The sequence below is a fragment of the Calonectris borealis genome, chromosome 10, assembly GCF_964195595.1.
Source record: "Calonectris borealis chromosome 10, bCalBor7.hap1.2, whole genome shotgun sequence".
Lineage (NCBI taxonomy): Eukaryota > Metazoa > Chordata > Aves > Procellariiformes > Procellariidae > Calonectris > Calonectris borealis.
The window spans coordinates 11,948,130-12,234,407 of NC_134321.1; the positions used below are offsets into that span (position 1 = coordinate 11,948,130).

The following is a 286,278-nucleotide window of genomic DNA, read 5'->3' on the forward strand; positions in this document are numbered from 1 at the left end:
CCTACCAGTCAAGAGCCAAGTCTATCAGTCACAGGAGAAGAACATTAGGTGCTTTCTCTTCTTCCTTATTAAGAGTTTATAAACAATTTTCTGATCTTTTTTAACAACAAGAATATTACTGTTTGCAAAATATAGAAATGAATGAGCAAAGAGATTCATTAATTGCCCAAATCCTTCCCCTGCTTGTGGATGAATGGTTTGGTTTAAATACTATTTTTTCTGATATCAAACACATATAAAAATTGGATCACAAATGGGATCCTACCCACCAGCAGCTCGCTGACAGCTGCAATGTTGTATCTTATAGCAATCAAATGGAGCAATGAAGGAGATGTAATATATATTTAAGAACACTTGGATGCTTCAGAACATAGTCAAGTGAAGAAGATAAAGTAAGAGGGCAGAAGTATCTTACAAATAGACGAATATAGCTACAGAATATATCTAGTAAAAGCATATACTACTTCCCCTATCTATAGAGAGAAAAACGTTAGCACAGTTTACACAGTGCTGCAACAGGATTACAAGTATCTTAAGGGAGCTGGTACTGTCCCTGCAGGAGCCTGTGTACTGAGGCAATAGAAGAATCAGTGTGATGAAAATGAGGGATATATTTGGAGACATCAGAGAGCAATTTGAACAGATACTTGGTGAAGCAAATGTTTCCCAGGACTGATTGCCCCTCATTGGGAATGCTACCATTGTACTCTGTGAGAATAGAATTGGCCCTGAATGCTTTGCACCAATGAAAAGGAGATGTAATCTCCTCTAGCACAAAATGTAACGTTTGGACTTTTTTATTGACAAACTAAGTGTCAGCCAGCACAGTCAAATGGAAAAGGCATTAAACGAAGGTTCAAGAACCCCTCTATCTTACCTACCTTTATGAAGCAGTTGAAGATCAGTGAATGAAAAGCGGTCATTCCAGGTATGATTTATGTGGGATAAGAGAAATCTTCTTTTGAACAGGAACATGACTACATGTCTGAAGTGACATGTTTTAAACATTTTTAGAGAGGGACATTCTTGACTCTTATTTAACCTATGAAGTACTGAAAATTACACTGATTTTGTTTTTAACTAGTATTTCCCCAGAATTAAATCATTATCATTGTTATCATGTGATGAAAAGAAGCTGGATCCAATGCTTTGAGACAGTATACTTACAATGCAGGAGTCATGGACAAAATGTCAGGGGAGTACAACTCAGGGACAAAGATTGTGTTTGAAGTCAATATTTTGTTAAGATCACATGAAATTGATACGTAGAGAGAACAAAGCCACGATTCCTAGAGTTTAAAGCAGTTTAAAGCAATATTTACATGAAATATTTCTACCAACTGCTGGCAAACAGTGTTGAAAACAGACAGTAATTTAGAAAAATGCGCCACTTGGTGCCTGAAATCATTCTCCTGCCCAAGGCCTCTGTTGTCCACTGCTACTATTTAAAAAAAAAAAAAAAAAAGGCAAAAAAGAGAGCAGCTATTCACAGGGAAAACTAGGAGGCATTATTCTTTGGTTAGTCATTATTATTGAAATCTTACATCAATCATAAATTGAGCTGGAAAGAAGATTTTTTTCCCCTCTAAAGATTAATCTGAGTCACAAAATTAATTCCTAGATTCATATCCATACCTGAAATTTCCACAAATTTTGAGCTGGTCAGATAAAAGTTTGTTTGATTCCAAATATGTACTGAAGGTAGTCCTAAGTTTCAGATCTGAGTTTGAAAAGGAGTATGAATTTTCCTTAAATCTGAAGAAAAGGTTTACTTGAATCTACAGTTACTTATAACTACCTTGAAGTAAAAATCTACAGTATCTGTTTTTAGAAAAAGTTTTCTGAAAAAGTAGTGTCCTGGTAACTTAAAACAAATCAATAGGTACATTTTTTTAAACTATTGATAGAAGAAAGTATTACATGAAGGCATAAAACGAAGCTAATCATAATCAACCTTATATAGACTAAAAGTTTCATGCCTACAGGGACTGTCATAGGGTTATGAAATTTTAAGGTGACAGATGAAAATCCACTGAAACAAAGGCCTATTTGGAATCATTAGAAAGTGGTTTGGACATTTGTTCAGGTTGTTATCGGTAATTTGTTAGTTCTGTTTTGAGGAGAGTATCTTCTAGGAAAATGCAGCCATCCCTTCATCAGAACTTTAAGTCGTTTTCTTAGACAAATCCAGATCAAAGAGAGGTGTTTAAAACTAGAGTTCCTGGGTACCAACAGAGCTGTTAATGAGGCTTGTAAATGCAAGCCTCATGTGGCCTGCAGAATTGATTCCTGGGCAAATCGGATTGACTGAAGGGGATACCAGTCCATCAAAATAATAAACCGGCTAGAAAAAACCAGTAGATTTCTAGGTCTTAGACTGTTGCCACCCTTTTTTCCTAATTTACCATTTTATTCTACTGTATTGTGTTCTCTGTTTTGTCTTTGTTTAGCCTCATCAACTGACTTTTCCTACATATTTGCTATATTCAGTGCTGGAAGCTGATGGGATATAAGCACTCTAGCATGTTGCCACAAGATGGAGAAACAAAATTAAGTTAAAGATCTGATGAAGTGTCAAGATATCTGGTCTGCATCATACCTATGAATGGAGAGGCAGGCAGAGTTTCTCTTGTAAATTGTTCCTTACCAGTTTTCATTTCTTTTTTCCTAAAAACAAGCTTAAAAATCAAATGCTGGACAAACCACCTTTTAATTCACTCTGCAAATCAACTGTGCAGCTTTTGGACTCTGACTAGATCCTTTTGTTCTTAGCATCTGTAAAGATTCTGCAGGCCAAACAAGGTTTTCAAAGACAGTCATCCAATTCCAACGCCTTGAAAGTAAATCCCATTGATACCTCGGTGGAACCAATCATAAGTTAATAAGCAGCATCCTAAAAGAGGAATTCTGTCCAATTCCCTCTACGCTGCTTTGGCTTTTAAAGAAAGAACAAGGCAAAATGCAGAAAAATGTGTTTGCTTTTACCAAGCCCGTAGCTCTGACTCTGCCCAGAAATCAGTTGAGTGGGGAGATCCCATTCTGACACACCCCCTTTACACGACTGCATTTTAACTGAATACAGCTCCTGACTAATTTTGGTTTCCTTGCAGTTGGTCTCTGAATTACATCTGAAAACCAATCTCAGAACTCATCATCGCCTACACATATACACACACACCCTCAAAATTAAGATAGGCTCAGCTTTCAATAACCTTTACCCACAGATACACTGTTCATTTTCACAGCTAATATTCTCACCATCAGATCAGTATTACTTAAGACTGCAGAGTGACATTTTCTGTTTCTCTAGAAAACACTGCACAGGTAGCAGCAGTGCCAGTTACCTCATCTTCCTACCATCTCTACTGATTTGGATCTCGATTGGATTGCTGTAATTGACTAATATTCCTATTATCTTAGGAAAACGCTTTAACTGTGGCATCTGTTCCATGCATTTTACTACAGTTACTGTTGCCAGCAATACAATATACACAAACAGTGCCTTTACAGGTGCACTCAAAGTTCAGACTAGTCATGAATTACAACTATGAATGGGAATTAAGTAGAACATTCCTTTCTAAGTACTTAGAGGTTGGCAATCGAGGCTTCATTTAGTAACAAAGGTATTAAGCCTGAAGGATTTGGCACTAAAGTGGAGCTTCTTTCTGGGGCACAGATAATTTTACTGAAACATTTGATAATTGTACTTATTATAAGCAAGGGCTGGTAGCATCAATTATTACAAAGGTTGCTTGACACTTCCCATTCATTATAAAATCCTCTTTTCAATTGCTGAAAACTTTGCCAACCTTTAGCTATCCAGGCTGAAATTTTCCATGCTGTGTGACTCTCTTAGGCTGATTTATTTATTTAAAGGGAAGTTTTAGCCAAAACAGTCCAAGAATGAAACTGAAGAAAAATACATCGTTTTGGCCATGTTAAAAAAAAATCTGGAAATCTCTATACTTCAGAAAAGATCCTGAAGGAGAGGAGAGAGTCTTTGTCATGCACGTCTCGTGCTGTTCCTGTGACACTCAGCAACTGTGTTTCAAAGACTTTAATCAGTATTTCTTGAAGGAGAAAATATCTGCAATACTAGGTGAAAGTTTGTAAAAAAAAAAAAACCATTTTCACTACAGATCACCATTTCCTGGCAGCACCTACATGGGAAAGGTGTGCATGTGTGTGCCAGCCCACTTATACCTCTAAGCTGCGCATGCAGCATTCAGGACTATGTTGTTTGAGGTGTTTTTTTCCTGCATACTCTCATTCCCACCTGTTTGAGATACATCCCAGCATTACAGGGCAGGGGAAGGTCCAAAAGTCCCCTGTGCTTTTAAAGACCACCTTGCTGCCAAGCCAGTAATACTGATGGTGAAACTGTCTTGACGCAGAAGGTAAAAAGTACAAGACTAGTAGGAAGGAAAAGAAACTGGTTGGAACAGTTTGGTGAGGCAAGGACTAGAGGATGAGCAAAAACTAAGCACAGGGCTGTTTAGGTGTAAGAACTGGGAATGGAGGGAGGGGGAAGAAGATGAAACAGCTATTGGGATTGAGAGCCTAGAAATGCACTGAGTAGGGCCTAAGAGCAGCTAGCAGAGATGGAAACCTAGGTCATTTACACTGAATAACTTCAGCCTAGTGAGGATGATGTCCATCGGGTCCCTTTATGGTCAATGGGAAAAGAACTTCCCCCACTGGATTGCTGGTCGCGGTGACCAAACTAAGCTCCTAATTTGAATTGCCTTCTGGAGAAACCTTTCTCACCAGGGAAATAATCCTCCAGAGGGTAAAGTTAGACTCTGCAAAAGAGAAGCTGTGACAAAGGCAAAGGCGAGAGATGATTAATTGCCAGAGTTCAGCTGGAGAAAGGGGTTTGGGAATTCATCTGGGAGTAGGGGAACTGACTCTGTTCTCCCTCTGCTTATCAGTCCAGGTCTCTCCTAAAGATGTATAAATGTTGCTCCTGCAGAACTGGACTCCACCCACCCTCCACCACAGTGTTTGTATGTGTTGTTAAGAAAATCAATTAATCCACATTTTTACAGCTTGTCAGTCATTCTCTTAGGGACTCAACAGGAGACGCTAGAGTCTGATCTGCAAAACTGCTGAGCATTCACAGCTAGAAGTGAAATTGGTAGGAACTATGCTTTGAATATATAAAATATTTTGCAGTGCCATGAACTCAGGAAAAAAAAAAAAATCAAGTCCCAGACACTCAAAAACCTTTGGCAATGTTTTATCTTCATCTTCATATCTCTGTTTACCATCTGTCCAAGTGGGGGTGCAGTATCCCCTCACTTCATTGAGGCGTTGTGAAAATAGATTATTTCATGTCTGTGAAGCACCCAGATACAATAATGATGACTGCTGAAGGAAAGCTCCCAAGGAAATTAATAATTCTGTATTCAGAACAGGCTTTGAATAGTGTGCAGTAAATAAGCCATGGGGTACACACTGAACAATGAAGATGAAAGAAAATATTAAATAGCTGCTCATTAAGTGAGCAATATCCATCCTGCACTTTAAACAGAGCAGAGATTTAATAGTATGTGAGCCTGTGATTAAAGACAATACCATAATGCATATGCACAAAGGCTATAGTGAATTTGTAGCAACGACTTAAATTCTTGCATTTCCCAAGTCTTGAGTGTTTGGCCTGGCCACTTTATGAGAATGCCAAATTCTCTTAATTTAGCTCCACACAAAAAAGGACATAGATCAATAAAGATTAGAGAGGGGGATGGGTTCCAGAACTGGCTCAACACAAAGTCCAAGGATGTCTGGATTCAGTTCATATTAGAGAAGAAAGCTGACCACAACTTTTTATCTGGATCCAGATGTCCTCAAATTTCAGAACTAATCAAGACTTCGTTTTGCTTTGGCACCCTCTCTACTGTGATTTGTTCTCCCTAAGATGTGAGAGTGTTTCTGTGGACCTCTTCATTGTCTTGACCTTTGTAAATGTTGCAATGCTAATCCTGCCATTAAATTATACTTATTCTTGGTAAGCATAGAGGGTCTTGTTTAGCAACATCATTAAAAAAGTGTGAGGTAGGTATAAGTCTTCCTAAGTAACTTGGGTAATACAGGACAGAACATGTATTTTTCACTGAGAGACTACAGTCAAAGGATAGGACAGAAGAGATACTGCATCAGGAGTAGAAGGCATCCTAACAGGCTCAAGATGGAGCAGGAATGGATGCAGCCCTGTTGGAACCGGAAATCTCTGAAGCCTTGCAGACATTCTCATATCACACCTCCTAGACCCCTCCAGCTCCAACAAAACAGTGGACAAGAGGATACCCAACAAAAAGCAACGGGAATGTCTGCGCCATAGAGAAAGGTACAGGAATATCGTAAGAAAAGTGTATTCTGAGGCTTGTCTTGACCAACGCATCAAGAAGCTAGGTGGTATAAACTGCCATCCAACTGCCCACAGGGAATATGGGAAACTCAAAGAGGTGGGAAATCAGGGGGTGCAGGTAGAAGGTCCCATTTCCAAGGCAGACAAATCATACAACTGCACCTGCTATTACAGCCTGTAGCATCACCCTGACATTTGCTTCAGCTGTACCAAGTGCAGCCATAGACAATCAACAGACCACATGCCATTTCACATAATGTAACCAAAACATTTATATCTGTGTTGTCCTCCAGACTGTATGCTCTTAAACTTCTAGATACACAAACAACAGGACACACATGCAGGTGGCTGTGCACTGGGAGTTATCACAGCGGTAAGAAAGTACTCAGTTCAGACACAGAATCACACCATTCCACACATGCATGCTCCTAAAGGGCTGCTTTTACGAAGTCTTTACTCTTAAAAATTTAAACATAATGTAAAGCGACTGTAAAATTTTCTTTTAGACAGTAATTTATCCCAAATGTCTTGAAAAGAGCCTGGAAACAAGAAAGATCAACTGCAACATTTTCCACACTGTATAATAAAGAACTTTGTTTTATGATGGCTGAAAGCATTTGCTTTTATCCAGGATAAACTTGTCAACTGTCGGGAAATTATATGGATGTTTTTTCTTAAGTCCTGGGATAGAGGTTAGAAGCTCCTGATAGACTTGTCTTGTTTTATTCACTATTACATAAAAACTTCACTATCTGTCCAGAAATGATAGAAACAGCATGTCAGAGGAAAAGGATATTGACATAACTGAGAAAAAAGCAAAATCAATTCTAATCTACCCTTCTCCCCACTGGATTGGCAGCCAGAAACTTCAATATGTTAATCCTGGCCACTGAATCCCATTCCCCATATGAGAACATGGGCAATACTCCTTTCTAAAACCTGGGATGCCACATCTACTTAAGACCTAATTCCTGCTCCCAGGATGAAAATTTCTGTACTTTCAAAATTTCAGACAACTCATGCTAGTCTTTGAGCCACCTGTAAGCAATAATTGCATTATATATGTGCACAGAATGTAAGGAACTCAGCTGTTACACAGCTATGCACTCTGAACTGCTACTGCAGGTATCACAGCAAAGTTGAAACTCCGTCCCCCTCATACAGACATTTCCATTGACATGTGGGAATCCTGAATCCTGTCTGTAATCCCAGATCAACCAGCTGACACATTTGCAGCACTTTTCAGAGTGTCTTTTCATTCTCAGCATTTCCCTATACAGTTATACAGTAAATCCATCAGATAAAGCACCTATTTAATACAGAAGTCCTGCTTTTGCTCCCAACATCACCAGCAAAGCACCCAGAGCTGCAGGCTGATCGGGCACAGGCCTTCTCTAGCTAACTTGGTACAACACCGTCATCTAGTGGAAGCCAGCCTGGAGAGCAGGGAACCGGCTGTGCTCTTGCAACACCATATAGCTGCAGTGCCAAGTACCTGATATGAGGGGTGAAAAGTAGCCACCCACCTCTAAGTAAGTATCAACTTGCTTCTTCTCACTTATAAACTGTCATGAGTATCAAACAGGAATTCCATGCTGTTCATTCTTTTTTATTCTCATCCTCCCCATAAACCCATTTTGAAAAGAAAGATGTTTACTCCTGCCTTAACTGGAAGGTTCTTCAGAGCAACTGCTAGAGGTCTGTGATTCAACATGGTTAAGCACAAACACTTTCCAGTGCTGGGATGTTAGTACATTATGAATAGGCAGTTACCAAGCTTTGCTGGGCAGAACAGTCCTGTTCAGACAAAATGCTGCTGAAATAAAACCTGTTTTTTTATAGAGATGTTCAATGTGAGAGCCTTAGAACATTTTGAAAGTCTTAAGCAGGTCTGTCTTCTCCCCAGATGGGAAAGAGGAATATTAGCACCCACTTACAGGTAGTGAAATCATGTTTGTAGGATCCCACTCCAGGTTCTTTAGAAGATTTCTTGTTGCACATCCAAGCGCATCTCTTCAGCTTTCCGATTTGAGTAGCCCACTTGAAAAATTTCGTAACACGCCTTCAGATCGCTCATTTCCCACAACCCAGTTGAACATAACAAAGAAGTTGGTGCGTGCTACATTTGAAAGATTTGTATGCAGGTGTTTCACGGGGGCAAACTGAAATACAGAAGCAATGCACATCAGAGCCTAGCAATGGCTAACCAATTTGCTAAAAAAGGGGTACTATTAGCAGAATGGGTCCAACTCCTTCCTTCTACGTAGCGATAGCGAACAGAGTCATATCTAGGTTTGCACTAACCTACAAACCTCATTGTCTACCCATCGTGACTACTGGTAAAATTAACTGCCCAGGATTGTCTCAGTTGAAGAAAAAACTTAATTATCATCCCCTCTGAGTTACACAGTTACTTTTTCTCTAAATACATCATCTAGTTTTCAAATGCCAGATTTATTACACTGATTCCTCAAGCCAATTTAAAGCAGAGAATATTTCAGAAGGAACATCGCAAAAATACAGCTTGCTCTCAGAATTAAGGTTTCTCCTGTAAGCTTTACATAGCTTGTTTTAACAATGGAAGCTCAAGAGGATTTTGTCTTCTTCCCTCCCCTACTTTTACCCCAGGGAAGGCAGCATTGCTAATAAAACCCACAAAGATCAACCCTAAAAATAAATATCTGCTGTTGGTCTAGACAGCTCTGGCTCTTGAAAGAATTTGATCTGGGTGGTAATTACACTTCACTTTCGATCCATACATGAATTCAGTACTGGCAAGATGTGTCAGACATATCTTTCTATTCTCCCCTGATCCATCCATCAGCATTTACAAAGCATTCATCATAGCAAAAACAGTGCTGGAGATTGAAGTCCTTTGTTTATTCACACAGCAAACAGTACAGATAACAATAGTGGAAGCTGCTTCTTTACATTACCCTGCTATCGTTCTTGCACCATGCCCAGAAAGAACAAGTTTAAGGGTGAGAAAGCATCCTTTTTATTCATCAGCTAGATTCTTTTAAGGTCTCTCAGGGAAGGCAGAATGTACATACAAATATCTAATAAAAGATATCATCTCTCTCTGAATGCCTAGCTTCCATTCTATCCTTAGACCACCATGACTTCAACACAGCTATTACGTTACTAATAAGAAGTAGACTGGGAGGTATCAATTTTACAAGAAAATACTTGTCTGATGATAACACCACCAAAATCTGGTGAACACTCTGTTTAAACACAAGAAAGAAAAAACAAGTCCTTTTACCACTCATCTCCTCTGCTGTTCTAGAGACTGTTTATATGTTTACCTCCTGGCCTTGAAGAATCAGCATAGCAGCTTACTTAGTCGTGAACAGATTTTTGTTCTTTCAACTGATGGCTTTTACAAAGTCCTGTCCTGAAGCTCCCGGTTCTTGGTGCAAAAATAGGTTAACAATGACTCTTCCAGCATCAGAGGCTTAGAGGTATTTTTATGACTGGATTTCCCATTTTGATCACAATGCTTCGCTTTACTAGCTTCTAATTAGCTTGTTGCCAGAAGATAAGGATTTTTTGAATACTTAAATCATTCTTTTCCTTTTCCCATTGTTTTTCTAGCTATTTCCACCACCACTATTGTAAAAACGATTGAAAACGGGGGGGTAAACCAATCTAAGTCTAAATCCTTCCTTTGACTCTCCACAAAACTGGATTCTTCTCTTTCATCATAAAGATTTTCATTAATTTCACTTCAAGGAAAGAATTTCAAGGGAGGAATAGTATTACTCATTTGCCTGCTGTTCTTGGCAGGCAGTGACATGTACGGAGCAAGCCACAGGTCCTGTTATTGCCTTCAAGTTCGAGAAAAAGAGAAAGAGAGAGAGAAACAAAGGCATTCCTGTTTCAGAGTTAGAGAGGAATGAGTAATGGATATTTTGTGGGTCACACTAACCTGTACGGACACTTCTGAGTTATTCTTTGAATCCTGAGGTCTTCAGGAGGTCACTTGTTTCTTAAGCATCCATTTACAGTAAACTTAGACAACATATAGCTCTGGATAAAGTAAATCGCAATTCTCCTTATACTTACTGTTGAAGATTGGTTGCAATCATGTCAGGATCTCTTGTCTAGTTTCAGGCTCTATTGTGAGGGTTTATATTGACATAAGGCATTACAGATAAAAAAATCATGTCTAAAGTTGTTTCAAGAAGTGAAGAGAATGTTTTCAGTCTCCAGGAAAACATACCTTTGGGAAAAACCTGAACCTGAGAATGTCCACTGTTTTCAGTGGAGCTATGACAATTCATATCAGTAGTCCCTTACCTTTAATCTCCATTTTCGTTTCGATGCTCCTTGCTGAACTCAAGACAGACTGAAAACGGAAACACGATGTATGTGTTAGCACAGCACCTAACACAATGGAGTCCCAATCTCAGTTTGGGCTTTCAAGCACTACCAGAATATGCACAAGAATAATTAACAAAAATTAGCATGTTTAGGGGCCTTCTGACTAGACCTGAATACCACAGCTGTCTAGATCAGAGAAAGTGACAGCCTACAGACTGTATCCGACCTATGGGATGAGTCTGTCCCGCTCCCAAACGATTTTGCACTATAAGGTCTCTGGCTTACGATCAGAGGTGGATGTAGCTGTGGGAGCTGAAGCAGTTATCATTCCCATCTGTTTACACCATTTTTATGCCAGAGTTCACAGGTCTCACAACAAGGAGGACTGAATGGTATATGCAGTCCTATTCAGTTATCATGCAATATAGCTTGTTTTATTCACGTAAACTAAAATTAGCTGCAGTCTTTGCTAACATGTTAGACTGGGAACTGTGATAGCTCAAGAAAAGAAAAGGGGGAAAACAGAGGGGAAGGCAGGGATGTCTTCTGCTGATGACAGCCAAACCTGCCTGTGACTGTAAAGCTGATCCTTAACATAATATTACACGGTTTAGAAGCCCTCCAAAAGTGCTATTGTATTATCTGGCCAGAAACTTGACATTCTATGTCTAGATAATCCTAATTCTGGTTCACAATTCCTTCACTTGTACCTTAAGTAAATCACTTCATAGCCATACTTCAACTTCGTATATCAAAACTGCTTATTGCCAAAGCATTTAGGAGAGAGCTAGAAGGGAACTATGAAGGTCAGTCAGCATTTGTTCGCTGCTGAATCTGAGCAATCTCCAAGGGATCCATGACTGCAGTGAATCTCCAGTCCCTCTGAAGGTTTGTCAATGGTTCAGGGGGAGTCAGAATTTTATGTGTAGAATTGGTAGCAACTACAGACCAGCCCTTCTTGAGAATTCAACCCTAGGCACGCTGAGACAGGAGTTAGGGAGTTGAGGAAGGGTTGTGTGGCTATGAATACAATACAAGGAGGATTAATAATGCTATGAGCCACACTATTAGGGACTGAAATCAGAAGTTTCCAAGAACCTGGAACACGTGAGAATGTAAGAACAATGACGCTGAGCCAGCTGACATCTCCCTTTAGCCCAGTGCATTGTTTTCAACAGTAAGGTAAATAGTATAAGAAACAGGGTGTGTATATAGAGCAATTCTTCCCCAGGGACATCCTCCTACTCTCCAGCAAACAACAGTTTAGGACTGAGAGATCACACCAGAACTATTGTGTTTCACAGTCATTAATGGACCTACCCTCCATAAATTACCCTAGTCCCATTTTTAATCTATATAGACTTCTAACCTCCACACCATCTCGTGGCAGTAAGTTTCTAAATGTAATTAGGAGTTGCATGAAAAAGTGCTTCCCTGTTACTAGCTGTAAACACAAAATCGGTCAGTGCCAGCCAGCTACTGGACAGAGCAACGTTCATTGCTCATTCCTGCATTAAGTACTAGACTTCATTAACAGCCTGGGTAATTATATGACACCTTAAACTGTTTAAATCTTAATGATCTAACACAACTTTGAAAGAAAAAAGTGTTTTCAAGAGCAGGCAATGTTGGGTATCAACCAAACTGCCTCCTCTAGCAATACTCCCTACCCACTGTCTAGACCAACGATATTCAGATAGGAATCTGAATCCTGATCACTACACTGGAATCTTGGGCATGTAGATCATCACACATCGCTAGCCAGAATACCTTTCTCTGTGCTACATGCTACTGCTTTTACAGCAATGGGACAGCATGCTGCAAAAAGCTATATTAAAATTCTGTAACAGATGGAGGAAAAAAAAAAAGCCTCCTTTGCCTTCTGCACACAATCGTCTCAATCTCTCCCCACCAGAGCTGTTATGTCTCAAAGACATAAGCCAAAAGATGGCTGCAAAAGTTGTGTTCACTTCTGTGGCTGCCTACAGCAACCCAGTGGATAAACAACAGCCATTTCAGCTGAAGAATAAGAAAACCATCTAAGTGCATTGCTCATTGGTGGCATTTCCAGTGGAGTGCAAAGTGTCACAGGACGAAACAAAGAAAAGCAGAACCTTCTGCAAATAGAGATTTCAGCATCTGTATAACTCACAGGAGTATTTCACATTCAGCATCTGTCTTTGAAGGTGAAACTTTTATACTGGTCACTGAGGGAATAATTACATGCAAGTAAATTGGCTCCATTAATTCAACAGGGTCTGAAACATATGGGGACAAGCCAGTGGACTTTTTTCTTCCAGAAATAAGCCGATTCTATCATGGAAATAATCTTAATGTTTGCTGACACTGTAATTAAGAATTAAAGCTGCAGAAAAATGTGAGGTTTGCTAAAACACAATAGATATCTTTTATCCATACAATATATGGCACCAAAATATTCAGTGTTCTGGGGAGGATAATTAATCAGTGTTCTCTTGCTGAAGTTCTTTTAATTGTCTATGATGGGCTGTGTTGGGGGGGATTATTGAGTTTTAACATGGAACAAGATCAGGCACCATGGGGAATATTTACATGAATAAAGATTGCATGATCAAGATCTTTGATCTGGGAATTGCTATTCTGTAATCATCTGTAAAGCACCAGGAGTGCCCCTGGCACTGTATATATAATAATAAACGATTAACAATAAATCATGTAATTAAATCTTCACTTCAAACATTCTTTTCGTAATTCTTGCCTCAGATTTAAGTTCCCACATCAGACATATTAGGTCCTCATAATATTATTAAAGTTCCTACACTTCAGCTTTTAAAATTCCCCTAGGGATCTATTGTTTCTTTGTTTAATGTGTTTATGAGCCAAAGGCCCCATTAAATACAATAGGGAAACTCCCAGACCTTTAAAATCTTTGCCACCAGAGACATTTCTTAGGAAACAGGACCATTTTTGTCATTCCATCGTGTAACTATTGGAAAGTCTATTGATCAGAGAAGTTCCAGGAGAAAAACAGGAAAAATACTTCCCACCCTGATCATCGAGTCATTAAGGCCACAAGGCTAGCCAGGCAGAACTGCTGCACACACACGGTTTTCCCTCCTCCATTGCATTTGGTCGTTCACATAATCCCATATTAAGAATATTTTGTACTACGATAGCTTTTTATGCTGCATCACCTTTGTAGATGCTTTCTGTAAGGACAAGGAAGACAAAGCCTCCTTGTATTCCTTGGTCTGGAAGATAAGGAGATTGGGCAGATGCTTACATTCACCTAAACCCAAGCCGAACATTGTCCCCTACAGATTTGAACGGAGCATTACATCTGTGACAGGATATTTTGCCAAAAACAGTAGAAGTTTTGAGTATCAAACACTGACTTTTAAAAGTGAATTCCCAACCACCTTCAAAGGGACTTCTTAACAAATATGGAGAGAAACTCTTTACGGAGAGCAGGAGAGAAGGATGAAGCCACTGTCAGTATGCCGAAGAAGCTGGACTCTACCAGACACAAACTTCACGGTCTGAACCCTTGTTGAAAATAATTTGACATTGCACTTAAATTCAGATAACCAGTGAATTCCGGTTCATTTTAGAGGGGTTATCTTGTCTAGCTGCAAGGCTCTTTTCAACTGCTTGCCTCATTTCTCTAAAAAGTAAAACTTATTCAGAATTTATTTAAGTCTCCTTGGTGAAGCCACAGGGGATATGCTTGGGTGCTGTGGTTTATCAATTCAGCCTGAAGATTCAAAGAAGGCACAGAGCTAAGCAGGGAGTTCACACTTGTGTAAAAGTGTACCCAAGGGATACGCAGGGTTACTGTGTAAAAATCCGAGTCTAAAGTGAGAATGCCTGGCATGAATCTGAGCAACATCATGCCAGTAAAGACGGTTCACCCGCAGTTGAGTTGGCGGTTTCTCAACATAGAAGAGCTTAGAATGAGTGTTAGTGTGAGCGATGGGTGAAATGGAAATTCCTTTGGCCTCGACTAATGCATTTTAAGTGACTCCCACTTAGGGTCAGATAATTACAAGTTCTATTTTGTTAAACAGTTAAAAAAACAAACACCATCTCTATTAGGCTGGAAAGTTCTACATTCCAGTGAACATGAGGGATGGTGAACATAGCCTGTGGGCCAAACACAGCCCACGCAGAGCTTCACACTGTTGAAGCTTTCATCTTCAGCACCCCGAGGTACAGCCCACAGAGACTATAGGATCTCAACATGCAGTGCTCCATCCTGCTCCAACCTAATGCATATCACATGCTAGGGCCTGTACGTTCCGTGAGCTGTACTGTCACACCGCAATCGAGGAGGCTCCCAGCTTGCGGTATCTTTAAGTACTCAAGGGGTGGGGGGCTTAGTTTGGATTTCAAGAGGGTGAGACCTAGGTGTAACTTACCTAACAAGCAAGGTTCCCACAGTGCTGCATCTTGTTCAGATGTTAGTAACTGACAGTGACATATTCACCCATCAGTTTGCTGATTCTTGATGAACTGCGTTCTCATGTAATGTACATCCTATGCTAATATTTCCAAGTCACTAAAAAATACAAGCCAAGTGCTTTCCCCTCCTACATCACCAAAATCCAATGTACACAACCAAAATCATATCAAAATTGAGTATATGCTTGGTTGGAAAGATATCTGAAAAGACAACAAGGAATAAGGTAATGCAAAGTTTCACATAAACAAGGGAATTTTCGCAGTAGATAATTTATATCATATAACCCCGTGTTAAACAACAAGGAGTGTTAGAAAAATGAAGCTTGAATAAATGCAATTGCAGCTGTATCTCTAATACCTTTACAGGACTTCATGGTATAACCCTCATGAAGAGACCTGGTAGCATAATCTACCTTCCCAGATTGCCAGTGGAAAGTTATTCTTATAATTAAAACAGATATGGTATCTTACTATTAAAAAATGTTACAGACAAGTTCTCAATACACCTGTGAAATAGCTAAGAACAGACTGAAATGCAGAGACACAGAGTTTGCATGCCAAGCATTTCAATCAAGTCAGTTCACTGCCTAGTGTAGATCCAGAGCTACCAGTACAAAAGTCCTTATACAAGCATCAGTTGTGCTAATGACACCCAAGTTATTTAGCTGTGGCAATAGAATAAGAAAGGATCAGAATAAATTCGCAATTTCTTTTTCCCAAATCTTGGACCAAATCTGAGGATCACCTCTTGGTTCTTAGCCTAGCATTCTATTTTGTCTTTTGAGTTACCTTTTGTTCACTTGAACTTTACAGCAGTATGCTCAACCACTATCAGCTCTCTGTAGAGAAAGAGATTGAGTTATTCAGGATAGATTTTTTTTAAGACTGACACTTAAAAATATATTTTCATCTTTTTAATATTAAACTCACATAGAAATCTTAAAACTGAAACTTATTTTCTACTAACATTACTCACTTTTATTTGCATTATGTATTGAAGGAAACTAAATTTTACCCTGTAGGTTCAGTTTAATTCCTCCTCCAATATCTTCAGTACTGGAGGTACCAGCTTCCTCCATGTTACCAGCATAATAGTGGAAACAATGATCCATGTACTTATGGTGCAGCCTGCATTACTGGGCTCTAGGATTTAAGAGACCCTTTACAGAGGACACTAATGTACCCTATTTGCAGTTCTGCCATGGTCTCAGCATGCAATCTTGAACAAAATGTTTAATTGCAATATCCTGCTTTCTTTTCTTCAGATGAAAGAAATTAGATAATAATTTATAGCCTCCTTTGTAAATGCTCTCAGATTTATGAATGAAGCATTCCTCCTTCCCTTGCTATTGCATTCCTGCAATGGCTTTCTGTCTGAAACAAAGGATGTTGGGTTAGAAGGGTAACTAATAAGCAACCTAAAAACAAAAGGAACCTAGCCCGAGGTCAGCATGACCTTCAGTAATTGCTTCTGCTGCTCTTAGACACACACCAAGGATTAGCAATCACCCTACACAACTCCCTAGAACAGCAGAACAGTAAAAAAAAAAAAAGAGATAAGACAAAGCCTCTTGTCCCAAGCTTACTGTTCAAAGAACACAAAATACTAAGTTCATTCCTAACTTATAAACAGTATTTATTTGGAGAAAACGCTGGGAGGGAATCCTATGGAAATTAACCCTTGCTTCTCTGGATGCTATTACTACATGCAGAATTTCTAAGGACTAGGAATTTCTGGAGAAATCTGGAAGTGAAAAATGTTCTGATTAGTTTCTCACGTACCATCCAGCCCATAAACACCAGAGCCAGACTGAAGGGAACAGTTATGCAACAGGGCCCTGTGGAAGAGAAAAAACTGCTCAAGGCAAATTGGCTGCTTACATCATGTATTTTCATGCTCTGTTTACAACCTCTCTGTATAGGAATCTCACAATTCTGCTGTATAAGACATGGGTGAATATCTTCTGATGAAATAAGAAAAAACCAAACAAATTATTGAACATTCATCTCAAATTTCAATTGAACAGTCTTTTAAATGTCAATGTTTAGCTGAGGGGTTTTTTGTTTGTTTTTTTAAAATGCCTAAACCTTTAACAGCCTAAGTATGATAAGTGGGGATAACTTCCATATACCCCCTGGGAATTCTTTTTTGAACCACAATTCCCACCATGTTCAGTTCTTCTGAATCCTCTTGTATATATTCCTGCTTCGTATCAGTACTAACAAGCTAAAGAGGGAACTCTGAAACCTCCACTCTTCAGTAAGGGGACTTGATGTTACTTTAATCAGTAGCTTAATGAACATTTTTCCCCAATTGCAGTGCTGGCTTAAGCAGCTCCTGTTCCCTGAACTGACCAGAGAATCGATTCAGGTTAAAGCTACACATCTACCTGTGTCAGTTCCCCATGCTGTTCAGACACTGCAAACAATTCCTACTTAGGCCCTGCGAGCACTTTTATCAGCAAGCACTGAAAAACTTAAAAATTCCTGGAAATTCTCCCTCATTCATCACACACACTTGCACCTATCAGCTAGGCATGCAGGAGATGAGAACTCAAGCAGTGCTGTAACAGTGGGTTTCGAGAGTGGAAACACAAAATAAATTTTCCTCCAAGACTAGAATATCCCTGAGCAGAGCTATGCAGGAAGAAGGAGGTTCATCTCCAGCTAGAAGAAGGAAATACTACAAAAACCACATATATGTTACATCTCTGGACAGTGAAAATTTTGGAGCCAGACTCAAAAAAGTTTTCATTTTGATGTACTTTTTGCATGCAGAACTCTATGGCTTTAGATATTCAGCCATGATTTAATTCTCGTAAGAAATAAAAATCCTAGGGATTAATGACTAACATTAGCACAATGCAACTGCTGATGCCACAGACAAGGCTTACATTAAACAAAAAAACAAGTGGGTGGACAATTAGTTCAAAGGATGCTCTGCAACTCACAGTCTAACACCTTCCCTTCAGCACAAGGGGAGGACTTCCTAAGGTAGAAAAACCTTGAACAGAAAACAAATGCTTCAGAGATGTACCTGCATGTTTTGAACAGGCCAAAAGTTAAATCTTCCTTACACAGCTGCACTTCTTTATGAAATAGCTGATAAGAATAGGTTTTTTTGAGAAGGAAGTCATGTACCTGACATTTCTCCTACTAATATGTTGAGATTATCATCAGCTCAAAACTACAACTGCAGTTTGTCACTGTAGTTTAAAAAGAGTTTCAGAGATTTGCTTGATGTGGCAGAAGATGTCCACTAATGCCAACTTCACTGACATGTCTTCTATGAGATCAGTATCTACAGAAGCTTCATCAACATGTTTAAGTGTTCACTGAAGTTTAAGATTGCTTTTTTCTTTTAAAAAACCTAAATACTAGTTAGAGGAGAACAGAAGAGAAAAAAAAACTATCAGTCACAATAAAGAACATACTAGAGTATACTCTTGAAGCTGACAACTTAACTAGCTATAGGGTACAAAAGAAGGAAAATGCGAGGGAGATTTGGTCAGTGTTTTTGTTTACATCCTTAAAATTTACTTTTTTGTGATCAAATGAGTCACCTGTATCGAATCAGATGTATAACTTGCATCCTTTTCAAAAAAGAAATCAAGATTATAAGAAATAGAACTGCACGGAAAGAATCCAGACAGTAGAAGAGGCACTGGATCAAGAACCAGCAGATCACTCTTGTAAGTGTGATGATACTACTATTTCTCTGTGTGACCGACTGTCTTCTCTGCGCAGCTGTGCCAGTCAAAGAACAGCGCTCACCCTCTTTTCAGAGCTCTGTATCAAGACTGGTACCAGAAAGATAAGAGTAAGATAGAGAAACGCCTGCCCAGGAAGTTTCATCCCAGAGATGTCAGAGCCCCTCACAAGAATGAAAGAAAATGAGAGGAAAACAGAAGTAATGGAAAATTACACAGTAAACTTCATATTCAACACCTGAAACACCACATGTAAAATATTTCTCCTTGATTCATGAGACTGCACATGAGAGAGGGGGAAAAAAAAATCATCATATAGACATCACACTGCCTCAAGAAAGAAAAAATAGCTATGACAGCTGGCTTTAGGATTGAATACAGCTGACAGATCTCTTGTGTGACTCACAGGATGTTGTGAATCTGGAAACCGTGCATATAGCACTGCTGGCTTTAGGTTGGTTTTCAGGGAATGAATGCAGGACAAAAGTTCTAAAGGCTTAACATTTAATCACAAGGAAAATCTCCATTAGCTGGTACTGAGATTAGAGCCTGTGCTTTATGGATAGGACTGCATTAGTACAGAAACAACTCTGAATATTTGAGTTACACCAACAGGCAGCAGTAACGATCGGAAGGTTTGGTATAAAAAAAAATTGTTGAGAGTCATGTTCCATTTAACTATAGTGTATTCTCCCGGGCTGCAGCAGAGCTTTGGATCTCTTGCCTTTTATAAGCAGCACCTCAGTCAACAAGAATTTAGCTTGGAGGAATGCATTACAAATGTAGAACAAATCAAATTAGCTCTCAGATGTTATCTGCTGGTATCTCATTTCTTCCTCAGACTTCTGCTAACCACTGGAATGCAACATCTGGGCAGTTGGGGGAGGCAACTGTTTTACTGAAAAGTACTAAATATAGGTGCTACAGAACAAATCACAACACACTGCTTTACCACACCACCTACAGCACAGGATGAACTAGTAACAGTTACCAGCTGCAAAAAACGTAATTAGGTCTACCTAGCCTGTGTCACCTTTACAGCATAAAAAGCCAACTTAATCAGCACAATTATATGCTAAGGATGAGTGACAAAGTTACAGTCATCTGATGCAGAGATTAGTTAAAGAAATCAAGATTTGGAGCACCATTTACTTGTTTCAAATTTTTTCCCTGCCACTGAAATTTGAAGGCTCTGGAAGAATTCAGTAATGCACTCAATTATGACAACTATAGGCTTTATACTTAATATTCTACATACTTTAACTTAAATTTAGAGCAGCATACTTTCTTCTTTTTAAAAGGACAAAGTCTGCTTTCATGAAAGTTCTTTGTGATTTCCATAGAACAGATTGGGGAAGGGATTACGTGACTTCCTTGGTCAAAATTTTACACAGCCTTTCACCCTGATTAGCATTAAGTGACAGGCTCCAGTAACATACACATTTGATGCAATGATTTACACAGAACTAGATGTTTTACTGCCCAACAATTTAGTGGATTCAAGAAGAGCAAATGCAAATTTACTATACCAGAAGTGCCACAACTGTGAGTTCTATTAGGTACTGATCAGGCTATGAATTATTTAATAAGCTCCGCTAGCAAAGGCTTTTGCAACCTCCTTACCAACAAAGATAACAACCTTTCTGTGCAACAGCCGAGTGCTGTGAGAAAGGAACAGGACTAAGGCACCTGCAGCACTAAGGTCTCCTTTAGAGGCTAAAATTGATCCACTATCACAATAGAGTTTATGGAATTGAGGCTTCCACTTGTCAAACAGTTTAAAGACACTGGTGAAAGTTCCTTGCTCAAATCATCCGGAAACAGGCTGAGCAAAACACTAGATCATCTACTGCAGAGAGCAACTATGTACTGACATAGGTTTTGGATGACAGGAACCCACAGACTGTTATCAAAGAGTGTCATGTTTAGCCAGCACAGATGCATAAAGCATAGGTCTTTATCAGACAATTAATTAAAAAACTGGTTCTAAAAACCTAGAGCAATTTTCATCATTAAAACCAAAGAAAAACTGGAAATGCATCAATTACTTGAGGCATTAAAGATATTTTATAATCTAAATATATAACACAGATTAGGCTTACTGAAATTTCTGGAACTATACCAGTTTTCAAGAAATATTTTATGTTGCCACATGAATACTTTATTATCTTTACAAAGAAGAAAATTTACCTTTTCCATTTAAAGTTTATGCTATCCCTTACTTTCAGAATACAAAAATGTATAAGACTAAGGAACACTGTACATACTCTGGATCAAATAACATCCTTCTAATTCACAAAATGTGCTTACATTGGAATATTCTGATCTCTTCCAAAGATTTCTGTATGCACCTTGAGTAAGTAAGTCTCCATTTTTACCATGTACCATACAGAAGAAAACATTGCTAAAACCCCCCTTCATGATCAGTCATTACCCAACTCTTCCAAAGGCTCATGCAGTGTTTTCTTCAATAGTTTGTCCACCCACACAGACAGTCAGCACGCCTAGTCCCTTGCTGTTGCAGGCAGTCACATCATAAACCAATCAAATGCCATTGTAAAACTAAATATGCTTTTTGGCCTAAGTTTCCAAAATTTGGGAGTGGGCCTCTCTTCCATTCAAACTAATTTGGGTAACAATGAAAAAATTCACTCATAAACAGGGTTTCTGACTACATCTTTTTCCGTCAGTGGTTCTTGTTTTCCGCTCCAACCCACATCATCTATTCTCTTCCTTCCACCCATTCTTTCCCCCCCAAAAAAGGCTGGCTTGGACACTGTGCTTCAATTTTCTGTAGAACTTTCTATTTTTCTTTCCCATTCTTTTTGTTTAGTATATGAAAGCAGCTTCCTGTTTAGAAACATGGGAGTCCTACACCCTCAGCAATGATGTATTCAGCCCATCAATGATCTTGGCATGAATGCCTTAAACCTTAATAAGCCTGATGGGATTTTCTGTACATGTCATCATCAGTGCAAAAAACAATGCACAACATTTGTCATCTTGCACTGAATCAGCTCCCTTCCCAGTGCTATAGTTCTAATAAGAATTCTAAGGGCTTACAAACCTCCTTCTCTTAAATATTCCAAGTTATAGATTTCCAATGCCTACAGAACAAGAACAGAAGCACCAAGAGGAGACAGTGTTGTTGCAGAACTCCCAACATGATCAGTACTGTTCTGCTTCTCCAACCCTGAGTCCCTGCAGCAGTCTGCCATTGCTCACACTGCTCAAGTCTTACCTATTATCCAAATCCTGGGTTTGTCCTGTGCTGAGAATAGGAATGAAACACATAACGTAATCTCTGTTCAACTTTTAAAAAAACATCCCCCCAAACCCTACATGACCTAGAACAAAATTCTATCTTGTTCAAATATGTAGACTGGATCAAAAATCTATTTCTGTGGGTTCAAAAAGGCAGCAGCATTGGTGACTTGAAATAAACTGAAATATTTGTCACTTCGGGAGTTTAATGTACATACATTCTTAAGTGCAGACTGTTTCCTCTGCTGAATTTTAACTGCAATGAAGTTCTCCAGTGAAGTTACTGGACAGCCATACAACTAGCACTTGAAGCAGTGGGTGCAGAAGCAGCCTTGTATACCACACACAACGTGCTGTTCTTCTCCAAGCAGTGCTTAGCAGCAAAGTGGTTAACCACAGTTTATTCTATACAGCATAATTCTTCAGCTAATGCTACTAGCAAAGCTGTTTGTCTGGAGTTCATGCATTTCAAAATCTGACAATGCAAGGCACACATACTGTTTTACTTTAACTCTTTTGGGGGCTTGGTCTGTGCCTACATAAACATCAAAACATATTTTGATCTCTACTTACGGGTGAGCAGCAGAGTTAATTTAAAACTGTCAGCAAGTGCCATCCTAATTAAAAACAAATGACTAATTGTACAACTACAGGGCCTGTTGACACAGGCTACATACATCAGTCAGGCAAAGCCAACCAAGCTTGAATTTGAGGAAATGCAGCACCATCTAGCGTCCTAGGTAGAGATTCAAAAACCAATTTTACAACGAAATTTCACAGGTAACTGACACTCTCACAAAAGCAGTAAGACACTAGAGGTCCAACTATACAGCACTTCTGAAAAAGGGAATTACATAATAATTTAACATTACATGTTAAAAAAGAGCAACTGAAAGTCAAATGTTTGCAGGCAGAACAGACAATAAATTGAGAAATTACTCTGCCACCTATCAAGAAGATGCAGCCCAAAGGCTAAAAACTACCAGAAGGCAACTAGAAAGGCTACTACTATCCATAAAAAGCTACTAGAAATAAAAAGGCAACCTTCAAGAAGCTGAGTAATATTAAAAATTCTGGCAGGCTAAAAATGTAAGACAATATGAAAAGGCCTTTGAGAAATCTTGAGAAATTATTTGAGGAAAATTAACGACAAATTCTTTTGCAAACACATCAGAAGTGGGAATCTTGATAAAGGGGTAGTACAGCCAACAGATGATCAAAGAATAGAAAGAACAGTATGAAAGAGACAAGACTGCAGAAAAGCTTTTTAAATGTATTTTTTTTAATCCACATTCATCATGGAGGAGCTTAGACTAGCTCCCACTCTGGAGAGCTCATTTCAAATTGGAGGGTCAGTAAAAGATGCTACTGGACATTTCAGTGACATAAACAATAATAGATCTTTATAATCAGACAGTAAATATCCAAGAAATCAATTCGACAATAATTGAGCTAGCAACCACCATGCATAATCTCTCACTTAAAACTTCAAAAGAAGCAGAAGGTAACAAATGAGACAATTTTTAACAGTTCTACACCTATGTCAGGTGAGCTGACCTCTTTCAACCATGCTGATACTCGGTAATATAGAATTACTGGACAGATAGATAAATGTGTTATGCTGGCAAATGTGGCTTAGGTAAAGGAAATGTAGACCTCACATCTCTATTATCGTTCTCAGAGAACCTAACAAGTGTTATTAACAGACATTCATTCTAAAATTTACCAAGGCAGAAGTTCCTGATGTACCAACACCTTGTGCATCACATCAGTCCTCCAATACAAAATCATTTAGTACAAAATGGAATGGAGCAGCTTTCATCAAAAATGATTAAATAGAAAATCTGTTTGCAATCTGGAAAAGAGAAGACTGAAGGACAATTAGGAGTAGTGAAGATGGAAAGGTAAATGTATATTCTGCTATCTCTGAATACCACCAAGCCAACATTGTCTGTCATACACATGAAAGTGACAGGCAGCAAGTTCAAAACCAAGCCCAAATCAGACAAAAACAAAACCAGAAGTATTTCTTCAGAGAACACATGCTCAGCCTGTGACGTATCATAACAATACATAGCAAAGGGCTTACCAGACTCCTAAAAGGATGTAGACTAACTAATGGAAGAGAAATCCCTCAGGTTCTGTGAAACATACTTTCTTCTTTCCCAGATGTGCAGATCCCTGGGAACTGGAGGACTATCACTTGTGTTCACCTATTCTTACTCTCTCCCCCATAAGCATTTACTCTGGCCTCCTAGAATGACAGGAAATAAGATAATAGACTAAGAAGGATCTCAGTGCAGCCATCCTTGTGCCCCTTCCAGAAGGGGAACAGTTGTGGTATCACTAGCTTTCTTCCAACGTCAAGGGTTGTGTACACATGGAACAGGAGTTGATGCTTGCTGAGCCAACTCTTGCAGAGACAGCATGCTAGGAATGGATGAGATACGAATCATGGAAAATTGTTTTCATCCTAGCCCAGACCAACTTCAGGCAAGGATAGTATAGTGAAGGAAGTCTGCTACAAAGCCACTGCACACCTGTCCTTCATTCAAATAATGTTATAGTAATAAGTTGTACAGATGCTTTCTTCTTTAATGTGCATACAAGGGACCTATATATGAAAACAGCATCATACATAGGTTTAAGATAAATTCTTGCATATGTGTACAAGCGGAGCATTTGTCCCTTCTAGAACGAAGTGCAAGGAATATGGTAGCAAGTCTCCACATGATTAAAAGTTTGAGAGTATAGTTACTATTAACACACTAATACTCAGCAATAGCTTCACTATTTCAGCTTCAGCTATCACTCCTATTTTTAAATCTATCCCAAAGCTAGAAGACATTGCACGAGAACAACAAAGTACAGATGCCACCTAGAAGCCAGAGCAGATTTTGTATCAGTCCCTGCTTTCCTTATTTCAAAGAGGATGAAATACACATTCATCTTCTGAGTGTATATATTTTTCTGCCAAAAGAGTTAGTATTCCTTTAAAAAGAATCTGGCTTGGAGCTTACCAAGACAGACCTTGCGTTCCTCACCACTGTCACAAGCTATGGATATAAAGTTATATGGATATAAGTTATTTTAACTGTAGGAGAAAGTGCGAGAGCAAGCTGCTTTTGCTAACCTTACAGAGCATGCCTAAGAACCTAGATAAATTAAGTTTATTAAGTCACAAGTCAAGCTCTGTAGGAAATCTCCCAGTGTAGACCTACATCTCTCATACGCCTTTCAAACATACTTACTAAAACATTTCATAACATAAGTGCCTTTTTTTTCATACAATAAGGAAGAATAAATTGCAAATAAGGTGGGCCTGAGAAAGCGTATATTAAAAAAGAGCTTTGTTCAGGGTTCTAGTGCACCTTCACTGTAGATAACTAATGAGCATCTTAAGCATTCAGCAGAATTTAATGTATTCAAGAATTGAAACAGGCTCCAGACAGCGGGAAATGAAGGCATGCAGCAGGCAACTCAACAGCATGCAAGGCAACAACCTCAGTCTCTACTTATGGCCTTGCAAACCATAGCTCTGTTAACAAAGCCACAATAAAAACATCTGAAAACATTGTAAAGAAGCCCATCTTCTTTACTTATCTTAAGTGGAAGATGAATATATATATTATTTCCCTGCTACATGGATATGCATCATGAATTTGAACACAGAAAAGCTATAAATCATAACATGGTAGATTCATGCAGCGTTGCCCCCCCAAACATCAATCTGCAAGACTCAGGTATTAGTAAGGACAGAAATTAACACAACATACACAAAAGTTACTGTTTTCTCAGAAAGTGAGGCTACATACTACAACTTAATATAGCACTAGCTCTATAGAAGAACATAAGAATAATGTCTTCAACATAAAAACCATGACAAGTCAAATCTGAAAGATAAACCAAATTTATTTAAAACAAAAAATTAAGACAGTGCTATTGCCAAGATTGAAAAAATGAAGGATTCTTTTACTGATGTGACAAGACAGCCAATTTCCAGCAGTTACATTAATTTGAGAAAAATCAGGTTGGGCTCGAATTGACTACATGTACTTTCTACAAGACAAACTGGTTCCCCTTCCCTCCCCTTCCCAAAAGAACAGACAAAATCATCCTATAAAAAACACGTACAGAATTTTGAGACACATGATCGAAACACGAACCATTGTCCGAGAGCCTGAAACTTTCCAACAAGGTTAAATCCTTTGTTGCTTCAACCAACCCTCAATGGGGGAGCTACAAGCACAACGCCGTCACCTCTGACAAAGAGCATCGGAATATTCCTTTTGGTAGACTATGAAGAAGGAAAGAAAAGTTTACATTTACAAAAGTATAGTTTACAAAATATATCTGCTAAGCATATCACCAAATTCAATCATAACAAAAGACAAGAAACAACTACAACAAACACAAGCTCAAACATACAACGTTCTGGCATGCTGAAGAGATCAATACAACTAACACCCACGTCTTTGGATATCCTTTATACTTTTGTAACAATTTGCCCAAAACTTCTTTTACATCTTGGTTCAAAAAGTAGTCAGCAATAAACTACTTTAACAATATAACACAGTTCAGTTTTAAAAGAGTTTTCTATGGGGATAAATACACCGAAGTCCTTACTTTATAAATCTCTTCATAGGTTTCTTCATCAATCTCTATTGTAGTTACAGTTTCTTCCACATCACCCAAAATCATATTTAAGTGCTGATCATATGCCTGTAGGAATGAAGTTAGTTTATTATTTCCTCCAAAATTCAAACTCAAGCTCATTAAAATGAGAATTATAGCAAGACTTTCAGACAAAATTAGTTTAGCCTGATTTTGACCAAAATGTGCCATTATGTCAAAACAAAGTAGTATCAGTTATAGTTGTAATTTCAAACATAAATGCCAACAAATCAGTACTCTGCAGCATAAAAAAAAGGGAAGACATTTATATTCACTGAAACGCTCTTCCAGGAAATAGCTCTGAAGCTTTCAGTGAGAACACATGCAAGAACTCAACAGACAGACACACTTCATTAACATTAAACCAGCTACACATTCTCTGCTGCCAGTCCAGCCTTCTGGAATTGATTGCCTGGGGCCAACTTAAGTGATGCGAAAGCTGTAATTCATAAACTGCTACAAAAACTTGAATAAGCACATGTTCCAAACACCTTACAAAAGCATGTTGCAAACTACACGTGTGCCTCATGGACTTCTCCTCACCTTTGTGTTCCCAAAGGAGTTGAGGCCCAGTTAACACATGGGGTAGCTGGATGTCTTCCCCAACACAGTACAGTACTCAGGATGACTGACTTAATAGAAAGCAAAAATCTGTCTCGTCAAGAGACCTATGACTCTCAGAAGCAAGCATTTGGACAAACGAGATTTGCAGAGAATCCAGCTGAGTACACATCCCATTATACCCTCATAGGGTGTGCCTTAAGAGATACTTGTTTGATAATGATAATCTCATTCTTAATTCAGTCTTAAAGAGATCTCGGGGTACTTTACAAAAGGAGGCCTGCAGCATTATTGCTTATTTCACAGACACAGAAACGGAACACAAAAGCAGTGAAATTAATTGCTTGGTATCATTCAGGAGACAAGAAAAACAAAATACATCTCTTGAATCTCTAGAGAAGTATTTAATAGCAGACAGAGTACTGAACAAACTAAATTTTGCCACTGATCACATTACGCTTTTGATAAGAGAAAGGGTTCAGCCCTTGTTACTAAGATGATCCTTAATCTACCTTCTCTAACCACTTTTGCACTTTTAAACATGAGATACAATTACTTGCACTTTTAAACTAATATTTTTAAACAATCAATGGAAGAATCATAGAATTGTTTGGGTTGGAGGGGACCTTTAAAGGTCATCTAGTCCAACGCCTCTGCAATGAGCAGGGACATCTTCAACTAGATCAGGTTGCTCAGAGCCCCGTCCAACTTGACCTTGAGTGTTTCCAGGATGGAGCATCTGTGTAGTAGACTACTAGGCACATAAAAAAGGCTGCCCAGTGCTTAGCTGAATAAGCATGGTAGTGTTCTGAAAGTTTTACTTACATGTAGTCTGCCTCTAAGCTCTCTGTCATTCCTCATTTTGACATAGATTCGCTCATCTAGACTGAGTCTGATGAGATCAAGTGGCTCCTCTACAGTATTTGTTGTTTGTTGCTAAAAATATAAAATTAAAAAAGTTATTTGTACATAAGAAGCCATGAACTTTTCCATTCCTCAGTGCTTGTGAGAGACAGAAAACAAACAGGTAAGAACATACACTCAAATATTTCAAATCATTCCTTCACATCCTGTTGAATTGGAGTGCAGTTGATATTACCATTCTACGGATATTCACCAGCCTGAGCAAAATGAGTTAAAAGACTTGAGTTTAGTTTGCAGCAAATCATGCCTCACGCATACTGTTTTATAAACTACATTCCTTATCAGCAACCATTGTCCATATGCAGCAGAAAGCCTAATCTGCATGAACCAGCCAGCTTATGGACCAGCACCACACCTGCGCCATCACATGGCGCAGGCCAGAGAAACCAAGCGCACACTGCCATTTTTGCCAGCACACGTCAGTCAGCTGGGCAACACGCTGCCCCTCCTGCCCCAATGCACATCCTCCTTGAGGCCTAGCTCAACACCACAGCAGTCATGCCAGGCCTCAAGGCACGTTAGAGACCTGAACGCACAGCAGGCTGAGGTCTCTATTTTTGTGATAAGGGCGTACTTTCAGGATCACAGCTAAAATGTGCGAACGTTTTTGGGCGTATCCCGCACCATGCTACCGATTTCCTTCTCAGTGAGGCAGAGCCAAGGGTATTTTCCTCAGTTGCTTTCCTCCGTTTCCCTCCTCCGGTGGTTCCTGGGGGCAACCGGCCTGAAGCGAGCCCTGCCCGCACTCCTGACAACCCCGGCGGCAGCACAAGGACCCAGGCCGTGTAGGAACTTCATTTCACGCAGAAAGCGCTCCCCCCGCGGGACTGCGCCCCACGAAGGCTGCCCAAGCGGGGGGCTTTGCCGGGAGGTACGCCCAGCCCCAGCAGGACAGCAGAAAGCTTGCCTCCATCTTACGCCCCTCCAGCAACGAAGGTTTCCCCAGACCCGCGGAGGGAAGGCGGGAGCCCCGGGAGGGCGGGGGCGCAGGCCCAGCCGCAGCGGGGAAGGCCTCGCCGCTGCCTCCCGGCCTGAGGGAAGCAGGGAGCCGCTCACCTGGTCCACCTCATCCGCCATCTTTCAAACCGCCTCCCGCGTTCTCCCGCGAGACTTTATGGCCCTTCCCCTTCCCCTCCGCCGGGGGCGGGGCGGGGGGCGGTGGCGGCACGGCGGGGGTCGGTGGCGGGGGACGCAGCCTGCCCGCTGCCAGGGGAGCGCCATGGCCAGGAAGCGCAAAGCATCGCCCTGGCCGGCGGCTGCCAGCAAGAGGCGCCCCGCGGGGCTGGGGGCGCCGCGGGACGAGCCGGAGACGGAGGAGGAGGAGGGGGGTGAGTGCGGGCGGGAGGCCGGGCCGGGCCGGGTGCTGCGCCACCGCCGGCGCTTGGGGCCTCCCCAGCCTCTGGCGTTTCGGGGGAGCTAGGGAGCGGCGAGTGTCCGCTCGCTCTTAGCGCAGCGCTGGACCTCGGCAGCCCCCGTGGGGGAAAGGGCCGTTACCTCAGGCTGGAGGCGTGGATAAGTGTTCTCCGCAGTGCCAGAGGGCGGGGCGATTCACACAGAAATCGGGGGTTTAAATCCGTCTATGAAATGGCCGGTGGGGCCCACACGCTCTCTGGAAGCACAGGCAAAGGCTGAAAATCAGGCACTGAGCGACCCGGTGAGGGTTTGTCTCACCTCAGCCGTGGCGGGGCTGCGGACACCCCCGGCTGCGGCAGCGGCCGGGACATGCGGGTCCGTGTCCCATGAAAAGTTCTCCAGAGCAGCTTTACAAATAATAATTTCACGTGAGTGGCAAGTACGATGCTTGTTTTTCAACTGACCCCACTGGTAGGACTATAGGAATATTTATGTACTTCTTGTGCGTTACATTGTTATGAGTATTTTCCTACTCAGGTCTCGTTCAGTTCTTGCCTGTTTGTTCAGAAACAGTGCATGCTCGGCATTGTGAGTGCTCACTTTCTTCTGTAGCTGGCTCTAATGAAGTCCGTGGAGGTATTGTTTCTGATTGCCACGGAGATAAGACTTCATCCTTTAACGTATCTTCCTTTCTTCTGTCCCATGCAGATGATTTTGAAGAGAAAAAGCCCTGTATAAAGAAGAATGACTCAAAAGCTCTGGCTAGGAAGAAAGAAGAAGATTGTGATACTGGAGTTTCCAACTCAGCAAATAAGCCTCCAAAACAAAAAGGGGCAAAATCACTAATAAAAGAAAATAAAAAAATTACTAGAAATAAAGGGAATCATAACAAAGAGGAAACTTGCAGGTAAGTTTACTTGTTATCATTCAAGTCTATAGGAGGTCTCTGTTCATGGTTACATGTTATTTGTTTAGGGCCCAGTGCTGCATATGGACATGTGAGCAGTTTATTTTAGCCTATCGGTCCAATTTAGTACATTTGTGTCACACAGCTGGACAGAAGTACCGTCTCATTCATTGCAGAGTCAGTCCTGAGGAAGATAGTCTGTATGGGAAGCAAACATGTGAGCCTTTTCAAATTCGGTGGTTTAAATACAAAATTTTATTTCATCTGTTGTAGTTTTTACATGGGACTAGGGAGGCTTTATGGAATCCAGCATGAATAGAAATGTTGGCCTGAGATTTGCGTTTAAGATGATAAGCAGAAGACTTTAAACATATCATTCTCTGGTGTTTTTTGGAATCCAAATATAATATCAGCATGGTCTGCCCATGGAGATTGCTACAGCAAATGAATTAATGAAAAGAAATTAAACTGATTGGTCTCATTTCCCTGGCCAGCTAGAGCTTGGGGTATTAGTGTAATGAAACAGAAGCAATTCCAATTTCAATACACTTTGAAGGTTCAGTAAGAACAGATAATTCAGTGAAACATTTATCTAAGGGCTGATTTGTACAAGCTGTTCTAAAGGATGGGGCCTTTTGTAGGTTCAGGCATCTTCCTTCCTAAACATCCTTGCAGAACCAGGACCTAAGTTTGCAATGAAAAAGTGTTGCTCCATTGAGCCCGTGGTTATTTATGGCAAAGACGGTTTGCTTTACAGAGAAGGTGTCTGTGGTTTAATTGTCAAATACTCGATTGGTTGTTACTGATGCAGAGGTCATGCTTCATTTATTTCCCTATTTTTAGTCTGTTCTTTATTTTTCTTAAATAAACGAGCATGTACACTTCCTGATGCTAAAGCCATTTTGATAATTTTAACAGTGACTCGCTGAAGCCCACTCAGAAGGAGATAAAGTTGAAGAGAGAATCTCCTGTTAAAAAAGAGATGGATGAAGACGATACTGACGATGATGATGATGAAAGTGAAGATGAATGGGAGGACGTGGAAGGTAATAATTGCATGTTTATTCGTTTTAAGGAGTAAATATTCTTATACACAATTTTTTTTTTTGTAATTTGATTTTTGAACCATTTCTCATTTGGATTCAGGTAAATATATATACTGTGTATATCTAAAGTATGCTCCATGTACGTATCTGTATCTTCAAAAAGCTCGTGTCTCACAGTGCTTTTAGAATGGTTCCAAAGTAGAAAAAACCCAGACCACTACTGACCTGACGGTAGTGCCTTGAATTTGACTATTTGTTGGCTTACGTTAAAACTATGCTGCCATGCAGAAAGCACTTTCTCAGCTGTTTGTGTTGTCTACTATTGAGGACTCAAAGAATGAGTCCATTTGAAGATTGAAAACTGCGACTTCCTAGTAAAGGAGAGTGGAGATGAAACCAACTGAGCTGTTCGATTAGGTGGCCATCAACGAACTGTGATAAGAATCATGATGATCATAATCTTCATATTTTGCTGCTAGACTTATGCCTTCTAAAGTGAACAGTTGTCAGTTTTTTCTTTGCTACTCTACAAGTACCATTCAAGTCACATCTGCTTCATTCACCTTTCTCCTGATTGAGTTTGCCTGTGGCAGTCACTTGCCGTTACACTGTGTTAAGCTGATTCCTCAACAGCAGGTGACTGGCATCCCACAGTTATTTGAAATAACTGAGCACACACAGTGTTATGGAAGATCCAGGAACTAGTAATTACTGGGGGTGTTCTGTTTGTAGGTTGGTTGAACACCTGAGAAGGAATGACAATATCCCATTGTCAGACCTCCCTCGGGCATCTATTCCATATTTACTTACCATTTGTAATATTTTATTTTTCCAGAACTCCAGGAACCTGCCACAGATAAATTAGAAGAAGCTGGTGTTCTTCCGGCAGTGGTGCTGCCGAGCAATCCTGTCGAGATAGAGATTGAAACCCCAGAGCAGGTGAAGAAAAGAGAGAGGAGGTAAGAACAGGGAAGGCAGTGGAGGACCGTTAAAGGATGAAGTTAAAAATATGCTGTCTTGACTGTCACTGACTTGCTCTCTTCTGGGTGGAAATCCCCACTTTGTGCAGACTGTTGAGTTGGAATGATGCGAGGTCATGGGATGGAGAATAGCTTACACACTGACAGTTTTACTAAAAATCTTCAGTGGAAGTTGGTGGGAATGGAGGTTTTTCAGCTTCCTTGAAAATCAAGCATGTAACTTCATTGTGCTTTAATATCTACATTTCCAAACCAGGGGCAGTGGTAGCTCTCTTCAAGGAGAGCTGTGGGTGAATGGCATTGTTGTACTGTAATTATCTTAACAGCTCAGGTGGAAGCCTCCGTGTGCCCGTAACTGAGGTGTGAATAGGTGGGTCAAATGAATGTCCTTGGCAGCTGGGAGCGTTATACCAAGGAAAGCTTTCTTTGTGTGGTGGCTGGAGGCTTGATGATATCTCATGCTGTTACAGGGTGGGCACTGTCCCAGGCCAGCCCTTCATAACAAAGTAACCAGAATATCTGTTGCCTCTAAGTTAATTTCTCTTCATCAATGAAGAGAAAACCATTTTCCAGGAATCGGAATGCTAGCTGTAATCTAAAAGTCAAACAATTCAGACAGTGAATTGTAAGTTTAGTGGAGCTGTCCAAAGCTGTCTGGTAGGAAACTGTAGGCACATAAAGTTAGGTGGAATTTAGGCCATCTGAATATACCCAAGCTCTCAGTAGTCGCGTACGTGGAGTTCACAGTTTATTAGTCATATGCAGCCTGTATGCCTATTCACATAGCCAGTAACTAAACTTTTGTTGAGTGTGCACAGAAGTTTCTCTGGGATGGATTCTCTTTGTGAACTGATCCAATTCAGGAACCTAGAAAGGCAGGTCCATAGAAAACCCACAACATCCATTTCTTTTATAATCTTATGCAGAGAAAAAAGGAAAGCCGAGTTTGAGATGTATCTCCGGAGAATGATGAAACGTTTCAGCAAGGAGGTTCGTGAGGACACACATAAGGTATTGGTCATAGAGAAACCTGGCAGAGAAAAAATTGAGCATAAAGATGCCTGAACTGATTCGTAATGAAGAAGAAACTAATTTTGACCAAATAATTTGGAGCTATGGCTAGAAGTGAAAAAATAAAAAGGCTGTAGTTCTGACAAATGCCCGTTAGACTTCTGCTAAACTGTAAGTTAGAAACATCAGTGACTGCATTAGTAAAACTCTAAATCAAAGCAGATGTGAGTAGGGTGTATATTTCTCCATTGAGTGTGTATCTGCTCATTCTGTTGGGTTAAACTGTCAGTCATGTAGAGCAGGAGACACTAATAGGGGCTTCAAGGCTTTCCTGTCTTCTGATGGTGATCTGAAAGACTGCCTTGTGTCCACCCTGTGTATGCTTGGGAGGCTTCATTGTTGCCTGTCTCTGTTAAAAGGAGCAGTAAAGCCTTCCTCGTCTATACCATGGACAATAGTTCCAGCAAAGAAAATCTCTTGTGAACTCACTATAGAAACTTTTTTCTCTCAGGTTCACCTCTTGTGTTTATTAGCAAATGGTTTCTATAGGAACAGGATCTGCAGCCAGCCAGATCTTCATGCCATTGGTCTATCCATCATCCCCATCCACTTCACAAAAGTGCCTGCAGGCCAAGTGGACCTTCTCTACCTTTCCAACTTGGTGAAATGGTAAAACTCTCTCTCCTAATCATGCTATCATATAGAACGTAGAGCCAGGGTTCAGGGAGAGGGGTCAATGTAATTACCAATTTTCAGTGATTTTTCTGATTTTAAGTACAAGGGTGAGAGCCTGTCCTTTTTACAGAAGGAAAGGATGAACTATGAAGTTTAAGGATACAGTCACAAACACTAGACAATAAGTAGGTGTCTCATATTTCAGGTTTGTTGGAACCTTCACTGTCAATGATGAGCTTTCCACTGAAAAAGGAGAGCCCCTTCAGTCGACCTTGGAGAGGCGCTTTGCCATTTATGCTGCACGAGATGATGAGGAGTTGGTTCATGTAAGTGACTGGGAAGCGCAGGGTTGGTTGCTGAGTTTGCATGCTAGATCAGTGCCATAGTGCTGTCGGGTCGTACACAAAGTGGTGTTTGAGGGATGGATTTGGAGAAAACAAATTGGTGACTTAGGTGATTCCATGGCTTTTTTTTTGTTGTTGTATTTTTATCTGCAGTTCTTCTGTGATTAAATTATTCAATTTGAACTGTGCCTAACTGGAGCCTCTAGTTCTGGTTGGTGTCACTCCATGTTCTGCCGTGGATGGCTTTACATATAGTGTATAGAGCTACTTGTTCCTAAGTATGCTTTGGCTTCTTTATGTTGCTTTAGCAGTGTAGATCAAAGAAAACTGGCTTAATACATTTCTTCTGAAATACTAATTTGAGTGAGGAAATTCTTGGGCTTACTTGCAGCCAGAGAAACTCTTTACAGATCTTTGAGTTAGAAGGTTGGTAGTTTGTTACTATGAGTCACCATTGAAGGCCAAAGGAATTGAGCTTTGATTTAGAGCAGCCCGAGGCCAAGACTTCAAAAGGACTTCAACTCTACAGTCAATTTGTGGTGGAATTGGATTAAGGAAAGAAGTGGAGTCAGTTGCTTCAAGTCACACAGAGATTTTTGTAAAACAGCCGAGGGAGGGGGAAACACAGGAAATCAAATTGACGAGACATTTGAAAGAGTGCAAACGAGCTTCTGCTTTGCAGGTGCATGGCTTGCAGCTCTGCCCTGTTGCTGATAAAGTGGGATGTTGCAGCTTCTCTGCTGCAAAGCAGGAAGCAGTTGTGGTGGCTTTGCAGCCTTGCTGTGGAAATGCAGAGATGTCACTCACTGGGACAGGAGGACAAGACAAAGCAAGCCTTGCTTAGGCAGCGTCAGTTGAGTTCCATGCAGGAAGGTAATTGCCAGGTCACAGCTGTTAGCCACTCAGTTGTGACTCTGATGACATTCCCTGAGTGGCTGGTGTTTCTGCTGGCTTCAGCTGATGGTGTGTGGTTGGCTTTGGCCACCTTTGGGAGGCAGGATTTAGAGTCATCTTACTCAGTTTTCCTCAAGAATGAGAGGCTGATAGGGTAGATGGGATTTGGGTGAATTACTGTGTCTGCTCCAGCAGGATGATTCTTTTAGCCTCTTTAGAAATTGGTTCCTCATCTGTGAATTAACAGCAGTACCACTGTCGCAGTGGTAACATAAATAAGAGCCAGAGAAGACTGTGCAGTGCTTTAACACTATAGCAACTGGGCTACCTACACATCTGTGTCAGTGTACAAAGCACTGGGTAAAAGGTAGGAATGAACATGATTTGTGACAGAACCCAGGTTGTAAAAGAGTTTCAAGAGGTTTTTTTATATACCTTGAAAAAAGGTTAAACATGCTTTATTTTTTCTTTTGCAGATATTTTTAATAATTCTGCGAGCATTGCAGCTGCTGTGTCGCCTCGTGCTGTCTTTTCAGCCTATTCCTCTCAAAGAGACAAGAGCAAAGGTAGATTTTGTTGGGTGTGTGGAATAAGGAATAGGTCATTGGTTTAGAAAGTAGGATTGAAAAAACTTTCTGGCTGTTGCAGGCTTGAAGTTCACGCTTACTGCATGAACCAGGGTGATGACAATGTTCTGTCTATAGTGCAGAAGATGCAAACCCTTAATTTTTAGGTTTCTCCTTTAAAAAAACCACCCATGTTGTGTGTTTCAGCAAAGACTTTTTATGCGTCAGTGGTTTTAAATTTCTTTAAAACTCGGACAGCAAACACTTGCTAATTCAGTACACCTCTCTCCAGCCATTTACCCAAAGTTTTCAAGTCCCTAAGACATATGATTTACCATGGCAGCCAACCTTTGGTCTGCATGCACCTCGTGCTGATTTCAGTCTTTTTTTTAACATATTCTTAGCCATGGTGATAAAAGTGACCTAGCCTCTTTCTTTGCAGGGAAAAAGCTCATCCAAGAGGCAGTCTCTCAGTGGTACCTCTGAGGGGCAGGAGAGCTCTGCCACAACACCCAAAGCTGTGGCAAAAAAATGCCCCTGCAGAAAAGCCAAACAGGATAAAAAATCCTCAGAGAGCGAAGACATCAAGGAGCCAAAGAAACACAAAACTGCTCAGACCAAAAGGACACACAAGTCAAAGCTGACTACAGGCAGCCAGGAACAGAAGGAATCTAGTAATGAAGAGACCTGTTTAATGGAAAGAGATGTGCCAGTCAGGCCCAAGAATGATCGCCGGAGACGAGTGGCCTCCAAAGTGTGTTACAAAGAAGAGAGTGGAAGTGATGAGGGCAGTGTTTCGGACTTTGAGGTTTCAGAAGAGGAGAGTGATCTCTCTGATGAGGATTTTGAAACTGCCTCTAAAAGGCAGAGGAGCTCACTGGGCTCCCAGAAGTCAAAGGTAACGGCTATAAAAAGCCCAAAAACTGAGACTTCAGAATCAAGGCTATCCAAAAATTCATATGGAGCTGAGCCTAGGCCAGCAAAAAGTACAGCTCCAGCCTTGCCTCATGCACAGAGAAAGAGAAACAAAATAATTTCTAGTGATGAGGATGATGGACAGCAGGAGGTAAGGAAAGTGACGGGCACAGACCAGTGGCTGGAGGTTTTCCTTGAACGTGAGGACAAGTGGGTGTGTGTAGACTGTGTTCATGGCAATGTTGGCCAGCCCCAGCTGTGCTTCACATATGCCACAAAGCCGCTTTTCTATATTGTGGGATTTGACAATGATGGGAGTGTCAGGGATGTGACGCAAAGATATGACCCAGTGTGGATGACTGCAACAAGGAAGAGTCGTGTGGACCCTGAGTGGTGGGAAGACACGCTACAGCCATATAAAAGTCCCTATGTGGAAAGAGACAAGAAGGAGGAAAATGAGGTAAATGGCAATAGGTTATTCAGGACATTTAGTGCCAGGAGTCCAGTCCTTGGATTCTCATTCAGGCAAAAATCATTAGGAATCTTTCCGTGAGGAAGGAAGCTTGTATTTGAGCTTGAAATGTTCGGATTGAGCATGTTTTAAAGGGAATATACAATGATAGATTAAAATAATATCAAATGGAGGCTGTTCAGAGAAATCTGGATAGCAAAAGTACTGGACAGCCCATGCTGGAAACTTAATGTGGTTTCTGTACAGTTTAGCATTACCCTTCTCGGAGAGAGTCTTTAAAATACGTAGATGTGGGTACACATCTAAGTACCTATTTGCAACAAGAATGCTTTGGTCCGTTGGCTCACGTGATTAAGTTTCTGGTGTTTTATTCCTTTGATCCATACTATAATCGTTCTTTGTTACAAAGGGTAGTGCAAGAGAGTTGTGAAATCACTCTTCTTTGTATAATTCCTACAGTTTCAAGTTAAGCTTCAAGATCAGCCTCTACCAACAGCAATTGGAGAGTACAAAAACCACCCTCTTTATGCACTGAAGAGGCACCTCTTGAAATATCAGGCGATCTATCCTGAGTCAGCTGCTGTCCTAGGGTACTGCAGGGGAGAGGCTGTCTACTCCAGGTGAGTGGTGCACGTGTTGTCATGTGCAACTGTGATCTTTGTAACAAATTTAAGAGCGGATTTGTGTGAAGACCACGATGGTATCAGCAGTAGTCCCAGGCCACGTGCATAGACGGAGTGAGGCATTTAGCTGCTCAGACAGCATTTGCGTATCACTTAGATGCAGCTTTTTTACAACTCCTAACATGTGAATAACAGTCTCTGTTATGGAGAGACTTCAAAACTCTTACGGTGCTTCCTTCTGGCCTTTTTAGAGACTGTGTACACACGCTGCACTCCAGGGACACTTGGCTGAAGCAAGCTCGAGTGGTGAGGATTGGAGAAGTGCCTTACAAGGTAAGAGGGTTTGACTTCCTCCTGTGCAACATGTCTGCCCTCTAAAGTTCAAGCTCAATTCTGTTTTGGTTTTTGCCTTCTCTCTGTCAGCAGATGTAGATTTCTCGCTTGCGTGGTTTGTGGTAGCTGCATTGTGAATCTGTCCACCTGCTGTGCCTATAGTTCCTATACACTACACAAAGCCCAGCGATCTCTTCTTCCCACCCCAAGGGTATCTAGCAGAACTGCACCCTTTTCATCTTCTTTAAAGGCATCCTAGCATTTTATATGAACTGCAGGATCTGGCTCCCTGTTGCATAAAGGTGCCTTGGGTTATCATTTATAAGCAGTGGATACTGAAGCTAGGAAATAGACATTTCTTCTCTCCCAGAGCCTTCTCTGATGTCCTAGGAAAGCCTGAAATCACCGGCAGCTCGTTGTTGTGGTGTTACAGGCTTGGTCATTGTATTCGTACAGATGGTGAAAGGATTTTCCAACCAGGCGAGGAAGGCGCGCCTTGCAGAGCCTGCAAACCGGGACAAAGAAGACTTGGCACTGTTTGGTCGCTGGCAGACAGAGGACTATCAGCCACCTATAGCAGTGGATGGAAAGGTAGCTAGGAAGGCAGAGGGCTGGTGTTAAAGCAAGTGTTTGTATGGAGCTGTGGGCTTTATTTTTCCAGAAGTTGCATGTTTCAGAGGTGAGATCAGTCGATAACATCTGGATACAGGATTAAAACATCTGAGGTAACTATAGCGATGAGGAAATGGTCAAAACTTCACTGAGGCCTTTCTTTCCTGAGTACAAGTAATGAGTGCTAGCAGTGCAGACTGCTAACTTTATAATTTCGTTCATCTAATTTGCCTACCGAATGTTTGTTTTGCTAATTCTGTGCATTACAGCCTGAGTAACAAGGCCTAGGCAGAGAACATAATTAGGAGATAACCATGCAGCTAAAATCTAGGATTGTGCCTTGTCATGTGACTATTAATCGAATACTAGAGTGGAATGTAGCAGGTCAGAAGGAAGGGGGAGTCCCTGAATTGCAGCAGGGATTTTCACCTCTCTCCAGAGAGCAGGAGTGCCACCATTTCTCTTTAATTTTGCAATAACAGGTTCCTCGGAATGAATATGGAAATGTCTATCTCTTCCTGCCATCCATGTTACCCATTGGCTGTGTGCAGCTGAGACTCCCAAACCTGAACAGATTGGCGCGGAAGTTGGACATTGACTGTGCTCAAGCCATCACTGGATTTGATTTTCACGGCGGCTACTCGCACCCAGTGTATGTAAAGCTGCCTTGTTGCAGCTGATGGATTCTGATGTCCTGCGGAAGCTGAATACCCTGTGTTAAGGAGTACATACATGCCGTCCCTTTTTGTGCTAGTAGTGGCAGTGGATTCAGTGGCCCTGGCATACAGAAGTGACTTTATGTGCTTGAAGAGTCTGCACTTGTGTGGAGAGGCTCAGTGATGAGTTACACACTTAGATCCTATGAGACAGACAGATGGTTTTGTCGATGTTCAGTAGCTTGCTTTTGGTTTGGCTGGGTCAGCAGGCATTTGCTCCCTTTCTTTTTTCTTCTAGTAGCTGACAGAGGATTGTGTTCTCCTTCCTAGTACCGATGGCTACGTTGTCTGTGAGGAGTATAAAGAGGTCCTCGTTGCTGCCTGGGAGAATGAACAAGCAGAAATAGAAAAGAAAGAGAAGGAGGTGAGAATTATTTTTGCAGCTTCCTTATTGTTGCATTTATTAAGTAAATTTCATTTAAACTGTGGACAGTCAACCAAGGGTTGGCTGTGTAAGCAACAGACGCAGAGCTCTGTGACTGTGAGCAGCTGGTTGCAGCCCCCAAATGCCCCATTTTGGGCTTGCTGTCCAGACTGCAGTGGGATGCAATACAAGTATGTAGCAATATCTGAAATAGTGCATACTCTGGAATAGTTCTCCATGGCTGCTGGGAAACCAAAATGAGGAATACACTTAGGAGGTTAAAGTTCTGGAGGTGGTTCTGGTGTTTACACAGTCAGGGTGCACATTAGAAAGTGACAGTAATTCGTGTAATTAGGAGATAATTGGACACTGGCCTATAATCTTTTAATATGACACATTTAACTTGCTGTGGTTTTTTTTAATGGCAGTTTAAAATCTTCAAACTTCCATTTTCTGTGGGTATAAATACATTGAAACTTACAATAGTAGATTTTTCTCTTTTCAATAACAATCCCACACAGAAGCGTGAGAAAAGAGCTCTGGGGAATTGGAAGCTGCTGACAAAAGGACTTCTCATCAGAGAGAGACTGAAACAACGCTACTCCATCAAGGTATTCTGCATTTCTATTAGTGATTTCTCTTTCAGGATGATATTTCTCTACCAAGAGATCTTTTTCCAGTCTTTCCAATGTGTTATGTTTCCAGCTGTAAAGTGTAGAACTTCCAGAGTGTAGTAGTTAATCAAAAATCTTTTTCTTTCCTGTTAGCCTGTGACTAGCAACTAGGAAAAAAACTACACCAGAAATTCGATGTGGTCATGTCCATGAAAGATTCATTATTGTTTAACAAGAGATTAGTGTTTCCCAAAGCATCATTTTTTTAATATTATTTTCTGTTTTGACATACCCCCTTCCTAGATTTATTCCTCCAAGACAAGGAAGTAGGTAACAGGATGAGAGGGGGCTGCTTTTTTCTTATGAAGTCAGATGTTTTAGTTCTTGATCTTTTCCCCATTGAGAAAGATGAAAAGCATGATCTTTTTAAAGCAGGTTTATTTTTATCCTCCCACAGCCAAAAATATTTTGCTTTGTGTTGAAAGAATGCTTGACATCTAGGAATAGAAACACATTGCGTTGGGTGAGAGGCCCAAACCAGAGCCAGCTTTTGTAATGTCATTAAGCGTCACTGTGACGGAAGACAAGCCCTTTTAGAAAGGGGTAGTTACGAGTGATTTCTAGAGCAACTTTTCGATTTTCATGCCTGTTTTTTCCAGACTGAGCCGTCAGCACCCGAGACAGAGAAAGGAGCAGGATTCTCTTCTGGTGAAGAAGGAGGTCCGAGTTCAGAGACTGCAGTAGGGAATGTGCCCGTTTCTTGGCCCCAAAATCGCCAGTTAGAGAAAAAAAAAGAAGAGAAGACAACCAGAAAGAGCAAGCGAGAAAAGAGAGGAGAAGCAGCACAGTTGTTCCCTTTTGAGAAACTGTGATCAGAACAAGCATTTCTTTGCCGTTTGCAGATGCAAGAACAATAGTCACAACAAAAGTATCCTTTGCCAGTTAAGGGCTTAGTCTTCCTCTGCACTTGTGTTTCCGAGCTATCAAGTACCAACCTAATTCAGTATCAAGAGTTTCTTTTGCTATCACAGGTAATTAGGTTCATCCTTTTATCCTTGGACTTAGGAGAAGCAGATGTGCAGTTGTACCTTCTGAGAAGATCACTTTGTGCTGCTGAGGTTTTTTGCTCTCTTTGGTATCACTCGGCACTAATAATTCTGTTTTCGGAGGCATTCCTTTCATTAGCACTGTCTTTTCCCATTTCTCTCCTTACCATTTTTTCCTGCTTGCTCAGAACTACAGTGTGCAGCTGCTATTTACCAGTCTGTGGTGAGCTGGCCAATGGACTACGAATGCCCTCTTCGATTCATACCTTACCCGAATCAGTGGTGAGGTAGAGTTCTGGTCTTACTGTCTCATCGTCACGGAAGGGGAAATACTTCCTCTGAGGTGTAAAAAACCATGCAATCAAGATTGGGAGGAATCTGAAAATTTACTTTCTAAAGAATACCTGCCTTTTGTGAAAGCTCAATTTTGGCTTTTCAGCCTACAATCTTCCTTTCCTTTCAGATATCTTGTGCATTAGAAGGGAGAAGCCCTGCCCTCATTTCAAACTTAAGGTTAAATAGGTCGTCTTAAGTAATTTAAATATATACATATTTGTTCCAGTTTTGTTTTATCAAGACCATGTGGATATGTTCTGGAGCAAAACATGTAAAACTGGCTGAGCGTCATTGTCAGAAACAAAATTCACTGAAACCAGAGAGCTCTTGTAAATGTTATCCAGTACCTAAGCATTTAAAAAACTGTTACGAGAGGAATGTTAAATCTACACAAGCTTTTCCTGCAGTTGTGTAATAGAAATGCTGATCTGTCTTTTGCAGTATTTTTATAATTAAATTACACTGACACTGTCTCTAAAAATAGAGGGGAATACAGTCTAGTCATTGGTGGACATGGTCACAGAGGAAAGATTGAAATGCAAGAAAACGGCTTACATTTAATTATGTTCAGAAGAAAAACTCTATTTTTGTACTGTATTTGTAGAACAAAATAAAGTATGGAAAAAGAGTACGTTGTCCGTTACACCTCCCCTCCAGCCAGCTCATTCTTCTGTAAGCGGCTGTGCTTCCCTGGAAGGACTCTCACGCAAGGTTAAGAGCACACCGTAGTATTCCAGGAGTCACAGATTGGGTCCCAGGATATCCCAGAGCTGGCCGCTTGTGAATTGTTTTAATGTTAAGGGTCTTCATCTGGAGTTTTTAGTTTTTGCTACCAAATTCTAAGTAAAGACCAACCTAAGTTGGAGGCTTGGGGAGCAGGTATGACCTGTATATAAGGCTCAAGAGAAATTCTGAATCTTGCATGAAGTGGTAGAACTGCAGAGGGCACGGAGGACGTGGTTCCTCTGCGTTAGTCATTGTGCCGATAGGCAGGACACACCCTGAGATGAGTACTTGGAATGCGAGGGCCCATGTCCAGCTCCTGCTGGGATCGGTACTTCTTCATCTGCGTAAAATGGCACCAGCTGTAGCAAAGTGACTCTGTACTTCCTAACTTGGGACACGGCACGATACAGAGTTACGAGTCTAGTGACTATTTATAGTCAGCAGGGAAGGAGACGAAAACATTTTCCGATGGCAGGATCCTACTTCTCGCTACATGGGCAGCCAGCTCTCCTAACCTAAGCATGCAAAAGATGAAAGAGTAAATATGCTTTAAGGGAGATCAAAGCAGAAAGGGAAGATGATTGACAGATCAGGTACATGTTCCGTCAGATTTTGGAAGCAAGAGAAATACTGCTTCAGTTGTTTCCATAGAAACGTTGTTTGTGTACGTGCAATGAAAGCGAGCCTTGGCTCCACCAGCACGCCTGGCCTGGGAAACACAAAGTCCTTGTCTCTGAAAGGAATCTTACTTTATTTTGCGTCATTCCTGTGCACACACTAGTATGTGAGACAAAAGTATTTTAAGCTGCTGAATGCATAGGTAAACCCCCACTCTCTTTAAAGAGGCTGTATCCAGTCAGGTTGAACCCTCGTGTTTTTCAAATGATCTTACAGAGGCGAGGAAGTTGCTATTACTTAAGTAGTCAATAATGGGGAGTAAAACGATGGTAGGCTGGAAGCAGCCTTTCATCACGAAGAAGTATATAGACCAGACAGCAGCTGTGCTGTTATTAGGAACTTGCTTCCCAAAATGGGGAAATATTTGCAGGCTAAACAAAATCCAACTGCACATTTATCTCGACCAACAACAGAAAACTAGCTCATGTGCAACTACAAACTAATCCTCCAGGTACCTGGACACTATTCCTGACATGAAACATGCAATACTTAAATGTAATAAAAAAGAAGCCTACAGACCAACCTTTTGAAAATTGTATTTTATTAAATATACAAAAGCTCAGCACTTCAGTAGAAAATGGTATCTTCATCTCTAATATGGTAATGCTGGTTAGTTTCCTGCATCATCGGTAAAACAGCAGTCCAACACTTGTTTTTCTCCCCAGGGGACTGCAATTCTTAATTGATGGAGCAAAAGTTGGTGTTAGCGAGCAGCAGAAAGACTGCGCGGTATCGCTAAGGCGTGTCAGCTGCATGCGTGAGACCACCTGCACTTCTATAACCTTTCCCTCACTACTACTGCTTTTACCAGAGGAACCGAGCCAGGAAACCGAATTGACAACATTCAAATACCAGAAGAATGAAAAGAATTAAGGCTAATAAAGTAATTACTACTTCTCAAAACATTTATGATTTATAACTCAGATCTCTATTTCAGTACCATTTGTAGCAAACATTTGCTTCTATGTATGTTCAAGTTAAGTTCCTTTGGTACGGGGAGCACATTTCTCCTGACGGTCATAACTGTATTTCATAAATGAAGTCATTATTTTTGTACTGAATTGTGTATCCTTACAGAAAAAAAAACCCATTGTAGTGTAGGGAGGGCACACCTGGAAGCCAGACTCTAGCTAGGTGGAGAGAGACTTAAAACCAGTACAAGATAGTCTCTAATCTCAAGTACTGGTTGCCGCAGAAATAGGTAAACATGAGCCACCACAACACTACAAGGCGGCATTCCTCTAACATGATACAAAGCTCAGAATTTAGGCTACTAAAGTCTATGAAAGTCTATCAGGCAAAAATGCTTTCATTATTTAATTCCATGGAGTATGTTCCTTGTCCTTACTAAGTGAAATTCAAGAAAGAAACAGTATACACAGCAAAAAAACCCCAAATATTTTAAAGAATATACATTCAATTATAAAAGTTAATTTTGTTTCAAGGCAGCAGGTCTTATTTTTAAAGGTTAGTGACCTCTGAGTATCCCCTTAAATAAGTGCAATTCGAAGTTAAATTTTTGAAATAGTTATGCAATGGTATAGTCCACGCTACCATTTTGGATGCTTAACCAAAAACAACTTCAGAGACTTTTTAAAAGCTGGGGGAAATCAATGTTTTCTGAAAAATCCGCCCTACCTCAGAGCACTGCTAACCTGGCCACTCATTATTTCAAGTTACTTTGAAAATCCTCAGTCCAAAAGCATACATTTTACGTAAATATTGTGTGAAATTCGACTAAGTTGTGTTTTCCCTTTGAACACAGACACTTCCAAATGCATCAGCCAAAGAAGTGTACATGACTGTGCATATAAGAAAAGGCAGCAGAGGGAGGGTTTGCAGAGGCAGGTACCCACACGTGTTTCCTAAGGATATCTGATCACGGTTCATGTGATTAAGATGGCACTTCCTCCATAATACACAAGGTGCCCCACCTGTCAGTGAGGAGAGGACTTGCCAGTTCTCAAATCGGAGAATTAGTAAGTGGTAAGAGGTACAAATCCGCTTGTTCACTGACTTATAATCAATACAGACACTCCAAAACGCTTTTTCCCCCAAAGTCAACGTCATTGGCTTCCTACAAGCAGCATCCCATACTCATATTTTTCATGGATAACGTGTATGAACAACCACACTGAAGCCCGCTCCCCAGCTCTTGGTGCACACTGCTGAACTGTGATATGCTGTAAGCATGCTGCAGTAACCGGGACAGAACTGCACTTGAAAAGTTTCTAACCAGGATTCAGCGCAAAACCCGGCCACGTCCTTCTCACTGCTGCTTCTTTGGTGGAACACGAGATTTCGCCAACACAATTGGAACTACGGAGAGCAACGCGATCAGCAAAGCCCAGAGAGGGCGGTAGAAGAGCCAGCCAATGGAGATGGTCAGGAGCGACAGCGAACTGGCTACGCAGAAGGCAAATGCTTTTAATCCAATGTTAACCAGATCTCTCACAACAGGAAACCAGTCCACTGCAGAAAGAATTAAACAAGGGATAAAGCAGTTTCAAGATAATAGTTTAAAAGGAAATCTTAGTCATGCCTAGGATTTGCACACTAACTATTGCAATCAAAAGACAACTCAAATTATTTATCAAGAGCACTGGATAAAGCAGAGTATCCTCAAGGCATTTGTTAATTAAGCAACAGCTAAACATCTAAGACAATGGTATCCTCATCTCTTCAGACGGGAAGTAATCCAAAATTAAGTCTGAAGTCTTGTCCAAGGCTTGACAGGCAGAGTAGACTGATAGCCTTGCAGCTATGGAACAAGTCTCAGGCAACTGATACAATATGCTAGCACAAAAATTAATTTCTGGCAACAGTAAATCTTGCAGTAGCATGTATATGGATAAATAAGTAAGAAAAAAAAAAAAAAGAGAGCGCACCACTACAAAGCAAATGATAGCTTTGATGTTTGAAGTTTATACAAGTTGGAGGCACCGTCCTGCTTTTCTCTAAGTTTTTATTCCAACATTTTTCTACGCTAAAAGGATAAACGAAAACCTTTTTTGCTGTGTGTTCACAGTAGTGTACAAAAACCAGACACAAAGACATGTTACTATACCACTACTAATAAAGACCTGTTGGGGGGACCACTTGTGTACGGGTGGAGAAAGTAACTGGATTGCAGCACCTTGACTTAGACTTGAAAGAACCAGCCCAATGTGTGCTTTGGCTTCTGACTTTGGTAAGCACTGGGCTGGGATCTTCTGAGACTGGCAACAGATATTTGCATGGTGGTTTTTTTACTGTTCACAAAGCAACCACCTGGTTCTGGGATCCTGTTTACCTGCAATTGGCTACAGTGACTTTCAGATCAAATCCAATCTGAGTTCAAACCTGATTCCTCCTGATTTCCAAATTAATTAATTGCATATGTGAGCAAGAGAGGACCTCTCCAGGGCTTATGATCCTGTTTCTAAATCATTTTACCTTTCTGTAAAAAACTTACCCAAAGTGTAAAAGATTCGGGTCATTAGGCTGATGCCTACAAACATCGCCAGCCAGCCTGCTGCACGGAGGGCCCAGGTCTTCATGGTGTTACTCTCATGCTCTTTCTGAAACACTTCCTGAAAGCAAACACCAGTATATGCAGCCTGTTTCTCAAATTCCTTTCAGATCCTCTTGATTCCAGTATATTATGAGCAAATCAGAGCCAATAGCATTTTACGAGTACAAATTCTCTCGTAGAAGATATATTGCAGCTCATTCTACAGTGTCGTTGCACATACTACAACGGATTTTGAAGTGCAGCACAAGGGAAACCAGCATTTTTCTAAATTAAGACAGCTAAACAAGCACTGTTCAACACACTATAACCTCAGGCAGAAAGCACACAGTTTTTACTGCAAATGGATACATTCAACATTACTGTGGAAAATAAGACACTAATAAGTAAATGTAATAAGGAGGAACGATCTGACTTCACTATGTTTGCAGGAAGAGAGAAAAGGCAACAATATCCACTGATGGCTGAAAGAAAGGTATTTGAAAGAAAGCAAGGAGCATGCAGGGAAGAAAAGATAAAAGGTATGTGTATATTGCATCAGGCAAAATAAAGCATCTATTTGCAAGAATTCTGAGTAAGATCTTTTTCAAAATGGATTGTGTGTCCCTCTGGCTCTATAAAACGTACACATGAAGATGGCTAATACATAATAAAGCACTTAATGGGAAAAAACGTGTATGACTGATTGACTGCTTGTACATATAAGTACTCTATGAATTACTCATTTGTAGTGGGTTAATTTCCAATGAACTAAAATTCTGTCTAATGAAGATTCAGAGCTCACAGCAGAGAGCTGATTCTACTGCTACTCTCTTTCAACTCAAAACAAAAGCCTTTTTAACTGCTTTTGGGACCTCCTGTAAATTCTTGACATCTGGGATTTTTGCAGCAGGGCATGAAACAATCATTAATGGAAACAAACCTACTAAAAGGAGTAAATGAATCACCAAATTGCTGGAGCATGCAGGATTTATTGGAGCATAATGCTCTGCCTGAAGGTTCTTTCTCAGCCAGAATAGCAATAAACATTTCAAACAAGCCTAAACTCCTGTTATTAGAAGCTGAAGAGAGGATAGCTCCTACGGTTTGTTTAATTAAAGCCTGATTTTTACTATTTTTACATACGACCTTTTCAAAAGCACATGCTTGCATGTGTAAGCGGGAAACTACCAAAGAGCAAATAAAAGCAAAACGAGAAGGCACAGAAACAGCCTTTAAAGCAAAGGACGTTCAGCAGCAACACAAGGGGATTTTAAAAAATAAATATATAGCTACTTTAGCCACGGTTCCTTTTTAAAATAAAAAAAAACATCAGGAATAACTATAGCCAAATTATGTACTGCTAGTGGGCGAAGCACGGCATTTTGCTGCAACACAAAGAACGTGCAAAAACCTGGAAGGGAAACACAGGCTATAACGCATTGTCCTAGAAAAAGGAGAGAGAAAAGCCAATGTTTACATTGAGCATCTCCTCCTCTAGAGCAGGTCTGATGGAGAATGAGAGCTTGCTCCCCTGCTGCTTCTGCACTACTATCTCCAATTGTAACCCTTCACTGGTACGGTGTGGTATCTCACCTCCACAGAGAGATCCCCAGGGTACAGAATCTGCAGGACATCTCCAGACTTGGTATGATACGGAACCAGTTGATCACCTCGCTGGCGAGCAATCACAGTCACCTTGGAAGAAAGGGGAAAATATTTACTGGTTACTGAGTTGGGAACAGAGTTTGCAAAACACAGAAACAGCTGAAGACTCACCTTATCAGCAGAGCCCAAATGGGGGTCGTCTCCACTCAGACCTGCATAGAAGAACGAGACACGAAGGTCTCCTACCTACAAACAAGAGAATATTGGAAGTCAAGAAAGATTTCTTTACAAAGGAAAATCACAGGAAAGACAACTCTGCATGGGAACACCCTTTATGTATCAACACTTTTTCTGAACATTTGTGTCAAGCCAGAGGATACCCAGAATGATTTCCAAGCTGTACTTTTTTCAGGCCTAGTTACTAGCCAAAACAGGACAGCTCAAATGCTGTTTGGCAATACCCCCTCTGATTTAGCTGCAGGAGCACATTAACACCAATGAGATCCTATGTTCATCCCTTGTCATTTCATCTTTTGGCAGAGGAGGGCAGGCAGCACAAGCTGACAACATTGTACTCTGTTCAGTACAGCAAGGCAGAGGTAGAACCCACCTCCCAGCACCATCCCGTGCCTTTCCATTTAAAAGCATGGCAGATTCAAGAACACAGAAGACAAAGAAGCAGGATCAGAAGCTTCCTGCAAGAGAAGCACTCATGCTGAAGGACTGTACTAATGGTGTCATCCTATGTAATGGTCTGCACTCCAATTTCTACATATTTAAATAGAAATGGGACATGCCCCAACTTTCTTTTTCACATAATACCACTGCTTTGGTTTATCTTTCTCATCTTACTTCTGGACGCCTGGGGTTCTCGCTGTGGTAAAAGTAATCTCCTCCTCGGGTAACATCAGCATGTGGATCCTCAAGGTTTGACAAGCTCAACTGCTTAAAGTCATCAATTTTATCCACAAGACCTAGGCAGAATAAAGAAACAAGCTCAGGTCCGGTGTCTAACTTGGAACAGTCAATTTGCTAGCTGGCTTCCTGATTATCACTTGAAATTACTGCCATTGTGGAAAGAACCAACGTCTGCTGCTGATGCAACAGCAGACACAAAGCCAGTACAAAGCAATCCTTACCCTTGGAAAGAACAAAGCTGCCAACCTGGACGTTAGGAGAAACAGCAGTGAAAGACTCCACAGCCATGGCACTGCGGAACAGAGAGAGTCCCTGATTAGTCCCAGAATTATGATCAAACTCTTGATTTGCAGTGTGTAATATACAGCACATAAAAGGTAGTATGTCAAACATCAGGAGAAACTCAAAGAGCTAAATGGCTGTCATGATGTGAAAACAAATCCATCAAGAGACTGTGTCCAGGCTTCATAGTGTTGGAGCCATTAAAATAAGTTAAGACAAGATATGACTGTTTCATCCTCTGGCCTGACCTTCCATTCACACTATAGGATTTCACTGTTTTTTTCTGTACTGAACCTATAATGAGCTGAAATGGAGTTCAGCTTTTAGGAAGCTGTTCAGTGGTGATATAGAGGTTTTGAGTGACAATGAATTAATCACATTCCTAGATGAATTCCTGCAATGTTTAACTACACTCATTCTAGCCTGAATTTATTTAGCTTCCACTGTCAACTGCTAGATCTTACCTGCTAAATTAAGAAACCTAGATCATAAACCTTCTCCATATAAAGGTACTTCTACATCATGGCCAAATTAATTAAATTCCAAACTCTTTTACTTACAGACTTGACTTCATTCTCATAAGTAATACTACTAGAATCTCCTTGGCAGTAAACAACAGATTTTATTCTCACAAATGTCTAAGTTGCATACAAAGATAAGATGGATGGACGGAAGGAAGAAGACATGTAGTACACACTTAAAATAGAGTCTCATTAATGCCAGGCATGTATTCTAAAGTTCAGCATGTCTGCATACACTGTGCTGTCTCACACAAAGATCCACCACAGTTATGCTCAGTCTCCTTGGTTTGCACCAATACACTCAGATGAAATGTTCTTAGCTGCAGCACTTTTTAAAATTATGTACTGCATAGCACTAAATCAAAAATGTTTCTTACTCTCAATTGGAAATTTGCATTTACTGAAGAATGCTTGGAGAATTTTCATTAACAAAAAAGTGTGCATGGGGAGGACAGATAAAGCAGGTATGTCATCTGTGCATCCTTTTTTTCATTATCTCTCATCTGTACAAGTCTGCTAGTTGGGCCTTATAATCAAAACCACTTCTTCGCTTTCCCTCCTGAAGTAGTACTTCCAAATAAAGGACAGTGTATTTGGATGAGCCCACAGAACCAAAAAAAAGTTCAGGAGATTTTGCGAAGTTCAAAGTTTTGTTGAAATCCTGGCCCTACTATCTCTCCAGCTGTATTCTTCACCACACATGATATTTTTTACCAGATGGCATCCTGCATCCTAAGGAACCAAGCAGGTGCTGTGAGAATGACAAGCAAGCTAAAACTTAGCATTAAAAATGGCACATTGTAGCATAACTAAAATGCTGCAGATGAGAGATATATGAAACAAACTATATGTGGGCGACTGCCATAAATAAGCCTGTGAGCTCATGCATGCTAGCTTAGAAAAAGCAGATGCAAGTGGCATGACAAGCTCATGGGATGCCTGCTGATCTAACCCTGTACTTGTAATAGAGGAAAGAATTAATAATAGACTGCACTAACAGACAATAAAAGTCAGAAAGGAACCCAATTCAAGTTCTCCTACATGGAGACCACTTGGTCCAGAGGTATATAATAATAGCCTGATGTCCAGCCATTAGTAATGGATAGCTTAATTCTGGTTCCACCAGGGAGCTTTGAACTGCTCTCTAATCTCTCTATGCCTTAGTTCTCTCAACTACCAAAAGACCAACAGTTTCCATCTACTTCGCTGTGTCATGAAGATTAGTCATTTAGCTTTCATCTTTGATCAGATACAGTGATAGAATCTAGAGGGACTGTGCTAAGTGGTAAATTACCTAGGGTTTTTGTGTCCAATTTCTCGATCAAAGTTTCTGCTGTTCACAACTTCTGATTTCCATTCGGTATCTAAAGAAAATGATATGAAGGTTGAGGAGAAAACAGGAAAAATTGCCATCAGATCTTAGTTATTGAAGACACCTTTCAATCAATGAATGAGTTCTAAGTTACACTTGCAGTAATAATGTTTACACCAAAGTATGTACGGATACTTAAATCCATCTTCCTAGCATATTAACAAGGAATGGCAAGATTTAGAAAAAAAGGATTTTAGCGATAAAATCGTAACTCAACTTCACTCAATGGGAGCTTTGCTGTTGGGTTTGATTCCTGGCTCCACTCTTTGGGAATAATCTGGTTTTGTGAGCAAAGGCTGTGAGCTCTGCTGGAACTAGCAAATTTCAGTGCAGTCAAGCAACACATAGAGATGGTACCTGTATGTGCCACTGTCAAAAATGCATAATGCTGCCTTCCTTCAGGCCACAGCAGCCTTCCCACATCCCCAGAACAGATTCCAGTAGGTTTCTTATAACTCCTACAAAACTAAAGTCCCTTTTTTTAGCAGCTTCCATATTAAATATAGCTTGCTCTACTTCCATGAAGGAGTAGAGAAGAAGGAAAGGGAGTTTGGTTAAACAGTGGAATAGGGATCATTGTAAGGGATATTCTGGTGTATTGGGTATGTGGCAAGATTTTAGTAGTTGGGGAGAGGGTGCAGGGGTGGCCTCTGTGGGAAGAGGTCAGAGGCTGCCCTGCGTTGGACACAGCTGGCTCCACATCTAACCCAGGCCACAGCTGAGCCCATCAGTGAAGTTCAGGGCATTTCTGTGAAAGCATTTTTAAGAAAGGGCAGAAAACACCAAATGGGGAAGTGAGGGCACAAAAAGGAGTGAGAAACAACAGAGGGAACACCGAAGTCAGAGGAGGAGGTGCTCCACAGCAGAGCAGATATGCACTGCAGCATGGGGAGAGTCCATGCTGGAGCATGGGAAAAGTGTAAGAAGGGAAGAGTGGCAGAGAGAAACCACTACGTAAGGACTGTAAATCTACCCGCACCCCCTGCTTGTTCCTTCAGTAAAGGGAGTGAGTGTAACCTGTGGCAATAACAAGGAGTGGGGGGGCAAGGGAAGAGGAGTCTGAAGTTGAGCCTGGGAAAGGGTGAGAGCAAATGTGTTTACCCAACACCTGAATCAGGAATTAAATATTTATTTAAATTGACAATAAATAAGTTAATTTTCCCCAAGTTGAGTCTGTTTTGCCCATGATGGTAAAATTGGTAAGTGATCTCCCTATCTTTATTTCAACCCACAAGCTCTCTCATTCCTGTTCTTCCAAATCTCTTACCCAGTCCTGCTGAGAGGGAGAGTAAGCAAGCGACTATGTGGGCCCTTGGCTGCCAGCCAAAGCTAACCCATCTCATCTAGTAATATACAGAATTTTAATGGACAGAATCCACCAATCTTGAGAAGGCAGCTGTTTCTTTAAATGGCATTTCTTTTTGTTCCCTGCCACTGTAAGGCTGTTTTTGACTGCTCATAACCACTAGCTTTGCTCCTTATGTATCTCCATGCTGCAGGATCCCATGCTTCACTGAGCTGGGGTGTTTTTATGAGCACACCTAGAAACTGCTGCACACCCATGTTACACAACCATGTGCTTTAATCAGAGATAAATGAAGCACAGAGACCAATCTCCAGAAATACGATGACTCAGAGTATTTTTCTGCCACTGGGTAGATCAGAATAATGCTCTCAGTTCTGCTCCTACCAAAAAAACATTTGGCAAAAGCCACAGTGCACATCAGAAGGTGCTGATGGTTTTCATTAGCTGGTATCAACACCTAAACAGACTCTCAACAGGCTGTCTTACAGGTCGGAGCTACACTGTTCTTCCCTGTCTATTCTCTTCTGCTCACGCCTGACATATGCCTAATTACTCCACTTCTGAAGAGTAATCTCAGGCATAGCTTTGAATACACTCCCATCTCTGCCCTTCCCCTGTCACTGGGGACCTTATGGGTCCTATCTCTGGAGCATCCTACCCCTGGATGCTGCTCTGAACCTCTAGGAGTTCCAAGACTTTCTGTACTAGTTGCTTGGTAACAGCACACCTCCTTTCACCTCAGTTACCTCAAGAAAGGGAGGTCCTACCATTTGTTTAGGAAACAGAATTTTTGCTTATTTCTTCACATTCCTTTCCTTTCTTCCCCAACAAGAAAATACAGTGTTTACAACAAAAATCAAAATACACACACATAAAAGTCCAAAGTTACATGCATAAAAGAAAAAGGATTTTCTGTTGATCAACTTACTGTATGAATACTTTGTCTCTTTCTTAATCTCACCATTCTCTTCATACTCCCTGCAGAGAAAAAGGGTGGGATGAGAACCAAAACAGTGCACACACACCCCTGCTCAGGGCAGAACACACTTTACAAATGAAATGCACAGACAGCTCACTGGTAACACAAACTTATCTTTACAAGTAAACTAACTCTTCTCTGAACCACCTAATCTGAAGACACAGATTCTCTGTACAAGGAGAAAACTACACACAAATGCTAAACAGCCACAAGCCTTTTATTCCCACGTTGCCAACAAGGAGTTGACTAGATCAATGTGGAACAACCAGTATTAAAGACAGTGAGACAAGCTGACCTAAACCAACAAGTCTTTTACAGATGCTGCACCATAACCATGTTAAAACTGAGAAGTTATTTTTCACACCTTCACAACGTCTGACTTTTTTTTTGTATGACACAAAAGACATTTGGCACGTGAGTTCTGTGGAGTCAGACCTACATAATGGCTAATAACTTTTATACTAATTTCAGTGGAATTATTATTAATAACAGAAACATTTTTCCCCTTCTGCTTGCAACTGCTAGCAGAGTAGCTAACATCTCATTACAGTTTTGTAAATCCCACTGAAAAGGTACCTAGACTGCAATATTGCCTATTATAAACTAATTTGAGTGTCTCTCAAGCAACTAAAATTTGCAGTTTACTTTCACGCTAGAAATTAATGTTTACTTTTGATTATTAAGGATAAGGGGTAGCTGAGTCTTCTAAAAATTGAGAAATCATGTCTTGGTTTAATTAAGTACTTCAATTTGCACACATATGAAGTACCAAAGAAATTAAGAGATTTCCCTCATAGTAACATGCCAAAAAGTCTCAAGTGTCCACAAGTCTGAGAAAAGAATCTGACTTCTAGATTCAATTGTCTACAATAGGGTTTTTTAATTGCTTTGAAATATTCCAGTGTATGTTAGGCTGTAGGTGTCAACCAGGCAGTTTTTGGGTCAATGGTTTATCAAAGTTTATTCTGGAATTCATAATTGAAATTGTTGGGTTCACTTACTTTTCTAACAAAAGTTAAGACCCTTTGGGAGATTTAAAAAAAAAAAAAAAACAAAAGACAACCGACCATCCAGAAAAACCCAACAAGTAAATCATTGTCATTGTGGAAGAAAGGAAGAAAGCCAAGGGGAAATATGATGAAGTTTCTGAATTCAGCAAAAATCTTTTTGTATTTCCTTTTTCAGGACAGGGAAAAAAAATTGGCTTGAGAGTCCACGATCAAGTTTTAGGGAATGGCAGCAGGAAAGGCTTAGTAGATGCAGGGAAAAAGAGGATTATAAAGTTTTATTTGAAAAAATTCACGACCAGGTATTTTGGGACAATGGTTTTGATTCTGCTAATCAACTAGCAGGCAGGGAGTATTATGGGGGTGGAGTTACAGAAATCCTGATGGGCAGAAAGTACCTCAATAAATAAAAGAAGCTTTAGGAACATTAGAAAGGATAGAAATCGACTGAGTCTTTGGGAAAAATACAAGTGTTTTTCTTTTTTTTTTTTTTCTCTTTTTCATAAATTGGTAAAGATCTTTGAATTCTGTTGACAACACATATGACAGAAGATAGATCAACGGGCTCTGAGATGGCTCAGCATCAGACAACAATAATGAAAACAAAAAAACACAGCTGCAGCATGGAGGCCAAGAAACCCCATATGAAGTTATACAAAACCAGGAAGTGGAAACATTTGATAAAAGGCCTTGGATGTTAGCCAAATTTTATCAGATGCAAATTCTGCAGCATTGACCACCTACAAGACCTGACATCTCCAAGGAAATTAAAGTGACTCTTTAAAAAAACCCAAGAGCTCTAGAATTCTCCTGGCTGTAAAGACTTTTTTTATTTTAGACGTGGGGGGAGAAAAAAAAATGTGATGGGATCCTATTAATATCACAGCTTTATAAACAACTTTTAAAGATTTCTTCACTTACGTGGAATCTTCATATTCTACCCATTGGTACATTTCCACATTACGCTTAAGTTTGACAGCCTGGATGGAGAGCCCATAGCTGGGATCAAACAAAGGCTATTTAAAAATTAAAGAAAATACAAGTCAGTATAAATGCTGTACCTCACAAACTCAAACACTGTACTTTTATTATCAAACCCATTTGCATACCTCACTGTACATAGTTAGTACTCTGTTACACACAGCTGAATATAGAATAAATGTTATGAAAGACAAAAAGGAGCATCTCTTTATACCACTGATAAATCTGACCTAAAGAACCATCATCAAATATTATTGCCGTAGCGAAGAATAAAAGCAGAGATATTGGCTAATGGTATGCAGGCTTAAGCGTTTAAACCAGGGGGAGATTTTATTTTGCTGGAAGTTACCGTGCTGTGTTACCTTCTGCGATGCAGGCTGACCACAAAAAATGTCATCACTACTGAAAAGTCAGAACTTGCAGAGCCTCTGTACTGCGAGAGCCTGAAGACTTTACAATATCACAAATAAACAACAGGTTCCCTATGCAAAAGGGAATCGAAATTATCCACCAAAGGCAGTGGGAGGGTAAACACAGCTAGAGGTAGCATGTTGCTTGGGAGCAGGGAGACCAAGGTTGTACGGCATCTCCCCAATTCCAGGCAAAGAACCAAAGCTTGGGTGGTAGCTGGCAATGCTTGCAGGGGAGGAGAGAAGCTAGGTGTCTTCTCCCTGGATATCAACCATGATTTTAATTGGCAAAGACTTTTCCCTCCCTCCAAGCTTGAAATACTCGTATCTTCAAGATACTTTTTTATTTACCTTAGATGTACTCAGAGCGCCAGCTAAGTGCACCAATCTCCCTTCATTCTGCTGAGACACACTGTGGATGCTATCAAGAGGCATCACAAGAGAAAGTCCCTCATCAAGAGATTTGGCTGTCCTTAAAGCTCGTCCCTGCAATCAAGAAAAGCAAAATCAAGTTGTGGAGAATCAATGGTATTTTGTGAAAAAGGTTAGCAGACAAGTGATCTGAAGACCGCAAGGAATGCTTGTATACTCAGCCTCAAGGCATGTTCTCAAAACACACTTGTACTTCCCCATTCTCTCTTTCTCTGTGTCTGACACAGTTTGGGGCGGTACCTCTTACCCATGCAGCAGGACCATTAACATTGACTAAGCTCCTCAAACTCACCTAGATTATTCCTACAAGGATCCAAAGCTATTGCTCTTCACCTCTTTCCTTGTTCATTGTTCATGAATAACCGCAAAAATCGTGCCAATTACAGTCCTTTTTCTGCATATCCATATGACTATTTGGCAGAAGTTTTCCTTACCTTACCATCACGTTACGGTGTGTGTTTTCCTGCAAAATCACCAAAACTGGGAGCCGTTCTCTTTCCTCTTGTAGAGGTATAAAAGGAAGTCTTAGGTGAAAATTCACAGAACTCTGCTCCCCTACTCCTAAACTGCCAAAAGCATGTATGTTTGCAACGGTACAGTATTAGGATTCCCTGCGTACTTTAATTATATTTTCAGTTTAAAACCAAGACATAAAATAACACTGAGAATAATTAACATACTGTTCTGGTTTAACCTGGCAGGCAGCTAAACACCACACAGCCACTTGCTCACTCCCTCCCAGTGGGATGGGGGAGAGAATTGGAAGAGTAAAAATGAGAACACTTATGGGTTGAGATAAGAACAGTTTAATAATTGAAATAAAGTAATAATAATATTGTAGTAGTACTAGTAATAATAATAATAACAATAATAATAATAATAATAATATGTAATGAAAAGGAAGATAACAAAAAAAGAGAAAAATAAAACCCAAGACAGACAAGTGATGCAAATGAAAAAAACAATTGCTCACCACCAACCGACCGACGGCCAGCCAGCCCCCGAGCAGCAGTCCCCTGGCCAGCTTTCCCCTAGCTTATATACTGAGCATGACATCATATGTATGCCATATCCCGTTGGCCACTTTGGGTCAGCTGTCCTGGCTGTGCCCCCTCCCAGCTTCCTGCGTATTTCCAGCCTTCTCAGTCGGTAGAACATGAGACGCTGAAAAGGTCTTGACTCTGTGTAAGCACTTCTCAGCAATAACGAAAACATCTCTACATTATCAACACTGTTTTCAGCACAAATCCAAAACAGAGCCCCATACTAGCTACTACGAACAAAATTAACTCTATCCCAGCTAAAACCAGCACACACCCTCAATTTTGCAACATGGCGCATGAATTCCTTTAACGCAATTGTAACAACACCAGAAATGAAGACCTTATGTTATCCCAAGAAAAGAGAGAAGACTGGAACGTGGCTGGCTCATACAACCCTCTTTCAGTAATACTACTTCTGTTTCTGCACCAGCTCACAAGTTTTGGATCTTATCTCTCATCACACACTGCCACTGTCTCTACCACACTCAGTTCTACAGAAAGACTACCTGTGGCCCAGTGATTTTACTCTTCTGTGATACCCCAAGGATAGGCACCAGACTCTCCAGACATAATGTCCTCTTCTCATGGATGAAGTAATAAAGCTTTAACATAATCACTTTAGTAAGCCTATAAATGCAAAACTAGTTAAATGTCACCTCAGCTGTGACATTTTAAAGCTGTGTATAAACACTGATGGTATTTCACTCACTTCGTTGGTAAAAAGAAGGTAGAAAGACAGAAGAAATGTCACAAGTCCCATCAACATGCCTCCAGAAGTCTCGCTGAGCCTCTCCAGGAATCCTGGTTTGGACTCACTTGTGATTTTAACATGTTCTTTTCTGCTGCCTGTGTCAGAGAACTGTTGGAGATAAACAAAAAAATGCAATATTGGTGTGACAGGGGAAGGCATTCTGTTTCACGATAAGTCTTTTCGCTTTGTTAATACTGCTGCTCTACAGAGTAGCACCTGGGACGAAAACTTTCCCACACTTACTCATCACACTTTTGATACCAGAAATACAGTCAATAAATAAAACTCAAGCCTAATGGAAAAAACAATTGCTTTTATAGTGTTCAATATGTTCCTTCAAGCTTTCTTCAGTCTGTCTCTAGGTTCCCTGTTTGGTGTCCACACCCCACATTCGGGCCATGAGAAATTGAGTAATACTGCTGAATTCCAGACGAGCTAAAACATAGCTATAAATAACAAGTTACATTTTAACTCACCAGTGGTAAGTGTCTGCAGACTTTAAAATAATTGCATCTAGAGCAACAAAAAGAGATAGCTTAAAACAAAATTGCTATCGCTGTCCTAGCCAGAGCCACATTAAAGCACGAAAGCCCAGGGGTTTATCTGTACGTACACTGGCTGTGGGGAATAACCAAAAAGTAACTTCAGATTAGCACACGTAACCAAGACAGGAGGTGAAGCTTCCCTTTTGCTCATCTCGAGATGCCAAGCGGGTGTGACAGCGGCCTCTCCGCTGCACCAGGGCTGCACAGGGCCCCTCGCCTCAGACAGGCCACCCGGGGGAGCGGCCGGAGCGGGAACGGGCCGACCCCGGGGACCGCCCCACGCAGCGCGGAGTAACGGCAGGACCGGTCCGAGCAGCACTTACATTCCTCGACATCTTGAGCCTCTTGCCCTCGCCGGGTACCACCCCGGAGAGACCGCAGGAGCCGCGCTCCGACAACCGCGCCCGCCTCCTCAGGGCTCACCCGGCCCTCCCGCCTCCGAGCCGCTCCCCACCCGGGAGCCACCACAATGCATGCCGGGACACGTAGTTCCCGCCTGGAAAACGAAGCCCTCCCCGCTGGGCGCGTGGCAGGCTGGGAGATGTAGTCCAGCGCCGAGGTCGGGCTTGACCGAGCCGACTGCTCCCTCCCCCGCGCCGGCTCTCGGGCCGCGGTCGGCAGGAGGTGCGTCAGCAGCCGCCGGCGGGCAGGGAAGGTGCTTCCGGAGGCGGGAGGTCATAGCGTGGAGCAGCGCGTCGCTGCCCGTTGCTGTGGCGGTGGCAGAGGAGGAGCGGAGGGGGCGGCGGGGCGCCGGCGGTGTCAGTCTGCGCGCGCCGCGGGAGAAGGCACCGGACGGCTCCGCCATGTCCTACTGCAGGCAGGAAGGTGCGCCCGGGTGTCCTCCCAATGTCACACCGCTGGGACAGGCCGGGCGGTCTCGCCCTGAGGCGGCCGGTGGGGGAAGGACGACGCGGGGCGGCTGCCCGCTCACCTCAGCCCGTGAAGGGAAGGAGCAACCTGAGGGGAGAAGAGGCGCGAAAGCCGCCCGCGGGCCGTGTGTGGCGGTGGGGGGAGGGCTGCCTCGACTCCCTCCTCCGACCTTTCTCCTCACGGCGGGCGGGAAGCCGCGGTGGGGCCGTTGACCGTGAGGCGGGAGAGGGTGCAGAGGGCCTGCGCCGCCCTCCGGGCCGGCCTGCGCTGTGCGGCCCGCGGCCGGCTGCGGGCTGGCGGGTGCCCACACCCGCCTGGCTGCGGCGGCGCCCCGGGGCGAGGCGGTGCGCGGGACGCGCGTCCCGGCCGCAGGTAGCTGCGGGCGGGGTGAGAAAGTGCCGCCCTGCAGCTGGTTGTTGAAATATCCCCACGGAATGGCCAGAGCTGAGCGTGTGTGCAGCTCGGGGCGCTTATGTCAGCTCACCAGGCTTTGCTGTGGAGTGGCTTGAGGCATGCGGGCCTCCATGTAGATGGACAGGGTGGGTAGAGAGCGAGCTTTATGTTTCTGTATCTGTACGAGGTATTATGTTGTAGGAGTTGTGGTATTTATGAGGCCTGACCACTTCATATCCTGGGGGATGTATCCCCCTCCCCCCTTGAAGTAATGTACAGTGACTAAATGTGAAGTTTCAAACTGGGGAAAAAAAAGCCATTCTAAATGTGATTTTGAAATTGTAAACTTTGGTACACTGAGTGCCGATTATAAACTGTGGTGAGGTAGTCATAACCTGTGGACTTCTTTGCATTATGTTTTTAATTTATTTATTTTAACAGTATCTTGGATCTTTGCAAGATCCGTAAGTTGTCTTACGGCATCCTACAAAATTACAGTGATGGATTAGAGTTCATATGTTCCTAGTTCCTTTTATATAAGAAACGACTGGGCGTTCTACACTGTAAAGTTTGCTGGAGTACAATGCAGAGTTGACAGAAAACTGTTTCTCTTCTAAAAAGGGTTTAGTTTTATCTGTTTCTCAGACATTTTTAAATGCTTATTGGTTACTGAGCAAAGTAAAAGCAGTTGCTGAACATCTGCTAGGTGAGGTCACATTGAGGGGCAAGAAGATACTAATTTCCAATATGCTGAGTCACTGTAGTGGCCTTTATGAATTTGGAGAATGAAAGGAAGTTCTTGGGGAATTTACCATTTTTTTTTCCACTTAATGAATACTCAGTTGTGTGTTTTCTATAGTTTTACAGAGTTGTTAGAAAACTCTACTCAGGTTTCCAGCCAAGCCTCCCCCCCACCCCGCTACAGAACTTCTTTGTTAAATCAAGAGTGGCACAAGAGCAGGAAGTACGCTGTCTTGTTTTTCTATCCTTGGTAATGTTCATAGCACCTTTCAATATAGTTGGTTCTACACTGTTAAGGTGCTCTTCAGTATTTAATTCAGATAACTACTGTAAAATATTACACCAGTCTTTAATGGAGGGTACTGTTACTAGTAAGTATCCTATTGAACACTTTCCTGTAATTTAGTATAGTTTTTCTTTCACTCTTCCTTTTTTTTGTCTAACCTCTTTATCTGGGTTAGTCCTGTTAAAGGATTAGTTTGAGCTTGTTTTGAAACAGCTTTTTAACTTCACAGTTCAGTGAACTGTACTGTGATCTGCAGCCATTACAGTATGTTGCTGTGAACATTGGAACTTTAGAAGAATAGAATTTCAGCTGTGTATGTGTTCCTTTGAACCAACAACTAATCTAATTGAAGGTGATTGATAAGTACAACGGAATTCATTCATCATTAACATTAATGTATCATGTTGAATATGTCGTTACCTTGTGGTGTTCAGCAGCTTTGTAAATGACTCCGTCTCAGCTTTCTCTGAACTTTTGCTTGTTGTCTCCTGTATGGTAGGAAAAGACAGAATTATATTTGCGACCAAGGAGGACCATGAGACACCAAGCAGTGCTGAGCTGGTTGCAGATGACCCAGATGACCCTTATGAAGAACAAGGTCAGTAAGCAGAAGAAGAGAAGAAAGGAGTGATACATCACATATATCATATTCTAGCAATCTTAAAAAACAGGAACAACAAAAAACAAACCTTGTATGAAGTAGGAACAAATTATTCATTCATTTTTAAAGACTGAGGGCAGCTGGTTATTCAGCAGATAAACACCCAAACTCTTAGCAGTTTTAACTTCCAAATTAGGACATCACAAATGACATGCTTTCCTTACAGTGGGTTTTTTCCCTACGCTTTTAATGGTCTTTCAAAGTGGCCTGTTCAAATACATCAGTTGATGGCTTATAGTTTTGGCTAGTAGCCAGAGATGTCCAGAAAAAACTTTTCTTTCCTTTCATTTATTAACAAAGTTAGAGCTTAACCAGCTTATGGTTGTTCTTTCACTGTTTTAAATGACAAAGTGCAATTTTCAGATAAGCTGAAGTGAGTTACATACCAGTCATTGATGTGAGTTGCTCACCTGCCTGTGTGCAGCTGAAATTGCCTGATTTGATGATCTGAATATCTGATTTAATATAAGTTATATCTAACTAATCCTGTACTATGCTAGTATGTCCTGGTTTCGGCTGGGATAGGGTTAAATTTCTTCCTAGTGCTGTGTTTTGGATTTAGTAGGAGAAGAATGTTGATAACACACTGATGTTTTCAGTTGTTGCTAAGTGCCCTCCTAGTCCAAGGACAGCTCCTATGCCTACTGACTGAGCTAGGTACACGAGATGGGAGGGAACATAATCAGGACAGCCAGCCCAGCTGGCCAATGGGGTATTCCATACCATGTGACGTCATGCTCAGTATATGAACGGTAGGCGTGATCCAGGAAGTACGGATCGCTACTTGGTTATCGATCAGTGCGGGTGGTGAGCAATTGCATTATGCATCACTCATTTTCTATATTCTATCATTATTTATTATCATTATTTTCCCTTTTCTGTTCTATTAAACTGTCTTTATCTCAACCCACGAGTTTTTCTCACTCTTACCCTTCCGATTCTCTCCCCGTCCCACTGGGGGGGGCGGGGGGAGTGAGTGAGCGGCTGCGTGGTATTTGGCTGCCTGCCAGGTTAAACCACGACATAGTAGTAATATAATCAACAACTAGTAGTAATATCTTTCAATGGCACATGACAGGTAAGTTCAAATTATTCAGTTTTTAACTGTAACCATCTTGCCTTGAAAAGATGTAAGTTAAAGTTTTCAGTGAAGGTTACAGTTCTTATATGAAGTAGATCTAACCTGCAAATGGAGATTTAAGAGAACAGAATATTTCTGAGATCAAGACTTGTAATATTCTGATTGCACAGAGTATATTTTAGGTTGTTTCTGACGGGTAAATGAAATAATCTTCCTATCATGATGCTTAAATAAATTTTGCCCCAAATTAATAAACTGTCATGAACATCTCTGAATTTCTAACTGCCTTTATGCTTACAGGTCTTTTAGCCTCTTCACTTTGTGTGAAGTGATCTCATTACTTTCAGCTCAGCTGAGATTGAAGTAAATGCTTCATGCTTTTAGAAATTTTGTTGGAAAGTAAAAGTTATGCAAGTGGCTCTGTGACCTTTAGAGGGCAGTATTTAAGCACAGTTTAGCAGCTGGAGCACACAGGGGCGCTTTGTTAGCTGATATGGTACGTAGTTTAATTTGAACTATATCTCCCTATGTCATTAAAATAACTTTTTTCATACATAGATTTGTGTTTAAATGATTTTCATTTAGCTGTCCATCTTGGGTTCATTACAACTGTATGTAGTCAGTAGATATATCTAAAAGTTTTGCTTGTCAGCAGTGATGAGTCCGTTCAGTTTTATAATGACCCAAATGAGAACAATGAGAGAATTTCAATTTCAGAAAGGTGTTTAAAAACTGTTGAGTACCTGTCTGGAATTATTCTACCTTGTATTTTCAGGTAGGTTGTTTTGCTGGCTAAGACCCAATACCCAAACTGCCTATTTGGTGGAAAAAATCTATGTTTTGGGATTTGTTGTCATCTTCACCATGGGAATGGTCCTTCAGCCTCTAAAGATTTCAAATAGAGACCCCTACAGGCAGTAAAATCTACATGCAACTTGTATCTGTTACTGCCTTGACCACAATGGAAGATGGAACCTACAAATGATTCATGTAAAGTAGTTCATCCTTAGGTGGAAAACAGTGTCTAAGGAGAGCTAATTTTTAAGAGTATTTGCTCTTGTCAGTATGCTGTGTGGAAGTGAAACAAAATCAGAGTTTTTAACTCCCGTCTCAGGCAAATTTAAAATCCATTATTGATCTGTTGAGTGAAGAGTTAACAGCCTGTAATGATTAGATGGTGGAATTAAGTTCCCCATTCGTTTTCTGCGGCCTGTGGCTTTCTGTTTCCTCTGAAAAACTGGAGACTGCTTGCAAAATAAAGCAAGGAAAGATACTTTTTCTAGATACCACATCTGGAGAGCATATAAACCCTTGGAGATTTTATCATACAGTGGACTGTTAAGTCACCTTGAGTGGTGTACAGCTAAACAAAGTGGCTTGCTGTTTAGCTAAGTAAATTCATGTATGCAGTCTGTATTGACCTTACATGTGGTTGTTTAAAGTTCACCTAGCTTCCTCCTTATAATCACTCACGGTCTTTGATGATAATTAAATACTCTGCTAGTAAAAGGTGTCTGTCTAGCAACAGCATGTGGATGTGTGTTGGTCCTATAACTAAGCGTCTATTTTTGACACTGGCTTTTAAGAGGAAAGGGAAGGGTGCCCATCTCAGATCTAGCATAATAGAGAGACATACTACAAAGGTTGGAATGTGAACATAGCAAACAATGCTCTTGGATCTCTAAAGAGGGGATTCTCCTCCTTCTGTCTCATGTCCCACTTCTCGCCCCGAATTATTTTTTCTGGTTTTACGTATACCACAAGTATATAGTCTTGTGCCATATATCTGGATAATAAACTAGCTAAAATTAAATGAGCCACTTCCTCCTTGTTTAAATGCCATATTCATTGATTCCTCTTATGTGTATTTTGCTGGATATGGAAAGGCCATGGTGAGGAGAGAGGTGGTGGGGTTTTTTCCTAGCAATCCTGTATTTACGGCATGTTAGATCACTTGCTTCCTAAACTATAGAGCAGGGCAGAAAACAGGGAAAGCCAGAGGCTAGTTATGTCAGGGACACCTTAGAGTGAAAATATGTGTCTGTGTGATTCAAAATGAGAAACACTCTCTGTTTAAATACTGTTAATAAGTTTGGGTTGGGTTTTTATGTGGTTTTTTGTTGTTTTTGCTTTTTCTCAGCATGTGGTAAGTTACTGCCATGTTTTAAGGATTCTCTGAAAACTTCTCACTTGAATGATCTCAGGCTACAATGCATGAGGTCAAAACAGAGAAACAATTGACATATCACAGAATGTAGTTGCATCTAATGGGAGTAAAATTTGTGGGCAGGAAAGACATATGGGCAAAATGTTCTGGAATATGTTGAAGTGCAGAAGCTCTGGCTCGTGTGGTTTTTATTTAAAAGCAAATTGGAAAGGGCTTTGCTATACATAAAGTAACATGCAGGCTTTTCTAATTTAGCTTCTACTTTGAATAGACGACTTGGTTTCCAGTGTTCAACTTCTGTGGCATAATTAACTATAATGACTCTTTTCATCTTTTCTGCTGTGCTATACACAGAACAGTCATACCTGGGAAAGAGTAGATTTATTATATAGATTTACTATAACCTGTATTGTTTTCTCATGTGATATACAAGAATGTATTGTTTATGGGATAACTCTTACATTGTTGTTAAAATTTGCATGCTTACAAGGCAGTTCTGGTTCTAAAAGGAACAATTTATTTTAAGAGAATTATTTTACAAGTAATTTTATTGCTGTGGTGTCTTCAGGAACACTTCAAAACTCTTAATGTATTTTTTCTCTTTGAAGTATTAGAAAAATGACTGTTTAAGATGACTGGTTGATGTTAGTGAGGAGGAATATAGAACTTCAAAATCTAGTTTACAAAGCAAGCTGTATTTCTTCTACACTGTATGATCAACATCTTTCTGCTTTATGTCATCCCTGGCAATAAGGAATCTGGCACCAGCCGTCCATTTCCTTGTCTCAGAAGTTCTGCTTTTCCTCCAGGCAGCTGGAGATGCCATGATGCACTGTACTAGGTATATCTTTTCAGTACAGTGTTTATTACAGATATTTTACAAAACTATCTTGCCAAATAAAGCATGATCTATGAAAAATGACAGTATTACTGCAGTTGACTAAATCATGCTACGGAGGCTGTTACTTTCTGTAATGAAAAGGAGACTGATCAACACTGAGATTTGACTGACTCAGTGTAATTTTCTGCTGAACTGCATTGACTGAGTTAGAGTACATCATTGATGAATTGCAAATCAGAGTAAAATTTTCCTTTCATTCCTTTTAATATAGCAATACATACGACTGAGCTGCTTTTGCTGTACCAGTTCGTAAGATTCATGATATTGTGGCCTAGTGTCCAAGGAGTTGCTTGTGGGAGTGAAACGTATGTCTGGAACTTCATGATCCCACAGGACAAAGACAAGGCTTATTGAATTCTGTGGGAGTATTTTAGGTAACGTCAAGTTGCATCAGGGCCTGAATATAATTTCATGTTCAGATCAGAATTAATGCAACTTTATTCTCTGACAATGGTATTTTCATACCTGCTTCTAAATGGAAAGTACTTAAACTTCAGGTTATGCACATGCTGTTAGCTTCTGCAGAAACTCAACCTGGAGGTGAAGTTAGGGAAGCCTACTAGAGAGGAGGAGAGCAAACTCTTAAGGTGGGGAAGAAACCAGCTTGGATCACATGTATGTTCGTGCAAAGTAGAGAAAGGGAATGGAGATATACTGCTTTAGAGCAATATATTAGAGACTCTGGAAGCCCACATGACCAAGTCTGTTACATTACATTTCTATACCTGACTGTTTAAAAGGTTTTCTAAAACTTACAGAGGAAACGAGTTCTCTGGCTTGCTGCTTGAACTTCATTGTGCAAATCAGTTGACGTCTCAAAGAACATATGCCCATTTAAATCTTCACCTTGCTATTCCATCACTGAAGTATTTCTGTGATGACTTTACCTGTTCCAGAGCAGAAATTTACAACTGTTCCAGTTTAGAGTCTCAAATGAGACCTAACTCACTTCCAGTTGTGATCTAAAGTGCAATTTGGTTTCTGGGAACCAGGCAGGCTGGCATGCTCTCACTGTTCCTTGTGTTCTGTGGCATGTGACTTAATCTGCGTCTTACAAATAAACTGATCTCTGTTTCTGTAATTCTGGTTTTCGACTTCAAATTTTAAGGGGGAAAGTTGTGGGTTAGTATTTCAGAGTTCATTTAAAACAAGGAGAAAAATGCATCCATCCAACTTCATCTAAAAGAATTCTAGTCTTAATACTGGAATTAAAATCTTATGACTTGCATGACACGATTTTAAGGCTTGCCTGTTCCTCTGACAGAGTCTGGCAAGTGGATTGACTTGACTTCGATCTGTTTTGCAGTTTCCTTAGAATATTCTCAGTGGTCTGTAGTCCAGGGACAAAGACTTAGTTCAGGCATGGACGTAGAACTAATCTCACTTGTGCCAAGTAAAGGATCATACAGATCAGAGAGAGAAACTGACTGGCTAGGAAGTAAAAGGTGTTTAGCACCCTTGAAGCTACAGAACTAATATGGCATTGCTAGTACTTCAGCTTACACCTGCAGCCTAGCAGCTTTCACTGAATGAAATCAATTTTTGGAAGGAGCGCTTAACTTTTCTTCTCTCTTGTTTGTTCAGGATTGATATTGCCCAATGGAGATATCAATTGGAATTGCCCATGTCTGGGTGGAATGGCTAGTGGTCCCTGTGGGGAACAGTTCAAGTCAGCCTTTTCTTGTTTCCACTATAGCACAGAAGAAATAAAGGGATCAGACTGTGTGGACCAATTCCGTGCTATGCAGGAATGCATGCAGAAATACCCAGATCTTTACCCTCAAGAGGATGAAAATGAAGAAAAAGAGAAGTCAAGCAAAGATTTGGAAGCTAGTCCTATGGAGACTTCTGCTGCCAAAGAAGAGAAGGGATCTAGCTAATGAAGATGCAAGGAGGCTGTTGTCTCCATTTCTCATTTTCAGAGACCTGGATTTTGCAGTATGTCTGTCTTCTGAGTCGTCAAGAAATGTTTCACCATTGTTCTATACACTCTGTCATAGTAAATAATTTATTGCCAAAGGAGAAATCTCACTGCAAAAAGAACGAGTATGTGTATTGTGTAACCTGCTATCAGACACAGTTAATATTTTAACAGCTGGTTTTTACCCTCAAGTTCTCCTTGAGTTCTGACTTGAATAATGTCTTTAAATATATATAGTTTTCAACTAAAATTCCACTAGCACACCGGGTCTGTGTTCATTTCAGTATGTTCTGATCAATAGCTGTTCTTTTTTAATGTATTCTGTTCTATTAATAGAAATTGCATTAAATGATTGTTTTTCCTTAAAGAATTTTTTTTTTGCCAGAGTGATACAGGACATTGAAAATGGCCTAAATCTAGAATTTCTAAAATAATTTCAAATGGTCTTATTAGATTATGGTTGCATTTTATTACCACCATCAGGTAAGGACTGCCAGAAAAATGTTGAAATGTGTACCTCCTTTGATTTCATTTACTTATTGTGATGGCTTTTGCATTTTTAAAATTGGTGTGTTGTACAACCATTGATAAAGATGAATGGAAAAAATGTTGGTCACTGGCTTTATTTTTGCTCTGAAACCACAGTTTTTGGGTTCCTTTAGTTAGTACCTGCTCCTTCAGTGTATAGACAGGGTCTTGTAAAATACTTTGAGAATACAATGAAAATGTTACCTGGTGTAATGATCTCAAAACAGATACTGTGACTTAAATGCATATTAAAAAGACAAAACTTTTTACCTTCATTGAAAGCTCCTGTTTCTGTGTGGTGTAGTTTTTTGTTAACACTGCTTGGATTTGAGATACTCTTCTGCGTTGTAAGCAGACTTTGAATCAATTTGTGGGTTGTGAAGATCAGTTGCTCCAGCTTGTCAGATTTTTATTCTTGTCCCATTCTTTTCTCCCCAGCCCCAGGCCAGGAAGGCATAAAAAAATGTAAAGCATTTTCAGTAACTATAGTAGAGTGTGGATCATGAACCAGCACTACAGAGGACCTGAACAGCCATTAAAATATTTGAAAATTACTTTAGAGGTGCAAATAATTTAATAGTAATTCACTGTAGTTTTAATACCTGTGGATAAAGGAATGCTACATTGTTTTTCTTTCCTAACAAAATGCAGGCTGAGGGAATTGTATTACAAAACAAATTGTACCTGTGGCTTCAGTAACTGTTTCTTGCAGGGTGGTTTGGTTTTTTTCCCTCTCCTTATGTGTTGGTTAACTTAACCAAAGCATAAACAGTTGTAGTGGCAACAATGCATCCCAGTGAGTCTAGTAATGTTTAAACACTTGCCTGTCTCTGTGGGCAGCAGTCTTGAGTGCTCAGCAACATTGCTTCCATATAATGTTTTGGTATTTTGTTGTGTGCATAAGTTATTTCAGTGTTAGTGATGATGCTTCTGAATGTTTGAGGGGAATTTCTGTTAAATTTTACAGTGTGTTTGAGCTGTTTATATTTCAGTACAGCTGTTGGAGCCTCAAAAAAAAAAAAACACCGTAGGCAATTAAGTGGCTGACAACTACTCAGTTCTGAGGACATGGATAGCAGGTACTCTCAGCATCTCTTTGCTTTTAAAATAAACAAAGTGCGACAGAGCTTCTCAGTGTGACTCTTTCAGGTGTAGGAAGACAACTGCCGAGTTAACCTGAGTAAATGGGCACAAAAGCAGCAGTGATAAACCTTGGCACTTGGGCAATTGGACCATGAAAATGAAATCTTAGGCAATCAGATAAACACTGGGCACCAAATAAAAAAAGAAAAATCACATGCACCCAAGCTTTTGGTTGTTCAAATGGAAATCCAATGCGTTATTTGTGAAAAAGCAAGAGCTGTATGTGAAGAGATGCTCTGTTCTAAGAATGTTTTGCCTCCTATTTTTTTCTGCTGTGCTTTTCTTTCCCACGTTGCCTCAATGCTCTACAGGTTTTGGATTTATCCTCTGTAACAGTATTTATAGCATCTGTGTATGAAACTTAAAATGCAAGAGTCCTGGTCCTACAGTAGCTAGGGACCTGAACCTAATACTGACAGAGGGAACTTGCAGCATATTTGAAGATGTTTGAAGGTTTAGGATGGAGTTGCTTCTTTCTGACTGCTGTGGCTTGGTAACCTGTTGTGCTAGATCAAGTACAAATATGGAATATGTGTAAGGGCCTTTCATCAGAAACTGTGAAAAACACTATGTAGTGTGTTTGAGGTGTTTTGAGAAAGGAAGTCGTAGCTCTAATCTTAAAGAGGTCTTTGTGAAAATTATCACTTTCTTTTCCTCCTATCCTTGTCAAATTAGAAACTAGCATAACTGTCATCACTTCACTGCATTTGCGTTCTGGATAATCCCTTAAAAGTGGAAGTGATGTAACTTGGACTAAAAAAAAAAAAATCAAGTCTCTCATTCTCCTCACCTACTCTTTTTTTTTTTTCTTCTTCTTCTTCCCCCCTTGCCCCCTTCTGCTCCTGCTGTGAGTGCTAGCCTGTTCTATTTTTGACTGTTTTCGGTTTTCTTTCCACCATTAAAAACTTAAAATAGTAATAAAGATTTGCTTGACAAGGAGTTAGGTCTATATGTTGAGACACAGAATCCAGTCCCTCCTGTTTTCTGGTTTAGTTCTTAGAGTACATTTCGTGCCATGGAATGTGTATTTTGCGGCGTTAAGAGAAGTAAAATGCAGTCCGACTTCCTTCTGGATTTTAAGTTTGTGACAACCACGTAGTATAGCTTGCACTTCAATGAAAGATTAGGCATTGGAAGGTGGATCAACAGTAAATACATATTGGCACTTCCTTGGACCCATGAAAGTAAAGAAAGAGAAGCTATTCAGTGTGGACTCTGCAGCTGATTTTGATGCAATTTTAGGGTCAAGTTGTCTGCCTTGACCTTTATATATCCCTTGAAAGTATTACAGAATTTAAATGGAGATTTCTTTTCCATCTCAAGTAGTAGACTTGTTTTTAACTCTAGGTGAATGAGGAAAAAATAAATTATCTGGAATTTCTTTTTTTGTTGTGTAAACTAATGCAGTTGTCTATGTATAGATAATGTAACTCTTTGTTTCTATTATGTTGCCCAACATTGCTTTGTTTACATGATTTTCCTCTTATAGCTGCATGCTCCCATTTTAATCTAAAATCAGTTGGTGGTTACTTTAGTATGTAATAAAGATGACAAAATGATCCCTGGTAAGATGTGGCAAGCTTGTGAAATAAGCAGATGATAAGTTGCATTTTTATTGTCAGGATACAAAACTTAGAGCTGCACGTTGCAGTCTTGTTCTAATGTGTTTCTTATTTTCTGCATAAATATTGTCTTGCTTCTCTATCTGCCATCAGTGAGCTACTGATTCTTGGGGGGACAGGGAATAATACATTCAAATGTTTTTGAGAAATTGCTTGCATGGAGTCATTTTGTAATGATTTTATGCATGGTGTGTGCATGGTGCTTTTGTATGTCAAGTCAAAAATAGTCATCGGTGGGGAGAAGGAAACTTTCAGTATGAAATTATTGCTCTTTATTTAATTCTATGCCTTTTAGTTTATCTCTGTCCTATAAAAATTGATGTGCTGAGTATGATTAAGTGTTTGTTAAGAGTTTAGCTAAAAGGAACTGTTAACAAGGCATGAAGCACTTCTAGATGTAGTAGAATATGTTTTTAATACAAATTACTTAGCCCAAACAGTTACGTGCAGATATAATCCCAGTTGGATTTTATCCGTTTAGTTTTTAGAATAAAAAGAGGTGATTTTAATTGTGTTGTTCCTACAGACTTTTATCATTGCTCCTAAAATACTGCCTTGTACAATATTACTCTGTAATACTTCAGTTTTCCAGTTTTAATCATTCTTCTTCAGTTGTTGCACACCCTTGTAATTCTGGAATTAATGCAGTGATGAAACAAGCCATAGTTTTGAAGGCTGGGTAGGACTGTTATCAACTGGCTGGAACCCCTGCGTGATGCAGGCCACAAATTGGTATATAACTTGTGATAACTTGCTTGTTAGGATGGGGTTGTTCCTGCAATCAGCTTAAACTTGAATCAGTGGAGCATGTATCACATCTCCTGATGAAAATAAAGATCACCTATAAAACTTGTCTGTTATAGGTGAATTTTTTAACATAAAATATATTCTAAAATATAGTTAACTACTGAAGAGTGGTTAAAATTAGATAAAATTGCACTTTCAGGATATGTTTAAAAGCTACTCATTAATTTTTTTCTGCTTTTCTCTGCAGTACAGCCTACCTGCATTTCCAAGACCTAACTTTAATTTGTATTTAGCAACTTTCCTAGAGATATGACCTTGCTTCAGCTGCAAAAATGGCCATTTTTTTTTTCTTCCCTGCAATAGGGTGTCTAGAGGAAGATGTTTATCTTGCAGTTTATTCTAAGGATCATTAGATCTGGGGATCTGGCAGGGCTGTGTTGGAAACAAGATCTATATCCTATGCAGTTCTTATTGAGAATGTCCTTGTTAAACCTTACAGCGATGTCTTCTGTTCATCTAAGGCACTTATCTGATCACACGTCAATGAATCTCTTTGAGGAAGGTTGTTACTTAAATAGGTAGAACCTACTTTCTTATTCCTAGGGAATAAAAAAAGGATATCATATGCTTTTTAGACTCTTGTTTTACTTCTCATTAAAATTCTAGCAGTGTTAGTGTGGAACAGTGTAGAGAAGCTACCAGCAGTTTGTCATTTATTCTTAATCAGCTCTATTCATTGGACATGACTTCATTTTGTTGAACAGCACCAGCCTGTCTGCAGTTGTTTTTCAACTGCTTTTAACCCCTCTGGAGCTGATTTTTTGTTAGTGATACTGAGAACTTCAGAGAAGACCCACCCAATAAAGGAAGAGTGGAGAAGGTGCAGCAACAATTATAACACCAATGTTATAATTCTTTCCCACTAACGCAAGATAGTACCTACTATGGTTCATGGATCAGTGTAAAGTTATTTAAAATGTCAAACTAGGTAATTTGGTGGTGATTTCATAGCTAGAGCATGAGGTACTCAAGGCCTGAAACAGTAAGATGTTAGGCTTTGTTGTTTTTGTTTGTGTTTGTTTTTGTTTTTTGTTTTTTTGTTTTAATGTTCTTCACTGTAGGCTGGGTAAGATGACTAGAATTCTAGTTCAAGACTTACGGATCTGTAGCTGAGCATGGAAGAAGCAGCAGCTTATCTTTCTTTCAAATATTGATGTATCTTGATACTATGAAGGCGAAGAAACAGGTCAAAGACTGCTAAAATACTGAAATATTAGTAAATATAATACATAACTATTTCTACTAAAGACACCCTGAGCAGTTCAGACTGCGTTATTAACATGTTAATAGCATTAGTAAAAGCTTGCAATGGGTTTTGCACCCATCACTGCCAAAAGCACAAGGGTTTATGATTAGAGTACCCTGTGCGTTCATCCAGTGGTTCAAGCTGGAACAGCATTTTCATGCATTCAGAGCCACTGAAAATAGCCCCGTACAACACACTGAAATGCTTGGAATATTGCTTATTTTTCTGCCATTTGCTAATTTAATTGAAATAATTCCAAATGCTTGGAATGTTGCTTAATTTTCTGCCATTTGCTAATTTAAATGAAATTATTAAATATTTTGTCCTGCTTGTGGAGAGTGCAGTGCTTGCTGCTTGATATACAAAAAAAGCTTTTTGTAATTCAAGGAAAATAAACCTGAGGTGGCAAGTTTCGCCCAGTGGTGTCAGGGGTGGAATGTATGGTCATGACTGCCTAATGTAGGGCTGTGATTTTTCTCGTGTCTGCTACTGACTTTACTTTCCTCAAGAATCCTTGGACATTTCCTTTATTTCTTTTTTGTATGTGTGTTTCCTCCAGTGAATTCCATGTTCTTAGCATAAACTATAGTCAGCAGCCAGGGCTTGAATAGAGAGGCAATCTCTAAAACAAGAAGAAATGTTTTTGGTGTTGGTTTTCTCGGGTTTCATTGTGTGATTTATTTTGTTTGTGGTGTGGTGCGTTGGGTTTTTTTGTTTGATTTCTACATCTGTGGTTTCTGACCATTTTCTTACTGTTATGAGAGTGTTGCTGCCTCCACCCTGTTCCTTCTGCTTTCTATTTTGTCCCCTTCTCATACGCCCCCAAATACTAGCATTGCTTCCTTTTCCGCTACAGCCAGTCTCATTTCTCCTTACTGGTATTGGCTCTGTTCCCTTGCCTGGCCCAAGGGGCCATCTTTCCTTTCTCCTTGCAACACAAAGAACCTAAGCTGGATCCAGCTGATTTTCTTCCAATTTGGCCCTGCATGGAACAGAATTTGATAGCTGGATGCCATGCTTGTAGTTAGCATTTCCCATGCTGTGTGTGGAGTGGCTGATTTAGAATTAGTCCAGTTGATAACCGTTATGTTTTTATATTGGGAGTGTGTAACAGATGTTATTAGTGGGTGTTACCTGCACAGTTAATGATACTAATATCCTCAGTGCTTGTGATTTTTCTCATAAAGGCTATGTTAAAAATGAATTGGAGTCAGTATTTTCAGAGCTAGACTCACGATTTTTCAAATGCAGAAGAGCGGAGGGCCTGAGAATATGGGCTAGCAGAACTCGTACTGTACATTGTCCCATACATTGTCCTGTATTGGCCTATGTTACTTGTCATGAAAGCACTACACCTGACATAAAGCTGCTATCTAGTACCAATATATAGGGATGTCCCCTGATCGAAAGTCTCTTTTAAAACTCAAATCTGTGCATTTGCAAGTGGTACATCATAATGTTTCTCATCACTAAGCCACGAGACAAAAGCATGATGGCCATATTTATCACGTCATTAATGTGTGAAGAACGAAGACTGGGTCTCACAGGTACAGTTTTCTCAATAGAAGTATATAGGTGAGGTAAGAACTTGTACAGTACCCTAAAGAGTGTAGTGTATAATGTAGAGTTGCAAGAGTAAGTCTCTGTAATACACTGGCTTGATTTTAAGTATGGAGACTGACACAAGCAGACATCTATCTATCTAAGTGCTGAGCATTTATAGGTAAGGCATCTTCCACCTACCTGTCATGCATTTGTATTTTCATGCCTTGCATCCCACAAATCAGCTCTGTAAAGGAGCAGTTCTAGGACCTGTTAAGTATTTTTTAGACTTCATTAAGACCTTAAACCGGTAAAACTTCATGTGTGTATTTCTTATGGGAATTAAGCATATGCAAGTACCTACGTGTAAGATTTTGCAGGATTGGGTTTTGATCAGTTATTGAATTAACATGCCATTTACATAAATTAACAGTACCTGTTTTGTGTTTCTAATCTGTACATGTTCTTATACCAAATATACATTTTTTAGGTCAGTTGCTCAGTAGAAAAATAACATGTATCATGGTTGCCTTACTAACGAAACGCTTTTCTCCATTTGTCTGACTATGTTAACACTATCGAAGCAAGAGCCTAATGTTTGGAATGTTTGTGGTTTATTAACTTAAAAAGAATTAATGTGCATGTGGTTTGAGCATTGTGTGGTTTAAAATTTTAAAAATAGATCCCAAACCTCACATCAATATACATTTTCTGAGTATTTTTAATTGAAGTTTTAAGTACAAAAAAAAAAAAAAGTGCTACAACACATAACAAATAACACACTAACTTTTCCAGGTCTGGGGGACTTGAGGGAGCACATCATGTGAATTATATCAATTCAAAGAAAGCTTACATCAAGCAGCATGGAAAAATTGAGACATGGTAAATGCTACAGAGAAAACTTACTCTTTATAGCAGTGAGCCACTCTCAGAAGAGCAGTGCACAAAGGTTGTGCATAGGTACATTTTCCTTCTTAGCTGCTTGCCAAGAGCAGAAGCTGGAGAAGCATTAGTAGCAATATGTCAGTAGATTGGAGTTAGGGCTCAGCACTCACAATGGCCATTTAATGAACTACTATGATGCTTTAAGGGTCCGTGTTGGCAGAATGATCGTGTATTCATGGATACACGTGCTGCACAGCTGTTAGAGAGCTATTTTGACCTCCAGCAATCCTGAGTTTGCTGCTGTCTGTAGAAAGTTACATGTGCTTCTGCTTCAAGCTGTCACCTGCCCTATTATAAATTTTCCACAGCTTTCCAGACTTCTTGTGTGTAAAGGCTTTTATTTCATCGTTATGCAGGATTTCCAAGTGATACATCATTGCTACTGTTTGGTATGTGGTTGCTACTGCTTGTGAGACACCTTGTCTATTTGGGTGCTGTAGGGTTGTTCATGTGGCCATTTTAAAGACAGGTCCCATTTTAGACGTACTAAAAGAAGCTGTCCAGACGCTTCTGTATTGGGCAAATGCATCCTTTTTTCCATGTTAGTATTCTTTGTATTAGTGTGCCACCTAAGACACACGGTCACAGAGCGGATCACAAGTTATGTGATATTGTACACAGGCCCACAGAACAATTCTTTTTTTAGTACAGGAATACCATACCTTCTAAGGTAGTTCGTTTAATTTACTGTGTATGACCTTGTTTCCTTGTTCTGAGGAATATGTAACAGCTTCTCTGGGAAGACAGTTGTCATCTTGCACCGTCTCATGCTCATCTTCACTTCAGGTACCAGTACACAGAAAATAACTTTTCCTTTCCAAAGTCTCATGGTGATCAATTTAAACTTTCTCATCTCTTCTTTAATCAATAGTTGTTCTAACTTGATCTATGCAGTTCATTTCTATATAGATACTTATTTTCAGACAGGCTACCTGGATTGTAGCACTGCAGAACAAAGAGATTGCACATGGTAGCTCTGTGTGAGTTGGAACTTTATTGTTTTATTTTTCTTCTCTGTGAACTCAGAGATACCTGATTACAGAAGTAGTGATACCAATAAAAAGTCAACTTGCAGTGTTGACTCACCCTAATGTGCTTTCATTTTTCACTTTCAAATTAAATTCCATGCTTACGGAATACCTGCTACTCTATAGAGCAAAACCATTAAACAAGAGCTAGTAGTTGGAACAAAATGTGCAATGTTTCTAACTGATGGAGGGAATGAAGTAGACTTAGCTATACATGCAAGTAAGATAGATTGAGAGATTCAAAAAGAATGGGAAATTAGAAGGAGGAGAAGAAAATAGCTGAATATTTTTGGGTTCCCTTACTCGCTTTACACTTTTTTGTAAAGTGTGTGTATGTATCACCTACTTTTGAGATCTGAAATGTGTGATATATTGATGACTCTCTTGTTTGCATACAACAGTGTTTGCATTGGGTAATCATTAATCACTGTATTATAGGAGGCCCCAAGAGAACACACCAGGGTATCAATACTCTTGTTCCAAATCATGTTTCTATTAGCAGTAGCTAGAAATGCTTGTAAATGACCATGTTAAAATATAACTTTCACCCGCAGAAGGGAACTACGCAGATGTTTACCATCCCCACAAAATCACCAGTCTGGCACAAGAAGTGAAATACGGGAGTTTGCTTTAATATAGTACTGACTATAAACCAAAATGGAATATGATCATCATTAAATAAGATCCCCTGCTGGTAAAACGGCCTATGTTGAAAAGCATGTTCCTTAGCTTAGTTGTAAACCTACACTTGATTTTCATTTATTCTGAGAGGCCCTTTGAGAACAGACTGTAAATTCATGTACATATCTTTATTTTTATTGATATTTGAAAGAGAACTAGTCAATCTTTTTGTTGCGAGATGATTTCTGGAGACAGTAAAGCAGTTGCTATGCTTTTAATTTCTGTAAGCTGACATTTCAAATTAAGCCAAATTCCTTGATTAAAAAGTGTTTTATTGCATTAATTAAATGGCTTGTTGGAGATGCCACATTGTTGGATACCACTTTAGGTAACAACAAATAAATAATGAAGTGAAACAGGGACAGGAATGGCAATGGAGGAGGGGAGACTTTCTGAGAAGGGAGGAGGAAGAAACACTGTTTATGCACTGTGGGGAGAAAAGTAGGGCTTTTATTTTGTAAATATCTGCCTGTGATCCATTTCCAAATGAGCTGAGGATTTTTCTGCTGTTCAACCAATATGAAGGTAAAAGGAAAACAGCAACAAATGGAATGAAAGAAGCTGGTTTTTCAGGTTCCCAGTAATAAAGAGAACAAACTGATGGCCTAAGTTGTAGATTAGGACTTCCATCCTTCCGCATTAGTATTAGGTATACTTCATATGCCAGCCAGACAGTGCTGAATGAAGATACTCCTCTTTCCTGACAGCATTAAAAAATTATACACATGAAATAGAAATATGCAAAAGTAGCATGTGTGCCTGCTTTTTCTCTGTTAACCCCCTGAAAGAATAGACTGACTCATTATAATTTCTGCTTTACTTGATGAGGGAATGTGCTCTAACCAGCTTCATTTGATCATGAGTCCTTAAACAGGGGACGCAGGTCTTAAACTACCATTTCCTCAAAATATTGTGTTAGGGAATGATTTAAGTAGCTACCTCTTAATTACTATAGGGTAGGATAAAATTGATTTAGAAAGAATGTTTTTGCAGAACAGAACTATTTTTACCTAGAGTGCAGATATTACCACTCCTATACTTCTGTGGGGGGGAAAAATAATCCTCAGGCACAATGGGAAGGAAGCCTAGCTTCAGTATCTTAACCTGAAGCATGACCAAGAGAAATAAAGCAGAATGAAAGCACTAAGTGCAATCAAATGCCAGTGGTCTTGAGCACAGTTTGAATAGCCAGATTGCTCTCACAATAACTATAGCTACCTTGTTTAATACACAGTTCAGCCAATCCATTTACCTCCTCCTGCTTTTGCTTGTAGCTTTTGTAGTGTTACAATGTCAACATTAGAGCAGCTACTAATTCTTCACATGTTTCGGCTCCTTACTAGCATAAGGCTTTTTAGTGGTAATCGTTGTGAAACCTTTGTGGTGTTACAGACTAAAGTACTACAGCAGAGAGCAAAATTACCTTAGAGAGCAATCAAGTTTGGAATCAAGTTTGAGCCAAGGTGCTTTCTGCAGCAGACCTCAGCACTAAGCATTGATGATAGCAATGTACATCTATAAAGGACCTTGTCCCAAGATAAGTCATATGTTAGTTTGTTCCGTTCAGCAATCGGATAATATTGCCTTCTAGAAAGCAACCTGTTATATTGGCATAATTGCAACCTGATGTTAAATCAATCTGAGCTCTTTTAAATAAGTATTATTTGACATGCTTGTTTAGTAGTATGCCACTTGTAAAGCTGAAAGAAATTGCTGCCTGTTAGTGGTCACTTTCAAAAAAAACTACACTCAAGTAATGAATGCATTATGTAAGCAGCTTATACATATTAATATCAGGCTCTGACCTAAAGTGTGGAAACACTAATCCATTTTGTTTTGCCTTGTAAAATGATTCTCTGGCTGCGTGGAATCAGGCTCAAATTAAGAACTGATGTGTAACCTATGTATTATGCACTAGTTAATTTTGTATGATAAGGCTGTGCATTTTTTGAAAAAAGTAGTCATGTCCCAAGTTTCCTGTCTAAGCACGTGAAAGGAGAAAGGTAAGGAGATGGTAAGTGTGCTTGCGTCACTCCTGCTAGGAGCATGTTGAATGGAAATGCATGAACTAACTACACCTTTCACTGCAGTGTTACTAAAAGGCAAAGTTCAGAACTGTAACTTCTGAAGCAGAAATTACTTGCACCCAGTTCGAAGAATATCTGATACTTGTTTTCCCAGATATGCTTTCCAGGGTTTCACCAGGCTGTTCATGTTCACAAGGAGTTTGCTGGTCCTAGAATCCTCCTGGCCTGCTATAAGATAGTCAGTACCTAGTTTAAAAAAAAAAAAAAAAAAAGGGAAAAACTTCAGTCAATAAATAGAAGAAAACAGAACTAAATGCAGAATTTCTCTATTTCATTAAGTAGTGTGTAGCATCTTAGCCAGCTTCATCCAGTTTATGCATGTGCCATCTTATGTGTAAACATACTTTCATGTGCATATTGTCACTGCTGACTCCTGGGCACAAAAGTTCAATGTTGTCATATGATTATGCTCAGGAATTACAACTACAAATTGATTTAGCTCCAATGGCTTTACCACTTACAAATTCAATACCATGTGCAGATGACCAGGTTTGAGTCTGATCTGTTTGACCTTTGTTTTAAGCCATTGTAACTCCACGTGCTTCAGTAGCATTACTCCTGGCTTGTATAGGTGTGATGAGTAGCAGAATTCAACCTGAACAGATGCGGAAGGTGGTATTACATATGAAAATAGTAAGCCAGGCTTCCTAGATTATAGCCTTAAGATACAGGTAGCAGAGCCTCAAAAAAGAGGTCTGTGAACAAAAAAGTGGGTAACTACACGTGGAGACAAGAAACATAGACTACTAATAATCATGTCACTGCCTTAGTAGATATATAAGCACTCTTTGTGTTGTATTAACTCTAGTGAGTAAAATTCCCACATTGATCAGAATTTAGAGAAACACAGGTGCACCCATGGCAAGTTATGTGTGAGGTTCTGCACAGAGATCTGCAGGGATCTGGTGGCTGCTACTTATGCCTTTGTCCCTTCCTGACACTACTGCCCTCCTTCTTGAAAGTTGTGTCCTGGGAAGCAACTGCTAATGCTTGTATAGAAAGGAGGGTGTAAAAGCCCCAAGAAGAGAGAAAAAGTAAGGTTTCCACCATGAGTCAGGGCATGCTGTGATCTTGCAGCAGGGGTTCAGTCAAACAGTACATTGAAATCTGCAGAACTGCAGTGATGGGGACCTGTCCATAGCTTTAATTTATATCAAGAGGCAATGGCATAACACCTGTATCTCTAGCATCTAAATTTCTGAGCTGCATGTCTTCAGCTCTATATTTTGAAGAGGTGCAAAGTAAAGCTGGAGAGGTAGAACGGAGAAAAATGTCCTGTGATATTTTCCCTCCCTGGAATCAGGTGTACTCTCATCATATTTAGGCAATATATTTTACTCATGTGATTCAGGGCTCCCACAGTTTCACAGGGAGCACTGGTAAATACTTAATTAGGCACAACTGTGCCACTGGAGTTTAAGCAAAGGAAGGCACCTTATTCATTTGGACTACATTAAGCCAAAAATTTTATGTCCAAATTCAAGAACTACCCCCAAAAAGAGAGCTCACGGTCCATATTACACTTCAGTGCAAATTCAGAGGCAGTCTTTTACTTGATACAGAAAATGGAAGACAAAATTTGTTTCTGAGACAGTACAGTTCATTTTGCCATAATGGGAAAAATTTTTACAGAGTTTGATTTGATACAGCCTTTCCTAAAACAGTTGTCTCTTGTATGTGGCTAATTTCAGCTGAGAACTTGTCTTAAAGGTTAGATTAAACCGTACACTTTAAGTGAAGCACAAGGGATTCCCTTCACTCAGTGGATATGTTTTTAATCTATTCAGAGGAAAAAACATGTAATTTTTCTATCAGGTGCTGCTTTTAGAATGATAGCAAGTCACCATTTTCTGTGGTGTAAGGTTGAATAATGAAACATGATCCCCAGCATACACTACCAGTCACCCTAATGACACCCAAAGTCTTTGTCTTATTGGGATTTGATCCTAGGACATGGTCCCAAAGACCTGGAACTTCCAGTGATATGAAGGAAAGCTGTGAGTAATCCAAATCTGTCAGACACCTAGCATCTACTTAGGCGCTCAGGGACATGGTTTAGTGGTGGACTTGGCACTGTTAGGTTTATGGTTGGACTTGATGATCTTAAAGGTCTTTTCCAACCTAAATGATTCTGTGATTCTCCTTGGAAAAAATAGAGTCCAGGCTCAAATTTGTACAATTCTGAGATTTACCCAGAGATTTTGGCTGTTGTTCAAGTAAACATATTTTTCTCTGTGGTCCACTAAGTTGTATTGCAGGAAAGGCAGCAATAGGGAAGGTTGAATTGAGGAATGTATCTGTTCAGCCACTGATAACATTACTCAGCACTAGTATGGAGCTTTGCAGTCTGTAGTGTAATGTTTCTACCTGCAGCAGAGCTGGGGAGAAGGTTGCTGCTTTCCACTACCCTACTTCTCCACTCCACTACTGCAGGGAGATTCCCATAATTAAAAGTGAACAAACATGGATCAATCTGACAGACTGTTGTTAGGGAGCAAACCTAGAGACCTATCCTAAACTGGTTATAAAAAGACGGGCTTTATTTATTTAAAAGATTATTTTTCTAATTATTAAAGATTTTCCTGTCTTGCTTGGTTTGAAATTAAATTAATTTGGTTTTATGCTCTCCACCCATGATTGCTTTCCAATATGCTGCAGGTTGTCAGCTTTAGGCTTTGAAGGAACAAACAATTGAATGCACCAGAATTTACAGTAGAAAAAGGAAGGAAGACGTACTTTTCATTAGTTGAAACCATTACAAAGGCACAGAAGAACTTAGATTCCCTCCACTTTCCAAAATTTTCATAATAATTTCTAGTTTTTCCAAAAAGAAGTAAAGCGTGATGTGGGAATATAGAGTGAGGAAGAAAACTCTTTGGACATAAAAATACAGGGATTTTTTTTTTCTCACAAACATTCTTCTAGTCACAAATATTCTGGAAGATCAAGTAGAGCCACTGAAAGTAAAACATTTCCAGGGAGGTTTGGGCTTTTTGGTAAAACTTTGGTCTCTGATAACAAAATGTAGCTGTCTATTGACTCCCTCTTTGGTTTGGATGAATCAATGGTCTCTTCCCTGGAAAGACTGATGGGAAGTGTGGAGTAGCCATAGCTAATGTTCATAATGAATTGTCACCACTGTTTACAGGGGAAGAGAAATACCTGGTAAGCATTTTGTCCTTACCGGGATTGAGAATGGGACATGTACATCCCCTGTTGGTCCAGGATTCTGGGTAAATGCTTCTGTTGCTCCGAGCGATTTTCACTTTGCCTGATTTCAGGACCTTCTTCACTTTCACAACAACTTCTGCATGGGTCCCTTTGTCATGAGCTGATAGGATTCTTGCTTTTATCACTGCCAGAAAACATATCAAGTTAGAGACCAACAATGAATTTCTAAATGAATTTTGTTTTATGCTGCTAAAAGGTAGAATTTTAACACTTTGAAAGAAGACATGAAAAAACGCTGCAGTTATACAGAAAGTGTTTTCCAATGCTTGTCCACTTCAGTCATGGTTCTTCTAAATAAATTTGGAGAAGAAAAACTGGATTTTTCTATTGAAGTAGTTAACTGATCCTTCCACCATATTATTTAGCAATTACTTTTTAATGGGCTGATGTTGAACACTTGGAAATCATAGGAAGGCACTTGTATGTATACATAAGAAGAGTGGAAAAATCAGATCAGCAGCTAACAGTCTAATTTTAAGTGCACTGATTCTAGGCTTTATATTTTGCAGTTTGAAAATTTGCGTTGAGCTTTAACACTGGCCTCTCAAAAATTTTGTCCTATGGGAAGGGACTGTCTGCTCTACAGGAAGAAAGTCAGGAAGTTTCCCATCAGACTGCAGTCACATGCTAAAATTCCATGATTGCACAACAAACCAGAAAAAGCATTTTTGTTTTGTGGCCTAACATCTGGTTGCCATGATAAATTTCTGTTCCTTTAATTCAATACGATCCCGTAAGTTTTTGGCAGGGTAGTGTCATCTAGATCGGCCCCACAAGCAGGCTTTGTTGTGTCATGACACAAGCACATCAAGCCTTTGGATCCCAGAGCTTTCCTTTCTTGCTTCATGTGATGGCATGAACCAGGTGTTCATAAACCACAGTATTAAATACATTCTTGGTAAACTAGTATGGCCGTTTGAACCTGCATAATGAGTGCAAAAACAATGGCAGTTTAGATGCAAGCTTTTTATCATTTATTCTTGATGTGGAGGCCAACCATTCCACTGAGTTACAATTCTAGTACTTCTGCTGTAAAGAGGGAAGCTAGCTGGGTGGAAAGGAGACACCATGGAGCCTTGCATGAAAAGTGCTATTCAGTTCTGATCACAAGTTGGACATGTCACTAGACGAAAATGGCAGAAGAAATCCTACCTCTTATTTAATGACTTAGCCAGTCCTGTCATTTTTCATAGCTATCAGCTAATAACATGCATAGAGAGAACATTGTGAAATTATCATACCTTGAGGGCATGTCACCCACTTACCATAAGCATATTTCATTTGGCAGAAGTCGGTGACACTTCCAAGCACCTTTTCTTTGCATACACACTTTTCTAGCAGAGGAACCACAGAACACAAAGGGTTGGAGAAGAGCCAGGACATGAGAGAGAAGAGAAAATTATATTCAGTTATAAAGTTATACGTATATAGCTACCATAATCTGGATGGACCTTAAAAGTAAGTTTGAGAGTGAGCTCAGTTATTTGCAAATCTGTTTCTTGTTAGATGAATCAACAATAGTTCTGAAATCTGATCGGTACTGACAAGTAAAATGCAGCCCTCATGGAGTCTATTGTACAGTTAATAAACTGATACTAATAAAGACATTTGTAAGAATCAGATCCAGGTGTAAATCATGTAAGTAGTAATACCCTTGTTCGATCCCATAAGCTAAGAAATGCTGATCCTTGCTGGTATTAAGGTAATATCCCTCTCAGAAAAGTCAAGATACGCAATAGGTGGCATTATTACCTCTGGGTCTTACAAAACCATCGGTGCTGCCAAGTGGTAAAACTGAGAACTATTTGAGTATTAAACGCTCCACCTCATTCTATAAGCCTACTTTGTAACTTAGCTGGATACAGTATACTTTACTTTCTCTCCTGAGCTGTGGTGCCATGAGGAATACCTTACTTAAAATCCCTTGCATTCTATCCCAGAGGTGGTGCATTTCAGTGATGGCTGACATGATCTTTTTACAAATAGCATTTGAAGTTCTGAACAGCAACTGAATGCTTGGGAAGGAGCTGCGTAAAGTCATAAGCATTATGACTATAATTATGACGACAAAAGGAGAGTATTTTCTCCACACAATCTTATTCATGACTTACCAGTTTCCAAAAACCAAAGTTGCATAGTACAGTTGGTTTGGAAAACAACAATGTAAGTGTAATGGTAACCTGTATAGTTCAGATTAGCAGATGTTGCCAGCAGATGGGGGACAGACAAGCTAGAGATGAGTAGGGGAATTTAAGTCAGGGTGGAGAGAAGAAAGAACTGGCTCTGAAGGAAGTTAGTAAATGTTCCCAGACCCTGGGCTGTACCTGGGTGCCTCAGTGCAGAAAATCCCTGCTCATGGTCATTCCATTTCCACTCCTCTTCGCTCTCGTTGGTTGGCGTTTGCACAAGGTCGGGGATTCGTCCCCCAATGGGGATGTTAAAGAATGGCTCATTGTCATAGCTGGGGGGACACATAGAACAAACAGAAGACTTCGTTAGGATAACAGATGGGTGGGAAGCACGTGTTTGTAGCATGTAGCTGTATCCAGACAGATGAGCTTGCTTTCTTCAGGTTGGGAGTGCAAATAAGATCAAGACTTCGTGCTATATAGAGAGATCATAAGATCTATGTTTTTATTTAGGCCTTACCACTGCTGATTTAACATTTTTAAAAGTAACTATGTATTGGGCCTTTTTTGCTTTTATTCGTTTGTTTTTACTGAATTAAATAACTCAAAGTTAGTGACCACTTATTGATGTCACTAGGAACTGAGGACACCTGCAGGACCCATAAATCTGCAGTCACTCAGCAAATCATAGGATTTCTGTACTGATTAATGCATGTTTGGGGTACAGATGCCTGCCCTCTAGAAACAAGAGGGAGACCTTATAATTCATTTTACCCTGGGCACAGATGAGAGGCAAGCTCTCCAGGCTCTTTCATCTATTTCCAAGGCAAACAGGTGTATTTGAAGATGCTATGCATATTTCCATGGTGTTGTGGAGTTGCCTATTATTACTGTAAAAAGTTATCATTTCAAGATTGCCTTGGATAATACAATGGACTTAAAAGTGTGCCAGCCACCAAATGGAATTTAAGAAACCGTTTATGATTCACAGCCACCTTTTCACATGATTGTGCACCCTCCAGCATCCTCCAATTACTGTCATTGCTGCAGTATTTCAGTTAATCTTTGTTTCATTTCACAGAATCCCATCTCAAAGTGAACCCAAAGGAGGGCTTCTTTACCCATTGAAACAGTTTCCAGTATGCTGGTCGCAGTCTCTGGCACAGTCACAAGGGCGACAGCCATTTTCTCCAAAGCCCCAGTAGCCCATGAGACATCTATCGCAGTTGGGGCCCGCCACACCTGGCTTGCAGTAGCAGAATCCCGTCTTGGGGTGGCATCGCCAGCTTCTGCTGAAAGTTGCGTTGGCTGAACCCATTGGCTGGCAGGCGCAAGCTATGGAGATACGGTAAGAGGTGACTGAGATTATGTGCCCAGGGATCATCTGGTTAAGTGACATTTTTGCAAGGCTGATAAACTCGTGCCCTGCTCCTTACACTCAGAAGTTTTAAGTCAGAACTGCTAAACATTGCGTTGTCAGCCTACATTTGCGATATGATTTTTCCTTCTTTTTAACTCATTAAGCACAGCAAAACAAGTACAACTGGGACCCATTTATGTGTGAAAGTCAGTGCTTCCCTACTACACAAATATTAACCATACAGGGTTTTGAAGTGGTGGCAGGAAGCCTCCACTGTGTGTTTATTTTTAAAGGGGCTTGCAGGTGATTCACTTTTCAAGTGTTTTGCAAAAAGATTCACTAGCATGAACGAAGTGAAAAATGATAGCTATTGCCTACATTGTCTTTCCTGTGAAAGAGATCACAAAACTACTCTTTCCTCTGGGGCTAGATGCAGCTTATGTAGGTGGTTCAGACAACCTGAAACATTTTTTCGATTTCTGCCTCCAAAGAGTCAACAAATTTCCTTCAGTGCGAGTTCTAAGGGACACATCTCACCATGCAGTACTGTATGTGTGTAAGGAAGCTGATAAATTTTTTTGTACAAATACATGAGCATATTTGTTATAAGGAAGGCGGACAGAATGAGAGAAGATCTCTAAACTCACTAGACATATTTTACATGTAGCTGGAGATGAGCAAATAGGAGGAAAAAACCCCAGATCTTTCTAATGCTATTGCCAGTTTGACACCAGCCTGGCAACTCAAGGCAACTTGGCAGTAAAACAGCTCCTGTGGCAACTCTGCCTTCACAATAAATTGTCATAATCCCATGCCACCAGTGCATTCCCAATGTGACAGAACCAGGGAGTGAGGTGGAAAGTAATATACAGACAGTAGTGCAAAGCCAACACAATTGACTCCTCTCCATCAGGGCAGAGGCTAGCTGAGATGGTCAAGCCTTGTGCCAACAGCTCTGCAGAGGTAATATACAAGCAATAAACATACCCACTCATTTCTGATATTCAAACAAATTTGATTAAAATGAGAACTGAGCTGAACTCCAGGCCTTCATATTTCAGCTCTTTTTTGTATTAACAAAGCACTGTGCCCTGGCTTTTGCTTGTAGCGGAGACTGAAAAGGAAATGCATCACTACTTCATCCATCTGGAAGAGGGCAGAAATAAAAATCTTATGGCTAAGACCCACTTTAACAGAGATTTTCAGTTAAATGTTGGACACCCAAGGTGTTTAGATAGCTTGGATCAGGGGCCAGCCTTTTGGATGCTTATCTGAACCAAACATGATCTCCAAAGCTTTTGAAGTTTGCCCATCATTGCTTCTAATCAAACTACTTTTCTTCATGAGCTCACAGATAAGAGACCAAATGAACGCTTTGATTCCACACATCATTTTCCAAGGGGAAGGGGCAAATATATGACTATAAAGAGTGTTAAGCATAGCAGGGACAGATTCATTTTCATCTGCAACCTCATATTTGATGCTCAAGAAAATAAAGTATCTTTTGAAAATAGTATGAGAAAAAGGGTGAGCAATTCTGTTTAAAGGGCATTTCTCTTATAATCTGCTTACTACATAGTTATTTTTTTCACAATGCCCTGTGTTCTTTATGCCAATATTTTTAATAATATTATTACACTCTGCTGTAGACAGATCTCAGTCCGTTGTTTTCAAGGGACACTAGCACAATAGCCTAAGGACAGAAAATAAGCGTGCTGTCATGGGCAATGTACTCAACACAATGAGCTGGTTGGCGGATGGCAGCAGGCTCGCCTGTTTGCCACAAAGCAGTCTTGACTTTGGGAGCAAACCCAGGGATTTTGCTGTCAGTTCTGGAGAGCAGGTGTAACAATGAAGAGCTCATTAGCACTGACAGTTTCAAAGGCAAGTTCTGATTTATTGCTGCTCAACTTGAATTATTTTTGCCCAGATTTTTGCAGGGCTAACTACATCACCCTAAAAGAGGAGACACTTAGTTCCGTCCATCACTGAAAAAAATGGATGTCATAGATTTGAGGATAAGGAGGGGAAACACAGGCTTCCTTTACTGCAGACAGGTCTGAGCCACAAGAAGTAAGAGGTTGCCAACATCTGGGTTGGCTTGAACCCAGGTTTCTGATTTCACTGTAATATCTCTGTATATAGGATCTACCTGTGGAGTTTTCACCTTAAATTTCTTGTACTTCTGCAACTTCTGGGTCCGTCTTTATTCCATCTTATTTCCGATTTTCAGGTTTCATCAGTTAGGGTCACATAGCAGATGGGTAAATCATTAGCATCATTAGACTACCTATCACCAACTGAGACTAGATCCTGATTCAGGAAGATGAGACGTTCTCCCATCCTATCCCTAAGGGAAAGTATGGAAAGTATAAACAGGACAGTGACTGACAGCATTGGCAGAAACTGATGAGGAGGTAGGAAAAGAGTACCTTTTTTTTTTTTTTCCTTCCATTTTGGGGCTACAGTTCAGGAAAACTAATGTTCCCAAATGAACCGTGGGGCATATTCCCCAATTAGAAACTGGGACAGCTTCTGGTGGATCAGAAAGCAAGCTGAATCAATAAATGTACAACCCTTTCAGATGAGTTATACAAGTGGCTTGCAAACGCTTTACTCGGTCTGTGTTTATTTAGCATTTCAGCTTGGGTGTGTACATTGTCTGGCTTCCAGAGTATTATGGCCAAAATCCCAGTTGGGCATCTAAGGTAACTCCCAAAATAAGAGCCCACATGTCACATGCTGTTGATGACTGGGTTTTATCTGTTTAATAAAGATTTGCAGATAAACCTCACAATTAAAGAAACATAAAAGCAAGTTTCCAAACCCTCACCCTTTTACATTTCCCAATATTTGACAACACAGCATCCTTCCCTGCTGATTTTTGCTGCTTTTCTCTTGGCAAACCCTAGTTTTCTCTCCATCCGCCTCCCTGCCTAACAAAACACCAGCCGACATGACAATGGCCTTGTTTGTCAAAGGCATCATCAATTATATTAGGGACGGTGTGCAGACAGTTCTGGCTCAGAGATAACTGGTTTATTTGGGTTCTCCCCTTGACAGCAGTATAATGAAAAATTTCATTATTGTACTTTAGAATTGGCTATCAGTCACGAAGTATCAAAGCATCCTCTTGCCTTTTAGTCTCGCTCCTATACTAAGTTTGTTTTGTCAGAAACTACTGTAAAAAGGAGAAGACAAGGAGTAATGAAAAATTAATAATTCATACAGCAGTCTCCACTCAAGTCCTCAATAAATCTGTCTGCCCTCAGCACAGCTGTCTTTCCCATGTAATTAGACACAGATGTAAAATATAATATTGGTCATAACAATATGGTCCCAACTTACAGGAAAACAGCAAGTGCTCCAAGTAATTCAGTGGACTTTGAGGTATCTTGCCTTAAACTTCTGTCTCATAATACTGCATAAGATATAGCTATGAGCAGACTCTGGCTATTTGATGAAAAACAGGCAAAATGAAAAATCAGACAAAGCCTTTTGAATCTGAAATATATACATGTGCACCTTTGGAGCATATGACCAAATCAGGGCAATTTTTAAAGCATGTCAGATGTGGGGATTGACTCAGCCAATCATGTTTCTTAAATGAAGGAAATAAGATAGACAGCTGTGTGTGTGGTCAGGGCTGATTAAGACAGACTTTGAACCAAGATGTGATCAGGCCTTTGTGATATTACAATTAAAAGTTCACTCCCTCTGCTCAGAAGTAAAAGGATGAGAAGCAGAGCTTTTCAGAGTGTGTGCATGTGCATCTGGGCACATTTTAATTTTCAACCGTTGTGCTTAGAGTAAAAAAGCTTGTTTTCCTGGAGACCTTTTTAATGGGTCTACATGCCTACATTATTTTTTAAGCTAAGCAAACGGTGAGTACAAAAGATAGTGCCATTTCAGAAGGATCCCTTAAGCCTCCAAATAAGCCACAGGAAAGAGCCAAGGATACAGCAGCTTTTCTAACCATTGGTTAGGAAACGATTAGGCTTCCGAGTCAAAGCTCCCATACAAGTCTATATCCAAACTACTTAATCCTGTGTTGTCACCCGCAATAACAGGCAGGTGTGTGCCTTGCTCTGGGACTCTTTTCATGCCTTCTTTTTTTTTTTTAAAATATAGATCTAAGCAGTGTCAAAACAAGGCTCTGCACACGACCTGGCTCTCATTCATCCCCAGCTGCTAGGAACAGGAGAAGCAAAGCAATCAGAGGCAGGCTACATCTGCAGACAAAAAGGAATGGCAGATTCACACTTACATGTCAAATTTCAACAGATTTTTTTTTTTTTCAAGGGAATGTCTTTGCAGTCTCACATTGGAGGGTCAGCAAAGGGTGGTTTGGATAGTGCCAGGACATCCAATTGTTATACAACTTTTTTTTCCTAGCAGTGATTAAGAGAGAATGCTGTTCATTATTATGACTAATGCTTAAAGACTCTTTCTGCGCCTGGGCAGTGTCCTGTAACTTTCTGGGAGCCTGAGGGCAATGTCACAGCTGAACCTAGACTTTGCTCTGGATGGCAGAGCACTCTTCAAGCGTGCTTTCTCAAAGGGATTAGCACAGCATTTCATTCAGCTTTTTCATCAGATTTCCTTTCCCAGCTCAGTATCTACTGTACAAAAGGGTCAAGTTTTGATCTTCCATTGAGGTTTTTTTTTCCCCCCTCTGATTCAAAATGGGAAGTTGAGGACCAGGTTGCTCTCACCAAAATCATCCGTTCAGACTGCTGTTTGCAGCTTATTACTGCTTTTCAGCACTTGCCCAGTAGGTGGGTTTTTCATTTAGTGTTGTTTGTCTGGCACTGTTTGCGTGGTTTTCTCAAAGTGAGATGATGCCTTGGAATTGGTACATTTAAATCCTCACAAACATGCTAATCCAGAAGTGGCAGCTCTTCAATTTATGATCAGCAGGCTGAGGTATGAGAGAAATGTACCTGATAGTCTAATTGTCTAATTTCTTACATATTAGCAATGCTCAAAACAGTAACTGTTTTTTACTGAGTAACCAGAATTGTTTTTAGGGTCACACAACCTGAACAATTTACTCAGATCACACCAGATTAAGTTTAATAGCAATGCAAGTTTTGCAACCTAAAGGATGGAGAAGAGGGCCTCTATCTTACATCCTGCATGAGGCCTTTCAGTTTAGTATCAGCTCTAGGCATAAGGAGCTGATGATGGTCCTGGAGGTGAAATCTTCCCTCTGTCAAACCGAGTCTGTTCTAACCAAAACAACTCTGCCTGTCTGCACTGGTGTTTCTGGTTTTGCTGTCACTGATAATAACCAAAGTAGTGAAACATTCCCTGAAGATTGTCTGCAGAGGTACAGCATAACATGAAGTGCACGCTTATACGCTGCCTGCGAACCACATAGGGAAGTGTTTGGGGATCAGTTCTTTCATCATACAAAACACTACCCTATTAAGGTAATTTGTCAAATGTCATTGTGGGAATTCTCCTCCTCACCTTAAATAAAAGAGAAAAGTCACAAACTAACCACTCCCCTCCCAGGCTTCTCTTAACTCTGTAGTTATATCTGCAGTGTCCCTTCTATTTCCACACAAGCATCGTGCACACATCAGTCTGCTGTAAAAGCTGAGGGGCTCTAGAGTGAACTGCAATACCCTTTCCTTGTATCTTGATTGAATGCATTACATTCATGCATACCTTTATATGCCTGTGAAAGGTCCCATTGACTTGAATCATGCACAGATAGGGTCATGCTTACCTATTTGCAATAATGCTGAATCAAACCTGTTAGATTCATCTCAACCAACAGGAATTCTAGTGCAGGGTAGTGATCCAGAATACCTCTTAAGTCAAGGAAGAGAAATAGATATCCTCTAGAGGGCAATTCAGCTCATCTGTCTCAGACATCTACATTAGACTGCAATAAGTTGTTCTCTAGAGGTCCCACTGTTTGTCCGCTGACTGTACAGGGACCCTAGAAAAGGCATACAACTTTCAGGTGGCTAAAGCAGGATGGCAGCTATCCAGGCCTGAGCGTGCAAGTCAGTGGAAACTATTGCATTTGGGGGCCTTCTGCTGGCAGCAGCATGTTCCCAGGTGAAAAGGACATTGTTGTGCTTGACTGGCACAATAGAAATAAAGCTCTTTCAACAAGGTAAATTTCTGAACGGTTTTTCTTTTGCCATGCAGAGTATAGGCAGGAGGTACTGAGAGGCCTGTAACCGACAAGACAAAAGAGGCAGAGGTAGAGTCAAGGTCTGATTTCATCCAGGCAGACTGTTCTAGGGTTTCCACACAGATAGGCTGTATTTTCAAACAATGCTTTTTCCTCTTTGCTGCTCTCCAGTGCTCCTTGACTTTAGCAGTTATCTAATATTACACATGATGTTGGTTACTACATCATCATCCTGCTGTTAAATACAGGAGTTCATACACAGATTTTCAGGTACTATGAGATTGAAAACTAATTTTCTGGCACAACAATTTATTCTTATTACAATATTTCCCTGTAGCAAATCTGCTCAGAGTAGAAACAGAACTAGAAAAGGGCCACCATAGAACACCATGGGTTACAGGGTGAGTTAGATAAGCTCATGCCTGACCCTGTCCGCTGATCAGTGTTCTGTGATGAACGTTGTGAAATCGAAAAGAAGGGGTAGTGTGCAAGCAGTCTGCTGGCACTACAATCCAGTGGAAAGAATACAAAAGAGCAGAAACATAGGATGTGTTGTGCACAGAAAGTTTAAGCAATATCACAGGCCATACAGTCCTAGGGAGAGGAGTGTTTGTAACCTGAGTGTTTAAGAGGAATCTTGATGAAGAACGTCAAAGGGTCAGGAAGGCTTCAAAAGCACATGATGCCAGTGGGCATGAGTATAGATGACAGAGGATGAAGTTCTCTGTGCTGGCAACTGATGTCTGAGCTATGGGGACGGAAAACTATCCAAAAGGAGAAATGAAATTATGTATATTGTTAGAAATAGCAACCTCCCAAATAGATGCCAGATGGAATCAGATTGTGAAGCCTGGCAGGATACTCAGGAAATATTTACACTAAATAAGGGAGTTATGGGCTATGTTCCAGACTGGTTGGGTGAAAACTACCTTGGATCCAGAGGTTGTACACCCTCTCTGTACAACCGTTCATGCCTCTATGCCCGAATTACTTCCTAACACATCCTGCTGAAGTGTTAATGAGGCAATTAATTTGGGCAGAGCACCCCATAATACAGCTGTAGAATCCAGAGATAAGTCTGAGTGAGCTTTGATCTATTTGTTCCCAAGTGAGTATGCATGGTCTCATGCTTCCTACACCTCCTGCAGCCATTATTATATATATTTAAGTGCACAGATGTTGCACAATCAAATGGAATTTAACAATAGCTTACACATAGGTACACCCGGTCTTGAGAGATGCAGAAAAAAACAGCTAAATAAAGTGTGCCTCAAGAAAAAATGAACCGTGTTATTTTAAATGCAAGCACAAGAAGAATGTACCTTTCCCCAGAATGCATTGCATTTGGAGAACTGTAGCAGTTATCGCAAAAAAATGTGTGATACCAGGGGGAAAAATAGACACAGAAAATCAGGAAGATGACCTTTGATCAGAAAACTGTAGTTTAGGAAAAGAATACAAAGAAACAATAGTAATACTCATGAGTTACTTCTATAGGAGTTATTGATTTCTTTCTTTTAATGATTCTTCCACCATTCATCTTCACCGCATGTAACAATAGTCACTTACGTTTGCAGACCTCTGTAGAAGACATGGGTTTCCCTCTATCTCGGTAATACCCCGGTTTGCACCTTTGACACCGATGTCCCTCTGTGTTATGCTTGCAGTTGTCACAGACTCCACCACTGCGCTTTCCTGATGCCAGCCAAACACTCAGATCAAAATGGCAGCTATCAGCATGGTTGTGACAGCGACACTCTGGTGAGAAACAGGAGAATATATTTCAGGCTTATATAATAGACACAGCAATACTATTCAAATGGTATCATTTTCCTACTGTGAATCATGGAGGAAATATTTGAATGTAACACACTTCATCTGCCTGCAATCCTTGATTTTCATAAAAACTAGAAATTGCAACAGAGAGTGATAGTCCCAGTCAGGGTGGTTGTGAGCTGTGTGGTATTTTTACAGTAAGACAAACCAATCTGACAGTATCATAAGTCCTGCACAAAACCCTGGAACACTAGAACACGTGAGGGGACATAGCTGCATGAAGAACAGATTTCTGCCTTGTAAATTCCACTTTCCAATAGCCCAAATGGGTCAGCTGCTGTAAAACAACATGCATACTGAAGTTTTCCATCAATGACCAGCAACTTATCCCCAGTTTCTGTAATAGCACCATTAGTGTACATCGACAGAAGTCTTTGTTAGGGAACTTTGCCTGCTGGCATGCTGAGTGCTTATCCTGAAAGCCTGTATCAGTAAACTGCCTCCCACTTACTTCTGCATTCATTTGGTGCCCCTGTTTTTCCATCTCCTGGCTTCCAAGGCTGGTCATTGTATAGTGGTGCACATTTCTCACAGTGGTCCCCTGCTGTGTTGTGTCTACACACACACTTCCCATGGACCTGTCAAGGGAAAGAGAATACATTCAAATAGCTACAGGCAAGATCATGGTGGAGTGCCCAACAGCCTCACGAGGAGGTGGGACTTCTCCTGCACAACTCCCACACAGCTGTCTGGCTTTCTTAGGGAACCCACAAAGCCTGGAGCTTAAATGTGTAGCTTTATCTCTTCACACAGTCACTAATGATGTAGATTCTTCCTCTATATTCCAGTTTAAATGCATATGGCAACAATTTCTTTTTAACTCTCCAGTTGGCTATTTTACTACTACATTGATGAACAGCCTTATTTAAATTGAGTAAGCTAATGCAGCTTACTTTGATGTCCAGGGCAAGAGCATGCAAAGACCCTGAGCAGACAGTAACCTCCAGGCAGCGTCAAATACACTCTCGGCTAGCAGAGCTGAGTCACAGGAGAGCACAGTCTAACAGAGGATGCTGGACCCTGTCTTATTTGACATTAACAGTGGTCTGGAAGAGAGAGTAAATATAGGGCAATGAAATCACCATGAATTACTAAATTATAAATAGAAGAATGAGCAAGTAAACCTCCTAGCACAGTTAAAAATGTAGCAAAAATATTAAACTTGGAAAAATACCAACCAGTATACCCACAGAAAAACAATCCAAACCACACATTCTGTGAGAGGAAAGCACTGATGTTTGAAGAGACTTAGATACAGTAGACACCAACCTACCAACTTACATATGAAAAAAAAAATTATATCTATAAATAAAATAGGTTAGCAGAAAAGGCCCAGTAAAATTTTGGGCTGTGTACCTAAGAGCACTGTAACTCCAGGTGGATAGGAAATTGTACCTGCAATGCTGTGTTCAGTTTTGAACATCTTATTACCAGACAAATGAGAAATTGGAAGATGTTCAACAAAAATGAGCAAAAGCTGGCATGGCTGAAGAATGGAGCTGATCTACAAGCACTAAGCATATAAACCCACCTAAGCTAGGAAACAACAGTTTACAAAATGTTTGAGGGGGAAACAGAAAAATGCAAATAGTCTTGACTAAAACTGGATGAATAGTAGAGTTCTCTCTGTGACTATTTGCTTGAAAAATTACTTGAAAAAAGAACTTGCTTCCTCTGTCTGTATCTGCCTTCATTGGAACACAATAATGATTTTTAATCATGGAAATATTCTAATATATGTCAGTTTTGGAATCAGGTATTCACACCAGAAAGCTGACCTTGGAAACTGAGCTAATCCAGCTTTCAGACGGAAAGTTACTATTGAAACTGGTTCTGTTCTGAAGTCATTTCACACACCAGGAATATAATAGCCAGTTCCACTATAGACTGTGATTTGGTGCACGGGATCCTGTAATATCAAGCCACATCCAAGAACTGCTTTACAGGAGGGTTTTGTTTTGGTTTTTGTTTTTTTTTAAGAAATAGGATTCCAATATCTGTTTGCAATGCCTCAGAGAAAGGATTTCCTGGAGAAATTATTTGAGGAAATATCCAGCATAAGGAGTGGGAGAAAGGGAAAGGTGATACCTATAGGTCATGTTCTACACTCACCACAAGAGAAGCTGCTAATTAGTGGTATTTCACATGCAATGAGACACTTGTACTAGAGCAGGAAATGCACAGAAATCAGGGACTAGACCTCTCTCCCTCCGTGCACTGTTGAGGATGCCAAGCTCTGTAACCACTGTCACAGCTCTGGCCCACTGCATGTTACACAGAAACCAGAGGCCAAAATTTCATTTTGACTGGGGTATGAATTGAATCTAATCCTTTAATCTCACCACTAATGTGAGTTATGTTTCTCCGTAGTCTTTCCTGAAAGTCAGACTCTCCCTTTGCAGTTCCCCCTTTCCCCATCTTGCATAGGAGGTAGCTTGGGATCAAGAGAGAAATGTTCAAAAGCAGTTGCATGAATGCACTCCCCTGCCCCCAAACTCATCTCCCTGCAGCAATTTGCTCTCTGCTCCCCTGGTTTCTAATCCTCCCAGACCAGATATGTCATGTAACTAGCAAAGGGGATAGGCTGCAGCTGATGCCATCGCCCCTCTATGGCCAGCTGGCAGATTTGCTGCTGCACAGAGCAGTTGGCTGCCTCCTCACGGAAGACTGAGCACAGACTTCAGGGTATGCATTTCTGTCAGAGCTCAGCACCAGTAAACCTCAGGAGGATACAGCATGTAGCACATTATGTGATGCGTCTTCAGACCTTTGTACAAGAAAGTTGTCCATATTCAAAGCATTAAATAGGATGACAAATTACAGAGACAAAGACAAAAATACTAATAAGCAACAGTGTCGGGCTTCTCCCTATTTGGGTTTGGCTCTTCAGGCTTGCAAGTTCCACCCTGTGGAAACAGTGACTGCTTTTCAGAAGCCATAGAACAGAGAAAAGGACCAGGAGTGAGAAAAGATAAAGTGAGCCTGACCTAGAGCCATAGATTTTAATATCCCCAAACTTCAGACTCTATCTCAACTTTACAGCTCATTCCAAAATGGATCAGAACCAAAGTCTTGGATCCAGTCACTTCTTAGGAAAATGCTAGTGTATTTCAATGCAAAATTTGTAAGTTGGCCCGTTGGGTTTTTTAGAGATATATACACACAAACTGTGCATTCACTATATAAAAAAAATTACATGAAAGAAATGCTGAGATTGTACAGTTGGGAAATGGCAGAATTAAACCATGCAATCTTGTTTTAGCCTTGAATGACATGATCAAATATTCATTATTCCACAGGACCCTGTGCTTACAGTGCACAGCACAGATGGTGTGAACACTCATGAACAATTATTCAGAAAGTAAACAAGAAAATTCAGTGAGAGAGGAAGAGTCCGGTTGTTCTTTGGAGGTAAGCAGATGTGTGAGTTTGCTCATTGCCCACTGGTTTGTTGCAGACTGTAGTTTGTGGAGGCTGTCTAGGAATGGCATGTTGTGGGTAGGACAGAGGCATAAAGGAAGCTTCTTGCCTGCGATCCCTGCTATTGAACAATTAACCAAATATATGTAGAAGGATGACTGGCTTAGACAAGAGTTGAAAAACCAAGCAACCAGCAGACAGGAGAGCCACTGAGCAGGCAGAAGTAAACAGTGGAGTTGGCATGGAACTTTTTTTAGGAAGTGTTAGGTCTGAGGAATAACCTTTTTTGTATAGGTTTAAGAACAAGGAGAAGAGAATTGATGGGTATTGGGGCAAAGGAAAAGGATAATGGAAGAGAAAGCAAGTCTGCCACGTGTTATCTGTGGATGGGTATCTCATAGAAGATTTTTTCTGTGGAGAGTAATCTCACAGACAGCATTCATAGGTGAAAACAGTTAAGCAGGAGAGTGCAACATGAGGGGACACTGAAGTACAGAAAGAAGTTGGACATGAGAAGAGAGCAAAGACACAGCTCAAGTAGAGCAGAGACAAGAAAGGTGATTCATGGATGTAAGTGGCCATTGCATAAAGACTGGTTAATGAAGGAGAAACTGAGCTGTGGAAGAGACATATTACACTTAAGCATGACGTGAAATAAGGGTAGGTGAGGTGGCTGTAAGTAACAAGAGACAAACAATTTGTTCTGTTAGAGGGGAAGAGGTAGGAGAGGCAGCCAGAGACCAAAGTCCAGGAAGGAATAAGAATTAAATACAGGAAGCTGTCAGATAAAATAGGAAATGGGATATCTGCTTAGGGAGAATGAGAGCTGCATTTAACACCAACATGAGGAGAGCAGACATGTCCCTGACTTGTTATTCCCTGCTGAAGTAAGTCCACATCTCTCTCACAAAAGTGGGTCCAAAAAACCAGAAGATTGTGCTCCTACCAAATGCAAAATCTCAGGATGCACTGGATCTTACTGGAACACAAAGCTGATCACAGCAAGGTAGAGAAAAATAGTCAGAAGTACAGATTCAGGGGAACTACACTGATATTTTTCTATGCCCCAGAAAGCAGGGTAAAGTTGCAAGGAGGTAATAATGATTAAGGAGATAATTGTCAGGGAGCAGCAAGGACCAGGTGCTCTCTAAGGGGTGTAGAGCTATAACCTGAGGGTTACCACAGCACAAACTGTGCCCTTACTGAGGGGGCACCATGCTAAGCAGAGTGGGCAGGGAGCTGGTACCACAGTCCATTGACAGCCCCAGAGGCAGCAAGGGGATAGACCAGGGGCAATTCAGGAGCAGCAAGAGACAGGCCCAGAAACAAGCTGACAACATGGGTTCAAAGTCCATCCAGGAGGCAGAATGAGAGACAAGCTACAACACATGTGAGGGGTCCACAAGGGGGGAAGCTACCTACAGCACAGGCCCAAGGTCCATCCAGGAGGCAGGGCTTCAGACAGGCACATCTACAGCATAGCTCCAACAGCAACTGACAGCCCGGGGCTGAGCTTAAATGGAGGCCCCAGGCCAATGGACAGAGCGCGTGGGTAGGAGTCCCAGGTGGGGCTGGTCAGGGCCGTTAAAGTCCTTTTAGTGCCTTCAGGATCCTGATAATAGTTCTTTGATTGACACTGGATTAATATCATTGGAAGCTTTAGGATATCCGACTACTGGGAGGCATTTGAGGAAAAAAATACTTCAGCTTTCTAGATTTGGAGCTGGCAATGCAGGTGGAGGGAGCTTGAAAGCAACATGCGAAGAACAGAGGCTTACATGAGATTCATGCCATCGATTAGGAAACCTAGCCAGTTTATGACAGGGATTTATATGAATACATATAAATGTATTGGTACAGCAGGAAAAAGATTGAGATCCAGGGATTTCTGTCTCAAATCTCTCATTTCACTTTATCCTCAATGTTCAATATGTGACACTGCATCCTTAGATACAAAAGTATTTAGGCCTGTATGGGCTTTTCCACGCTGCTCATTGCTGCAATAATTGAGTACTTCAGAAATATTAAGGAATTTATTTTTATGACACCTCCCTTCATCTGCTTTTCCTCATTACTGTGATAACTCTAGTTGTCTCCAAGGATCATTCCCATTCATTGGAGCACCGCTGTATTGAGAGTTCCCTTGCTCTGACAAATTTTTTTGAAAGTGGATGGTGCCTTCCAAAGTTATTGTGGGGAATGGGTCAGAGAAATAGATGCACTGGCAGGCAAGCAGACTGTGTGATCATATAAGCCTCCCCATTTCATAAAACCAGTCTGAAGTACTATGTGCATAAACTGTAGTAGTTTGTATTCTTGCAGTCATGCTTTCCAAGTGCATTCAGCCAGGGTTACTCATGTCACTAATGCATGCTATGAGCTTTGACAGATGAAAACTGTTGCTTTAAGTACTGATGTTCTGGCTGCATCAAGCTTCCAGTTTTCTAATCAGCTTTTGAAAGGGTAGAAGTTTATAGATTGTCATACTTGCAGTTAAAGGGTATTATTAGTCCAGGAAAGGAACAAAAATGCTATGCTATACTCTCAATCACCATCATATTGGATTTAATGACCACTTGAAAGCAAGCTCTGCTTTTGTGTCTTGGTATAACAGCTATATTCTCAGGCTGTGTTTTTTCATGATGTAAAGTCTTTCGGGGCAATCTTGATTTGAGACATTTCTGCTTTCCTTACTACTTCTTTCTATGCTATCACCTCCTGCATCATGCCCTGAGACGTGTAAATTGGGCTGTGAAACTAAACCATGTTAAAAAAAAAGTTAAAACAACTTTCTTTTCCTTGGCACTAGTATTTTTAATCTGGATTAACTCCCTCATCTGCCTCACAGTACAGTTGTGCTGTTACAAGTCTGGTATTGCTGCCAAAGGCTTTGATTTGTACATCTACCACCTGAGCAGCTTTGAATCAGGACAGAGAGGAGGTTATAGCTTTATGGATTTTAATGCCAGGATGATCAGTTCCAATAATTTAGCTTGACCTGCATACTAAGCCATGAATTTCATCCAGTAGTTCTTCCATGGGGCTCAGTAATATCTGGTTGATGTATAGCAAATAATGTAGAACTACATCCTGCTTTTATACAACGGTTCCAAGAAATTACATGATACTTATTCACCTTTGATGGCACAAAGTTGCTTTACCTGAATTCTGATCTGCAGCTCAGAGAGAGAGTGGACATTTTCCATCTCTTTGTCCTGCAATTTTTTGATTTTTTAAACTCTGTTCAGCTTTGTATAATACCTGAAGTCTCTTGCTTTGTCTCTGCCCATTTAGTTTCTTTTACCTTTTGTCCTTTCAGTAAATGTTGTGGTTGTTGCTCTTTCTCCTGGGCTACTCTCAGTCTATTTTGGGGCTTTTTTCCTAATGAATGAAGGTTAAATTTGGAAGCCTTCCAGAACAGAGCAACTGTTGCTGATTCGGAGAAAATGTTTGTCTTTGGGCTCTGTATTCACTTTGTAATGTCGCCAGAGAAATTTTGGATACAGCAGTTTGCAATGACATCAGAGGCTAGTCCTTTACCTGCTTTTAGTAAAATGACTCTTTCTGGGTCATTTTGAGTGGTTAAATACAAAACAGTGTCTGCTATTCTGCTTTGTTTCTCTTTCGGTTCAAATGGGCTCTGTTGTCTCTCCAAATGAAGAGATGTATCCATGCAGATTTATAATAAATCCTTCAATATCAGGTCCCGAGGAGAGCACATATGACTTTTAAAAGGCCAAATTAAAAATTTCCTTCAACTTTTTCAAATTCGCAAAGACCTAAAAGAACGGGTGGCTTGGGAGTAAGTCCCAGATTACAGATTGACAGTTCAAATTCCTGCTCTAATCAGGAATGAAAAAAGCCATTATTTTCCTATGTCACTTGCTGGTTTCTGAGAAAAGGTCTAATAAGTGTATGTGTCTAAAAACTAGTATGCATACGGGTGTTTTCTGAGGGAACTGAATTTCTGGCTCATGCTTGGTCACTTTGGTAAATTAAGTTTGAGGGAACTTGGCAGGGATAAGTAGAGCTGGGACACTTGTGGCAAGGCCACCTGAGCCCATACAGTTTTGGTCTCCACAGCAGTGAGTGAATGAGCTGCCACTGGTTCCATATTCACTGAATAGGTAGCGGTGAAGAAAAATCAGTGATAGTGTTTAGTTGAATATTCAGGCTGGCATCACTAAGACCTTTTTGAACAGTAACAAAAGAACAGGATAAAGGGACCAGAAGAGGTACAAAATTCATGCTTCGTGTGAGGGAATATAACTCAGCCTGTGCCAGTTTCAAGACACAACTCCATCCTCTACCTGAATTCACCTTGATCAGTCTTTACACACACGCCTGGCTGTGCGTTAGCCCACGTTTCACTCTGCTTTCTTATTGTTTTCTTTCTGAATGCTAGCTTGATTTTTATTCATTTGTGGGCTAAGCTGTCCTCTTATTTTTACCTACAGTGCCAACAACTCCATTATCAATCTGTAACAAACTGCGTACAAGTTTTCTGCAACTTCTCTGCAGATGGCTGCAGCTTGGAGAGTGGGGGAAGGGCGGGGCTGAAAAAGGTGCAGGACCAGACAAATTTATAAGGAATCTGGGAAGGGAGAAAAAAGGCAATAAAGTCCATGATTTAGCAGAAAACTTGTGCACAGGAAAGGATTCGAAACACCTAAAGGGTGCAAAACTAACCCCCCAGGACCCTTCCAGTAAGTGAACCAAGGCAAGGAACTATATGTAGGATTTTATAACTTTTGCACTGAGTAATATGGAATTTTTCATAACCCTGTGCAAAATTTCTCCATATTTTGTGTGCACCTGCTGCCAAAGCATTAAAATGCAAACTCCGTGCACCCACAAGGTACAACTCTAGAAAGATTTGCTTAAATTACTGGGAATTTATTGGGGATGAGTGAACTGGCTGAAAGGCCTTGAAAAACCTTGGTAAAAGACTGAAAACTTTTGTTCTAGTAACATGTAGGTGAGCTGAGGACAGAAACAACATAGCAGTCTATTCAGTCCTAAGGGAGCTTAAAAACACAAGGACTTAATGTATGAGGCCAAACACAGCAGCTCCTATGATTGTCACATCACAGCAACTTGTTGGTGGCTGTGTCAAATTCAACTTAGAGAAACAGAACAGTATATATTGCATGGAGCTTAAATGAAAGAACCTCAGAAATATGCTGTACTATGGGACATCAGAGAGGTATTGGTAGCAAGTGGTGGCTGATAGCTGTGAGATGAAGCAATTATTTCTCTCTCTTAGACACACACACACACAGACTCTTGTAGCTTTAATGTGAAAAGCAATCCTTAAAAGAACCATAAGGCATATTTTACCAGCCCTAAAATATATTTACACATGTTTCCAATCAAACGTTTCTACTAGCAGGGTTATTATCATTCTTTCACAGAGATGAAAGTAGCAGAGAACATCACTTAAGTGATTAAAACAACAAAAAACACTATTAATGATAGCAATTAAGCAATAAAATTAAAATACATTTAAATAGCTCACCCATAGCCTTTGCTTATAAGAAAAGCTGTGTTTAAAGGCTAATAATGTCAGATAGGAAATCGTTTGCTACCCCATCCCACAAAATAAGAGACGGTTTCCTACAAGTAAGATGAGTGTCTGCATGGGTGGATCTACACTGAGCCCTGATTCAGGAAAGCATTTAGGCATGTGTTTAAACAGCATTCCTGAATAGGCATGTTTTTCTGATTTGGACTTCAGTAGTAGTAAAAGACAATAATAAAATGTAGGAAAAACTTGTTGACTTTATAATTGTAGAATTCCAGCGGACTGAACCACTATATGGATCATACTGTCAAAATTGTGGTTATTCTCTAAACCATAGATACTCAAAACATCATGTTGATGGTATGAATGCCAGATGCTCTGGCTGCAAACCACAGGTTCTCAGTAGAGCTCATGGAGAACCTGCATGGATGTCAAGTTAAACACACTGATTATAATCAGAAGAGGGTAGAAGCACAGCCCACGCACCCTGTGCGCAACAAGCAAATTAAAGATGCAGTATGCCATGGTCAGGGTACACCAAAGTAGCCAACTTAGCCATCTTTCATAAGATGAAATAGCACACTCAGACTAATTTAATTTCAGAGCTCAACAGAAGGCAGGGTATGTCCTCTCTAAAAGGGAGCATGTTGGCCAGTGTTGGTGGATGAGGCCGCACAGCAGCACAGAAGTTCTCCTGGTCTTGCCTGCACTTCAGTGGGCAGAGCTAAGTGGAAAGGCAGGCGGTGGACAGAACCTTCTACTAAACCACCTAGGAATGGTCCCTGGATCCATTTTAGACCTAACATTACCTGAACCTTACCTGAATGTCAATTCAGAACTGGGTGAACTACTGCTTACATGTGTCCCTGGTATTCCAGCTGAAATGGCTGTAATGCAAAGTAGCGCTGATTCTGTTGGGAGGGGAGGACAATCTTGTTAAAGTTTGAGTCTAGTGTTGAAGAGCCAGCAAAACCAGAAATGTTCACAAAAACTATGGACAGGAACCCAGATTACAGAGCCTAAATCTGTACTGAACAGGACTCTGAAACCTTTAAGATCTTTTGATCAGGACTAACTACTGCAGGTTTTGTGCAATTCTAGGAGATACCTGATGTAGCATCTGAGTCGAAACTATAAGAAACTTAACCAGAATGAATACATTTTTTGAAAGGAAACACCCCAGACACCAACCCAGAGGTGTGCTTAAATTTGGATGATACAATATATCTAAAATAAAGGGGGAATATATACCATATTTTCACTTGGATTCAAATTTTTAACAACTCAGAAGGACAGGGGTGTTGATTTTGGGGTTGGCCAAGAATCAACTCCTGGCAGTAATGGAGGCATTACTTTAATATGCCAGTCTTCCTCACAGTCACTCTGAAACAGCAAAAGAAGCATGGGATATATAGGAAAGCTCTTTTTTAGATTTATTTAGGTATTCTTCAGTTAAGGTTTCTGGTGACTTTTGTGCGAATGTCATAAAATAGGATCTTCTGGATGTGATCTACATGACAAGTCTGAATATCCTTTTCCAATATCTAAGTAATTGTTTGAGAACTTAACTGTCATTTAGAGTCACAGTTTTGAAGCACATCTTGCCCTAGGAAACTAGGAACTCACTAAAACTATCCACTAAAATTAAAGAGAATGTTTCCATGATGCTCCCCTGCCAGCTTCTTTGTCATCTCTGAACACAAATATCTCAAACTTTCTCATCCACCTGCATGTTCCCACAAGGATTCCTGTGAAATGCTTTGGTCCACTGTGGGTAGTAAAGGTGTCAGCAACACCACTTTCTTTTCATGTAGTTCACATAATTCATGACTACTTTTTGCTCCTTAATTTATATGATCTTCTTCTATGTTTTCAGATCATTATGGGCAGAGCTTGAAGTCCATATTCAGTTTTAATTTTTGGAAAAAAATCAGCAGAGAGATCTGTTTCTAGAATTTATTCTGATGTGATCTAGAAGCTCTTGTAATCTTTTTTTTTTTTAACATTCCTGATGCTACTCACATAGTTGATGTACACAGGGTAACGTTTTCTTAAACAAAACCTACTCTTCGAGTTGCCAACTACAACAGAGAGCACCTCCTGCATCTCTGAGGTGGACACCATACAGACTGGCACAGCTTGGATCAGATAACATAAAACTTAGCTGGGGATTATCAGTAGAACTGCACAAGATGTTTGAAGAGGAGGTAATATTTGCAAGGGATATGACAGCCAAGTCACCTAGAAAATTGCTGTAGAAAAACAAGTTTTGCCTTATGTAACTTCCATTATGCCAAACATGGAATCTTACTTAGGACCAGATCCTGCTCCCTTTGAAGTAAGTAAGTGGAAAACTTTCCATTTGCTTCATTGTGGAGGATCAGACCCACAGGGAGTCTAGTTTGTCTCTGTAAACAGGATAAAGAAGCAAAAGAAACATCCAAGGCAACTTGTAAGAATTTCCTGGCAGTGTAGGTACCAATAATTAACAAGTAAAAAAACCCTAATGCTTTATACAAAAACATTTTAATCCACATTCGCTTTCCTTTGTCCATACTTACTTCTCATGGACTAGAAAGAAAATTGTGAAATGTTTGGCAAACAGAAAGGACTTTGGTCTAGATTCTGTGTTCTGTCCACGTGCGCTTTCTGCTTTGTAAACTTTGTTCTGGAAGCACCCCTGGACTCAGCTAAAATGTGTCATCAAAGCAGATCCTAAACCTGACAGCTCTTACTAACTTTGTTGAAGCTTAATAAAGAAATAATTTACTGTAAAGCAACACATAACTTTGTACATCCTGCAACAGCAATACCTGGGACAGGTTTACATTCCATTGCATCCAATGGTAGAAGGCGGCTAGATGTATTCAGGTAGCCAGGTCCTTACAGTTGTTTCCCTTATAATGGCATATTCATGCCCTCCATTTAAAAGAAAATGCTTCTCTGTAGTTTCTGCGGCAAAATGCAATCTCAATAATTTCCCTCACTGACAAAGGAGCTACTTGTAAGAGTTCGAATAATACAGGTCGTGAAGTTCAGAAAGGAGAATTTTGTCCTTAGCGATCATAAGATAGCTATTTAAGTTGGGTATGACATCTCTGTGTCTCTTTTTTTTTTTGGTCTGAGGAAAGGAAATAGAAAACAAGAAAACCTCACTGTATATAGCAGCAAACCCCAAATTCAAGATATGTTTGTCCAGAAGTTTCTTGCCTATTGTTTACAGCTCCCATCTTCATTTCTCAAAGTTTTTCTCCTGTCTGACATGATATTCTCAGTAGTTAATAAGGGAAGTGTGGTCTAGATAAATTATGTTGAGGTGGGTGTGTGGCTTGTTCAAAAAAAAAGCCACATTGAAAGAGTACTGGTTTGCTGCCAAAATAAGAAGTCAAAGGACATTTCCATTGGATCCTATGAAAGTCTACTTTGAACCTTGCTGTACTCAGAATTTTGTGACTCATGACCAGAGAGAATATGCATGAAATTATTTACAATTTCAAGCCATGAGGAATGGCGTACTGTTTGGAGGTTGGTTTTACAATTTGCAGTTTCCTTGTATCCATTCGTTTCTACGACACTGTGGCATCTGTGACATTACTTCTCATAGAGCTGCATTTCTTGTTGGTAGCCTCAGTGGAGAAGCCAGACGCTGAATGGGTTGTCATGACTGAACGGCCAGATCCACAGGTAAATTGATCATTGACAGATCATCTAGTAGTCATAGATCATCTAGTCCCTCCAAAATGGTGTTGAAAAGTGTTCGTTCAAAAGTGTCAAGAAATTTGCTTTGGTTTTCTCCATTATTTAGCCTCCACATAGTATCAGTCTAGCAGTGTTAGAAGTATTACAAATGGAACAGATTTAGTTCAAGAGTAAGAAGAGCAGACTTACAAGTTAGCACAATTATGTCTCTTCCAGGACCTAAGTGCAGAATGATCTCAGTTTTTGGGCCTATCCCGTGGCAAACAATTATAGTTGTTTTCTACATGGACTTGCTTTTGTTTTTGTTAACTACAGAAAATAAATACATTGTAGGAGGACTCTGAACTCTTAAAAGACTGAAACTCCTATTACTTAAGCCTTTCTGTGGAGGTCTGTATTTTTCCAGCTCCTTATTTAATTACTTGACAGCAGCCCAGGAAACATGAAGCTGCTCTGCCTTCATGCTGTGATATCACCCACACTAGCCACATTAAAAACTGTGCGTCTTGAGACTTGCTCTGCCCATGTATTCATTAAATATTAGATGCAGCCAGTGGAATGAATCAGATTATTTCTGGACGTGCAGTGTTTGTTTCTAACATCTCTTTTCCCTGTCCTGTTTTAGTCACCATGTGACTGAAAGTAGAACACCTTCTGTGTCTTTGCCAAGAAATTGCAAGATGACAAAGATTTTTGTTGCAATGTAGTTTGGCTGATATGAAATGTACCATTGGTGTTCACCACTCAACAACAAAGGCCTCTTCCTTCTGCCTGTAGCAAGGAGATTACCATATTGTAAGATGCAAAGTTATACACTTAAATAAACTCCCTCATGCAAGCTATGTAAACCAAATCCTGAGATCTGTACCTATGGGAACTCTCCCTTCACCACTACAATATCATCATTGGTAAGTATTAGACAAAATCTAAAAGGATCCAGGAACCTGGCTCTTCCAAGAGTGGATTTTCATTGCGTATTTGAGAAGGAGCTAGGGTGTAATGACTTAAGCACAGAAAAGAGGAGCAAAATAGCATGATTATCTTTACTCCAGACTTGTATGACTTGGGAGTAGAATTTTAAATTTTTACCTTCTCAGATTTCACACTTCTCTGCTTAGTACAAAAACCCAAGAACTAAGAAAGGATATGTTAAGAACCTTCCAATCATATCTGCAGAATGAGGATCAACTGCTCTCCTTGATCATTGGGGGAGAGGGGACAAGAAGGAATCAACTTAATTTGCAGCAGAGATTATTTAGGTAGGCACTAAAGAAGAGCTTTCAAAAAGTCAAAATGGGAACAACTACTGAGGATTGCTATTGAATCTCCTTCATTAGAGATTTTCAAAAACTAGTTCAACAAGCATTCACTAGTGAATGGCTTAGGTATGCTTGATCCTGCCTTTGTGTGAGGACTCAGACCAGCTCACTTATGGTCTTTTCCAGCCCTCATCTAGGATTCTAGAGGTAGTTAAAGCTCTGGAAGGCTTTTCTCATTTTTGTCACTGCTGCATCTGAGTCCCTGCTTAGGCAAAGACTTGCTAATATCTGTGCCTGTGCTTATGATGTGATGCATCCACCCTCTTGTCTCCTGGGACATGAGTCACTCATGAAGTGCATTTCATCAAAACTATTTCACCTTCTGCCCCATGAAGTCATTGATGGCACAAGAAGATTTTATTCCCTTATGACTAGTGGGAAAAAAAAATCCAGTCATAGTTTACAATGTTATGCCAGTAATATAACAATATTATGTTTTCCTTTTCTGATGGCCAGAGTGTTTATTCTTCTACCAGCTGTATTCATTTAGCATGTTATCCATCTATTTGGTTTCACTATATATATATTTAACAGTTTGCAATAGAGAGGATGCACTCTTTAAACAGCTTTTCTCCACATGGTTATGTATTAAGGGAGTCTATATTTACAGTTAACTGAATCTGATAATATCAGTTAGTGTTAGAATACTGAATCTTAGATTTATACCACAGATGGAACTGATTCAGAAATGATTTTGCAAATATTGTGAAACCCATATTATCTTACAATATCTACCTCTGAACCTAGAAAAGTTGAAAGGAAGACAATGAATACACATTCCAGAAGAAAATAAACCAAAATATCAAGTGTACCATATAGCTAAAGGGGTAGAAATTAGCTGAAGATGTATTTGTTGAGTTTATTATGTCAGAGTGCACCAGGGACTAAAGTTCTAAGGGTTATTTTGGTTTTCAAAACCCATTACAGAGACAGACAACCTTCTGGAACCAGTGGAGCCATTGGCTAGTTTAAAGTGGCTTGAATTCTGTCTGTGATGTATGTATTTAGATGTACCTGGATATTTGGTTAGCATCATTTCCCTGTGGCTGTTATTACAGTTCTTCTATTTAATACTTGCAGCTAAATCAAAAAGGAGACGGGAAGTCATTCCCCCTGAATCGCAACTTCTGAGTATGCATACAAACACAACTCTCATCTTCTGCACATCCAGGGTCAAACACAGATAAAAGACTGAACAGGGAGGGGCTAGTCATAGTACTATAGAATGATCTTCCTACAAGGTTTGGCTTTAAAAAAAAAATATTCTAACTTATTTTCAGCTGAATAGGTAAAAGAGGAGGGGAGTGGAAATTATTTTCACATCCTTTTACTATGTGGTGAAAGTAATAAAAACACAGAAGGCTGAAAACCTAAAAGTAAAGGCTGAAACCCTAAGTCTCACAAACTCAGAAAATCTGAGATTCGAGATATGATGCTGAAATTCTGGTCAGGGCAGTCTTTGCATCAAAGAGATTAGTTCAGTTCTGTGCAGGTATATAGGTAGGAGATTTCATTCACTATATTTGGGATTGGATCTCTGTTCCAATTACAAAGCCTCTTCACAATTTATGAGTATTTTGAGGTCCAGAGTTTTTAGAAGGACCCATCTCTGGCAATGCAATTAATACAAGGGTTATAGGAAATCTTTTCCCAGAGTGGTTTAGGTTTCCCTAATGTGGATTGACAATGCTGCCCTTTTTTAGATAGGCTTAGGGAGGCTTGGACAGGATCATACACAAAATGTACAGTTAGGCTGAGAAAGCACAAGCAGGTAACTAGTCTAGTAAGTTAGTGAATGTCTAGAACTCACCACGTTCTCCATGACTCCTGTCCTGTTGGCAAGCTCGCATTCTTCTGCATGCCCATTGCAAAAGCAGCTTCCCCGGATGATCAGGTCATAAATAGCATAGTGAGCAAATCTCTGAGGTTTCTCTACCAATCCCGAACCACGGCATGGACATTCGTGTCTTTTTAACAGAAGGAGGCGGAGGTTGGTGAGTTTCAGGAGATCTTGAGCCTCAGGACTATAGGGATCTTCGATCTTGTTAGCTGGACTTAAGGCACGATAAATCACCTGAAAGACAGAAGATACACATTCAAGAATAGATATAGGACTCTGCATACACAGCAAACATCCCAAGGCGATGTTCAGGAAAAAGTAATAGTTCCTGTTTAGAAGACTCTGCATAAGCTGTTGTGGAGCTGTGACTGATCCCAGAACATAATAGCTGAGTTACCACCAGCTGGCCAAGCCACAGCAAGTTACTGTGTACCCGCTTTCATCCCGTCTCAGATGTGAGATAGGAAATGCCTTTGTTTAAACATCTCTCCCTGGGGTTACTGAGCCCAGTCACTTCTTGCAGTTCAGCCAATATGTAGTAACTTGTCAAGCACTGGTTACTTCCTTGTGTTTGTGAGCCAAGTGTCACTCAGAGAAATCCAAGGTTTGTCAGCATAAATGCAGTATTAATGCCATCCAAATTTCTCAAAGCATTTTAGGAACATGGCTTTAGCATGAGTTCTAGAGTCAGGTAAACTAAGGCACTAAGGGAATCTGTGAAAGAAGTGGAAAGGAAACTGTGATCAGACTTTTGGCTTGGTCACTTGAACTATGTGCTAGAAAACATAGCTTGGCTTAGGGTGAGTAAGCATTGAGAGAACCCTGTCTTCAAACAAAGCCAGTCGGTTTATTCATTAGGAGAAGAGAAGTAGCTACACTGCAGTGAGCTCGCAGGACCAAAGGCGCTTTGTGCCTACTGGCTGTCTGCGGGTTGTTACTCTTTTGTCACAGCTTATGCTGTTTGATAGTTCTCCAGAGCAGGAACAGTTTGGTTTTGAGTATCACAGTTCTAATTCAGTGTTTAACAGTGACTAAAGGGACATGTTGTATTTCAGCTCATGCACTACTCTATCCTTCTGTCTCTCTCAGGGTGTGTTTGTTTCTGTTGCTTTTGGGGAGAGGTTGACAAGAGAGGGCTGCACCACAGTCCATGCCAGTGAACTAGAGAGCTGGTTGCATTCGTTCCCAGGCTTAGATGTCCTCTATGGATATGCTAACTCCAATTTGAGAGCTATTTTCTCCTCTAGTTGAGTTTTTCCATCATAGCAGAGGACTTGCCCTCAGGGTTCTTTGGCCTTGTTTTATAAGTGGTGACAACGTATGTCTGACTAACTCCATTAGCGGAATGAAAGCTTTGTTTCCATAGGGATTCCCTCTTTCTCTCTCTCTGTGTTTTTCTTTTTCTTTCTTTCTAGTGAACTGACCAATTTAAATACTTGCAGCCTGTAAAATACTTTTGCTCCTTTTTGCTTGCAGGAGCCAGAAAAGAGCTTGTGGTACATGCCTGGAAGATAATTCTGTTGCATGTTGATGGCACATGGGGAGATAAAGCCCCTTCAGCAGAATCAGCTGCCAAGCTTCGCACAGAGCTACACCTGGCAGTATCACAGGTACATTTCCCACCTTTCCGCAGCATTTTCTGTTTGGTTAGCTCTGTTCTTTTTCCTTTTAATTCCCTTCTCTTATACCGTCAGCTGCTTAAAAAGCTGCAAACACCCCTGTTTGGTGAGATCAGAGGTGCCCGTATTTCCTTGTTTTATAGAGCTATGGGCAGATTGCCCAGGCTGTGCAATGCAGGTGCCTACATTCCCCTGACCAATGAAGCCATGACAAAATAGCCCAGGCCTTTCCACCCCAATGTCTACATTCCCCCCGTCAATGGAACCGTAAGCAAATGGCCCATTCTGTTTTGTCCAGGTGCCCAGTATTCCCCTTATTGATGGATTCACAGGACAAAGACCAAATCCCCTCTGCCCTGTTCCCCTAATCCAGGATGGTCAGATCTTTTTAGTGGAAACCAGTTTTATGGACCCTCTCTCCTTTTCCCAGTCCCCTGTGGACCACACAGAGGTGGAGTGGTTTCTCAGAGTCCTGAGCACCTGGTCGTGTACAGACACACACATCTTCCTCCCACATGGTCAATTAATCTAAGATCAAGGCAGTAAACTGGATGGAATTGTTCTGCAGAGCCTGCTAAGCTCAGAGATCTCAAAGCAGGATTAAAAACTAACTACTGGGATATTAATGGTTAAAAGTCCTTGTAGAACTGTTTTAAATTGGCATAAAACAGGAACCAAGGGTAAAGCAGAATGTTCAGTTACTGTTTTTTTTATAAGCTTTATTCTCACAATTATCTTTCTTGTCTATGGCTTCTGTAATACATATGCTTAGTAAAAATGGTATCTCCTTTCAGGGTAGCTCTCCAGGGGATACCTAACAGATCACCGGCTTGAGAACATAAATGCTAGAGGTACTTTGCCAGGACAAGACATCTGGAAAAAGGTAATCAATATGTCATTAGCTTCTGCAAGATCTGCACTGGTCCTGCCAGTGACCTCCTTATACAGGCTGGGCAAGCGGCTTAATGTCTCTGTGCCCCAGAGATCGCAGTTGTGAACAGCTATGGATCTCCTCACAGGAGTCAGAAAGAAAGGGTGAATGAAGTGAAGAACAAGAGTTTTTACTGGCCCTCTCTGAAAGAAATGACTAGATAATGGCCGAAGTGTTTCTTTTTACTCTATGTCTCTGGCATACTTCTGCTTGATGACAATAGTCTTGCATTGTGCTACGTTAACAGTGAAGGAAATCTTCTGTATTGTATTGTACTACTAGAAACCTATTTTTTATACAGTACGATAAGTTTAAAAAGATGGATTGGGATCTCTAGTCAATTATCCATCGTCCCCATGTCTTAATTGGCATCCAGATAGCACTGAGTTCTTTAGGCAAAAGAACAGCTGTTGGGTGCTCTTCTCTTAGCGTAGGGCCATTTGCTTTCACGAAGCTGTATTGTTTTTTGTTTCTTTGCTTGACAGCTTGGAAAAAGGTTGGGTTCCCTGTGGGTTTATTGTTTTGCAAATATTTTAATTTCTGGCTTGCATCTCTTAAGGGGAGTTGCTTTGGCATTTTCCATATCCTCTTAGAACTCTGGACATTATTTGTGAGTAGAGATGTTAATAGCTTGGATGTCCCATAGGGATTGTGGCATCCTTTTAAGAAAAAACAGTATTCCATTCCAGTTGAGGTACAAGAGTTTGCTTGTATGATTAATTCATGACACATTTCTGTCTGGAATAAGCTCAATGGTGAGACTGGATTTGTTTGTCCTTATTTCTCCCAAGGCAAGACTTGTTAAGTGTTAAAGATCTGATTTGGGTGACATAACACTAGTGAAGTCTTTTGGGAGTGGCATTTAGATGTTCTTCTTGGGTTCAACAACCACTAAGGAATTAGCCTTCCTTAACTTTGTAAAAATCAAAGATATTGAGGACAAAGATATTTTGTATCAGTAGAGTCAAAGCAGATATGTTGTGCCAATCTAAGTAGGTTTAGGTGAGCTGCATTTTGCACAGAGATAGCACAGTTTTATTTCATATTTAAATCAGTTTAGCAGCATTATTTAATATATGCATAAAACTGGAAAATGGAATTTTCCTCTCTCTTCCTTCTGAAGGACACATTCTCCTTGAAATATTGGTGGTTAAAACCCTTGAGCACAAGGAAGAGTATAAGGTAGTCACCATCTCTTGGCTCATTTTTAGTATTTGATTGGATGTTTCTTCTCATGTTAAAGTGCTAGTCACTAGATCTTCCTTAACATATGTGTTGCCCTACTGTCAAGAGCAATACGTTACAATCCATAAGTTACACTTATTAGTATACTACGCGTATTGATTCAAATAATTGTAGAGTGGGATGAATTTTTAAAACCAATCTGGTATCTCACCTTACATGCCCTGAATTATTTTTCCATAAATGCATAATTTACCTAAAAAAACCTCCAAACCAAACCACTAAACTTTTTTCTGTACTAAAAATACATGATTATATTTTAAATTAATGTATTTGGGTTTACGGTTCCCTAAGAAAAAATGAATCCTAAATTAGGAGACAGATTGGTGGTGGTTGTATATATGGGTTGATAATTTTATACGGTACAGAGAAGAATTTTATTTCTGTAAAAAAGGAAGAGATGTCACTGTGACCAAATGACAGAGTCGGGAATGTGACTATTTGTTCAAAGCCCCAGCACAATTGTTCAGTATAACGTTCAGCAAGTAACTTAAGCCTTATGTTGTTCTGGATTGCCAGTGAATTCAGTAGGAATAGAAGTCTGTTGTATGTTCTGCTTACTTTTTTAAAAAATAGGATACAGATATTCAAGTACTTCATGGAATAGGAGGAAGATTAATAAATTTATATCTGTAAAATTCTCTGAGAATCCCTAGAGATGGATGTTCAATACATGCAATTTTAATAATAATAGGTAAGAGATAAGAGTTTGGCTGTCTCAACCATTTCTGCATAAATGTTTTAAAGATTAGATTAGAAATGGATCTAAGTATTAGTGAACTCCTGGAGTTATGAGCTGTGGGAAGAGACACTCCATCCTTTTCACTGTGTTATTTGTTCCTTTTTTTTTAGTTCACAAGGTTGATGTTTCTGAAGCCTATGAAGCAGATTCCTTCTATACAGATAGATGTTTGACTTCTGCCTTTTGCAGAAAGGCAGACATATAATTCATTTTTCATTTCCCAGAGATACCGTGCAAATTTGCAGTTTTCCATTATATTCATGTAAAAGACATGAAGAGAGTGCAATGAAAAAGAAGTGTGTTCTTATAATTAAGAAGCTCTGAAAAGAGCTTCCCATGATGTTCACTGTAAAGCTATTTCTCATCTAATTAAATCTGTATCTGGTATCAAGCTCTGTGGAAGCTCTGTTCTTTTTTTGCTGTAACAGACTGCTCTGAAATCTCCCAGTCGTTTCTCTGAACATCAGTGTGCAGCTTTCATAAAAGTAGCATATGCACAGCTGCAGAAGCAAATCTGATGGTGATTAAGTCTGCTAAGGGACACCCTAGAAATCTTTCGACTTCCATTGATTTGGGTGGAAGTTGAGGGCATTCAGCACCTCTATAGTCTCAACCCTTTGTGGAAATACATCCTAGATCCTGAGTTTCCCTTATAATCAGGAGCTGACACTGGAGCTGAATGCTGAGTAGGACATTCATGCTTATCTGCATATCTGCTATCAAGCGCATATTTGTCATTCTCATTTTCAAAAGTCAATCAGCTGCGCCTCAAAAAGATGGTCACTACCCTGTCCTCTCCTGACCTTTCTAAGAACAAGGAAGTTTGGAGAATGCTCTAAGTGTGCAAAGCTAAAAAAGGTAGCCACTGTTAGAAGATTTGTTTTGCTTTACATAAGTTGGCACAGCTTCAAGGGTCATGTTTTATCGCCAATCAAGAGATCATCTTCATTCCAGAGACAGTGTCTCAGATTTTTGATTTCTTGCCATATGTTTTGCTTCTCCATTCTTGATGCAGATAATTCTGTTTTCTTAACCTGATCTTCCAGACAGTATTAGTCAGAAAAGATGTGGACACAACAAAGGTTCCCCCTTGCAAGCTCATAGTCTAAGGTCAAGGAGTATGAGTCATAAATGCATTGGTGCCAATGCATGGTCTCCTACAAAAGACGATCCTTCTGCAGAACAAGAATTTGATATTACAAATCATCCTTAAGCTATGTTGATCATGTTGCACACAATCAGGTTAATGAGATCAGAAATGTCTGTGCTTATACCAGGCCCATCAGAAGGAAGCTGCAATAAAAACTCTCGTCAGTCCTAAATCCTCTTCATTAAGAGATTTTCATGTGAGTTGATTTTATTCTTAAAGGAATAGTAAACAATTGTTTCACAAATTTTCCTACCCAGTGGCAAATATCCTCTGATTTATTTGATGGAGCCCGTTGACTAAAATTAATTCTTCCATCTTGTGGTACAGTAGTCTTTACTAAGAAGTAGTCTTTTTCCTGTTTTGAAATACTGTTCGGAGCACAAAGAAAGTCTAGCTATTCTCTTAGCTATTAGAAGGCTCATTCTGACGATTCATGGAATAGTGTTTTTTATTTAAGATCCACTGCTTTTCTGTCCTTCCAGAGAATAAAACTTAGAAGCCAGTATAGAATATGATAGTTTGTTAAAGAAATAATTGTGCATTTGATTTTTTAAATTTCTCTGATCTGGGTAAACTCAGCTACTACCAAGACAGTGGCATCTTGAATTGATTCTGTGTTTTCCAAAACAGAAAGGGTCAATGTCCCTTCAATATGCATTTGCTTTGAGATGATTCCAGTAACCCAGTCAGTGTGGCATTAATATTAATATATAGGCATTGCTGCCAATATGATGATGGGGAAAGACTGCACAATTGAAGTTAGAGGCAGACAAATTTGAAGAGCCACGCAGACTTTTTCTCTTCCTCAAACAAAATGTATTCTGTAGGTTCAGGTTATCCGCAGATGTAAATGTCTACATCTGAAAAGCAAGGTTTGTAGGGAGAAGCAGTATCTTCTATCAAGCCAGGTATTGTAGCTGGAGTACAAAATCTAGACTATTGGGCACAAAAAGCTTCAGCTTGCAGGCTGTATACAAGGAATGGACAAAATTCCTTCCATTCTACAAAGGGCATGTGAGAACCTTACATGGGGATGTGAGAACATTTCCATGTTCCCACAAAGTGCAGTGTCCTTTTTCATTATGAGGAATGATACTTGCTCTGAAATGGCAAAGGACGGCACAAGAAGTTCTGTGGTGGAGACAGCCTGACTGGGAACTGGATTGGGAACAAGGAGACTCATTTCACTCTGTCTGCTGAATTGTCAGGGAAAGTTAAATCACCATCAGTGTCAACCAATGTCAACCAAGCTGTGTTCTCATGGGAGAGCACCCATTTCTTATAAGTGGAGCCACTTATATCTCTAGGTCTTGGCTGAAATCTTACACATGAACAGACTTAGCTAAGTCTATAGTCTCACCATGACAGTGATGTGTGGACAACTATAGAGCAAACTCTTAAGTGTTCTTTTGCCTGGAGTTTGAAAATTACAACAAGGAATCTCTAAGATTTGTAGCATTTTAGACAAGAATTTTTTCACAGTTGAGACTTGAAAAAAAAGTCATGGCTGCAACTCCACTAAGGTTTTATAAAACAGGGTGAGAAGAAAAATTCATTTGATATCTGCTGCCTTGTATGTTCAGAAAATGCAGAAGCAATGCTCAAAAAAACCCTACTGTCTCTTTCTGGCTGGTTTATAAGGTTCCAAATGTCTCTGAAATGGTTCATTACAATCCAGGTCAGAGTAGGACACTCGGTGCCCTCCTGAAGTTCACTTGCCAGGGATGGGAATGCTGGACTGGTCTCGTCAGCTTAAATTCCCTTCAGAGACAAATCCTTGAGCCCCTTAATTCTTCCTCCAGGGAAGCAGGGCCTGGCAGTGCTATCTGCTTGTTTACACTGCTGGTGTTAACTGCTTCCTCTCAACTTGCCTCTGCATTCTCTCTCCTCTACAGTTCAAGTTAAATGAAACGCTGAACAGACGGCCCTAGTCATAACATTCGGGCACTTACCTTCACTAGTGACTAATCCCTCCTGGAATCCCTTCCGGCTGGAAGTTGGAATAACCTGAGCATCACGCAACTTTGAGAGGAGAGTCCTGATGACTGTTGGACAATTCACTGCAGTGCAAGACCCTGCCCTTGCATCTTAGCTGCTAGGAATTCAACCTTGTGATGTGCTGAGAATGCTTCTTTTCAGTGACCCCACTGCCATATGAGATCAAACCTTTAAGAAGCCACTGAAGCCTCAGTGATGACCTCTTGAATTATTGATGTTGCCACTTAATGAGGGGGGTGTGTGTGTGTGAGTGGGGTATCCTCCTTTGTTTATCAAAAGGTTTGGCATGAATACAGTAAAAGAAAAGAGAAAAGACAGAAAAAAATGTAGGTCCTTGGAACAGGATCACATACGTTCCACATAGAGCCCTGTCCCTGGCCTGATTTGGTGTCTGTGTGCAGGTGGTCCTCCTCTGCCATAACTGTTGCTCAGGGAGTCCCTGTAGATGGAGAAAGGCAGCAGAGGTCTTCAGTGTCAGTGCAGAGGAAAAGACCTTCCACAGGGTTGACTGTGGCTTCTGTCTGAACAACCTGGTGGCTTTTGAAGCAGACAGAACCGCATCCCATTACAACATGTCTTAATCTGGCATGCACAGAGTGTGTTTAGAAGAGTGATTAAAAGTCTTTTAGCTACAAAGCGAGTCCACTCATCTTTGACAAAAGGCACTGCTGGGGACTTCTGTCCCTAAAGAGGTCACCACAGGATACAAAACGGAGAATGAACAGGTCTTCTGCGCAAGGCACACTTATCATGTTGCCATAGAAACCAGTTACTTAATTCAGGCATACACAATTCTTCCAGCCCCCAGTGAATTCCAGTAATGGGTTTATTATATCACACTTCATTGGTGTCATCTGTCACACAGACACTCACATAAATGAACCAGCCTTTGATTCAAAACTCCCTTCCACTAGCTAGACCCAATAGGGGAAGGGTCTCCTTTTGGGTCTGGTGGTTATAAGCAGGTCAGTGTTCTACCCCGTTTTGCATGCTAATGTCTTCCTTTCATGCAAACATCATCTTCGATGGAGGAGAACATTTGTTTTCATTTCCCGATATTCCAGCTTATTAAAAACGTGCTCTTAATCTTTCAGATCCTTGAGTGCACGTGCTGTCAGGATGCAGGTTGAAACATTTCGGTCCCTGTTTCCTCCATATGATGTTTGAACTGTAAGTCACACTACTGTCTGATGCAACGTTTCTCCTTTTGTTTGGGCCAGAGTTTTGATTTACATTAGCTGACCTGAAGGCTCATTTTAGGCTCCATGACTATATAGTACAGTGTTTTTAAATTAGAAAAACAGGTGGATGGACAGGTGGGTAAAAAAGGTCTCAGCTGATGCATAAGACTCCATGCAAGCACTGCCTGTAGATGCACTTACAGTAGATGAACAGACCTTAAAAAGGTGGGGTTGGTTTTAGTTCATGATGTTATGTTGGAGGTCGGCGTACTGAAGCTGATGAGCATAGAGGTAACTATTCTCCCTTAAGAATAGTTAAGAATGTTCTCCCTTAAGAATCGGATAAAGATTAGAAGCACTTGTTTCCCATTTAATATATCATTTCTTATAGTGATGGAAGTCAACAGGCAAAACATAGGGTACTTAACAGGCCAGTCAGGACTTAAGACATGCTAGTGGAGGATTTTCACTGCAAAGTGTTTATAAGCATAGAAAGTTAGGTTGATTTTGTGGTGCTTCATATGAAGCAAATGACATGTAGGCAATTGGCAGCGAATAAATTGCTCTGCCTCCTAGACCAGAAATCATCAATAGGGCAAGTTTATTGCCAGAAGAATTAAGATGGGGGGACCTAGGATCTCAGATAGATAGATTCTAGCTGCAGAAGCAGTCTGGATCTGAACAGGAGTAAGGGATTTAGTAAAAGCTGGAGTAAAAGAAAACTGCAAAAGAGACATTGGGAAGTAATCTCCTTGCATTTCTACAGGACTTGTTCCCCAATGCATGACACCTTCTGTCTCAGCTGTACCTTATCTGAGATGGAATGAAGATGTGTGACCCTGTGAGAGGTAAAAGATAAGGGATAATCTACAAGAGACAAGGGATACACCTTAACTTAGTAATAAATTATGTTCTGTTGTGACATTGTTTCTCATCACTCACCCAAATGTCTTTTGCCTCCATTCTAGTCTCCTGAAAGTTTCTCATCTGCCAAGTTTCCCGTCATGCTCCCAGGAAAAGCCTCTTTCAGTGGTCTTGGAGGACCACCAGAGTGTGCTGACTCAGGGAGATGCATCTCGGTTTACAGGTGCATGTAAGTTACTGCAGCTCTACCACCTTCTCCTTTCACACCTACATTCTCAGTTCTGGAAGTCAGTTGACCTGAAATCTTGTTTCATGATATGTCCCACATGGGTTTTAAACCTAAGTGTTCTTAGTAAGCCGTCTTTTTTTTTGATTCCTTTTGTGCCCTGTTAAAAAGGAATTTGTGTCTCTTCTCCAAGTGAACAGGGCAATGCCCAAGAAAAACCCAAGTGTCATGCAGTGGAAATGACTTCAACCTCCTCAGTAGAAAAAACTGGCATTTATCTCAGAGCATTAATTAGCATTTAAGTTGGAACAGTTTTGATCATTTCAGAAATGTTGTCATCTTGTGATGTGAGCTCCTCAGCAATCCAAGGCTTAGCCAGAATCAGTAATTGGATAGGTCAGAGTGGAGGTGAAAAAGAAGCAGAGAACACTGCAGAAAGTAGTGGTGCGGATTCAATCAGCTTCCTTCCAAGTCAGTTGTGAGTCAGTGCTGGAGGGGATACTCTGATGACATTTGTGACATCTTTAAAATAAGGTGTAAAATTACAGTTCTGAGATGCATGGGCAAAGCTCCTGTGAGACTTGTAGTAAGAGTAGCAGTGTCACTCAGGCAAATCTGATCAGGTATCACTTTAAATAACTACACTCTGCCTTCCTTTATTTTCATTCACAAAAGAATCTGCTGTGTCATATTGCTGACCTGAAAAGCCTAATGCTTTTGCACCCTTGCCATAGTGGCATTTCATGGATTGATTAAGAGGTCTCTGTAAAGTCTGTCCAGAACTTCAGAATCCTTTTGGGTTAATGTGCTGTGAAACAGTATTTGTCTTGTTCTCTGTTAAGTTGCTATACAGATTCCTGTGTGCTGCTTTAAAGCTTCAGCTCTCTGTCCCACAGAGGAAGTGACCTCTGTATGTATTCAATTCATGTAACAGTTCATGAAAGTATTTGGGAACTGCAAGGGTATGACCTGTAAATATATGACTGTTCTTACTATTACTACTGTTTTTCTAACACCTACTACCACAGCATAGATTGATTAAGCATACAGATATTCACTTCAGTGTAATTGCTGCCCAAGTTGACAGAATCATTTTGACGCTTGCAATCACAAAGGCTTGTGTTGGATGAATGTTTTATTATTTGATTTTCTGCCATCCACTTCTCCGATTTGTTGTAGCAGCAACACATGGTCTTAATGATATTCCCCAAAGTTAAGTAAGCACAAAAGCCAACATAGTGCGAGGCAACAGGGATACTGTACTACAGAAGGAAGAGTTGTTTTGCATTTAAGGCCAAGGCATTTGCCTCAGACCCTGTATTCTGTTCCTTACTCAACCATAATTGTCCTGTTTTACCATGAAACACTTCACCTTTCTGTGCTGCTCTTTCCCCATCTGTGAAATGGCAACAGAACCCTTATATGTGTGCTGAAGATCATTAAATGGATCTTGCAAAGTACTTCCAGATTTTTGATTGGAACGCACACAAGAGTGGAAAATTATATTAGTTGCCTAGATTCTGTATTGACGTGGCAAATTGTAATCTCTCTACAGAAGACATTTGGATGTATTTGACTTAAATGTATCATGATAACTGACCAGCAGAATTACTACTCCAGGAACAAGACAGTTTAGTAGTCAGATGATCTGCTCCAGATTTCTAATATGCAGAGATGTTTCCCAGCCTGTTGCACACAGATGAACTCAGTCTCTCCTTACTGCTGTTTCCCTGTCTCAGGTATAGTACGCTAGTTTCTTTCTTCTCAAGTGCATTTTGAAGCGCACTGCTGAAACCACTGTGTTTTTTGAAGCCTATCTGGACCATTTACCTCACACCTGAGCTTAATTTGCAGCAAAGTATTACTGCCAAACCTGCATGATCACTTCCAGACAGGGAAACCAAGAGGATTGTGACTTCTCTAAGGAAGAGAGAAGGAAGTGAAAGGACTCCAGCCTCTCCTGTGACAATAGGAATGTCTTATAATCTTCCTTTGTGCCTTTATGTCTTCTCTATAAAATGATACATCTTTCCCATCTAAACTGTTTCAAGATCGATGAATGAAAAGGGTTATAACTAAACTAAGTATCTGATTACTAAGCAGTCGTTAATGTTCTTGTCGAATTCTTGATGAATTTATCAGAGCAATTGTACATTTATTTTAAAAGAAAACCTTCTGCATATGGTTAATGACACATCAGAGTATTCATACCAAGGGAGGGCCTTTGGCCACTGTTGAATAGTGAAACCTGGCTGCTCACTTCCACTTCGTGCTTCTAAATGGTTTCATTTCTGGAGCCTATGGCTTGATACAATCAGAGCAGTCAACCCCAGCAAGAAAAGTTACATTAAACTCAGGGGAAGAATGTATTTAAAAGTCATCCAGTCATCTAGGACTTTTTATATGGAGAAGAAAAAGAAAGACCATGCAGTTCATGTCATCCTAAAGTAGGAAAACAGTTTGGATAAATCAGACTCTACAAATGTGTATTTCCCTATGTCTATTTTGTTGGAATTCTAGTTCAGTTATTGGCATCTGCAGTGTAAAATTAGGCAATGTTAATCCTATCCTGTGCAACTGTCATAAAAGAAATTTGTTAAAGCATTTCCATTCATTTTCATTGATATATAATTTCTCTTCTTCTTCCCCTTTATTTTCTTAACATAAAGCCTTTGGGGATGGGCTACCTTTCTTAATTTATATGCACAGTATCTCTTTGAGCACATACTCTCTGATTTTCAGCCAGTCTTCAGCTGTTCGACATTAAACTTAGTCCAAACCTCAGTTATTGCTTACCTCTCCTCTGGTGCAGGGCACTGCATCTGAATACCTGGAAGTGCACATAGAACTCTCCTCAATGAGATCATCCTGGAGCCCAAAAGTTGCTGTACAGTTGACAGAGAAATACTTGTAGGGCCTCCAAGACTGCCCATAGTCCTGGGATCTTTCCAACACCATTGCAGCTGGGCGAGGTGACTTGAACACAGCAATGACATGGGTCAGGTAGAATTCTGTTTCAAAGTCCAGTCTGATTTCTTCCCTGTGTACCCCTTGGGCAGACTGCCACCAGGAGATGGGGTTTGCAAAGAAATCGTCTGTCATGTCAGCAGGGAGATGGGAGTTATCAGGCTGGTTGGCATTGCATTTGGTGCAGCGAGGCTGCCCACAGCCGTGGGAGACCTGATGGAGGAGATTCTGGTCTGGGTAGAAGCAGTACAGTTCTGTACTGTTCTGGCCACACGTGGTGAGAGTGACTGGTGTCCTCCCTGTTGCAAGGTTTCCGACCGGAGGGTTGCAAGAACGGCCATTACAGCGGAAGGCTTGTAGCCTCATGGGATCTGAAAGACAGGCAAAAGAAACACAACTAAGTAGAATTTCTCAGATAGTCTCAGGTTGTAACACAGGTGACCATGCAAATGTTTGGAGTCCTCATCTGGGGACTGACATCCAAGAGGACTCCTTCTAAGGAGAGCTACTTCATCTTTTCACACAAAGTTTGCAGGGAGTTTCTTGATAAATCTAGTCCTTGTTTTTGGTGCCTAACTCAGAAACTGAGGTCTCTAGTAAACTCATGCTTATGGCACTTAGCTTTGATTTCTGTTGAAAATGCAGTTGCGTCGGTCTATTGAATTTTATGTTTAACCACGGAAATCTTGCGTTTTCTTATTTTCACTCTAGTAAAGTTCTGTATCTGAGGACTGAATCTATTCAATGCATTTATTTTCATTGTTATCAGAAAGCAAAGTCAAACTGGACTATACACTGTAGATACATTAAGAAAAGAGATGATTCCTGCCCAACAAATTACAGACACTAATCATACATACGAAAGCATGTATTTCTATAGTTATGTGTTACTGACATAATTTTGAGGGGTGTTGAGTTTCTACTGCTCCTATTGAGATCAGCTGGAGTTGTTAATACTTAGCAGAGCTGAAAATCAAGTCTCTCTTTTGTTTAAATACCTTGACATGGAGGTACGTGACTATATTCTGTTTGCCAAGTTTGCAAATACTGGCAAATTCTTGGTATCTTCAATGTATATATCTACTTATTTCTAAATTAAGAAAAGGTAGGGATAACTACAAAGTCTTAATATTGTTTGGAAATCAGTAGTGTCTTGTGACACTGGAATTAAAGGTCATTCCAAAACCTTATTACCATACTGGAGAAAACTGCTTTTCTAATGACATGCAATGTCCTCTTTGCAACTTAACAGTCTAGAAGGAGTTAAAAACTGACCTTGCAAGATCATAAATCTAATCCAAGAGGTCACAAGTCAGATGACTGGATGTAAGTCCTACAGGAAATGACCCTTCCAATGAAACATAGGATGACCGTAAACCCTGAGTAATCTAGGAGCAGTTCAAAGGTCAGCTATTAGTTCAACATTCTAGGTCAAATTTTAAAATCCCTACTCGGTTTGTATTCAGCCTTTCTTCAGACAAGATGAGTTTTACAATGAAGTTAGGTCAAAGAAAAGACCGTCTAATTCAGCCTTATAAAAATACTCAAATCATAAATGTAGTTGGACGAAACTGATGTCCCTCTTTTCAAAAGGAATGTTTAAGGTGAAAAAAATGTGTCCAGCGTGCATGGTTTTGCCTCTGAGTTGCTTCTGTCCTTAGTTCCTTAGTGACATTTCTGCACAGGCCAGAAGAGAAAGGTCAGAGATGGACATTGTTTTGGAAGACACCTCATCATTTTGCTTCCCAGGATTAGGACACAAAATGAAGTTGCTGTATGTCCACTGAATCTCATTGACCAATGGTGTGTGCCATTTTAGCTTACATACAGCATAAGATAGTCTTAAACTTCAGATAGCAAGGAAGCAGGTCATCCAAAAATGCTCTTGACTACTCTTAGAAACAGGTGGAAGCCACCTTCAAAGGAACTTGGACTTAATGTGTGTTTGCCTTACAGACATTGTAAGCAGCAGCCTCAAGGAAAGAGGGGGTGTCTGGAGACACCGTGGGTTTCTTCCTGGTCTTCCACCAGTGGCTGGAATGGGCTGGCCAAGATTTTTTTTACTATTCTAGTGAAGTCCTAGGGGACTGGCAGAACTTAGAGGGCAGCAGTGCCTGAATTACATGTGCACCTAATAGTCCTCGGACCAAAGGAATGAAAGCTGCCCCTCCTCAGTCCCACCACCACTCCCTGTGCCAGCACAGAGATAAATTTTCATGAGAGAGGAGGAGTTGCAGAAGTCAGCTGGAGAGGAAAGGAGAGAAGATGGGGATGTTTGGCGCTATCAGTTCTGTTCTTTGCTTCCCAATTTCAACTGAGTGGGTGATTCTTGGACTACTGGAGATCCTCCACCAAACCCTCACACCATCCTGACTGCTTGATGACCATTTCAATGTATTTTCTTTCTGATTATGAACTTCTTATTCCATCTGAGCCTAGTACAGTTACAGGGGAGCTTCCGAGATTTTATCTGGGAGGTTCCTTGCAATTTCTCTGAGTCCTTTTGTCGTGAGAAACAACTCGGGTTTCCACAAAAGTTGTTTAGTTGTCCTTTTTGCAGAGCATCTGAAATTCCAAATTTTTGTCTGCTCTGGAGGGTGAATTTCAGTGAGTCATGCAGAATTCTTGAAATAAAGATAAATCTATCCTTGCCGGTCAGCAAAAATATAGTGAGGTACAACTGCATGCCTCAAGAATGTCTTTGCAAGTGGCATTTAGGTTCATGTTCATGTCCAAGCTGTTTGGTAAAAATTACTGGAAATAAGGAAAGCACAGCAATTTCTGTGTTTAAAGTAGATTGGATATTAATTGATTTTGCTCAGTGCTGCAGAAAGGTGTCATCTTTGCCTCCAGAGAATTTAAGTGGGACTGGTCTTACAACTGAGCTTTGAACAAGCATTAGCTCTGACTAAGAGTCAGGTTACTTAGTTTTGATTAAGAATGTCCATGTTACAAATGCTATTGGATTATGGATAAATATACCATGTAATTAAAAGAAAGTCCATCTCCATTGATGGATCACACCACTGAAGCTTTCATAGAGGAAATAGGATGCTGAAGTTCTAAATTTAAGGAGTTATATAGGGGAAGCTTTTCAGACAAGAATGTGAGAAAGCAAAAAAGGAAACATTTTTTAAAGGGAATGGCTGCTTTTTATATTTCCCATAAATGGGCTATTAGTCTTGTATTGAGTTTTTCAGCTGTTTTTATCTGAACCTGGAAAAGGAAGAAAAACATGATTGTTCTCCTGAACAACAGTCACAAGAAGGTTTATCTGCTCTGCCTGCTAATGCAGCAACATCAATAAACAGTTCCTGTCTGAACTGCTGTGTCATTAGGAAAATGGGAGAAGAACAAAGTGCAAATTAGCAGAAGGGAGTTTGAGAGGAGAGAGATTGGAAAACAAAATCTGCAGTCGATTAAAAGCTTTGCATTTAAAGAAATCAATTGGCAGAACATTGCTTGGCCACAAGGATAGTGCAGCCTGTCCATCACTCACTGATTCTGTGGAAACAACATGAAATGTTGAATCTGGACAGCAAGGGGGGACCGCTGCAGAACAGAAACAGCAGCCAGGCGAACAAACAACTTACCCCAACTGCCAGGAGGACTCATTGAATAATTCATAAAGAACTAAACAGTTTCATTGCGCATGGGCACCGCGTGTTATTATGAAGTTGATTAGCTTTTACTCCATGGAGGATGGCTTGGCTCCATAAATGGTATGACTAATTTGTTTGTTTGTTTTCTGGTCCCTCAGAGCTGTGCCACAAAGTGGCAGGTCAATGGCACATGCCCGGCACGTGTTATAACAATGGTGTTATCTGATGATTAGGGAATCATACAGTTCAAAGGAGGTCATATTATTGATATTCCTGGGACACCATTTCAAACAGAGATCTCTTACTTCAGAGCCTTGTAATGCAACAGAACATCGTAGACATTAACTAAAAACAGGTTCAATTTTTTTTAAGGTTTTTTTTTCACCCGCCATTGGATATCTGACAGAAGAAAGGTCATATGGCAACTCAGTCAAAGCCTGCTGATGTTAACTGGAAAGATGCCTAATATTTTCTGAGCGATTTGAATTGGAATTTTTATTTCTTTTCCATATGCAAATTTATGATTTTGTGTGTTCAAGTCTCCTACAGTAAGCCAGGAGAGTGAATTTCACAGTTCTAAGCAACATGCAAACACTTAAACGTTTGGGCATCTTCTGCTATGTTTTTGATGGAGCAGTTTCAGCATGTATGTCCAACCTGGATTTCACTATATCTGCTTAACTTTTTCCTTAATAACCAAAAACTTTTAAATGTTCTTTTAAAGGTAACCACCCTGGGGACATGAGTTGCTCAAGTTTTCACTAATCAGACCTAGAACTTTACCCCTTAATGTTGGTTACAACAGAAGTGCTACCTTTGGTTTATCTGGGGCCAACATGCAATAAGTTTGGCAAGTCTTCATCCATTTATGAGTAGCCTGATGTATTTCTGCACTAAAATAGCCTGATGACTGGAGCTGATGAGCCAGCCTTCATAAATACCCAAAAGGTGAAGTTCTGAATATGCTACAAAACCAAGCTGCCTCCGTGACCTGAGGCATGGACAGAAGAATAAGATCCCAGGTCTGGGCTCTCTTCCATTGTGGCTGGTTGCAATCTACCTGCCCGCATCCCTCCTGGAACAAGGGTGGGCTCCAACACCTACAGCTTCATTTGCAGATGAACTGAATAACCCCAGACCAGAGGAAGCCAAACCCTGCTGATAATCAGGTCCTGCAATTGATTTTAAGCTTGGTGCAAGAAATGGCCATTTTTGACCACATCACGCCCCCTTTTGGAGGGCTGCCATGGGGAGGAGGGCTGGCCCGGGCACTGCTCCCCGGGATGCTGCTCCCCTGGGGAGGTCTGGGCTGGCCGGGGCTGAAGCAAGAGCCCAAGCTGTTGTCAGTCCTGTTAACTGCCCCAATATGCAAGAGTTTTCAGACCACCGCAGAGTTTATTTGAGGGGAATAACGCCCTCCACCTGCATAAGACTAGGGGAAGAATCACCCAAGTGTCACATCTCACAATATAAAACCTAGGTGACTCCTCCAGCTTAATCACTAAGGGTTTTTTTTTCCTTTGGCATTATATTTAAAGATCTAAGAAGCTAGTCTTGACAACCCAGACTGTCTTCTCTGCACAGAGATGGCAGAAGCCAAATATTGTACTCCCCACAAATATTGTAATTCATGTACTCCCCACACAACTGCCCCATCAATTTGTTTCGCTTCTGACCGGGAAGGACCAGCTATAGGGCTGAAAAGGGAGTTTACTGTATAGGCTAATAAAGTATGTCAAAAACACACTTCCCTGTACACCTCTCTGCTCAGGAAAAGGCTGAGGCTTCCAAATCATTTTACACAGATTGGCTAAACACTGTCTGAACTAACCTTAGTCTGAGCAGTACTGAGCCTGCCTGTAACAGGACCTGTAAAGATTCAAGGTTGATTCAAGATTGTTATTAAGAAAAAAAAAAAAGGAATTAAAAATTAAGAGGTAACCCTTGTGCTTTCAGAGGCTGATGGTTTGTGCAACCTTTTGACCAAGCAGTGTGTATTTATTTAAAGTGACATTGAATCCTTAGTGTCATCACCTTCAATACCCAATTATTTTACTTTATTCACTATGTCTTACACCATTATTCTGAGTGTGTTTAGCTCCATACAGAACACACTCCCTCCCCTCAAATTCACTTTCCAAGCAGTCAGCTGTGGGCTGCATTTCCATCAAGATTCATTTTCACTTTGTGAATTGGATGCAGAACAAATTTCGGCTCATTTATAACAGGCTCGTTTTCGCAACAGTATCAGCAACTTTACAGGACACCTCTGTAACCTTTCTGTGCTATCAACATATGTATCCTATAGGGAGAGTCCTAGCCTGGGAAACTAGAGAATGCCCAAGATAAGACACTAAGAGGACTAAGGTACCATGTCCTCCCTCTACTCATTCCCTGTAATGTTGTGATAGCCAGCCTTTTTCCCAAATGAGTCACTGGATAATATGACAGGATTGTAAATTCATGAGCTGTTTTCAGTTTTTAAGAAAATAACTCTTGCAGTTACGGAAATCTAATGTCTATGTTATCAAAAAGGTTCTAGCTGGGGAATAATTTGAGCTGAAGCCACCTGATCTGCCTTTGACTTTACAGGAGCTTGCACGGTAGCTGAACACTTCAATTGCTTTCAAATCACTGCATGTAGACTGTTGTTCGTGTCCTAATAGTCTTAGCACACAGGTGAAATTTAAACCACTGGTATAGAAAGAGAGATCACAAACCAGTATCTCAAAGGAAAAGTCACCAAGGATGTATTGTTGTTTTATCAATACTTATTTTTGTTTTTCTGACCTGATCTGCATAATTCATCCCTTTTAACCTTAAAGATGTATTAAACCACAGCAAGAAGAAAACAATCTAATGCTTTGCTTCCTTTCCCGTAAGGAATTTGTCTCCATCATAATCCAGGTATTTTTAGGACTCTATGTAAATACCATTACAGCTGTATCATTCCTATATATGCTTATTTGTACATCCACATATACACATGCAACTAATCAACTTCTTTTTCTGTCCTAATCCATTTTCTCTGTAATACAAATTTAATCTTGTCCACTGCATGTTAACTATTAAGTCAGGGAATACACTGAATGAATGGACTGTCTTGGATAAATAGTAATTCCTAAACAGCGTGTCTGGCTTCTGATGATGCAAAATGAAGTTAACAGAGAATAATTCAGATTTCTACAGTGATGCTGTCCAAGGATGTTGTCATTTCACTCTTGTCCTGCCTCGGAAGGCAGTGTTTCATCCTCAAAACAAATATCCAGCATAACTCAATTCATCTACCTCTTTCTTTTCTTTTGTTCACAAAAATAATACACTTTTTTCTTTTAAGGATGTATGAAACTCTACATCCTATTATAAGTCCTTATAAGAGGAGGCTGAGCTACAAAGCTGTGTATTGCAGGGAATAAGAAGCATTTGTATATATTGACTAACCAAAATTTCTTATAAAAATCCAATCTAAAATAAAGATGTTGACATACTTTTTTTTTTTTAACAAACAGACCTGATTTCTATCCCCTCTCCCCTTGCTAAACTTAGGATAAATTGTTTAATGAATGGCAATATTGATTTATTTTGCTTACCTGCTTCCCCATGGCCAGAAATAAAATATTCCAAGAACACAATCAGCATGATGCCTTTATGCTGCATGGCTGTCAGTAAAGTATCTGTCCTCAGTGAAGCAAAAAAGAGCTGCAGTAATCTACAGGTTTGGTGCTTGCATGGCTTTTCTGTATTTTCTTTCTTTCTTTCTGCTCACCTTCCTCTCAGTGTAGGGGTCAAGGCTGCTGTCTCATTCTTCTTGTTCTCATTTAGGTCCAGAGGTGGTTTTTTTTTTCAGGGCTCAGATGCCTTCTGGGTGTCACCCGTACATTGCTTCCAATAAATAAATAAATAACAAGGATTTTCTGTGTCTTTACCCCTCTCCATGCAGCAGGCTGGGGACGTTCACATCCCTGATGCAGCCCCTCGAATGCACCATCAAGGGCTGATGCGATGTGGAAAGCTCTCCTCGGTCCGGTCCTTTGCAGTTGTTCGGATGCTATTTTGAAACTTTCATTTCTGCTCCTTGCTTTTGGTGGAGCTTCGTTTTGGCTTTGCCTGGTTCCCCCTGGCAACCTTCCCTACCCCCCCTCGCACCTCCCGCAGCCTGCTGCTAACCAGGGTAGCGATGGGGTCCGGGCAGCGTGAACCCTGCTTTGTTAGGAGCTCTACCCCAGTACCTTCTTTCCCTTTGCTCCCTGCAGCAAAGGGTCATAAGAAGAACAGAGCTGGCGTTTCTCCCCGAGAGATGATGAGAAGCAAGTGCTTTCTTGGCTCTTCTCTCTTTTTATTTTGGTTTGTTTTATTTTATTTTATTTGCCTCCTCCCTCCGCTGTCACGGAAGCCACTTCTCCCCCACCTCCAGGGGATTTGCTTCGCACAGCGAGCGCCGGGGAATAAGAGTAAAAAACAAACCCAACGCCAGCTCGCCGGTGCCGGTGCCTGGGAAATCCCTTGCCGTCTCTGCTGCTGGACCGCGGCTCCTGCCCACGATTTAGGGGCTGCGGTTCGCGGGGAGGGGCAGGAGGGCAGGCTCGGGCAGGGGGCTGCTCTCCTGGGGTCGAGGTGCAATGCCCAGCGCCCAGGCGAGAGGGGAAAAAAGGCGGGGGGGGGGGGGGGGTAGAGGATCCTTCCTCCCTCCTGCTACAGCAAGGCTCAGGGCTGGGGGTTTCCTTCCCTCCCGAGGGAGGTTAGTTATCTTCAAGTTTTGTCTCTGCCTCCCTTTCAGCCTCTAGCACATCTCTCAGTCCTAACTGGGCAGTTCTCCTCTCTGGTCCTGTCTGGCTGCAAAGGGGATTATTATAACATGTGATCTTCTTCCTGTTCTTTATATGTGCTTTTTTTTTTTTTTTTTTTTTTTTTAGGGTGGTGGAGGAGGAGGAGGAGGATGGCTCGGTTCCGCACCTCCTCGTCGGCTGGGCTGGTCCTTGTTGCGCTCAGATGCAGGCGTTGTTTTCCAGCCGCATCTTCTCCTCCAGGAGCCGGTGCGTGCGTGTGCGTTTATGTGCGTGTGTGTGTGTGTGTGCGTGCGTGTGTGTGCGCGCAGGGCGGGGGCAGCCCGCGCAGCCCGCCCGGCTGGTGCCGGCTCTCCCTGCAGCACCCTCTGCCAGGCCGCCCGGCACATGACACCTGCCCTGCAGCGGGGCACTGCCCGGCGCCCCGGGGACACAGCCCCCGCCCAGGCACCCACAAGGCAGCCCCAGGGCGTGGGGAGAGCGGGGTGGCTTTGGGGTTTGGTTTAGGTATGGCTCACACGGTGTACAAACGGGCACATACATCGCGTTTCTGTCCATAATCACAGACACGAGCTGGGACAAGCCAGGCAGCTGGGACAAGCCAGGCAGTGAGGGGACTTGTGACTTCCCAGAGAAGCAGGGGTGACTGCTCTGGCACCACTGACACACGTGCCTGCCCCAGCCAACACCGGGCATGTCCCTGAAGTCGGATTTGCTCAGGTAACTCCAACACAAAGCTCCCAGGGACCCAGAGAGGCTTCAGCATGTAGCGATCAGGGGGTGAAAGTGCTCAGCCCTAGAAATAATTTTAATTTAGGGAGTGAATTCCCCCCGCAGCTTCATTCTCTCTTTCTTCAGCTTTCACAGCAGTGTAACGCCATTAACTTCTGCTTGATGTCACAGAGGGAAGCAGGTGCAATGGGAGTCCAAATGTAGACGAGGTTATTCTTGTGCCCTTGTGTGCACAGGATCAGACCTTAGAGGGATTTGGAGAACGTGGTTCATACAAAGAAGAATAAGGAAAGATTTATTTCCCTTTGGGGTGGGAGTGTTTATGTAAGGCAGTGTTATTTAGCTAGGTTTTGGGGTAGAATTTTCTGACTTTACCCTTATCTTCCTTTTCTGTATGTTTTTAATAAGAATACCCAATAAAAATTCTTAAAATGCGAAGGAGGCTTTTCCTTCTCTTTTTTGTCTTTGCCTTTTGTTTGAAAACAGCTAAAATACTGTATAATTACAAAACAAAATTCTCCTGACATAAATGACAGTTAGTATCCTTCAGAGGGTTTGAGTCTGCTGTACGCTCAGCTCCCCTGGGATGTTCTGAGTTCTTTCAACTCGAGCATCTTCAGTGGGAGCTGGGGATGTGCAGTATGTCCTAGAGCTAAAGCCAATGTGACATTAATGAGATGCTGTCATTTAATAATTGTGCTTTGTTGTCATTGCTTGTTGATTGCTGCCTTTGTGGGAAAATGCCGTATTTTTTTATTCCCAGGTTTTAGGTTCATTCCTAACTGAAATGTTTCTCCCAGTTAATTCACCAGGCTTGAACTGTGGCACTTGAGAAAATTCCCTGGCCAATAGTTGTAGTTCCATGGATGTAATAAAGGTCAAGAAGCTCCTGTATAATTTAAACAACAACTCAAAATGGAGAGCAAAGTTCATGTTGCACTGTAAGTGGAAAATCAAAGTATATTAATTTACTTGTGATGTCTGGATGGCAGTACCATAAGACTTTCTAGTTGTTGACTGTAGGGTATAAAAGTGACTTAGAACTGAAAGCCTTAATTCTTCCTCCCAATTATTGCCTGTCTTGAGAAAATCACTAGCAGTGCTAATGAGTACGTTTCCAGTTTAATACTGCTAAAATCCATTCATGCCTGTGAGCTAAGCGGAGCTACACCTAAGGGGGAAATTTTGCTGTTATCATTGACAGCCGCTGTTGTCTAGAAGATGAATTGATGAGATCTGAGGAACAGCTCATACCTAGTAGAGGTGTCAAAAAGAGAATGCCCATCTTAGCTGAACAGTGTGTATGAACAGTGATGTGAATAATAATTATTAAATTTCGTTATAGTTCCTAAACTATAGAAATGTAAATGCACAATCCTTGAGCTCTCAGGCAAAGTTCATGCTCCAGACTATGACTCTCACTAGGACATTGGGGGAATCAGATGATTTGGAAAGTGACTGAGTTTGCTCTAGTGGCTTAGCACAGCACCAGCTGACAAAGCACCCAGAGAATAAACAGCAAAACTGTGAATCATTCATTTTGGGGGAGGAGGGAAGAGCCAATGGCATGGCACAGAGGGGGAGGTGTGTCACCTGTGCCACCTGCCCTGTCTGCTTGACAAGTCTGTTTGCAAAAGCCAGAGGACAGGCTGTCCTCTTCGACATCATCCCGGAGTGGTGATACGTCTGAATCGCCTAGCATCTTGCTTGCCTGCACCCTTCGTTCCCTGTTCCTTGTATCTCAGTTTGCCTTGCTTTTCCTCCTCGTATTTCCTCAGCAGTTATGACCAGCCTGAAGGAAATCTGTCGTGGCCTTCCTCTATACCCTTTGCCTGAAAACAGAGGTCGGAGGAAAGGAATACCCCATGCACCCGTGAGAACCCCTAATCTCACTGCTCAGGAGAAAAAGGTAACATGGAATTTCACAGGGCCTCACTTCTCTTCCTTTCAGATAAATGCAGCTTGGGGCACCAGACCTGATACTTCAAATGCTTTTCTGAGTGTGCACCCAACTTTGTGGCAAATGTATTTCCTTGGTGTTATAATTTCAGTGGGTAATGGAACAAAGTACTGGAAACTCTTCTGCTTGCTTGCTTTCTTCCTCCCCCAGAGATAAGCAGGTTGATAGGAGGGAGATTTGCTGCAGAACAGCTTCTGTGACTTAAATGGCTAAATAAGAGGGATTAGACTTCAATGCTGTCATTCCAGCATTGTTCCTTGGAGATGAGATTATGAATGCTGTTGCAAAAACACTGCATATGTATCAAATGCAATAAACATCAAATGTGGTGAATCAACATCATGGTACAAGCTATACATCTGTATATTTGCATAAAAGATCCAAAGATAATTTATTTTAGCCAGTAGTCTGAAGTGTCCTGGAATTTAGGCAAGTTTGTAGGGAGTTGAGTTAATTATTTGTCTTTAGTTGTGTAATTCTTTTCCTGTCTCTTTTTGTTTGAATAGTCTATGTACACACTAAAGTAATCATTGCATTATTTCATGTTAGAGATTTAAAAAAAATCATCAGCAGAAAATAATGGTCAATGGGTGGACATCCTTAGGAATTTGTGTGGGAGAGGGTAAGGTGGTTCCTTAGTTTGAAAGTCTGTGCCTCATCACATGTAACATCACTTACAATGTGACATTCTGGTCAGAACACAGAAGTTCCTTCCCACTAACAAGTTGCACACAACTTCCTTGCCTTCGTGGGAGTTCCCCACTGGCATCAGCAGCCAAATTCTTTCAAAGTCCACTTTCACAAGCAGAGGAGAGCCTAGTCAAAGGGTAGAAAGAGGAACAGCTGTGAGATATCCAAAGAAGATATACTTCAATGTCAGGAGCATCATGGCTGAGGCATCCTGTCTGCGCCTGGGACAGCTCAGACATGTGGAAGTGTGGCTACTAAGTGTGCATTGGGGGCTGTGGTGTATGGTGATGGCTGCAAAGATAAGGGAGCAGGGAGTGAGTTTCACTGCATGTCAGAACATTGCCAATCATCTCCATTTTATCCTTTGCCTTTGCTAAATCACTTTTCCCCATGAGACATCTGCTATAGCATGAAGGAGGCCACGTTGCAGGAGAGAAGATGCTATCTCTCAAAAGGATGCCAAACCTTACTCTCTACCTGGGGAGAGAAAGGTAATGACAAAGTCCTCACCCCTGTATAGAAACTGGAATAGTTTCCTGCCTCCTTTAAGTGTTGCAGGGAGATGACACTAGACTGATTTTCTGGACCCAGTCTACTATCTAACATCCTACCCTCATCTCTCCTTCTTATCTACCACATGTGATAAGAGATCACACTAGTTGGGGTTTTTATTAGACTGTTAAAGATTTAAAAGCTTCCTTTCTGATTTATTTTACTCTTAATCTTTCACCTTAAACTCTTAACAGAGTTAGAGGCTCAGCTGGTATTTATTTTATATCTGAAAGGTCAAATCTCTTTTTTTTTAAGAGGTGTTCCATGCTTAGAAAAGCATGTAGATAGACAACTATAGAAAAGTTTGTCTGTCTACAAGGTGGTTCTTAAGTCTTGAGACAAGCTTCCGGATTTTGTTGGCAATCTATAATGCTGAGCATATTGCGACGCTTGTCTTTAGGTATGACACTGTGTTCATTTTCTAATTGAAGTACTTGGGGGAAGCTGTGACAGAAGTTAAGTTAATAATGCTCTGCTAATTTCCTCAGGATTTGTCCCTCTCTTCATATGCCTTCATTCCAGTTTTAGCCCTTTCTACAATAGTAAACCTTAGCACTGCCAATGTTTTATTTTCTTGGGCCTCCTTTTGTGGTTATAATAGAAATCCTGTGAGATTTATAAAGTTCTGTGTGTTTTGGGGCTTGCTGAAGAGGTATATAATTCTTCCTATCATACCAACTTTAATCTTCTTGGATAAATGAAGCCGTTTCTCAGAACTGATTCTGTTTATATGTTTCCTGAGTTCTCTTCCTTCGGCATTCTTTGCCTGAGGAACAGCCACATCCTCTCTCTTCCTCTCCACAGGTCAGGAAACCCTAGCTTTCTGTTTCTCAGCATCTGTATCTTAATGTAAATACGCTATAAAGAAAATACCTTTAAAATCTTATGCGTGGTGTGTCCTTTGCAGAACAAGGATGTTGCATACTCAGTACTTACTGACATGCCAGTAAAGCTGGAGCAACTTGGGAAGAATGTGCACTTCTCGGTGTTGCTCAGAATCAGAAAAAAATGGTATCTCTTCATCCATGCAGCAGTTCCTTTACATACCTTAAAGCCAAATCATATCACAGGCTTCCTGCTACCCCAGCATGATCATCTGTTACCTGATTGCAGTGTCATTTGTGTCTGTCATAGGCCCTGAGGTCAGTAATGGGCCTTAATGACCTTGACAAGCCTCACCTGAGATCTCCACCCATGCCCTCTGCCCATAGGCTTAGGGGCTCCATTTAAGCCCAGGCCTGGGACTTTAATGTCAGTTATGTTGGAGATGTATCTACCTCTAGTTCTGTCACAGGGTGTCCCAGTGCCCAGCCATGGACCTCATTTATCTGGTCTCCAACCTGTGGGCTGACTTGCCACTATGAACCTTCTTGGTGATTTCTGGGCCCAATCTCTCTGTAGTAACCATCACCAGACCTGATCCTGAGTTGCACTCCTAGCTTGGCCCCAGACCTGCACATCGCCATGATCTTGCCTGATGACCTGGACTCCTGGTGGAACCTGGCTGCCATCCCTGGGCTGCCCTGCTCACCTCTCAGGTACTATGAGGCTGGACCCTGGCCGGTGAGGTGCTTGTCCTGCTGGCTGTGTTACCCTGACTCCCTATCCCTTAGGGAGCGGCTGGGCCTTGCTGCTTCATGACATCCTAGTACAAAGAGCTGAAAACCAGAGTCTGTGAAGTTGCATAGCACCTGAAGTTCTTGTTGAACTTTCTGGAGAAGCAGGACATTTGACTTTAATGGTTGCCTTACGATCCAGAAATGAGGCCACTTTTAAAAGTTTATATGTGGATTGGGAAGGCCAACCTGTTGGCTCCTATTCTGGAATGTCTGGATGATAAAGAACTTGGTTAAACTTTCAGAGCCCATGGGGCATTCATAGCAATGGCCAGTCAGAAATCACCATGTTTACTTCCCAACTGAGCTGATCTAAACTGGGACCTATCAGGAAGAGCAATACATGAAACAACCATCTTGCTTTTACAGTTGCTGTTTAGAGAATAGTGCCAGCAAAGATTCTGGGCCTGGATATCATCAGGCAGAAGAGGACAAGTGGGAGGCAAGCAACATCTCCTCTGGGAAAGGGCAGAACTACGAATGAAACTGTTGCAGAGTTTAGCTAATCACTTCATGCTTCCCTTCCCCTCAGTAAACAGGGAGACTGCAAATCTTAGTGTTTGAGTGTCTCAAGATCCTTAAATTGGAAGTCCTGATGATGGACTGTGAATGCCAGTGAATCCAAAAACGACACCCTACTAGTGACTAGAGCTTAAACACAAGAATCAAATGTTAGATCCAGCTGGCAGGTCTAAGAGGAAGACTTTGCATCTGATGCTGGTATTGCACTGAGCTGAACTGAATCAGTAACTCGGCAAATTCAGAGCGGGTTTTTTAAAACAAACTATCAGGCTCAGGAGTGTAAGTGCAATTGATTTTTTTTTTTTTAAGACACCAGTGAGCTCTGGACCTGGTTTTTCAGAGGTGCTGAGCACGTGCAGCTTAAGCTTCTGTCAGTGGAAGTTATGAACAGGAAGAACATCTAAATATCAAATGCACAATGTCTAATATTCAGAATGCAATGTGTCAGTTATAGGTAAAATCAATCCTACTTAAAGGTCAGAATCATGTTTTATATGGTGCTTTAATGAAATGTAAGGAATAATGGCCTTGTATTACCTTTCCACAAAAGCATGATGAACAGTCTACTTGAATTTGCTCCTTGAGTGCCTTTCTCAGGTTATTCAGTTTATGACTCAATAATGAATATGCAAAATTATTCCTGATGCACATGGCAATTGCCCTTTCACAAAGCAGTCAGGCTCCATCTAAGCAATTTTAAGTGCCCTAGCTCTCCTATTGAGAGACTGTTTCAGAATCTCTTATATTTAAATTCTTCTAATTTCAAGAGTACATTTTTTATGGCTAATTCACAGCTATTTATTCTTATTCCAGCATTTCCCTGAACCTCCTTCCTGCTTTGACATTCATCCTTCAGTGAGACAGCAATCAAATGTCACCTTTGTTCAGTTAAGCTAAACAAGCCCCAGTCTTAGTCCTCTTTCATAAGATCAGCTCTCTATTGTCTGTGTAACCAAGGTGCCCTTCCCACCCTTCATATAACATCTGAGTTCATGTTTCATTAATGTTTGCATCATCAAAATTCAGGCTTCTGCTAACGCGTAACATTAATAGGATAGAGGCTCAGTCTAAGTGAATTTATTTGAAAATCCAACCAGATTTTGCTTGCTTGTATTTTTAGGATGAAGAAAAATATTTGCCTATCAGTTTCATTATAATACAAGTAATATATTGATCAAAGACTGGGTGATCCTTGCCAGACTGGAAGCAAAACACTCATCATGATAGTTCTCTGCAGTTCTTACAGGCAGACAAAATGCCAAGTGTGGGAATGTTTTCCTCTTGATTTTTTTGTTGCAAGGGATGCAGGTGAATTTATTCTTACTTTAGAAATTTCTTAGACCTAGAACCCACTGTGATGGCTGCTTGATACTAAGATTGACTTTGAAAGTCCCCACATATTTTGTCATGATGTGGATATAGCTGGGATTTTTGTGTTTATTAATAACATGCCCTTGAAAAATGACTGCTTACCTAATTGGAGAAGAATAAGGTGGTATATGAAGATGGAAGTTGCATTTGCTCATCTGTTAAATACGTTTTCCCCCTTGTCATTCTCTGTGGAATGGCAAATCTAATTTGTAGGGTTTTACTGGTCTGATTCTCAGCTGATGTATAGCTTCACTGATCTGAAAGGGTCTGACCCATATGCCTGTTCAGTAGCAAGTATGCCAACAAAAACCTCTCTTAGTATGGGGCATCTTTAGGTATCGTTCTTTCTGTCTGCTCTAAGGTATGTGAGACCAGCCTCTAGTAGTGCTCAAATGAAAGGGCTGGAGAGCTCTAGCCATAAGAGCAGACCATAGTCATGTTGAACGCAGAGGTTTATTACTGAGCTAAGGCCTTATAGAGCTTTTCAGGACTTCTTACCAGGATAGATGGTGATGATACCTAGACTGGATGGTTCCAGGTGCCTTTGTTTAGATACCTATTTCCTCTACTACAGCCTACCCCTTCACTTCCTCCAGAAAATACTTGCTTCCATAACTCTTTGAACTGCTAACAGCAGATGTCGCAAACATGGAGTATCCTTGCTATACTCAGCCCTCTCCGAAACTGGGCTTCCCTGGTTGTTTTGTAGACTGTTGTCAGATCTGGAAGCAAACTTGATCCTTCTCTACCCTTTCCACTGCCATTAAAAAATCAGCCTAAAGAAGATGTGAAATTCCATATGATTTGTGAATCTCTTCAACTAAAAGTAATTTGGATAGTGTTGCCATTATCAGGGAACTTACAAGATCTTTTAGCATCTTTGCATGAAATTGGCTTTTTAGGGATTACAAAATCTTTATTCTCATTATGGTTTTAATCAAATGGAACATGGAATACAGAGACATGACTTAACAGACTGTTGCTAGAGATAGTGATTTATTTATGGTTTCTTTCATCCAAAAGGACATACTGTACTTTGCAAACCATGGGTAATGTCTTTGAAGGCAATAGGGAGTATAAGCCGTGTAGTATCATCTGCAGAATTTAATTCAGTGCCTAGTAATCACTTTAGCTAATTTGGAAGTGATACATGTAGCATCAATAAAATAATGTAAACCACCACCCTCTGCAATACACTAGGATGCTAAATGTAGAGAATCTTTAATAAAACTTAGCCCAAGAACATCTTCATCTGGAAGTATGTCACATAACTCAGGGCTAAGATCCCTTTTTTGAATGGAAAGTAGAGTAGGGTCTTCAGTGTCTCTAGGAGTTCAGGGTCTCAGTCTAAGGATTTCTGAACAATTTTTTCCTTGGTAGTTCAGTGCCCCCTAGCATTGTGAGAGGGAATTCGACCATGTCTGATATTGATAGGGTTGAGCACTACTTAACAAATCTCCAAGGTCTCTCCATTCAGATTTGCGGGGGTGGGAAAGGGAGGGTTACATGTGTACAGCAACTGAATCTACAAGGAAAGATGCAGGTGGAAACACTTCAATAAGAAAGCAGGAATGGAGCTCCCCTGGTGTGAGCTTGGCCTTTTAAATTATATCATCTTTGTGATAACTTAGGCAGGCTTCCAGCTGAGTCTGATTAAAGTTCAGGGCCACCCATTTACCTCCATTTCTCTTTTACTTCAATTTTTGTCTCTTTTGGGTTTTTTTGGCAGCTGGCTTTGCACAATGCCTTGCGTTATTTCCCACCTGAAATACAAAAGAAGCTGGCGCTGGAATTTGCTGAAGAACTCAGGCTGTACGGCCATATCTATATGTACAGATTCTTTCCAGATATTGAGATGAGGTAAGTACCGGATGGTTCATGTTGTATTTGGCTGCCATTTGTTTACCAGCTTTCACCTGTGAAACGGACCTTTAAATAGTGGCATACTGTGTCCTAATTTACCTCTTGTAGAGGTCATGTCATGACATATTAATTAAGTGCATCATCTGTATAAATTGGATGTTCTGTGTATCATTAGATAGCTGTGGTTTCATTTCCAATGAGGGATACTGCATGTTTTGGGATGCTCTTCTGTGAAGCTGCATAATCCTTCATCCTGCAGCTTTCATCCTGTTCTCTGTCCTCAGGAGAGTCCCGTGGGACTAGTAGGGAGACAGTGTGCACCGTTTTGGATAGGCTGTGGCATCCAGCAGTCTCGCTGCTGGAAAACTCAGCACTACTCAACACAGGGAAAGGATTGTGCAAGGTTGTGTGCTTGGTAATGCCAGCTTTATCATACACAGAGATCCCAAATGCTCTGCCCCACGGCAAATCTTAGTTTTTAGAGGCCAGTCATTACTCAGAGACCTCTGATTGCAACCTGGGCAGAAAACTTGCAGTAGTCCTGAGCTGCTGCAAGTCAAGTCTCAACTGAACCAGGAGGTAAGATCAGATGAGTGGATGACTTGAGACCTGCTGTGAGTGGCTGGTTGTTTTCCAGTCTCACAGAGAAGACTTTCTGGGCTTAAAAGAAAGCCAGTACATTTTTCCATCATTGGAACCTGTATCTGACCCTGGTTTGTAATATGCTGTGCCTGTTGCCTGTTGATCTTGGAGCATCACTTCATTCTAGGGCTGATGGGGCTAATGTTTGTGAAGCAGAACAGTTTTAGAGAGGGCTGCCAGGGGCTAGCTGCTTTTTTTAGACTGATTGATTCCTTTTTGCATCCAGCAGGGGCCTGGTTAACGTCTATAGAGAAATCTGAACAAAGCAAGCAACTAGAAAGCACTCTGGTTTCCACAGACATCCATATTTCTGTGCTGTCCATACTAGTTTGGGGTCAGCTCTTGCAGAATTCAGCTAAGGGGAGGACAACTGGAAGACTGTTTGAAAGATATTGCAGAGCTGGACTTCAGAGGACCCTAGTCCTGAACTACAGATGAGGGCACCCTCCAAGTAGGCTTGGATGAGACAGTCCACCAGCTTGTTTCCATCACTGGCATCAGTGACTCTTTGATAGCTTCAAATATTTTTTTCTTTGTGACCATTTCACTGATCACTCTTTCTAATAGATTCTTACAGTCTCAGATTAAGAAAATGACTTTTGTTCTCTGTAGTCTGATAGTATTTGATTTTTGTTCTATATGTCCCAGGGAGCACAGTCCAGCTTGGTTCTGTTCCATTTAACAGCCATGTTCCCATACCAGTACACTCAGCTGATATCTGAACTTTGGATTTCTTATGTTCTGAGCAATATTATGTGGAAATATCTCCTCTTGATGAATTGGTATCATCCCACAGAAATCCTGTTATTTTATCACATCAAACTTAGAAAAGCAGAAAACACTAATAAAAAAAGTATTGTGGAAAAACTCAAATGCTTTCCCTCCTGGTTTGGCAACGACTACAAGGCATTTGTTTTAGAATCCTGATGTAAAAAGCTAGGATAAAGTGCATATGATCATGGGAGGAGCCCATTTGCTAAATCTGTAGAATATACATTCCAGATCTTAGCTCATGAGCTGGTCAGCGGATGTCCAATTTTTTTTTGTAGTTGGCACTCTTTAGCCTAACCTTTTCAGTGTAACTGTCTTCCCTGTACAAAGCAAGTGTCCAGCCACTGAAGATCTATGGTCCAATAAAAGGAAGATCATTTAGAAACCATGTCAAATGATCCTATCTACCTTTAGGAATTTCCAGCATCTATAATGGTGGTGTTGCGTACAGAAAGGGAAAGAGCAAAAATACTTCCTTTTGGTATCATACCTTAGAGGCCTCAGCACAATTGTACTAAAATCTGTGCAAACACAGCAAAGGAATTGCCCCTGCCCTGAAGAGCTACAGTAAAAATCTAGGACTAGAAGTTTTAGAGCAATTTGATATAACAAACAGATGGTGAAGGAGAAGATAACAGTGAAACGATTGCAGTGGTTGGCATTGAAGTACATTAGTGCTAGGAAATCTTACTCAGAATACTTTTGTGAGGGTTTCCCATACCTCACCTCTCAACTTTCTGGATGAAATGTACCTTATTCAGTAAAAAGGCCCATATTTCTCCTAACTAGTTCAGTTTTTGAGAGCTTCTTTGGGACCAAAATTCAAGCTGGGTGTTTTTTCTTAGATAGGATCTTAAATAACAAAGGCTGATGAGCCTGAAGGCAACTTCCACTGATGCTGTTTTCCTTGGCATTGCAGGACTTAGCTGCTTGGCCTGGCAACTGTGTTTCAGAGGCCAGTTCCAGCATCCCAAAAATAATTCAGTTAAAAAGCAATGAGAGCTCTTGGCCACCATATTTATAACCAATTGTGATTAACTGATTCAGCAAATGATAAGCTGAATACCATTTTTTCTTTGCTTAGTTCTGATAACGGTTAAAACCTGATTTGCCTGTTAAGGTACGTATGTAATTTCAGATCTGCGCTTTCTCCTTTTTTTTTTTCCTTCCCTCCTGAATAAAAGCCTGCAACTCAAATGAATGTGTTGGCATGCCGGGATATTTCTGTGAGGTATGTTGTTGTGGTTGCCCTTGTGAGTCAGGGTCTCTCCCCTAAATTTTTGTGACTAACGTTTCAGAGCGTACCCCATAGGAGACTACCCTTGCAAGACCAAATCAGCTGCTGCCATTATGTTGATGATCATGAATAATCTGGATCCCTCAGTGGCTCAGGTAAGGTACAGTGAAAATAAGGAAGCTGGATTCATAAGGCAGCAGCAAATGTGCAAGTTACATTCTCTATGTGCTCTCACATAAAAACTGAAGAATTTAGGCATATAGGTGAAATTAATCCTTGTGCAGATGGTCCTCCGTCCATGCATTGAATAGGATTTTAGTTGTTCATAGGCCTTTTGCTTGTTCTGTGCTCCAAGGTACGTGGCAGTCCCTGTACATGTAGAGCTGGCTGCTGTGTGTTAGCTAAGCAGGCCAATTTCAGTAGTGCCAAGGCAGCTTCCTTACGGAGTAATGCGCTAGAATGTCCATTTCTGTGAGGCTAAGCCTGCAAGGGACTAAAGGTTATTCTATACTTTTCTTGTGGTTATGTTTTGATTCCTGGGGTTTGGGGTCTTTTGTATTAAGTTCTTTAGTGTCCTGCTGTGTGCAGTTGTTAATCCTGCACGATGGGTCCTGGTCCTAACTCAGACCTCTGAGGCCTCCTACAACACCAACAAGACTCACTTCAGCTCCCATTATATACAGGAGCTTGGCCGCTGTCTGTGAGATAGGTAGAGCTCAGCTCTTAGTACATTGCTTCTACAACATATGTTGAAAAATTAGTGCTGATGCTTCCTGTATCTTTGAAAGCTCGTCCCTCAAGGACAAATTTACTAGATGATTACAGGACCAAAGCCCATCCTTACAAGCACTACCCAATGTAATGCATCTTTTTGCAAATGGCAGGGGAGAGGCCATGCAACTGTGCCTTGCTGGGTGTAGACTCTTCCAGCTGTAAATGCCAGTAGCAACCGAACTGTAAGCTCATTCACTCTCTGTTTAAGGGAGTTTACTGGGATGTCTGTCTGTTACAGAAACTGCAATCCAGGAATCACTTTGTAGCATTCTGCATCCAAAATACCGCTGTAACAATAACAAACATCTCATATTGAAAATTTTTTTTTTTTCTTAAATTATCACTTTTATGATGGTATTTTATGATTTCAAGAATCTAGACTGTGCAATAAGCTATAGAAAAGATTTATTACTGAGATTTAAAAAATAGCTTGGAGATACAGTGAAATGTTTCAGAAATTGTTAAATTGTCTTTTTCAGTTTCCTCAGGAGCTTGTCACTTATGGGGGAAATGGGCAGGTCTTCAGCAACTGGGCGCAGGTAGGACATTGCTGCTTTTGCAACTTGTTTCACGAAACCTGTTTCACCCTCCCCCCACGCACATTCTGCTTAGGCAGTTTGTGATAATTCTTGGCAGTCGTTGTCTCAAAATACTCCAAAACATCCTGTCTGGATAGAGGAATGCTCGGTTATGAACTGCATAGATGGGGAGAGCTTTATTTAGTAAGGAGCGCACAGACAGCCCAGCAGAAATACTAAACATAATACCATAAACGTACCAAGCTGTGTATGATAATGTAAAGACCAGTTCTTTGTCTTTCTCTGATGCATTTGTATGTGTCTGTGTATTTGCACAGATAATTTTAGAGTAAAATGAATTCTAGGAAACAAAAAAGTGTATCTTTTGCTTGCTTGTTTCTGGTACTTTTGCAACATTTTTCACAACAAGTAGTGGAATAAAAAAAAAAAAGGCTTTGATTTAAGAGAGTGCAATCCTGAGTCTTTTTCCAAGCAAATCAGATTAGTTGTAAATATTTACATGCTAGCTGGCCAGATCATAGTGCACTTTACTGTCAGACCTAGCAACATTATCCCTGATCTTCTGAGAATAATGGCAGGTGGGTAAAAGCCTGTCTAAAATCGGAGCTGGGATTTAGGTGTAGTTGTATAATCTATGTTCTCCTTCTCTATCCAAAAATGGCAATAAACACACTTGCTTTAATCCAAGTACTGCAAAATGCATGTGGGAAACATTTTCAGGAGATCTTTGGCATCAGCAAAATATTTAGACTTATGTTTTGTATGAGCTCAATTTATTCTCTCTGCGTCTGAATGCTCTACAGGTGTGTTGTGGCAGGAGGAACATTTAATGAACAACCATCCTGAGTGTCTGTGGATAAGCACAAATGTGGTTATGGTGAATGCCAAAACCACATCATCCCTGCAGCCTCTGGTATGCCCTAAGGCCACAGAGTGGGGACAGGTGGAGATGTGGCATTGAGTTTTGCAGTGCAGGACAGAAACACCACATGTAGAAATCTACATCACCCTGAAGGGCAGCATGACTCCTGAAGGCTGGGAAGACCTTGATTTCTGATTCTGTAGCTTACATAAGCAAAAGCTGACTTAAGGAGCCAACTTCTGTCATAAAGGATCATGTATGCACCTTGTTGTGGCTTTACCTGAATCTGGCCTCTTGCTTATTAAAAAATCCAAGCAAAGCTAACATGTAAATGAAGTTCCTAGTTAGGGGAGAGGAATGGATTCCTCACTGTAGCATGGGACTGAGTGACCTGGGTTTTCTTCCCAGTTTGACTGTGATTTTTCATTTGTGGCTAAAAGAAAACTCATGCTTCACTTTCCTAATCTGGTAAATGGGAGTTAAATAGAAGTCTTAGGCAGCTTTTGAGGCAAAACTGTTCTGACTTTTTAAAAGAAAGGTACCATGGCAATGCACACCATTTCTTTATTCTGTGTGTTAATTAGTAAATGCCAGTTAACTAATACCTGTTAACTACATGAATTTTACAGCATTTCTGATGTGAGCAGTGCCAGCAGTTTATAAAGTAGCCTTTATTGGACTGACATCCCTTAGGCAGATGCCGGGCTGCAAGGTGAAGTAGAAGCGCTGCCAAAGTCAGAAATATTCTCTTTTCTCTTGTTCTCATCCAAGCCAGAGCTATGACCTGCAGTTGTTTCACAGCAGGACAAACAAAACCTTTTTGTTTTTGCTTACTTAGAGTAGCAATCACATGAATGATTCAGTTATGACAGAACATTTTGTTCTGCTTGCAGCTTGAAAACAACATGCTTTTTTGGAAATCTATTACTGCAAAATTCCTAGTGAAAAGGTTCAGTTTGGTTTATATCATCCACGCAGACCTGTGCTTTCTTCTGAATAATTTTAAAAGAACGAACCATGTCCAGAGCTAGCTTTACAAGCCTGCAGAGAACAAAACTATTCTTTAAGCTAGGAAGGGCTTTTGCTTCCTCCTTAGTAGTTGTGCCTTTCAATGCAAAAAGATATAACTATCTTACAGCTTCTAGTTTTATTCCAGTGTTTTTCACAGCCTGCTAAAGAGTTGAGAGTTCAGCTAGTTACCTGTTCTGTTGTAGGACCAGAATTTGATTGTTCAACATTTTTTATGAAACAAAAACAAAATGTAAAAACCAAGACAGTGACTCTAGTAACTCTTACCTGGTCAACTTAACTTGCAGCTTGGGAAATTAGCTGGGTTAGAAGAGACTGGCTTCAAATCTGTACCATTTTTAATTCAGATCAAAGACACAACCACAGAGGTTAAGTGCCCATGACAACTGGTTTTGTTTATTTGTCACTGGTACTGCTGTCTCTTTGATCAACAGTTCCATTTTTTTCTCAAAACTTTGTCTCTGTGTCCCTACAGAAACTCTAGTTTCAAGCTATTGTTGAATTCCAATATCGCATGGGAAAGCTCCTCTCAGGCCTACTTGTCACATACTAAAAGTCCCGTGGAATATAATGGGCTTTGTGATAGACAATGATGGATCTGAGTCAAATCTATAGGCAGCTTAGATGGTCAAAGCCTACTTTTTGGCATACATCAAGAGTAACTATTGAATTATGCAGACAAGGTTGAGATGCATTTATTTGTATACTCCTGGGTGCCTCAAGGACTTTCTTCACTGTCCATAATGAAAGCTGAATTTTTTTCTTTGAGAAGAAAAATTATTTCATTTTTAAGTGCACATTATAATATCAATTTGTTGAAAAGATGACAAGCACTAGAAGATGCTGAATTATCCATTTCAGGTTAGGACCAACAATATGCCTGGATATTTTAATCACTTTTATAGGAAAATTTTCCAGTTTGGAAAGATTGCCAGAAAAGTGCCAGATCCAAATGGTTAACTTCAAGATAAAATTAGAACGGCTTTAAAAATGAAGGATTTCTGGGGTTTGTGCTGGAGAAATTATTCTGGAACTTATTCAGACTTTTGCTAGTTGGTGATTTATATTTCCTGCTGTGTGATATCTCTTAATGGACTCTATTAAAAGCAAGAATGTGTTGAGAGCTCTGGCTGTTATTCCATCTGTGAGTATACCTCATTATCTTTATAGCTGCCTTCCTACTCAAAGTTTAGCAGCTTCACAGAGAAACATAAATGTAAGATGCAAACAGATTCCCTCACTTTCCTTGCTTTTCCTTTCAGTTCTGGTTGGTAATGCACTATTTGTCAGAGATGACTGAAGAGCAAACACTAGTAATGTACAGTGGACACCCTCTGGGACTCTTTCCCAGCCATCAGTATGCTCCTCGATTAATCATTACTAATGGCATGGTAGGTATTAGCATCTTGTCTTCTCTTTTTCCTCCTCTTCTGTTTAGTTTCCAAGTGTTTGCTGAATTAAAATATTATTTATACTACCTGAACTTACAACAGTGCACAGGAGAATCTGGGGTCCAAATTCTGCAGCATTTATTCAGTACAGTCGCTCTCACCTCAAGAGTGCTGATCTGCAGTGATGGAGGGAACAATCCTCTCCTTATTAGACGACTTCTGTTCTGACTGAGCCTGAGCTGTACATGTTCTTGACCAAAACAGTTCAGCTAGGCTCAGTTTGGAAGATTTTAAAGCCCTCAATAGGCAAACAGATGATTATTAATCAGGTGCTCAGATATCTGGACTGCTTTGATTGGAAGGCAAGCTGGACAAGTGAACATACTGGTTCTTTGCCAGTCTTTTGAGCCATTCAATATCTATCTCTCTGCAGGCTAGTTTTGTGGCTAGAGAACTGTTTTCCTTAAACTTACATGATAGTCACACTGCCAGAAAGGCGAGACATCTTTTTTTCTAATACTAGAATGCATGGAATAAAACACCTGAATCAGTCTTCCTGTTTTTCACTGTTTTTCTATGTGTGTGACCATAGTTAGAGAAATGTAGGCTGTTAAAAAGATCTGTTTAAATCTCTAATTTACTTATGGGTTTTCTTTTGATTGTTTTCTTAGGTTATTCCCAACTATTCCACCAGAGATGAATATGAGAAGATGTTTGCTTTGGGAGTAACAATGTAAGAGGATACCTCACTATTAAAATATATCAAATACTTAACTAAAATGTAATTCAGACATCAAGCAGTGGCTGGTTAAAATTTCTAATGCAGATGGATTTCAACTGTGCTGCATAAAGTCCTGATGCTGTAAAGCATTAATGCACACTTAAGTGGAATTACTTAGGAGTTTGAGTTATGTTCAGCCACATCTATAAGGATGTAATTGAGGTCTGCTAGGAATTAGTATTAGGTTTATGTGTGGGACTTGGCTGAATTACAGCCTGAAGTCTTAATCATAACCTACTTATAGCACTGGCTAGTTCCACTTTGCAGTGGTTGTTTTGCAATCTGCAGAAAACACAAGTTATGAAACATTCCTTCACACTAAGAGAAAGCTTTGAAGTAGAAAGTTATCATTTTTTAAAAATTATTTACTTACTTTTTTAGAATCTTAGAATCATAGAATAGTTTGGATTGGAAGGGACCTTTAAAGGTCATCTAGTCCAACTCCCTTGCCGTGGGCAGGGATATCTTCAACTAGATCAGGTTGCTCAGAGCTGTGTCCAACCTGACCTTTAAATGTTTTCAGGGATGGGGCATCTACCACTTCTCTGGGCAACCTGTTCCAGTGCTTCACCACCCTCATTATAAAAAATTTCTTCCTTGTATCTAGTCTAAATCTACCCTCTTTTAGTTTAAAACATTCCCCCTTGTCCTGTCGCAACAGGCCCCGCTAAAAAGTTTGTCCCCATCTTTCTTGTAAGCCCCCTTTAAGGTACTGAAAGGCTGCAATAAGGTCTCCCCGGAGGCTTCTCTTCTCCAGACTGAACAACTCCAGCTCTCTCAGCCTTTCTTCATAGGAGAGGCGTTCCATCCCCCCGATCATTTTCCTGGCCCTCCTCTGGACCCGCTCCAACAGGTCCATGTCTTTTTTGTGTTGAGGGCTTCAGAGCTGGATGCAGTACTCAAGGTGGAGTCTCACCAGAGCAGAGTAGAGGGGCAGAATCACCTCCCTTGACCAGCTGGTCATGCTTCTCTTGATGTGGCCCAGGATATGGTTGGCCTTCTGGGCTGCAAGCGCACATTGCTGGCTCATGTCCAGCTTTTCATCCACCAGTACCCCCAAGTCCTTCTCAGCAGGGCTGCTCTCAATCCCTTCATCCCCCACCCTGTATTGATACTGGGGGTTGCCCCGATCCGCATGCAGGACCTTGCACTTGGCCTTGTTGAACTTCATGAGGTTCACATGGGCCCACTTCTCAAGCTTGTCCAGGTGCCTCTGGATGGCATCGCGTCCCTCAGGCATGATCTAGTTGATGAGCACAGGATTATTATTCTGTTGTGTACCATGGAAGGAATAAATTAAAACTACTGGAGAGCTGGGTGTGTACAGATAAGGAAGCTGGAAGAAATGAAAGGGCATGAATAGAGAATATCCATTGCCACTTTCCTGGGAATTTCATAGGAATGTGGACAACCGTTTTGGGCTAACAATTTCAAAAGTGACTATGTGACTTAGAAGCACGTGCCACTGAAAACCAATGGCATAAAGATGCCAACAAGGTGAAAAGGAGTGTCCTTGTGTCCTAGTAACTATGCTAAATGCCAAGACAAGTTTATACTCAGTTTTTTGATCCATGCATTTTTGAACTCAATTTAATGAGCTAAATGCTCCTCCGAAAACATGTTGCTGCATTGCTAATGAAGAAACTCAATTAAGCTGTGAATTTGATAATAGCAGATCTTTAACAACAAATCGAAGCACAGAGATTTTTTTGTTATACTGGAAACATATGTAGACATGTACAGAATCATTCCAGCCTGAGTAACATGTGGTATCATTGTGTTCGTTGCTATTACTAGGTATGGTCAGATGACTGCAGGAAGCTACTGCTACATTGGGCCTCAGGGAATAGTCCATGGGACTGTGGTAAGAAACTGGGGGAAGGTCTATTTGTCGATACCTTTTGGAGGAGGGTATCTCCTGCGGTGGCTGGTGATTGGAGTAGATTGGATTGCTATAAGAGAATGTTCTGGCTACCAAAGAAATTCTCATTGCCTGCTCCTTAAAAAATTAGTGTCCTTCCATTCAGATGGCATCTTACCCAGAACGCAAACCTGAAGGAATCTGCAATCAAGGCCTCAATCTGAGCTCATATATAGCTACAATAAGTGAAGTATGAATTGACATTTTCTTAGCTTGTTTTCTTAGCTGTCTTCCTTAGCTGTCTTTTGCAGCCATCCTGAGTAAGTCTCTATATCCCAAGAGCAGCATGTTGGGAACCACTGATTATTCTATTCTATTTCATGGTGAGAGAAATAAACCTAATCAGGATAGATGGTTTCATAACATGTTTCCTTCTTAAAAGATTAAAACAGTTTCATGGTCCCAGTAATCCCTGAGTTTCAAACTCTGTTTGCAAAAGGGACAGAAGATCTTTAAATTTCAGGGACTCTAGGAAAAATAGCTCCTGATAATTGCTATATTGTGTTGTGTACAGCTCACAGTGCTCAATGCAGGCCGTCGCTACTTGAAGGCAGAAGACCTGTCTGGAAAGGTGTTTGTTACTTCTGGTCTCGGAGGGATGAGTGGGGCTCAGGCAAAGGCTGCAGTCATTGCTGGGTGCGTGGGGATCATTGCAGAGGTGAGAGCAATGCTTCTTTCATTTTGTCATCTCTCCTTCATGTGCTGAATCTCCTGACCTCCCTCATTCCCCTGATCTGACATGTTCCTCAAGTAACCCTGACAAGCCAAACTCAAAAAAATATACTCTTTTCTAAGATCTGTTTGTCCTTGTCACTGCTGAGCCTTTTTCATTGCTATTCCACTATCTATTTGTTCACTCACTGGATCAGACTGTAAAGATATGGACTGTAACTTGTTATGATTGCTTCACAAATAACGCAGAATGATGCCCTCAGATGAGCCATTCTCAGTGCTTGAGCTACCCTCGTTTCATGTGTGAAACGGTGTAACTTCCATAGGCAATTCCCATGGGAACTGCACCCTCTTACGCAAAAAAAGTCTATGTTAAAAAGGTGTTAGTTACATTACAATTAATTTTCAATGCCTTTGGCACCCTTATCAGGTGCAATGGAAAGTACCTGTTAAAAATGTTGGTATGATTCACTCATCAAGGTTGGGACTAACGAAGTTGCTTGGTGTTGTGATTCTTTGAAGTCAATGGGGTTTTGTAAAATGGGGAATTTTAAAGTTGGCTTATGTGTGAAGATGGTGAGGCTAATTACAAGCACTTAAGAGAATCCTAGTTTGTAGACAACGAAGGTAAGTTCTTCTAAGGGAAAATGCTGATGAGGGAGAAGTTCTGTATCACCATTTTCATTGTTCCCTGAAGCTCACCCCCAGCATATATTTTGTAGAGAGTCTTTCATCCTGATGTCATGTTTCTCTGTTCCAAATATGTTAAAATAACCCAGCTATTTCCTCCCATAAACAAAGAGGATCTAATAACGATCTGTGATTCAAAGACTGCTAATGTCCAAATAATTGGAATAGTGTATGATAGGACACACTGGATTCACAGATATCCTTAAGTATCATATATAATGTGGAACATCAACGTCATAATCTTGGTAAGTATATATGCCTGTAAGTTTTGAGTGAAATAATACATTTTCATATAAAAAGGCAACATTAGGTTATCCTAATACCTGCATTTTTCAGCTATTATGCTTATTATAGTGTTCTGTTCTAACAAATCAGATGGAAGGATGGACACAACAATTTTTCAACAGAAAATGTTGCTCTGCAATTCTGTGAAAACGGTAGTGAATATCTTTAATGATACTGACTTTTGAGAAACAATAAACACTTCCATGCATTTCTTTCCTCATGACTACCTTTGAACTCAATACACTGGGGAAACATTTTTGGTGGAGCAGATATAGGACTGACCAAAATGCATTGAGCTCTTTTGACTATCTGTAGGTGATGAGCTCTTGTTACTGCTCCAGAGGAAGAAAGATTTTGAGAACCGAACTCCAGTGGGAGTTTAGCCTTCTCAGCCAAAGTCGTTTATAGAGAGAATTAGCTGGCAGACCTCTGCTGTAGGCATGTCACTTGCTGCAGTGAAAAGGGTAAGAATATTGCAATGTGACCCATGTTAATTATAATTGAACTTCAAAACATAATAGGTCAGACTAACCATGTGGCATGCAGTAAATCTGACCTGCTCTGGCTAGCTCGGGTCTTATTCATGGAAGGTTAGGGTTTCATCTGTTTTACAATGATGGTACCAAAGAGTTTTTGTTAGCACGTGAGTTTTGCATGTGTTTGAGATTTTATCAGGTACTCCCTGCAGATGAAATAAATTTATTCAATTTATTATTGAATAAATTATTATTGAATAAATTATCTTTATTCAGACTTCTACTCTGTCATCATGATCTTTCAAATGCTAGAATACAAAGGAAAGATTCCAGTGAAAGCTATTCACAGCAGTCCTTTGTCCTTTTCATCTCTACGGCTGCAGATGATTTTGTTCGGGAGACTGAATATTGCCTGGTTTTTATCTCCTGTGAGATGATCCTTGTCGGAAATGAGTCTCAGGAGCACATGTGGATAGCTATATATATGTACATATTATTTATTTAAGGAACTATTTATGCAAATGACACTGATGAATTGTGTAAGAGATGTCATTTTGTCAGCCAGGGCTTCCGAAGCTCAGACAGAAGGGATTAATCGTGCAAGTCTTTTACCTCTTCTGTTTGACACGAGGCAGATTGTAATTTTATTAAATAACTGTGTGGCGGGCCAGACTATCTTCTCTGAGCTGCACTAAGCTCTCTAGGATTACACGGAAGGTGACATTAACTCATTATGTTTGTGCAATTTTTTAAACTAGTGAAATGCTGATCAAAAAATGAGCATATTTTTGAAAGTGTGGTTCAAAGGAAGCTAGTTTTCTTGAGTATGCTAGCAAGTCTGTGAAAGACTGTCGGAGAGGTCTGAAGTAAAATATGTAGGATGTGGTAACAGATTTAAATAGATCTGATCTGTGTTATGCTGAGCTTTAAATGAACCCAATTCCTGTAATTCATATGGACCATTTAATAACTTTCCTCCTGCACTGATTTAAATAACTCCCAAAGAAGCTGTCCCCCACGGCACCTGACTTTATTGAATACTTCCATTCAGTGACACTGATATTATCATTATCTGGGGTTTTGGAAGGGTAGTCTTTATTACTGATGTGCGAAATGATGGAAGGTTTCTCATGCTAAGAATAATTAGGAAAGAAAAGGTTTCCTGGTGTTCAATCAACTCCTGAATACGGAACTTATTTAATTTACATATAAATACTTTGTTAATGAGAAATAATAGAATGAAAACAATGGGGGTAGGTTATAGAGAAGTAAAAATGCTTTAATGAAATACCAGAAGATACTCAGGTTATGTGTTCTTGTGCACACATACCACTGTGGGTGTTTAAATCTGTTACTATCACAGAAAATTGTCTTGAATTAATTTTGCCACTTGCTTTATGCCACTGATAGCTCATTATAAACGTCTTAATGATGTGCAAGTTGGTACATTGAACCATTAGTATGGAATTTGTGCCAAAGCCTTCACAGTTTGTCTATCCATGTATATTTTTATCCAGTTGTCTCTCATGCATATACACACTGACACACACAGAAGCTAAGCCCAGAAGAGAGTACAGATTTAGGACTGAGTTTGTTTGGAGCTTCAAAGTTCAAACAAGAGGGAATTAAAGACGTAGTTTTGTTTTGATCCATTCAATTTTTCATAGGCATTAGCCAGCTGGGACAAGAAAATTCTTTCATCTTTTCTTTTCCATATTTGGTTGAGATTTTCAACCAGCAGTCGAAGAACAAAAGTGAGGGTCAATTTTATTCAGCAAACCATTGCTTCATCCTGGGCAGTTTGGCAGAAATGTCTCTGTCTGAGCTGATCAAAGAAAATATTTCCCTAATTAAATAGAAATTTTATTTTCACAGAAAATAGCCAGATTTGAAAAATAAATTGGAAACATTTTGGCTTTCATTTTTTTCAGTATAATCATGAAAAGAAACAATAAGAATAATTGAAATTGGTGGAAAAGTATTACCTCTTGTACAATTTTAATGATAATTTTTGGCTTGTAAAATATTTTGGGAAGTGGTGTATCAAAAAGTCTTTTTCTTGCTTTGAGCCTGGAGTAAAAGAGAACAGAAAGTGTAAAAAAATCAGAGGTGAAAAATAAGTATTTGAACAATCACTCCATATTCTTAAGGCCAAGGCAGGGCTATTCCCTTTACCTATTTGCTACTCTTTCTTGCAGACTAATTGAAAAGCTAAAGGTAAAAGTGACTGGATAGGGGAAGCAGGAGTTTTAAGATGTCTGCTATTTCTCTTAGGTTGATGAAGCAGCACTTTTGAAACGTCACAAGCAGGGATGGCTGATGGAAATCTCTAACAACCTGGACCATTGCATTGCTCGCCTTAGGTATGACTTTTAACATAATTCAGTGAGTTTCTCTCTGCTTCCTAATCCTCACTTTGCATCTTTGTGCATTGTGCCATTTTAGTGTGCATATAGAAGGGGTTGAAGGACAACTCTTCTTATTCCAGGTCTGCTTTTGAATGTGAATCCGTCCTTCCAAACAGCAGCAATCATTATTAGTGACTACCAATGCTTATTGCAAGCCTCTACCAATTCTTCAAATCACTTATATATGTTAAATGTGTCTTCATTCAGTTTCATGAATATGCATAGAGCAATTACAAATAATGTTACACTTGAAGCATCACTCAAGTTTTCTGGAATCAGTGATTAACAATTACATAAAGGTTGAAAGATCTGTTGCCTAGATGAGTGTTGGAAACCACATATAGACTTTTTTTGCTGGGTTTTACTCTCTATATGATTTGTACATTGGAAAATGGAATTACGAGGTGCATTTTCTTCAACCAATCTTTTTAATCTATTCTAGAGATGCAAGAAAGAATAAAATTGCCCTTAGTTTGGGTTACCATGGGAATGTGGTAGATCTATGGTAAGTAGTATATATGGATAATGGATATATTAATGTTCTTGCTTGTTAGTCAACCTGGAATTAGTTCCCAAACTTGGAAGAGAAGAGGCATTAAACCTAGTGCTGAGTTCATTACTCTAGATGCTCATGAAAAACTGTATTGTCACAAAAGGGGCCTTCAATCCTGTTCCAGTTCCCAGCTGCTTCTCATGCACCTTCTCCTTTCCTTATGGAACAATGAATTTCTTAGGGAAAGAAATCCCTAAGATTCTTCCTTGGATTAAGAAAGAATTTATCCCTTTCCTTCTAACCTTTCGCTAATTGGATAGCAAGAAAATGTCTTTGACTTGAGTGAAGAATAGAAGTATTGAGGTATTGATTGAATAAAAATAATCAGATGATGGATAGAAGTTCTGGCACTCTTGAGGCTTTATCCAACGGTAAATCTTGCTGTCACACCATATACCAAGGGTGGAGACTGACCAATAAGACTGGTATGTCATACTGGCATCTGACTCATCTATCAGCATTCCTGCACAGGTAAATGTGAAGTATGAAAGTTGCACCTAAATCTCCGTCACCAACATTTCCCACCTCCTGACTGCTAAAACAAAGACTTAGCCTGCCAAGGGCATGCCTTTATAAACAACCTCTTGGGATGGAAGAAGTTCACCTGAAAGAGGAGCTAGAATGTGAAATGACAGTTTCTGTTCAAACACTCCATTCATTGTCTTCCCCAGGGAGAGGCTAGTATATGAGCTGGACACAACAGGAGAGCTGCTAGTTGATCTGGGGTCTGACCAAACTTCGTGTCATAACCCATTCAGTGGGGGATACTATCCAGTACAGCTTGGCTTTGAGGAAGCAAAGCAGCTCCTTTCCACCAATCCGGGGAAGTTCCGGACCCTGGTACAAGAGAGGTAAATGTTTTGGCAACACTTTTTTTTAACCTTTAAGTTTAGTTGCTCTGCAAGTGATCAGATCTTTGTCTTTCTCACAAGAAGTTTCTGTTCTTTGGTAATAACTCCCAACTTTGTACTTACAATGCTATCACTTAGAATCTGGAGACATTACTGACCCACCATTTTAGGAGTAGTCTAGTGCACAAGATCAGAGGCCTGAACCCTAATGATTTATTTCACTTCTGTAAATTTGTAAGTTGCATTAGGTTTTAAAAATCTGGGACAGTAAGTACCATTCATGTAGTCTACCAGTTGGTTTAGGTTCACTGAATACAGCATAAAAACCCAATGGGTAAGCCAGAAAGTCCATCTAGACTACCATGCTTCCAGCTGTGGCCAGTAATGCTTATTTAGGGAAGGATATAAGGAGGGGACAAACTCCCACAATCACTCCTCCCAGCTTCCTGCAACTGTAACTGAGTTCTGTTTAGCATCTTGATTTTGGGGAGCTACTCCTGATTTACAAGCTTGCAAGTGAGATTGGAATTGGACATTGTAAAGGGAGCAATTTGGCATAATTTATATAAAATAAAGAACTGTGGAACAGAGGCAGCAAGCTGTACCGTTGTTCTCAACTGGTACTTTTGAGACTTTATGGCTCCTACTCTGGTTTTGTTCACCTTGAACATTCCTGCTGGAGACCTTTTTCCAGTAGAAGGTAGAATATGGGCATATAATCTATTTGACTTTGGGTGAGGGACCTACAAGGACCTTTCCAGTTTCCCAATTCTGTATCATACTACTCTAAGACAAAGGTAACAGAAAGGTAAATTTCTGGGAGGGACTCATTTCTAACAAGCTAGGTATGACCTAAACAAATCCGATTTAATTTGTTAGGCATTGATTTACCTCTCTAGAGTTTCAAGAGGTTACACTTATGCATGTACAACTCCATATGCAACTATGCATTGAGATTAGAACTGGATAATATAAAGTGGAAATGGTATCACAGAGAGCAGTCCTGGGGTATGGTCCACTATTGGAAACAAAGGGAAAATTGGGCTGTTTTGATCAAGGGAGTGGCCAGAAGAGTGATATTTAGCCATTTTCAGTTTTTCTGTCTCTGCTCACTTTCTCTGTGAACTTCTTAAACTCTTTTGCAGTTTTGTGTAGGCTGTTTTTTGTTATTACCTTCCATCCTCAAAGCTGGCTGCATTTCTTTGCTGAAAGATGTGACCCCTCTCTGCCAGTTAATGAAGTTCCCTTAATGACTGTAAATCACTTCAAGATTTGGGAATAACAGGTGCTACAGAGATTCAGCATCTCAATTGGTATCTTATGGATTTATGTCTGAATTTCTCTGGGGTCTTTCAATTCCATCTGTCTCCGCCCACTCCCATGCCTTTACTGAGTTCATGATATTATTCTTTTAGATATTTTATCAATCTTAAGAATAACTGTTCCCTTCTTTATTTCAGTCTGAAGAGACATGTGGCTGCTATTAACAGACTAGCTGATAAGGGCATGTTTTTTTGGGATTATGGCAATGCTTTTCTCTTGGAGGCTCAAAGGGCTGGTGAGTAGATTCTGGAGTTGTTAGGTGGAAACAAGGACAATCCTGCATGCATCTTCCGAGCTGTATATTTTGGTAGGGTAGGGTTGGCCACTGTATTCTGCTAACTCTTAAGTCTCTCTCTTTCTCTTGTTCTCTTAGACCCCTGACCTTCTCTGTCGTTGAGATAGTGCCTTCATGGGAACCCAGGTGTTGTCTGGTTTTACATTTTATAGTTGTTTCTTCATCAAGTCACTGACTATTAAAATTATTTTATAGGTGCTGATGTTGAGAAAAGAGGAGCCAATAAAACAGAATTTCGATATCCTTCCTACGTTCAGCACATCATGGGGTATGTTGGGGAGAGTTTGGAATAAAGCACTGAAGTCCTTTGTGATTCCCTCTGTTTAGGGGGAGAGTACTACAGAGTTTCCACTTAGTGCAAATCTTGCAGTCTACTATAAATGATGAAATGGAGTCAACCGTAGCAGTAGGAAAATTGATCTGACAGGTGTTATATCAGAGTTAGTCTTATTTTTCTCCACTCTGGAGTAATGTCCAGTGTGGTTTAGGAAGATGTCCTGTTGACTGTAAGGATCATACTCATGTTTTCTATTGGTTTCCTTAGAGTTACTCCTTGCATTTTCCTGTGTACAGGGGAAAAGAAGAGCCAGACCTGGAGGGACGTGTTGTGTGTGATTAACATAAGTAAACTCTGACAGCAGAAGCTTTGCTAATATTTTGTCCTGAAAGGCATGACATGTCTTGATAATTTGGTGTAAAGCTTTATCCTTTTTAGAATTATGAAAGCAGACACCAGATGTGTGACAGTGAGTAAGCTAAAGACAGTAAGTAAGCAGACACCTGTAAGCTAAAGCATTGCCAAATCAAAACTCTTCACTCCTTTACATGAATAGCTGCATTTTCTCTTTTGTTGCATCAATTTTCCGTCAGCAGTTCTACTCAAGAGAATAGCCAAGTCACAGCCTCAAACTGTAACTATATGCAACTTCACTTTCAGGTGCTAAAAATGAAGAGCTTGTCTCTTTGGAACAGTCCAGCTCAATTCCAAATCATCGAAGCCTATGTCTACACTGAAGTTAAAAGCACGTCTGAAATAGGACACTCTTCTGCCCATATTGCCAACTGTGCCTCTTACCCAAGCTGTGCATACTGCTTGTAGAAAAAGCAGAGCTCAGGACATCTGTTGAGGGACCGGGTTTATAAGACCTCTTGCCTCTGACTCATGCTTAGCTTGCCTATATCATGTGATTAAGAGCTTGAACATAGAGTAAGGCACCAACCAGATTAGATCTCTTCTGGAACTCAACTAAAGTGTGTCTTACTATTGTGTGTAAACAATGTGGACAGCAAATGAGTCTGGACTCATTTGTTCAGAACCTACACTTGTCTGATAGTGTAGATGCACTCAGAGTTAGCCTGGGTTAAGGATGAAAAGACCAGGCAGCAGGGAGAGTATACTCGATGAAACAAAAGAAAAATTGCAATTCATCTGATGATGCACTTGTTTGATTGAACTGCCAAACATTCCTGTAAAAATTCTGGCCTGACTGTATTTTTATACACCAGTCGATGGCTGCGTGAGACAGCACTGTTTAATTTCTCAATTAATGGTCCCTGTTGCTTCTGTTTAGATTAGTTCATTGAAAATGTTTCAAATTCTTCCATCTCCAGCTAATGAAAGAAAAGCACTGCTAGCAGCCAGGATAAATAAGGAAAGAATTTCAACTATCTCTTAATGAAACATGTTCTCTTCCCAGGGACATTTTTTCCCTGGGATTTGGGCCATTCCGCTGGGTTTGTACCTCAGGTGACCCACTGGATCTTGCTACCACTGACTCAATTGCCATGTCTGTGCTGGAAGACTCTATACGTCAGGGAGGTAAGACACCATCCCGTGCCCCCATCACTGGGGGTGCTTTTGGGGAGAAAAGGAAACTGAGAGTTGTACAATGTGTGATAGTTTTTGGCTGAAACTGTAGAAAGCACTCTTTTGTCTGTTCCACAGGGGCAGGAAATCTCACTGTTCTCAAAACTCCGATAAGGGGTGTAACCAGTAGGTAAAATATGAAAACCCATGTAGAGAGGTTATTGATCCTACAGCTATTGTTGCAATTTTGGCTAAGGGCATTTCTTTTCATTTGTTACAGATTTTCCTGCACTTTGTCACCTTGAAACTTTAAGACAAACAGTGTCTTTCATCAATAGGTCTCCAAGAGTTTTTTAAAGGAGTCAAACTGCTTTGCCCCTGTCTCTCAGGTGAATGAGGCATGGGAATCTAGGGAGGTTTTTCAGAGGCTAGCAAGCAGATCAGTGTCAGGAAACCCAGGTTTCATGGGTGTGGTGCTCCATCCAGTGTCATTCATTTGTGATTACAATTTTGAGGTCTGTCTTTTTTGCCATTTGTTAATAGACAGCTGTTTCTACTCACTGGTGGAACCAATCTGGAATATCTGCATGGCTCTGTATGCTACTCTAGTATCTAGGAATTACACTGTCTTTCACTCTTCCATATCCCTGAAAGGCTATTACTATTATCCACTGCTTATGAATGGGAACTGAGAAAAAGCTAATTTTGTGTCAGCAAACATGAATCCTAATCTCCCACGTTGCAGTGGAAGGCCCTACTACTTTCCTTTTCTTTGTCTGCTTTTACAGTAGCTGGACAGCAGACTCAAAGACTTAAGTGTCATTGTCCCTTAGCACTGAAGTCCTCAGCTCTTCCGTTTCGAGTGTAGCTTTGTGCTTCTCAGAATCAAGGAAGGGATCAGAAGGAAACGGATCACAAATCCAAAGCATATTTTATGGGGAGGAGAGCATAATATTTTCATCTGGTAATATTGAAATATTTATTGCTTCTTTCATGAAAGACATCAGTGAAATATGAATAGCAGTGAGAAGATTTCGAATGCTCTCCTAGTTGTTCTGGAATAGATTGCGAGGATCTAGGGTGGTATTTCTGAAAAGGATATACCACATTCAGCTATGTCTCATTTGAAACAAAACTACTGTTGTCTTCCTATAATGTAAGGCTGGTGTCCAGCTTCCTCTTCCTCCCAAGAGGTGAATTATTGATAGAGTGGGTCTGACCCTGGAAGGTCCTTAGCTCTGTCTATTCTCTTAAACTTTCCTTAGGAATCATCTTAAAGAAATAGCACTGGAGCATGAGGTGTTTTTAATGCAATGGCCCAGAAGTGCCTCCCCTGTTCTATGGATAGTGAAACTTCCATGATTTTAAACCTGGTCCCTTGACTTAATTGAAGGGAGGGTGAAATCCAATACTATAGTGCTGGATCTGTCTTCAAAAATTTGCATTAATTTTTCTGCCGTGTACTGCAATCTCCAGTCATCATCTCTCAAGACTGAATTTGCGCATGACCTTTGGATGGTTAATTAATCAGTTACTGTATGTACAGTAGTATGTGGGTGTTTATATAGATGGTAATGTAAAGCTGGCGAGAGAAGTTTCTTCCACAGACAAAAAGCATTGAACTCTTGCTTGATATTCTTAATTTAAATGAAAAATGACATTTAAAAGATCCGAACAGGTGAAAACAGGCTTAAGGGCAAGGCTATTACTGGATTTGGTGTTGAATTTGGCAGGACAATGGGAATAGGGTTTCAAAGAAAAATGAAAACAGAATTTGACCAGAAAATAAACAGCCATGCATGGATTCATGTTCTTGAGTATTCCACTTGCTGTCCACTCTCTGTGGGACCTGGGCTTGGACCAAATTCCAGGGTCTGGATATCTTCACACACATATACATCTAAAATCTACCTTTGAATTTTATAAAAGAATCTGTTATGATGGCTGTGTGAAAACTCCACAGAGCTGAAGTCTGTTGCATTCCAAGTCTAAACTTCTGATCTGGCCTTGAGTCCAATGTTAAACATTGTTCTCCTTTTGTGGAGTTGAATTTTTGCGCTTAAACCTCACAAACTGCGGAAAAAGTCCTATGTATTTTTATTATCTGCTTCCACTCCTAAGGTACCCGAGCTTTTACTTCAGCCTTTGCACAAGAGATGCAGCGTTGATAATTGGAGTGTAACTTGGATTTATGACCTCTCTGGTAGTTTGAAGGCTGAGCTGATGTATAACAACAATACAAATCTCCCCAGAGCAAAGGGAGCCAATCTCTGTGGTGATGAGGACTGTTCCTCTGAGTACACAATGCTTTCTAGTATCTTTTAAACACTAAATAAGCACAAAGGCCTATGAAATACCAGAAGCAACACAGTAGCTTGCCTGACTTCAAAATGTGTTTCTGTTGGGGTGGGGAAATGGGGGCAGCAGTTTAGCAAATGAGACACACATGGAACTAATCTCAAATTAAGGTCTTTCTAGAAAGAGAGGTAAGATTTTTCAATTGCAGGCAGTAAGACTAAATAAAAGGGAGGATTATTCACTTCCCCAGGGATGACTGATGAAATCAAACTTTGGACACACCACAGTTTAGGACAGAATATGACTGTTTATTGGAGCTGGCTGGGAGGAACAGATGTGCTGTGTGGAGATATGTCCTTGTGGCCAGTATTCTCATCTGGCTTCTCTTCTGGATATGTTCTATAGAATTAACAGACAGTAAGGACTTTTCTATAAGTCTGTGCACTGTGAAGTATAAAATATGGTAAGTACTCTCTGAGATAGCTTATAAAAGTGATAGAAAGGAACTCATTCTCTATTTGGTTTTCTAGAGCAATTCCTGTAAAATCTCATTAAATATCTGTAATAACCTAAGTGAATACTACCCATTACCTTCTAGAATATGTTTCCTTAAAGCTTATGAATAGCAGCACAATCCTTCTAGGACAGCACTAGCAGATGTTTCATCTTTCACTCCCTGTGAAGCTAAGAGCTGACACGTCAAACCTCATTGCAGAGTTTAGAAGCTATCACTTGCGGTCAACCCCTAAAGCACTGACAGGTCTTTCAGGATCATTAAAACTCTCTCTATGGAAGGCCTGCCTCTGCAGAAATGAGCATATTTTACATTTCCCTTTAAAAATGTGTTTAACTCGGGTTAGATATGAGTATCTTGCCTTTTCCTCTTTCCTTTTTCTAGTTTTACTATGCATATCTGCTTACATATTGCCTAGTGGAAAGACAGTAGTCTTAAACACTCTTCTCAGTTACCAGGGACAATTTCAAGTTAACAGTGTGCAGTTTCTCCAGTTTGACTGATTTTCAAACATAAGTTTCAGATTTAAGATTCACGTTAAGATTCAGCTGGACAAGGTGCTGGGCCATCTTGTCTAGACTGTGCTTTTGCCAAGAAAGGTTGGACCAGATGATCCTTGAGGTCCCTTCCAAACTGGTATTCTATGATTCTATGATTCTTTGAAGTTATATGTACATTATAATTTGACTTGAAAATGGGTGAGAGCTGGAAAGTGATGGGGAACATGCTATCTTGACATCTGCAGAAATGATTATAACTTGAAACTCTAATGCATGAGCAAGTCACTGTGGCTTAGCATGTTCCCACATGCCAGCTGAGCCCTGGTAGCTGACCATGCCTCTCAGAACAAGGTAATGTGACGTAGCTTAGCCCATGGAGAAAGAGCCTACAGGCAGTAACTTCTTCAGCCATTGTAACCTCATCTGGGCTCACACTCAGCCTGTGTGGAAAAGCATAACTGTAAAAGCCCCCAAAATACAGACAGTAAGACAATACTTCTGTCCCATTCCATACTCCCTCTCCCTTTTGTTACTCACTTGCTACAGATGGTGCCATGCCTGTGGAGGCAGCTGATTGTACTGAGGTCGCCATGTATCTGACTGATATGTGCCATATTTCGCTGTCTTTCAGTTCAAATATCTTTATTCTTACTCCTCTTTGGTTTGGCTGATTGAGATGGAATGGCACAGATATAAATGAGAGGAGAAGCTGGAGAATATAAAACTGTTATATATAATTCTCTTCTTAGATAACATATATATCTAACCAAGGTGTAGGGTGGATTTACATATGAAGTAGCTACTCCATAATAAGTTTTTCTGTGCAGTTTGTGCTCCATAGTAAAGTGAGGCAACATACCTCAGTTTGTAGGATAGGAGACCTCAGTTTTATCTTGGGATAAAAACATTCATGTGGGCCATTTAGTACAGAGCAACTGCTATGCTACAAATCTATATCCCAGCATTGGTGTAACTTATCCTCAAGTATGTATTGCCAGTTGCTTCTAAGAATTTCTGCTGGCTGACTCAAAGGAGTTCTTTTACTACCTGATGCAAGACTGGACTGTAGTTACCCCATGTCATGCAGTTTGCTAAAGCTACTAATTTAGCAAAGTCTCAGAAAGGGATTGGGCATTTAGTAGGCAGCAAGCCAGGTGACCAAAAATGAACAGTATGTGTAACCCATATTTCAAGGTTTAATTTAGTTGCTAAAGATCTGAATGGGAGTTATCATTCCAGCTGCCTCCTAGATGACATCTCATACCTTCCTCTGAATATATGGTACCAGTTACTGCATCAGCTGCACAGAGGATTCTATATAGCATTTCCTATATGCGTGCTTGTCTCTGAGAGTAGAATTTGACTTCCTAGTGCTGTCAGATGAATTAAATTAAATTTAGAGCATATTGCATTCATTTTCAAAACCTCTTTTCTTTCTTGCTTTCTCTTGCAAGTGAGCACATCTGTAAAACAGCAGTACCATGACAACATCCGCTGGATTCGGGAAGCTGGCAGGCACAGCTTGGTAAGTGCACAACCTCCTTCAGCACATGTGACCGCTCCTGGTCCAGAATGCAGCGTTTGAGTGCTGGAGTGAAAAGCAGGAATGAACATGAATGAAAACACTGGCTGTAACTCCCAGGGCTGATAACTTAAACCTCTCTCTATAGCAGGGTGAGCTGAAACAGCTCTTTCCCTTCACTTCCTCATCTGGAAATGTTCAGATAATCCAGCAATATCTAGTCTTATATCTGGAGTGAAACGTGTCAATGATTCACTGTCCACCTCATTTGTAACTACCTTTCTTTCAGAGCACTATCCTTCTTGGCATTGCTTTGGCCCAACCTCTTCATGCCTGCAGTTCCCAGTACCCTTTTCAAAACAGGTGATGAGGCCAAAGAACTACCATCCTTTTGCATTGTGGGAAGCAGGATGCCAGTGAAGCATCTTTTGATTTTCTTTTAGGGCAGGCTCTCACTGTGAAGCTAACCGGTTATACTGTAGGGCTCATATGTGCTCTCCTCATCTGGAAGCCAGATATGGTCTGTGGGGTAAAAGCTGGAGAGGAGCATAGCTGTGCAGGACAGATGTTCTTTGCCATTCTTTGTCTCCATTTCTCTTCCCTTCCAGCCCACCATCGCCAGTTCCAAACCTCTGCTTCTCAGCTGTTGATAAGGGATTTAGTGATAGAGGGATTATAGCCTAGCAATCAGGGTGATTTTAAAAAGTGGGATTTATTGGACAGTAGCAGCTGAATACAGAAATACATCTCAGTGATTGTGTGAGTGGAGATAAAACTCAGTTCAAAGAGGGATTTTAATTTCTTTTTTCTGGAAGTTGGATGTTGATGAAGAAATAATCTGCACTTTCTCCTACAGAAGGGGTCAATCCTGTGACTCCATTTATCTGGGGCCTGAAGATAAGTCAGTTGCACAGAGAACCTTATCGCTCTGGCATTTTTATTTTCCAGGTTGTTGGCTCTCAAGCTAGAATCTTATATTCTGATCAGAGGGGTCGTGTGTCTATAGCTGTGGCTATTAATCGAGCGATTTCCGAAGGAAAGATTAAGGTTTGTCTTTTTTGTCTTGATATGGTCCAGTAATTGTGTTTAGTGTCTCAGACTGGGATGGCAGGTGGGAAAGGAGAAAGCTTCAGTCAGTGAAGCTTCAGCTTCAACCACTGAAGAACAGAAGTGCCTGCCGTTTACATGGGACCAGGATTCTGTTAGCATGTATTAGAGCTCGGTCATCGTCTCTGCCTGTCACCAGTATTGTGCTACATAATAGAGGAGAGGCGGGTTTAGAAAGTCTCTGAAATATGCTACCTTTTATTTCATGTTGGGAATCTGCCTTATTTTCTATTTGGGCATCTACAAGCACAACATATCATGCTGTGATTTGCTGAAAACACAAGGCAGGGACTGTAACTCCTTAGCAGTGCCCCCAACATTAAAAGTAACAAGAGACCGTGCCACTGCCCAGTGCTTCTTACCCTCTGTCCCTCACTTTCAGCCATAGTATGGCTATAGCCCGCTCTGCAGTCAATTTTCATTTGCATTGTATATGTGAATGAAGAAAATTGTTAGGCTTGACACTGCCACTTTAGTGCATAATCAGTAATATCTTACTCATCTGAGTAAAATCCCACTGACCATATGGGGTGGTGGTAAAAGTACATACTATGGGCAAGATTGTATAGGGATTTTCAAAGTTCTTCATGAGTACTGTAGGTAGACGTACAATGTGACATCCTGGGGGACCAAAATCCTGAAGGCACCACTCAGTAATTATAACCATTACTTGCTGTGTGTACCACAGCATCAGACCAAGGCATATTCACTCATTCATCTCCATCTCTTTTATAGCTGAATTACAATTACTCTTTTTAAAGGGGCAAACTCAAGTAAAACTTAGAACGGATTCTAGCTAGGAGAGGTCTGGTTTTTGTTACTCAGAAAATGTTTGTTAAAATATTTCAAATGCTGTTGACCTTCTCAAGATTCAAAATGAACGTCGCTGCAAGCTAGTCTTAAAAAAAAAAACCTGACCAGACAGAGCACTCCCTTGGAGCTATGACTGATAAGGTCAGACTCCCAGGCCTTTCAGATTTTGTTGCATCCTTTTTTCGTTTCTGCAAATCTCCATTCCCCCTCTCGATTTTCTAATTCACTGCCAACATAAAACAGAGCCAGCTAATTCCAGACCACACCATGCCAAGAGTGAATTATTCTTATATAAACCCCATGCATGGCAAATGATAATGAAGACCTGCAAGTTGATCTAGATTCATACTATCAATTAAATTCCAGATCAAGAATGGACTTGTTTGAGCTATATGAAATCACTGATTTTCATTGCTAACCTATTTTTAGTCTTGAAGTCTTCAAAAAAAAATGAAAAAGTGTAAAAATTCTTACTGTTAGTTTTCATTTTTAACAGCAAACAAGAACTATTTTTGAATGAAGATTTTTGCATACTGAAATGTCTTCGAAATTTCAGCAAAGAAATGCTCAGATGAAATAACCATACTGCTTCCCCTCTTCTTCCTGCCCTCCTTTGAAGATGCCATTGGCATAAAAACAAGCTCTTGTTCTTAATTATGAAAGGATGGTGGCTTTCATGAACAGTATGTGAACAACTTTTATAATAAATAATAGCAGGCAGAGAAGGTGTTTCTGCGGGTTTAGGAGAGGGGACAAAGCTGAGGTTTGAAATGACTTAAGACAGAAGTGAATTCAGCAAATGATGATTCTCAGTAGCATTGTCAGTCCATGAAGGGTTCCATTTTCTCATCTTTGGCTTTTTGCAGGCTCCAGTAGTCCTCAGCCGAGATCACCATGATGTGAGTGGGACCGACAGTCCCTACAGAGAAACGTCAAACATTTATGATGGATCAGCCTTTTGCGCAGGTCAGCAGAGCAGCTGAGGCTTGTCTGTCCGGGCAAACAAGGAAATTGCTTTAAAAGAGAAATTGGTTTTTTTATGCAACATTTTTAAAAAGTTTTTGTTTAACCCTTTAATCCCAATTAATCAGATTTCCTGAGCAGCTTTGTGGGATTTAATAGTGATACAGATATGAATGTGGAGTTAGTTAAATAGGAGAGGTCCAGAACAATGATGAAAATTCAGTGAAGATGCATCAGATTTACCTGAGTGTAAATGGAGAGCAGACTATCTCAGAGGACTGTATCTTCTGTTTGATTTTAATTTTGCACCTCACTGTTTCAAAGAGGTGATCTGAGCAGAATTACAGCCGTATTTTCTTGGGATTCACAAGATCAAAATCAGGTCTAGAATAGTATTTTGCTTAAAGCAAAAATATTCACAGCTCCATTCATTTCATTGCCTGAGGACTCAAGAAAACAGTCTGGACTTTCTGAAAGGAACTTTTCTGGTCATAAGGGAACATTCTTTGAAAGTAAAAGCATAAGAATGGAAGTCAGGCGTTCTGGATTAAATTCCAAGCCTTGTTGCTCACTTACAGTGTGACTGTGGGCAAATCATGTAGGTTTGCTATACAAAAGGAGTCTTTAATTCTGCACACCTGACCTGAGCTAACTAGACTCTGCTTTTAAGTTTGTGAAATGGTGCTTTAGAAAAACAAACCCAAGAAATATCAGATTGGAGACCTGAAAAAATGAGTGAAGCACTAAGCAATTTTTACCCTAAACCTTCCTCAATTTTCCATCCATAAAGTGAAAATTATGATAATAGCTTTAGCCCAGTAGTGTTTTTGCATGTCATGAACTGACAATCACAAAGCGGCTTGAGATTGGAAGATACAAGCTGCTATAGAAGGAGAAATTATGACAGAGGTAGCTGAGCATATTGAATTACTTCCATTATGGGAATTCATAATAGAACCAAATTATGATTCAATTTTAAGGAGAAAAGTTCCTTGCTATCTTAACTGGATTTCCTGATGAAATGAGGCTTTTAGCTGTGTCTACCAGTCCCACTTCAACACTTTTTGACTATGTTGGCTAGTTCTAATAGGTCAGATGGATAGATGCCTCGAATAATGTTTGGTTCTGAGAAAATGGTGCAGCTGCGTAGAGAACAGCAATCCAAAGTAATGTCTCCACCAAAGGGCTTAACAACATAAGTAAACCTCAGGCAATGCCCTTAGAAGACGGCAATAGAAACAAGGCTTGCAAAACCCCATTGCTTATCATGCTATGTGTTTTTCTTTGCATTTTGTGATTTACATGAACCATTTGCCTTCTCCAAGGGCTTATCTAAAGCCTGTTGACCACTGATTTCACTGGTCTTTGAAACCAGGCCTAACTCTGTTTTACCAGATGAGCCTCTGGAGGTAATAAAAGAACATCTTAGGTCTTCCTCTCTCCCTTCTTTCCTGTTGTTTTAACAGCACATTTGAGCTGGTTCAGTTGAAATTGGCTCCTCTCTAGCACACAGGAATTTTCCAGAGTGTTTGCCTGTCTTATTTTGTTTTGCAGTAAGTACCTCAGCCTGATCCTTGGCAAACATGGGTCATCGCTGCTCGGCAAAGTGTAGTTCAGCACAGACATTTGCACAGTTAAGGACCTTTATCGAAGCCAAGGAGCAGCATCTTATTACATCATTAGTCCACTTGCCATGCTCCTTGTCCAACCTCCACTCTTATCACGCTAGTGGCTGAGGAACAAATCTGTACGTTTTTAGAATATGGGGATTTTGATCTCTCCCATTCCCTCTTGACAGCACTGTAATTATGGTAATTGGGTTATTAAAGTGACATAATGCCAGATAAAAGATGCCATAATGGGGCTTTTGACAGGGTTTAACATAGATTAGTGCTCAAGTAAACTCATTTTTCCATCAGGCATGTAACAACTGTGGGTCTACAAATGTGGCTGGTGGGGATATTGCTGTTTGCCTCTTATTTTTTTGCTGTTAAAAGCACAGCAAATGATCTATTAAATCTGTCCTGAATTAAATCTGGATAAATGTTTTGAGCAAATTTTACCCTGTTATCCTCTGTGTGTACCTCTTTCCACCTCTCTGGGTATATCCTTTAGCACAAACTGTAGTGAACATACAAAATTCTAGTGAACATTTCAGTGGAAATTATACATTTGACATTAGTCAAATGACATTTGTCTGCTAAATCATTTTTCTTCATTTTTTTAAAGCAAAAGAAACCTCCTGTATCATTTCAGCAGTTCATGTTAAGGGTAAAATTCCCCCATGTCCAGAGAATCGGGGCCAATATCACTTTCATCCCAACGGTGTTCCCAAAGTGCAACTCCTTAGCTTTAGACGGGCTTTCTGCACAGGGCTGAATTAACTCTGCAGTCTGATCTGAAAATACTTCGGGCTTCTGAGAACTGCAAGGTGTGTAGTTTTCTAGGTGTCCCCCCCATTTTGAAACCCTCCACATGGATGCGTCCAACCTGTTCTTCCATGACTGAGGCATCGCCAAAGGAGAGTATTGTATTTCTCTCCATCCTGAGGAGGTATCTCCCAGCTGAGGTTCTTCAACTGCTTGAATTGGATCACGAATGAAGAAAGCATCAGGGTCCTCACAAACCACAGTATGAAATTGGCATTGGCTTCTTCCAGTGTAGGGGCAAAGAGTGGGCGGAAAATCTCTCTTGCCTGTTCCTCCCAAGAATGAGATGTTCAGTGTATATCTGTGAGAGAAGCTGTGAGTAAACCCTGCCTCCAACACTGCCTTCACACAGCCAAAATCAAGGTGTTAGTGTAAGGAGTGAGCAGCACAACAGAAAAATGAATGCAGCATGTCAGAGCCATAACACCTTTCCTCTCCTCCTAGACATGGCGGTACAAAATTTTGTAGGAGATGCGTTCAGAGGAGCGACCTGGGTCGCATTGCACAACGGTGGTGGAGTTGGCTGGTAAGAACTTATTTATGTTTCTAAAGCTGGATTTTGAATCCCGTTACCACTTCTGTATATGCGTGTGGGGAGGAGAGACAGGAAGGGAATTGCAGAAAAGATGTGTGTATTACTAGAGTAGTACAACGTCATGATCATGGGATGTGTTTGGAGACAAGGATGTATTATAAGGTAAAGTGTGGTGTTGTATGAGGCTTTTCTAATTAATGCCCATATGTCTAGAAAAAGTGTTTTGGACATTGGCCACAGTGCAGTTTGGAGAACTTAATTTGCCAAACAAGTACAGTCTGCTGTGGTCTTTTTGAACAGATCCTACTTCCAAAGTTGTCTTCACACATGCACAGCCAGAGTGTTAGTGGATGGATTATGTTTAGGTTTCCCCTTAAGCTGTATTTAAATCTGTGACCTTAGGACCCCAATATAAATGCCCATGTGCTAAAGTGCAATGAGGGGTTATTGATACAAAACAGCTCAGGTGCCAGCAAACCCCCCAGTCTTCTTTCTCCCCTTGCTCGTGCCTGGCAGGATAAAAGACCACAGCCAAGTAAGGACTTGATTAAACACCTCCTTCTTCACGTAAGATGCAGAACTAAGAGAAATGTCTAAACTGAGATGCAGAATGAGAGAAATATTATGTATGGAGAGGGAAATTAATCTCCTTCATGTGCCACTAAAAGGTTACTCTGGTTTGGCAGAGGTTTAGGGAAAAGGAGAGCCTGGCCACACTGCAGAGTCTTTAGTGCTGGTTTGTTCTTTCCAGCATAGTCCAGCAAAGCCTCTCCCATTTACAGTCATGTCTTCATTTTGTGGTGTCGCCAGCCAAAAGGGGGGCAACCCTCTATTAAATGCTGTAGTGAACCCTCCCACTTCCCTGTTCCATCCAGCTCTGGAATATGCCAACAACAACAAGCTAAAGAACTTGTAGCAGATGTTATCCTCAGAGTCATTTGATGATAATTTATTATTACTCATCTGGATGATCTGGATCTAGAAAATATCCCTTCAAGTCAGATGGAGAATTCCCTCTCCTGTTCTCTAACTCCTTTGATTTCAGTAAAGTAACTACTGAATAGAAGGTACATGAGAGCAAAATTGAACGGTGGGATAAGAGGGCTTAGACACATGGAGTGAAAATCTGGCTTTACTGATTTCAGCGGTAACAGGATTTCATTCACAACTTCCATAATTCTGAATGGAAAATATATGCCAGAATATCTGCTTACTCTGGTCATCTCAGTCTCACGCTCCAGAGGTAGCAGCAGACTAGATCTGTCTGAATGGCCTTAGCGGAGTTTAACCTTTTAAAATACCTGCTTATGAAATACAAGCAAAGAAAATAACTTTCCACTACATGTTGTGCAAAATATTTGGAATATTTTTATGATAATTGATAATTATTATTATTATAATTGCTAAAATCATTGCTTATGCCATGAATGTTCTGTGGATCGATGATGCTTAATTCAAAGGATACAAATCATATTCCCTATCTCTTTGGCCTCTGTAAAGCCAACCCCTCCTGCATGTTTCTAGCCCTCTGAGCAATTCAAAGAGAGATTTGCTGAATGGTGAGACTGCCCTTACTTCTGGAAAACTGGCACTGGCCACACTGCGATTTCAGTTATATTGTTTTAGTTGTTTCATAAGTGGAGTTACATCATTAGAAAGAATGCTCTTCCCCAAGGCAGAGCAAAGGTGCTGTCATTTATGTAATGCATCAGAAAATTAGTGCGTGGCTGTTCACTAAAATCAAAATATCGGTGGAAAAACAGGGTTTGATTATCCTTTTTGACATTTCCTAGTGGCTTGTCATTGTGGAACAGTGTCTGCTCACCTTGTTCTTGGGAGCAGTCATAGCCCTCTGTGATTAAATTACTGTGCTTCAGTGAAGAATGCAGAGCCTGAAAATTAGGCCTGTCTCTGCACGAGCCTTAATAAGCCACCATGCTGAGACTCAGATGTGGTAACAATGTCGTGTCGTTAGATGCCGTGGTCTGGAGAGCCCCCGAAAGCCACGGCACGACAGGTGGTTCTGCTCGGCTTAACTAATCATGGCACCACCCTGGCTAGTTAAAGCGCTGCACCCCTTTGCCTTCTGAGGAGAAAGAGAGGAATAATTTAAAGGTGGTAAAAGCAGCAAAACCAACCCCCAACCATAACAAATTACTTGCTTTGCCTGGAAGAGACAGATGCCTTTAGGTTTTAGGACCCTGTTTTTCTTTTTCTCTAGAGAGCTAAAAATTCAGCTGACTTTGCCGTAAAGAAATCTCCATGTGCCTGATAAAATCTTCTTGTCATCAGCTGATTTGGAAATGTGAAAGTGCATGAGGAAGCTTATATATATTTATAAACAAATATGCACGTGATTAGAGAGAAATGAAGTTGTTATTGGCAAGTTTCTGTTCAGGAAGTTCAGAAATGGCAATTGCCCTGTGTTCAGCTACCAGTCCTCCCTGCAGAGGCTGGGCTTGCCTGGAACTGCTGACAGATCTGCCATGTCTTCCCTATGAGACTAGAGAAGCGTCTTCTACCTGCTTTGATTTTTCTGTGCTATAGCTTTGTGGGACAAACAGAAAAAGCAGGATTAATATTTATTTAGCTGGAATCTGCATCACATGTACGGTTTGAGAGACTTAAGATTAACATAGTAATTACAGCAAATGAATGTTATTCATCTCTTGCTGCCTGTTTATTCGCAGGAGAATGTATATTAGCACGGAGCCTGAGTAACCTGTAGTAACAAAAAGGCAGAAGCAATTTAAGAACCTAACTGCACTGTTGACAGTGTGACTTCTTGATTGTGAGAGAGGCCTTGTTTTCTTTGATCACCTTAGAAGGAGACATCTGGAAATTATAGGAGGTAGCTTAGGTCAAAATGCCACATGTTTCTTTAATTACCTGAAAATGTGACCCAATGCTAATGAAGGCAGAGAGCTCCCCTTTAAAAGTGAGAGGTTTTGCTAGAAAATCCATCCTAACAAACATTGACATTTAATTTATGAGTGATTTTTAGACAGTAGGACAGATTCTGATGAGTGATTGTGATTTACACTGGAGTAACTCCATGGAAATCAATGGAGAGTTTCTAAATTTATGGAGTGCAAGTGAGATCAGACGCTCACTGTTCGTGCCTAAGCTTCAAAGGATGCTCTTTGGGATGCTGTGCACAGAGGGGATCTTTGCCACTGAAAGAACATCATCTTCCTGTATGGAATATCTTTATAAAGCATTGCTCCAAAGGTCTGATTTTCTTATTGTCTGATATTGCCAATAGGCTGTCTTGACGTGTGCTCATACTGTGATCCCAATTACATTGCAATGGCATCATTGACATTCATAAGTGTACTCTAGCTTGATATTTTGACAGTAAAGAATAGTGCTAATTCGGTCTCTGTACACAGAAGCAGCAGCGTATGGTGAGGTAACTGGCCCTGGTCTTGATACAATTATATTTGTAATATTGTCATCCAGTCTGGTCCCCTCTTTTGGAGAAGACAGTAACAACATAAGCTATTAGAAAAGTGGAATTTGCAAGAAATGCAGATGATTGGATATTTGTTTTCATCCTAAAATGAGACTAAGAGCAGAACTAATGAAAGATTTCACACAGTTAAAAGATCCTGGGAATTAAATTCCAGGCTGGAAAGTGTTGACAGTGTCAATCAAAAAGAAACATTTTATTTTGAAGAGTCAGAGCTTACAATATTCAAACATCTCAATTGAAAACATGACTTTGTTTCAAATTTTTCTGTTAAAGAAAAGAAACTGATTCATTCAATGACATTCTGCTGTAAGAACTGTCAGTTTCAAGAAAACCGTGCCTTTCAACAGAAAATGTATTTGTAATACTGATATATCTAATAATGGTAAAGTGGAGGGAATTCACAGAATGGTACCATGATGGTGAGATCTGGAGCTCTAAGTTCCTTGCTCAGCTATGTGATAGGGTCCTACTTAGCACACAGATAGTATATATAACTAGCAAAAGGGTATTAACATCACATAAGTAACAACATTACATTGAAAATGAGAAAATGTGAGTTCTAGTTTCAGGAAGAAGATCTCAGGTCTGTGAGGCTCCAATGTAGCCTCATTTCCCCATTTCCTGAGAAGCTCAAGTTTCTGCTGGAAAATACACAGTAAGAAATTATTCCTTCCTGGACTGGAAGACACATAGCTCCTGTCTGATTCATGGATTTGTCTGATGTTATTCTATGTAAATTTTGTAAACTTATTCATTATATTAACTATAAAACACAGAGGACAAAATCCTGCCTCCAGGAATCTCCATTAATAGTCTTTCATACCGTGTGTTGTTGTATGATATGCCCCGTCTCTCAGGTATTGCTGATGCTGAGTTATAATGCCAGAACTCTCACAGATTTACAGCAACAGATAATTATCCAACTGCATTTACCACTATTCACCATATGCAATGAAGCAAGAACTTGAGCAGGCCTGAGTCTGAAGTCAGACAAGATGTTTTCCTCTACGTGTTTTCCCCTACGTGTTTTCCCTGTCCTTTTAAAACCAGACTGGTATTTCTCCCAAGTGTAAACTGTTAGTTTTAACATATTTCTGTTCTTCTTCTGCCAATAAGTCTGCTTCCTGAAAAGTTGGCACTGATGTCTTTAAACATCTATGTATCTCATACAAAATGAATGATTGTTTTTGAAATGATCAAGGCAGATATGCATTAAGTGGTGGTTAACGCTTTTAAATAAAATACTTATGCTCTCTCATTTGTCCCGAGAGAATATAAATAGATCCATCTGTCTGCTTCAATAAGTACACAGTCTTCCTCATGATCCTATCTATATGGCAGGCTCTAGTGTAGCAAACATGAACAGTGTAACCTTTAAAATACCTGAGATAGGTAACTCTCCAGCCCATCAGAAGTGCTGACATTTCTTTACTTGTTTCTAGAGCCAGTACAGCGTGCAGTCCTCAGGAGATGCAGCGCAAGCTTTATTTTTGGCACTCCTGCTTGAGGCAGATACTGACGGCTAACTGGGCATTACAAGAAAGGTGGAATAGGTTTGCTGCAGGTCAGGAAACTAGGCCTTTGCCCTGCTAATTTCCTTTTTTTTTTTTTTTTTTTTTTTTAAATATAAAAGGTCACTGATAGTGTCTCTTATTCAGCACCATTTCTATATTCTCATCCTCCTTCTTGCAGTGCAACTGAACAAATTAACTCCTGTGAATTTTGTGTGATTAGTTTGAATTATTTTGATTTAATTCTCTTGCATTTATATTTTTCAGGGGTGAAGTGATCAATGGGGGATTTGGCCTGGTTTTGGATGGGTCCACAGAGGCTGAAGAACGGGCTAAGATGATGCTCAGCTGGGATGTTTCCAATGGAGTAAGCAAAACTCATTATATATGTTCACTTTAATATCTTCCTGCCTCTGGGACTATGTTTATTTAGGTACTCAGGTTCCAGTGCTCCTATTGTTTTTAAACGAATGGAAGTATGAGCACTCAGGTAGGAGTTTTTGGGATCTGTCTTTTTGTATTCCAGGAATAGTCCTAATGGGCCAAGTGACTCGTTCTGTTCACTGCTGCTAATACGGGTGCTTATGAGCCTGGTTCCAGTAGAGCCAATGAGTTCTTTTGTTTGCTTAGTTTTTTTCTCCAACCAACTTCAAAGGACTTTAAGTCAATAAAAGAGGCTGAATAATTCTTGGGTAAGGAATTTACTGTAAAGTGTCAGGACCACCCCCTCTGACTTTACAACATATTGGAGCCCAATAGTTTCCACATATCTCAGTGTGTGTTTCGTTATTTTTTAAGCAGAAAGGGAAGCATGCTTATGATAATTTTGTTAGACACATTGGCATTGTTGTTTGCCTACATAATACAATTGACAACTATATGAACTTTAGTCTTGTCTATTCCTAACTTCTAGATCTACGTATCTTGAAAGGCTTGTCATTTAAGTGCCAGCTCGTCCAGCCCTTGCTACGATTACAGTTTTTGCATTCCATTAATGTCCAGATAGATCCTGTCTGGGTTTAAGACTAGGATCCTATCTCTGAACTTGCAGAGAGGTTTTGATTCAATACTTGCAGGGAACCTAATCAGCAGGACATAGTGATGCATAGTCCAATTAAAGGACAAAACCCATTGCATTTCAGTCACGAAACCTCACAAGGACCTGATATATTGAGGGAACTCCTTGCCAACGCTGACATGAACTGTTCTATTTTACTTCTCAAGAGAATTGCAGAATTCCTTCTTGCCTTAGACCTAAACATTTTTTTTTCTCCCCATAAGACCTGGCATGACTGGGGGTAGAAGAGGAGGAGGAACAATTTGCATGTATTGCCTGTCCCAGATCTGAAATAACACATTAGTAAACTATTAAGGAAGAAGGAGGAGGACAATTTTATTAATTTGTACATTAGAGTAATGAAGACAAACCCTTAACACACACTGTGTATCAGAGACAGCCTATTAAAAACCCAATAAATCTTTTGCTGCTCTGATTTATTGCAAGCAAAAGCCCCACTCCTCCACACACATGTTGAAAAAGGACAATCTGAGAATGCTACCCATAGTATATACAAGACTGGAAAGAAACTGGAGTGTACCCTTGAAAATATGCTGCCGGGAATAATCATAGGTGAGTGGCAGGGAAATTGAGTTGTTAACTTGAAAGGTCATTTCTAGCTGTTATTGCTATGATCCTGGGAACTTATTAAGCTTACATTAATCATATGCTTAAATATTTTGCTAAATTGGAACCTAAGTATTTTCTTTCTTTAACACTTTTGAGTCCCAATATTTCAGACACTGATTTGCAATTCATAATAGAGATTTGTAAGGCATTGAATAGAGGGAAGGACTTATTTCCTTTGTGCCAAATCTTGACTTTTTTCGTCTGGGGCGTCTTGCTTGTACACAGCTCAAAACACAGAGCTTTGCTGTTGGAAGAGGGGTTTACCGGTTCCCTGGCTGTCCATAGAGTTTCATTCTTATGTGCTGGCAGAGAATTTGACTCCTTGATTTCATAGTTTGAAAATGCATTGAGTGACATTTTCCTTTTTAAATATTTATCCCACTACAAAAGCATCAATTGCTTAAATGACACTGTTATCTAATGCAAGTGCTAGTTTTACAGAGCTGGGATAGAGTGCACAATTATTTTTAGTGAGAGAATTTTGTAAAGTTTATAAGGTACCTGGTTCTACCAATGTTATCTGTCCAATGTTATGTTTCTGCTTGAAAATGTACCAAGTCTATCCAAATACTACTCATAAAAATTAAGTAGGTATTACAAAAATTACTTCCAAAATCAGTAAGGAAACTAGAAACTGGCAGAGGGTTGAAAGATTTGTTGTCATGAAATTGGGTGTCAGTGTTTGCGTAAATATTGTGTAAGATGGATGTGGCAAGAAAAATGTATGATTTTTACACCCGTTGATTTTCTGGTCTGACAGGTCGCCAGACGCTGCTGGTCGGGTAATGACTATGCTTATGAAACGATCTGCCAAGCAATGAAAGAGAATGCCACATTAAAGGTGACTCTCCCTCACAAGGTGGTGGACGAGAACATCTTGGAGCAAGCCCTGAAACATTAGTGGGATTCCTGGTGCAATGTTGTCCTTGCAGATACATTTGAAGTTGCTTCCTTGATATCCTATTTTGCTCTCTGGCCAAATGATAAAGGGCTTGCAAATGTCTCTTCCATGTGAGTTCTCTTTTATCCCTTTAACTTGTTAATGGGGCAAACCTGTATCTGGCTGTGACAGGTCCACTGATGTCAGGAACAGTCTTTTCACTAATGTATTTGGAACAATGTTTGCAATAAGAAACTATTCATTGTAAGGAAAGGAACTGGAATTTTGTCCCTAAAAATTAAATGAAAAAAAAATATCCACTTATTCCGGATAATTCGTAAATTAAGGAGACTCTTAGGTCTGGTAGATCAAATGTAGAATGGAAATTGGAACTCTTCATTCTAATTCAGAGTCTGCTGCTGTCAGCAAAGAGCCATGAAATCCAGTAGCCAAACATGTGGGTATTCTTTAGCTGGTGGAGGATGTATTGATATCACATGTACTAGACTCAAGCTTTTCTGTATTGCCATAAAAGTGTTTGGTGATCGCAATAGAAAGCGACAGATAAACTGTAACTGGTTAAGCGCAGCTAGCTTGCCTGTGTTTTTCCCTGAAATTTTCACCCAAGATTTTCACCACAAGCAGGAACTGAATGCAGGGCCAGGTAAGTGGGTGGAGAAGCCTGAGGGCGGTAAGTACTAGACCATTTCCAAACATCTTACAGCAAGGCCAGAAAAATATGGAACAACTCATGATAAATTAGTGTGAGCCAAATTCTGCATCAGTCTGAGATGGTGCCATCCTACTGAATCTGATGATGTGTGTGCTTTGATGCCTCACAATGATGAGTTTGTTCTTCTGTAGAAGCCCATTGCACTTGAGCAGCTTCTAAATGGATGAAAACCTCCAGAAAATCTAGATCCCTAGTGCAGCCTGCTGTTTTTTAATGAAAAAACATGGGCTACTCACCCATTTGGATGTGAGTGATGCAATTAGTAAAGCACTGTAACAAAATGATCATGTAGACTTTCCTTCTGAGATAAAACACAACTGATGTGAAAAAACCAAAAGCACCAAAGAGAAGACAGTGCGGGCTTCCTTCACACAGAAATGGATTATAAAGTAAAATAGAGATAGAAAGGTCTTTTTGGTCGGCCGCCTTCTTCCTAGGAAGGGTTAGGAGGGCGCACAACCCACTGTGCCTAGATGTAACTGAAAGAAACCTCGTATTTTGCACCTGAACCTACTATTATATTTGTGTTAACCATAACTCACTGAAGTATTTTGTTCTAATCAGCTGTGACGCAGAATCAAAAGTTGAGGCTTACATTGAACCCCCTATACACGTACATATTGACAGATACATACATACAGATTTACAGAAACATATTTTACATACACATCTATATGTGCGTGTGTACAAAAATAATTCTTAGCTATGATGTCTCATGCTAAGCATGGTCCTCGCATATGGGCCTCATTCAGACTTGAACACAGAGTGTCAGCAATCCCTTCCCCCAGTGCGCACGTGGTACTGGACTTGATCTGGTCTGTCACTTAATCTCCTTGGCACTGTATCCATTACCCCTTGGAAGGGGAAGGGGTTACACAGGTAAACCTGCGTTGGCTGCTGCAGATGAGGTGTGATGAGCTGCAGTCCTCAGGACTGTGGGGTCAACTGTGATACTTGCCAGGTGAGCACACTCTGCAACTCTGTATTGCCTCTGGTGCCAAGTAAAAGAAACCATTTATTTTGCATCACAAATCAGTTCTTTACTCTGTTGACGTACTGTATATTTCTCCAGATGAATAGTGAGAGCCTGGCATCTGCTTGTAACTGAACCTTCTGTGAAGTGCAATCTGCAGTTGATCGGAATTGCTTTATATTATGGAAAAAAACACCCACATTGCCAAGTTATATGATTGAGATGTGAGTAGTTGTCAGCCAGATTTGACAGCCTTTGCTTTGACATATGTTATGCATTACCTATTATTAATAACCACACTGGGCTGGGTCCAAAGTTAGTATCTGGTAGTGTACAAAACCACTCTAGTCTTCAAAGCCCAAAAGCATTAGGGTACTGTTTTGTCATGAGGAACAACCAGAAAATACACTGGCTTTTCTGTACTAAGGAACATAGAGCTGCTCCATAGATTCATCTTAATTCTGAGTTGAAAATCCATCACAGACAAAATACTGAAGAAGAAATATTTATTATGAACTCTTAATCTTTGTATTGTTTAGTACTGGGGCACTTGCCAGTGTGCTCCCCTTCACATCCCAGACAAGAAAGGAACGTTGTTTTCATCCTTATAGCTTTACTGACCAGGGGACATAACCTTGCAAGTACACCCTTGTTGAATGCCACTCAAGTCCCTGGGAGTTTATAACTCTGGACTACGTGTAGACGTGTAGGGAGACATCGAGCCGGAAGGTATGAGCACAATTCAAGAGCTACTGGTTGAAGTTCAGATTATAAAGTCTTTGGCTGTTAACTAGGTAGCATGAGTAAGGCAAAATAGGTTACAGAAAAGCAGTGAACTGATGAGCAGTTGGTCATGTTTATGACTACTCACTGTTTTTTATTTTAATTATGAAGTATATATAGTTACATGTATACACTTAAATCTGCTTTGGTCTTTTAACTGCATATCTCAAGCACTTAACAAATGTGAATTGAGGTTTACAGTACCTTTGGGAGGGCACAGGAAACAGTAACCTGTTCCTGCCTGGGATGAAATAGCAGGGGGTTTCCAGCATACAGAAACTATAAACAACACCAGTGTGAAGATTCCCTTTCTGAGCTCTGCTGCTCATTTTGTCTGTTCTCTATTTGTTTGCGGAGAAGCTGGGACTGTGAATGGACTATTGTTCTGTGGGGATGCTGATGTCATTTTTAGGTAGCTGACCTCATTGCTGGACAAACCCAATACAGGGGGAGCAGTCTTCAAGCCATGCATCTGTACTCATCGCATCAGATCCAGACAGTGGATATAGAGGTAGTGAATTTCTGTAGTGAAGTCCCAAGCTTGCCACAGGCTGAAGCATCCTTCCTATGAATCCTAGTACCTTAATGCTTTCCTCAAAACGCAGACGCTTGTCCTGAAAAGCTTGTGCCTGCTTGCAGATAGAAGCAAGAGCTTGGTGACAAAGGATAATTCATGCAGGACATTCATATGTCTGTAACTACAGTGGGTTTTAAAGGTATAAAGCTTGTGACATGAGAGAGCTGTTAGCTCTCCTACTTAGGGTCTTGTTGAGTCACTCCAGGCTATGGCAAACATAAGAGATTTGTGGCTTGATTTTTTTTTTCTTCTTTTCTTTTTCTTTCCTCCTTCAGGTTTGACATCCTTCAACTAGGGATGCATCTATGTATTAAGCAATAAACTCCTGAGCAGACCTTTCTTTTCCTAGGAACATGAAGCAAGGTACTGCAAAGACCTCCATAGGGAGATCAGGATGGCTAGGGGCAGCTAACAACAGGAATGACCCACACGCAGTGACAGTCAGTAGTGGGGTAAGGGGGATTTCAGAGGAGGCTGAGCTCAAGCACCCAGGGACTTCAGACTCTGCACAAATGGCTGTGAAGGTGCACAGTGGAGCTCTGGGTGTACCTACAGCTCTGTGGCAAGAAGTACCAGCTTCCCTGGAGCTGAGTGTGCCTAGCCAGCAGTCTCCCATCCTTGCTGTTGGAGATTTGATGGAAAATTGCTCAGCAGAAGGGAGACAATTTGCCCAATGGAAGCATGACAGCACCATCTGCTGGGACCGCTCGGTCCCGCAGCAGGAAGGGGCCCGTGTCATTTCCACGGCAAATGCAGGATAATTTTCCCTTTTCCTTAAGTATTGGAGAGTCAGAAGGCAGCTAAACACTCTCCCAAAGAAAGTGTTGCCCAAGAATGAAAAAACTGCTTTATGCATTAGCTGAATTTGTAGGGGGTTTTTGCCTGGGTTCAACTGACTTCAACATCAGCATTTGAGAGCTGCTTTTCTACCCTCAATCTTTCTTGTCAGTGTTTGTCCTTTTTCCCTCCCTTCTTCGCAGCGTGTTTCCTCTGCACAGCACCGCAGCGCTCTAGTACCCTCCTTCACTCAGGTCCACTTCTGCTGAGCGTCTGCCTGTCTCGGGTGATGGATGGGCACGGCCATGCTTGGAACAGATCTGCATCGCTCAAGACTGGTTCATAATGCTGTTTCTGTATTTCCACTGAAGGTGCACAGGATATTGTGCTATTGCAACTCTCCAAATGTGGCTGCAAGCTCACAATGGCTCTAGCACGGCTTCTTCCTTGCTATTAGCAGGAACACATAGATACTAGAATAATCCCCAAACACTGGAATAATTCCAACTATACCACTTTAGCTACCGAGTGGAATTAAAGGTACAAGCTGCTGTGCAGCAGCTCGCTACTGTTCGCTAGCCATCAGGGCAGCCTTCCCCCAGGCGCGGGGAAGCCGACAGAAGCGAGCGGCCCCGGGTCTGCCCCTGCCCGCCTGCAGGAGCCCCGCCGGCGCCCGGGCCCCGCTCCTCCCCGTCCGTGACTCCGCGCTCCGGGTTTCCCCGGCGCCTCCCGCGCCTCCCGCTCCGCGGCGCCGCGCTCCGGGTTTCCTCGCTGGCCCGCGCCGGCCCCGCCCCGCGGCTCCGGTTTCAGCCGCTGCTACAGGGACCCCCAAGATGGAAACGCAGGGGCTGCCCGCCGCGGAGGCGGCCCGGGCCCGGCCCGGCGCCCAACATGGCGGCCCTGCCGCGCCGCCCGCCGCCCCGCGCCGCCCGCCGCCGCCGCCCGACTGGGAGCCGGCGGCCGCCGCCGCCTCCTCCTCCTCCGCCGCCAGCACCGCCGCGTCGGGCCTCTACGTGAGCTTCCCGGTGCTGCTGGTGGAGGAGAAGCCGGAGCCCGGCGCCAGCCCGGCGCCCAGCCCCTGCGCGCCGCCGGCGGGGCCCGCGCCCGACAACGACGGGCTCCTGCTCGTCTTCAACGTGGTGCGCGGCGCGGCCGAGGCCGGCCCGGGCGGCGGCGGCGAAGCGGGGCGCGCCCAGCCCGGCCCGCCGCCCGCCGAGCCGCCGGAGGAGGCCCCCGGCTCGGCGGCGCCGCTGCCGCCTCCTCCCCCGCCGCCGCCGCTGCCCCCCGCCGGCGGCGATGGCGATGGCGGCGGCGGGACGGAGGACGGCTCCTTCTCGGGGACCATCACCATCAACAACCAGAGCCTGGTGGTGCGCATCGAGAACGGCGTCCTGACGCTGGGGCCCGGCGCCGAGCAGGCCGCGGGCACCGCGCCGCCGCCGCCCGCCCCGCCACCGCCACCCGCCGCCAGCCCCGCCGAGCCGCCGGGCGGGCCGCGGCCGCGCTCGCCGCCGGCCTTCCCCTGCCCGGAGCCGCGCTGCGGCGAGGCCTTCCCCCGCAAGCAGCAGCTGCGGCTGCACCGCCTCTCGGCGCACGGCGGCGGCGGGGAGGACGGCCGGGGGGCGGCGGGGGCGGCGGCGCGGCCCTTCGGCTGCCCGGTGCCGGGCTGCGCCTGGTCCTTCGCCACGGCCTACAAGCTGCGGCGGCACCTGCACTCGCACGACAAGCTGCGGCCCTTCGCCTGCGCGGCGCCGGGCTGCGCCAAGCGCTTCACCACCGTCTACAACCTGCGGGCCCACAGCCGCGCCCACGAGCAGGAGGCGGCGCACAAGTGCGAGGCGTGCGGGCAGCGCTTCCCCAGCGCCGCCCGCCTCGCCGCCCACCGCCGCCGCAGCCACCTGGAGCCCGAGCGGCCCTACCGCTGCGACTTCCCCGGTAAGCCGCCGCCGGGCCTCTGGGGCCTGGTTCCCTCCCCTTCCAGAAAAGAGCTCGCCCGGGTAAGGACGGGATCCTTTCCCCCGGTCTGTGCTGCGGCTCAGCTCGCTTTTCCTCCCCGCTGCCCCTCCTTCCCCTTCGGATCGCCCCCAGAGTCTTGAGGAAGGCCCCGCTCCAGCCACCTCAGTTATCAACAGGGAAAGTTAGGGAGCTGGAGGATGCTGCGCCTTCGCTGGTCAGCTTACGCGTGGCGCTGTGCTGGCGTGGTGAACGCTTGAGTCACAGCACAGGGCTTCAGTGGTGTGCCTTAGACCGGACTGTATGTGTTTGGATTGCTCTCCTTGGCTAAATATTGTAATCCCTGGGATTACTGTAGTTTAGGATTGCACTGTTTGGTTTTTCCGTGTGCTGGGATGTAATATTCTGGAAAAAAGAGGATCGTGAAGGTGCCCCACTAAAAGTTGGGAGGGAGAAAAGAATGCAGTTTTCCTGACTCGGGTCCGTATCAAGCTGATGTGCTGTTTCCCTTCTCTCCCCAGGCTGTGAAAGAACATTTATCACAGTGAGTGCGTTATTCTCCCATAATCGAGCCCACTTCAGAGAGCAAGAGCAGTTCTCCTGTTCGTTCCCTGGCTGTAACAAGCAGTATGACAAAGCCTGCCGACTGAAAATCCACATGAGGAGTCACACAGGTATTCATGAGGGTGACTTGTACCTGGGGAAGTACACGGAAGATAATGTGTGGAGAGTGGACTTCAGTTTGCTGGAAAAACTGAAAGTCATGAAGGGAGAAAGGGTGACACGAGTTATTTGCAGTCAGTGAAAAACAGTGAAAACGTTTGATTCTTGGCCTTCTGGGGGTAGAAGTCTGCTGAATCAGCTTGCCAAATGTGAAGTAGCTATGGACATGCAAAGCTGTGGCTTTTGGTATGTGAACTCTGTTCAGAAAAATTATCCCAGCTCTATTCCCAAGTTCATAGACATTCAAAACATTGTGTAAATTCTAATGTTGGTCAAACCAAATGGCTAAAAAAATCTCAGAACATGTGAAATTTATGTACCAAGGTTTGGAACAGCAAGAAGATAAATTTCAACTCAAGCAAGCTGTCCTGACTTGCGAGGACTAAGATGAAATCCAGCCTTTTAATGTTTTAAAGACAATTATGCGTACCCTCTACTGTCCTCTGTTTTCCTGGTTTCATGGCTTTACAGTGTGGGTTTTGTTTTTTGTTTTTTAAAGTGTCACTTTTGTTAAGTGAAAGTTCATAGACGTGATGGAAACTAACTTCACATCCTTCATTGTATTGTAATTAACATAATCACAGATCATGAAAACAGAAAAAAAACATTTCAGCTGTGTTTTTGTTTTGAATAATGCTATTGGTTATTGAAGCACCTTCAAGATGGCTCAGATTAATATGAGATGGATTGATAATTATCTATGCTCCCTGATCCATAGGGAAAGATGTGATGGCCTTGAGTTAAAGACGACTCAGATTGTATGATGGGGAAGGGACATCACAGAACTCTGCAGTGAATTGCAGGAGAGGGTGGTTGAGTCTTCGTGTTTTAAATTAATTCAATTCAAGCAGCCCTTGAGATTTTCTAGTAGCGGTGTGTATTTCTGTATTAGATTATTAATGTAACCTTTCTTTGCTTAAGGTGAAAGGCCTTTTATCTGCGACTTTGAAGGTTGTGGCTGGTCTTTCACCAGTATGTCCAAGCTGCTGAGACATAAAAGGTAGCCTTTTCTGATTATACTGTCCTAAGTCACTTGATGTTTGTTTCTTTGTTTTTCTTCCAGTACTTAAGTGGATTTAATCATGCCAATGGCAATTTCCTTCCCTTGTAGGAAACATGAAGATGACAGGAGATTTATGTGCCCAGTAGAAGGCTGTGGGAAGTCCTTCACAAGAGCAGAACACTTGAAAGGCCACAGTATAACTCACCTTGGTACAAAACCGTTTGAGTGTCCAGTAGAAGGTATTGTTCAACTCTTGTATGTATTAACTGGTAACCAGTACGTATATTGCCTAAAGATTGTGTGCCTTTTCCCAAAACGCAAGCTTATTACAAGATCAGAGCAATTTAGAGTGAGTCTTCTAACAGAGTTGGAAGAGGTAAAACTCAACAGAAGATGTGTAACTGAATGAGTAATCATTCTCAAGTTTATGGATTGTGGAGAAAACAGTGGTTCGTGCTCTAGCTTGATTTTGTTCTTCATGATGAACAGAACTGCTTTATTCTGGAAAATCCTGCTTCTGATACTCAGTTTCTGCAGCTCAGCTTTTTCACTTGATTCATCAGAAGTAGTGAAAAGTGGTCCCGTCCAACACCTTCAAGGCCGCGTTTTGCTGCTGTGACATGTCATCTTGACTGTTCCGTGGTTGCACTGTGGTAGTCTTTGCTGCTGGGATGGCCATGTGAATGGTAGTATGGGAGCCTCGCTGATGCTCTGTGCGTTTCTTAGCCCTACCTCCATCACAAAGATTTTGGATCTGATCTGGAATATTCTGATTCATAAAGTAAAGCAGCTTTGCTTGGTGATTGTTTCTCCTTTTAATGGTTTTGCCAGCAGTTGTCATGAAGAGTTTGCATTTAAGATGCCATAGCAGGGAAAGGTTGCGTGTTACACTGAATGACGTAAGAGTTTCTTGTTGTCGGAAACCAGTTATTGAACTGTCCTACCTACTGAGATGTCGTTGATGTAAAATGAGGAAGTGTATATTTGGCTTTCTTCTGATTCCTCTGAATGTATGCACAGGTGCTGCAAAATAGCAAATAGAGTTCTGCAGAGCTACTCTGATTTGTTTTGTTAAGATACTAAATATGAACATCAAATTGAAATTAGATGAGACTTCAAAGCCTTGTATATCTTCTTGCAGGCTGTTGTGCAAAATTTTCAGCACGAAGTAGTCTGTATATTCACTCCAAAAAACATCTTCAGGATGTGGACTCATTAAAGACTCGTTGCCCTGTATCGAGCTGTAATAAATTGTTCACTTCCAAACACAGTATGAAGACGCACATGGTCAAACAGCATAACTTCAGCCCAGGTAAAGTATTTGTCTCAAACCATAGGAGGGTGCCATGGAAAAACTAAATGGTTTATTAAGGAAAATGTATATTTACTGATGAAATCCGAGACCCATCAATATGAATGGCAGAATCTTCACTGAGAGTGGAGGTGGCTTTTCCCCCCTAAAATTTTCAGTGGGACCTGTAACTGAGTGTCAGAAATTGCAACTTGAGCTTGACCTGTGTGAAACTGTGAGAAATTGCAGCTTTTTTCAATGAAGTAGAGTTTGTCCTTCTCCATGCTATCTGTAAAATATGAGCAAGGACTAAAAGCACTTCTTTTTGCACTCATTTTTCCACCCTTTACAACGTAACTTAGTCGGGACTGCGTTAGTGTTATCTTTTGGCAAATGCTCTTGTAACTGAAATTTCTCAGTAAAGGAGTGAACTTATTTCAGTAAGCTTCTTTTCCTTGCATCTGCTTTCAGGGTAGTTGGGAAGTGTTCTAGAAGGCTGAGAATCTAGAGTTTTAAGCTTCCTCCTTTGATCATTCATATTTTTCCTCCCCATTGTCTGATGAACGGTCTGTCTTACAACCAAACCCTTCTCTTCCAGATCTCCTAACTCAGCTCGAAGCAACCAGCTCTCTCACGCCCAGCAGTGAACTCACAAGTCCAGGACAGAGTGATCTCAGCAACATAGACCTTGTATCCCTGTTCTCCAATGTGTCTAGTAGCAATTCTGGAATTGCAACAGACATGGCGCTAGTGAACTCTGGAATTGTCACGATCGACGTTGCTTCGGTGGGCTCAACGCTCGGAGGAAACCTGCCTGTCAGTAACAATTCTTTAAGCCAGGCAGTTGATCCCTTGATACTGGTGGCTAGCAGCGATATGCCGCAGAGCCTGGACAGTTCTCTCTTGCTGGGAACCAGTGCAACAGTTCTACAGCAAAGCACTTTAAATTTGGATGATGTACAGACTGTCAATGCAGAAGCCTTGGGTTCGCTAGCATCTCTGTCAGTGAGGAATTCCAGTCAAGATGTGCACGGTTTGACATCCAGCAATAATTTAGCTATCGACACAGCCACTTTGACTCCTTCTAGTAGCCTCGGCAGTACCAATGTGCCTGAGTTACTAACACCAACTAAAGTTGAACGGAATTTGCTTCCTAGCTCAGACGTTGTTGGTCAACAAGAGGGCAGCAAAGTAGTGACGCAGTTTGTCTTCTCCAACCCTCCAGGGAGCTACAGCGCACAGAAAGAAATGGATCTTGGCACAGTGACTGGCAGCTCATTTTTGGTATGCAGTAACTATATTCATTTTACCCCTAGATGACTAAGACACCCTGACTTTGGGGATATCTGTTGCTACTTATACCTTATAGAGAGACCTTTCTCAGATTTTGGCTTTTTTTGATGAAGGATGTAGAATGTTATGTTGAATAGTGTGTTGTCAGAAGTAGATTCGGTGTGGTGATAAGTTCTCTTAAGAAATACTGGAATTCTGGTGGGGAGAGTTAAGGGAGAACCTTTCAAAATAAGGGATTAAAAAACAAGCGGCCATCTGTCTGAGGATGAAATGGAATTTATAGGAATACCCAAGAATACATGGTATGTCTTGTGCATTTCGTTCTAGGGAAAGATTTGGGCTGGGAGAGTAACAAACATTTTCATCTCCTGATTCCTGTTTTAAGTACTCTTCCCTTTCTGCTTTACTATGTTACTGCAGACTTAACTGTTTATTTACATTACAAAGTAAATGTTTACCCTGTTAAAATCTGAACACTTATAAATGTGGAGCCAACTTCTTTTTGTGTTTAACTCCACGTATTAAGTACATACGGGGAATTTACTGAAACTAATTAGAAGAGCATGGTAAACTAGAATTCAGTGTTTGCAGTGTAAAAGATAACTGCAACTGAGAACTCATTGGTCTATGTTCATTGTCTTGGTTTGTTCTTGCATTCAAAAAACTTTGCATGTCTTGGCTTTTTTTTTTTTTTTTACTAGGAGAGCAGTGGGTCTGCGAGAACAGACTACAGAGCCATTCAGCTAGCCAAGAAAAGAAAGCAAAAAGGGAATGGGAGCAGCACAGGTGAGAAGCTGTTTATTTTGTAAAATTTACTAAATAAAATTATTCAGGGTTTTTGGCAGTAAAATGGGAGCAGGTATCTGAGTACATTCTTAAACATCACACACGGTTTATTGCTAGTTAAAATAATTATGCATGTGGTGTGCCATCTGTTACCCAGGATAATCACATTCTGTGGAATATGAAAATCACAGTAAGTTTACAAAGAAATCTGCACCATATGTTTCATGATTGTTAACAAGACACTATCTCTCCATCTCTTCATCTGCTTTTTATTTTCTTATTAAAACAAAAAAAATTAAGGTCACTTTGCTTTCTGTTATTTATGCTTTTGGTCTTAGCTAGTGGGTTCTTTTTTACTCAATACAGACAATGAAAACATCAGCTGGATTTGTTTTGCTTCTGTGTTTCACTTAGTAACAGTGTGTATGCAGCATTAAGGAATTTATTTCTTAGTTATCTAGAAATACTCAAAGCTCTCTCTTAGATTTTAGCCGTGTAGAGAGTTCTTGTGCAGGATGAGGTTTAGGTCATGATTTGAGATGAGTCTTCTTTCTCTTAAACTGTAGTTTGACTCAAAGCTGCGTGATGTGAATTATACACTGTTACTTTGTCGGATCAAATGTGGTCCATGGCTCACTAGACTTGCATGAGCTCAGGCTTTTGAGTTGTGTCTACCCTTGGGGCTGGGGTGGAACTTCATATATGTATATATAGTTTAGTTCTTCCTTGCTGTCTCTTAATACCTTCGACCTCTGAAAATCAAGGTGACAATTTTTAAGCTGAGTTAAGAGACTAGTTCTGAATTGAGCACTGTCATGTTTCTGTATTTGTAAAAGGCATACCTGCATAAGTTCTGTCTGGTTCGGTGAATCATCACATGGAAGGATAACTGCTTTATGAAGCTAGTTCTAAGTGTGCTTGTGTTACCAAACATGCGCATGTATCATCAAACATGTCTTGTGGACATTAGTTTAAAAAGATGATTGCACTGAACCTGTATGTCTCCTAAAATGGTCTCATTAAATTACTATTTCTGTTCCTACTCAAGACTCCCAGTAGTCCACTTTTCACCAGCTGTTGCCTTAACGCTACTATGTGCTTCTCAAAGTGGTCTAAAGAGTCTTGTATTTCTAATTGGTTTAACTAGGTTGAATAAACACTGTAGAGGGAAGCTCAGTGTTTAAGAAGAAGTTATCCAAGCCTTTTATTTACTCTAGATTTAAAAAACAAAACAAAAGAAAAAAACCCCTGAAACAGCTGACAGGATTGTATCCTTACATTTATTTTGATTAGGTTTTTGGTTTTCAGCTTGTGATACAAGCAGGTGGTTCGTCTTGTTTTAAACTGAAAAATGCTTGAGGTTTTGATAGTTGTACTTCTGTAGCCTGTTCTACCTAACAGTCCTTGAAATCTTTCTGGAAATAGAGGAGCTTCACTATGCTCTTTTTACAGTTTGGAAAGATGATGTACATGACTTCTCAGGAAATGAGTTGCAAAATTAAAAATAGAAAATGCAATTCTACTTCCTAATTCCATTCTATAACTCCACAAATATGCTGATACTTGTGTGCTACCACAGAGGTGAGCCCTAAGCTTAGCAGCTTGTGATGTGGTTTTAATGGCATTCCTGTAAAAAGATGCTCAGTCAGCAGTTGAAGTTCATCAGCTGATTGCTGTCTGGCCTTTTAGCAGTTATCAGATGGTGTTTAATTATATTGCACTGTTCCAGGCATTTGCCGTGTGTAATGTAAATAACTGCATAAAATTGAAAAATACTAGCAGGAAACTTTGGCAAATTGCTTCTGACCATCTAAATATTAAAATTGCTTTCTTTTAGGGGCATCTGGCTCTGGTCAGAGGAAAAGCAAGGGTGGTAAAGTAAGCCCTACCAACTTTTCATCATCCACTCCTGGCAGTCGACTGGGTGGCAACATAGTTTTGCCAAATGGAGGGCTGACAATAAGGGACCCTGCCACTGGAGCCCAGTATGTGCAAATTCAGCTTCTTCAGGTAGGTGCTGAGGAGGAAAAACACGCTCATCTTCTCTGTTACTCAAACTGACACATTTGTGGAAGAATCTGCCTATCTGTGAACTGAGGTACTACTGCCCCTAGATGGGATTTTGAGATCTGCAGTATGTAGAATGTCCATTAGGGCATTTGCCCACAAGAAGCACTTTCCTGGGAGGTTTATATGAAACTGGCTTTAGAGAGGTGTAGAAATGCCTGAAAACAGAACTGGTTCAATCATACAACTGTTGGGGGCCCAAACAGATGCATTGTGGAAATGGGTAAGATGTTTTATTTGGTTTAGTACTCATCTTCAGTCCAGCGTGGAACTTACAGGCACTGTAACTGTAGGGAACATCCTGTTTGGCTTCTTAGGCTGGATACACTTGATGTAGGAAACACTGTGGTGGAACTAAGAGCTTTAGCAAACTTTTGTTTTGCGTGTGAGAGTTGTGATCCTTCAAGGGCTTAGGATTTTCCTAGTTTGGACAGGCAGTTATGAGAGCAGCAAAACAGGTGCTACATTCCTGTCCCAAAAACAGGGGTAATTGTTCTTCCAAAAGGAAAGGATTACTAGCATGCATTACCTTAGGGGATGCATGGGAGTATGACTTTTTCCTCCAATCTTTGTTGACACCCCCCCAAATTCTTACATTGCTCCGCCTCTCTCTCATTTACAAGGTAAATGAGACTGACATGACAAGATTCCTGCAAAATGAAGTTTCAGCCTGAACTGTTATTTTTCTAAACTGTTGAAATAAAGCTTAAGATTTTTTTCTAAAAATACCTAGTAATCCGTGTGGGCTAATTAGTGGAGCATGGCAGGTAGTGTGTTTTTGGCCAGGTGTATATCTATATAGTATCCAGAGAGAGGGTAAGTTCATTCCACTTTATCTTAACAACATATGGAGGAAGCTATGGGCAGAGTTCTTCCTTTATCTATTTTTCTGATGGGTGTAAATGTTTGTAACTTTTATGTTAATTATCAGCTTCACACAACATGATGAAACGTGCCGCATATTTCTGAGTGTTACGTTTCTTGGAAGATGAACTGTTCCTTCCGTTTCAGTTCTAGCCAATTTTCCGACTTGGTTATGATAGGATAATGGGTTGTACACTGAGCTAGGTTCATATTTTAAGTGGTAGTTAGCTTTCCACATATCTTTGTGGATCTAAGCCTTACTAGTACAGTGCAGTAGCTGTATCAGATTTTTTTAAGATTGTGAGGCTAAGTGAAATTTGCCATATTGTGCTGAGATGCGTGGGGGTCTTGCAATCGCATCATGTTTCTGCATTCACAGGATGATTCCCCAGGAGAGGGAGATTTGCCCTTTCAACTGAGCTCGCAGTCCTCCTCGTCACATTCTCAGCTTACAGTGGATTTACCTGTTCACATACTTCAGGTACAGCATGTCAGAGCCGTTGGGTTTTATTGCCTAGCTTGAAAGGGAAGAGAGTTTACTGTGAACACTCTGGTGTTCTGCCTAATGAAAATACCTTGTTTTCCACGGGGGGTTTAATTTCACTTGCAAGAAGCAGTAAGCAGAGAGCTGCACTGCAAGGTTTATCTTGTGTATGTTACCAACCTTTGACACATCATAGGTGGTTGTTTTTCTTCCTCTGTTACCGAGTAATGAATAACTAAATGTTACTCATTTATTACTGAAGTGCCCCATCCTTGTTTTCCTGATCCCATACTGCAGGTATTAAGTGGGTCAAGAAAGAGGATCAGAATTGGTATGTAACAGGCTACAGGAAGGGTGGGAAGAGGGAAATAAAATCTTGAGACTAGATTTCAGAGCAGTGTCCATATAGGAATGGCAGATTAAAAAGCCTGCTTGCTTCTGCAGTCTTTTGTTTCACTACTTGCCCTTGTTAACTAGTGAGTGTCAGTGTTGTTTGAACGCAGAAAGCTTCGTATAGCTTCTTGCGTAAATGTTCTGTTATCTGCTGTTTTGGTAAACTGCATATTAGTGAGTAGGAGCAGCTGAGAACCAAGCAGCAATGAATGATTAGCATGTGCCTAAACCACATTTTCTACTTGACCATGTGGGGCTTCAGTTTTGATAAACTCTGCAATGCAGTTATTCTTACCAAGTGTGCTTCTCCTGGACAGAAAATAAAGCTTTTGTGTTTGGAGAGGAGCACCTTACTGTGAAATACAAGAAGAGTAGTAGGATCGTTGGCCACGGTAGAGAGTTGATAGGGGAAAAGCAAATAGTCAGTGATTTTAAATTTATGTCCATTAGTACTGCTCATCTGAAGTGTTCCAAACAAAAACTGGAACAGCACTGTTTGACTGGGTCCCCCAAGTAGGAAAGCTTTGGGTTTCCTCTAAACCATTCAGAGCATTTCTCTGGTCTTGGATAAGTGTCAAGGTAATCTTGCTGATAAGCTTTAAAAGCATCTAGAGGTGAAAGCACCGAACTCTTCATGCTGTCTGTTTGCTTTAACAGGAACCACACAATTCCACTGAAGATGATGCAGGTTCTGATAACTCTCAGTTCACTGGAAGCACAATAAATTTACAGGATCTGGAATGACCGTTATTAAGAACCGTTACTTGAAAACAAATTGGGCAATCATGTCTTGACAGAGTGAGATAACTGTGGGTCTTTTTCCAAGGAAAATATGAAAACTAGAAGTACTGGATTATGGTTGCACTCTTTGCGATTTGCTAAGGACAGTTGCAGCTGAAAGATTTTCTTAAAAAATGTAAATCCCACTTGATGTGCCTGTGTAAGATACCCTGTCTGCCTGGTGGTTGGAGACACTGAGGCAGACTGCTGTACAGTGTTGTTTCAGGGAGAAGTACTGTATTAAACTTCAAACTGAGGTAATATTTACTGTTTTCACAGGAAAGCAAGTATTCTACAGCTAACAAGTACAAATTTGTTACCCTGCCTACAACAGCTAAAACTTCCCTTCCATTGGTCTCCTGCTGGAGCCAGTGGCATCGAGGAATTAAGAGCTAAAATTTGCAAGTGTTTTCCACACACAAGAAAATAATTGTTTCGGCCCCTGTGTTTTGGCAGAAGACTGGAATAAGGTGTCACATGTAACAAAATTAATGTCCTATGCCATGAAAATGAGATGCTCTAAAATCTTTGTTTTAGAAAGCTAGACTCTAAATGTTAACTTAGCTGTGAATCAGTTTGTAGCTCATGTTGAGTTTCTCCCTTTCCTTGCTCCTGCGTCCCAAATACTTTGCTGAATTCTTCCAGCAAAACTTGAAAAAGAAAACTGCAATAGAACTGTATTCACTGTAAGTGATTAACTAAGAGTCCAACAGCATCTGAGAGAGGTTTGTTTTATCTTTGTGTTCCCTTTTTTGGGAGGAATGTTGACCGTCACGTAAATTTAAGCACCTTGATTTTATCTCATCTATAAACTGCTGCCAAGTTATGTGTAAACTGGCCACTACCTTTTTATTTTGGGTTGGGTTTTTTTTTTTTTTCCAATTGAACACTGTTAACACTTGTTCTTTATTGATAATCCCAGAGTGTCACATGCACGTGGAGGTTCCGGCTGGTTTACAGAATATGCAGTTGTCAGAGTATTTTATGAGGGGAAAAGAAATTGTTACTTAGGAAGATTTGCCCCACTGGAAAACCAGAGTTTCTCTTGGGGTGGGGGGAGAGGTTGTGTGTACTGTACTTATCTGGATTGCAGACACCTAAATAAGTGTAGGGTTGTATAGGGAAAAAAACCCCTTTGGTTACATTTTAAGGTAGTAATTTAAATGTTTCTTATGATGATGTACTGAATGCCTACAAAATTATGTATAGGAATTTGATAAAAGGGTGTATGTACTGTTTTTTATTCTCAATGAGGTGTGTGTGTATGCACGTATGTGTATTTTTTTTACAAAATAAGATATGTCATGCAGGAGAACATTGTGATCTTTCTAATCTTGCACATATTTATTTATTTTACAGTTATATTGATGTTGAATTCACATGAGGTCATTCAGAAATGCTTTTACTTCCTGTGCCTTTTGAACTACGTATGTGTCCAGATAAATGCTTTTTTTGGTTGAAGACTTGGGGAGAAAAAAAAGCATACAGGTTACATTCAACTTCAGATCCTGATTTGTAGGCAGTATTATATCCTCTGGTTGAAGCAGTTTTATTTTTCTATCTTTAGCTTAACTGAGTATTGAGGTCTCTCTGTTCCTCTCATCCTGAGTTTACAGCTTATGTCCAGGGAATCTCTTAACCCTCTCAAGTTGGGTTTCCAAACCAAACTAACTGGTAGATGAGATCTTCTACCTGATAGCTGTGACTGCAGCTCCTAAGAGGTAGAAAGGTTGAGGAGGAATCATGCTGAAGGGACTACTGGGTCTTGCTCTAGTGGTCACCCTGGAAGCTGAGACACCTCGAGCTCCCAATGCCTGCATTATTCTGTTCTCAAGGACCATACCAGTTCGTAATCTGTTAAAACGGCCAAGGAACACTCCATCTTTTTATGGGACTTGCAACCAAATCTTTTTACTTCTGAAAATGTACCTCACTCAGCTTTGTAAGTGAATGTAAAGTGCTAACCTCTTGGGGCCGAAAATTGGATCACTTGGCTTGAACTCCATTGCTGGCAATGGATACCTGAAGAACTGCTGGTGCAAAAGGGTTAATAAAGCTTTTTTTTATGGTCAGTTTGTCACTGGGTATTGTTCTTTGTATGGATGCATCTGACATAAAGCTAATTGTTAGCAGCTTGATTTCTGCAGAGCTTGTGTTTTTCCTTCACTTGTGTCTTTTCCACAGTAGTGGGGTGGAGTCTATAATGAAACCCACCCTTTGGATTAAAGCATAGCCTTCGCTTTTTATAGTCCTTCAACAGACTTTTGATTATAATAAATGTCTGGCAGGTGCCTGGCTTAGTCACACCTTAACAAAGATTGTTACTCAGGACTGCGATAGATCTCACGAGTCGGGTTTGTAGGGGTAGTGCTATTTGTGTCAAAAACTGAATGAGAAAAGCATTGTTGCTAGCAGGAGTCTGAGAAGCAAAATGAGAGAATTTTAATTTATTTTCTTAGGCAAAAGATCAATAGGGGGGAAAAAGGGGTTGCCTGACACAGGAACTTTCCCTCCAGTCTTAGGGTAGGAGAAGATCTTGGGGTAAGAGAAGAGGGGAATTTCATGGGACCGTGAAGTTCATCAACTGAGCAAAGACTAACAGAATGCAGATGAAAAACAACTTCTAGAGTAGGGTCAGCCCTACATGCTGTGGTTAAGGCTATGCTGTCAAGTGAAATAATAGAGTTGTTCTTCTTTCTCCTTATCCGTTTGTTCTTGGCTGTGCTTTTTCTCTTTCCTGGCAGGTGGGTTGGAACGAAACACCAGCCTCCTGCCACTCTGCAGAGGAAGAAGAGGCGCGTGCATCAGTGCTGTGTTGGAATAGCGTGTCTGAACCACGCAGCTAAAGCTGCTTCAAGCTGCCAGGCTCTCCTGCTGCGAGGGGCCATGGCGCATTGCTGTCTGTTTTCTGGGCAGGTTTCAGTGTGTCTATTAAGTGTTTTTTTTCTATTACAAAATGAGTGTCAAGTACCTGAAGGCTGTGTGTGTGCTTGTGCTTCAGCTTCTACAATGTACTGTTGCACCTGCAACTGGTATGGGGGCCATCCCCAACCAGCTATGGAGGCCCCTCGTAACACTCTTCCCTTTACCACTCGATGTTCAAGTACCCCCAGCTTCTCTGACGTGGGCTGTTGAGGCGAGGTGTTCTTATGGATTACTGCACTTACCTTTTTTTTTATAGTTGCCTGTGATCTTTCCAGGGCCCTTTGCAATCTTTCCTCCTGCTGCTGCTTCTGTTGTCTCAGCTTTTCCTCTCTGAGCCTTTTGAAGATAGCAAATAAAGGATGGGTTAAATGCGGCGTGCAGCTACACGGAATATGCTTTTGACACACAGCATCAACATCTAACACTACATTTTACATTACATCTTACATCTAACGGTGTAAGACCACCGGAGCACAGGGGTTTGGGTATAGCTGATGCCGGAGTTTGTTGCTGTGAAGTTGGTAAGAGGGAAAGAAACACTTGGTGCAGTTGATCCTACTCGTTCTGGAGTGAGGGGTGGAAAAAGCACGTCAAGCTTTGCAAATGGGGATGTCGGACAGTTGTTCGTTGTTACAGACATGCTCTGTACCACCTTCAGCAGGTGACTTACGCTCTACAGTTGACCAGGATGCTCACCAGCTTTGTGGGTGAATGGTGCTTATTGTGTCCTAAGGGTTCTCACCAGTGCAACCAAGTCTGTAACGTACAGATGTGAGTAGGAGGGGTTTACATCCACGGAGCTACACTTCGCCTAAATGGGCACAGTGGAGGCTGATGCTGTTAACTTGCTGCAATTCCCTGTGGAAATGAAGCGCTGGAACAGAAATGGGCTCAAGCTATGGAACACTGCGGCAGAGAGAAAATGAATTCTTAACCTTGTGGTCTTCGGGAAAATTTTAAATGCTCTTTGAAGGTTTTTTTTTGTTTGGTTGGTTTTGCTTTTTATTTGGGGGGTCAGATTCCTTCCTGAATTCTTCTCCTCCATCCCCAGAGTAGAATAAATGTGTGTCTCATTTCTTTGTTAAGTTAAGAGTGCAAAACCATTCACAGAACATCAGGAAGAAGCATCACAACCTTTCTACTACAAAGGTGAGGAAAGATGCAGAGAGAGAAAGTAAGTAGGAGGGAAATGTCACTGTTCTGGCTTTAAATCCTCACACTATTTTATTATTTTTTTCTCTGCTGGATCTGATTCACCTGAGGATGGCCAGATACAATCAGCTGTCCAGTTGCATCTTTGCTATTTATGAGGGGAAATTGCATTTGCAGATTGTGTAACTGAGCCAAAAGGAACGTGTCTCATCTTGGAACCTAAATTTATTGTGTTAATTGGCTACTGTTTAATTTAGTAATACAAGTTAAACTTAAGGGTTTTGTAGAAGAAACATCTGAAAGCTGGCATTGCTAACATGCCCTTATGGACCTGTTGAAGCCTGACAAAATATCAGGGCATGTCAGATTTCGAGTGTGTTAAATAACTACAGAGGAGTAATTTTCTATTTAATCAGATTAAATATTGTTACTGCAAATTGTCGTCTTAAAATGATGATTCTCATCATTGAATCTGTTTTTGGTTTTTTTTTGTTTGGGGGTTTTTTTTTAGTCTTCCAGACTTTTCCCTTTTCTAATGTAGCTGTGGGCTGCTGCTCACTGATTGGGAAATGCAGGTACTATGAATGTGAAACCCTTAAAGAAGTAAAATGGGATGGATTGGTCACACTGGCTTTCAGATTGCTGTTACAGTTTCCTCAGCTGATCTGACAAATTTGGCTTTTTCAGTGGCTTTGCTTTTGGCTGTCAACATTTAAAAATAGAGGCCCCATTTCCAGAAGAGGTCTTGTCTAACCTTATCCTCCATTCCTTTTTTTTGGCTTTCTCAGCCTGTTCTCTCTCTGCTGGTGGGATTCTCTCCAGGTTGTCCAGTAAATCATTGAGCCATTTTTCTATCACCATTAGCATCTGCACCGTCTGCAGGTTTGACTCATTTTCTCCAGTGCAGTGGCAATAGACTTCCAGCACTTTCTTGTGCAGGCTTGTGAGCATTTTGTCCTAGAAGTGAGAGGAGATACGGTGAGAGACACGGCTGGGTTCTGCCCAGTAGAACCACAACATCCCTCCAAAAGCAAAGCAAATCAGTACGCTTTAATTCCCTCAACAAGACTCAATTGCTTGTTTCCCGGTTTGCTTAGCACCAGTCTGGGCTAGATGGCTGTATTGAGCCATTCTTCTGCTGGTCTCATCGTCCCAGCTTTGCTGTGGCCTGGGACAGGTTGCAGCTGCCTTTGTGAGCCCTACTCCCACCTCGTAGCAGCGGCGCGGAGCAGACGCCTTTGCCCCGGTTTGCTGCCTCAGCGGTGCCCCAAACCTGCCCTTGCTCTAGCTCCGTTGCTGAGAAACAGTGCTGATCCCCCCCCAGCGCTACCCGCTGTCTGCTCTTTTCCCAGGATGGATATGGCTGCTGGAGAGGAACCGTTTATGTGCGTGCTGACCCCCCTTGCCTTGATCTCGGGGTGTACCTGATCGTTGTATTCTCCAGAGGAAAAGAGGTGAACTTTGAGCTTCAGATCTGCTACTCTCTCTTCTTCCTTGGCGATGGAGGATTTGAGGGTGACTACCTGCTGTTTCAGCTCTGCTAACTCTTTCTCCCTAGGCCAGCAGAGAAAGGAGGTGTGTTGAAAGGGCACCTCTGAAACACACGGCGACTCTGCTGCTCTCCAGCCTGGGACCGTCCCTCCTGCTGCCGGCAGATGGAGGTAACACTTCATGCCATTTCTGGGGACCTTGCACCCACAGCTCTGGGAGCAGAGGGAACTTGTGATTTTTCTGGAATAACGGTTACTGTGCTGGTGTGAGGGAGGGAGAAGTAGCATAGCTAAACATTCAAGATTTTTTAGTAAGTCAATGGGGGAAGTAGATTACCGTTAAAAACTTTCACAAGGGGATAAGCTACACTTTAAATGGGAATATGTGTGTCTACCTGCCACTGAAATACTATATTGCAATTACACTTGCTTCCCTGCTGGCTTCCTCTAGGAAGAGTTTGCACTGAGTCAGAATACGTGCTGTCTGGATCACTCTAGGACATGCCTTGTTTCTTCCTTTGGTCTTTCTTTATGAGAATTACACGGTACTTCTGGCTTATGTCCACACTGGGATGCTAAATGCATCAGTTCCCCAGCCTGACCCTTGAGGATAAGGAACTAGTCCCAAGCTCAGGTCCTATCTCCTAAACTACATAGATGGGCCACCTTCCTGGGAGCTCACAAGATGGTGAGTTGCCTGGGCTGCAACTGGGCTCTAAGGTATGAGAAGGAGACTCTTTGTCGTGTGCTGCGTGAACAGCATTACCTGTGGTCTGCAGCATGAGCCTGGTGGCGAGGTGCTAGTGGGGGCAAGAGGGGGTCACTTACGTTGGAAAGCTGGGGCACAGGGACCCCTTCCCACCACTTGCAGGATCACACTTACATTCTTTCCTGTGTGGTGATGAAAGTCTGTTGGACCTTGTCCAAACTTTCCTCGGTCTCCTGGGAATTCTGGATGAAGGACAAGATCTCTTCCTCCATCTCCATGAAAATAGACAGCAGTTGTTGGGGATCAGTAAAATACAACTCAGGCTCCTGGAGTGGAACACACATGTGATGAGTTTTTGTCCTCCTCTAGCTTCTTTTCCATTGAACTACATGGAGGTTGGTCTGCACCAGCCCTGGCTGTTCAAATGCTCTCCCATGTGGAGAGGGCCACAACTGTCCACATACAAATGTCTCCCACCTTCCTGCCATGTGTGTAGTTTTACGCTACCTCAGTAGCTCACCCCTAAAACAAGTTGCATTTTGGGGAGTAAAAAGTGGTGCGAATATCTGTGAGTGGGAAAACTTCAATTTCAGACATAAAACAGTAACTTCACTAATTTCAAAATCTCCCATTATATAATGTCATATCTTGTTGGGGAATGGCAAGCTTTGAGAAGATGGTAGGTTTTTGGAAAGGAAGAGGAAAGTTAAACTAAGGTATTTGTAATATGTGTGGCTAAAACATGAACATTTATGAATATATAAACATACATTTATAATTATTGGCTACAGTAACTCCTCAATACCATAATGAATGGTTAGAAGGTGAGAGAAATTAGTGACATGAACAAATGACACAGGACAAACAGAACGTGTAAATATTTCAACACGAGACTTCTGACCTCATCTTCGTCCGAGCAGGTTTCGCTTTCTGCATCCTCCAATGAACTTCTGAAAAAGCGTTTTGTGTATCAGGCCCTTAGAGAAATGATAGCTCAAAGCAGACCTCGTTAGTGAATTATGAACTGTTGTTTGCTGTTGCTGTTTGCTCCTGAACAGTCCTTTGTACATTCACACGTTTGGCCCCCGTGGCTGTGGGCTATTTGGGGGTCAGTCGGAGCTCGGGGTCACACAAATACGCAGCGCGGGAGCTACGTCTGTCCAAGGCAAGCTGCCTTTTGAGCTGCCCCGGGCTCTGCTGGCCACGGGGTCGGGACATGACGCATGAGCCTGAACTGAGGGTGTTGATCCAAACGCCTTTAAACTCGATGGGAGGCTTTGGCTCTTGGGCTTTGGCTCTTGGGCAATGAGAAGGCAGAGGTGAGAGCCTTATTAAAAAGGCTCAGGCAGCAGCACAGCAAGTGTAGAGAAAGCCTTGTGCTCCGTGTGGGATGTGGTACTGCTCCTATACAACATGGTGTAGCCACTATGGGGGTCTGCAGTTTTTACCTGCCCTGGGAGAAGGTTGTTGAGTGCTTCTTCCTCTGCACAGCCTACTGCCATTAACCAGCAGTGCCGCCTACTTTCTTGCCTGCTCAGCCCCAGCGCAAGCGTGCGCAAGAGCTGGAAGAGCAAGGCAAGAGGTGCCTGACTGATGTTGGCAGCAGAGCCTGCTCATCACCTCCACTTGCACCTGCCACCCTGTCCCATGGAGGGGTGAAAAACCTCTGTTTGCATCATCTTAGTGCCAGCCCCGCTTGTGTCCGCATCGTTCCTGCCATGTGGCAGCAGCCCGGTGATTGCAGTGTCTTCACGAGGGGTGGCACATGGCAGCCCTGCTTGGCAGAGCCTGGCACCTGCAACGCTCAGAGTGGAGGCAGAGGAAACGGCCCTGCAAGCAATGATTTACTTCAAACTCTATTGATAGCCAGGGTTTTTGGCCTGAGGAGACTCACCAGCCACTCGCGCTTTGCTTTTCCAGAATACTGCTTTCTTTGGCTAAGAAGCTGGAGCTGGTCGTACTTGCCTCATACTCCCATCTGCCCCCCCTCTTCTCAGGCTCCCCTGCCGACACTACAGCAGCGTTACCCTGCCTGCACCCCAGCATACACCGTCTGAAGGCTCCTACCTAAAGCAGACAGTCCATGCAATGTGGGTCTGCAGTGACCTTGGACCTTCGTTAATGGCAAAACACCAGGCAGCTATTTGCATGGCGGCTGTGACCAACAGTGGAAACCAGGATCTCAGCCTCAAATAGGCCACAGAGAAGCTTTGCTCCAGGACAAATGCCCTAGGTCTATGATTCCTTCTGGGGTTACCTCAAGGCCCAAATTCTTTGGGCAAGGCTCTCAGCGGAGGATTTGAGGATGGAGCTCTGTTGGAGTAGCTACAAAGGTACTGACTTGCACACCTGATGGCTTTCTACTGGTATTTTGAATTGTTCCAGTAGGACCCAGACCTCAGAATGCTCACAGCCAAGGTGAGGAGTAGGTTTCCTCTGTACTGACTCCCAGTCAGTTGAAAGCTCTCTCCGGTATTTAAGTCTGTTGTTTGCATTGTCGTGTACTTACAGTTTTCTTGTTGATAGAGGCTTCAGGAAGTTTTTGGGCTGTGGCCTGATCTCACGTAATGACCTGAAGTCCAAACTTTTTGAAGTCAGCAGGGAACTTGGCACATCTCTATAACCGGTGCTGTAGGGACTGGCAGCGTTTGTCCTGGCTGTCAGACCCTGGCCTGGAGACAAGAAGAGATGTACGCTTAGAGCATGGGGCCTCCCAGTGAGGAGTGGGCAGCTCTTCCCGGGCACTCACCCTGCTCTGCGGTGGTGGGAGGCGAGGCACCTTCTTCATTAGCTTTGGATGGCGTTTTCAAATCCTTTTTCTTTGTGTGCTTTTTTCCATGTTCCTCTTGCCACTCTTTCGGAGATAGTTGATAGAGGAAGTCCCTGTACATCTTGTACTCTCGCAGAGTATTCTTGAATCTGGATATATCACTGGGTTGAGAGAAGCGGACAAAGTTTGTTAGCAGGGAGGAAAACCCCTGTTTGAACAGGTTCTTTCTAACTCTTGATATTCAGCTTCACCCAGAGAAGGGGCAAGAGGGCACAAGTCTTCATGGACGTGCAAAGACAAATGGGAACCTGCCCTGCGTGCTCTCTGTGGTCCCTCATGTGGAAGTTGTCTGATCACATCTCTGTGGCCAGAACCTTGCTATGGCACTGGGCTTGCTAATTTGGGAATTTTTACTTGAAAATGAATGAGAAATCTTGCCAGCTCAACACTTAATGGGAATTAAAATTTTTTTTTCATCTTTCCCCAGGTCACCATTAAAATGTATTACTTACTTTTGTTTGGTTTTTAATCTGAGACGAGGCATTTAATTGTGGTTTTGGAATATTTATACTTTTTAAAAATATCATTAAAAAACCAGTTGCGTTGTTTTAGAAACAAAGCCAGCATTTGGAAAACAAAAGCTGAAACATTTTGACTCTTAAAATTGAACACTTTCAGAAATCTTTTTGCCCGATTCCCTTTTTCCCCGAGGGCTGTGAGGGTATATCGCTGTAGGGGCTGTTAAAGGCTAGGCAGGAATAGTGTGCAACCGTTACCTTTGGAGGTTCTCCATTTGGGAAGTGATTGCCTGGATCTCTGTTACTTTCTTTGTCTTTGCTGTGGTTTCTTTTTCGGCACTAGGGAAGAGTGCATAAACATAAGCCATAAAACAATTTAACAGTAAGTGGGTAGTGAATTAAGGTGCGTATAAAACGGAGAAAAAGATGTGGGGGGGAGCAGTGGAAATCTCTCTTATAGATGTATCCCAGGTGATGCTTGGCTCCTGCCTGAAGGCCCTGCTTGTCTTGGCAAAGAGAGCAAAGCTTCCAGGGTAGGGCCTCCCTAATTTGGCTGCTGCTGAGCATCAGCTGCTGCTCTGCCCTTGTGATACCTGTAATGGGCCAACGTGCTCAACTTGCTTCACTTAGGGGACTGTTCCTGCTGTGAGGGGTTGGGCAGAAGCATCTCCCTCTCCTAAGGGTGTTGTGAGAGGAATGGAAGTGGTGGGGTCAACAGCAGGTTCCTTGCTGCAGCCAAATCAAGGGCTTTTGCAATGAGGGTATTCCCCAGCTATTGTTCTCCTTCCTCTCTTTCGTTGAATGTGTGGGGAGAAAGTGCCACCGGGTCTGTAACTCTGGGCGAACTCAGACATAGAGCATTTGCTAGCCAAAACCCTGCAGGGAGGTCAAGAAAAAGACCTCCTGTGACCAGCGCAAAAGAGCACACGGGTGGTTCCCTCAACTTCCATTACATTTTCAGGGCTTGAACAGCGTTTTTATGGTTCTCCTTCAGGAAGTCATCAAACATGGCAGCATCCTTCTCCAGGTAGTACGCAGCTTTTTCCAGTTTTCTTTCCTCTTTCTTTACTATGTTGTCCATCCTTTGAATCTCATCTCGCTTTACTGCTATGGCGTACTGAAATGAACCCAAAAGGCAACACAGTCACATCGGTTGGTTGATTTTAAAGGTATGTTGGTTTAGCCTTGTTCTTGGTTACCTTATTACCTTATAGTTGTTGGCGGAGAGGGTAAGGATTTCAAACCAAGGTATGTGTCTTAGTGCAAACTAGGTACATAGAGGCCAGGAGATATTTCAGAAGTAATATAGCAAATAACCAGTGAAATTAAAGACAGAATCCAGAAGTCCCAACACTGCATTAACTCCTGGCTGACAAAGATTGATTCAGTTGTGTTACAGCACAATAATAGAGGTGAATAACGGGGACATTCCAGCACGGCTCCCTTATTTTGAGTTCAGAATGGCTCCCAGCTATAATTTATGTATAGGACAGCAGGAGCCAAAAGGTCAGTATATCTGTGCATCTCACAAATGAAATAGTTGCATGGCTGTTACTGGATGGTGCGAATGACCTATGTTCCTTTCTTGGTTGGGGATTGCTGGACTATAGACCATGAACACAGGACTTGGACAATCAGTTCATGAGGTCTGATGTGCGCCTCCTTGCTGTGATCTCTAGGCAAGGGATCTCAGGGGAAAAAAGGCAAAATAAAGCAACACAGGGAAGAATAATTAAATGAACAGAAAGTAACATTCTTAAAGCCAAGTACCTCAAGTAAAAATGTCTCTCTTCTCTCATTTATGTAGTCACGGAAGGTCTGTTTTTGTAGTGGGTAATCTGAAATGAGGATATAAAGTTGATCAGACTAGAGGGGGAAATATGGCCAAGGCAAAACACAGTGAATATGGAGGCTGCTGTGAGCATGGATGTGGTTGGCATTGGAGCTGGCCATACTGATTATTTTATTATAGTTTTGATCTTGTTTAGGGTCAGTTTCATATGGGCTTTTGTGGAGTAAAACCAGGTAGAATGGAGTGGAGAATCTGGCCCTTACAAAGGTCACTGTCCTCTAGACATTAATGGCAAAGCTACTCCTCATGTCTGAGGCAGAAAATTTAGGCCCACATCCACTAAAATCCAACTTTAGGTCATCTTAGTAGAAATGTCTGCATGGCACGAGGTCCTGCAAACTCTCAGCTGACTCCCAGCTGATTCCCAGAGCTCACAGCTACGGCAGAGACCATAGAGGATGGCGGAATCCAGGCTACTGCTGTGGGGGTGATACAGGCTCTGTATGTAAATGCGTGAGATGGAGGTGGCCCAGCCATGCAGAGGTTGGCAAGATGCAGCATATATCTATTGTGTCTGCAAGAGCTCACCAAAGTCAGCTACAGCTAACTGCTACTCCCATCCTCTCTTTGGTTTTTACTTTAGGCTGTTACCCAGCTGAGCAGCACCACTACAAAGATAGTAACTGTTCTCTACCTTTTTTAATTGCTGTCTTCCATGAAAGACTCTCCTGAAGGGTTTTCAGTCTTTCTTCATTTGTTGCCTGTCTTCTGTCCTCCTCTTCTTCCTCCTTTTGCAGAGCTTTCCAGAACCCTTTTTGCTTTGCTTTTATTTTAGAGGAGAAAGTAAATTTCTCATGGATTTTCATGGTCTTCATCCTTTCACGTTCCTATGAGGAGAAGTCAGTTACGCGGACGGTTTGATTTTTGTGGTTTTTAAAGACATGAGTGGTTATTATTCACAGTTTAGAAATTTGCAGGCTACTGATATCCTGCTGATGCATGTTTGCTTGGTTTATCTGACTACTCCCAATGATGTTCTCTCTTGAGGCAACTGAAACACTTCATTTCTTAGCATTTGTTCTCATTAGTTTGTTGATTTGTATTCTGCATCTAGCCACCAGCTGTGACAGTTTGTACCTACTCAGTGTCCTCATTTTTCCTTCCTGGATTATTCCTGGGGGAGAATGGAAATTTCCAGAGATTCATCTTTAAAGTTCCTTGGTGAAAGGGGACAACAGGACAGCCCACGCTCAATACCGATTCAGTCCAACTTTCACAAAGGCATGTAAACCCTCAAGTTCGGATTGAGAGGATCTATTCACACCCACTCCAGAGCTTTCTGGAGGGTAAAAGGTTGTTCATGGTCAGTCTCTCACATGGGCTGAAGTGTAATTCATTGCTCTTTGCCCACTTTGGGCATGGGTTAGGCTGAGGACATCACTCAGCAGACATCCTTAGTGCACTTCTTCCTAAGCCCTTCCCGATACTTACACAGTGACGCTCAACCCAAGCTAAAACCAGACTATCAGTCATCAATGTGAGGTGAGGAGGCTTGCTTAAGCTTGTTTGAAGCCCTCCCTTTGTGATTTAGAAACAACGACCTCTTGCTTCCACACTACTGCCTGGCTTCTGCAACCACGTGCAACAATCAGACCTCTCAGAGATGTGACAACCTCTCTGTGACTTCCCACCCCTTTTGGATTGCATGCCCTAAGGAAAGTCCACTGCAGAAATAAGGAAGAAAGAGACATTCCTGAGACCTGACACCTGGTCTGGTGGGTTGCAATTCCCTATGTTATGGAGAGAAGCCTAAGGCATGAAACCCATGTCGTCCTTCTTCCTAGGCATTCATTTTGTTGGCAGTTCAGAAGAAGGTCACATTAAACATTGGAATACAGCTTCCCAAAGAGGAAGCCAAGCCTGTTGAAGTGGAAAGCAAGAGATCTTGCACCAAAACTTTATGTAGAAATCAATGCTAACAGCACTGGCAGCAATCTTCTCCAGGAACAGGAGTGAGTGGTAAATCTACCTTGAAGTAAGCAAACAAAGTGACAATATCCAGATTTTGCACTAGCAACCAGCAAGCCTGGGCTCAGATCTGCTCTTGGTAAAGCTAATCTCTCATCATGGACTTCAGTGGACTTGAAACTGGTCTGGGAGAATCTCAGCTGAATTTGGCAGCTATTATTCCTGTCATGCACTAAATTTTGGTATTATATTGGTTGGTTGCCTGCCCTAGTGAACTGCTTGTATATACATTGGCCTAAAGCATGTAAACGTACCGCCTTAGCCTTTTTTCTTTCCTTGTCCCTTATTAAGAAAATATCGGTATCTGGAGGAATTGTAAATGGATTTTTCATTGGGTTTTCTTCATCCTCTTCTGGGCTTTCTGCAAAAAATGGGTGAAGATGTAGAAGACGTGAGGCAGAATATCAAGACCCAGTGCAAAGGGACTCTGCAGCATCACGCCTGAAGGGCAGGCAGCTGTGCTCACAGCTGCAGATATCTAACAATGCTGAATCAAGTGGGGAGCTGGATAGGGCTTATAAGAAGCCAGTGATATAACGAGACCTCTGTACGGTTTATGTCACTTGACCATATCTTGATCAACTCGGTATCAGCCAGGGATTTTTGTAAGTCTGGAGCTATTTTACCTGTTTCATTTGATCGTGGGCAGAAGAGTCCGAATACAGGCCTCTCCTTGGACCTAACAACGAAAAGCTGCCAGAGCATCATGACTTTACCTGACAGCACAAGCTGGGTTTCCATTCCAGGTTTGGAAGAGAGACTTTTAGATGTTGACTCTGTATGTGGAGATGGCATCTTTGACCCTGGCCCAAGGAAAACCATAAACAAATCAATCAACTGGGACCTGCCAATAACTGATGCAGTAAGTTTTACAGCAGTGATGGGCCTAGGGGCTTTCTGGACCTTAACCACTGAGCCTTTTGTATCTGTAGGAACTAACAAAAAGCTTCAGTAAACTGGAAAATATTTGTGATCTGACCCCAAAAAGGAGATGTTCATCCCTGGCTTATGTGAAAGCTGTGTAAATCAGAGTCCTCCTTACACACACACTGATGGGAAAGCAAAGACAAAACAATCTGGATATAAAAAGCAACTCAAGTCCCTTGCCTTTTGTTCCACCCACATCTCCAGTTCCGATCCAGACCCATACTTTTTCATCCTTCCATTGCTGGTTCACAAGCAACATTTTTACTCCCTAAAGCTCTTACCAGAAATTGCTTCGGCACTGTGGGTTTCTTGCGATAAGGCTGAGTGATTGTTGGACAGCACAGACATGCTGTAGGGAACTCTGTCGTGTGTTTAATTTTAGGCTGGCAAACTGTTGAAGGTTAGGTTTTTGTTTCTCTGAATCCAGCCTCTTTTTGTAGTCTTTGCTATGGGCCCTAGGGGAAAAGGCATAATTGTAATGATCTCACTTACAAAGAACAGATAGACCATTGTTAAAGTTGTCCTCTAATCAACAAAGGCAGCAAGCTGGGTCCCAGTGAGGTATTAGTTCAATTGATACAATTGTGCTGCTGGGACCATTCCTGATCTGCACTGGTATAAGACACAGCAGAAAATATCCTCTTGCGCTTGCACTAGTTTTAAGGCTATTTTAGAGTATCATTTTTTGCTCTGAACAGCCTCCAGTTTTTATGTATTTTGAGCGAAACTCATCTGGCCTAATTTCCATGTACGTCCTTGGTGCTTTGTGTTTCCTATTGGCTGTGTTTCTGCAGCTGCCCAATTAGTATCTTATTCTTTGGAGGTGTCAAACTTCCACTGTTGATGAGACACAGAGGCTGAGGTAGAATTTAGGCTGTTTGAATACATCCCAAATGTTTTCTCTCTCTTTTTCAGTTCTTGAAGTACCTTTTCCAAAAGCCTCCTTGACTGGTTGCTTAGATTTCATGTCTCTCTAAACTTTGCGTAACTTAATGGGACATTTTTCTCTAGGCGTCCCTCATCTACGTCCTGGAACAACATAACCCCTGCTGATGATGCGAGTTTTGGAGAAAACCCCATCAGGGCAGGGTAGGAAGGCAGTCAAATGCCTGCAGCGTTCAGCTGAATACACTTTGTGAAATATGCAGAGCAGTTGCAGCAAACACCTGGATGTTCAGCCCTCGTAGTGCACACCTTGACTTCTGTAATCTAAAACCCTTCTCATAAAAATCCTCTCGTTCATGTGGTTGATTTAAATTCCTGCTACAGGGAATGGGACTGAAAAGCAGGACTAGACAGAGGATACTGGCATATGGAAAATAATTCTCAGTGAAACTCTCGGAGATAAAAAGTGCTTTATAATATAATTTTAGCAAAGTATAGGAATTTGTTTCTAAAATTAACTTATAAATATTCATTTAAGGTATTTATGGTTTGAGTTTGTTGGGTTTTTTTTAATAGATTTTTTGCACATCACTTTGGAAATAATGCCAAAAGCTACAGAAGCACTAGTTGTGCTAATTATAATTATTAAGCTCAATAATGCAAATAAAAAATTGCTTTGTTGCTAGAATCATTTAGCATATATTTCACTGTCTCTGACATTTTTATGTTTCAGTAGCTACATACCAATGGCCAGTAGTATGTGAATCAATAGATAAGGCATTCATGGTTTTAGTTTACCGAAACATTTATTCAGTGCTTTTCCCTAGCATCAAGCTGCCGCACAGAAAAAAATATGCCAAAGTAAACATGCAAACAGTTCTAAAAAATAATACAATAAAATCCATACACCATGTTCCCAGAGCACTGGATGAGCATATGTTTTATACACTCAAATGATTTAAATGATGCCACCGCTTGCAGAGAAGGCTCGTTACGCTTGCTGGGAAACCATTCCAAGTTTTGAGCTACAGAGCAACTCTTCCAGGGACAGATGTGCCCCATTTCCCAATACGTACCCCCCGACTCGCACATGGAGGAGGAGCGGGTTAGTGCGTGTGATTTCCCGGTGACACACGCCAGCACCTCCATCCGGTCCGCTGTATCGGATGTGGAAAACAGAAAAGAAATTGCCGTGATTGCCCTCGCCCCCTTTATTTTTTGGTTTCTCACCCAAAGGAGAGCTCCTGCAGGCTCCTCTCCGCAGGGGGCCGTGGTCAGACGGGGCCGTGGCCGCGGTGCAGCTCGGCTCGGCTCGGCTCCTGGCTTTCTCCCGCCTCTTGTTTGCGTTGCCATGGAAACCTGTGCGCCGGCTACCGGCCGCGCCGGCTACCGGCCGCACCTGCCCCGCAGGCACGCCAGGGGTGCATCGCTCCCGTCTGGCCTTAGGCCTGGGTCCCCTGCAGCCGGGACAAGTGTCCCTACCCCGGTGGAGTGGGGCTGAGCCAGGGGGGTCCTCCCGGAGCCCGGCCGCCAGCGGAGGCTTCACAAAATCAGCTGCCTGGCTGCCACGCAGGCACATCGGTAGGTCTCCTGAGCAGGCAGCTCGCTGAAGTTCAAACCAGATGTCCGGATGGAGAAGGAAGAAAACTTCTGTGGTGTACGAGGTCTCCCTGGCTTGCTGAGCTCTTTATTCATTATTTCAGTCCACATGGCCTGGGAATCGGGTATTCAACCCCATCTCTGCAAGCAAAGCAGTGGGGAAGAAATGGGAGCTGGAGCCTCTGATTGTGGAAATGGCTGTAATTTATCATTTCATAGCTTCTGCCTTGCTCTTTCTCTTTGTGAATTCTGAACTGCCACAGTTTGGAGACTATGTGTGGTATGGGTGAATGAACTGTCCTTTACTGGAGGTTCCCCAAGTCAATAGTGCTATAGAAACCCAAATATCACCTTCCAAATATCATATAATTCTAAAGATCATTTGATAAAATACCAGTTGAAAAAAGTAATACATTTTAATGGAGGAAAAGATCCTTAAATCCCCATATTTACTCTTTCCTGTTTCTGAGAAGACCAAATCAGTTCCAAATGGATCATGTTCTTCTCTAGACTCTTTAGACTTTCTGTTAATACAATTTCAGTTTTTTGAAATAGCCATTTCTTTCACTTACTGATAGGTTTCCAAAACGGCTTTCTTCATCTGAATAACTCATGCAATAAATAGCATGATTTTCTGTAAGTGGAAACTCCCATTTGATTGTTATAGTTCTTTTCTGTAATTGCTGATTATCAAGAGACTGGATTCAGGCAACAGAAGGAAAATGCTTATACAGAAAGAAATTTCTTTTTATTCTGCATGTGAATGCTTTGATTTTTAGCAGCGATGCAGAAAAACATAGTGCTATATTTTGGGAAATTTCCCAAATGTATTGGGGAGTATGTATAAAAAATGAGACTATAGAATAATTTCCATTACCAAAAAAATAATTGAGGAATAAATTGTACTTAAGATGCATTTTTCTATAGGCATAATATCAAGTGGTCTTTGTTCAGAAATACCAGTTTATTACAGAATTGCGAATTTGCCGCAGTGGTAACATCACAGAAATAGATAACAGAAAACTAAGACATTTGAACATCTATGGCTCCGTCTGGCATAGTCTCTATATCAATGAATGATACATTTATATATCCATTGCTCTGTTCTGTGCTATCCTTGCTAAACACTTATTTCCCCAAACTGGAACAGAGATTATTTAAAAGCAGAGATGTATTTTGTGAATTCTTGGAAATATGCAAGCTCTTCATAGCTTTGGTTCGTTGTTCGTGTCCCACACATGCCATAAGCCACTTACACTTTGCATTTCCTTGAGGGCAAAGAAGTTTTTAAGGCCAGAAGGACATCTAGGGTCTATTCTTAGCCACCATTAACTTGGTTAATGAATGGAATAAACAGCATGTGCAACATTATGGCAAAATCTGCCTGGTGGCATAGGCTGTGCAGCTGACCAGTGCTGTGGCTCGTTAGGGACTTCTGGGTTGTATAATGTTGCTTCAGGGCACCATGGTTTTGGGGCTTATTAAATGTCTAGACAGTGCTTCCTCGGTGCTGAGGAAGCCAGGCACTTTGCGTGATAAGAATGGCAGGTTGCTGCTTACGTTTCCAACAGGATGGCTGCAGATTCGGAGGCTTGTAGGAGGTGGTTTTGTTAGGACACGGGATTGGGATTTCAGGATATCGTTATTTCTTTGCTCCCTTCATTTCTTTCTTGAAGGGGTTACTTGTATTCTCCACTCCTTGGTCGCCAGTTTGTGATGTGAAGTGGTTACTTGTCCTCTCCATTCAGTCACCCCGTTTGTGACGTGGGGATGCTGATCCCTACCACAGAGGTGCTGCGAGGGTTAATTAGTGTTGGCAAAACATTTTGAAATGGCTGATTGAGAAACACTGCCAGAGATGAAAGCTGAATAAGTATCCAGATAAATAAATATTCCTTTGTAGTCTTATCATTACGGGAAACTCCCTGTGTACCCAGGGTGCTGCACAGGTCACTGAGCAGTCATCTCCCCATTGCCTGGAGCCCTCTCAAGAGGACTCATTTATTTAAGTATTTCACTTTAGTTTCTGTGATGTGAGCCACAATATGTACCACTCAAAGAGAAAAGCCTGGCAGTAACCAGCAAATACCACGGAAATACCAAATGTATTGGCAGTTTTTTCTTTCTCTGGAACTCTTGTTCCTGTATTTCCCGGTGAATTGTGCGGCTGCAGAACCTGGAGCAACCAGGAGGGAGATGGGGAAGTCGGAGCCTATTCCCAGGGTTAGACACAAGGAAGGAGGAGGGATCCTCAGGCGAGTGTCCGCCAGACACCGCCTACAAGAGCTCTGCTGAAGGCAGTGCAGCCAGCTCTCTGCTTCAGTATGGTCTCTGGTGAACTGTCAGGAGAAGTTTTTCTGCTGGTGGGTCTCTTTGGGACACTGTTCTGCCTTTCTCCTGCCTGGGAGGAAGCAGCTTCAGGATGGTTATAGAGATCCCATGGGGAATATATGGCTGCTCACACACTTCTTGCAAGGTCTGTGCACGCTGCTGAGCTCTATAGAGAGGCTGGAAGGGGAAGAAACAGTGACCATGTGGTTCTCCTCCAGTTGTACTTTATTCACGGTACAAATCCCTGCATCAGCACCACAGCTCAATGAAACATGCCAAAAGAAACAGTACTGGAGACCATATTCATCCCATCTGATCCCAGCATGTCTCTGTCTCCCTACAGATCTTCTCCCTTCCCAGAACCAGACCTTCGTGCAGGCCAGGCTGAATGGCCACATGCATTGACTGCTGCATGTGCATGGTAAATCCAGGGTCTCTCGACAGCAACAGGGATGTCTCGTGTCTCCTTAGGTTATAGGGCACAAGGAAGTGATGGCCTGACAGAAAAAGGGTTACTATGGGTGGAGCCACCCCAGAGAGGGGTGAGCAGCTAGTGCAGAAGTTAAGCAGGAGACCTCCTGTGAACAGCAAAGCTGATACCCAAGTGCCATGGCCCCATGGGGTCTAACCACTGGCACTGCTGTTTACCCCCTGCTCCCTCCAGCTGAAGCTTACTTCCAGGAAAGATTTCATCTCAATGCAAAATTTTCCAGAGGGAAAAATGTGTCCCGTAACCTTTGCATGGCCAGAGCCAGCCACGAGATGGCAGCAACCTTGTATTGCCAGGGCTGGGGGTTTGGCTCAGTGACCCACAGTTCCCACTTGTTTCTCCATGCCTCTTTTACCTTATAGATGAGGTCTCCAGGCTTGACGAGCACTAAGGAACCCTGGCCCATTCTCTGTGTTGAAGGAGAAGTGTCCCCAGAGGGGAGGGCTCTGCAAGAACTGTGAGTTCAAGTCTCATCTTTGCAAACAGGCTGATGGAGCTGGACTTACTCAGGTCACTGTGCCCTACCACTGGTCCCCAGCCCCCAGTGTGTTCCTGGGCTGTCTCATCCAAAATGAATTTGTGGTATTCTTTCAACTGATCTGATTTCAATCTAGTGGATGAAAGCTGCTAAAATCTCTGAAGGGCCTCGTGGAAATGACAATGTCATCTGTCCTTTTACTGTGGGTATGCATGGCTCCTGTGTAATGACTTGGACAAAAAGCACAAGTGCTCAGTGATTTGTATTTCACACTCGTTCTTGCTGAGAATGCAGACTCCTTCCTGCTGAGAAGAAGAGAAAATGTTCTGCAATCTTCATCTTGGGACCCTTGCCAGATCTGGGCCAGCTTCTTTTGCGATGCAAAGCTTTTTCTAGTGAGTGCTGTGGTGGCAAGGAGTCTTTCTTGCAGCGGCTGTCAGCAGTGCTCTCCTCAGACAACTGCAGGCAGATAAGCTCTGTGCTTTGCTCTAGCTCCTGAGCTAACGCAGCCAAGGCCATGAGGAGTTGGTTGATTCGGGCTCCCTGACTTCTGGATCAGTCAATGCGGGGACTGCTTGTTGATCGGTCGAGTCGTGGTGGTATAGCAAAGCCTGATGCAAATGCAGAAGAAGGTGGCAGAATCACAGAATAATACCATTTCGGAGGGACCTCTGGAGGTCGCTAGTCCCACCTCCTGCTCAAAGCAGGGCTAGCTTCAAAGTCATATCAGGCTGCTCAAGGCCTTGCCCAGCTGTTTTGAAAACCTCTAAGGATGGAGATTTCACAAACTCTCTAGATGATGGAGGGTGAGATCTGGGAGGCAGAGCTTGGGCTCAGTGGGGTGGCCCCACTGGGTTGCTCTGATAAGGATATAAATAAATGATATGGTTGCAATTTCAAGGCCCGTTCTGAATAACCATTTAGACCTGATCCCAGACTGAAAACTGTAACTAGTTCCAGACTTCCTTCAGAGCTCAGTACTTTTGGGACCTGGGAATTTGCATTTGACCCATTGTAGAGAGAGCCACAAAGCTGCAGCCAAGGAGACTTTCCTAACCAGGGCTATAAATCCAGGCTATTTGCAGGGACAAATGACCCAGGAACCTGAGGTTGCAACTTCATGATTTTGCATTAAGTTCTTAAGGCACAGTTCCAGCCTTTTTCCTGGCCCTTGCTTTGTGGCAAAACTATAGCTGCTGTGACTGCGTGGGAACCGATCCAGCTGAAAAATACCCTGCCTGAGGATAAGATCCTTTTTATTGTGATCACTGTGATGGCTTGAGGAAGAAGGACACATGGGCAGGGGGAAGGTGGAGTTGCCCCTTTCAGTGACGGCCTGTGCTTTGATCGTCTTAGGGAGATAATGAAATTGCAGCTTCATGGTGATAAAACAGGCTGTTCCTGCAAGCCCTGCACGCAAATTTTCTTCAACAGGGGTGTATGGAGCAGACCAAAAACGATTCATAAAGTAAAGTTATGGGTCATGGGGATTTCTAAGAGCTGCAAAAGGAAGCACATGCTTCATGGCTCCAAACTCTTTCTGCTCATGTGGAATGGATTAAAGATAAAAACAACCCTGTTATTCACTTTGCTCCTGAGTTGTTTCAGTCCTGCCTATCTTCTTCTCCAGAGAAGCTTGTACAGGAACTATTATCTGTGATCCAAAACTGTGGCTCATATCCCCGGGGTAGCTCATGGGATACACTTCCCCTTGCCAGAGAATGAGGCATCACTGGGTACAGCTGCAACGGGTCAGGAACGTTTGGTGCCAGCCTGTCTGTTTTCTTGCAGGATCCGCCTGTTTGCATCTCTACTTCAAGTATGGAGTACCGGGGCACAGAGAAGCAAAGTGACTCCGCTGATGCTGTGCAGTGGGTCTTTGGTGGGACAAGCCCCAAATCCACGTCTTCTATCTGTTTAGCTGGAATCATGGACAGCACAAATATGCTTCTCATGCAACAACAGCTTTATTACTTGGAAATGCTAGAAAGTTTCCACTTCCCATTCCTATTCCTTTGCCTGCACCTGTGTGAATGCCCGCTGTTCTCCCCACCAGGATGTCAGCAGATCCTGTAGCTTGTTTTCCACTGAAATGTCTCCTCTTAGGTAAATATTACATCTGGGGTTGCTTTGCCAGTGGCTTTCCTACCTGGAGTTTGTACAACAGGTCAATGCCCTGCTCAGAGATAAGAGGAATACTTGCTGTGAGTGCTGTTTGTTGCTGTGATATGCCACCCTGCTCTTCCCTCATCAGCTTCTCCTTTAAAGGTTTTTGAATGCTGCTTAAGTCATGGAGGTTCTAGCAAAGTGAGGGAAATGTAAGACAAGCCGTCAAGTGCTTGGACAGAGCAGAAGGACTTGTTTATTGCAACAGCCGTGACTTGTAAATTATTCATCTGTGTGTAATTGAAACACGCAGATCCTCAAAGGTCTTGTTACAAAGGGTGAGGTGAAGGATCAGCGAGCTTCGAGCAAAACAGGAAGGTTAATAGGTCCTGGGGAACCCTTCTCCATCCACCTGCATCTGCTCTACAATAATGCCTGTTTGCACAAGAAAATTGAGTTGCCGATAAGTGAAGCAATGCACAGATATCTGTCTGTAGGGGGGAGAGGACATCTGTAAAATGTCTTCCTGTGTCAGTTTTCCCTCCAGTGGGAAACACAGATTTGAAGCTGTTTGCAGTGAAACATATACACAGCCTGTGGGCACGTACCAAGTGTCGATGCACAATAGGCTCTGGCCTCTGTGAAACGCAGAAGTTGCCAAAGACCAAGAGAGATCAGAATAGCCGGCTAAGCAGAAAAGAAGCCAGCACACTTCTGCTCAGCAGTTCTGTCTCCAGACAAAACCAGACTTCAACTAATTAAAAAAAGCAGATGCTAGCTGGAACATTAATTGGAACAACTATCATCTTTTGTCTGTGCTTAAATCTGTATTCTAGCTCTCTCATAGTAGGTTTGGAGAGAGAAAGAGTTAACCCTTTAGCTGGCTTATTATTTTGTTAGGCACAGCATGTCCTTAGAAGAGAGCATGAGGAAACATCTATGAATAGGTTTGGATCCTTTTTTTTCAGGAGCAAACAATTCTCTGTCTCATAATGCAGAACCATCATCACAATGAGCATTCTCAACCCTTCCTTCTCACGATGTTGTTAGTAAAGTGATCTTGCTCGGCTTTCAGAGGCCTTGTAAGTAGTGCTGGGCACAGGGCCAGCTGCTGTTCTTCCCCGTATGTATTGTATTAAGAGGACACCTCTTCTTTAACCTGTGCTCATTTGTTCCCCTCTGCGTGTGTGCCTTCTCATTAGACTTGATGTATGATCTATAGAAAGTGCAAAGAGCTCAGCTGACATCTGATATGCTTATAAATAGCCTGTCTGCCCTGCTACGGTTCTGTAGCTATCCCAACATGAGCAAACACTTGACGTATTGCGCTCTTCCTGGAACTGGGATGCTATCGAAGATTTTCCTTTAAAGCATCCAAATTTGGCCTCTGCTGGAAGCCGGGTACTTGACTGCAGGCACCACTGGTCTGTTCCAGATTGGCAGTTCCTCAGTCTTGTCCTAGGCTCCGATTCCTCCCTAAGAGATGAGGCAAAGGCGTCGTTCGAGCAATGAGGCTCTTCCACTGTTCCCTGCCCTCCCTGCTCCAGTCCCCTGTCGCAGGCAGAGGCTCCCTCGGCACAACTACAAGCCCTGGTCCTTTCCTACCGCTTCGCTCACACACCACCCCCAGGCTCCTGTTACTTCTCTCATCCCCGCACCCCCAGTTTCCTCCCTCTCCATCAGGGCCAGATCCTGTTTCCTTGATGGGCTCACCAAGCCCATCGTGAGTCTGGCAATCCTTGCTGAGCTTTGTCCTGTGATGCTTTCCTGAGCACCAGCGCTCCCATCTAAACACAACATGCTCTGGCTTCCAGTGGACCAAAAGCAGCAAAGTTGCACCCTGGTGCAAACTCCTCACTGCTTCCTTGGTACATATCCCTTAACCCCTTCTTCTTTTGCTGACCTCCGTGAGTGATAACTATTGTCATTTCTCAACCCCATTTTGCACTGAATGAGCCTCAAACTCGGCTCCCAAAGAGATTGCCAGAGAGAGATGAATTTAGGCAGGAGATGTATAGACGCTTAGGGGGCTGATTGGGATATTTAAAATTATTCCTGACTCATTTTCTTGCAGATCTGATGCAAGAAGTGAGTCAGATCCCTCCGACACAGTTTGACCTGACGGATGTGGCCGGCAGACAGCTGAGCGGCAGCGTGTGGAGCTCATGTTGTTTTGCAAATGGCATAAAGTTCACTTAACACAGCAGGCAGCTGCCTATACTTGCTGTTAGCTCAAAGGCCTCTCACCTGAAAACAACCTGCCGATCACTTACCCCACCAATGCTCGCAGGTGGAATTAGCTCCTGAGAGCCGCCGACGGTGGAGGAGGCGGGTATTTCTGAGAGGTGACCCTCTTTCCCAGGACAGGGCAAAGGTCCCTTTCCTGTGATGCTGAGTTCACCACGCTTGAAATGCTCACAGTCCCCAGCCCCTTTTGGGCAGCTAGGACCCTGCCCCAAAAACTCTCTCCCTCCTCTGGGCTTTCTCTCTTAGCAATGCTGCCGATACTAGTCTTAATGTAATATTGCCTTTTTTTGGCTGCTTTCTGTTCCTAGGTGTGAACGCTGTCATTGCTAAATGACACCCGTTTCCCATGGGTCCCTTCAGCCTGTAGGAAAATCCTTCTGCCCCCCCAGCTCAGCTGCAGGCAGGTGTCTCCTGAGGCCGGTGGCTTAGGTAAGTTGGTCCTTCTGACTCAGTTCTTGTTGCACTGAGCCCTCAGTGCCTGTCTTCCTTCTGGACGTGTCTTGTTGACTACTGACAGCCACAGGTGAATGGCTCACACACTCATAGATGTCTGATTTTTAGACAACTAGAGGTTAGAAGATGAAGTTCATGGAAATTTGTCTCCTAATATTTACCTCCTGTGTTCTGCCAGCATCTCCCCTTACCAGCACCCCCCCCAGTTTCACTGCCCTCCAAGTCTCCATGGTGGTCTGCTGCCTGCCCTGTTTTCCCTCTCAGCCAGGTTCTGGTTCAGACTCTGCCCATTTTCTTCCAACAGGAGACGATCTCCTACTACAGCTTCTGCAGCCCGTATCCCTGCAGTCCATCCCCACCTCCGCAGGGCAGCTCCCCTGTCTTGGGTACGGCACTCCCCTGGGGCAGCCGTTCCCTTGCGGTCCCCCGAGAGCGGTGTTTGCAGCTAAGCTGTCTGGAGAGAGCGTCAGCGTGGCTGCGTTTGGGCTAGGGGCAGGTTTTATGATTGCTTCTTGGGTTGTTCTTTGTGGTTGCCAACTCCACCTGTATGCCCCAGAGATGTAAGGTGTATTCCGACCCCAGACTTTTCCCTGTGGAAAACGGGGGCAGCGGTGCTCAGAGCCTCTGCTGGGAGTTTTTTTCGGGCATGGCAGCAATCTCACTCTGCTGAATGCAGACTTGTGCCAGGTTAAGCCATCACCCTTGAATGCCTTCTCTGTTCTTGTTCCAACGCAGCCTCTAAATTAGAAACCCTACCACCTGCATATGATACGAGCAGGATTTTGCAACACTGGGAGGCTGAGTCAGGCATAGGGACAAGAGCCATTTCTGCTGCTGAAAGGCTCAGTTGCATTTAGGTGCCCACTGCAATGGTTTCTCTTCTCACCCCATCTCCCCAGGGGTTGTGCAATATTGGCAAACCCACCGGTCGGAGGAGCAGCTGTCCCAGCACCGGCAGCTCTGTGGGGTCCCGGGTACTGGCTGGCTCGGTGGGGACTCTGCTCGCTGCCTGCTCATGCCTTTTTCCCCTGTCAGCAACAGTATGTCCAAGGTAAATTACCTCTTTTTGGAACAGCTTTAGTTTGAGCTCAGATTGGCAGCCTCTGTCTTACTGTGAACCTTTTTGATATAGCAGCAGGACACCATCTGGGTATGGAAAACAAGCTGAAAACACTTGCCATGCTGTACCCTCTCCAATGGCCCACCACACGCGTGTGTTATATGGACGACAACTTACTGTTCCCAATTTCCCTAGACGGTACCCTGCAGGGAAAGCAATCTGGTGCCTGTCCTTCAGATCCAGCCCCTTTTGCCGGTTCCCGCTTTTTAAGCTTCCTAGATAAAATCTAATGGAGCTTGTTAAGGCTGTTCAGATCGGCAGTGGCTTTGGGAAAAGGTCTTGTAAAGTAAGACTGTTTGGATTTCTGGCGTCCTCATATTTAGTTTCCTGTAGAACTTTTAGTGCTTTCTGAGCCTGGCCTACGGCTAAACCGTTCTCAAGGACTAGTTAAAGACTTATTTATTTTCTTGATACTTTTTCCAGCATCTTGTAAACCAGCTTCTGCTTTTGGCACTGTTAAATGGTGAAGCAAGGAGTTTTACCACTACAATATATCTATGTTTTGTTACAGCAGAAGGAACAGAGCCCAGTTCCTAACTGAAGGTCTCTTAAGTCGATCTAAGTTTCCCTGTTTGAATATATAGCATCGCCTCGGGATAAGCCCAATGAAACCTCCAGCAGTTTGCCTGATATACCTTCCACTCCCCGTATACCATGTTAAACCTGGGACTTTGTGCTATGCTCATCCTGGGTCACAGCTTGATCTCTTTTCAGAGGGTAAATCCTGCAGCTCCATTAACATATGGCTGCTCAGGACAGCCCCTTGAAGCAGCCCGTGTGGCTCCTCAGCAGACATGTGGACTTGAAGGCAGCCAAAGAAGGCTCCTGGCACGTTTTCCTCTCGAAAGTGGGGCTGAGGGAGGAGGAGGCTTCAGTAATTGAGCTGACAAAATTTTCCGTCTCCTGTCTGGGTCCCAGTGGGCTCTGAAGAGGGTCGAGAAGTGCCAAGTCCTCGGGCTGGCCCCGTCCTACGCGGAGGCTGCCTTCCAGTGTGGCTCAGGAGCCTCTGCTCAAGGTGATTTTTCGGCATTCTTACTCCATTCTGCACCTCTTGTTGTGGGTTGCTGAAGCTTTCCTGCTGGCTTACATTTTTATGAGGACTTGTCTCACCCATTGGGCTCTGATGACTGGGCCACCTTCCCGTCCCCATTTCCAGAAAAGCCATTCTGCAGCTGAGCCTCACCCAGGATGCCTGGACACGGTCCGGCTCTGCCCTGGCAGACTGCAGCTCCACCGGCAGCTCAGCTCGGCCCTTTCTGGGAAACCTTTTGCAGACTTTCATTCCCTTTCTGCAAAGCCTCCCTCTCTCTCAATTCTTTGGTCCATCTTTGAGCCCAGTGGCCTCTCCGTTGCTCATTTTCTCTTGGCTCGACAGAAACGGTAGCCCTCAGCGTTGTCCTTGGAGGTGACATCCCACGTCGGAGTCCAGCATTGAACCATTTGCCCCAGGCAGCCAGCGGAGCTGCCGGGATGCCCTTGAGGCTTTCTCTGTTCCTGCCTGTGTCCAGCTACTTTGGCTGCCTCAGAGCCTTTTTGCATCATATGCTCTGATTTCTCTCCCTCCCATCACCCCCAAAACCATCACCGTCTTTTGGCTTCCCCGTGAACTTTCCTCGATTCTCTTACACCAGATAAGACCTAAACATCTTCATGCACTCATGCTGACTGATGGGTGCCTGGGATTTTTGTAGCCTTTATTTCTCTTGCCCAAGCCCATTTGTACTAGGTAGTGCGCAAACAAAATGAAAAAATCCAAGGATTGTTCAAACCCTCTCCTCCACCCCAGGTAAACAGCCCCGCTTGGGAGGGCAAACAGGTCTTTTGTCCATCATTTTGCTGCTGCACAGCGATGTCCCTTCTATTTTAAAATGTTTTTGCCTGAAAGCAAATTATTAAATGGCTTTTTGAGCAGATTTGCACCGCTTTCATTGCCAAACTCTTGCCGTTTCTACACACTGAAGGCCTGATCCTGGCGGTACTGAGCCAGTTTGCTGCGAGGCACGGTTATGCCTGATTCCTCAGTAAAGTCTGTTTCGGCATTGCACAACACGTCTGTTCTCCGGGGGGGCCGTGCGCAATCTGCGATCGGGACAGACGTCTGAGCTTGATCCCGCTGGAATGACGTCAAAGGTTGCAATATTGTACCTCTTCCCGGTGCTGGCAGAGCCCGGCCTGGCGATGTGCCGCTGCAGCGGCTGCAGCTGCGCTTGAAGCTGCGTGGCTGCTGCCGGTTTGACCCGTGCAGCGCGATTAATACGTTACCAAATGGCAGCACAGGTGGCCCGTGTTGCCTTGCACGGTGGAGATCTGCTTACCCGCCTGGCTCTTCCCTGCAAATTCCTGCTGCTCCAGAAACCTCTGACTGAAAGCAAATGGAAGTTGCTTTTAAAAGGAGCATCCTCCGATGTTGACCTGTGAGCAGATAAAACTCCAGCAAACTCGCAGCCTTTCCCGTGCTTGGGACTCAGGCTGGCACAAGCAAATGTCATTTATCACGCAGCTTCGGCAGGCAGCAAAACAGAGGTTGCCAGTAAATCACTGGCTGTGGTTTGGCGCTCATCTCCGTGGCGCTGATTAGGAGCATAGGAGTACATTATCTATAAGCAGTTATTTTGAACGCTTGCTGCTGAGGTCTGCTGAAGGCAACAGCGACCGTTAAAGCAGCAGCCTCAGCTTGCACCTAACCAGCCGTGGAGAAATAAGGGTGACAGATACGTGGCTACACCTGACTGTTTGCAGTAGGGAAGGTTTCCCAGTGCTGCAGTGAAGGAAGAGACCGGCACGTCCTTGGGGCAGCGCAGCCTGACTTCCCCGCACCCCGAGGCACCCCAGCCTGCTGCACTCCCCGGAGTCTGCGGCAGGGCAGGAGTTGTGAAACACCGTTGTGCTGCTCGGCAGGACGTGATTCATTGCGACCTCTTGGCATCATTACAAGCATTGCCTGCGCCTCGCCGGCCCTTCGCCGGACCTACCCGCTGGTAAGGCGGCTGCTGACATTTCACATCTGCCAGACCCAGTTTGAAGTGGGCTGATTCCAGCCCTAGATGGGTGAAATGATGTTTCTGGTTCGGTCGGCTGTGCGCTGGCCCAAGCTACGGTCCGTTTTGACAGCTCTGCACGTAGGTCAGGGGGAGGGAAGGAGTGTTTGACGGTTTCAATTTTTATATGAATGCCCAGGCACTTCTTAGATTCCTCTCAAAAAGGTGCTGACAGATTAAGAACAGCTCCCAAGTTTTGATTTTGGAAATACTGGGATTTTCCAAGTTGTAAATCCAGCAGGAGGAGGTTCAGCGTGCACGTGGCTGTGCACAGCGTCCTCTCCCTTAGGCAGCTCGGTGCTGTTCGGCGGTAGCTGCTCCCTGGGTGCTGCCGCTCGGGGCGAGTGCCCCGGGGAAAGTAACAGTAGGAAATGGGCAAGCAGCAAAAAGACGCGATGAAATATGAGCAGGAGCATTTATGATGGCTCATTAAGTGAACAAACCATAAGATGTATAAAACTGTATTAAAGAGCCAAAACTTGCTAGATTTAAAAAAAATGTGAGATTTGTTTTTAAGCTGTAGGCGCAGAGGTAAGGTATCTTTAAAAAATTTGTAATTTTGAGCTGGAAATAGGACTGAGACAAGTCTTGAAAGTAAATATTTAATTACTGGATCAATTTTGATAAAGACCCAGACTTCGCAATTGATTTCTTTAGCCTCTGCTGAGCTCACCAGTGAAACTCCTGGTTAGTACTGGTGTCACTGTGGGTCCCATCAGCAAATAACTTACACTTGTGATTATAATTGATTTTGCATGCTAAAAGTGAAAAAATTGACATCACAGAACCAGCATGCTTTCTGTCTTCTCTGATAGTGACAACTATCTTATTTCTGGGTGTAAAAGCAAAATTTGTTTTCTTGACTGATCGCCCTAGTGAGGTTGTGAGAAGAAGGGCTGGTACTACAATACTTCGCTTTTTGCAGGCCAGAAATTAGCCAGTATTTACCTTAGGGGCTGTGATATTTAGACAAGAATTCCAAAGAGAATTACAATAGTGAACTCCAGCTAACCCTGACAAGTTTACATGATCAATGCTTAACTGTAGTAAGAAAGTTGATACTTGTTGATTGACAGGAGCCGTAGTGCTATCTAGAGAAGCCTTACTGCCTGCATTAGTTCACAGGATGATCGCAATTAAGTGCAAGCTTAAGGGGAAAAAAAAAAAAAGAAGAGTCCAGATCTAAATGCTGCCCAAGCATTGGGGTAAATCGGCTTTAGAGCCAGGGGCGGTTGCAGCGCCGTGCCTCTGCAGCAGGCAGATCCCAGCTCCACTGGGTGATGCGGACATCAAATCCTGGGTGATGTGCAGAGGTTTAGAGCTATCTTTTCTCTAGGAAAGAATGAATTAGCATGTCATTAAGTAGCGGTTATGGAAGAATGAAATAATTAAATAAGATGCAATGTTCTCTCCCATTCAGTGATTACAGGTTCTTCTCACAGGAGCTGCCATGTTCCCTGTGCCATTGGCACAATTCAGGTGTCTGGAAAAAAAGGCTTTGTCATCATCTTTTTTCTATATATTCTTCACCAGACAGTCTGAGTGGATTTTATGAACATCAGTTTGTTCAGTATTGTACAGTGTCAAGATTATTATCCTCAGGGAACTGGTGGACAAACCACAGAGCAAGGCAATGAGGTGTGTTGTTTTTGGCCATATAGACAACTAAATAGTAGCAGAATTGGGAAAGGACATGGTTTCCTCTCAAGCAGTGTTTATGGGAAAAAATATATGCCTGTAATCTGAATTTAGCTCTCCATTACTTCTTGTGACACCAGTAGGGGTGAATATTTTTCTCCCAAACACCTACAAAATAAGAAACGGCATCTTTAGATCACAGGACTAAAGATGACTAAATTTCCCCCAAACTTTTTGACAAGTCCGAGGTTGGTGTGAATGAAAACACTTGCTATGATTACATTTGTATTTTGAGAAAGAATAATCCAGGTGTGAATCAGTGTTTTCTTCATTGCTTACATTGCTACTAAGGATTCGTTAGATGAGGAAAATAGATTACATCACAATGGATCATTTTTTAAATGAGAAATCCATTTGTTTTAGGTTTTTTTTTGTTTGTTTATTTGTTTTAAATTATTCTGCTGAGAATATCTGCCCTGTGACAAGCAAAGCAGTCAGCTCTCAACAGCAGTAAAATAAATCTCAGTCCAGGGCAACGCAAATTGGGAAGAAGCTCCAGAGAGTGGTGCTATTTGAAATAAATTGAGGAATTATTTTGAAAGCTTGTATGGAAGAAGGGAGTTTTGCCAACTATTACAATTGGACTTCAGAGTAACTGCTGAGTGGGTAATTAGTCCCTCAGGAACATGGGAGTCTGGACAAATGTAAGACAGAACAAGAGGGAAAAAAAGTGTATGAAGAATTAACTTTAGAAAACAAGCTAGAACATTAGTCACAGGAGGGATATAACTCAACTTCCATTTAATGTTTATTTCTGTGATGAACAGAAACGTTGTTCTTAACCCCTGTACTGAAGCAGGAAACAGGAAACTTCTCTCTTTTTAAGACAGCTGGAACTGCTTTATTGAAGTTCATCTCTTTGATAAGAGGGTGAAGGGGAGGGTAAAGAAATGCGCTGAACATACTGCAAAGCCAGAAAACAGGGCTTACACTTGAGTGGAGCAGGGAAAAAAAACACTTGTGGAGCTGGTCAAGATACTATGTAGTGTCTGTTGTGGTCTTCAGTGATCCTCCCCCATCATGAAGACAGAGCAATTACCCAAGGTTTAAAAGATAATGCCCCCCTTTCTCCACTCCCCCCCCCCCCCAACATGAGCATTTGCTCACGATCTGTCTACAAAGCATGGTCTCATTTTCTTCTGTGCTGAGCAGCACCCCAGCTGCAAGGAGGTGATTCACCTACCCAACATGTTGGAGGATCTTGGCATACCTCTTTGCTGGGTTTACAAAGACTTGATGAAATACAACTGCAAAGAAAACTGGAAGTGTGTTAGAGACTTTTGAGGTTATATAGTGCACATGTGGTTGGTCCTGCCCTTCCAGAGCTCCTGATTCACAGTCCTATGCTGTAACTATTGAACTATAGACTTATTTGTAGAGTTTCCACACTCAGCTGTTGTGGTTCATTGCTCCCATTATTATCTCAAGTGCAGCAATTTGCTAATCAGTCCTCTTCGTAGAACAGGACTAATATTGTTTTGTTTTGGATGTTTGGTGTTTAGAAAAAAGAAGAATGTAATTCACGTGGCTCTGGAGGAGAAGGAAGCTTTGCAAAAACATCTAATATATTCAGGTGTGAATCTATGTAAATGGTTCATATTCACTGAGTTGTGTGTCTGGAGGGTTAACAGTAATGTCACAGCTGAAGGTTCAGGACCAGACCCCCAGACCTGGATCTTCCCAATTTTGAGAACTTCGTACTTTGGCGCTGTCTCTACTCTATAACCTCCAAAGAGATTAAGTCAACCTCCCTGCTGGGCTCTCACCATATTGTTGGCCAAGTGATGGGGTCCCACTTGCCCATTCTGCACCGGTACCCCCAGGAGCACTGTCTGCTGGTGCCGCGGTGTTGCATTTCTGACCTGGCGATGCTCCATGTGACCTGAGCGAAGGTTGCCAGTGTTTTCATGTAGGCTTTGTGTTTACTATTTAAGGTGAGCGAGCAGCTCTGGATTCCATCAGTTGGGTCGTCATCTCCATTTCCCAATTCAATGCAAACGGCCAGACAGGCAGGCAGCTCTTCCTTGAAAACATTCAAATTCTCTTGAAAGGTGTGCCAGTTTCTGGCAGACTCTGTATTGGCAACACACATGGACACAACATAGTCATAGTTATTCACTCCTGTAAACATTGTCTTCAAAATCACCATCTCCTCTCACCACCTCGAGCCACTTCCCTGGAGTGCTCAGCGCAAGGATCCTGCACAAACACACCCAGCTCTGCCGTATTCCTTCCAGGAGAGGGCAGGGGAATACAGTTTATTGCAGATCCAGTCCGGAACTGGAGCCAATATTCGTCATGTCCCTCATCTTCCTGTACGTCTTGCAGTCTATTTTGCTTTCCTAAACTCGGATGAGCAGAGGTAGGTGCTGAATTTCCTCCAAGTGAGTCAGTGGGTTTTGTTACATTTACAGACCTGCCTGTCCCTGAGTCATCTTCAGGAGGGATAGCTTGGACCAGGCTGCTCCTCTTGCTCCTGAACCTCTTGGAGTGAGCCTCGTGTGTCACGTTGAAGGCGTTGGCTCCAGTACATCTTTGGGACCAGGGTTTAAACAGCTGAGCCCCAGCTGTTCTGCTTCATCTCACCATCAAGCCAGGGGAGGCAGTGATGGGACAACTTGTCTGTCACACACTTAGCACAGCCATATCCCTGCAGAAGGTGGTCCGATTCCCTCGGACGCTCATAATATTAGCAGGTGCAGCTCTGCTCATGGGTGCTTTTGCCAATAGATTGAAATGCAGGGATTGTGCATGGAAACCTGAGGTTGGAACTGGACCTGGTTAAAGGGGGCCTGGGGAAACAGCAGCCAGAAAGTCAGCTGACATTTTCTTTCTCAGTATCTTAATGAACAGAAAGTTTGGGAGAAAATCAGAAACTCTCCCCAGCTCCCCACTGTCTTTAATAGTCCAAAGGGCATTAACATAAAAAATCCTAAAATGAGTTTCTTCCATTTTGCCTCCCCCTAGATCTATGACTCCAACTTGAAAAGAACATAATTTCCAAACTAGTGAAGGAAAGAAAAAAAAAAATCAATAAATGGTTGGCTCTGCTGCACAGATGTCCTTGCAAGGCCAAAGAAATTAAGACCTGAGATTGCTGTTGCCATTTCCACCTTGTCCTGCAGGGATAAACATATTCTTTGTGTCAATATTTCTGTAGTACCGAGAGAACCTGCAGTCCTTATCTGCAAGTGTCAAGGACTGCTAAGTTGAAATGATCATAACATTATTGGAGAGTCTGACAGGCTTTTTTGTTCCCTCTGTGTCCGTGTAACTGTTCTGGTGCTGAAAGCTGCAGCCCAGCGGAGCTCGGCCGGAGGCGGCCATCGGCTTTGTGGCACACGGAAGGGATCCGTCTGCAGGAGGCTAATTAAAAAAAAAAAAATCCCCAAATAGAATTTGAACTTCCTTTTAATTTTTTATTTGCCTGATAATTTTTGCTTCTCTCATTGGAAAAGAGCAGCCTTGATTCGTAAATCACATGGAAATGTGCAAGTAATCAATTCAGCCTGACTAACCCTTGTTTTGCCAAGTGGCTGGTTGGCTCATTGGATTACTAATAGTTTGCTGCTGCAGTAAATGGGGAATAGCAGGGTCTGGGGCAGAAATACCACAGGAGCCTCTAAAGACAGCAAAGCGCTTACCCTGTGCAGCACAATCCCTCTTTTTGCCCATCCATGCAGTTCAAACACTTTCCCCTCCAGTCCCCTCAAAAACGAGAAGTCGTTTGTAACACAGAGCTGTGCAAACAACGTACAGAAGATGGGAAAACCTGAAGCAGGAAAACTCAGCCTCTGTACAGCTACATATGGAAAGGCAAAGTGTGGGCAGAGCCAAACAATTCTTAGGTGTAAACTGTGAGTGTGGAGCGGACGAGCCTTTTGCTGCCTTTCCCACCTTTAATAGGTCTGTGCTACGTGGCATAATAATTCGGGAACAACTTCAGCCGACAGTTTCTTTTTAACTTTATAATGCAGTGCTATTATTATCTTGAGGAAAATTTTAAAAGGCTTGAACGCCGAGGTTTATTTGCCTTTCCTGACTGGATCTTTAACACACAGCCATCAGACAAAAGCCAATGAAAAGGACCTTAACTTTACGTTAGCCCTGGTGTTTGACTGGGCTGTAGGAACCAGTTTGACTGAAGTTCTCTCCCGAAAGGTGGCAAAAGAGAATGGAAAATCCCCAAGCAGGACCGAGGGACAGAGGTAGTGCTAGATTTTAAAAGGACTCGGCGAAAAGATGAACAGAGGGAAGGAAATCTCTTAGTGATGCACAAAAAGGATGGGGCAAGGGAGAAGACAAATATATTTTATAACTGGGTGCCGGGGTTGGTTTTGCTGCAGTACCAAATGAAGGATGCCGATGCACAACTGCACAAAAACTCATCCCCAAAAGCCTGTCCCAGCCCAACAGTCATTCGTGGTTATCATGAAAAGTTGGCAGCCAGAAGTGATCAGAAGTCATTACATTTGTCTAGATCTGTGCATTTCTCCTGCTGTTAATAAAGGCTCGTAGTGTTTCCAAAACCTTGAACAAAACTTACATGTGTGTTTATTTGCTTTCACTATCATGGGGCTCCGAAGAATTAATCAGTAAATCAGTTAATAGCTTGAGAAGTACATTCAGATATCCCCGAGGGATGGAGAAGCGGCTGAGTCAGCCAGAGGCTGGCACCTGCCACTGTAGCTTGTAATTCTCAATTTTGGGTTTAAGCCCCAAAGTGCTCCTGTGGACCCCCAAAACAGGACTGTGATTGGAGGCCCTCACAGCAGACTCATGGTAAAACAACGTGACCATCCTGGGAAAGAAAATTTTGCAGGTAAAATCTCTGCTCAGAAAAGGTGCTGTAGAGGGTGAACTTGTGGACGTTTCACCAAGGATGGCCCCAGATTGGGCTCCAAGTGACAGTGACTTTTGCATGTCTTCTCATTATTCTCTGTTGTACAATGACGGGTTGGTGCAGAAGTGAAATTCTTTACACTAAAGTGAAGTATCAGAACTTGTGCTACCGTATATTGTGTTTGTTTGTTTTTAACGTGTCCTTTGTCTCTGTCTAGAAATTTTGTCTAGGCAGAAAAAGAGGACTTTGGATATTTGTCCAGGGTGTCCTGATGTCCAATAGCCTGGTCAGGGCAGTAATTTCTACAAGAGTGCTGGACACCCAGAAATACCTAAGGCACAGTCACTGAACATATGCATAAGGGCTTTGCTGAAGTTTCCCAGCACAGCTGATCCCATGTGCACGGCAAAGGGGATCTGGACGTATGCAAAAAGTTTGGTGCGTCCAGAACTTGTCATGCAGTCCGTGAGCAAGCTCAGGCCAGGGGTTCATCCCAGATGCTCTGGACTCACTTCCCAAGCACTGTGTGCTGCCTGCCTGCATTTTTAATACTTTTTTCCTGGGAAATCTCAGGGAGAAATACAGAAGCCTTAGTTACACTTGCTTGATTATTTCCATTGCATTTCACCTCCCGGTGATCACTGTTGCCTTATATTGAATGGGTAAGATGCTCTGTAGGGTTCTTCAGATGTGAAAAAACATCGGATCCCTCCTCCATCGCAGTGCGCAGCCGCACAGGGGCTGGTGCCGGCACAAGCGAAGGTGGCTGGGCATCTCCTCCGGCAGCAGCATGTGTTTGGATCTGTTTCAGCCCACTGAAAACATCACATCTTCGTATCGCTAGCTTCAGCAACAGCTATCGGCGCAGTCCTGTAGCTGTGTAGTAGGCAATGCACCCAGCCTTGGGTGGTACTTTTAGGGAAGCGGAAAGGTTGTGGGCCTAGTAAAATGGATGAAACTTGAGAAGCGGAACTGGGACACACACCGTTTTATTCCCATGTAAGGTACATATGGGATTTCACTGCCTCTCCCGCAATTTAGAGAAAGTCAGGAACTACTGTAACTAAAATATAAAGAAGTTGTCTTTTGCACGTGGAAAAACAAAACTTAGAGAAACCTCTAATGTGTCCCAATGCATATGTAGGTCATAATAATCATAAAATTAAGATTGTAACTTTTGGATTTTTCAGGATAATAAAAATCATAAGGGAATTTCATATCTGTACAGCCATCAATTCAAATCCATTTAAGCCCAGTCTTGAGGGCTTGGGATTTTAGCTGCATCTAAATCTCATGCCCTTTGCATTGCATCAAGCTAAACTTCACCTACTGAGGGAACAGGGTTTTTAATTGAGAGAAAACAGTAAAGCAAGGTTTGCCAAAAATCTATTTTGGGTAAAAATAAAGCCAACGTTTTTACCGATGTAATGCTTTTTACATCAGTGAAGTTACACTAATGCAGAATTTGGCCCTGATGTTTTTGTATAAATATAGTATCTAGGAATGTGATGAGCGTGTATTTATGCATTATTCATTGAGATAATGTGGAGAGGAAGAGCGAGGTCTGTGCATGAGAGCAGAGCCCTGAGCACCCCCGGGTCCTTTGGCGATACCCACCGGGGTGGGGCAGCACCTGTGGGGTCACCTCCGTGCTGCTGCTGGGCCGTGTCTGCCGTGACTTGTCGAGGCTGAACGTCCTCTTGGGAAGAGACTGGTTTATGTTTGCCAAACTGGGAAACGGGTTACTGGCAATTCTAAAGCAATGCAGGCGGAGGATATTTTTGCCAGTTTAAGGCCCTGGGCTGGAGTTGAAAAGAGAAGAAACTACGTCTTAGTTCTGCCACAGATGTTTGTTTGACCCTCTGTGCCTCAGTTTCCCCCCATAAAATCATCAAATGAGGATAACACTTAATTTTTCCTGCAGGACAGCAGTTTGCAGCCCTGAGGCCCACAGTCCCTCAGTGGGAGAGTAGGGATGGTGCTCTGTCCCATGTAGCCCTCAAAAAAGGTGCACAGACCTGTGTCACAAGACTGCATTCTGGTATCCTGGACTGCACCTTCCCAGGGATCTGAAAAATGAAGAACTGAATTTGAAAAATCACTGACTGAGCAGAAAAACTCACTTCTGCTGCAGCTGGCACCCCTGCATGCTTCTGCAGCTGGGCTTCACCTCTGCAGGAGTTAAACACAGATCCTGATCCATGCTGAACATTGCGTAACTATAGTGTGCGTGTGTGTATATATATATTAAAAAAAAATTAAAAAAAAGTATTTATATTAAAAAAATAGTAATGACTGTAATAACGGGGGGGGCAGTGTACCCCAAAACTCAATACCTTCCAGCATGCTGGAAATCAAGCTCCAGCAGGCGGGCAGGAAAGCGGCAGGCGTGAGGCAGGAGCGAGGGCATGGACTTGCCCATCTCCAGGGACCTGCTGATCTCCAGGGACTTGCACTCCTCCAGGAGCCTGTACATGCCCAGGGGCTTGCACACTTCCAGGGGCGTGCACCCCGGCACGCATTCGCACTCGGCCAGGGGCCCGCTCGCCCCGGGGCCCGGCACGCCGCCGGGGGCTCGCCCACGTGCGGACCCTCCCCGGGGGCCGGGCCGGGCCGGGCCGGGCGGTGCCGCGGCTCCCATTGAGGCCGGCGGCGGGCCGGCCCCCGCCGCGGCGGGGCCAATGGGGGCGGCGGACGCGGTCGAGCCTCTCCCCGGCCTCCCCCGCCGCCGCCGGGCGCCCGTCATGTGAGGGGGATATAGTACTACGGGAGCGGGGCCGCGCTCCGCAGCCGCGCACCCGCCTCCCGGGGGAGCTGCGCCCGCCTTCCGCCGCTCCGCGCTCCCCGGCTCACCGCCGGGGCTGCTTCTGGTTATCGTGGGGTCCTCTGCGTTTTGTTGTTGTTTTTTTTAATTTTGCCTTTTTGTTGTTTTTTTATTTCTATAATTATTTTTGCTTTTTATTCTTATTTTTGTGGTTTAGTTTTGATTTTTTTTTTTTGTTTAGTTTTCATTGTTGTTTTTGCATTCCTCTGATCGTTCTTGGCATTTTCTCCCCCATCCCCGGCTTGCAGAGGAGTTCAGGTAAGGGTGGGCGAGGGGCGCGGAGGTTTGCGCGGGCGCGCGTCCCGCCAGCCGTGCCCCTGCGCCCCGCTGCCGCAGCACCAGCAGCGGGGGGGTTGGTGCTGTTTGTGCCGCTGCTGCCCGGTCATGGGGGGGTGGAAGGTTAAATCCTCCCCCCCCGGCGGTGCAGCAGGGGGGTGCCGGGCTGCGGCCGGGGGTGGGGGGCTGTTTTCGGGCTGGAGCTGTGCCGTGCCGTGCCATGGTGTGACAGGCGGGGGGGGTGGGTTACTCCCGGTCATCGTGGCCAGGGAACCACGCGGGACAGGGGGGGAAGCGCTCGGGCCCCCAAAGCCTCCTGAAAAGGGATGGAGGGAACGGGAAAACAATTAAAATAAATAATAATTAACCCCCCCAAACAAAACAAAAAAACACAAACCCAAAAACAAACAAGCAAATGCTTTGCAGCCGTGGAAACCTGGCTGTGCTTGTGCTGCGGTGGGAATTGTGTGTCCCCCCCCCGGCCCGCTTTCACTGCCCGGGCGGCTGATGCCGCGCGTTATTTCGGGGCAGCGTTCGCTGCCGGGCGGTCAGCCCGGGGGTGCGGGAGGCAGCGGAGGGTGCGCCCCGGGGGGGCCGCCGGCAGCGCCCGCTGCAGATAAAGTGCTTTCTCTTGTGGAAGCCAAGGTTTGGGGGTGGAGGGGGGATAGTTTCCAGAAAATAAGGCTCTGGGAACGTTTCTGCAGCTTCCCAGAGGCGGTGAGGTTGGAAAAAAAACCAGGGAGACCCTAAACACCACCCCCCCCCGCTTTCCCCCCAGTGTCCAGGGAGCAGCGCAGCCACCTTGCAGAAGGGATGAGAGCAAATGGGTTTCCTCGTGGCTTTTGCCTTTTTTTTTCCTTTTTTTTTTTTTTTTTTTTTAAGGTTTTTTCCCCCCATGCATTTCTAGTTTAATTTCTTAGAAACGCTGGGCCTGGTTCACTGCCTGGTTTATGGCTCTGTCTGTGGAGCAGGAGTCAGCCTGAACAGATTTAAAATCTTCTAGGGAACAAGAGAAAACCCTAAAGAGATTAGTCCTAAAGTAGAAAAAGCTGTAGCAGTATATGTAGGAAATGATTGTCAGCATATCTGAGCCCATATACTGCTGGGCTATCAGTTGCGCTGGACTGACGGTCCAGAAATGACAAGCTGGGAAATATGTCCCCATGTTTCAGCAAGTTCCCAGGACTTAACATTTTAATGTTACTCTGAGTCAGAATACGCCTTCTCTGTTTTTTGGTTGGTTTTTTCTTTTCTCTCTTTTTTTTTTTTTTTCAGTTGGCGATTAGCTAGACAGGTTTTAAACAGAACAACATGTTTCTGGCAGAAAGGACATCATAACAACCCAGGGAACTCTTAAAAGTTGGAGACCGTCGTGCTGCCGTGTGCTGTTGAACAGCTGCTGTATTTCACTCCAGAAGTGGCTCAGGCACTGAGGTCCCTCTATAGGTGCTTACATTTCTAACGTGTTTTCGGGGCTCCTAGAGCTGAAAGTGCTTTATGTAAACAGCATCATTAGTTTTCATAGCTTGTGCAACCCTGCCTTTTTTTGGTTTTGTTTTTTAATCTTCTGGTTTTGGCTGTGTCTTCGGGCAAAGTAGGGATGAAAGCCTTTTGGTTGTTAGTCTGGCCTTTAGGATAAAATATAGCCTGGGCCCGATCCTGCATTCCAGGCATTCCCCAAAATCTTCTTGGCTGCTTTGCAAGTTCTGAGAGTGCCCAGAAAGCAGATCTGGCCTGTAATGTGCCTGGATCTATTTGCCTCTGACAGTCTCCTCTCTTCTTAAAATTACTCTGGTTACATTAAGTGACATTGCTCCTTGTCAAAAGAGATGGCGAAATAAGCATGCTGGCTGTTTTCTGCTGAGGTACGTTGCTCACAGCAGTTGCTAGGAGTTTGTTGGGTTTTTCCCCCCTCCTTTCAGCCCTTATTCAAATTAGGGTTTAGTTCTATTCCTAGTGAAATATAAGGATATTTTGATATGTGGCTTCCTGGTTCTCACAGGCATTTAAAGAACACTTGAACTTTTTTTTAAAAAAAACAAAACAAAACAAAACCAAAAACATTACCAACTGCTTTTGGTGCACGCTCTTTCCCTGCACACACAGAGCACGCCAGCTTTTCTTAGAAAAAAACCACGTCGCAGTCCAGATTTCACTCACACCACCATTCCTCAGAAGTTCAAGCTGGAACAATGCAGACATAGGAGGGAGGATCAGAAACCATCTGAGGGCAAGTCCTTCTTTCTGCCCCACATTTCACAAGGTAGTCACTAGTTTTGGTGCAAGATAGAAACAAGGTGCTTGGGTGAATTCTTACTGGAAGCCAATACAAACTTCTCAGAAGCAGATTGTGTTTTCTGTTTCAAAACTGGGAATAGCTCAGCTCTGGGACTTCTGCTAGAGGAACTTTCCGTCCACGCAGATATTTAAAAAAAAAAAAAAAGTCCTGTGTGTTAGAAATAGTTCGGCTCTTCTGACTCTTCACTTTTACTATAAGAAATGATTATAGGCTAAGGTCACAAAACAGAGCCACTAACCTCTGTTTGAACTTCCTCGTGTTCGGCACATGTGGGTATTTCATTATCGGTTCAGAGGCATAGCTGACTGACAGGCCACGCATACCAGGAAAATGTGCAATCTTACTTTTAAGTCTTTCTTTCAACCTGCTCCTACTTCCTCCATGTGCATATGAAGGAGGAAGCTGTATCTTTAAGAAATACGTTTTTTTCCCCCGTTTCCTGTGAAATATTAATAGATGCTGCCAATGGGATGGAGCTCTTTAAGGGTGTTGTATAAAATACCTCGCTCTGCATTCGCTGCAGCACTGAGCACATAGACGCCTCTCGATTTTTCTCCAGAGGAGGCAAAGACAGGGCAAATTTTGGAGATCGGGCAGCAAGGATGCTCTGCAATAGCAGTAACAACCATCCCCTTCCCTGCACAAAACTGGGAGCTATTGACTATTCATGGCAAAGCATCCAAAGCGCAGCGGCAGAGCCTGTGGAAAATGACAGCGTGTAACAAGATTGACTGGCATTTCCTTCGCGCTGGGTCACATGCCTCCTAATTCACACATACACAAAACCTCATAGGCTGATCAAATGACTCCTATCTCTGCAGTCCACATACCTTCCACAGAAAGAGTTGTTTTATTATGCACATATACAGCTCTGTTTTCAGTCAGTCACCTTGAGCGAATGACTGAGGGCCAGTGTTCGCTCCGTCCGGAGGGCTCTGCATTTGCTCTCTAAGAGACGTAGTCTCCGTCCGTAAGCAATTTATTTTTTTTTCCTCTGGGGGGGGGGAAAAAAAGAAAACAAATACGCAGATGCCCTTCCTGCCTTCCGCTCCCAGAAACCTTTCTAGGAAGTTTGCTTGGCTTAACTGGGAAAGCGCAGGACGGTCGCCGCTGTTGGCGAGCATTGCGGTGGGCTGCGCTAGGAAGGATGGATTTTGCCCTTGTGCCTCCGTGAGGTTGCAGCGGGATCATGGCTCATGTGAGTAGGGGCTTGCAGGATGCTGCTTCCTCGACACGGGGGGGAAACTGGGAGCGCGGCTGCCCGCCGTGGATCATGGCGGATTGAGATGCCGGGGGTCCATACGAGCCCTCCCAGTTCAGCAACTGCCACGAGGTTCAGATCACCTCGACCTCCGTACCCGGAGAGAGAGGAGTATGGAGTGATGAGGTGAAACCAGCCACCAGCTGGCTTGCCAGGACATGGTAATTAGCTCAGTGCAGTGCCAGCCTTATTAAGGGCAGTGCAGGTGATGATGACGTTGGCACACTGATTCATTACATCTGGAGGGGAAAATCCGCCTAGTAAATGCTGAAGCACAGTAAATATTTTTGGCTTCTGACAGATTGATCCTTGCATTATGCTGATTAGCCTATATTTGTGGAACTGAGGAAGTTAAAAATAACATTGATGGAAAGCTACAAGATAAGGAAAGGATTTGCATTTTATGGCCACCAGCAATAAACTTCTTTTTTTATTTGTTTTTTTGGGTGGTAAAAATTTCAACACTTTATTTTTTCTCCGCATTCTCTTCTTTGGCTCTAGGTTTCACTGTTAGATGAAAGCCCATAATTTATTTTCTCTTGCCAGTAATATTCTGGAAGGGAACTGTAAATCTAGAGCGCGCACAGTTGGGAAATGATTTCTGAAAGAATTCTTTTGCAAATACGTGGTGCAATCCTGCAAAATGCTTCGGCCCCGACAGTCCTTAGGGGGTGGTACAGACGTATCAAAGCGTGTAGCAGCACGTGTGCTCAGTGAGACTGGATGCTTTGGACTTTCCTGTGAGCTAGAGGGCTTTATGAGCTTTCGTTCATGGAGATAAATGATTAAACCAACTTCTGACTGTTGCTGTTTTGTTTTCCTACACTCAGGCTCTCACCTGAACTTTCGCCGCCTGGTATATGCTGTTGGGATATCCATAAGAGATCGCCCAGGAATGGTGGATCACTTGCTGCCTACTGATGAATCCTTTTCATCTACAAGATCTTCTCTTGGATACTTTGGGGACATGACAGCAGGGGTGAGGTCCTACCAAATGCTGCCCTCTCCCCTGTCGGAAGATGACAGCGACTCGTCCAGCTTTTGTTCTTGTTCCAGCCCTGACTCCCAGGTTCTCAGCTCCAGCTATGGAAGCACGTCCAGTGCGGAAAGTCAGGACAGTATTTTAGACTACTTATTGTCCCAGGCATCTTTGGGGAACACCGCTGCATCATGGTGGGACAAAAGGAGACTTCAGCCGATGGTGAAAGAGGAGTACTTTAGGTTGCCTGAATTTGCCGTGGATATGGAAGACTCAGGACCATTTCAGCCCACGCTTGAGGAAATTGAGGAATTTCTGGAGGAGAACATGGAGTTGGAGCTCAAAGAAAGACCTAAAAGTGAGACCAAGGACTTGAGAGCTTGCAGCCAAGTTTCTGTTGCTTCTCTACAGCAAAAAGACCATATGTTACCCAGCGCTAGTTTAAAAGAGAGTAAAAATGAACAGTTGAGCAGCTCAACGGAAGGTGGCCAGGCTTCAAATGGAGGAATGTCCCTGGAGAATGGGATACCGGTTATGCTCCAAATTCAGCCTGTACAGATCAAACAGGAGTCCAACACGAGCCCCAGTTCCCAAGGACCAGCACAGGAGAACATTAAAATTGCACAGCTCCTAGTCAACATCCAAGGACAGACGTTTGCCCTTGTGCCTCAGATAGTTCAGTCGTCCAATTTGAACTTGTCCTCTAAATTTGTCCGCATTGCTCCCGTCCCCATCGCCGCCAAGCCAATTGGGCCAGGAGGCATGATCCAGGGTCAGACGGGAATCATCATGGGTCAGAAATTTCAAAAGAACCCTGCAGCAGAACTCATTAAAATGCACAAATGTTCTTTTCCTGGTTGTACCAAGATGTACACGAAAAGCAGCCATTTGAAAGCCCACCTGAGGAGGCATACAGGAGAAAAGCCTTTTGCATGCACGTGGCCGGGTTGCGGATGGAGGTTAGTATTGGGGTGCAGCACTGTCCTATCCCCCTTCCCCTTTTGCTCACTTGACCTAACTTGCCGAGCAAGTAGGTTTGCACTCTGATTTGTAAACTGTTTCTGTTCCCAAAACTTGTTTGGTTGGTTTGAGAATTAAGACCTTTTTCTTCCTGTTAGGTAATCCAGGGGCTTTGATAAATTAAATAGCAGACCATCGCCTGCTGGCACCAGCTGTTTAAGTGTCTTAAAAAAATAAAAGTAGTCCATCGTAATTTGTATTTCATTCCAAGAGGGTCAGATTAAGCTTGTTACCGCAGGCAATACCTTGCGTTCACATCGGTCTGGTTGCAACACACCAGCTGCAGCAGATGCTCGGCTGGTACCAGCTGAGGGCTGTAAGTGAACCGGATGGTTCAGAATCGCTGGGCAGAATGGGCAGAATCGCTGTGCGTGGCTCCAGCTGCGTGGGGCTAAACGTGATCCCTGAAGGGCTGTGATAAGCGAGTGTGGTTAAGAAGAGCAGTATTCTGTGCAGTTCATAGAAAATGCACTCCATCCCACTCCTTCTGGAAATGCTGGCAGTGACACTCCGGCATGCTCTGGGTTTTATTCTCTGCATTGATTCAGAAAAATGCGTGGGTGCCACTCAAAGTTGCAGAAAGCTGTCAGATGTAACAACAGAACCAGAAGGCTGAGGTGGAGTTAAGCATTGCTTGAATGAAAGATTGCAGGTCTGATTGAGCAAAACGTTTCGCAGAGGGTATCTCTTGATTTTTTTTTTTAATTATTTTTTATTTTTAATACTAGTTGCAAAATTAAAACTTTGTTTAAAAAAATCAACTTTTTATTTTAAGGAAACTTTGATGGAAGCCTTCCTCCCTCTTCCCAATTAGCTATATTACTAGCCCGCCTGCTGGCAAATGTTAATATACAGCACCACAAATTTTGTTGGGAGAAAACAAAATCTTAACTCCCTTGTATTAAATTAAACCGGATTTCTTTCAAAGAATATCCTGCAGAGCTTCAGCGAGCAATGTCTAATGAGGAAATGGGTTGTGATCATGGGGAACAGACGAGGTAAAAAGTAACAGGAGAGGGTTGTGTAAAAATGCAAGTATGTGAGACATGCTGCAGTTAGGGATGGCTGGGTTGGTTAGAGGGAAAAGGTCAGAATGGGGCTGAATCCCCTGCTTCCCAACTGGACCAGTTTGAAGTTCACCTCTCGGCGGGATTGAGGAGATCACCAAAGAAATTAATTGTATTGATTTTCTTTCCTGTTTCACTTTATGGTGGCGATTTTCTTTCCTTTTGTACTGGTGGCACTTCTCGTGAGCCGGGCTCAGTGGCTTGCTGCTCGGGGTGGGCTGAAGTTAAGGCTGTATTATTTAGCTGATCGGTCCCGTAAGCCGCAGGCTGGTTTGCTCCTGACCTGCAGCAGAGGCACTCGCTCCTTTTTATTTGGTTGCCAGCGTACGTGCGCCCAATTTTGATTGCCTGTGCACGTGCCTGTGGGTGTCACGTTGGCCTTCCTTGCGCGGGGATGCGAGCAAAGCTCTCATTTTTGTGACAAATGCATGTGGCACATGAGGGTCTGTCTGATCCACGCTGAGATTGATACCAGCGCTCCCAGTGACTTTTGTGGCTCAAGATCGGGAGCCTGAAGTGTTGCCTGTGGGTGACCTTCTCCAGCTCTGTCTTATTACATAGCTGGTGTTTTCCAGGCTGCAAAACCAAGGGGAACATTTAGGAAAGATATTAAGTGGTAAGGGATGGAGATTGAATTTACTCCGGGGGGCCTGCCTTCTCCCAGCGTTACAGCGAATGGTGTGGATCAAAAGCAGATGTGGGTGTAACGTGGGCCAAGAGAAGTGCAGGTCTGCAACCGGGAGCACCCTGAACTTTCACTCTCAGCCAGCCACAACTTTTTAAAGATGAGGAGCCCAACAGGGATGAGAAATTAATCACCTTAGCTACGAGGAACGTCTGTCTTGTCCACAAACAGCTGCTGGAAGGGCTTTTCAAACTCTCTATTGCTGTTTGTCTTGTTGCATTTCACAGCCCAGGCTGGTACCCCGATCCCCACCATCCCCAAACTTTGGAAGGGCTCTGCTCCGAGGGGGGAGGTTTATAGGCAGCAGGAGAGGCAGTGCTGGGGGAGCGGCTTCCCGCGCTCACAGCAATCCTTAGCACCGGCCTGAGGTTCCTGCACGTCCCCTACGCGCTGCTCCCACATCAAAGGCCAGGCCCAATTGAGCACTGAATTACTCAGTTCCCTTTCATCAATAAAGCGTGTTTACCTTTTCCAGAAGTTCAGCGAGAGCTGTGATCTCACATGACTTAAGTCAAATGCATCTGGACTCTCTGTTTGCTCCCAGTTTTATATCATCTCAAATGAATTTAAGCACTAAAACACTGCTGGGCTCTGCTTTCCCCCTCCTTTCCCTGCATTCTTGTGCTTGCGTATTTATTTTTTCACCGAAGACACTTAAGATCTGACCTCACTGAAGACAGTAATTTCAGAAACAAAACAAAGTGTTGCCTAGCACAAAGGGGCTGAGCTGTGGGGGGTTAAAGCTTTCCCAGCTCTCTGGGCCACCCTGCTATGGTGAAGTTGCATGCTTTAAATGCACCAAGGTAGGGGTGTGCACAGCAAACCCTTTTGCTAACCCCTAGGACAGCGGGAGAGCCCCAGGCACCTCCCTGGAGGAGGCTGAACCCTGCTTGCTTGTGCTCTTCCTTGGCACGGGGCAAGAGCTGTTTTCGGCAGGCTGCAGAGGCGTTCATAAGTGGCTGGTGACCCGTTGCGTTCAATACCCCGCTGTACCGGTCGGTGTGCTGATCCGTGTCATGCCAGCTTATACCTTTGGCACGCGGCAGCCTCTGGTTAGCGCTGCTCCTGAGACAGCCCCGACCAAAAAGCTGAGCTGTAGCATGGGCCGGTCCCCAGCAGCCGTGTTACGGCACGGAGCCGGAGAAGCTCTCGCTTTCCCTCCCCGGCGCAGCAGTGTACAAAGCTGCAGTTGTTGCAAGGCCTGGGGGATTAGGCAATGGCGTTTAAATGCCCTGCCGCATCTTCTGGCTGGAGGCGCTTCCCCGCAGCCGGCTCTGCAGGTGACGGCGTGCAATACAACCTCTGCCGGGTTTGGTGGGGAGGTTTTAAAGGCTTGTAATGCGTGTGGCCAGGAGCGTGTATGGGACCGGCGAGCGTGGGGAGGACCATGTGTGGGGCAGGTCAGGGCAGGCATCTTGCATTGGCCGTTTTTGCTGGTGCCGTGCAAAGGGGTTTGCCGTGCGCAGGAGGAGCGCTGGTTTACTGTAGCTGTGCTTTGGGGATGGGCAGGGTGAATCTAGAGCATCCCCTCCACCGCAGAGGAGAGGTACAGCCTGAGTCAGTCCAAGTGGCTGGTGGCCATGGTAAGGACCATGGAGTACCAGGCTGAAGCTGTTGACCTTTCTTGCCCTGTGAGCCACATAGCGATGTCCTTGTATGGCCGGGAGACACAGGACACGTCCTACGCATCAGGGAGCTCTAGGATTTGTCTTCAAGGGAAATGTAGTTACAGGTCCTTTGGGGTCCCACCAGATAGAAGGATGAAGGAAACTCTTCTAGTTGCTGTGGGATTGCCCAGATCCCTCCACCTTTCTTTTGAAGGAGGATCCTTCTGGAAATGGCAGTGACTTGGGATAGTGAGGTGTTCCTTGGGGGTACCTTTTCTTTGTTTGAATTTGGCATTCCATTGGGGATTATTTGTAGTTTTCTTGGGGTGATCTCAGTGCCAGAATGTGCTGCAAATATCATTTCACTGCAGAGCCAGGCCGCCAGATCCTCCCGGCTTCCTTGTCCTAACCTTTGCGTTGTTTTTTGTAAACACACTGACAGCTCGAGGTTTATTTCTGTGGGCTCTGTAAGTTGATCTTTCCGTGACTGCTGGGGAACAGTATTGCAACATTCCTGCCTCTTCAGCTAAGGACATCGTTATGAGGCAGAGTGTATTTTTATCGGATGAACTCATCCGAGCTCTTGGGGTATGAGCGGAGTTGCTCATTCCTGACATGCGCCTCCTTCTCCCCCACCATCCGTGCAACTCCCATTGAAATGCACTTGCGGAGGTCTTGTGCAGGATTAGCCATGTGCTACTGCACTTCTGTTGCAGATGGTGGCCTTAATGGCCAAGGACATGGGACAAGGCAACCTGGCCACATCTGGTTTTACTCCTTTGGGTGATAAGCCTGTATATAAGAGGACGGCTCTTTGCAAAGGTGCTTTTCCCTCCCTGTTCCCTCTTTTCCCTGGACATGGTTGCCACCACTGGCAACAGGTCCGTTCCTTGTCCAGCACTGGGTCCCGCTGAGGCAGTCTGCACAGGCAACATCCTGCCCTCTCCAGGAAGATGCTTAGTCCCACTCATCCATAGCTGTACAAGAGCATCCCTCCAGAGATGTGGCACTGGGACCAGCTCACTGCTAAGGACTCAACTTGGGAGAAATCCCTGGTCCTGCTGCTCCCAGGTCCAGACTGTGGTTTTGGGAAGGCATGGCTGGAAGGAGCAGGGGTGCTAGAGAAAGCAAATGTGCAAGTAGTAGGGGTGAAGAGAAACCTTTGTTGTAGCCTTTATGAAGAAGAGGCGTCCCAGACAAGGAACAGGTTGATGGCTCCATTAGGGCATCTGCCTGTTGCTCTTAATGGTGAATTTGACTCTTTCACCATGGGGCTACCAAAGCAAGGAAAGGGAGAAAAGTAAGAGAATGGGTGAAGGAATCTCCCCTAGAAATGCCCCTGGGAGAGATGTGTCCACACCATACTCTTTACCCACGGCGAGTATCTGCGCCTGCGTTGTGCTGGCTGAACGCGCTCTAGCATCATCGGACTGAAGAGCTGCGGGAACTGAGGAAACCATTCCCAGCTTTCCCAGTGCCTGCACCCTGTTCCTCAACTGGTGGCAGGAGATCAGAGCTAATTAAAACCTTTATGTGGAAACTCATTTTTCTTGCACGAAGGACTTATTCATAGGAGCCCAGCAGTCCTGTTTTCCCCCTTTCGCAAAAATAGCATATTCACTCTGTTGGTGATGTGATATTTTGCTCCAGAAAGGCACATTTTTCTCCATGTTCTTTCCTCCATTTATGCAGCTAGTGCCCATGACTTCATTTATTTATTGTAAATAAACAGCTGATACCATTTCTTGCAAGCTCTTTCTGTGCCGCTCTTTGTTACTGCTCTGGCAACAAAACACTTAATTGCCCTTTGTCAGGCAGCAAATTTTTTGTACCCATCTGGACAGGGCTGTTTTAGTGTGACATTATTAATTAACCCTGTGGCTCCCAGTCACGTCCAAGCTGGAAATAGAGCCAGCCCCGCTGTTAAGACCAAAGGATTAGCTGATTTGAGTTCAGTAAAGCCTGTGGGATTCACGGTGGCTATTTGCAGATTTTTCTGTGGAGATGGAAGGTGAGAAACATCCAAAATTGAAATGACTATGGGAGACAATTTTGGTAATTAAAGGCTCAATCTTGATTTCAATTTACCCATGAAGTAACTATGCCAATGGCCATTGGGGCCCACCTGGATTTCAGCTGTTATGATGTGGAGCATCTCTGGTACTGAGCTGTTAATGACTCTTTATTTAGCCTGCAGGAGCATGTACAAAAGCCAATTTTTCAGCTGGATCTGATAAGCCATGTAGCTTCTGGGTAGCTATGTCCGGCTGTTACCTGGGGTTCATCTCAAACTAGGTGCAATTCCTGGATGTCCGTTGTGCTCTTGTCAGTGGGAGCTTGGAGCAGACCTCGCCTGCAGAACGTTGGTTGTTATCTCTGCTTGAGAAGGTCCCGTGCCTGGATTTGCAGGAGAGAGGTTCCAGGACAGGCTTTGAAGGGGACTGGCAGAGGGGTCAAGAGCAGCGCTGTTTTCGTTGAGCTGTACCCATGTTATTGGGTTTAGGGCAAGGTTGGTACAAACGTTGCCTCCATGCATTGCTCTGAGTCCAGAGTTGACATGGGATGAGGTTGATAATTGTGTGTTTCCATCACTGCTGCCAACTGCCGGTTGGGACCCTGTTGTGTGTCCCTTTCAGTTCACGTGTTCGGGCTTTGCCGCAAGCGGAGTCTCCCAGTGGCCTGAGGGGACTTTTTTTCTGCTGTGAGAGACTTGGCAATGTAAAAAACCATTTATCTGAAAAGGCTTCGCTTCTCTTGCAGGTTCTCCAGGTCAGATGAGCTGTCCCGGCACAGGCGGTCCCACTCGGGGGTGAAACCCTATCAGTGTCCCGTCTGCGAGAAGAAGTTTGCTCGAAGCGACCACTTGTCCAAACATGTCAAGGTGCATCGGTTCCCACGAAGCAACCGCTCCGTCCGCTCCGTGAACTGATTGGTCCCACTTTCCCCTTCCCACCCAGCCATCCTATGACAGCCGATGACAGCACTTTGCTCACTATATTTCTAGTGATAATTTATTTGTCTCCACAGAACAGTCAATGCTGTTACTTGATACCACCATGTCTGAGTGTCCCATGTCCTTTAAAGATGATTTGAGAATGAAGTTCTTTTTGGGTCAGGGGAGGGGGGTGCTTCTTCCTTTTTTGTCTTTTTTTTTTTTTTTTAAGGATGTTATTTTCCTTTCCTTTTATCTTTCCCTCCTTTGCTGCTGCTTCTTTTGGAAATTACAGTGTTTTATTTTTAGCTGTTTTCTGCTGCACAGGAAAATGTAAGAGTTGCTTGCTGCTAGTTAATTATAGCCCTGGCATTCCTGAGGGCTTTGCTCATGTACAGGCCATTCATTGTGAGTTTTTATTAAGCTGCTCTATTTGTCCAGTTTGGAAACAGCAAATTCCTTTTGAAATGAAAACAACTCCTTTGTTTTTGGGTCGCCTGAGCCAAGGATTTGTAGGGGCTGGCCATGGGAGGAGGAACAGTGGGAGTCGGGGACAGGGGGAGGCAAGGCATGGAGAGTGCTGGAATGCGCCCCTGCGCCTCTCTTATTTCTCCGGCTCACACTTACCTTTTCCTTGGCTAGCGCTATATATAAATATTTATGTATATATATTCATACATACATACATATATATATATTTAAGCAAAGGCATATCCCCAGCAAACCCGGAAGCTCAGGCTGGATGAAATGGCTTGGAGTGGAGCCTTTTGGTGTGGCTGAGCGCGTACCGTGTGCCTGCTTCTCCTGTCCTGTGCTGCCGTGGGGGTGAAAGGATGCTCACGCGTCGAAGGAACGCTGCTTTCCTTCGACTCTGGTTTGCAGCATCCACTGTCTTTAGCAGAAGAGCTGTTGTCTAGCACGTAAAGCAGCAGGAAGCCATTTGTGAGAACGGCTGAGCTCTGTTCTGTCTCTGCTCCTGTCCTCGTGTGTGATCTTGGGGAGAAGCCAGAGCACCAGCCCCGGAGGTGCCCGGTGGTCCTGGTGAGCACCCGCATCCCGAGCATCCACTGCGAGGCGATGCCTCGCCGGTTGGAGCTAAGTCTCCGTTTGTCCGCTGGCCGGCAGGGTCTTGTAGGATGTACCTGTACCCAGGGGAGGGTGGGAGGCATCGTGGCCTGGTGGGACGGCACCGTGGGATCTTCTGTCCAAGGGTGATCTTCAGTGCTAATGCGCTCCTTACCGACAGCCATGTCAGAGCTCCATGCAGCTGGGGTGGGCGAATGGGTGAGAACAGTAGCCAAAAGAAACAAATTTGTGTGGTAGCTGGCTAAGAAGGGAATTTAAACAAATAATCAGATGGTAGCAGGCAAGTGATTTTGTTTGTGTTTCTTCTTGTTTTGTTTTTCCTTTTGAACTCTGGCAATTGTAAGAAGTTTTAGAAGAAAATAGAATTCAGTAATTAGGAACGATTTTATAATGGATGTTGCATTTCCTTTCCATTCGCAGACGGCATCTGTTTGTCTTTTTGTTGGCAAAATGGGAAATAGGAAACTGCGATTCTAGCGCTAGGCAGAGCAGGAGCCCGTGCTGTGCAAGAACAGCAGGTCTAGCTGAAGTGAATGCATTCCTTTTGTCCTCTAGAAATTAATATAAATGAACTATCATCTGTTGACTGGTTTATATCACATCCTATGAATGTATGTAAATAAAACTGTACATAGATGCATATCTATATAAAATATCTTTTAATAACATATCAAAATTTGTGTAAATTGGAAACAAAAATACCTATAAAGCCAGTGTACATAAGTTACAATTCTGTATATTTTCTTTTGTTCTTCATAAAAATATATTTACTTTGACAATAAAATGAAAATGGAAATTTTAAATCCCTTCTTGAAATTATTATTCATTAATTTCCTTTGTAGCCAGCTCTGTAATCAGGACAATAGCGCTTGAAATTTTGATTCATCTGGATGTAACTTTTCAGGAGCTGGGCAACAGGGAGATGATGGAACAGATCTGAAGTTGTCTTCAGAAGTTTTTCTCATCTCCCAAGTTCTTGGGAGGCGCGAGATGTTTCAGCTCTCCCTTCGCCAGAGCCCTCACGCCTCGCCTGGCAGCTGCGCTGGGACCCGAATGCCTTCTGTGGTTTCTGAGTGCTGAGGAACAGGTCTGCAGCTGCAGTAAAACTGTGGTTAATAAATTAGAGCAAGCAGGTTTTGAGGAAAGTCAAGCTCTAGTGGTTAGTGTGAAGGAGGAAGGGCTTCAGAGTCTGCTTGAGACTGTGACGGTGACTCACTGTGTGACCCGGGACAAAGGACTCAATTGCCATGTGCCGCAGTTCCCTTTCTTGTAAAATGGGGATAATAATGCATCATAGTGATACTGTGGGACTTAATTTACGTTTGTGTGATCCTTGGATGGAAGGAACAAGCAATAAGACCAGTAGTCACAGGATTAGATTGTGAAAGAAAGGCTCGGCACGGCGGAGGTCTTGGTGCCAAGGCGCTTCAGTTGGCTCTTCTGTAAATCCCACGTCTGAAAGAGTGATGTGAAGGATCTGTGGTACGAAGTATGCCCCAGGCCTGAGGAGAAGACGCCCTGTTCTGCAACAACCATTGCTTCCCATTCATAACAACAGGGGCATGAACATGATGCTCTTGTGATCTGCAAGCCGGGACATCTCTTGCACTGTGGTTTTGGTTGCTTGGCCTCCACTGGAAGAAGAAACCAGCAACGTTACTGGTGTTAAAATCACTTCTGAGTCTCCATGGGAGCAATGGTGCAGTGGGTCCAGATCTTCTCCCAGCAAGAATCACTCTGAGACTAATGGGCACTCAGGGATTAAAGTCTCTGCCTGAAGAACAGCCACCAAAAAACGCCAGCTGATGAGCCAGGGCTTTCCAGACCCCTGATTATTTTTCCCAGAGAACCCCTGTGAATCTGGCAAGAGGACCGAGGGATGAGGCAGACCAAGTTCTGTTCACTCCAGGTTGTTGTTACCTCCTGAGATGTAGCCTGAAGACCAGAGTCCTAAGGACAGCTGTTTTAAGAGTGGTAGTTGCGTACACCTTTAATTAGCAAGCCTGCACCAAGAGGATCTCCGATTCCCTTCTGTTCTCACCCTGTCGACATCATGCATTAAATCAGCTGCTTTATTTTAACCAGCGTCTCGGTCTCCTCCCCATCTCATCTGGAGTTCTGATATTGCTGTAACGTTGGGCAATTCACCCTGCAAGACACTCGGGGCAGAAGTTGTTCTTTTTCTGCAAGAGGCAATACTTAAAGCTGAAGTGGAGTAATGCAAAATACCTGCTGTTGGAGCACAGCAGTGCAGAAATCTAAGATCTAAGCTATGTTTCAGCCTGGAATATTTTCCATGAAACACTTTCTCTCTCTTTCTTTTTTTTTCTTTTTTCTTTTCTGTTTTAAGTGCAGTTTCTGAGTGTGGATTGTGTGGGTTTTTCTGGCTAATACCTGTAAGGAAATTTAAGTTTATGTAAAAGTTGCAACATTTTGCTCAAAAGAGTAGGGCCATGTTTGCTGTGAATTAGTTCTGCATGAAAATTAATGTCATTTTCAGAGGTTTGTCACAAAAATGTAGAAATTTCCAATAGAGATTTTGATGTTTGCTTCATGTGGAATTACTGGCCTGCCTGGGCCTTGCTGATTCATGAGAAAATGGCTCCTTGCCTTAAGCCTGATTACTCTTTACCCTCCTGAAGATAAATATATATTTAAGTGCTTTGATGCCACAACTGTGGATAAGTTTATTACGTCTCTGGTTCAGCAACTGTGCACGGCAAAACACAGCATGGCATCATTATACATAGGCGTAAGCCTCATTGATTTAAAACATCTATAATTGGGTTTCTGAGGTGTGAATGGACACGCGTGCAGTGTTAGAGCCTTCACATAATGATCATGATCTGGTTCCTAACACTTGCGAGATCTCTATGTTTCTAAAAGGTTTTACTGACAATTTCTGGCTGTTTGTAGTCTCTTCATCAGAACTAGTGGTGAAGGAATGGTGTTACGAGAGGTGAGGAGCTGTCAGCTGGGAAGGTTGTACTCGAGGTAAGGACTAAGCATAAGGAATAAGAGTAAAGTGATATTTCTGTAAGGTGACCTGACTTCTGTGACCCATGGCTAAACACAGAGCAGTGGAGTGATGTGTCCGAGACCACAGAGAAACGCAGAGGGGAGATGGGAACAGAACCAAGAAGTCCCAAATCTCCTTTGCCGCAGACAGTGGCACAGACCATACGTCAATAACACGTAGCAGGTTCTAGAAGGCAAGGGGTAATATGACACATAAGTGAGACATCAGATAAGCAAAGAAAGGTAAAGATGGGGCATGAGATAAAGTCAGGCTGCACGGATAACGTCTACTTTTGGAAAGGATGCCAAGGAGAGAGGAACGAGCGCTCGCTTACTGGTGTGTTGCACTTGGCAGTCACCAAGGTAAAACTCCCTAAGAAGGGTCCTGCTGCCCTGAGCTGTGTTATGTGGGCGTTTTTTCCCCTGGCAGTTTGGGACGGGAGCTCAGGGAGCTGCACCCCTGTGGAAAGCAAACCAGCCCATCGAGCAGGGTGGTGTGATGAAAGGTGGCAAATCTGCCTCCCTGGAGGAGTGCTTGAGTTTAGACCCTGCGATGTTTGCCACAGTCCCCTGCTTCCTGCCCTCCCCAGGGGGCTGTTTCCACTTAAATCCTTGTGCCGGGAGCCTTCTCCTTGTCTAAATGGCCACTATACATTTAATCCAAACACCAGGTGACTCCAGCACAAAGCCAGTGGCAATAAGCCAGCGTTAATGATTACCCCGGGCCCCTTGGGTTATGTAAGCCTGGATGTGCTGTACCACGGGCTCTCGGCTCAGACCTGCTCTCCCCATCTGGGAGAAATACCAAGGACCTGCCAACACACACAGAAAGCTGTTTGGAGCTAGCTAGGATTTTCCTTCTCCCCTTTTGACAGCACCTATGAAACCCATTATTCACTCGGTTCAGCAATTGCCATGCTTTGCTTGCTTGTTATTCAGAGACATTGCTTTTAAAGAATGAGTTGGGCTAAGCTCCCACTGACTTCAGCACAAACCAAGGACAGTGACCGCCATGGCTTATCCGGGGAAAAAATTTCCCAGCTAGGGCAGGGACCGCAGATCCTGGTGGGTCCATGGATTCCCTTGCTTGTTTCTTCTGGGACACGTGTGTTTTTGTGGCTTTCAATCTCTTACCCCACAGGTTTTAGTTTTGTTCTTGCTTTTTTTTGGGGGGTGGGGGTGTTTGAAAGTGTGTGGTGTGTGAAAAATAGATATTGTGAAGAATCTTCTAGCCTTTACATCTAGTGTGTGTTTGCATACAGTTAGACGGATGGGACTTAATGACTCTTCTGGTCAAATGATCCTATATCATGAGGTTTGTAGCTCCTCAGTGCTCAGCTTCAATCTGCTCTGCCAGCTCAGTGCAGGTCTTCCTCCAGCTGGAGCTGGCGCATATCCTTCGTCTCTTGCCGTGTTTCCTACCCGAGTATCACTTTTGTGATTAGGCTGACTCAAACCCCATGTAAATACTTGATCTACAGAGCTAAGGCTGGATGAACTTAGCCCTTGGAGAAGTCTGCTGTGGAGCGCTTTCATCAGCTCACCTATTCTGCCCCATGGAGTGTGTATGCCTTGGCCAGCATCTTGCTGAGCTCCAGCTCGCTATTTAAGCATCCTGTGGTTTAGAGCAACATCTGAGAAGGCTCTGGGCATCACGAGCAGAGGGCAGTGTCTGCACCTCTGCAAGTGCTGCAAGCCGAGGCGTTAGGTAAAATGGGAGTGAAATACATGAATGACAAGTAGCTGTTGGGAAAGCCAGCTCTCCTCTTGCTCGCACTGGTGCACATCTGGTAACTCTTCCCCTGCTCATGTTGGAGTCATAACCATCTGGAAAGGGAGAGAAAATTGAGGTGAATGTGGCCTATAGTTTTCTGGAAGGGAGTAGAGGAAGGAAAACAGAAACTGAAGCAAGTTATGGCGTAACAGGCATGGTTCTGTGTTTTCCAGCACAAATAGAGTGACAGGCTCTTTTCCCTGAAAGGACTCTGGTTGTTGGGCAGGAGGAGGGTTGTCCGAGCTAGCAGCCAGCGTCAGAGCCGCTGGTGTGCAGTGCTCTGAGGCAACAGCAGCTTTATGGCAGGCGGCTTAGTGAACGATAGTCATAGGTTGTGCCTTGGACAGTTGGCAGACATAAAGAGAAGGGGCTGGGATCGCTCGCTGTCGGTCCTTCAGGTCCCCTTCCTTGCATAAGGATACTGCTTTTCTCCTCCTGACTCTGTACCTGATTCTTGGAGTGGCCTCGAGTGAGTCTTAGCACTTCCCAAAGCAGAAATATTATTTATCCATATGACCCAGATACCAGGATAATTACAAGGCACCCTGAGATCTTTAGTGGAAACATCTATCCAGGAATTGTTTTGCATCTGACTGAGGGTGGAGTCCAACAACCCACAAAAAGAAAGGTACAAAGAATTACTGTTCTGTATCTAAAAAAGCCTCTGGCATCTGTCTTTCCTATTGAGTCCAATGGGCATCAGCTTAAGCCCTGCTAGTTATGCCAACATTATGGTTGCAAATACAGGGATTGGGCTATTGGGCTGAAAAGTGTCCAGCCATTTAGTAAACTTACCTTCCATAAGTGAAGGAGTGACATGAACGTTCAAGTTTGGCTGTTGACTGCTGACTTTTTCTGAGAAGTCTATAAACGGCAGCCAGGTAGTTTCTCACTTTTTGTTTCTCTGGTGTGCGTTGTTTTTCCATGGACAACATGTCCTAGACCTGAGAGAGTTGGCTGGAGCTAGATTCATTCAGACCGGGTGTCCCTAGTGGCAGATAATGCATTGGGGAGGGCAAAGGGCTTGGAAATTTCGTTATGTCCGAATGGCTGTCCTGCAGCCAGAGCGGTTGGAAAAACACCCTGGGCTGCACTGACGGCAGCAGCGCCGTAGCAAGCGGTCTCATGGACCAGTGCCTGTGCTAGACCTCAGCTCCGCTGTGGCTGTTCTCGGGTCTGACTAGGACACCGTGGCACCGCAGAGCTGAGACGTGGATGCGGGCGTCCCGGGGCAGGGGTGACGTGGGGAGCCCCGCACTGTAAATGAGACCTCTCTGCCTTGGCTGATGTGGAAATGGCCTCTGGTATTGGCTCGTCCCTTCTGGAAGTGGTAGATGCTCCTGGGGCTTTGACTGGAAGGGGAGCGCGGGGTGATGAGCAATCTGTCCTCTCTCAGAAAATCGAGTTAGTTACAGCTGACAAATTTGCTGTAAAGTCTCCCTCTTGCTCCCTAGAAATTAATGGCACAACGGGAGGGTGTTCATTTACCTGCCACCCAGGACCTTTAGTCTCCTCACAGGGTATTCCAACAACTGATAAATAAACACACATTAGTAACACATTTGCCTTCAAGAGAGCGTGGATTTTCTTTGGCACCAAAGCTCGCAATAGCCCTTCTCAAGCACTGCCCAGTTGCCTGAGCGCTTACCCCTCACTCAGTATCACTGGCACTGCCTTGCAGGTGATCCAGCCTTGTGCGTGAGATCAGTGACACCCATGAAAGCTTAATATGAATCAATCTGTGTCATGCCTAAAGGAATGATTAGCAAATTAGAATTGGTCATGATGACTTCATGCGAGTTACCTGATACCCTGTGACAGATCCCTGGTGCGTGGAGGACCGTGAATCCAGGGGAAGCTGGAGCCACCTTCCTTGCTTTGCTCCTGCATTTTCATGCTAATCTCAGTGAAACAAATTAGCTGTGCTAAATTAATAATAATATTTGGCACTTCTCTAGCATCTTCCAGCTGAAGAGCAGAACGTGATTCCCAGTGAGGAATTAAGCCTTTCAAGCCCTCTGAAGAGTAGTTGTCACCTTCATTGTGCGAAGTCAGCAAAAGGATTTAAATGATTTGACCAATAGTTCTTGGGGAGCTTGTGGCAGAGCAAACCCAAATGTACCAATTCCTTCTCAGACCCAGGCGTTAATCATGGCTTAATCATTTGATATGATTTTGAGACGTGTGCACGCTGGTGTATAGATGCAATTAATTGAAGCACACTGGGGGAGAAGTAGGGATGCTTTTTAGCCCTCTGAATAGGCTTAAGACCTGCATGAGGTCAAGCACAAGGAACGACAAACGTGTTCATTTTGCTGATGTAGCATGAGCAGTGTTGGCGCGGGTGTGCTGTGGCCCTCGCAGCTGCTGCAGGACCTGGGGAGCAGTAGGGGAACAAGTTGGCTATATCTGCTTGTGACTTTTTGAGTGCTTGCAATGGCCCTCAGGGACCTCTGCAGATGGGTTCATGTGCTTCAGCTTCTGTGGGGACCATGCTGGCTCCCACAGTAAGTAGCAACAAGTTCAGCTTGATTTTTTTTTTTTTCTGACTTCATCACCCCATAAAGCGCTTCCACGCTGCTTAAGACTTCCCCCTTACGGTGTGATCAAAAGGAGGCTGATTAGCACCCTCAGAGGTTTCCTTGCACTAAAATCCAACTTGCACCTTGCAGCACCTTCCTATACATCTGCCTACAATCTTTCCTTCCTTAACTTTGATACTTTCTGCCTACTCTTCTCAAACACATTTGTTTTAAAGAAAATGACCGTCTGCTGATGCACTGTTATCTATTAACACAAACATGTTGGATTGCATAAGAGTGCCCGTTTTGAAAGTTAGTACAGAAGATCTAGTCCAATGTAATCTCTGCTGTTTATTCTGATCTTTTATTCAACTTCTGCATCTAGATAATTTGTGTGGGATTTAATAAACTCTACTTGTTGTTGTGATAAATTCTCATTATTACTTTCAAGGCAGTTTATTGGATCAACAAATAACCAGTCACTAGCTAAAGCGATGTGCTGTTGAGAGAGAGGTTTCCACCTGCCTTATAGTGAATACTTATATGTCATTATATATATGTAACCCACACAGAAATCTTGCAAATAGAGTCTCTGTGCCATAGATGCAGTATATTTGCAGAGCAAGAGATAGCCTGTCAGCTGGCAGTCTAACAAGATGTGCAGGACAAATAAAGCACATTTGAGGTTGCCCAGAAAAAAATAATTCCTCTTCATTAGAAAAAAATTGAAAGTGTTCACCAGAAGATGTGAGAGAGCAAGGAAGCAAGAGAGACAGCAGAATGGCTAATGCAGTGGCAGGCAGACACTGGGGATGCTGGCTGTGCTGGTTCAGTTCCCAGAGCTGCTGGATTGGTCCCTCGCTGCGGCTATGCGATGTCTGGACCTGCCAGTGTTGGGTGTTCTGAAGTGATGCTCCTGAGGATGTTGTGATTTTACCAGAAAGACTCTATTGATGAGCTAATGTTAAAGACAAATAAAGTTTCTAGTGCAAAATATCTCAGCCAGCTGGGGGTTTATTTAAGTGAAGTGCTGTTCGGGGACTTGCTGCGGTCATGCAGCTATGCAGAGAGAATGAGGAGTGGAATCTTCTCTTAGTTTGTCCTTGAAGACCCCTGATGTAGGCACATCTGTGACTACGTTAACAGAGGAGCCCTGGTACAACAGGGTGCGAAGGCAGTGGAGGGCTCTCTGTAACCCACTTGCTGTTGGCACCTCCTTTCTCTTTCTAGTTTAAGGTCTTCCACGAGTCAAAACTTTTCTGTCAAATTAATTTAAGATTTTTTCAGTTTTTGTAAAAGATGTTTATGTTGGTTTTTTTTTTTTGGTCAAATGCAAATTCAAGAATTACGTGTTTTTGTTCAAACCTCAGCAGATCTCTTTGAAGTTGACTTTTCCTTCACTTTTCAGCAACCCCAGAAATTTTTATGACCAAAGCATGAACAGCTCACTGGAACAGACTTCTTTCACGTTCATAGGCATTTTCATGGGACAATGTCCACTGTTTTCTGCTTGTCTTTGGAAAATATCCACCTCAGAGTCCCATGGCTGCAACCTCTAAATGCAACCATATGATAAAAGCCATTTGCTGTTCCCTTGCCTGGCATCAGCACACAGACTGGCTCCACCCAGGAAGACCATCTCAAGGCCATTTGCGTACTCTGGGGGAAGTGCAACACCGAAGAGAAGTAAAGACCCAACTAAAGTCTTTAGGGCCTTCAAGTGGAGGCAGCAACAACAGAATGATATTTCTGATTAGTGTTGCAATGTGATAGCAACCATCATGAGGGAAAAGAGAAAAACTCTAGCAGAGAGAAGATGTTTAGATCTTCAAGGTCATATTCTCAGTCACTCTTCACCATGCTTTGCTTTCTCTGGTCAGCGGTATTGTTGAGGCAATGCAGAGGTATTAGCTCCCGTAATTTTTTGGACAGGCACAAGGACAGAGGTGGACCTCCTTGGCAGAGGTGGAAACATGATTTGCAACTTTTGATGTCCTGCCTCACGTTTGGTCTGCAAGCCTGTGGCTGCTAGGTTGATAAGCAGCACGTGGATTTGGAGCCTCTCCTGTTCGGGCTCTGGGTGCAGAAACCAAGACAAAATAAGGGCTCTCGCCCAGATGAAGCCTCGGCTCTGCCAGTGAAGGTGAAAATCTTCCTGAATTTGTCAGAGCCATGGCTTCACTCTCAGTTTGTACTCAAGCAGCCTTCCCACTCAGGGTTAAAAACTTTGCTTGCTGGGTTGATCTGGGAGGGAACTGGGAGTCTTACCTGGGTCTGGGGCTAATCAGAGGTCTCAGCTGAGGGCATCTCCAGGCTCCCATAAGGGGAGGAGCTCAGGTGAGTGGGTGGGGTGGTGATGGGGTGCTTATGGCTGGCTGGGAAGGTGGTTTGGGTGCAGACACCTCCAGGGAGTGATCAAGGAGGGAGACTACAGCAAGGAGCAGCTGGCCTGTGTAGTGAGATGCTCTGAGGAATAAATCTTCAGCAGGTACTATGTTGGGGAGGCTGTGGTTGACATGGTTGAATGTTTTGGGGTTGGTTGGTTTGTTTTTTTGAGGAGAGGGACTCAGGGGTGAAAGAGGCTTGAGGCTGGTGGCTAAAGACAGTTTGCTGGTGTTTAAGCCCAGGTGGTGATGAATTGTGCTTGGCTGGGAGGAAGCTGGGGTGTTCCCTAACTGAGGTGTCTGAGCTTAGGGTCCTGGTTGTGTTTGGTCTTGCTCAGAGGGATGTAGGATAGGTCCCTGGTTCAGTTCAGGTGGCTGGGCCTGGGCTGTGCCACAACGTGTGACTCAGGGGATCATGCTCCTTTCTGGACCTGTTCTTTTTTTTCTCCTGGCACAGAAGAGAGGGCTTCCTCCTGCTCCAGTGTCCTAGTGTAAAAATAAACCTCTTGTGAATTCTTTATTTTCCTCTTCTCTGGATAAAAGAGACTGTGCTCTGAAACATAAAGGCAAGCATACAGGCTGGTTTTTTGGGAGGCAAGGAGGAGCAAACACAGTTTAGCCTCTGAGCTAGAGAGTTTCCTAGTACAGGGCACAGTCCAGATTTTTCCACGTGTGGGCTTGAGCCCAGACATCACCCTGACAACATGTGGGAACATAAATACAAACAAAAATAATTTCCAGATGAGGGATGTATGCAATGTTTTCTTTTACTGGCATTTATGCTTGCTTATTTGGCTGAAGTTGACAATCAACTCTGCTTATTGCAACAGGGTAGCGGGAGGATGCTACGAACAGTGAAAGTGCCTGTTCAGCTGTGTCTGCATCCCGAGAGGGGTATGAAACCCATGGCAGCCACCTCAGGGAGGCCCTGTGCAATTTTCAGAGAGATAGGCCTCAGAAACCAGCAAGAACAGTCTTGTCGGAGCAAAACCTTTTGGGGGACCCTGACTGACCCGTAACTGTTTAGGAGCTCTTGCTTTGTGGCCCATCTCGTGAGCCACCTCTTGTCTGGCTGTGCTGTGTTAGGTCCCCTCCTCGCAGTGTGTCCTCATGGATCTGGGTAGGACTGTGTCCTCAGGAAGTGAAAGCAGTCCCCTGAGGAAAGGAGGTTTTGCATTTATCTTCTTTCATTTGCGAATGATATTAGTGTTCTTAAGGTGATTTTTGGCTAGGAGAATCCCTAAGCAGCCTGATCTCAGTGGGATCAGGGTTGGTTTGGGCTGCATGCCCAGCATCTCCCAGGTTTCCTGTGGGGGAAGAAAGGGAGATACCGGCGGCTGTAGCCCCTTGTCTTACACTGGCACCAACTTCTCATTCCCTTCTGCATTGTGTGCCTTACTTACGGGGCTACGCAGTCTGTTTCTGATCTCCCCTGAAGCTGGGGCTATGAAAGCAGTATCTCAAGCTCCTTTTTTTATATCGGAAGATAAAAATGTGATATCTTACACGTGTGTGTGTGTGTATATATATATTCCCATAGACAGTACAAAAATATGCTGCTCTAAGCAATGCTAGAGGGATGCTTAGGCATGGTTCTGTCCTGCAGCCCTTAGAGGGGGTCCTGGTCTACCTGGACACTGAATTTCTTGCTGACCTATCCCCAGGACAACATCATGGAAGACAATAATGACACTGGCTTAAAACTGGTGAGAGGAAAAAAGGGCTGACTGGTGCTGGGTGCCCTACATATCCTCTTTTTTTTTTTTCTCTCTGGAAAAATCAGTCTGTGAATGTAGCTTTGATATATTACAATAGCCAGTCCCTGATGTTGCTGCTTTGAGCCTGTATGTCTAACAGGTCTAAAAATAACTAAATAAATCACTCAAATGAGGCAGTAAGCAAATAGATTTGCCCACCTGTTTATTAATAAACACATGCACATGAACCTATATTTCTATATTAGAACATGGCTCTGCGTCTCCTGTGGGTATAAAAAGAAAAACACCTGGCAAAGAGCAAGGGCGGTAAGGCAAGTACAAAGTTTCCACAGTAAACATATTTGTGTTTGCTGAGCAAGTGTTGCCTTAGGAAGGCAGGCGAGGCGAGCAGCTACCGCTCACTTGCAGAGCCTCAGATTACCAAGCACAGAGTGAGCTGACTCTCTGACAGCTGCAGATCTGCAGATTGCAGTTAGATCATACCGGGGGAGTATTTGAGAGAAGGGACATGCAGGCATCCTTCCCAGCCTCTCTCCATGCTGACTGTACGCGCGTAAAGTCCAAGTGCACTTCCTCCTTGGAGTTTGGCTTCAGAAAGCAGCCAGGAGATAGCGCAACAGCAAAGCTGAGCTTTGGTGTGTGGTTTGGGTTTTTTTGGTGTGTGTGTTTTGTTTTTTTTTTTTTTCCTGGGGTTTACTGCTTGGAGGGTTGTTCCTCGGGATGGCTCAGCACATGCTCTAATCATACCCTTGCAGAAATATCTCTGCTAACTTGCAGACCAGTCCTTTCACAGCATCAGTGTAGAGGTGATTCAAGGCAAATCTTTCCTGGTTGGATTCATGGTCATTTACTGGCAGAACTGTAATATGGGGGTAAAGGATGAAGGAGGCACAGGAGGAAGCTGGGGGAAGAGTGTGCCCAGGGCATGGCATAGGGTCTCTGGGAAGGCAAGATCAGGGTGTCCCGATGCCAAGTGTCATTTGTGTGCTGTGAGGTGAGGGTAGCTAAAAAAAAGCCCAGGTGGATGCATCCATCATGATGGCTCCTTTTTCTTGCCTTCCCATTCCTGTTTGCAAGCTGTGGTATACAGCTCTCCCAGCCACACTACTATTTCTGCTCCCTGACAGGGTCAGCTGAAACATGCTGAACAAGGGGCAAGAGGATAACAAAAAAACCCCAAGCAAGGTACTGTCTTACTGGGACATGTTAAGATGTGTGGCCAAATCTGGGGCTGTGTAGGTGGGTGTCTCAGGTCTTTCTAGCTCTGCAAGAGACCCAACAGTTCAATTAAGGATGATACCTCTTTATAATTAAACAAATAATCTTGCATTGGATTAAGACAAAGCCTCCCACCTAACTGCCTCCAGCTGTAGTGGTGCAAAGGAGATGTCAGGTTCATGCTAAAAATTATCTGAGCCCATGACAGGCAGTTGCAGCTAGGCCTGGCTGCTCTAACATATTTATAAAGCTTTGGGCCCCCCCTGCTCCATCAGCAGTGGCAATAAAGATTGTTTCTATGAAGCTGTCGGATAACGTAATCATGCTTCACAGCGATTTTGCTACCATTAATGTGCAAAACCTGAATGTTTGAATTACTGGTGTGGTCTTAACTCTGGGTTTGGGGAAGGAGGATCAGAACTATTAGAAAGTGCTATGATTCAGCGATGTGTATGTCACTCCATTTGGCTGCGTGACCTGCATTTTCTGCCTGGGATCTGCTGATGTTTAATCAGAATCACAAAATGATGTTTAATTAGGTCACAAATGGCAGTGAACTGTCACTTCTTCTGTGTATTGAAGGCCTTGAATAGCCTGGAGAAATCCTGTGAGATAGACTTGCCATCCCCTATGCCTTCTAGAGATGCTCTCTGCCTTTGTGTTAGGACAGGAGAGACTTGACAAATTGCTATTTTAGTAGTTTCTGGTTGCATCCAAATGTTTTGTGTCAGCAGCTATGACCTGCAATGAGATCTCCCAAAAAGAAACTGTAGGCAGATAAATATTTCCAGGGCGGACAAAACCCTTCTTTGAGCCAGGATTGGTAGTAGGAAGCAGAGAGGCATTCTTCCTCCTAGTACTTTCATTAAAAGCTATGTTCAGTTGGGATGGGTGTTGTCAGAGACACGTGGAACCTAGTCTGGCCATATCATAGCCACAGGAAATTACTGAAAGCAATGGTCTACTGAGGTCCTTTGGCATCCATGTACTGAAGAAGATGTGTTGCTTTATGTTAGTAAAGTAGGAGCTGACCAAATGAGGTCCATCCTTAGAGGATCCTTGTTCTACTGGTGGACAAGCATAAAGTAGTCCCAGTTAATAGGTCCCTCCTGGCTGTCCACAGATGCCATTTCATTGATGAAAAATAGCAGTTAATATTGAAAGCTGTGGAAGGAGTGGCCTGCCAGACATTTGAAACAGCAGTGAGGGAGGCTAGACGTGTTTAAGCAATAGTAGGGGATGGGTCACTTAATTTTGCCGCAGCAATCTATTTCCATTTGGTTCTGCCTGCTGGGCCAAGGCAAAGCACAACTCGCCCCGGAACGGTTGTCCAAAGGGCAGAATCTAATGAGGCTAAAAATGGATCCCGCTCGTTCTCCTTAGCTCCTAAAACAAAATAATGTATAATGCCATTAGGTTGCGGAGATCATTAAAAACAACATGTGTAGATACATGCATATTAAGTGATTGACAGACACAAAAGATCAGGGGAAATAGCTCTCTACCTAAGTATGTTGTTGCATGATTTCTGGTAGGAGGCAGCTGTCAGAGCCTGTACCACTGAGGAACTGGACATTATTTGGGACATGTATGAAAATTTCAGTGGTCTCATGGTTCCACTGCTATTTCTGAAGGAGGTCCACATGGCAACTGCTAATACAAAGTGAGTTGTGTATTTTTAAACAAATAAGAGGATCTAGGTTAAATATTAACTTTTGGTCATTTCAACTCTGATAGCTTTGGCCTTCAGGTTGATCATTTAATGAGCTCCTTCCTGTTGCTACAGCAACTGCAGCCCTGGAAGACCTTGATGTTCAAGTCAGCAAAAAAAAAAAAAGCTTGTCCTGAAATTTGCTTAGGCTTCTATTGATAAGTGTCTGTGCTCAGAGTCAATTGTTCAGACAAACAAGGCTTGGAAATGTACCACAGGGTTTAATGCAATCCTTGCGCAACCCCATCCCAATCCATGGGCTCTTGTGCACTGCTTAAAAAAAAAAAAACCACCCAAAAAACCAAACCCCAACAAACCTTAAATTTTGTGCCCTACTCTGACATGCACTAAGCCATTCAGTGATGTTGTTTTAAGAAAGCACACTCGTTTGTTCTTCTTGCTGAGTTATCATTGTACACGATGTAATTCTGGCCCATGAATGTGCATGCCCTCAATGTGCTGCGTACCAGTGGAACATCTGAGGTGTGATGTAAGCTGACTTTTGGAAGGATGGTGTTCATCTGTGCCCTCCTTCCAGCACGTGCTCGTACACAGCACTGTGCCAGATCTCAGATGCTTCTTTTCTGTCCCTTTCAAATACAACTTCTGGCCAGAAGGTCCTTTCTTCTTGGACATCTCCCAGACTTAAAGCATTCAAAATTTCCCCTGAATGCTGGTCTTATTTTACAAACTCTTTCTGGGATGACTTCTTAGCTGGTATAAATCAATATCACCTTGTCAAATTCGCTGCAGGCATGCCATTTGATGTCAGATGAGGTTTTGGCCAGTTGTTTTTGCAGCAGTAGAAACCTCCTCAGTTCTGTCCACTTTTCTGAATGTTATTCTTAACACTGTTGTTAAAGCGTGCGCGCGCTCTCTCTCTCGTATTTTCAAGGACAATAATTCTTTCTATGTCTAGGCAACTGCATTTCCATCTCTGATACAAGCAGAGGTCCAGAATGAAACACACATTTTTCTTTCTCGTTAGAATGCTCCCTCTCTCTCTTATAGAGGTATATAGAGGTATAAATATTTTAATGAAATGTAGTGCTACAGATGTATAGCTGAGTGCTTATCAAAGCTGATAGCAAAGCTGCTGTTGTCTTTAGTGTGCAACCCTAAAGGCATCTTATTTGAGTCATGTTTCACAATTGTTTTTAAATGTAAAGCTTTATGGCTCGATTTAAAGTACAGCTGGCAGGAAATGTTTTTCCTATCCTGAAGAACACTTGAAACATTCAAAAATAGTCCTACTTGGTGCTGAGATGCTGAGATGGACTGACAGCTCCCAAACTGGAGAGCAGAAGCAGCCCACTGAAACTAGCAAAAGCCCCAGTAATTTGGATTCCCTTGGAGAAGCTGAGACGTGTTTAAATCCACAGTCTGAACCTGACTCTGAGTCTCCTGTATCAGGGTGGATGGCCTGGCCAACAGTACTTTGCTGCTTCATGTTTTCTCTTCCTGCTCTGGTCCTGAAAAGTACATCATGGACCTGAGATAACAGCATTTTTACTGAGCTGTCACTGTGACAACTATTCCCAGGAACTGTTTCGATTTCAATGAGTCTGCATTTTCTGTCAAAATAACATTTTCTCAAAAACCTCCAGACTGTTTCTCATCCAAAGCCTGCTAAAGCCAATAAAAAACATTCCTCTTCAAGAGAATTTTAATTACTATTAAGAATACCAGAATAAAAGCATAATCACATTAGGAATTTTCTCTCTTGATGGAGGTCTGTATTGATCTGTGTTTTTTCTGCACTAATGAAAAATAGGAATGGGGCTATTAGATAAAGATCTGGACATCCCTTTGGTTTGAAAAAAGGGGTATGGGACTAGTTCATGCCTCCCAGAAAGCATGTGTGTCTGATTGCTGGAATAGTCCAGCAAGGGATAGGCTGCCATAAAAGACAGCCATGACCAGATAGAGATACCATGGTCAGATGTGTGTTAATACAAGTTCACTCCGATACACTTTTTTTTTTTTAAAAAAAAAAAGGCAAAACAAAACCAAATCTTCAACCAGCAACACAGCCCTTTCTTCCTCCCTTGAAACTTTTGACTGATAGAGCATCATAGATTTTAAAGATGGCTGGAAGAAATTCAAGTGGCAACAGTTGCAACATCATAGTTGGGTTTTTTTAAAATTATTTTTAAAAAAGTACATATTTAAGAATGAATGACAATAAAAGACAAATGAAATCACCTCTCCACCTAACTTCTTCCATAGGAATGCGTGCGATGCATGCGCGTGCACACACACAAAAAAATCTTTGTGAGTTATTAGCCTGGAAGGTACTCAAGTCTTGGAGTGATCCAATTCTCTCGGGAAGAAGAAGAAAGTAAAGCTGCCAACTTCATGCATCAAGTGGAACAATAATCCTGAACTAAGAGAAAAGCTTCCAAGTCTTCAGATGGTGAATTATTTATCTGCTGACATAGAACAATACACACTTTGTAGTTGATGTATGAGATTCCCTATGTGCGTTGCATTAGAAAGCAAGGGGATGTGGAGTTATACAATTATACTTTTTTTTTTTAAAGGGGAAACACCCACTCCCTCCACAGCTTTAAAATCTATAATTAGCCACAAGGGAATCCAAATGACTCTGGCAGCCTCTTTTGAGGTGTTTGATTATGTTACTAGGACCAAAGGATGCTGCTGGCAAAAGTTGTCAGAGTCCAAGCCCCGGGATTATCTGTCAGTCCCCAGGACAACTCCAGCAGAGCATCCCAAAGGGCCCCAATCAGTGCACTCCAGTTGCTTTATAACATTTTTGCCTTTTTCTCCTCCTGTGTTTTCTTATTTCTCTGGCTTTTTATTTTGACTGCAAGCCCTCATCAGCAGGATCTTTTCTCCAAGACTGCCTGAAAAACAGCTTTTACCACTGTGCTGTTGGGGGGATAGCAGAAAGATGGTTTGCTCCTCAACAGGGAAGAGCCGTCTTTGAAAGCAAGTCTTTGTCCCAGCATTGCCAAGCCTTGGCCCTGAAGCTGAGATCACAAGCCGGAGGCCTGGTTGAAGGCAACTGCTTTTGGGCTTTCATTGCCTGAAGCCCTCTCTGAGGAGAACTGGGCTCATTTCACCCAGGAACCACCTGAGCTATCATGACTTTGCCACATCATCATAAAATAAAATCTATATAATTAGCACCAGTTATCTAAAGGCAAAGACTTTGTATCTCATCACCAAACCTTTGAGTCAGCTCTTAATTGTTTTAACCTTTATTGAAGGTAAGGTTTTCTGTGGACTAGTTGCGTCATTGTCTGTGAGCAGAGAACAGGTATTGCTCTCTCCAGCATCCCTGGAGCAGGCAAGGTGTTGCTGCATGAATTGCCAGAGGCGGGCCCTAATACCACCCTTCTATAAAAAGCACCCACCCTGCAGCTTTCCTCTGTAGGTCGTAATGCCAGGTTATGAGCCATGAAAAAAAAAAAAAACACTTCAGAGATGTTTAACATGACTGTCTCCTGTTGGGAATAAGTGGACATACACAGTAGAAAAATGTCCTCTGCCTGGTCAGTACAGCCCTCTGTGCTGGCTTTCTCAACGGGGAGGCCCAGCGCTCAAGAGACAGCGGCTGCCCCTGCAGCCGGTCATGCGGGTCAGGGCCAGGGCACATTGCATTGCTGGTGCCTGTTAGGGAGATCAATACAGGACTTCAGTCTCCGCCACTTCAGCACCTTTCATTGGAACAATCCTCGCATGCATTTAACGTGAAAAAAATCTAGGCACATCCCAAGTTGCCATCCAGGGCAGCATGCGTGTTTTGCCCAGGTTGCTTGCATGTAGTAATTCCTGTCTGGATGCATTGCCTCTGCTCCTGGAAACTATAGCTTTTGGTGTATATCCCTCAAAGTAGAAGAGCAGCGTGTGGAAAAAAAAAAACCCCACCATGCATGGGGAAATGAAGGGAAGATCAAGGATGCGATGGCTCCATCTCACATTCTAACGTGAACTAACCTAATGTATCAGTTTCCAGAGAGCTCAGTGAGAAGCACAAGGCATTTTTAACTGAAATCCTGTGGACAGGAGGAAGCCACTGTCAGCTCTTGCAGTGTCATTCAGAACAGGAGAAAGCTTTGTGGAAGTGCAAGACGAATGTGGTTTGGGGTTGGGTTTGGTTTTTTTTTCCCCCCTCCCTGATCCAATGTGAAGACTAGTTCTCATGATCAGTCTGGGAGTTTACTGGTGGTGAGTTGTCAGACTTTCTTGTGTTAAACAAGATAGGAGACCAGTTCCAGTTATATTAATCAGGCCAAATGTCAATGAAGCTGATTAAATCCATTCCCTCAGGCTCAGCTCCCTTCCTTGGCTGTTGTTTTGCAAAGGAGCATTGATTATGATTAGTGCTGACTACTATTTTTTTGATAAAAGTATTATAAACCACAATTTTATCTTGTGGTATCAGCTCCAGCAAAGGGAGAAACCACAGACACTAAACTTTACACTGTTTGCTGCATTTAGTCAACCAGCTTGATGCAATAAAAGAGCTCACATATATCTCCTTTCAGACCCTTTGCTTCCTTGTTTCAGGATTGCAAACACCTGCAAAACCCTCTGCAAATATCTAATCACCACCTGTACTGTGACTGAACGGCAGGACTATTCTCAGCCTTCATCACCTTCACTGTCCTGGGCAGGGATTGCCAAAGTTGCTCTTTGCCTTCACTTTCTTTGAGCTTACACAATTTTGCTGTTAAGCACATTGCAGAACAGCCTGGTGACTGATGAAATACCTTGCAGAGATGACAGGACACAGTGTACATCTTCAGACTGCACTCTCACAGGAGACACCTGCACTTTGCAATGGGCCAGGGTCTGTCAGAAAGCTTCAGACTTTTTGACCGACATATTCAATGCTACAAACTATGTCATGTTCTGATATTTTGAACGAGAAAAACTCCTCTGATCTTGCACTGAATTCAGGTCTGCATCCAGAATGGATGTTCATTCAAACCCTACAATTTTTTATCTTTAAGACCTTTCCATCCTAGAAATTTGGGATCCCACCACTGCAGAGGCATTTTGTGGTATATGTTCAGAGGAACGATCAAGTGCGCCAAGTGTACGTTAGGAGTGGAGGTAATGTGAGGGCATTTGGCTTGCTGGCACCATGGAAGACCTCTTGCCCCCGTAAAGCTTCGTATGGCCAGGTACCCTTTGTTCAAACTGGGGGTGTTGGCACATGCCCTTGCTTGTGTTGCACTGGTAGGACTGGCTCTGCAGCAGGCTGTCAGCAGGAGCTCAGCTGAACATTGACTCTGTGACATTCTGCGATCATACTACTTCTTACACCCTGCCTCACCTGGGCCCTTTTGTAGATGCTAAGGCGGGGAAAGCAGCATTTCACCTCCTTGGAGATATGTGTCTTGGGGACTAAGAAGGGAACTGCCTCAGGAACCAGGGGTTTGTAGGAAGGGCTGAGATGCTTCTCTGGCTATGCTCCATCCTTGTCCAGTTGGTGACATTTCCACACAGGGAAAGTGGGCAAAGAAGTAGTTGAACCTGCTATTTTGTGTTGTGTTGGTCTTATCATTGCTGCAGGTCACTGTTTTATAAACACATCATCTCTAGGAGAAGGGGTTTGTTCTCCTCCCAGTTGCAGGTTACAGTGTGTTGGAAGACGATTATGCAGGAGCTTTGCCCTCAGTAAGAGTAAAAGAGGGACAGGGGTTGTCTAGTTTGGTCCAGGTGCTTGTTTCAAACATTTTTAAAGAGATACTCTGTTCTGCATTAATTTAAAATATGGCTAAATTGTTGGCAATGAAACAGTTCACTGCTTGCTGCAAGATATCTATGCATGTGTAAACCAACACAGGTAACTGCCTGATGCACACCCTAAGTTGTCTTTTTTATATTGAAGTGGTATGAGCGTGTAGGTACCCAACTCCTAAAAGGTCAGAGAGACTGAAAAGGAGAGGAGAGATTTCCTCTTTGCCTTGGATTCTTTCCTTCATTGCTTCCCTTTCCAATAATCTCAGTCCCTCCCTGATGTCCCTGCTGCCAGCTTCCTCTGTGCCAAAAAACAGTGATGCAGAGGGAGCAATGCAGCCTGGTGTCACGTCAGTGCCTGATCCCCCGCACAGAAATGGGCCACCAAAGCGGTGACTGCACCTGCCAGCATGGCTCTGCCGGGAGCAGCGAGTGGCGCTCGGCAGACCTTGCATCTCTTCCAGGAGCCATGCGGGTCGTGGTGTTGAGTGGATTTGTTGCGGGTGCCGTGGCAATGCCAGCTGCTGTCAAAACCGGTTAACCTCACTTCTCTGAACTTGCAGGAGAGTGCGTGCCTTCCTAGGCTGAGGTCTGGTAGGAATCTGATGCCCAATCAGCATAAAAGCAAACAAATTTCGTGCCTCCAAGGCCCCGAGCTTTGGAAATCTCAGCCTTTAATTCTCGTTGGTGTGTGTGGATGGCAAGTCTGTTCTCCCGAGTGAGGCAGCGCCCTGGGACAGCTGACAGCGTTCACTGAGCTGGAAACTTGACCCTCTGTAACTCTTCTTGGACCCTGTAACTGCTTAGCAAGTCTTCCATTTTAACCAGCGCACTCATGTGGCACAGTTTTAATCCTTCACTGCTTTTGAAGAACGGTCATTTAAAGTGAAATCCTGGCCTCAGAGGAGTCAGTGGGAATTTTGAACTGACTCCACTGCTCCACCTCTCGCGTCCCCATGAGGGCATTGAGCGAGCGGAGGGGAGAGCGCTTGCATGTATCAAGTGCAAAATAAAGCAGGGGGGTCGGGAGGAGGAAGTCAGGGCGCTGAACTATGCATTAAGCTGCTGCTGCCAAGGGACTCCTGCCAAGGAGGGGAATATGTACTTTACATGCCCCATACACACGGTCTCTCCTCGCTCAGTGTCAAGGCCACAGCGTACCAAGCACTTCTGTGAGAAAGCAAAATATGCGAGTAAATAGCAGCAGCTTTTAGCTCCAAACACGTCTCGGTTGGTTGCTCCTGTTTTCTTGTTGGAGGAGTGGTTCAGCTGAGAGAAAGGTGATTGAATCATTACCAGAGGGGGAAAAACACCTATTAAAAGTGAAATAATTCAAAATACTGGAAATAGCTCCCTTGTGTGAGAGCGACTGTTTGCCTTGGCTGCTGACCTGTCCTTAGCAATCCTTTCTCTTCCCTGCTGCTGGCAAAACCATGTTCAAGAGCTCTAGGTGATTCCTGACCTGGAGGGAAGCAGAGCTGGAGAAGTGTCCTTGTCCATACCAATACATGGGTTAGCTGGCGGAAACAGTGAACAACGACAGGACGTCTGAACCAGCTGCAAATATCTGGAGGCCGTGAACACTGAAGGAAGGAAGGGAAGGGAATAGGATGCTAACTCAGGTTTGAGCATTAGGAGTAAAAAGCTTAAACTGAGCAATGGAAACTCTAGGTTTAAATGTCAGGATATATTTCCTAACAGTGATTTCTGTCAAGTTGTTGGATAATCCCAAAGGGAAGTGGTGGAAATCTCATACATAGAGATATTTCTCAAATTAGGTTTGGATGAAGGCAGCAGAGAATACATACTTGCAAAAAACAGTTGAACTAGATAATCTAGGAGTATTTTCCCATCTCTAAAGTGTGATTTATGCTATAAACACTGCCAGATCCTGCGAATTAATCTGTTGTACTAAAAGTGACTCAAACACAATTGCTTATATTTTTATACCCCTCATGATGTTAAACACTTGGTTTGCCAGAAAGACTTGGAGTATCCAGGACACACTTTACTGTGAATGGATTTAATGAACTATAATTACTAGGCAATAAATCCATACAAGTGGGAAACGTCTCAGGTCTTGTGCTGGATTATAGGAAAGGACAGGAACTGACTGTTTTGGGGGGTTACATTTTTGTGTGAACTTGGAAGGAATTAAAACACCAATGCTACTTTGGAAGGGCCAGTTAGGGCAGATGCCACAATATTATTCTTTACATTAACAGTAAAAAATGTATTTGCACAGCTATTTCTTGGATGGAAGTAGCACAGAGACAGCTGGTTTTAATTACGCAAACAGATGCAATAGCTGAGCAATTACAACTTGATCATGAGCCCATGCAAGGCGAGGGGATCTTTAGCAGTCTGTGCTTAAACTGCTTGTGTTGGGCAGGATCAGACCCGCAGATGAGAAATCTTGCACTCACCACAGCAGTCCTAGAAGCTGCTGGGAGTAAGACTTTTTCCCATGGCAGGCTCCATTTGTGCACCAGCACACCTCGGTCTGATTTGGTGGTGGGTACAGGTCTTGGGGAACAACCACCTCGACTGTGGTTCATTGGCTTTGTTGGAGTTTCTTCCTGCTTCCAATGTGGTAAACGACAGGAGAATATGACTAGGTGTATCTCTGGGCAATTCCCCAGAGATGCCACCGTTTTGGGGGAGACTGCAGCTATTTCTTGTGTGTTGCCAGAGGAGTTTGTTACTGATCATTACAATAATTGCTATCAGTGGTAATGGATTTATTATAATGCTCAAAAAGGGTTTCACATTACTACAGACCCTGAAAAGAGATTTTCTTGCCCAAAAGAGTTTAAAATCCAAACTCAGATATGGATCTATTGATCTGTGACTGTTTTAGGCACAGATCACCACAGTACCAAAGCACGACCAGGCTGACCAGGCTTACCATCCCACTGAAGGCAACAGGACTTTGGTTGTTCGTGGCAACATGAGTAGGGTTAAGCCCCTACAATCTGTGTCTCTCTATTTTCCTCCCCTGTTCATTAAAGAGGATGTACAGGGTATCAACAGGAGAGCCACAGCTTCATCTGCATATATATACATACATACACATATATACAGTACAGACTTTAAAAAGAGGTAATTAAAAGCTTCCAGCTGTCCAAACTCAGCATTATCTTATTATCATCAGTCATAGGGCTGCAGTGGAACAAAGAACTGGCACTGCTGAGATGGATAAATATGAACTTATCGGAGGAAAGACGTGTACTTGTGCATTCAAGGAATTGTGCAAAACCCCAGCCTTTAACTGCTTGTCATAAAAAGCCATGGCTTCTGCAGGGGGTTCCTGTCGCCCCCTCTCCCCCCACCCCAGGGCAGAGCCTTTTCACTGCATCTAACTGAATTGAGAGGAAAGTCTTCTCCTAAGTCAGTTCAGCCCTCAGGCTCTCAATCTGACCCTGAAAATAGCAGCTCCGACCCATATGAGGTTGGGTCTTCTTGCCTTCTCACTCTGTTTAATATCACTGACAACTCTGTGTAGGAGGATTGTTCCTGGCATGTACAAGAGTACTCATGAAGCATTGCTCTGCTGATTAAAATATGTGCAAAACAAACAGTGTCAGGTCCTGCCCCCTCCCTCCCTCGGGGAAGTCTGCCTAGCCAGGATGGCCAGCTGAGACCCTCTGTGAGCCTTTAGTAGAGACAAGCGAGAGTGGGAGACTTCAGAAAGGAGACACTGTCCTGTGGATTTTAAGACCACTTTGTAAAAGACTGACTCAAACTGCTCCCCCATCAACACGAGCGTGACTGTGTGGCCATCCCAAAGTGCTCTGATCTGGCAGTGTCTGGTTTGGTTTCTCTATGCCTCCATGACAGCAAATCATGCTGAAGTGGAGCTTGTTGGTGCGGGGTGAGAAAAGAAAAGGTGACCTAGCTGTTGGAGGAAAACATACAGGCTCCTGCCCTCAGGCTGGGCATTGAGCCTGGCATCTGGTTGTTAAAATTACAGCTGGGTCCCAGGTTGGCCAGGTTCCCTCCTTCCCCCAGCTGGACCTGATTGGGGGACACGCTGCCTGCATCTGGCTTTGAAGTGTCTCTCTTTTCTCCTCCTTCCCCTGTCCTCTCTAGTTCAGATCCAGAAATCCCTCCCTGTGTGGTAAAGAAGGAGATGTGGGGATCTCCCAGGCCTCCCCTTCAAAGATGGTTGGTATTGTTTTGACAGCCCTGCTCATTCCAGTCTTGTCTCATTCTGCACCCCCAGCTCCACGCTTCTCTTAGGCTGCTCCCTCTACTTTTCCTGTGAGCAAAACACAGCAGGTATTCAGTCTCCTTTTCCCTGTTGTACTCCTGTTTAAAATCTTCCCCTTATCACAAGTTCTTCCTCTGCTGGTGTCCTCACAAATTACGTTTGAACTCCTGTTCTAAGCAAGGAGAAAGTGTCCTTATCTGTTTGGTAATGACTTCTGGCCATCCCAGACCAGCTCCAAGAGCTTTCTCAAAGAATTTGAGGATGCTCAGAAGTGTATAAGCACGATGTGCTGAACACCATATAGGATTAGATCTGGTAGGAAATGGTACCGTGGAGGAATGACTAGGCTCCACATTTGCTTAGTCCTCTGCCATATGGTGTTGGGCAGACCTTAACCTTCATTCCTACCTTTGATGGGAATAATATGCAGCCCACTTCATATTAGAGTAGGGACCTCTTAATTCCTTCCAGAATTACACCCTTGCTATGCAAAGTTTGAGTTTTCTTACAGATCCTAGATCAACCTTTATCTCAGCGTTTGATCACTGAATTTTTTCTTTGGCTAGATGCTTTTTCATTGCAACTCCTGCTGTGACTTTCCCAACACTGCCCTTTTTGTCAGTCTATATATTCTTCTGGTTGGAACCGTAGATCTCTGGATAAGCAGAATCAAGTATTGCTTTGAATATTGAGCAATTAGATAATCGAAAGCTCCTCCAGAAATCCAATAAAACGGTCTCTGGTGCACATACAGTTATCAACAGTGCTTTGGTGCTCTGTTCCCTTTTGCTTTATTAACCCTGGCCCTGTGGGCATTGAGTAATGATCCAAATGATATCTGTGCTGCACGTACAGTGCATTCTGCTGGCCACTTTTACATAGCAAGACAACAGAACAGATTTCTGAAGCTGAGTACTTGCAAACACATTTGCAACATTAGCATAAGTTAGCTTACGCTTGCAAACATCCACGGTGCATGCATGACTATTTAGCCAAGAATTGGGCATGCACTCACACTAACCTAAATAGAGACAATTTGCCTCTCTACAGTGGCTGTAGCTACAGCAGGAATATTCTGCACCCTCCCTAACAACTTTTATCTGCAATTAGGTTTTTAATCATTCATAAAGTGACTCTGAGTGAGACATGCTTCCTTCAAGTGAAATCTAGGGGATTTGTGCTTTCTTTTTGTGCAAGTGAGCTTCCCAAAGTGAGTTTCCCAAAGAGGGACTGAGAGAATGGTACGGGAAAGAACTGTCTGACAGGGTAGGGCACACGCTCTCATGCAGAAAAGCTTATTTCAGCATCGTGCAATGGGCTTTATTTTTACTTCTGATGGCGTCTTTGGGGCTTTGTTGGCTACATGACAGCAACATGCGAACAATATGTTACTCATCAAAAGCTACCTGGCACGACTACCTAAAAAAAGAATAGAGCAGCGAATAAATACAGCATAGAGGGAAGTGACGACAGCAGCCACATTTCAAATAGGTTAATCTTTGTTTAAATGGTGTTTTGATGAAGAAAGTTTCAATGATGTGCTGGAAGTGGTGCAGTATGACTAATGAGAGAATTCACAGTTGTAAGTGATAGGAGAGGAAATATCAGAAGGGATATAAACCATCAGGCATCCACACACTGATGGATTGTCAGGAAAAAATTTTGCTGATTGGCAAAAGATATCACTGTTGGCTGTTTTTTTAATCTTCCTTTGAGATGTTTCAGCCCATTAGAACTATCTCCAGAGGATCCAGAGATGAAAACTTGGGCCCAGAAGTGTCTTGCAGCAGCTCCAGGCTATGGCTGCATGAACGAGTTGGCCTGAGATAAATTGGGGCTGATTTCTGGCTTGTCTGTTCCTCCCCAGTAATAGCCCAGCTGCCCACTATGACACTGCAGAGGGTAGAAAGCAGCTTCCCGTGTTTTCATGGCCAAGGAAGCACACTGACATTTATCCAAGGGTATATCCAACTGCAGACTGGCAGCTCCTTGCAGGATGGCAAAGTCACGGTGAGTTGTTTGTATAGCTGTACTCAGGCAGGAGGGAACAGCAGGAATGTCATAGCCCCATTGATTTGGCAGGGGAGCTGAAGTTTTCAATTATATGATGAGTATTAACATTGTGTTGCAACTCTATGTGTATCTCCTCGTGAATTTTCCAGTATTTATTAGGCCTCTTAGGCTGGGTATAAGTTGTATTAGTGACACGTAATAATAATAATTAGTTCTACTTTACAGAAAATAACACTGCAGCAGAAGAATGATCTGGCAGGTGCTTACCTCAGGGCTAGAACAAAATGAGTCCCCAGCAGCTCTCTAACCAAGAAGCTATACTGCCATAGTCCTTGAGATGAGTGAGGCTTTTTTCTTTCCAATAGTTTCAGTATTTACACCACTCCACTGTTTTGGTCTTGGTGCTTTTTGGGCTAAACCAGTGTATAACAATGGAGAGGACCGAGGAAAGATTCTGTGAATGGCTCTGGACAGTGGCTTTGCATGCAGCATTAGAAGACAGTTTTGTTATGAGAAGTTGTTCAGCTAAATACCCTGAGGTCGCTGTCCACATCAACCAGTAAAGCTCAGCCCATTTCAGTGGGATATGGCAAAATTTGCAGCAAGGCTCCTTTCTTACTCCATCTCATGAATAGGGAAGGAGCCTTGCTGCAAATTTTGCCATATCCATGTCACTGTGCAGCACTGTTATTCACAGCTGTGTTGGTATTGCAAGACCCTGGAGATACCACAGCACTAGGAAGACAGGGAGACAGCACCCAGCAGCTCGAACCGAGTCCTAACACCAATGCTGTAGGGACCACACACAAAACAAACCACCTTTGCTTTCTGGCAGAGATTTTGATCATTGATCCCTATGGCATTGGACACACAAAGGAAACTACCAAAACCAGAAAAAATCTGGGAAGAGAGGGAAGAGGTCTCATGCACTTCAGTTCAATTGCTGTATTTGAAGCCTTATCCAAAATCTAATGGATCAATGGGAATCCTTCCAATACCTTCAGTTGGGGTTTTATAAGGCTTTAATTAATGACCTGGTTGCTATGATTGTGCATGTTCCTCTCATAGTACCACTGAGGGTTGTGCCTCCAAAAACAAATTAAGCAAACAGGGCTCCTTCATCAACATTTTGCAAATGGCAACAAATTAACTCACTTGGGAAGGATTTGATAGCAAAGGTTTGTCTCTAACTGTCTAAAAGCTTTCTATTATAAATGAAGGGAGAAAAAGCCATTTTTGACCCTGTTTATGGCTGAGTTCCAGCTGTATTAGGTTTAAGGCTAATTTTCTGATAAGAGATAAGTGTTTAACATTAAGACTAAAAATGTCTTAGGATTAAGGAGCTCTTTGGAGTTAATGTGAGTGTTTGGCACAGGGCTGCAAACTGCATCTGACTTGGAGGAGAAAGAGCATGCTCTAGTGTAAAGGTTCAGGCTGCTTCTGTGGTTATTTTTTTTCCTTTTGGGCAAGGGTCTCAGTGGTGTGGTGTACCAATCCAGCTGCTACCCCTGATTCTCCAAGTTTCTTTTTTGTCCTTGTGCCTTTTGAGGAATCTGTCCCATCTCTTTTTTAACCATGCTGCTTATTTGCTCAAAAAATCATCCCTTTGCTCTCCAGCACCCACCCCATGTCTCATCCCCAGCAGCCACGAAGTCAGCTATGTTCCTTAAAAGCCAGACAGGGTTTTAATAACAAACCAGCCAAGAGAGGCTGGTATTGAGTGGCAGCTTGTGGGTGCTCATATACCTGCTTGCACCCACAAATAAGGCCCTGCAATCCCTGCCTTGTGCCAGAAAATAACTGGGTTTGAAACCGCAGGGCTGCAGACACAAAGACAGGGCTGTGGTCAGGACTGGGCTGAGAGAGCTGTGCCTGTCCTGGAGGACGTCACTTTCTTTATAACTGACTCTCTCTGGGCTGCTTTTAGTGATGTGGGATAAAAAATGATAGTATGTACTCTGTAGGAGTGTACATATATGTGTGCGTGTATGCTCAGAGACAGGCACATTTATAAACAAACCACAGAACACATGGCAATGCTTGAACACACTACAGTGTGTCTATGGACATCTTGTTCTCTCTCTCATTCTGTCCTTGAGGTATCAGGTTTCCTTGTTTACTGTCTGCCTCATTCAGGATTTGGAATTCCTAAAGAGCAGCAAAACACTATCATGTGACCGAAGACTTATTTCCAGGAAAAGCGGAAGAGGTTCTAGGAAAGGTCAGTCCTCACGTTCTCACTTGTTCCCGTCAAGAATACAGAATGAAGGAGATGAAGCCAATGTGAAGTCCCTGATCCTTTGTCTCTCTGTTGGGCCTGGGATGAGATCTAAAGGAAAATCTAATGCTTGATGCAGAGTTCTTTACACTCCTCATATTTTTCTCCTTCTTTAATGGTTATTGACATGGGACATTTCACACAGAAACAGGATTCCTGCCTCCTGGTATGTCAGTCTTTCCAGTGGCTTCCTTATCTTCTGAAGGGTTATTTTTGCATATGCTGTCACAAGTGGCCATAATCCTGCCTGAGGGATCACTAACAAGACCATGGGACACATCCAGGCAACAGTACATGTAGGGAGGACTACATTAACGTAGTAACAGAAAACAAATAAAGAGGAAAACACAAACAAAACCAACAGCCCCCAGGTCCCATATGCCAAAAGCATTGATGAGAGCGTTTCTAAAGCTGTTCTCATTGGGCAAGAGCAGAACTAGTGAACCTTGATTATATGGGGTTATCTGGATGGGTGGCATCTGGGTCCATGGCCGTGTGCTATAGCTTCCAAAGACCCTGCACTGTAGCGAGTTGGCTGTGCCCCACAGGTCCTAGGAGCCTAGCATCTCTTTCCTTGTGATGGGGCCGTTTTTGAGTCCTCAAGGACTTTGCCTTTTTAGATGCTGCAGTCATGGTTCCTGGCATTCTCAAGATGTTCCTGGTCCTGGATGAGATGGAGTATGAAGGATGAGCAAGGCTGAAACCTGCTGCTGACATGCCTTGTTCAGCCAAGAAGATGATGGGTGTGATGGAATGAAGTGCTAGAAAATGTAATGGAAATCCCTAGTTACCTATCCAATGGAAGACTGGAAGACAGTGCTCACAGGGTTGGCTTTTGGTATGAGCAAGGTAGCAGTTTCCTACAGTGGCTGTCTGAGGGCTGCACTGCCCTGCCCTGCCCTGCAAGTCCATGTTGGCTATTGCTGCTATGAGGGAGGGACATGGTCTGAGGTACACCGGCTATTCCTGGGGAGCTGCTGCTGAATCTCTCCTAGAGGCTGCAGCCACTGCTTCCATCTCTCTGATCTGGCTGGCAGCAGCAGGAGAACCCTTAGGTGATGATAGATATTGAATCTTGTTCTGATAACATCATGGTCAACAGCAAAAATTCCCATTGTCTAGATTTTTGCCCTGCAGCTGTGTGTCTTTGCGCATTGAGGTGCTGAGTTTTCTGGTCTAGCTCCAGCAAGAGCATGTAGAAGCGTGCTTCAGTTTTAGCAAGAATCCTGCAAAAAGTCTTACATGCTTAAGCCCTTTCTTAGACCCAGGCTTAAACTCTCAGCCCCAGGCAGGATCAAGCCTGTAATGATTCTCTAATTCTGCACAAATCTGCTGGAAAATACATTTGTCTGGAGACCTGCAGCAGGCTGAGGATTTAGAGCATTCCCCAGGCATCCTCCACTCGTGCAATCCACTCACACATCTATAACAGGCCACCTGCACAAAGTCCCGTTGCGCTGTGTCAGTATTGCAAGGGTCATTGGTGAAGTTGCGAGGGGGGGAAATATCAACAAATATGCAGTGAACACATTGCAGCTCTATTGCCATGAAGTGAGAGCAGTAGGTACTCTAGGCTCCATTGACTATTCCAATGTAAATCAATGTTGGATTATGGAGCAAATCCAAAATTTGGAGAAGCATTAAGGAAAATCAGTAACATCTGCACAGTCTTCATTCCTGAGGCACACTGACTATAAAACACAGGTGCCTATAAAATCTGGCACATGTTGCTGTGTTATGAAAAGAAAACTCATGGCTGCAGCATGGTAAATAGCTACAGCACCTGGTGTGGAAGCTCAGTAATTTAACAAAATTCTGGTTCACTGTCTAAAGTCTAGATTGTAATTTAAAATTAGTCATACTGCCTGAAATCAGGGCCTTAGCTCCTCTCACTGATAGTGGCCAGTGGTGGTTATCAAAAAGAGAAAAAGAAACGGGTATAGCTAGTCCTTCCAGTTACAGCCGGCAGCAACTTGGGGATCTTCTAAGCCAGATGTTCCTTGTGGCTCTTCAGGTTAATACCAGAGATCAGCCATGGGCTGATCCTCTTTTTAAACACAGTTATGCCTTTGGACTCATAACATCCTGCAGCAACCAGATTCATGGGTCCATGAGACTCAGTGTGAGATATATTTGCGTGCTTGTTATAAACATATGTACTAGTATACTGTAGTACGTAGCATTTCTGCACGTTCTCCCTTACCCATGGACAACATCAGGCACCTGTTCCCCAGGTTCAAGTCCCTTGTATCAATCAGACAGTGCAGAGGTATGCTCTGGTTCCTGTCAACATGCAGTCATCTGGCCACTGGGCTCTTGGTTACTCTGAGTAGAGGTGTAATTTTGAAGAGAAAGTCCTGGACTGGAAAAGCTCTACCCCAGAAGGTGCCTGCCTTACTGTACTGTCTCAGAGTTTGAACTGAGTGAAGTCTTGGGCCATGCGGTCTGTTTGCTAACCAGAAGGCTTATGTGCTGCCAGGCTGCAATTCCATGTCAGTTTGAATCAAAAAGTCTGACTTCTATTTTCCTGAGATCTCATCTGAGCTGCTATCAGCTTGGATCCAACCTGGTGGATCAATGAAAGTTATGACGCTGTACAGATTTGTTTTTCAGTGGCATTGATAAGCTGGTGTTGCAAGATCCTCAGCTCAGACTCGGAGTCTGGCAAACTGAAGGTTGTGAAATTTCCAAAGGCGACAAGGGGTAAAAAAGCAAAAAAAAGGAAAAAACCACTCTCCCCTGTGTTGCAACTCTGAGTGCAATCAGTCGCAAACAATAATTCTCTCACTGGACACTCAGATTCATTTTAGTTGGGTCCATGGAAAGTCATTTCTATATATATCAGCTAGATGTCTGACCTGAGGGTTAAACCAAAGAAATCTGCTTGCAGAACAGTTGCGAATGCAAAATTCTGGCATGGCAGTCCAAGTTCTGCCCTCGACTAATACAGCTTGTCTCAAAATTGTGACCACGTTGAGCAATTGTACAGGGGAAGGGAAGAACTTAACCTTTCTGAAGAACATCTGTAAGCTAAAAACCAAGCAATGAGAACCACCAGAAATGGAAATACTTGATTAATGAGCAACACTTTAATGAAGATACTTGCTGTGAAACAGCTCCCAGGGCTGCACTGGTGCTTCAAAGCATTCTTCCTCATCTTCTTGGGCACAGCTGCTCTGTGCCATAGATAAATGAGAGGACCCAATTCCTCTTGCTCAGCATTTCAGCTGCTTTCTTTGACTCAAAGTGTGGGCTAGTGGCTAAAACATGAAAGTACTGTGTTTCATTGGATCTGATTGCCACAACAACCTACTGAAGTAGCTCTGGTATTAGTGACCACTTCAACACCTGAACATGACACAAAGTCAGAAAGATTCTAGTAAGTATTCAGTGATGTTGGCTGGATTATGGCAGAGCAGAGAAGCCCTAGTCTTGGACTGTGAGGGTGATGTATAGGCAGGGGACATGCAGGCAGTCCCTATCTCAATGAGCCTGGCCAGAGCTCAGCAGGACTTTCCCAAAACACTCCCGTAAGCAAATTCAGGGGAAGGGGCCAAAGAGGAAGAACCAACACAATTTGCACCTGGGAGTTGAGGAAAACAGCAGAAAAGCTCTAGGAAATCCTGCTCCAGCTCTTTCCATTTGGAAGAATGGATTCACAATGTGATTTCAAGCTCCCAGAAATCCCACAGAATATAGGCCAGAACAAAAATAATCTAATGTAATCCAGTCCCATCTAATCTAATTTCACTTCTCACTGCTGTGAAATGGCCATAAAAACATCTAAGACATTTTTACTTCTTTTAAAATGTTGACCATCTGCAGGATCATGTCACGCATACCATTGCTATATGGACACTGTTCCTTAGTGGAATTATCATTTAACTGAACCGCAATATGTTGCAAGAGGAAACCCTTGTTAATGACAGTTACAGCCACGAGAAGCCTTGTGAATATTTTTACTAGGATCACTATAACAACAATAGGAATATGCCACGCTATGATGATCATATAATTTTACCCGCTGTGGAATTGCCATTGTGGGTGACCTTTCTTTCAGCAAGGGTGAAATGTAGCACGGAACGGGCTCCTGATTCAGCTTACCCATACCTCAATGGGCCTGTCTTCAGTGACATTTCATATGCATGCAAGGAGGAGCTAAGATGATCCCCAATATGAATCTGAAAGAGCAAGTGTAAGAGTAGGCCAAAGCCCTTCATACCTTTTAATGCAGTAAATAATGTTGCATGTGCAGTGTAGCAACCACTGAGAGCAGTGCTTAACACCTCAGGTAGTTTTCCATTTTTCCTTGACCAGTATCTTGATCATCAGACTTCTGTATTTGTAACTGATGTTACGTTGGACTCTGAATATAAAGACTAATGACAAGAGAAAGTGGCAGTAATTTCTGACTCAACATTTTCATCAATAAAAAACAATCCTAAAATGACTGACACTGCATCAGCTAGGGCAAGAGTCTGATCCCTTTGTACTTAAGATACTACTTTGAACCGTAAAATCAAATGAGGTCATGTATATAGCAAGGTGCATGAGTAAAGGCATCACAATCTGACACGTGTCTTTGGTGAAGCGCATTGAAGTCCTCCAAAGGGAGGAGCAATAGAAGGGTGAAGTGTTAATAGTTCCTTTGACTTTTTATGACTCCTGTTTTGCAAAGAGTGATCATGTGCTGTTGTTTTGAACTTCACTCATGTTTGTTCTATTTCCTAGATCTGCCTTTGTGATGGCCACTCCCAGAGTAATCAACCCTGAGGAAATTCATGTCTGGACTGATGAAGCTCAGTTTTATTCTCAGCTCCTCACTGAGAATACGAAAGTTTTTCTTCTACCTGCAGTTTTTTCCAAAGCCTTCCTAATTTAAAGATCAGTGGATTAGTTCTGGCTTCTTTGGTGTCAGCTCTTCCATGTCATCTGCACATATTCTATTACTTCTAGGATCTCAAAACCACATGTGAAATGTGCCAGGTAGACTTTCTGTTGCCTGGCATTTTGTGCACAGGGGTACACAGGGTCTGTGTTTAAATTCTGAGCCAGGTGTACCAAGCCTGGATTTCAGTGAACCAAGATATGGACTATAGCAAAAAAAATGTTTAAGCCAGCAAGCGCCGTATCTGCAGCAACTGGTGGTGTTGAGACAAAGGCACTAATCCCTGACACTGGGTTTGCTTTCTTAAGTGGGTACAATACCAGGTCAGTGTTAGGCTACTGCAGATGGCTTGGGTCCACACAGTGTGAGTACCTCTGTATTATACCTCCCCACATTTCCCATTTTGTGTGCACAAATGTCTTGGGATGCTCTTCTGCTTGCTGAGAGGTACCCAAGGGATTCTGCTGACTTCAGCCTGGTTTCTCTTCTTCCTTAATAATGGTCACAGAATGATATTTTAGTTCTGGAAAGACAGTCCTTTAAACTCCACACGTCAACTAAAGACTATGCACTGCACAGAGCAAACAGTGTCAGGCAGACAGGAGGAGGTCTAGGGTTATGAAAATGTCCACTCAACACCATGGACCTCAAGAAAGCTCTGCGTTCCTGCGGAGACAGAGCTAACCTGCCTTCACACCAAAGCACTGAAGGCTGGCAGGGGCAGGAGCAGTCCATGTTTGGATGCATGAAGACTCCACATTATGAAAACCTCCCAAAAACAATACAGAGGGAAAAAATAAAGTGTTTCAAAATTTGAGCCCAAAGGAAAAGCAAATTGACGTCTAACAAAAGACTGATTTTTCTTCTCCCGTAGAGAGGTGTCTGCCACTTACTCGAGCTGGCAAAGCAGTGTCTCAAAGGGCAATTTAACCAAGTTGCATAAGGCCTTGGCTGGGTGGCTGTAGAAATATAGGGCCTCTTATCTGAATGCTGGCCACAGCTGTTAGAGATCTTGAAGGAATTATCTCTGTGCCTGTCAAACGCCTGCTTTGTAAGCAAACAGAGAGGCTGAAACACTAGTGGTGCACATGACATGCTGCAACTCATGGGGCAGAGCCAGAAGGCAGCAAATGGGAGCTTTTTATCCCTGGCATCAGAAACCTGATGTTCCATGACTGACTCCGATGGATGGATAGGCCCTAATCCCTCTGCGTTATATAGACCTGTGCCTTGTCATAGAAAAATAGCCAATGTGGTCCAAGCACTGATCTCAGTGTCTTTAGTAAGCTATAAATCATCTACAGCTCCCATGAATATTCTGGCATATAGCCTACAGAACTACATTTATTTTCTCTCTCTCACCACCCAGGAACTGTTACATATAAATGTGGGTAGACCCAAAAGGGCTGATGCTAAAAATCAGGATGTGCATTGGAGCCCTTTGACATTAAATATCTTCTTCCTTTTCTGTCTTCCATCTCTTAGTCATCACTATGTTTTTCGTCTACAATACAGTCACAGTGCTCCCTCTGTGAACCAAGCTAGCTGCCTTTCCATATCTCTGGTAGTCTCTCCATTACCAACACCCCCACAACACATAGTAAATACTCTTTGAGAGCCTGGCCACAGGGAGTGTGGGATGCCTGTATATTGGGTAACCAGAACACTTTGTGTTCTCTTGTGTGTGTTTTTATGCTAGCACCAGTCTCATAAAACCCCTTGATAACTGCCCACTGCCGTGACTCTGCACGTATGCATGTGGGTCCAGATCTGGTCCGTGTGCACCAAGAACCTTCATTCTGCCAAAATGTAGATGCTGTGAGAGAATCTAGTCCAAATATGAGGACTGGCCACCATATGAGGATACTGATTTTGTGTTTTGTCCATTCAAGACTTTCCTTTTTGTGCTCTATCAAAAACCACTGGCAGTGAAAAGGAGGATAGTGACAGTATGAATGGATAAACAACCAGATGAATGAATGTAAAGGGTTGTCTTGACGTGTCTCTCATCTGTTTTTCCCCTGGCAGAGACCTTTAGGTGTTCCTGCAGTGTGTTCCTGAGCTGTTTATCCACATCTCTTTGAAAATATCTTAGTTCAAAGTGACACAGCTTCACATTTTCTTTATATGTATAATCAAATGCAAACAATTAAGATTGCCTAACTGAACTCTGTGCCAACAGGTAACTACAGTTCAAAGGATCTTTTACTCAGTTAACAGGTTGGACAGCATTTCCTCCACACCCTTCCAACAAAGTTATGGTGTAACATCTAACAGAACTTTCCTGTCAAAATCTCCAGTTCTAGGGTGACCTCTCAGGCCAACCGCCTGAGGCCCCAGGTCATGAAGGACACCTCTGGGCTGAGTAGAAAACCAGTGCATGAAATTCAGTGTTCAGCTGAAAAAGTGGGAATGCATCCATTTCAGGCTTCATGCAAGACCACAAGGCTATTGCCAGTTCTGTGTGTGTCAGCTGGAAACTAACAAAGCAATATCACCTTGCAATGAAGACAATCTTATCAAGGAGTACCAACTAATTTCCATTACAGTTATGTTGCTGCAATTTTTATCTCATTATTCTCAATGACACCGGGCAGAGGAGGTGTTAATATAAAGGAAGATTGTGTTTCTAGTTACAGCTTAACACTATAAAGCAGAGAGAGGGTTTTGTTCCAAGCTCTGCCATAGATCTGGGTTGCTTAACATACCTTTGCCTCAGGGCTTTTAATCTGCAAAGTGGTGTGAGCAGTTACACTTAGCTGTGAATCTAAAATCATTACTATATTTAAAGTGCTTTTTCTGGAAGGTAGTGCTGGTGCATAAATACCAGTCCAGTGCAGGTGGCTTGGCTGTACTTGCCATTGGAGAGATCACCTCGAAGTGTCTGCTCAGATGCTGTATTTCGGAGATTCACATAGTTAAGTTTGTGCTCATCTTTCATGTGGATAGCTGGATTTAGTTTAGCTAGGGCTAGAGGTAGTATTTGGCTAGACAGGTGTCTTAGTGTCTGAATGAAATCTGAATCTTCAAAGAAAGGAGAGGAGCAGGGAATGGACTCGGCCAAGGACTGGCTGTGAGATATGGGCGTCTTTAACTCCCAGGTTCAAATCCAATAAAGTTAATAGAAATCACATGGCTTTCTTGCCATCTGGCAACCAGTTGGGGGCTTGTGTGCATTGTATTGGTGAATTTTACTATCAAGTTACAGGACAAGTGACTTCATCAACTCTAAGGACAAGCTGGGAACAGTGAAGAAAACCAAGTAAACTGTATCAACCTAGTGCAGCGGTTTGGTGCTTTAAAGGAGTGATGTGTGAGAGGAATGAATTAAGTCTTAGTCTTATAGCTCCCTTTTTTGACAGAGGAAGATAGACTTTACAGCGGATGAACACCAAGGCTTCTTCCTGGGAAATCAAGTAGGTCAAAATCTTCTATCAGCTCTGTGGTCCTGTCCATGAATCTGGATAACGGTTCTGGTGCATCAGGAAAACTCACAGTTCTAACCACACATTTTCTTTGGTTTGTTTGAGAAGACAGGTTAACCTCCCTTTTTGAAAAAGGTTTCTTTTGTCTTCATACTCCCAGAAAAGATGGATGTGAATAAAAGGGAGAGGTAAAGGGATGGTTTGCCAGCATGGCCAGGGCACCTGCAGGGTGTAAAAATGTCCAGTGACTCATGGATGCACAGTGATACTATAAAACCTGCACTAACTCTGTGCAGGCTTCAGAAAGGTTTTTACCCCTGAAGAGCCTGAGCTGGAGTCCTGACACCATTCAGCTCTGGCCTTGTATCACCTCACAGTTTTCAAACTGATGTTATGCCTCAGCTGGTGGCCATTTTATAGTAGCCCGTGGCTTCTTGTGTACTGCAAAAGTACAAGCCTTGTAACTTCTGAAATACCCTGCTAATTTGAAAATAGATCCCAAGGCACATTGCAGTCTACCACGAGAAGAAAGGGGTTTCCAAATTTCTGCCCACCCCAGTCTCATCCCTGGGGAGAGCTCTCATTTCTCCACAGGCTCCAGGGCCTGCTTGTAAAAAGTGGCGAGGGACCAGTGTGCTTCTCTCAGTGGGGAATTAATTAACAGCCCTGGGTGAAACGCTGGGAGGAAGGTGGCTGTTTTCCATCAACTTCTCATTTTTCCTCTTCCCTCAGCACAGCTGAGGACTCCCTGAGGGATGCCGCCAGGTGGGGAGGCTGCAGTGGCCGTGGACTCTGATTGGCTGAAAGTGCCCCATGTGACCAGGGAAGCCATTTTAGCTGATGGGGCTTAAGTTTAGCTGGAGGTTTGCATGTCCTCTGGTCAGCAGTGGTGCGTGGGCTCGGTTTGCAGGTGTGTGTGTTAGGAGCAGCTGTGTTAAACTGTAGTTACTATAGGAACAAACAGTCTGGCTGCTCTGGAGGTGGGAAAAGTGAAGCACTGGCCTTGTCTCCTCATCCCAGAAGGCACCGGAAGAGAGCCCTGTCCAGGTGGAGCCTGCAGGCTTGGTGGGGAAGCGCCCAGGGCAGTAGGTAAGGCTCTGCATGCCTTTTGGGTTTATTTATTTGCATAGTGTTGGCTTGCTGGTGCAAAAACTGGTTACAGCATGTGTGTGGGAGCATATGCTTTACCCTTTAAGTGTATTTGGAGAACTGGATTGGGCCATCCGTATTTGGAGCTCCTGGCATGTATTTCTGTGATGTTTGGTTGCTTTCTTTTGACTACACTTGTTTTATCCATCTTAGTTTCCTGTTTGTCTCCACTTACCTGGAAACTTGTAGTGCCTCTTTTTGTTGTTACAACAACTCATTCTAGGTAGGGAGGTGTGTTTGCGTTCTCTGGCTGGAAGGAACTGAAGTATCGAGAGGTCAGCTAATATAACTGATGTCAAGAGAAAGGCCTAGCTGCAGTGTGCATGTGTTTCCTTATGCCTAGGCACAGTCCTGGAGCTGCTTTTGATTCTCCAAATTGGATTTATGCATCTCTTTACGTTTCACTTTGAGTTTGTGGTCATAGAAGCAGAACTTGGCAGATGCAGCTGGCGTGGTTCTTCCATATGAAATTTCAGGGTGGGGAGAGAATTTCTTGGCATTTTCAGGTGGAACTGGATGTCCCAAGCCAAGGTTGAAGTTCCTGGAGTTGCAAAAAAATGTCAGACCTCTTGCATGAAACCAAGCAGTAAATCATGGGCAGTGTGTCAGATTAATACAAGAAAACAGGCCCCCAAACCCACTGTTATCCACATTCCGTCAGTGTTAGCAAATAAGAATTAAACTCGTGATTGTGTAATTGGGAAACTGAGTCAGGGAGTGACCAAGACCACACATGAAATCATTGAAAGAGCTTGGAGTGTCATCTAAGGATTCTGGGTGTGACTTCTGGTTAGAACTGATGATTTTGGGTGTCTCGGTGTGAGAGCTTTAATAGAGCTTGGTGTATGTGTATGTGTGTGTGTTTTGTTGGTTGTGGGTTGTTGTTTTTCTTTTTTCTTTTTCTTTTTTTTTTTTTTTTTGTGCGTGTGTGTTGTCCCTGTCTGTGTCCCGCCTGCTGTCCTGCTCCCTCTCCCCACCCTAGATGTTCACTTCTGTCTATAAGATATAAGGTACCTTTCCAGTGAACAATTTTGGGTTCTGGAAAAGTGAATTATATGGAATAATACATGCTTTTGAAAAACCCTTACTTTGTATTCACCTTCTTCCTTCAGTAAGAAAGACTATCTATGGGAAATAGTTCCACCTACATGTACCCTGAAGCTAGAGCCTAATGCAGAGAAACCGACTTAGCTTTTGTCTGCTGTAGTGCACAGGTGAGACTGGGCTTCCAAGTACATGACTTACCATTTCTAAAATACGAAAGGCTTATGCAAGGAACAGCAGATGGGACAAACTGCTAGCTACAAAACCTGCCAGAATATATCTTTCTCTGTGTGACTGGTGCATGTTGTTGAAACTGGGGTCTCACTTTAAGGAAACAGCAGATGGGACTGTGAGAGGGACAAAGAGAAGTTAAACCTTAGCGTGTTTGGCATGTTAATGTGGTCCCTGAGAGCTCTAAAGGCACTATCCCAGAGGTGTGTGTTGGTTAGCAGTTTTGGCTTGCGACAGGTAATAGGAGGCTGCACTCATGAAGAACTAAATGTACAAGTTTATTAAAACACCAGTAGCCTGATGTCTTTCTCCAGGATAAATTTCTTGTCTTCTTTCATTACACTTTATAGAGCATGTTGAGACACAATTGAGAACACTCTGTTGTTCTTGTTCGGAAGCAGGGAGTGTTCCTGTGAATGGGAAAGCTCCATTTGGATTAATCATGGGTGATTAGGCATCTAATGGTCTCTGCAGCTCTTTAGATCTGAGGTCCACAGCAATAGTTGATGCAAAAATAGTGTGTGTGTGTGACAGTGAGTAAGGACTAGCATGCAAGGGCATGTGTACAGTCCTGTCTATAGGCATATACATGAGTTCTATTTTCCCGGCCTTGCAATTTCATACTTTGACCAGGTTATGTCTTGCTGCTGTCTGCACGATCATTTATTCTTGTCCTCAAAAACAGGGTTAGGCAGCATTTTCTGACCTTTTTTGGGAGTTGTGAGGAACTACAGAGTTGTCAGGAGAGTGTGTGTGCGCGTGTGTGTAGAAATAATACCAGTAAAATCATCACCCAAAAGGAAGATTGAAACTCACAGATTTTTTTTTTTCTTTTGTGCTTGGTTTTATGAGCAAAAAATGGGTGCATTAAAAAAATTAACCAGACAGTGGTGGGAATATGATAAGTGAAATCTGTGTTTGCTCTGTGTGTCTGTGTATTTGTGTGGGTGGTTTTAAGTGGTGGGAGGAGAAAACACACTGAACCATCCCTTTTCAGAAGTGTTCCAATGCCTGTTTCAGATCTAGGCCTGCTTACTGATCTATTTAGTCCTTCCTCTGGGGAGTTTCATGGAAGGTCTTAATTTCTGCAGGCCATCTCTCTCTATGCTGCTCCACGTGCTTGTTGTGAGGGAGAAAGATCTTGTTGTCAAGACGTCTAAAAATCCATTTCAAAGTGGAGCAAAAAGCATGAGATGTCTTTTTGTTCTGCATTTGTACAGCTTCTGCTCAGCAGGACTGCTCATGACTAAGATCCTTGATCTCTATATCAGTACAGAAAACTAGTAAAATAAGCTGCTACCTGGGGCAGGCCAAATTCCTAAATCTGACCAATGCGAAAAAGCAAGGCTCTCTAAAAGCCAAATAGACCATCTGTCAACATGTTATGCCAGGTTTCTGGAAGACCAGCAATACAACTCGAATTGT

General features: G+C 42.5%; 9 protein-coding genes and 2 long non-coding RNA genes across 18 annotated transcripts; 6 read left to right on the plus strand and 5 right to left on the minus strand.

Moving 5' to 3' along the window:
• Nucleotides 1-2,147: 2,147 nt before the first annotated feature.
• Nucleotides 2,148-18,028, minus strand: LOC142086184 (uncharacterized). The gene is made up of 3 exons (XR_012675022.1): nt 17,015-18,028; nt 15,923-15,972; nt 2,148-10,718 (listed from the first exon to the last, which is right to left on the minus strand). It is a non-coding gene; the product is annotated as an uncharacterized LOC142086184 (long non-coding RNA).
• Nucleotides 18,029-26,001: 7,973 nt separating this feature from the next.
• Nucleotides 26,002-29,413, minus strand: LSM3 (LSM3 homolog, U6 small nuclear RNA and mRNA degradation associated). The gene is made up of 4 exons (XM_075158871.1): nt 29,323-29,413; nt 28,168-28,278; nt 26,734-26,829; nt 26,002-26,404 (listed from the first exon to the last, which is right to left on the minus strand). Exons 1-4 carry the CDS (start codon nt 29,341-29,343, stop codon nt 26,324-26,326), a joined length of 309 nt encoding a protein of 102 aa, XP_075014972.1. The 5' UTR covers nt 29,344-29,413; the 3' UTR covers nt 26,002-26,323.
• On the plus strand, nt 29,381-44,886 carry XPC (XPC complex subunit, DNA damage recognition and repair factor). Of its 5 annotated transcripts, XR_012675023.1 has the most exons (17): nt 29,381-29,594; nt 30,328-30,526; nt 31,445-31,572; nt 32,408-32,531; nt 33,479-33,563; nt 34,075-34,232; nt 34,444-34,564; nt 35,953-36,042; nt 36,485-37,417; nt 37,889-38,049; nt 38,304-38,385; nt 38,842-38,976; nt 39,480-39,649; nt 39,984-40,077; nt 40,599-40,688; nt 41,351-41,722; nt 44,143-44,886. XR_012675023.1 is itself a non-coding variant. In XM_075158863.1 (16 exons), exons 1-16 carry the CDS (start codon nt 29,486-29,488, stop codon nt 41,561-41,563), a joined length of 2,892 nt encoding a protein of 963 aa, XP_075014964.1. In that variant the 5' UTR covers nt 29,451-29,485; the 3' UTR covers nt 41,564-42,701. The 5 variants fall into 5 exon arrangements, 3 of the variants coding, with proteins under 3 accessions (XP_075014966.1, XP_075014964.1, XP_075014963.1); XR_012675024.1 differs by lacking the exon at nt 44,143-44,886 and having other exon boundaries at nt 40,567-40,688; nt 41,351-42,701; XM_075158863.1 differs by lacking the exon at nt 44,143-44,886 and having other exon boundaries at nt 29,451-29,594; nt 41,351-42,701.
• On the minus strand, nt 39,952-59,597 carry TMEM43 (transmembrane protein 43). 2 transcript variants are annotated; one of them, XM_075158869.1, is made up of 13 exons: nt 59,446-59,597; nt 58,536-58,685; nt 56,703-56,837; nt 55,882-55,976; nt 53,903-53,952; nt 51,591-51,660; nt 49,715-49,785; nt 49,428-49,549; nt 48,747-48,821; nt 48,564-48,665; nt 46,932-47,049; nt 45,714-45,949; nt 39,952-40,034 (listed from the first exon to the last, which is right to left on the minus strand). In XM_075158869.1, the coding sequence occupies exons 1-12, from the start codon at nt 59,455-59,457 to the stop codon at nt 45,747-45,749; spliced, it is 1,203 nt and encodes a 400-aa protein (XP_075014970.1). In that variant the 5' UTR covers nt 59,458-59,597; the 3' UTR covers nt 39,952-40,034; nt 45,714-45,746. The 2 variants fall into 2 exon arrangements, with proteins under 2 accessions (XP_075014970.1, XP_075014969.1); XM_075158868.1 differs by lacking the exon at nt 39,952-40,034 and having other exon boundaries at nt 44,002-45,949; nt 59,446-59,596.
• Nucleotides 59,598-59,685: 88 nt separating this feature from the next.
• On the plus strand, nt 59,686-68,946 carry CHCHD4 (coiled-coil-helix-coiled-coil-helix domain containing 4). The gene is made up of 3 exons (XM_075158870.1): nt 59,686-59,947; nt 61,912-62,010; nt 67,807-68,946. The coding sequence occupies exons 1-3, from the start codon at nt 59,926-59,928 to the stop codon at nt 68,100-68,102; spliced, it is 417 nt and encodes a 138-aa protein (XP_075014971.1). The 5' UTR covers nt 59,686-59,925; the 3' UTR covers nt 68,103-68,946.
• Nucleotides 68,947-77,615: 8,669 nt separating this feature from the next.
• Nucleotides 77,616-132,003, minus strand: LOC142086187 (netrin-4-like). The gene is made up of 10 exons (XM_075158867.1): nt 130,397-132,003; nt 123,034-123,575; nt 110,255-110,518; nt 94,934-95,060; nt 94,216-94,404; nt 86,254-86,467; nt 85,328-85,464; nt 84,269-84,337; nt 82,957-83,127; nt 77,616-79,958 (listed from the first exon to the last, which is right to left on the minus strand). Exons 1-10 carry the CDS (start codon nt 130,461-130,463, stop codon nt 79,822-79,824), a joined length of 1,917 nt encoding a protein of 638 aa, XP_075014968.1. The 5' UTR covers nt 130,464-132,003; the 3' UTR covers nt 77,616-79,821.
• Nucleotides 94,321-119,137, plus strand: LOC142086191 (uncharacterized). The gene is made up of 5 exons (XR_012675025.1): nt 94,321-94,407; nt 97,782-97,893; nt 111,761-111,894; nt 112,698-112,786; nt 119,061-119,137. It is a non-coding gene; the product is annotated as an uncharacterized LOC142086191 (long non-coding RNA).
• Nucleotides 132,004-132,185: 182 nt separating the features above from the next.
• Nucleotides 132,186-178,560, plus strand: UROC1 (urocanate hydratase 1). The gene is made up of 22 exons (XM_075158866.1): nt 132,186-132,310; nt 133,123-133,263; nt 134,101-134,231; nt 140,763-140,893; nt 143,608-143,701; nt 144,800-144,859; nt 148,013-148,141; nt 148,813-148,874; nt 150,720-150,786; nt 151,358-151,501; nt 155,241-155,329; nt 155,817-155,879; nt 156,599-156,778; nt 158,239-158,336; nt 158,592-158,664; nt 160,094-160,215; nt 164,970-165,040; nt 165,986-166,084; nt 167,824-167,923; nt 170,794-170,875; nt 176,138-176,237; nt 178,318-178,560. Exons 2-22 carry the CDS (start codon nt 133,185-133,187, stop codon nt 178,456-178,458), a joined length of 2,115 nt encoding a protein of 704 aa, XP_075014967.1. The 5' UTR covers nt 132,186-132,310; nt 133,123-133,184; the 3' UTR covers nt 178,459-178,560.
• A 4,538-nt stretch (nt 178,561-183,098) lies between these two features.
• Nucleotides 183,099-195,989, plus strand: ZXDC (ZXD family zinc finger C). 3 transcript variants are annotated; one of them, XR_012675026.1, is made up of 11 exons: nt 183,099-184,215; nt 184,755-184,907; nt 185,878-185,956; nt 186,068-186,198; nt 187,101-187,271; nt 187,849-188,534; nt 189,245-189,329; nt 191,167-191,339; nt 192,640-192,741; nt 193,795-193,935; nt 194,197-195,989. XR_012675026.1 is itself a non-coding variant. In XM_075158873.1 (10 exons), the coding sequence occupies exons 1-10, from the start codon at nt 183,114-183,116 to the stop codon at nt 193,879-193,881; spliced, it is 2,769 nt and encodes a 922-aa protein (XP_075014974.1). In that variant the 5' UTR covers nt 183,099-183,113; the 3' UTR covers nt 193,882-195,989. The 3 variants fall into 3 exon arrangements, 1 of the variants encoding a protein (XP_075014974.1); XR_012675027.1 differs by having other exon boundaries at nt 195,277-195,989; XM_075158873.1 differs by having other exon boundaries at nt 193,795-195,989.
• A 346-nt stretch (nt 195,990-196,335) lies between these two features.
• CFAP100 (cilia and flagella associated protein 100) lies at nt 196,336-210,488 on the minus strand. Its single transcript, XM_075158874.1, has 16 exons — nt 210,344-210,488; nt 208,510-208,683; nt 208,018-208,104; nt 207,556-207,662; nt 205,968-206,160; nt 205,252-205,319; nt 204,435-204,598; nt 203,740-203,820; nt 202,943-203,124; nt 202,703-202,865; nt 201,095-201,143; nt 200,368-200,519; nt 199,419-199,548; nt 198,749-198,951; nt 197,085-197,178; nt 196,336-196,695 (listed from the first exon to the last, which is right to left on the minus strand). Exons 2-16 carry the CDS (start codon nt 208,574-208,576, stop codon nt 196,585-196,587), a joined length of 1,851 nt encoding a protein of 616 aa, XP_075014975.1. The 5' UTR covers nt 208,577-208,683; nt 210,344-210,488; the 3' UTR covers nt 196,336-196,584.
• A 21,729-nt stretch (nt 210,489-232,217) lies between these two features.
• On the plus strand, nt 232,218-246,205 carry KLF15 (KLF transcription factor 15). The gene is made up of 3 exons (XM_075158875.1): nt 232,218-232,598; nt 237,007-238,114; nt 244,295-246,205. The coding sequence occupies exons 2-3, from the start codon at nt 237,072-237,074 to the stop codon at nt 244,461-244,463; spliced, it is 1,212 nt and encodes a 403-aa protein (XP_075014976.1). The 5' UTR covers nt 232,218-232,598; nt 237,007-237,071; the 3' UTR covers nt 244,464-246,205.
• The last annotated feature ends 40,073 nt before the right edge of the window (nt 246,206-286,278 follow it).

Bases quoted from the DNA above. Each gene is read 5' to 3' on its own strand.
- LSM3 (XM_075158871.1), bottom strand. From the start codon at position 29,343: ATGGCGGATGAGGTGGACCAG. The intron at 28,279-29,322 runs GTGAGCGGCTCC...TTATATTTTTAG, and splicing joins TGGCGGATGAGGTGGACCAG to CAACAAACAACAAATACTGT. The intron at 26,405-26,733 runs GTAAGGACTTCG...CCTTCTTCATAG, and splicing joins CCTATGAAGAGATTTATAAA to TCTACCAAAAGGAATATTCC.
- XPC (XM_075158862.1), top strand. From the start codon at position 29,846: ATGAAATGGCCGGTGGGGCCCACACGCTCTCTGGAAGCACAGGCAAAG. The intron at 31,573-32,407 runs GTAATAATTGCA...TTATTTTTCCAG, and splicing joins TGAATGGGAGGACGTGGAAG to AACTCCAGGAACCTGCCACA. The intron at 40,689-41,350 runs GTATTCTGCATT...TGTTTTTTCCAG, and splicing joins AACAACGCTACTCCATCAAG to ACTGAGCCGTCAGCACCCGA.
- TMEM43 (XM_075158869.1), bottom strand. The intron at 55,977-56,702 runs GTAAATAAAAAA...ATTTTTAAATAG, and splicing joins GCGCTCTGAGTACATCTAAG to CCTTTGTTTGATCCCAGCTA. The intron at 51,661-53,902 runs GTAAGTTGATCA...CATTTTCTTTAG, and splicing joins AGAGACAAAGTATTCATACA to ATACCGAATGGAAATCAGAA.
- CHCHD4 (XM_075158870.1), top strand. From the start codon at position 59,926: ATGTCCTACTGCAGGCAGGAAG. The intron at 59,948-61,911 runs GTGCGCCCGGGT...CCTGTATGGTAG, and splicing joins GTCCTACTGCAGGCAGGAAG to GAAAAGACAGAATTATATTT. The intron at 62,011-67,806 runs GTCAGTAAGCAG...TTGTTTGTTCAG, and splicing joins TGACCCTTATGAAGAACAAG to GATTGATATTGCCCAATGGA.
- LOC142086187 (XM_075158867.1), bottom strand. From the start codon at position 130,463: ATGCAGCATAAAGGCATCATGCTGATTGTGTTCTTGGAATATTTTATT. The intron at 110,519-123,033 runs GTAAGCAATAAC...TCTGTCTTTCAG, and splicing joins TGCCCTGCACCAGAGGAGAG to GTGATTTATCGTGCCTTAAG. The intron at 95,061-110,254 runs GTGAGTTCTAGA...TTCCCTTGACAG, and splicing joins CAGGAGTCATGGAGAACGTG to GTCCATGGGAAGTGTGTGTG.
- UROC1 (XM_075158866.1), top strand. From the start codon at position 133,185: ATGGATGTAATAAAGGTCAAGAAGCTCCTGTATAATTTAAACAACAAC. The intron at 134,232-140,762 runs GTAACATGGAAT...TTTTTTTGGCAG, and splicing joins TCACTGCTCAGGAGAAAAAG to CTGGCTTTGCACAATGCCTT. The intron at 148,875-150,719 runs GTAAGAGGATAC...TGCTATTACTAG, and splicing joins TTTGCTTTGGGAGTAACAAT to GTATGGTCAGATGACTGCAG.
- ZXDC (XM_075158873.1), top strand. From the start codon at position 183,114: ATGGAAACGCAGGGGCTGCCCGCCGCGGAGGCGGCCCGGGCCCGGCCC. The intron at 186,199-187,100 runs GTATTGTTCAAC...ATCTTCTTGCAG, and splicing joins GTTTGAGTGTCCAGTAGAAG to GCTGTTGTGCAAAATTTTCA. The intron at 192,742-193,794 runs GTACAGCATGTC...TTGCTTTAACAG, and splicing joins TACCTGTTCACATACTTCAG to GAACCACACAATTCCACTGA.
- CFAP100 (XM_075158874.1), bottom strand. From the start codon at position 208,576: ATGTCTGTGCTGTCCAACAATCACTCAGCCTTATCGCAAGAAACCCAC. The intron at 207,663-208,017 runs GTAAAGTCATGA...CATTTTTTGCAG, and splicing joins AACCCAGCTTGTGCTGTCAG to AAAGCCCAGAAGAGGATGAA. The intron at 197,179-198,748 runs GTTAGACAAGAC...TATCTTCAAAAG, and splicing joins AAAAAGGAATGGAGGATAAG to GCTCAGAGAGGAAAAGCTGA.
- KLF15 (XM_075158875.1), top strand. From the start codon at position 237,072: ATGGTGGATCACTTGCTGCCTACTGATGAATCCTTTTCATCTACAAGA. The intron at 238,115-244,294 runs GTTAGTATTGGG...CTTCTCTTGCAG, and splicing joins TGGCCGGGTTGCGGATGGAG to GTTCTCCAGGTCAGATGAGC.